Raw genomic sequence first — 285,361 nt, forward strand, 5'->3', positions numbered from 1 at the left:
CTTAACAGAAGACAGCAAGATGAAGAGGGTCCAGCAGATATTAAATTTGCTGGACATAATCTGATGGATTTATTTGTTTCCTTTGGTTATTACCAGCAATTGTTTGAGAGGACTCTGTCTTAAACTTTGATCAGATGGCATCAACTTGGCCATTTTATTTCTTGTAGAAAACATTTCAGAAAATATTTTCAACTCTGATGCCATCCCACCTATGTTGGTCTATTTCCAATGACTCTGAATCCAGGAGCTTTAAAAGAAATTTTTGCAGGGTTTTTCCTCTGAATTTTATCAGATACCAACAATCAGGTCTGTGTGGCAAATCAGAAAAGGTTCTTTATTGGGAAAAATGCAAGTTTAATACAGATATGATATAAATTACAAAAAATGTTTTAAAAATCACCTCTCCAGGATACCCAAATTAATTGAAGGTGGAATCTCAGTGAAGCAAATAAAGTCTTTCCCAGATCATCTCTTATTTTAAAGCAGGTCATAAAAATAGTCCAGGCCTTGTCCCAGTTCCCAGATGGATATTCCAGTCCCCAATTCTTTTGCAAGCTCTAAGCGCAACTGGATGGACTAAGACAGAGACACATAAAGCAATTACCGTTTAGTCAGAGACATTATACACTCCATGCTGCCATCCCTTTGTGCCATTATCAGACTTTTTCAAAACATCTATCCTTGAATCAGATACTGAAAAACCTAGTCTGTATTTCAAATTCTCTCTGGTTAGCAAGCAATCATTCAGGAAGAGACAGTTAATTGCACCAGTTAATTCAATGACCTAATAAAAGATAACCAGCTAAATAGACAAAATGCCACAGAAATAAATCAGATTTATGAACTATGCAAAGGACTGTTCTAATTTAGGCTATCATTTCACAATGTACAGAAATTCTGACTCTTCCCAGAAGTGTCTCAGGGGTAAAATAAAACTTTATCACTGAAGACAATTAGAACAACTTGTCAAATGCCATCAAGATCTCTTACCTACCCTTGCCTTCTCCCAGGACAGAGTCACAATTTTCATTACTACAATTCTATTTTAAAGAGATTCTGGAGATTAATATTTAAAAATATCCCTATTTGAGCTCCAGCCATTGATTTAGAGTTAGTTTAGCCATTAGTTTACAAGGGAAGCAATGCCACAATTCATGCTCCACACTTCTTTCAGTTCAGACAATAAAAAGAATTATTTTTCAAGCTTTACTTTCAGGTTTTCTTACTTTGACATGCAGCACTGCAATGTTTATACTGCTCACAGGAGGGATATGTCTAAAACCACTTTCCACAGAAAACAGAACAAAGCAGCAAGGTATCATTAAGAGACCCACTGGGTCTGGCATTCATGACTGCTTTTAACTAATCCTGAACCAACCAACTTTGAGCAATCTGCCAGTGATTGTAACATTAAAAAGGAGAAGCAGCACACTTGTCATGGGGTAATAAAAGTAAGTGTTCCTGACCATTCTGATAACCATTCTGTAAACCACTCTTTGATTTGCCCCAACATACTAATCTCTTAACAAGCTTGTTAAAACTGGAAGGAAAACCTGTTTCCATAAATTCACCAACCACCACAGCTGAGTATCTGTTAGAGAAGAAGCAATGAAAGAAATGTCCAGGACGGAGTGTTCTTAACCTGGTTAGTACTGACAATGGCAGGATGAAATCCTTCCACAAGGACAAAGAGAACATAGTGCAACAACATGCAGCAGGATCTATCTTTTCTCTGACAGGTTTGCAATGCAACTTTCTAACACTCTAAGACAGGCACTACTAGCAAGAGCACAGTCAGATGTGGTAATTAATATCCATATGTGATAGTAGTTCCACCAATATTAGATTAATGAAGGGAAATATTATTGTACTAATGGAGCTTCAGGTAACAATCCTGTTCAGAAAAACAGAGCCTTGGATCATTTCACACTAGTTTAACCATACAAAATGTCTCTGTTCTCCGTAAATACGATATGCTTTCACTAGAGAATCAATTCCCTTCCAATATTAAAAGCCAGCAGAGGCTTAACACACTGCCTTTAGCCTAATTTGAGAAAATCTCAAGATAGTTTCCTAGGAACTAAGGCTGCAAGTAACCATTTTATCCTGTATTCTGGTATATTACAGACTACTGTGTAGACAGAAACTGTATGTAAGGCCAAATGCTTAATTTTTCAAAACACTAAAATATGTTTCACAGAAACAGAACTGACGAAAACAGGGTGATGCACGCTGCCAGGGAGAATCAGGACCCTGTTACAGAGGAAGGCAACATGGTCAGAAGCAAAACTTCTTCAGTCTCTTGTCTGACAATCACCGTGTCTGTTAGCATATGAACTATGCACTTGAACGGATCGTCTCAGAGCACTGGTTTGCCCTGGTGGGTCTTATCTCTAGACACGGCTGATCTTCAAAGATCCCCAAACCCCATTATGCATGAGAGAGAAAAAACAATCTTCTTGTACAGGCAGCTGAAAACAAAAACTACATAAGGGTAAACTTCTTTAACAAAAGCTAAACCCAGTTCAACATTTTCTGAACTGCCTCAATAATGCAACAAGTCAAGTAAACATCTCTTTCCTCTTACAGCCCTTGACGTGAAAAAGTGGCACCTACCTTCAGTGTTGGGTAGAAGACGGCATGTTTTCCTCCTTTATTTCTGCAAAACAGGAAAATCAAATAGTCACAACAGCTTTGATAGATTCCCACAGGATTTTTAGCTGAGGTTAGAATTCAAAACCAGTTTTATTCCTTCCCACTAAAAGGAAACAAAGACAGCACTGAAGAAAACTGCCAATTTTATTTTAAAGAAGTTATTCTTACTAAAAATAAGATATGCTAGTATGTTCGGCACATGAGCATTAACACACCCGTATCAAAGACAAAGCCTACTTGCCGTTTAGTAGCTCGTATCTTTGAGATTCCTTACCCAGAGTTCATTCCACTCCGGAAGCTGAGGCACTCTGTCTCTGAAATCCAACACTTTTGCCATCAACTACCATACATTCCATACTTGCACTCTGGCTACTCTAGCCACTGAGGGCAAGGCAGTGCCAAAATCTTCTCTACTTCTCTTCCTTTGCTATTGCAGATAAGAATGTCTATGCCTGCCCCTTTTCTACTGTAGATACATACATATCACAGCACATAAATCCAAAGCAGGGTGGAAAGAAAAGCTGTTAAGAGAAGGTACTCAACAAATCTCAAAGTCAAGTATGCAACCGTGTCACTGTCCTGCAGGTATCAGTTACAGGAATACTTGTCAGAAAGGCCCTCCTGACAACATCATCCTACTTAAACAGGCTTTGACAAGGCTAGCAGCTGGGAAGTTAGAAAGTTCAAAACATGACTGTATAGAGTTGAAGACCTGCTAGAGGAGTCTTTGCAGAGCAACTGCATCGTGTCACATCTACAACAAAAATCCCTGGTTATCTAAAGGATTCCTTAAAAGGCTTCAGGATAAGGCCTTTCAAAACTTCTAAAGAACAGAGCAGAGTTTCCTAGTAACTAACACGAACTTTGGGAAGAAATCAGGTAACTTTCACAATTAAGATGAAAGTCCCAAACTTCTTTGGGCGTAACACTTTGTCCAAGAACTGGTTACAATGAAATACAATACAGGCAGAATCAGACAGGATACTTATCTACCCCATACTAGTGGCCTTTAAGGAGGACAACTCTGAAAAGATGTGAAAAGGTGACCATGAAAACAGATGATCCAAGAAGACATCTCACAGTAGAGATTGTCTGATACCATATCTAAGTAAACACACTGAGATATCTTGTTGCACCTGGATTATAAAACTGTCAGATAATAAAAGACAGTTGCGCCCTCTAAATGCGCATCTCAAAAAGATGAAGATATTCGGTTGTCAGATGCAAACTGTGAAAGATTTTCCCCAGTTCCACAAATTACTATCTTTCAGGTTAAATTAAATGCTAGCAGTATAAAATATACAGACAGGGCGAGCTACGCTCGGCATAGATACCAAGGCTGCATTTTAAACCCCTAATAAATGAGAAGGATGAGTTACAAGTGGTCCCACAGCACTACTTCACCAGTTAGGCTAGGAGGAAATGCAGAGCACATGGACAGACCAAGTAGGAATTGCTCCTAAAACCTCCCTATTTACATAAATGCCTACTTACCTGTGAAGTGCACTGGGACAGGCACTCAGAGACAACAGATTCCTCTAACTATTTGTAGCAGTAGGTCTGCTACACAAAAATGATTAGCTGTGCTTTGCTTAAAGATTCATGATTTGATTTTTTTAGCAACTGCAGACATGCAAGATTTCCAGGTGAGATGCTATACCAGTGAAGCGTATTTCAGGCCTGGCTGCCATCCCCATCCAATGTAACTGAACCTTTGCAAACCAAAAAAAAGAGTTCCCTTGAATAACCCTCCGCTGCAGCTGGCTGAACCACACACTGAGCCACACCGCTGCCTGCCAAGCACAGCGCAGCAAGTGAAGTTTAGGGTGATTTTCAGTTAGGTGTGCTTTTTGCATCACAATTCCTCCAGGAAGCCCCCGAACAAGAATGGCCAAAGCCTGGCTTTCAAAGGCCAATGAATCAGTACTACTGACCCACACGTTCTGTTTGCAAGGAGATGTTTAGGAAAGGTGTTTCAGCGGTGACTCCCAGCAGCAGGCCGTTCAAACACAGCCTGCAGATTCACTCTTTGGAGAGCAAGTTTTCAGCCAGCAGTCACTGTGTCTCCAATTGCATTAAAGATCAGCAAAACAAAGCTGCTGACTTATCCCTCTTTAATTAACACCAAAAAACTTGTAATTGTCTGGCACAAAATAATTTTGCAACAGGATACCAAAGAATTATTAACTATGAAGGAGCACAGATCCCAGCCCTTTCAAACAAACACAAAATAAATTAAAACATGGCTGACCGACAGGTAATTTATTTTTTTTTTTCCAGATATGAAACACATGTTGCTGAGAAGTCAGGAGAAAATTACAGGATGAGAGAAACCTTGAAAATTAAACTAAAAGTATAAAACTAGGACATTTTTAATTTGGGGTTTGGGTTTTTTTTTACATTTACAGGTATTTGAAACAAGAAGGTATTTTGGAAAAAACAAAGAAGTTCTGATTATTTTTTTTCTTAAAGAACCCTAAAATGTGCTTTACTCTTGTTTTCAGTGGTTTGTCTTCACATTACCAATGCACTGAGTAACACACAAGACACAGTTTTGTAGAACTAGTAGGATTTTTTTTGTATACTTTTACCGTATTTTTGTATAGTTGCATACAAAAATAGCAAATTATCAATGAGGCTTAATAACATCTGCTGTTTTTTTTTTTTTAAATCTTTTTTAAATGGATTTTTCCTAGCATCAGGAATCCTCTTGTCATTTGATGATGAAAAAGGCAGGACAAAATTACTACCCTTTCCCTTCACGCTCTCAGTCCCTTAAAAAACTTTACCTGGAAGTCACGGGATACTACTACACTCCTCTACAGTCCAGGCCATCTAGCGCAAGTCTGTTGCTTGACCAATCTTACCACTAGGACTTGTAAACCAGGCTCTTGTACCACAGATTTTTCTCCAAATTATTTTTGGCTCAGTTATTGGTAATCACCCAACAGCTCACAGAACTAATCTCCGACCCTCTGATTAACTGACACTCAGCAGATAACTTTGATGGAGAGCTTCTAAAGATGTGAGTCATCACACTTCTCTTCTAAACAGTTTTATCTTATGTTATTTCATTAATCCTCCTCCGATTTACTTCTCTCGCCTGAGGCACTCTTTCATGCTGCAGTTCAGTGCTGACACACAGATCACAAACAGCAGAATTTCCATGTGCTGAATGCAGCTGCATACTATCTAACTGGTAATTCATTGTATACTGGGCCATGCCCAAAAATATTTGCAGAATGGTAAGTTAATAAATGTAACTCACTTTTTGTATTCAAAGTAGTGTTCAGCAATGTGTTCATCCCAGACAATTTTTGGCTTGTGCTCCTTCAAGGTTTCAATATACCTACAAATTAAAAACATAGATACAGAATTAACTTTTCTAAAAAGCAGTTACGAAATTACATTGCAGAAATTTCTGAAAAAGCAGTTCTACCATGTTTAGACATTCCACACCATATCAAAAACATGTTCTTGCTGCAAATTAATTTACTCAGCCACTTTACAATTCGCCATGTTCACATTTTTAGGCTTTTTTTTTTTTTAAAGCAGTGAATTAATTAACCTTTGTCAATTGACAAATCTATAAAGGCACATGAAGGCAGTGCTTCAATATTTCTATAGTCTTATTCATATATGCCAAAACACAGGAACTGAAATAATCCCTAGGCTGTACCTAATTGTGTCCTCCAAGGCTAATCAATGCAATTCTTAATTATGAGTCACTATTAAGTGATCAGAAAAGTTCTTCCATAAAAGGGGCTTAGTTAATCTTCTAAAAATTAGTTTTAAAAGAGCATTTTTTTTTTTTCAAGAAAAAGTTACTGCTAAGTAACTCTGCATATGAATTTTCTCCACCACTAGCTTCTTGGCATTATTCTCTTGCATGGACATTTTGAACATGGAATGACGTACCTCATACCTACTTGACACAAAGTGAGGACAGAACAGTACTTGTACCCAAAAAACAGCACAGGGAGCTGGTGTGGAATAGTTAGTATGCTGTAAATTCGTGTTCTTGGTTAGCTCACAGTACTGTCTCTGTGCAGAGATAGTGTCTCCTTGTGTCTGCATTTCTGACTGCCCCACCAAAACAAAGCTGCTTGCTGCCTCATGTAAGAAGACCAGAAGATGGCAAACTACTGCCAATGATAGAGGCCACATGGGTGTCACAGCAATAGGAGAAGTCTCCATCACACATTCCTCTGACTCTTCTGCATGTTTTTAACCTGCATCTTTGGCCAGCAAGAAGGACAAACTTAACTCTGCTGACAAACTTCCAGACTAAACATCAGGGCGATTATCTGGCCGCAGGCCAAGCACCATCAGTTTCTTTTTTTCCTTGAGGACTGTATTGGGAATTTGAACTCCAAGTCCCATTATCAGTACTCTATCTTTATAACAGGATTTGTATATAAATCCTATAACAGGATTTGCATCAAGAAATTTGCCTTCAAATCATCTTATTTTTAAATAAGAAATTTCCATCTCCCATGTAAAAGATATTATAACTGATTTCCATCAGTCACTATCCTGACTCCATCAGTGCTGAAATTCCACCTCACTATATACTTTAAAAAAAAAGAGAAAAAATGTGTATTTCTCAGTTTGAAAAAGATTAATTCTCTCCTCCAGTATTATTCTAAATGCAATTACAACATTCAGCATTGGAGGGAACATCCTCTCTTTTGCTGTGGCTTACTCACTCATACATCGGTAAACTGTTGCCTACTACTAGCAATTTTAGAAAAGATTTTAATTTTGTATTGCGGTCCGGTGAACCCGAGCCAGGTGTGCTAGTTAAGTACCTACAGAAGCAAACACGTGGTAGCAGCAATTGCACTCTTCCTCAATACTCACACGCTCTGGAACAGCGCACCTTTTCAAAGAATGCAAGTTAAACCTTGGAACCTGCCCATCCCTTTTTAAGACACACAAAATTTGTAGTTACCCCACTAGAGAAACATGCAGAGAGACCTACTTTTGTATATTTAACAGGATATTAAGGATAGCTTTTAACACTTTGCCCCATTCCAGAATGGAGACTTCAGTAATGACATGAGACAACGCTCCTATAGAACATGGGACCAAGATGTTACAGGCCAGAAAACAGGTATTACCAGCCAATACATCCTGGCACGCAGTTTTATTCCTGAATGTATGACTTTAGATGGGAAATCCTCATTTCGCTTGCTAAAAATCCCAACACAATTAAAGAGCGTTCAACATACATTTGAACAAGCTTTAAAATTAGGAATGTAACTTGAAACCATTATTATAGGCCATTATATATAAGGTTTATTATTATTTTAAAGGTGTTCAGGCATGCATCACATTTAATGAGAACCCATCCTGACCAGGCACACAGAATTTATTTCCCTTTCTCCTGCCTCTAGGCATTTATCACCATGGTATGTAGAGCAAAAATGAACAAGCTCACCTTCAATTCACATCTATGGGGGTAAGACTAGCTCCAAGCTTGAGCTGGGGAAAAAGAAACACTAGGCCCAAAATTGTCACTGCTATCCATTAATTTGGGGAGACCTACTTGAAACGTATTAACTTTGTTTTTATGTTGTCTCTATTAAGGACAACAAAAATTCAAAGCACAATGTTCAAAACAGTAAGTTCCCATTTACTTCAATTGCAGCTGTGTACTCAATGCCTCTGAAAGTCAAGTTTTGTCTTTTTCAACCAGACAACAAGGTTGCTGTGAGGAGTCCAGAAGAGATGAGCACCACACCAGAGCTGTGCCACAGAGGCTTTCTACTGCCCTAACCTGGGAACAATCCATTCCATCCCTGTAGTCGTCTGCCTCAGTCACTATTCATTTTCTTGCAGTAAACCATACAGGAGCTTTACAGGCAGCATCTCCCAGACACGCCGCATCTCCTGTTATCTCAGTGCTAGCCTACTGCGGGCACTGTAAGCAGATGGATTCCTGTGCAAAACTGCAGCACCTATATCACAACACACTTGTCTGACTCAATCGAGTGCCTACCCAGGCACTCTGAACATATTACCTGCTAGCTGAGGCACTGCTTGACTCAACAAATACTTGATACACAGTTATTAAAACAAAAAAATAAAAAGAGAAAATTTCCATCGCACTGAACCAGACAAGCATGGGATATCCGTACACCTGGGGTACAAGAGATCGAGATTCATTTCCAGGTTCTCAAAGAGGAAAAGGGATGGGCAAGGAGCTCATCACAGCCAGCCTTCCTTCTTTCCACCTCTCTTCTTTCGACTCATATTTACTGCTATTTTTCTCTCCTCTCTTTCTAATTTATCCCTCTTTCTACTGCCACTGTCCCATTCACATCTGCTTTTATAGTGCTACCCAGACTAATTTATTTGCTTCCTCATCCATCAGCTCCTAACTTACTAGCTTTCTGCTTTTACCAAGCTGCCTCAGCAGTTAAGATTACGATAAACACTAAAAACTCAGCTTCACTGCATGCCCTACATACTTCCTGGGAAGTTTGTGACCATTTGCAGAGAAAGGCATGCTGTTTCTCTGGTCCTAGACTGAAACGAGGTCAGCATGGACAACATATCTGGAGTGTTGATGCCAGTCTCTAATTGCCAATGCAGCATGTATAAATTATAAATTTGCATGGATTCTCAGGAACCGTAACAAAAGGCAGATGTCATCTGCATGTCCAGCTTGCCAATACTTGTTATTAAACAGAGAACTGCCATTCTTGCTCGTTTAAATAGGCCTTAAATAGACCCAAAGCAATGCTTTTGTTCCTCAGAGCATTCCTTCTTGATAACCACTGAGCAGCTAAACTACCAGTCACAACTGGGATCAGAAAGTTTAGAAGTTAATACCTGGTAAAAACATGGCCACATCACGCAAGTGTGTTTGGAAACTATTTTAGTCTGCCTGCAACCCTTCATACAAGACTTCAAATCTGCAGTGTTTTACTGCAATTTACTGCATACCTCTGTCAAAAAGGCCACTTCTTGGTCAACAGACACCAACTGTTATTATTATGACTCTGATACTCCTAGTTACAAACCCACTGGGCAGGGCTGGACTAAAACAAGCATTCCCTTCCGCAGAGTAAATGAGAAGCCAAAACAGACATATTATGGATTACCTATAAAGATACTAGTCCTGCCAAAGATGGTATCTATGAACAACACTAATATGGCTACACCTACACACTACTGCACTTCTCTGCACATTCAACTAATAAATAAAGGATCCAGAAGAAAGGTTCTCAGGATTTATGGCTGGCATTCCTTTTCCAAGACACTTTTCTTCCAAAACATGAAAAATGGTATAGCACTGCCATATGTTAAGGTAACAACATATCTACATAAATATAGTCCCCCTGATGAAGGTATTTATCTTCATGGATAATGCTTTTTCACCAAGAACATAAAGAAACAAGTCTCTGGTATATCTTTTGCCACAAGAATATACATTCTATGAAAATCTATTGCTTCATATATAATTTTTAGACTTGGATTTACTTACAAAGGTTAACTTTTTTAATCCTCTTGTGCTTTGCTTTACTAGTCCTGAGTTGCTCTTCAAGAAAAAAGCTTTAGTGCAAAGGAAACCAACCACTAGTGAGCATACATCCCATTTTGATGCTCTTTTCTAACCCTCCACATTTTCTCCTCATGTCTCATGTGAATGAAACTTTGACTAGAACCAACAGGACTCTAATCAGACGGAAGGTTCATTTGCTCCTGCTTCAGCAAACTGAGCTTATCTTCTTCTATAGCAAACTTGAGTGATTCAGTCAAACAATAAAAAATACAGTTCAGCTTGAAAATCTCTACCGCACATTTTCTTTTCAGTCTGATTCAGTTACAATAGACTTAAATTAGTTATTAAACCCTAAACCTACCAGGAATTGCATCCCCATAACTGACCATCACAGTGCCTATGCATGGCAACAGCTGTTTTAGACTCCACTAGACAGTGTCTATCTTCTGCCTTTTCAGGGAGCCGTAAGAGAAATCACAAAAAGGACTGTATGCTAAAGCCTAAGAGTTTAGATTTCTGATGCAAACCAAATATATCCTCCCCCTCTACTCTGTCTTGGTGAGGCCTGTTTCCAGTTCTGGGCTCCCCAGTTCAAGACAGACAAGGAGCTACTGAAGAAAGGCCAGCGGAGGGCTATGAAGATGATGAGGGAACTGGAGCATCTCTCCTACGAGGAAAGGCTGATAGACCTGGGGCTCTTTAGCCTGGAGAACAGAAGGCTGAAAGGGGACCTTATCAATGTCTATAATTATCTAAAGGGTGGGAGTCAAGAGGATGGAGCCAGGCTCTTCTCAGTGGTGCCCAGCGACAGGGCAAGGGGCAATGGACACAAACTGGAGCACAGGAAGTTCCACCTGAATGTGAGGAAAAACTTCTTTACATTGAGGGTGACAGAGCCCTGGAACAGGCTGCCCAGGGAGGTTGTGGAGTCTCCTTCCCTGGAGATATTCAAAGCCACCTGGATGTGACCTGCTGTAGGTGAACCTGCTTTAGCAGGGGGTTTGACTAGATGGTCTCCAGAGGTCCCTTCCAACCCTCACTGTTCTGTGATTCTGTGATACAGAATACCTCCAAAACAGCTTTCATGTAGCACACCTAAGGGCACTCCCTATATCTTGGCACATATCTTCCAAACAGTACTGGTCAGTCTCCCCACTGCTCTCTGTAGGACACGATGTGAAAGAGCATTTGTTTCGAAACAAGATTTTTCAGAAAGGATATATATTTTTATACATATAATCGGTAAGGCAAACCTCCTTTTATTTAATGTCTAATTTCAACTACCACAACACTTTCCAATTTTAGCTGTTTAGGCTTCTCTTAAACTGTTTCCTTTTTGGTGGGAGAAAATGCCAAGAAACAATATAATCTAGAGACATTTTTAAACTTTAAATTTAGAAGGTTTTAAAACTGAGATGCTTTTTAGAAGATCATTTCTAAAGAACAGTGGCAAAATCGCTGAATATACTACAAGCTACTAAATAATTCAACCATGAAACTAACAGTTTTGATAAAGGATGCCTTCAAATAGTAATAAATGAAAACACAAAAGGAAGAAAATTTGAAAAAGGAAAAAGATTACCTAGAGATTCTGAGTTCTCTCTCACTAGATCCCTACATTTACAGCTTGCAAAAGTCAGAGATGCCTTGCAACGTAACAATTTTTAGATACTAGCCTTTAAAATACTTTTGTGAGTATGCACACATTTATGAAAAGCCTAGCTACAGAGTCACTAATAGCATAATATAATATAAATGTGTGTGTGTGCATATATATATATATATAGCATTATATAGCGTGCAGTAATAAAGTTTGGTAATAGACTGAACAATGAAGTAAGCATTCAACACAGTGGTCCCATCAGGATCACTTAAATACCTTTTTACTCATCTCCTCTCACCATTCAATACTCCATAACACCATATTTACAATATATAAGTATAAACTTCCAACTTTGAAAGGTGGTAAAGTTGTATATCACTATATACCTTTCTTGCACATTAAAGAATCTGAATTTTATTAACACAAATCCCACAAACCTTTCAGAAGCAAATAGGTTATCCATGAAAAAGACAGCTAGTACGTATCTTCTACAGAATCAAATGAATATGCTAACTAACACTAAAACAGATTTTACTCTGAGGATTTATGCATTTGAGTGGAGTGGAGAGCACACGCTAGAAGCCTTATTTATTCTGTCTGCAGGGTATGTTATTCAAAACCAGTTCTGTTAAGGTGTTTAGATTATTTCATGGAAAACAACTGAAAACCAAATATAGTTTGCAGACAGACACCAATCTGTGGACTTTCATTACTGCGGGGTGTCTTGGGTAAAGCCATTAAAGTATCCAAGTAGCAGCCTAGAGAGGAAAAATCTATAAGCAAGTGTCATCTTTCGCTATTAGCTTCCCTCTGTTGTTGCCTGCGCCTTTGCTCTGTCAGTTTTAAAACGCAGTAACAGTATTTTTACTATTTGAATAGTAACAGGTTTCCAAAAGAGTAGTTTCTCTGTGGGTATATCACTTTCAGTAATGTTTATAAAGTCATTCTCACCGATTTCTCCACAATACTTCATCGCTGACTTGACAGATGACACTTTCTGTGCTTCCCCAGCAACCTCACACAAACCTGCTGACCTTCCACCTTCTGCCATGATGCACAAGCCAAGCCATAATGCACCAGCCCAATGAAAATAATCAGAACCTCAGCAACATTTCTACTGTTACTCTGGGCTCTTCAAAAGTGCATCTTGTTTAGCATTCTCCAAGTAATTTAGAAATAATAATACTTTGGTGGACACAACTGTAGAGAGGCAGCCAAGAATTCCTATTTTGTAGAGCTCTGGAAACACAGGAGAGAATGCCAAGCTTTTCAGAAGCGTCCTCTTCTTGCTCTTATCTCAGGGAAACAACGAGCATTAAAACCTTTCAGTGCCTTACTACAGCTACAGAAGAAAGCACAAACATCACAGCATTTCTATGTGCGCAGGTTTACATGTTAACAGTGCCCCTTACTCTCATTTAACTTCACAGAGTTTATAAAGAAAAAGCCCTGTCTGAGAGCGCATGCTATGGTGTGCTGGCACATTACCCTAGGGAACTGCGACTACAGGTGAAAGCACTCGGAGTGCACACTAACTTTTCTCTATATAACCAAAACGGTGGTTCTTTACAGAAAAAGAAAACAAAATTACAGTTAGAAATTGATCAAAGAATACAAGTAATCGCACATAGGGAAGAAGAAGGTGAGAACAGTTATATATTTAAGGTTTTGGCTCAAACTGACAGATATGGTAGGAACATATGGAAATCTCCTTAAAGAAAGCAAGATCTCTATTTCTAAGCCAGAAAATATTTCTTAGATGATGGAGACATAACTAGATTGAGGCAGAAGGTTTGCATATCTGTCTGTACACCTTCAATAACACACTGCTGTTCAGCAGCTCCATTTTATTTTGCAACGATACAGATTCTTGTTGTTGATGTTTGTTGTTCTATTTTTCAAGACACCTGGGGCTACAAAATGTGATATTTTTTTTCCCAAGTGCAAATTATTTATGATAACAACTGTTTACTAAGTTGCTTTTTGTTCATATGCATCAACTTTGCATATTTTCTAGCAGAAATCTTTGTTGTTCTGGACCACTGCCAAGTCTCAACTTTCTAGCTAAATTATCAGGCAATCTTTTTGCTTGTATTTGTTCAGTTAGACACAGATTTTTCTTTCTGATTTATCCAATCTAACACATGGCAGGTCACTATTTATAGCGGAGTTTGGTTTTGGCAGCTTTTGCTGTCTTGTAAGAATGAGTTTGTCGCCATTAAAAGCCTGCTGTATCATCTGGACTTCTCTTTCTGCTCCGGCCAAAGGGCACTCCCCTGTCTGGCAGAAGAAGGTTAATGACAGAATAGTTTACTGTGCTAGAACAGAAAGCAGGATTCAGACAAGCTCACAGAAACAAAAAACCAACCCACAAGAAAACTGAATGAAATAAAGCATACTGTTACAGACTAGCTCAGGTAACTAGTCTATTTAGTCATACTAAAAAATGTTTAGTTTGACTATGAGCTAGAGGCTAGGGGTTCCACAGGCAAAGAATTGGTTTTTTAATATTTTTTTAAATGAACTCCATATATCAGTCAATTCAACATCCTTGATAAAAAGGTACCTTCATTTGGTCTTGATTGCCTTTGCATACACTTTAAAAACCATGACTATTCAATAAAAATGTGACGTTGTCTTTGCTATTCATCACAGAATTAATACCAAGTAGGCATGCTACTGGGCAAAGAGAGAGTAACAATATTCTCCCTCAAATTAGAAAACAGGTCACCTCAAGGTTACCAGTTTTGTGGACACGCTTCAGTTATGAGCTATACCTGACAGAGATCTCCCTATCTGCTCACCTCTAAGCAGGAATCTTCCTCCTTCTCCTCCTCCCAGTTTTATGTTGAAATTAAGTAGAAAAGAGAAAAAACAGCAGACGCGTAAAACAGTCTAATAGAAATCATTTAATAATTTAAAAGTTGATATGAAGTGGATCTTCCCCTCTCTCACACTTCTTATTTCATAATTAAAAATGTTTTCATTAGTCATCACAACTGTCTCTGCTATACATCAGGGACAACTTGAAAGCCTTGTTTAAAGGAGATTGTCAGACTACACTTTGCATCTCTAAAATGTAAGCACACTGTGAAAACAAACTGATTTTCCTTCAAATTCATACCATCCACCATCACCAAGACAAACCATAGATATATTAAATCTAATAGAAAACCTACAGGACACATTAATGACCATCACCCCTAAAAATAATAACAAAAACCTTTTCCTCAATTATTAAAAAACATTGCACCGCAGAGGTTCATTGGTCCACATGGCTTGATAAAACCACCCTTATTTACACAAACACACTTAGGGCACTGCCGGCTGCCTCTGCTTTGTATTGTCAAAATCCTATACTACTGCTTTTTTTTACTAGGGTGGAAAGCGGCGGTTCACATGTTCGATTGTACCAGCCCAATGCAGTTATTCCTAGCAGGGCCGATCAAAAGCCAGGTGCTGTTGTGTGAGGCATTTGACATCTGCACGCATGCAAATTGTCCTAAATAGAGCTGAAAACATTGTTACCTTGGTAATGAAAAGACAATTTCAACAGAACATATAGAGCTGTCAACAGCAGTTCTTATTATACCACTGTATGTCAAATCATATAATCTGCACTTAGTTACGAAAATACTGTGATAATTTTACACTTCACTTTAAAATCAATGTAATGTTTCAACTATTCATTATGATACTAGGAAAAAGTAGAATATCTCATTTTTACTAATTCTAGTCACAAAAGTATTAAGGTAAAAAAAGTATGAAGGAGAATACTCAGTAGAAAAGACTTTGTCAATAAAGTACCTAACATTTTTACTGGATGTAAAATTTAAGCACAACTTCCTCATTGTTAAAAAAAAAAAAAAAAGAGAAAAATCACAGCTTGCTTACCTTTTTTATTTTTAAATCACTTGCCTCATTAGGTTTCTGTATAGATAGATACCTGGGGTTTCTTTACTTTTCCCTCTCTGGATAGGATTTGTAATCCAGATTTTTTGTGGCATATGGAAAAAAAAGGAGAGAATGTGGAGGTCTGTATCAAACCAAAAATCTTTCGATGCCTCCATGTAGTCATCGATAACTGCACCGGGAAAATAACTCTCTTTTCAGGACAAGCCTCAGACTATCAATGTTTTTTCAGAATGATTATACCAGAAGATGCTATAGAGCAATACCAGAATTTGCTCTGAGCAGTGAAAGCATTGCTTACTCTTACCATACTAAGGTAGTTTCCACCATAATCCATGAGAAGAATCATCTCAACATCAAAGATTTTAGCATATGAATTTCCACTAGAGGCTAGGATTAGTAAATGAAAGGTTAAATAAATTATATTGGATAATAATTGTGCTATCAACATTAAATATACATCATGTATAAGTTATGTAACAAGCATGTAGTATGTGGAAAAGCAGCAGCTTAGTCACAGAAATGTTAGCCTTACAGAATTCTGAAATACTTTAAAGTACTGCCAGGCTTCTTCATCTAAAGGAGAACTGAAAACATGCATTGTTGAGAAGCCAACAGGTGATTCTTTCCTCAGTGAGAGTCAAACCAAAACACTGACATTACTGCAGCTGAATGTCCATCCTTCGCAGAAGATACACAGGTCCTAATGATTTCTTACAAGGTGATGTATCATGACGTAACATGTAACAGTCCTTCCTAGACCTTACAGCATAAAAGCTTAAACTCTACTCCAGCTCACTCAGTAATTTGGGTTACTACAGAATCTGAGACAAGACATAGTCTCTCTGCTTAAAACTACTTCTCAACATGATGAAAACTAATGCTTGTTTATCCCTACAGGCCTGTTTCAAGAATGAGCAGGTTCATCCTAAAACAAACAAATTTTGAAGATAAAACTGCTAGTTTAAGGGTACATTTTCTGAAATGCCTAAGTAATCTTCAGTTGAGGCTGAAGAGTTTTCAAGTACAATACTGTGCTCCATTCTTCCAAGAACTGACATAATAGGCAAAGTATATGACAAAGTGAGGCTGTGTATCTTTGGATGTGAGGCTGACAAAGTTCAGGTACACTAATGTATCTCTGTGCAGCTTCAGCTGTAAAGAACTAAAACTATGCTAGATCTGTTGCATGTCAGGTTGGGTTTGCTGGGATTTTTACACAAATCATAAAACCTTTCCAGACTTTCCTCTTGCTCAAAATACACAAATCAGCTATATTCATACCATGCTACACAGATTAACTACAAAAACTGTGTTATACCTGATTCGGAGCCTGGTCAGATTCAGACGATCTTAATTCCGTGTACAGAAGATGAAATTTGATACATTACAGCTACGAAAATGAAGTTGAGTGCGCAGTCACCCACCTATTTCGATATCCTTAATTCTTCCATGCCTACTTAATTTAAAAATGTAGATATAAAAAAAAAAATAAATCACATTTTCTTTTCCATCCTTGCCAAAAAAGGTCAGACAATCTTAACGCCAGTGAATATCACTGCTAACTCTTCCCGTTGCTTGCATCTCTCTCCAACCATTCCTGAATTAAAACCATCCCAATACAAATGCAAGGTCAACAGGAACATCACTCACCAGATTTAACAACTACAAAAGCCAGCAGGAACATCCTTCCCTCACCCTGTGTCAGGAAAGGAGCAGCGCAGTTCTTCCAAGACCCCACCCCAGCCCTCCCTGACCTGGGTCTGGGGTACTGGAGGTCAACAGGAGGGCACGGTTACGGAAAGGTTACACTCGGTAGCAAAAAAGAATGAAAGGGAACATACGTTGGGTGCTGGCAGCAGAAGGCACCAAGGCTGGGAGAAGGATCCTGTGATCTGCTAGCAGCAGAGCTCCCCGATGACATTCTTCAGTCAAACAGAGCACAAAACTTGCAGGCTGCAGGACTCTGGGTATGTAAAACTGACCCAGGTCAGCAACAGCCTGAGGAAATGCTGGCTCTGTTCTCTCTCCAGAAACAGGAGTAGTTTAGGCCAGACAGAAGCAGTGCTGCCTTCAAGGAACCAGAACTTCAGGTGATGAACAAAACTAACTACAAGTAGTGGTCTTCACAAGGTGCTGAGAACAAGACACAGAAATAGATCTCCATTCCAAGTAGTCCCAGAAGAGCGTTCAGATTCCTTAGCTGACAATCCTGTCAGGCCTACCATTTCCACAACCAGTATCTTGGCCTGCTCCTCCCTGGCCTCATGACCAGTGGGTTTTCAGTAAAACATGACCTGTGAAAGCAAAGCTGATACAAAATGTGAAACCATAAAAGTGACCCAGTTGTTGAACAGCCCCCTCCCTTCAAAGCAGTGGGAATATCCATACCCCTCAACCTCTTGAAGGCAGCCTCTGCTACCGTGGCCCTGCATTTCAGCATATAAGATATGCTTCGTCCTTAAACTACAGGAAGGACAGTCCAAGAAGCAAGAAGGCAGTGTTCATCACTGCCTTGTGCAGCTCTGCTGCAGACCCTTGAGATCCCAAGCATTCTGCTGAATCCAACAAATCAAATGCCTTTGAGAATGGTCTTAATGTCAGCCCAACAAACAAATTCACAGTATTATTTCCTCCATCCGGGACGCTGCCATACTCCCAGCTTCAGAGCCCTAGGACTGTAATTTTCAATGCTGCTGCAACAAATGAGGACAAAATATCCACCACTTACTCGTACCTATTTCTGTTCTCTTGAAAAGTATTTAGTAAATGCTTTCAAAATGCAAGAATACTTCTTAAAATAATGGCATTTAAGTAATTCCTTCCAAAAAAATCAATTCCATAAGAGCAATAGTGATGAATTATCTAAAACAAGCTATGAAATTACAAAAATTGCTCAAGCATTACAGATCTTACTGTGCTGCTCTAGTTTGCTGATAAATGTTACCCATGGTCTCTTCAAACTAATGCATTCGAAACCTATTTCAAGTTATGTTCCTAAACAGAAGCATATCTTAGTATTCTCTGAGGTAGCAAAGACCAAAACCCAGCAAGTTTTGCTCTTACATCTGAGGTTAACCTGCCAAATCCTCATTGCTGATAAATCTGATTCAAACAGGACTTCCAGGTTATCACACATAGTTTTTGAAAATTTTCAGGGTTCTTTTGTTCCAATTTTTACTTTAATTAGCTGGCATGTCAATTAAATTTTGGTATTTCAACCTAGCTCTCACAAAGCAGAAATACGTTTCAAAGCTACTCCATGTCTTTTAATTATCACCTGTCACGTCTCAAGCTCAACCTCTGAAGACCTGAACACCAAACACTTCCTATAAGATAAAAGAAACACAGTTCAGGGATAGTGTTTTGGCATGAAGTAGTTACAGATGTGCAGCAATAAATTGAAATGATCAAGCGCAATACAGCTGATAGTTTTACCTGCATGTGAAAGAAATCATAAACTTAATCCCTGACTGGGAGGGCTGTAACTAAAGAAGGCAACTACACTAAAGGAAAATCTATGGCAGAGCAGTAAACTCTACAAACCTCCAGTGCCCTACGAAGCTATGAACTACATATGCTTTTCCATCTTTTGGGACCAAGCTAAGTGAAGAATGAAGACCATTTCTGCTGAATTTCAAGTTAATTTTTCATACTAGGCAGAGGGATTTTTCTCTTTTCAATTGACCATATTTTAGTCACAGTTATATAGATTTATTCTGGATTTACACCAAGAGAACCCATGCAAGACTTTCAGCCTTTGTTTTTTGAAAAGATAGAATGATGACAAATTCATGCAAATGACTATTAATCTTTCACAAATAATGCAAATCTCAGGGGGTTAGTACATTTTTATCACGCTTTAGAATAATCTGGATGTTATATAATTCCTCCATTTTTGGCATGACTTGAATTGAAGATGGGCTATGAAGTAATAAACTACATTTTATCCAATGAGAATGGAGATTTACGCCCTTTTAAGAAACTATCTTCATCAGGACAGTTAAGTAAATACTTGAAAACATGGATTTTGATATTTAGTTAAACTAATACATATTCATGCAGTAGTGTTCAGTTTTAAAGAAAAGACACTTTTCATCATGAAAAAACAGCAGAACAACTTCCGTATCTTTGCTGTAACTCCAACAAATATTTGTTTATTTTTATCTGTTTAGTTTTTGCTGAACAAATACATCTGTGCCAGCTGCTCAAACTTGTTAAGACTATATTTGAAAGCAAAACCCAATATGCATATATTTATTCAAAATGACTTCCAAAAGAACTTTTACTTAAATCAAATGGCAACACTTGGAGTGCAAATCAAGGGACAAAATGACGGCCATCACATTTTTCTGGAATTTCAAAATGCAACACTATTTTACCTCTAACAGGTAATTTCATTTTTAATCTTTAAATTCAACAGCACTACTTCTTGCATTAACCATAACTACGGCCCTCTACCAGGTACACAAAGGATCTTTGGTTTGCTGAAGAAATTGTTAATTTAGTGTAAAGGGAAATTATACTCATAGCATATGCGGGATCTCTGCACGTTCTAAAATTTTGTTAACAGCTGGGGAAATTAGAAAATAAATCCTTTTACTGTGTTTGAATGATGTAAGTTTGCTTTTTGCAATTATTTGAGCAAATTCAGACAGTAAGTGTTCACAGTTTATCCTAGCACACTGCTAAAGGTATAGCTGTAGGGCATTTATGTATCTGAAGCGGTTCCATATGCAAATATATTAAATTGCAACAACACTATCAAAATGCCATCACTTTGCGTTCCCTACACAAGTCATCCAACACACTCAGTAATCACCAGTACAGCTTTGTAATTAATAGAAGAATGTCCTTTAAACACTTACTAGTTGTAAATCTAAACAAGTTAAATATAAACAAACACTATGATATGCACGTAACAGAAGGCAAATCCAGAAAGGCCAAAGCAAAATTAAAAAGCAAAAAATCCTGCAAGGCATCAATTACTAAAAGCATAGTAGAAGAGAGACTGATACAACGTGGAATGAAGAAACAATGTCTTTTTTTTTTTTTTTAAAGAAAGCACAACTCAAACATCTGTTGGGAGAAAAATCTTATAATTTTGCTTTTTCTTCTGATTTCATCAGTGAACATTGCTTTTTTCCAAGGCTCAAGTAAAGCATTTGATTGTTTCCATTAAAAAAAAAAAACAGATTCTATTGAATTAAGTCCGGAAAGCTACTGAATAGGTTCATTGCAACAAATAAGTCAACTTTTCTACCTTAAGGCAAGCCTGAGGGGAGGAGTAAAACTTTATTTTTCATTGCAAAGAGCCATTTCAAAACCATATGGCAGAGGTGCCATGTGGGAATAACTCCCTGAGCCCCATATACCTAATTATCACAAGCTCCTGCTACAGTCCTATGCACAGAGATGAGGTATGAACGACCTTGTTAAGTAAAGAAAACATAAAAAGAAGATGATAGCAAAGCTAGAAGATGAAGAGAAACAGATGGGACTGTCAACTGCAAAACTGCAAAGCCCTGCAATGCAAGAACATGAATAACATGGAGAACAGGGCTTGGATTAGATGAAAAAGTTCCAACTGCAATCACTGAAAGACCAGCTGACCTACGTTTGGGATTGGTAAGGCTTTTGCTGGGTATTATTTTAATTGTGCTTACTTTTACATAAGGTGGAGGCCTGTAATCTGTTCCTCTTTCATTTTCTGTTGTAGCTATTGCAATAAACCTCAGTATTGCTTTACACACATCGTGGTCTACAATATAACCATTGCACCACTTCAGGAGCTCTTTTATTTCAATCCCCCTCAGGATGACATAGTTTTCTCTTTATGCAAAGAACTATTACTGCTGAATGATGGATTCTGTACTCGGCATCAAAAAATGGCTGGTGAAACAAATCCAGAAGTCCTGAAGAGAAATAAAAATTAACTCCTCAGACCATGAAAAAAAATGCAGGTTCTTGGTTTTTCAGTAAGCTCTGACTCCATAACTGTGATTGGTTGAACTAGTTTTTCTGATCGATTTTGGTGCTTACTGACTTGAAATCCCAAATATCATGTTGTGAGCAAAGCTCTACATTTGTGGATTATGATGACTGCTGTCTTTGATCAAATGGCCAGCAAGCTTCCATGTAGAGGACCAAACCAGGAGGAAAACCAAAAGAAACTGCACCAACACACAACTCACAGCCAAAATATAGAGACACACACTGAAAATCACAGGATCATAGGATGGTTTGGGTTAGAAAGGACCTTAAAGATCAACTAGTTCCACCTCCCTGCCATGGGCAGGGACACCTCCCACCCCACCCAGCCCGGCCTTGAGCACTGCCAGGGAGGGGGAACCCACAGCTTCTCTGGGCAGCCTGTGCCAGTGTCTCACCACCCTCACAGGAAGAATTTCTTCCCAATATCGAATCTAAATCTCCCCTCTTTCAGTTTGAAACTCTTATCCCTTGTCCTATCACTACACTCCCTGATCAAGAGTCCCTCCCCACCTTTCCTGTAGCCCCCTTTCAGCACTGAAGGCCGCTATAAGGTCTCCCCAAAGCCTTCTCTTCTCCAGGCTGAACAACCCCAACTCTCTCAGCCTGTCCTCACAGGGGAGCTGCTCCAGCCCCTTGATCACCTTCGTGGCCTCCTCTGGACCTACTCAAGCAGGTCCATGTCTTTTCTATGCTAGGGGCCCCAGAGCTGAACGCATTTAGGCCATTTGCCTATGCTGGCATCACAGCAGGGAAGGTCTAGATACATCATACATGTTACAGGTTTCTTAAACTGACAGGACAAAGGGAAAACAATGAGTGGAGCCAAGAGCTGATTTTTATCCATGAATGTTTCTGAGCAAGCAACAGCGATCCAAATATGCTGGATACTTTTTTGGATCCTGGGGAATGAAGAGACAGATTATTAGAACTATTAATTTACATTCACAAAATATATTCCAATTACAAGTAGTTTCTCACCCTTTCTGGCCCCATAGCCATTGCAAGAACCTCTTTAATTACTTGCCTCTTCCGCAACAAAATACAATTAAGCAGTATTAATTATTTGACACAGGATATTTTAAGTATGGAAGAGGCTAACCAGTTGCTATAACAACATAATTTAATGAACTTGACTGACAGGTATTACAAATTCTCCTCCCATGGCAGAACAGCTTTGAACTGCAACCCCACTTTCAAACCTATCATCTTTGTTGCAATTTGTACCTACAATAAAATAAGAACATATTGAATAGAAGAGTGCTGAAAGAATTCATAAAACTATCAAATTGTCACAGCATTTCACACTTCAGGATGATGCATAAACATTAAGCAATTAAGACTGAGGTGAGAAGGCTACTGATTAAAATAAAGAAGCTATCTGGAAACAAGTTCTTCCTCTGAAAGACAGAAGTCTGGGATAAGGTTATAAATTAAACTAGATGAAAGCAATACCAATCCAGTCAGTAACTGTGGGGATTTGGTATAATAAAACCAGTGGCTTCTCCCTACCAGGGTAGCAACTCAATATGCCACGATGTATAAATATTTCTTCAGAAATATAGCAACAGCATTAGCAGATGTCTAAAAAACCCCAATTTAAGACAGATGTCAGAAAACTACAAAAACTTTTAAAATTTCTTTACGTGACTTCAGATAATCTTCATTCTGTCCCCCAAAAGCATGTCTGGTCACAGAGGGAAAGTGGAAACTAAGAAGTCACCAAGTCAACAGAAGAGCAGATTGAGGGAAGTATACTGTCTGACAAGACTGTGCAACTTCAGGAGCACTTTGCTCCAGCTTAAAGCTAATGCAAATTATACTGTTCACATTTGAATTTGATCAGTCACTCACATTCAAATTTTATTTGTAACACAACAGAAGGATGAGTAATTCAAAAGGAATTCAGAAAGGTACTCAATTTTTACAGATACAGAAACATAATTCTTCAAAGAATTGGTTCTATAATTTTAAGTGCAGAAAGACAATACACAAGCTTCACAGAACCAGAGATACTGCTTCATGCCAGCAAACAGATCTGTGTCGTTTATAATAAAAGCAACATATCCAAGTTTTCTTACCTTTTCATTTGAGTTACTGAATAATCAAAATTAAATTTAAAGCTAACACAGGGTATTTGTATTTGTTTTACTCAGAGGCTAAATCATTTATTGAAATTATTGAAGCTATAGTAATTAAAATTGATGGAAATCCTTCTTGACCTTATGACTTCTTTAGCAAGTCAAACCAACTTGTGAGTCAAAGCAAGACTCATAAGTGCTTTAGAAAGCCACATCCCCCTACCACTTTGCCAGTATCAAATCAATCATACCTCTCCTGCCTTGAACAAGCAGGCAAAACCAACCTCTGCTCCTCTGCCAGTCAGTGTTAGCAGAACACAAATACTTCCAAAAGAGAATGTAGCTAAATCATAAACTAAGAAACTACTCAAAACATTAAGGTATTTTAGTAACATTTAAGGAAACAAAAATATACAGAAATAAACCAAAAAGCTTTGTTTAGTCGTCAAAATTAGTTATCTTTCATTGTGTAAATAGTAACAGCTTTTTTTGCCGTTTTATTTTCAGTTGCATCTCAGGCAATTTACAAGTAAAATTATATGTCTACTATTAAGCATAACACTGATCCTATAACAAAAAACATGCTCAAGGTTCTGCTTTGTTTTCAAAAGATTTTAAATCTTACATAAATTGAAGCTTATTTTGTTCTTAAAATGTCTATGGAATATTTCAGTACAACGTACTTGAATAATTTCATATGAAAGATCTTCGGAGCACATATTGTATGAACTTCTGGGGGCAAAAACTAGGGCAGTATCACCATCTTTACCACCCCAGCATTAATATGGAAGAACAGCTGGTAGAAGTGCATCAGAACTGATCCCAGGCTTCATATACATGTATCATATTTAAAGAAAGGAAAATAAATGAAAAGGATCAAAGAAGTGTTTTAAAAGCACAGACATACATTATGGTTAAAACCACTTATACACACAAGCCAGATTTTGCTAGAAGCAGGTACATATATTACATTTTACCCGCAACATTACTGCCATTCTACAGAAGGGTAAGACAGCTACATGTAATACAGACATCTCCCAATTTTTCCACATAGTACTGAAGTCTACTAGCTTAGGATTCCCACAACTATTTGAACAGGCATTGACTACTATTTGACTTGCTGCTTAAAGTATTTTCACAGGTGGAGGGAAGACTGTGTGATCTGATGTTTAGTTTGATTTTCCCAGCTCCTAAGAAAACAATACATCCATTAGTCAAGAATGGAAAGGCACATCTCAGAGGTGAGATCTGTTAAGACTGTAGGATGCTACTATTAATGGTACTCCACTCCATCCCCACATATAGTCCTGATGTATAGAAATACATACAAGAATATAGTCCTTATGTATGGAAAGAATCTTTCTGCATGGGCCAGTACTGAAAAATTGAAACTGGAGCTTTACATCTTTTTCTGAAAATACCTAAGATGATGATTTTCATTAACACAAGCAAACATAGAATAATTTAACTTCAGCACCTCTTAAACTTGACTAATTGACTCCTTAACTTTGACTGCACTGAAAGTGTATTTTAATATAACTGTGCAATCACTGTATGCAAAATATACTAATGATGTCCATAATTTATGAATTCCAAAGCATTACAAAGGCTAATGATCCTTGCTGTTTGGATTTATCATGCAAGATAACCTGGTTAGACAGCTAGTCATTAGGAAGCTGCTTTCTCATTACACAAAATACATCTTACGGGTACACAAAGCTTACCTTACCCATTCTGGAATTGTCTACAAAATTATGAAAAATCCTGAAGTGTGAACAATTATTTGTCAAAGGTCTCCAGACTTTTCACGGACAGGTGGAATAACTCTTACTTTCATAACATTCTAGCATCTTCCAAATGCCTCACTGGCATTATCCAATTAACCTTCCAGCATCTCATCTTCCCCATGGAGGAAAAGGCAGAGATATTAAGTTATGCTGCCAGCAAGAGCGATGTATTCAAAATCATGATGGGAACAGAAGCCAGCCATTGTGAAAAATGGTGGGTCTGCATTGGTAAATGACTGATTATTATCAAAACAGTTTCTTGAGTTTCTTCAGACTTAATCCACAATTCTAATACAATTAGTAAAAAATAAAGTAACTGCCCACTTGAGTAACATTTTTCTTCCTCAATATTTACAAGAAGCACAACTCTTGATTAATCCCTAGTTTGCTCACCAGTGTGAGCATCACATCACAAGATGAGATTGTAACTAGATTTCAACTTAGAGAACAAGTTTATTTCCTTTTGTTGAAACTAAATGAGGATGAAGTTTAATAGGTGCCATGGAAATTTCAAGAGTCTGTAGTTAGGCTGACATGTTCTATAGATAAACTTTTAGGTGGATTTCAATTTAAACCACAAAGTTGCTTAGTCTTCGGGTAAGGTTTGAGAACTTTGATGATAACCCCTAAACACATTTAGTAAAAATAAACAGATGTAGTAAACCAAATTTGCTGCAGAAGCCAAAACTAAGAAGTATTTCTAGTTTTTTCTTTATAAGTACAAAGAGCTGTAAATCTGAAGTCAGTTATTCAAGCCATACTTTACTTTTCTTTGGAATCCAGCATTAAGGGCAGGCAGGGGGAAGAAGACATACAAATCTTCAAATTACTTGGAATCAGTGAGCCTCCAAGGGCTAATTTGCCTTGATATATGTAGAAGATTACTGTGAAGTAATCTAGGATTTTATCTACCATGTTCCAGAGCACAGCTGTGAGAGATGTCAAGCATCTTGTCACCTTGTTCTTGTCACCAGTTCAGAGGCAAAGAGCCTCAGACCAAAGCTCTTGCCTTTCTTGGGTCTCCACAGGCACTCCCAGAAAAACATTTCTTTACTAGGATTACCACCAACACGTGAACATCCTGCACACTGTTGCTTCAATGAAAAAAATAAGCTCTTCCTTCCTCCCTGTGAATTTGCACAGTGAAAAATCAATTGGTGTCGAGGACGTCCACCCAGTGTGTGCTTCAGGAGGAGTTACTTTGGACTAGCCCTCATCTGGGTTCACAGGCTCAAGGTTCAGGAGCAGAGTGAACTAAATGCACTCGTGCAGCTCAGCTTCCATTTCAGTCTTGTCCAAAAGGAATTCATTTTGTGCATTCCAAGACTGCTCTGCAAGTGAATTAAAATAATAGAAATGGGGGATGATATGGAAGACTGACTTAAAAAGTGTATTCCAGAACCAAACTAAAATACATGACATTATTCTTAAATGTCTCTCACTAAAAGAATGATCAGTGGGGGTTTTTTGGTTGGTTGGGTTTTTTTTACAGCCTATATGCAGCATGTCTTCTTCTTTCTTTCCCTTACTGCATTTTTAAAAGTTCATTATGAACAGCCACGCTATATGCCAAGCGTTAAGTCTAATCGAGTTATAATTATTACAAGGAATTATTACCTGAATAATAACTTGTATCTCAGGAGACAGGTATCCTAAATATGCACATCTAAGACCTTGATTCTATTGCTAAATGGTGTCAGAATTCAGGGTACCTCCAAAACAAAGTTGAAAAGTCAGATTTATCTGCATTACAGTAAAGTGAGAAAAACGTTCACCTTTGGAAACACGATACACACAACAACGGTGATACGGTGGTACATCTGAAATACTTGCTTTTGGCACTCCAGTAAGTTCTATATTAATTCATAAATAAGAGAGAGATTTTCAGTAGCTCATAACACTTTCAGATTCTACAAAGTTCATAAATTATATAGAAAATGCATGTGCTGACATACAATACAAAAATACATATTTCACTTTTTTTCACAGGAAAAAAAAATTAGGTAGGTCCTGAGCACATTTGATTGTTTTGTTTATTTCAGAAAGACACAAACTTTTTAATTCAGAGAAAAAGCTACAGAGACAGAGTTAAAAAAGCATTTCAAGGAGTAGCTTTGTACTCACAAGAAGGCAATCTGGTTTCTCGGAAACGTAAAACATCCAGGGTATGGGTGGTCGTGTACCTTTGAGATATGTTCTATTGTAAAATAAACGAGCGCATACCCCACTGATTTCAAAATTAAGTTTATCCACTCATGGATGGAAATAATTTGGCCTAAATGTATTAGTCACTAACTTCATTCTGCAAATTACCTTCATTTGATAAGGGCCTTAGTAAATGCTTGCTTTCGTGCATCTTCCCTTAATTTATCCTGACTTCCTAAGATTCCCGGAGTTTTCAGTCACCCAGTTCTACCTTTGCAATGCTTAAGTACTTTTGCTGAATTCAGAACTCCTGTTTCTTTCTGCAAATCAAACAGGTATTTATGAGTCATTATTTGCTGGTGCTTAGTCTGAGTCTTCTGCAAAAAAGCAAAGTGAAATACAGCAGTGTACAGACACCACTGTAACGATACACTCCCCTCTCCCTCCTCTTCCTTCTGCCTGTTTTTAAACAAAATCAAGTTTGATTCTTACAACTCCAGCTACATTCTAAAGGATTCTATAAAATATTAGCTGCTTCTCATAAGAATTTTGCTAAATCTCTGAAGGATTTTTCTCAAAGAGTTTTTCTAGTTCTAAAGAAAATACATTTTCTCATTCTAAGAATGTGTGTGACACTTCAGCTGTATGTTTAAATTGATTGTACTTTTATGTGAAAATTCAAAAACCTCTAAGCATGTCTTGGGAAACCTCTGGAAAAACTTAAGCACTGAGACGATTAGTAACCCAAGCATATATTAGAAAACAGTGTGACCGAATTATTTTGAGTTAAATTTCGCCCATAGTAAATTTTGAAAAAAAAGTGTACTCTTAAAAACCTACACAGAGAAAAGCACAGTACAAAACCAAGGTCACTACATTTTCAGTAATCTAGGAGAGAATTGCTAGTAATTACTAGCCTGTAATCAGGGAGAGAAGAAACTCATGGAGGGAGATTATGTGTGGGAGGAGAAGGAGGAAAAAGACATCAGGAAAGGATAGACCTGGGAGACTGAAAATTAGAAGAATCTTCAGAACTCAGAGTAGATTAAGGAAAGATGAACTGTATGTAAGACTTAAGGACCAACATAGAAACATTAGGATTGAAAAATAATTAAAATACCAATAAGCATGGTTATTAAAATATCAGTACTAAAAAAGGCAATATAGAAACCTGCATGTATTAAAAAGGGAATACAAAACAAAACCAGCAGTCCTCAAACTCTGTGTCATATCAGATATGAACAAAAATCACTTTACATCATGGATTATATTTGTGGAGATAGGAATAAAATACTTTTTTCACTATACTACTCATAAGAAACATTAATATCTAGTTTGCGTACTGAAACTTACTGAAGGTCATGACTTTACAAGGCTGAACTAGATGCTGACAGCAAGTTTTGATCAAATCACTTTAGTAAATCTTGAGGGAGCAGGACGTACAAGTTAGCACACAGAATAGCTATCAGAGTTAAACACTGTTGCTGGTTTGCTAGTCCTACCTGTCTCTCATGGTTACAGGCAAGTAATTTACGAACATGGAATATCCCCATCGTAAAACATGGCTATACCTACTTTTACTAGACACGTTGAAACTTCAGACTAATTATCATACCCACATGAAGTACTTCCAAGGTTCTTTTAGAGGCTTACATAAAGAGATTCAGGTCTGATTTGCATGTACTGTTGTTCATAAAGAAATTCCAGAGGTTTTTTGTTAACATAGGAAAGGACCACGAAGGATTCAGCATCAATCCTTGATAGGTAGAAGTCTGATTTCACCCTGTTCTTCTGTCTTTAGAAGCCAAATAATTTAAACTCCTTACGCTACATAACTGGAAAGCTAGCAACCATTAGAAAATACTCTCAACTAAACAACGAAGCTGGTGAAGGGTATGGAGCACAAGTCTTATGAGGAACAGCCAAGGGGACTGGGGTTATTCAGCCTGGAGAAGAGGAGGCTGAAGGAAGACCTTATCGCTTGCTACGACTACCTGAAAGGAGGTTGTAGCCAGGTGGGGGTCGGTCTCTTCTTCCAGGTAACAAGTGACAGGATGAGACAAAACAGCCTCAAGTTGCACCAGACGAGGTTTAGATGGGACATTAGGAGAAGTTTCTTCACCAAAAGGGTTGTCAAGCCCTGGAACAGGCTGCCCAGGGAAGTGGTGGGGTCTCCATCGCTGGAGGTATTTAAAAGACACGTAGATGTGGCGCTTAGGGACAGGGTTTAGTGGTGGGCTTGGCAGTGCTGCATTAATGGTTGGACTCAATGACCTTAAGGGTCTTTTCCAATCTAAATGATTCTATGATTTTATTCTATTGTATAAAAAGAATGTGACTGACACTGATCTTTATACCAAGGGGATTTTTAGTTACCTTGTTGCAGGCATTCATTGGTATTTACACTCCAATAAATCCAAGACTTAGTATCTTGAAATACCAGCTACCTCGTTGAAACTTGTGAAAAATTCCAAAGGTAAAATAAATCAACAGTCAGGGAAGTCATGCTGTCTAATGAACACCAGCACTACCATTTGAAAGAACTGAGCAAACAAAGATTTGGAAGACAAAGAACGAGAACAACACTGGACACAGCAGCAGTAAGAGCAGTCTTCCCAGTTATGGAGCACAATATTATAACGTGCTCATAACTGGGAAGACTCTGAAGTCCAGTTGAGCCAATAACTGAGACATGGGAATTATTTTTTGGCTAAATTTCTGAAACAGAATCCCAGTATAGAAGGTTTAACAGAAAATAAAAATCAAACCTAATAATTTATCTGCATGCACTTTGCTACCTTCTATCTTCTTCTCAAAGGCATTAGGAATAGGTTAAATACCCACAAAAAAGGCAAGAATTGTGAGGCACCTAAGGTAATGCTTGACAGTAAGACACATTATGGTTGTAAATCTTTTCAGTTTTAATTTTGGCCACAAGTAGCCAACTAGAGAATCTCTAAAATTAGCATTTAAGAAAAAGCTACCAGTTGTTGATCAAGCCTTTCACAGCTGGAGTTGAACAGCAAAGGGGTCTGGTTTAGCACCCTTTGACATCAGAGGGAAGGAAGTCTGATCCTCAGCGAGCCTCCCAGACGATGCAAAATAGAATTGGACAGCACGAGCCTTGTTACGGTACCTCAGAGTGGCCCCCAAGACATTCATTATGCACTGAATGTCAAACACAGCTTTAATTCACTAACAGAACATTAAATACATCAAAGAAAATGCTGATGAGTGATATTCCGGCATTGCCCGTTCTAGTGAGGCTTGTAGGCAAAGAGAATTAAGTAATTTGTGGAACACTCTCTGAACCAGGTCAAACGCAGAAGCAGACCCTGTAGAAGTAAATACGTGGTCTGTTAAGACTGATATGTCAGATAGGACAATGGTTGAATTTAAATATGATTTCAGGGGAAATAAGAAACTACTTGGAAGGGCACATTGTAGCCAAGTGATTACATTGTGTTAAACACTCGTTCTGTGATAACATTAGTTGCTGCATTTGAACTACCTGTACATCAAAATACTGGGCAGCTCCCTTCCTATAGTAACTGCATACCGAGTAAAAGGAACATTACTAAAATTGTTAACAAAAAAAGAATTTTTTTTTTTTTAAATATTTCTTTGTGTCATAAAATCAGATGTACAGGAATAAGTGAACAAATAAACCTACAGCTCTGTAGGCTCTCAAAGCCCAGAGAGCAGTCCAATGCAGGGTAGAGGAACACGAGCACCCTGGAAGAATCTGGCTAACCGAAGGAGTGCAGAGTTTGCAACATGGAATTAGAGAAAAATATAACCTCGTTAAAAGCAGTAAGTAACAAAGTTAAAGTACAGTCTTATCCCCTAAATCCATCAAAATGTCTTGCTAAGGTATTTCCAGCAAATCAACTGCCATCATCATGGGAAAGTCTCAAACGAGTAGTTGCCGAAGCACACGCATAGTCAAGCTGGATCATTTTAGGAACCAGCGAGCAGTGGCAGGCTCTGCAATGACAGCTCAACAGCTGGAAGAACTGCCCCGTGGTCTGAAACTGGCTATTTAAAAATCAGCATGCACAGCCTCCAAAGAGCTGACTGCCAAAAATACCGAGTCTTTTAAATTGAAACATTCAGAAAACAGCATCTGAAAGACACACGTGAGGGTTCCTCTCAGGGAAAACCTGAAGCCCTATTAAAACCAAACATACATCTCTTCATCTCACTTTTTGATTACTCAAAATGGTAGTCAGAACAAACTTCCTCCAAGTGTCCTGTCTAGAATGTCATCAACAAATTTAACTTGTAGAGCATATATGTTGTACAAAACAAAGTTACAGGACCTAGAGCTGCATTCATACAGGAGACCTGAAAAAGTCGGAGGCACTCCAGGGCTATTATTATCATTTGGATGTAACAATCCAGAGCCAATAAATCATGATTTATTACTGTTTTTTCTTAAATCCAGAGATCTGTTCCTCTACGTCAATTTCCAAGATAAATGTTCTTTTCAAAAAATTCTCATTGTCAAAATGCATAAATAAAATACTGCCTATAAAGGTATATATACAAGGCCGAGAACCACAAATGGAATGCTTCTATCTCTGATTTGCACATGGCACAGTAACACAAAACTTGCATGCTGGGTCTGATCCTCTAACACACTGAGCACGGCCTTGCAGGTGGTGAAGCACAGATCCTCCAACATTTTCACAGGTTTCACTTCTATTAAAATCCTTTGTTACAGAAGAGTTCAATAAGAACTAAGTGCCCAAATGCTCTGAGCAACCTGGCTTGCAGACTCCAGAGCTCATTTCTGAAGTGACTGGGAAAACAGAAGGTTCAGGCCTTAAGAGTTCCAAATGTATCATATTTTATTTCAAGGGCTGGTAAGGGACAGGTTGGTCATCTATCACGTCATTTAAATATACCTACAAACTTAAAAAAACATTGAAATGAATAATTAAGATCATAAATTTTGCACTACCCACAAAATGAATGTACTTTACATCTTTCAAACAGGAAAGAAATGCATATTTCATTACAAAACAACATGGATTGTTGGTGGCAGTAAGAGCTGAGTTTATGCATTATTCATTCATGAAAAAAATTCATTAAGTCAAAGATTGCCTGATGGCGTTCATGCCCTTCTGCAATGCTAAGCCTGAGGAGGAGTGAAGGTACTTCAAACTCCAAACTAGTGCATCACTTGCTTTTTCTGGCAGTGGAACGCTGGGAAATACCTGCACGCTGTCCAGTCACGTCCAGTTACACACTATCTGCAGTCTGTGGAGGGATTAACCGAAAGAATAAGGCAAAGCTACTACTGGCGAGCAGCGTTCTCCAAGGTTCTCAGCCTGGGCCATACCCAGGCACGAGCTGCGTAAGCATTGTGCAAGATGTGAGCTCTCCCAGGCTCAGCACCCCAGCCGGTACACCACACCACTTCCAAAGGACTGTAACGCGTGCGCCCGTCACCCTACAGCTTTCTGCTAATTGTTTTCTGTCAGCAGAGCATGGTGTGTAGATTTAATTGTGAGCAAGTGAAGTTACAGAATTGGAAGGCAACAACTGCTTTAGCATAAGGAGACAATCTGTGTGCCCAAAGGATGCAGGCATGTCTCTCCTACTGAGGGCAGTGCAAAGGCAGGCTGCAAGTGATACTGGGCATACTGATGCACCACTGAAAGACACAACAGCTGTTATATGAACTTTTGTCATAATTTAGTATTTCTGATGTCTCAGAAGCTTGGCTTTTTCTGACTTCAAACCCTCTCAAGACGGAAAGAAGATACCAGTAGGAATCCATAGTTCTGCACTGAATAAGGCTTTCCCAAATTAGTAGACATATGGAATTTTTATCTGGCAATAGTAACTGCTTGTTTTTACAACTAAAGTAGTAAGCTACAGCATTTCACAAATATCTGTGTTGCGACCTTTGCTGTTCAATCTAGATACATAAAAATCTGTAAAAGGAGCAATTAGCAAGGGTGCAAAATTTGCTGATGATATGAAAATATTCAGAGCCAATTAAAACCAAACCTGACTGAAACAAGTTGCAGAAGGTTCACAGCAATGTATTATGTGGCAGTAAAGTGGCAACCAAGATGTGATGCCAATAAACAGAAAATAATAACTATGGAGTATTGGTTCTGAATAAGCTGTTATCACCCAGAACAATGACCTTCGTGTTTCTATAGGTGGTTCTCTGTTAGCATCGGTCTAGCACTCAGAAGTTGTTAAGAATTCAGAGTATTAGTGAGAAAGGACCGCAGAAACATGAATTACAAGTGATAAACTGCTTCACTTACTTTATAAAGTACTCTAAATGCAGTTCCAAGTTCTGGTGCTTGGAAGCCTATGATACATATCAAGTACATTTTAACAAATCATACAGCAACATTCAGCTAAGGGTCACATTTAACCAGACTCTGACCTACCTCCAGCCAATGCCGTTGTCTGCTACATACCCCTATGAACCACGAAATAAGTAACAAAGCAGAAATCATTTGTGTTACTTCACCCACAAATACTGCAATCAGGTGAATGTGAAACTAATCTTGGGTTGAGCACCTATTTCAATTTTGTTTTCCCACAGGGCAAGTAGGTTCCATTGCAGTAGGTGAGGGAGATGTCTAGGAAATGAAAAAGTCTGGGGCACAGTGCCATTACTCATGGTTTAATCTCCATTTTGGAACAAGCACTAATAGAACCTGTCAATCACCAGAAAAGTTTGGGGGCTAGGAAGGACTTAGAAAAGAGCAGAAGAGATACTGAATTGTATTCCAACAAGTGCTGATTTGGTGCATAAATGTTGCCAGGAGTCATACCAAACTCCAAGGTAAATCTAAGGAAGCATGTTAGTTTTACAGTATTTAGAAATGCATTAGAAATAGAACCATGTTCTTAATTTTAATTGCAGCAGACCTGACATCTTAATGATATAATTTGCCAGCTTGATTGTACAATATACTTCAAGATCGAGGGTTTTGAAATTTGGTAGAACATCTGCTTTTTAGAAGCATACACCATGCAAATATACTGAGAAACACCTTAAAAAGAGTAATCCCTGACTTATCATTTATATATGGGTTCTGTAACACTAACTAGTGATTAAACACGATCATCTTTTTTTCCAAATTAAAGTTTGTTATACCTTGGAATTTAAGATCACCAAGAGAATGGCTGTTACTTTTAATCACTGTTAAGGCATTTCAGCAAGTCAACTGCAGATAATGATGAGCTACATTTTCTAATAGTTTGCTATTTTTTCCACTTCTCCTATTGTGAGCGTTACCAAGTTTCAAAACAGACTGGTTGCCACTGAAAACTGACTCTAAAAACAAGTCAGTGCCAATGTAATGTTAGTTAATATACAACCAGGTTTGTTACAATGATTTTAACTTCTCTCCTTTATTAAAAACAAACTAACATCAAAATTATTTTCCAATCAGCGTGATAAAGAAGCAGCAAACCTATTATTTGCAAAACTCCAAACATGGACTGAAGAATGTAACCGTAGCATACTAAAGCAACCCAGTATCATAAATGGAGGCAGTACTATGATGGTACCATGGCTGAACATTATGGCTGTAACTTCAGTGACAGGCTTCAGAGATTTCACAACTGCAAGATCAAGAGCGTGAGTGACAACCCTTAAGATCACATTCTGAAATCTATGGATTCAAAAATGATGTCCAGACTGATCAAAATTCTGGAAACTTGGAAGAGAGACTGAAAGATGGGAATTCTTTACTTTTGAAATGAAAATAACAAAATCTCACAAAACAACAAACACTTTACAGATCACAAAGCACGCATATTTCTATCCACTTTGCAGTTCTGTGCTCTAGCAGAGGATAATCCTGCTCTGCCTGCAAATGTACAATTCCACAAAGATTCAGCTTACTGTAATTGTTAACACAAGCAACATTTCTGAATGAGACATAAAACCACAAAATATTAAGTGTTTTTCCTGTCAAGAAGACCAGGCTAATTCATCAAACGGCACATATTTAAACACTCAAAGCAACTAGCACGTCATGATTTAACCCCACTTTGTCATCCCTACAAAATGAAACCACCCCTATAGGACTGATAGTTAATATTGGCAGTGCCTCAATCAGTTACTCAACTAGAATAAGTAAAATGGGCAAAAAGATAAAGGAATCCGCACTAGAGGCTTGTCAGCATAAAGCTTTGCTAGTTAAGAGCATAATTTTCACCACACTTCTTCCTAATATTTTAGGTAAATACCAGCCTAAGCCTTCTACATCTTAAATGTCACCTGGAGCAACAATTTTTGCATCAGTCCTATCAAACTTGTGCAGATTGCACAATGTAGATAGAATAGGGAAAAAACCCAAACTCAAACTATGTCTTATTTGTAAAACTGAAATATTTCAATGCGATTAATTTTCTTCATTTCACTACAGAGGTGTAAAAAAATCCCAGTTTTGAAGCCTCTTGCCATTTTGTGCAACTGAAAAGAACAACAAAAGTTAACTACGTAAACATAGAAAATGAAGATTTTCAAAGCAGAGAAAGATTTACAAATTACAAATTATTTACAAATATAATCCAAATGAAAACCAAAGTTAGACAATGCAGTGCACCTCATGGGTTTTTTCTGCTTTTGTAAGCACATTTTTGCTGTTTAATAGCAATTCAAAAACTATGACGCATGCAGTCTGTCTCCTCATAATGAAGTGCAATATTTATAGACTTAAACAGAAATGGATTCCAGAAGCCTTGCACTGACAAATTTCATTTTGGGAAAGTCATAAAGAGACGTGTCTTCACTTGCTTCTTTCACATCCATGCCTTTCCAAATACCAGATCGCTTTCACGTGCATTAACAAGCCTTTGCGTTGCCACTCCATCCATGTTCTATCCAAAAGCAACATCATGATAAGCTTTTCAGAACATTTTCTCCTTCCTTATGCAGTACAGGTCATAGAATGTACCCTGAATAAATCTTTTAAATTTCATTTCTTCAGGTTCCACCAGCTACCTCTGACAATTCAGAGAACGTCACTCAGTTATGAATTTTGCTTAAGGTTATGAAAATGTCACATCACTTAGGGCCTCAGGGCACACACAGTGCAGTTCTCTATAAGAGCAACATCTGGTCTCCCAGGTCAGATGTAATAAAGAATCATCTGCTGACCAGCTCTCCAGAGGGAGCAGCCCTGGAGGAGGGCTCGCTAGACGACACAAGGCTCACTTTACATTGCAGTTCTAACAGCCTCTAAATATACAAATGAGCTTTGATCCTCAGACAAGGCTGCCTGAGAAAGAGAGACAACACGAGACAAAGGATTATAAAAGGAGGAGTTACATAATGGTTCCTCGGGGAGAAAATAGCAAAAGGACAATTTTTTTTTTTCTAAGCATAAGAGGGGAATAATGAACTTTTAGAGGCTCTGATGTTAACTTCAAATAATACTTACTGAGGAAAGTAAACCCATAAGAAATACGCAGACATTTATTATTTTGCCCTTTCTCTGTTTCTTCCTCTAGCTAAAGTGAGGAGTGTTTGTTTTCTTGGACCCATTAGCAAGCCCCAGTACATAATTTACTTGTTTGTTTTTCCTGTAAGTATCACAACATAAGACAAACAGCAAAATGAAACTGTACAACAGGAGCTCAGGGAGAGTGTGTGCTAACAGGGAATTTGCAGGATCCATGCTCATCTGGGAACTTAAAGAAGCCCGTTGCAAGGTACAGTCTTTTATCAGGGAACCAAGAAAACTATCTGGGAGGCAAGGAGAATGACAGCACTGTCACCAACTGAGACCCAGTAAAGCTACGAGCACAAGGATGACAGTGAACTTCAAACCCAGCAATCTGCACACGCAGCAACAGCACCAAGCAGTGCTTGTGCCATCACCTCCATTGCTTGCCCAGGCTAATTGTTTCCAGCTCTTGCAAAGAGTTTCCTAGGTAAGTCCCAACTGCAGAAACATAATTTTTCTATGAAATCCCTGAGGAAATCTCTCTGCATTAATTACATTAATTAGAACTGCTGCAAGTGGAAAATAAACATCTCATCTCAAAGAGCTGGGTGAGCTGTGCTGGAGAACTTATCTGTGTGCTCATTCTGTGTCATAGGAACAGGCTATGACAGATACATTTTTCTTTTACTCCACCCACCCACTCATTCCAGTATTTCTGGGAACACACACACCAGATAAAAGATTTGGTTACAGCTCACATGAAAAAGTTTAAGTACTTGACTGCACAACAGATGGAACTGTAATTACCACTAAGGGTAATTTTACATGCTTTACTGTTTTGAATTTAGACAGTGTTCATAGTGACTTCAGAACTAGAAAGACTTGAAGTCAACTGAAGCCAATATTGGTTTACCTACAGTCTCTGTATTGGCTCTGTTCATTCTGCAGATAAGTCTTAAGTTGTTGTAGTAACAGATTTCATTCCAAACTTCTCTTAGTAGAGTGGCTTTTATTTATAATTTACTTATACCTTCAATTAGCTCACTGCCAAGAAACCAGAGGTAATTTTCTAACAACAATTGTAGCCTAAGCGAAGTTTTTGCTCTAGGTGTGATTCTTTTCTTGTCACAGTATTTCTCATGTGGTAAGTGAGGGGGGGATTGTGTAACTGTCTTTCACATACCTGACACCGGGAACATCTTCTCTGGTAGCTATACCTACAAATATTTTTAGTGCCAACTCCAAACTTTTGCAGACTGTAACAAATATTGTATTTATAAAGCGTTCAAGCAAATATTTACAAAAATACTCTAAGATCACCAGTGACTTCAGGTGCAGAAAATTTCCATCAGAATGCTGTACCACGAAGGAAGATAAAGAAAATTCCTCCAGGACGCAAAACAACTCTGTATTAGAGACTTTGTACATTACATGTGAAGCCTACATTTTTGTGCAAGAACTTCATGTTTGAACTCTTAATGTATAGGTTTTATGTTACATTGAGGTAAGTGCTTTTCATGTGTGGAGCTAAAAAGAGGACATAAATTAAACAACATTATTTTCTGTCTTTATGTGCATAATTGGATGTATATACATGCACACACATCAATCACAGCAATTTCCCTGAAAAACAACCTGAATTTTCAGCTGAACTGATGTTTCAGTAATGGTATCACTGAAATAACAATGCTGGACTAATCACAAGTAAACATGACATAAGAAATTAAAAAATGCAAACTATTGATGTTGACACTTTGGAAATTTGGCAAGAACCTCCTCACAATTCACAGTTACTTCTTTTATCAGTTCCCCATCTGAAACTCTAGGAATCCCAGTGAATTTAGCCTATAACAGTAAGACTGATTTACATATTTCTTGAGTTCTTTCCTATGTATGGTATTTTTGAACTTCAGGCAGTATCTTATCTGTCAACATTTTACTTTCTACAACTTCTTAATCCTTAAATATCTCCCTATTAGCCTTCTATTTATTTATCCTTAAAAAAACCAAAATGCCAGTGTGTAACATTAAATAACCATTCTGGTTGAGAAAAAATAACATTCAGCCAATCAGATAAAAACATAGTACCAGGCAAGTAGCTGCTAAAGTTACTGGAGCCCTGTGGTTTTGAATGGTGTTTCCCCTAAAGATTGTTTTGTGCCATATGGAACTATAGAAAACACCCCCCTATCCCCCCAAACCTGCCTGGTTTCCTTTATCAGCTTTTCTGTGATTGTGCTGTAACTCCATGGCTTAATGATACAGAAAGCTAAAAAGATGCCCCTAAACCCTGCTTTTCAAAGAGATTGCTTTATCTGCTGAAGTAAATGGTAAATACTCCCTAAACTGCCAGAATTTATTTGGAATGATGTCTCCACTCTTACATTTGGCATACAGTCCACTTACTCCTTCCACTTCCAAACAATAATGTTAGTTAGAATTAATAAGTATTGGTTATGATCCAGCCTGTTAATAGCAAGATTGATCCATGGGGTGTTTTACAGCTTGTTAAAAGTTTATTAGCTACCACAGATCATCAATAAAAACTGTTTAATTGGCTAATTGCTACAGCTGCTGCTGTCAGTGATGCTTGTGATTCTCCCCATTCCTCAACACTGCCTGATACTCCTTTTCCATGAGACTCCTATTGCAGTTTTGTACTCCATGATAATGTAGCAGTTTTTACCTCTTAACAGTTCCTATGAGAAACACTAGATTAAGTTACACCTCCAGTCAGAAGAATCCTTTTAAAACATGGGGAAAATCAAAGAGTTGAATGCCTTTCAGGTGTCTTGGTTTTATAAGTAGTGACCTCAGAAAGCCAGTGCTCCGATGGGCTGACTAGGGATTACTACAGCATCTTTGTTCAAGCCTTTGTTGCAGCTGTTTTGCAATCTCACAAGGCTAAGCAAGTATTTGGACTGAAAAACATCTAGTGATGAAACATTCAGCCAGCTGGAATTATAAGAATGATGATATTTCACAATTATTATTAGATACGATGTTGTTTTATTCGAATTCCATTTCAAGAGACAAAATTACCATGTTTGATGTGCAGAAACTTTTCATTTTCTCCATAAACAACTTATTCTAATTGCTTGTAATATGAAAATTGTGTTTAAGTACATCAAGAGTGTATTTTTGCTCACTAAAACAGCTCTTAACTGTTGGATACGAACAGCTGACTGCCATGCTGTACTGCAGATGTCCATATTATCAACTCTTAAAATGTTCTCAGAGTAACCCAAAAGTCACTATGACATACAGAATATCATCAAGATTCTGCTTGTTAGACTCTGTTGAATACTGCATATATTTCAGCGTTTCAAACCTACACTAACCAAGCACAGCTCAAAATGCATTCTGGGCAGCAGTGCCCAGGCTTTCACCAGTGAAGAGCACAGGCCAAGTCTGCTTCTGAAATATATATATGTTCTGAAATACATATGTCCAAGCATACTTGCAGAAATTCCCAAGAAGCAAATGAATATAGTGTTTATTTATTTATCCATTCATTCATTCAGCTATTCCTTCTGTAGATATTCAAACACTGTATGCCTGAATAGATGAAGCACTGCTCTAAAGTAGGTATTCCTACAGTACTCCTCCGTAAAGGTTCTGAGAGAAGAGCAGTAGCTCAACAGCTGAGAACAGCCTGTTATGCCTGTGAATTTCTTTATTTATAAGTGTGCAAGTTGACTAAAGGGAGGGGGGTGTTTCTAGCAACACATCCCTCTAGAACTTCCATTATCCTGCTGCCGAAGTGTGCTGTAAGGCAGCAAAATATACACACCCACACACAGAAGAGGGATCTAATTTCAATTATTCTTATAGATCACCTAAGGTTCATTTTAAAACTGTATGTCCCTTATGCAGCACTGCTGCACATTCCTGACATTCAAATTCTAAAGCCAGTGTTACACATAGCACATTCCATTTTACTTTGCCTTCCAGTATCAACTGGATATTAACACGACACACGAATATTGCACTTTGAAATCCAGCAACACATTATCTTTGCTTGTTGAAGAACAGCAGTGCAGTGATGACAATCTCTCTCTGGTGGCCTCTCTGCCCTGGATTTTGTGAGATATGAGCACAATAGTTATGCAACAGAGAGTATAGTCCTAGCAGATTGTTAAATCTGCTTGCTAATTATACATTAAGCGTTGATCAATGCTGAGAGTGAATTAATGCATTACAAATACATGACATGTATCTTAAGCTACTATTAAGGCTACAGTCTTCTGAATAATGGATGAAGTAACAAAGAATTTTAACCACAGTTCAACAGGGTAATCACATTTCAGAACAGTAGTTTATGGTACGAATGCCTCAGTGCTTTCACAGCCAGTATGAGCTTATCAAGTCATAAAAAACTAGGTCAACTGCAATTCATATTACTGCTTTAGAGTCTTACACATATTACTTTAGATCATCTCTACCAATAAATGTAAGTATTCAATTTTTAATAGTGTTCCAGTATTTGTTACACATCAAAAAGGCATCTTTTAAGCCTAGTTACATAGAAGGGCAATGCAAGAGGAAGAAAAGATGTAATAATTAGATATATGATTAGCACTGCTACCTCTAAGTTGTAGATAAAAAAACAGATTAATTTTTCAGTGTTGCTTCTAGTCCAGACCCTCTTATATTACTCTCACTTCTTTTCCAATCATTTCCTAGAATTCCCCCAGTGCAGTGTAACAATTTACAAAGACCCTTGCAATACTAATTCTGCATAGACACAATGGATCAGAACCTGGGAAGAGAATATTGTCTACAGCTCTGCCTCTCTGAGATTTGAGACAACTCACATTCCTGGATCTCAGTTCCATATTTGAGATAAACAGAAACTCTGGAAGCTCCTAGAAGCTATGATGGTGTCTAGATGTAATTCGTCCCCTGCATGGTACCAATGTCATGGGGCACTTTCTGACAGCTTTTGGAATATTCCAACCGATCAACTTTCTCTGTTCTAGCCAACCAAAATAAATGAAAAAAATACTTGGCAAAAGAGAAATTAAATCAGTATTCAAAATAAATATTAAGATATAACATAGCCTGAAGTTTCCTTTCCCCCTGTGCTTTTTTTCCAAGCCTCGTAAGTCGCATGGATATTCAGAGATATGCAAAGCTTTAAAAAAAATTGAGTCTCAGCTCCCGATTATAGCACACCAGTATTGGGATGCAAATAATAAATAAATTTCAAAGCAATATGATGGTCAACAGAGCATTCATAAAGCCAAAAGGTCACAGAGATACAGCTATATGACAAGGCTGAATTCAGAAAATATCTCATTGCTTTGTGGAGAAATCTAAAGGAAAACAAAAACTGAGAAGACTTAACTTCCATTGAAAGTTTTTCTTCTAAGACAGTCGAGAGGACATGCTTGCTACGTGCCAAAGACTATGGATAAGCTCAGAGCAGAGCACCAGCCACTGTGTGGGTTACACTGCAGTCTATCACCTGCCCTTTTAGGGCAAAAACTCTGAGAGCCTTGTGATTTCCAAAATCTTCTACCAGGGAACGAAAACCTAAAAACAAGGATTCTGACAGATGGCATCTTGAGACAAAACAGCCAGCCTTATGGTATGTGTCAGAATCACAGTTTTACCAAACTTCAACTTTTTAGTTGAATTCTTAAGAGCAAGTTTTGCCAAATAGGAAATTAAGCAGAGAAAACTTTCTTCTAAAGTACCAGTCAGCAAGTCTTATGAAAGACCATACGGAACCTCTTCTAATACCATCTGTTAATACCAGACGAAGGTGTGAGTACTGGGTTTACGCTGGCCATCATGAGTATGTTTTCAGTTGTATCATTATAAACCCCACACGTTGGTTAACAACACAGCCTATCTGCAGAGTACTGAGTAAGTCCAGCTGAGCTGGTTAAGAAAACCCAGAAGGAGAAACAACTTTTCGTACCATTGGAGGTTTTAAAAGGCCACTGCTTTCCTTTAATGCAAAGGACTAAAAGACCTAACAAGATTGGAAACACGAGCAAATTACACAAGTCAGTATGAAGCAAAGATGCAATCAAATCCATCAAGGTTTTGTTGTGATTGACTGAAAGACAGTTCTCGCCTAAAACAATATATAGCTGTTTCACACACAAGATGGCTGTTCATACAGTCTTCCACCAACAACTTGACTCATTATAAAGTAATGCATAGGAGCTCTTCCAGATGACTATCTGAAACTGAAAGTAGTATCTCTCCCAAATTTAATGAAGGTAGTACTCTTGACTGCTACAAAAAGTAACACTGCATTCAATATAACTATAGAAGAGGAAGAATCCATGGATTTTGGAATAAATTTTTTAGCTATTAACTCCTGATACAGGAAGTTACTTACTAGTACCAACCTTTATCTAGTGAAAGAGAATAACTTAAGTGCTACCTGCTGCGGGATTGTCAGTGTTCTTTCTGTAAAATACTCACCAAAGACAATCATTAACCTCACTGGCACCTTTATATCTTCTCAGTATCATGACAAACAGAGCCCAGGAAATATAATTCATTCAACCCCTTGTGAACAACCCTTTTGGCAATGATAGTAGATTTGGTATCAACGATTTGGTTAGAAATATTAATGCAATAAAAAACCTAAATATAGATACAATGAATAATGATTTTGTGAGAAAATGCTCCATGTACCAGTCTAGTAGCATTTAGAATGAAAGTTTAAGGTATGATATTTGGATGCTGAATATTAACTAATTTAAAAGATTACAGTGTGAGAAAGGTCACTGTCATCCTTAGCTATCAACATAAAATGTGTGTATGTTTCAAAAAGTTAATTCAGGCACTGTATAAACCTCCAAATTGCCGAGAAGTTTATTATACAGCCTCAGGATAGAATGAGCACAAATCATTTAATCACTCTGATTTAAAGCACAGATGAACTTGCATGATCTGTTCACAAAACCAACCAGCCTCATATGAATCAACAAGTTCGAATCAGTATTTTTGTAGCCTGTAGCACTGCAACAGTTTGTGTTAGAATGCAAAGCTATACTTAACAGAAAACAGTCAAACTGGTATTTTTCAGTTCAAAGAGGCTTAGTGCACTGGGTAAGAGATGAAATTACACCAGTCCTTATCTGTGCCCCAAATGTTTTTATTTGTCATACTCTTAAATTTTGGCATTACTGAAACCCCTTTCCACCTTAGAAAGCCTTGATGTCCTACATGGTAGGACAGTACCACCACCACTAAATGATCATTGTGCAACAGTGCTGCCATCAGCTTTGTAATACCCTCGCATGCTAGAAATGTTAAAGTCTTCACATCTAAACAAACATTTCAGGGCACTGGGGGTTTTTGTTGAGCTCACACTGAGGGAAGGATGGGGAACCCAACTTCATGCTCAGATGTCAAGTTCATAGCTGGAGCATGAATTTCACAAATTAAAGTAATTTGAGTTGGTTACAATTCCCTGTGCAAGCATATAATTAATAAAATGGGAATAAACCTTGTTGTACAATTTGTGCCAGCACTTGCTCTAATTTCCCAGACACAGCCTCATTACCTCCAGATTTGTGCATCTCATTATGATGCTGACACTCACACTTGTGTGATTAGTGCTGAAATTACAGATTCATCCTGATTTAGTGTGGCCTTTATTGCTGTTAATTAGGCAATGAAATGTGAAAACCATTACAGCACTTTAATTATCTGAATGCAATGAGATTTGTATACTAAAATAGAAAAACCAAGCAGAGAGAATGCAATCTTTGCTTTGAAACAGTTGATGGGTTTGATGGAAACAGCTGATTGAGAGAAATTTGACAACTTACTCTGCTGCTAGTTGAGATGACCCCTCCTGTCTGTATCTGCTGTGAGCAGTTTTCTTTTTTTTTTTGCAAAACGACAGAGGAAAAAAATGCCCTCTTATCAAAGGGCATCAAAATGTGCAGTAACAAAAAACTGAATGAAATACGGACAGATGAATTGCTTAGTCTAGGTAAACTTTCTGTACTATTTTGGCCAAGATCCTTAAAAAAAAACAACCTGGAGGAACAGCCACCAACAGGCAAAACTTATGTGCAGAAACACAGCCTCAAGGCAGACAGCATCAAAACCCCACAGGAAGAAGCACTGGAGCCTCACTCTTGTTGCTGGAACCTAGGTTGAAGTAATTGTATACACTGCGTGGTCAGCACAACCCCATTCTCAGGAGTTACCTCAGCCAAGATGGGTGCCTCCTGCAGTCAGCTGTCACGCAAGCTGCACAGGAGCACAACCTCTCTGGTGTAGCCATGGCACGGGCCACACACAGCCCGTAACTGTAATGCATCGCGTGAGGTTTGTGTCTCTCCCACTGTTTGACGAACTGACTGTTTAAATAAATGTTTCCCTGAGCATTATTGCTTTGCTTCACTCATTTTAGTTATTACGGGTTTATTAATTTTGGCTAACGTACAGTAATTGATCAATTGTCATAGCACATTGTGAAGGAATTTGGTACATAGGCAGAAGAAAGCTTTAAAGAGATGGAGAGCCACATATCCCTGCATGCTGGCACCACAGCTCACTGGAGAAGGCAGGCAGCAGGAGGCTGCCCCTCAGACAGAGGACTACTGCTCTCACCAGTAGCCCTCCAGAGCTGCGTAACTCTAGGCTTTGCTTACTACAACAGCATTTTAGCAGACAGATGACATGTGGACACTTCACGTACACACAGATGTACAAGTCCGAACCCTGAGCTGCACCGTGCCTTGTGTGTTTGTACCTCTGTAAATCCTTAGTTACATCAGAGCCCGTCTCTACAAGCACTAAGAATGCAAAGCCTGGCAAGCCTGCAGACAGCTGCTTCTAACATACATGTGGAATTGGTAGAAAAGCACTGTCATTCCACATTTCATATTAGAGTCTCAAATTTGTAGGACATTATTCTCACTCTACCCATTTAAATCTTTCTTCTACAATGCAACCTATGTGTTATCTTATTTGATTACAAATAACTTCCTATGTATAATACTGTCATTTTGATAATTTTGATTAAGCTCTCTTAAACCTGCCCACTCCTATCATCATATGCTGGATAGAACTTCACCATTTTACTTTTACAAGATCACACACACAAAATTAGTATTATGTTTACCTGCGAAAAGGCAATTGAACCGGTGTCACAGTTTTTCAATAGGCATGAGATTTCAAATAGATTTTGAAGAGGCAAGCATCAGGAAACTGGAAAAGGAAGACTCTCAAAGTAGTGTCGAATTTAATAGATTTTACACATATACATCCCATCAGCAGCCACAACATTAAACTATAATCGGCATGGTGCTGCACTGGGAACTTCTCTGATCTCTTACTGACGTTCTCGTCTTAATTCACGTGCATGATACATTTTTTGATTGGTAATTTTTTAATGAAATAGCCGAGGAAAATACTCTCAATGAAGACTAATTTTTACTGTTCTATACACCTCTAGTGAAACCAAATTCAAACACTACGGTGAAAATACTGAACTACTTGCATTATTGCTAACAACCCACTAACTTTGATGACGTAAAATGCCAGCATGCCTTTACCCAGGTATTTAGTGTTCAGAAAGCACAGAAACCAGAGTATTCCAGAGATATCTCATCCATTATTTCTCTCATGTAGATAAAATTATTAGCATCTTTTCTAGCAAAGGAGTCAGTTGCTTTCCATGAATGCTGACTAGGCATGAAGACTAGATTTTACTCCAACTAAAAATCAAAGGCCATTACTTTAATATTTGGTTTGAAATCCTCCTTGAAAAATGCTATTCTCTTACTTTCAAGCCAATATATTTCAAAGTATGTTTCTGGAGTCATAACACACCACCTTTTACCTCCATTGCCACATGCCTGTCTGGACATCCTGCTATAAAACAGAAGTACCACTGTATTTGGAGCTAAATTCAGCTCTACTGGAGGATAAAGTATGAGGATGTGAAAAAAATAGGTGATTCCCTGCCTTCCACCTCCTCTCGACTTTCAATACCACAATAAGTCCCCTGGAAATAATTTCAGAAACTGTACCAAAAGAAGATATTATTGAATTGAGCATCTGCCTGAGGAACTAAATATGGAAGAAAACGTAGACTGATGGGTTTAATATAGAGAAATAAACATGAATTTGTCCAGCAATTTTTCACTCTAAAGCTAGCTTCCCCCAGAAGCATTATACAAGAATAAGTACCAACATTTTTCAAATACTAGAAATGCAAATGTTAAGCAATTTGCCAAAGGCTACACAAGTCAATAAGAGAATCATGAGCAGAGTCTAGCTCCTCACCAAATTCATTAAACTGCTAATCAGTAAAGTCCTTAAAGGCAGGGCAAGCAACACATATTTCTAATATAAGCACAGAAATTATGTTGACAGAATATATATAAATACATCCACACACTCAATGAGACAGTACTGCAGCCCCTTAAGCTTCTTGAAAAAGCAGACATCAAAATCTAGAAAAGTCAAACCACCTTTATCTTATTTTTTACTCAAAGATACCGCATAGTTGCCTGTTCCACTTAAAGTGCTCCAGTTCACCTCTTTATGCATTGCTCCATAGGAGATATCTTCTAAATCCCAGAAAGCAGATGAATTTGGTGCATGTATTCTTACCCTTGTCCCTTAATATTACTGTCTTGGAATTATTTTACTTGCCAGCCAACCTTTCCTTTTTTTGACCATTCATTTGCACGCAAATAATGAATAATATCCAGCTGAATACATGTTTCAGGGAAAATTTTACAGCTGTCACAGGACAGCAGAAAGAATGGCACTGGCTCCCCTAAACCAGCTGACTGTCCCAGCTAAGTGCACTTGTTCCCAGTGAAACGGATATATCTTCCTAAGAATATGGTCTTTTTGGCACACAAGGATGAATGCAGCAAATTCATATAAAGCAGTAAGCCAGAATCCCAAATGGGAAGTCAAACGTATTGGAAGGTCCACCCTGACTGGTTTCATTAAACAGCTCAGAATAACAGACATCTTTAAACTGAAAGCTGAATTAATTCTAAATAATTAATAAAGTATATTTCACCCATAACTTCACAGAGCCTTTTTCAATGGCAACTGAGGAGAAAAGCAGTTAAGTTATTCCTGCCCATTCCCTTATTTTTTGGCTCTGTGTGGAGAACGAGACAGTGAATTGATATTTCTCTGGCTTACAGTCAAGAGGTTGATGTGTTACACTAAAGTCTAGAAGATGCTTCCCTCAAGAAATTTGCAAGTTAATGGCTTACATTTTCATAATCTAGCAGACTGCTCTCCAAGCATATTTTCCATATAATAGTAGCCAATTGGTACAAGATGGGTCATTTCATTAAAGATTTTTAAGTGACACAAGAACGGGGGCACGCACATGAATTCTGAAATAAGCATACGGAAATATTATAGAACAGTTGGAAAAAACCCTGCTGTACTATCTGGCAAAAACACACATATTATCATAAAAACATATTCAGGACCTATAATGTCCCAGTCACACCTGAAATAGACATTTGCTATTAGAGCATTCAACTTACCTCTTTTACAAATTCCGTCTTTGCACTGATAGTATGCAATATTTCAGGTACAGAACGTACACAATGTTCTCATTTCACACATACATAATAAAAAACTCAAGAATATCTTTTGCTAAGGAAATCAGTCATTTTATGAAGTAATTTTTCATTAAGAAGGAAAAAAAACCAACAACTAAACTTTGCCACCAGCAGCATGGGCTGCAAAACCACACCATTACAAGGTAATACAATATGTAAGGCAGTTAAGGAACATCTGTTTAAAAAAAGGTAAATCACTGAGTGTTTACAACAGCCAGCTTGGGTCAACAATGTAAGAGTGCATTGTCACTCATGAAACACTCCCTCCCTGAGCTTGTATTTCTTGTATTACCACATATGAGGTCTCCTTCCCCATATTCTTTGCTTGTTGAGACTCACTGAGTATGATAGTATCTGGTACAAAGGAAGATGGACAAGTGAGATGTTGTGCAGGAAATCTGCATGATGGAAAATGTCAAATTTGCTGAAGAAGCATCAAGAATTTAACTTGTCTTCCGCTTAGTAAGAAGGACTGTGTCTGTCTCTTGCAATAGCTCACAGAACTAGACAGTGAACACTAACGTGACCTGAGATTACAGAAAGCTCTGCACACAGCTGAAATACAGCAACATCACAGCACTTTAATACAGAAATATTAAAAAAAGAAGGAAGCTATGTGAACTGCTCTGCACTGATACTGCAGCTGAACATGGGAACAGTTCAAATTAAGTGTAGAGCAGTCCACTTTTAAGAATGGCTGTAACTGATGGTGTTCCCTTGCCTCAGCCATTCAACATTATGCTTCGGCATCAGGAGTACAGCACACTCACGCATTGTTAATAGAGTAGATATCATTCCAGCATCCAGCACCCCCATACCCAGCTTATATTTCCTCGGAGAGGAAAGCTGCTTAAGAAGCTATTTTAAATCCTAGGCGTACATGTTCTGCCACTTGTCCTCAGTCCCAAGATGACTGCTACATGCTTCATTGTATCTAAGAAATTGGAAAGGAAAAAAAAAAGGAAAGAAAAAAAGCATTTAAAGCCTGTGATTTAAAAAGAAAATACGCAGGAGCAGAAGAGATGGGGATACTGGTGAAAAGCAGTCAAGCATCAGTGCATTGTGCAATCGTTGCCAAGGCAGCCAAGAGGGCACTGAGCATACTGCTAGCCCACAGCAACTACAGGGATGTAGTACACATGAATCCTTCATAGGTGGTAAGCATCACCCTTAGATCATAAAGCAATGGGTAAATGTCTCCTGAGTCTTTTTATGAACACATTAAGTTTCAAAGGCCGACTTTCAAAACCCACTGTGTGACCACGTAAAACACTTCAGGTACCCAACAAGTATCTCAGACATGTGAACAATGAAAGACAAAACATCCTAACACATAAAAAGTTTACATGAAATTTTGTGGCCAGTGTTACTCAAGATGGTGATGCAGATATAAGAACCTGCTGTCTCCTGTAAGCCACTTATTACCTGAAGGCAAGCTAATCCTTGCTTTACACAAGTCAAAATATTATGCCTTCATAACACATCTTGGATCTTGAAATACTCTCTTAATGTGAGACAGTTATGCTTCTATTGGTCAATCACAAGGATTATGCCCTTCTGCCTAGGACTGGCTCTTTGGCATGACTCAAGGACCATCTGCTTAACATCATTTAAGAAATGTTGACCCACCTGTCCCTGGATACCACATCGAAAACTGCATCGTCTTGAAAGAATACATAAAATGTCAAGTATACCCTCTGTAAACAGCCCCTGTTAAAGGAAGTAGACTTATTACCCAGTGTAATTAGCTATAAGCTTCTGAATGTCAATTCACCGCACAGGGCTGAATGACAGGAGGGGAACACTCAGTGTGACCACTGAGGTCTTTATGAATTGCAGGCATTAGCAAATCTCAGTCCGAAAATGCCCTGAAGGGTGTATTTGCAATTTCACCGCTATTAGAGAATATTAGAAGTTATTCATACGCCACAGCTAGAATGAGACAAAAATAGGAAGCTTACATAAGCTTCTATTACGTAGAATGAGTATTGAATGTAGAAGTAATTGAAAATGAGAGAGATTGTAGGCAGCCACGGGAAGGCTAGACTTGCCTTGGCTCTAAAAATATACAATAATGTATTTGCTGGTTAGTGACTGTAAAGGACATACAGCTGATCCGCGTCCATTTATAAACCCTGCATGGGACCTGGTTACTGAACGCAGATAGGAATTCGGTTTAGTGAAAGAGCTGTTCAGAAACTATACGGAACCATCGGATCAGCAACAATCGCGAGGACAGTAAACAACTAGGAAGTAGTTTTCAACTTTCAGCTAGGCAAAACCCATTGCAGGGGCCTGCTCAGCCATCCCAGTTTGTACACAAGGAGATTACCCAGCACTTGCTTTAAGAGCAAGTTCTCCTGCAGGTGAAGGAAGCAGGATTAAGCTTAGCAGAACCCCACAGTAAGACCCGAAATGGAAACAGAAAAGCAGCTAACACACAAGTCCCGACAAAGACATCTTTAAGAAGGCACTTACTGTTATTTCAGGTAGAATGTCAAGTATCCTAAAATTTCCTTAGAGAACCTCTTTCCTCTAGCATTAAGAGTTTCCAACGTCCAGTATCATATCCGGATTCACTAGCACGGATTAGTCACACAGTGACTTAAAGTGTTCTGTTCAACGCACTTAGATGTCGTGCCTGTTAACATCCACATGTTCTAGGCTTGCCTAATTCTTAGGAGAGTACATATGTATGTAAAGAAAACATTGATCTCACAGTTGTTTAAAATAAAAGGATATTTCCAGAGGATAACTCTTCTTTCTCAAACCTTTCAAAATAACTTATATAAAGGGTTGTGAAGCCACTCACACGTATGTAAAGCTGACACAGCTCTCCCTGACATTAACAGCAGCAGAAACAATGTATGATCAGCAGCCTATGCTTCCACCAAATGACACTGCTTATTGGTTCACTGTCATCAGCTGAAGAACCTTCCAAGCTGCAACAAAGAGCCTCTAAAAGAATGAGGTGCTAGAATGAGAGAGAAAATTATGCAGCCCTGTGATATTCAGAGGTCATGACAAATTTAATCAGCATGTGTCACCGTCAGTGCTATATCCAAGATATACAAGATATCTGGAAGTGAAAAAATACAAAATTAAAGCTGAACTGTGACTGAGCAGAGGTCAGGAACAACCTCCTTTCATTTTCAACATGCCTCTTAACAAAACATACTCAGTGTAATAGAGACCTTACCCCCTAAAGATGATGCAGTAGAAAACTGGCAATTTTTTTTTTTTTTTAGTTTTTTTGTTTGTTTGTTTTTACAGGATGCATTAAGGAACCCAGACATTTACTGTATCTTTTTAAGCATATCACTAGTAGACACTGCCCACTGTGAGAATACTCATTGCAATTTAAGAAACAAGTTATGTATTAATCAGTGGTAATTTGGTTTGTCTCATATGAAAAAAGAAAAAAAAAAACAAACCTCTAAAACCCAACAGAGAAGCCCAAGAACTTAAAAAGTATCTCTTCATTGCCAAAAATACAGAAGTAAAGCAACAGCAGGTATTTACAGTTAAAGACTTTTGAGACTTAAGGTCCTTAAAACTGTATTAGCGATAATGTCATTCAACATCAAATCTCAAGGAGCTTTACAAAATATCACTCTGAAATGCAGCACACCTCCACAAATGAACACATTCAGAATAATATCCATAATCATGTCAACCCTGGGAAAAAAACCTCTGCCTACATAATGCCACAGGATACTCTGTGTGAGGGGAAAGCAGCTTTGCTTTTCAGGTCCGATGGAAGCTCCTGGTAAACTGCATTTTCTAGAAAGTTACAAAGTGAACCAAAGTGTCTATTTGTACATAAACGTAGACAAGTACCATTTCTGTATGTCATCATTTTTAAGAAATATGCTACGTTACCTCTGGTATTTAGCGCCACAGAAAGCAAAAATCTCTTGAGTTAAAACCATCACAAACCTTACAGCAGTTCCACTTGGGCATACAAAGGCACATCTCACAGGTGACTTTCAAGCTGTGCAGGTCAGCAATTCATAGAATCAAAGACTGGTTTGGATTGGAAGGAACATCAAAGATCACCTAGTTCCAACCCCCTGCCATGGGCAGGGACAACTTTCACCAGATCAGGTTGCTGCCAGCCCCATCCAGCCTGGCCCTTGAGCACTGCCAGGGAGGGGGCAGCCACAGCTTCCTTAGGCAGCCTGTGCCAGTGCCTCACCGCCCTCAGGGTGAAGAACTTCTTCCTTGTATCTAGTCTGAACCTGCCCTCTCCCAGCTTCCCACCATTAGCCCTTGTCCTGTCACTGCAGGCCCTTGGAAAAAGTCCCTCCCCAGCCTTCTTGTAGCCCCCTGCAGGTACTGGAAAGCCTCTATAAGGTCTCCCTGGAGCCTTCTCTTTCCCAGGCTGAACAATGCCAGCTCTCTCAGCCTGCCCCTGCAGGAAAGGTGTTCCAACCCTCTGACCATCTTGGTAGCCCTCCTCCGGACTCGCTCCAACAGTTCCATGTCTTTCTTGTGTTGGGGGCCCCAGAGCTGGACGCAGTATTCCAGGTGGGGTCTCACAAGGGCAGAATCACCTCCCTCGACCTGCTGGCCACACTTCTCTTGATGCAGCCCAGGATGTGACTGGCTTTCCGGGCTGTGAGCACACACTGTTGGCTCATGTTCAGTTTTTCACCCACCAGCACCCCCAAGTTCCTCTTGGCAGGGCTGCTCTCAATCCCTTCACCCCCAGCCTGTATTGATACCAGGCATTGCCCCAACCTGGGTGCAGGACCTTGCACTTGGCCTTGTTGGACTCCCTGAGGTTTGCACAGGCCCACCTCTCCAGCCTGTCAAGGGCCCTCTGGGTGGCCTCCCTTCCCTCTAGAATATCAACCACAGCACTCAGCTTGGTGTCATCTTCAAACTTGCTGATGGTGCCCTCTGATCACACTGTCCATGCCACTGACAAAGATGTTAAATACCACCGGTCCCAGTACACTTGTCACTGGTCTCCACTCAGACATCAAGCCATTGATTGCAACTCTCTGAGTGCAACCTTCCAGCCGATTTCTTATCCACCAAGAGGTCCATCTGTCAAATCCATGTCTTTCCAAGTTGGAGACCAGGATGTCATGCAGAACAGTGTCAAAGGTTTTGCCTAAGTCCAGACAGATTACAGCAGTTGCTCTTCCCTTGTCAATTGATGCTGTGAATTCCACATACTGGAAAGCGTACATGCAACTAAGAACCACCAGCAGACAGAAGAGAGCTGTTCCTTTACAGCTACTCTACAAACAGCTGCTCTTCAGTTTCACATTCTAGGAAAAAGTTTCTTGGCTTTTTGAGAAGAATAATAGTAAAGTTACCTTTAAAAACAAATAAACAAACAAAAAACCAAAACAAAAAAACCCGCACTACAAACCCCAAACTAGGAACAAAGAATTCTTTAAGTTATGCGCAACAGAACCCACATGTCTCAACAACCAAGGCAACTGAGATGTATTTTCGTACCTCGCTTTGTTGAAACAGGTGCAACTTTGTTGCCAAAATGATCCCTGTGTTGCCTGGTGAAATCTGTAAAACAAACTGAATTCCTGCCCTGCATTTTCTTTGAAGAAAGCTTCTCTAATGTCTTTAATGCTAAACATTGCCCAAACTTCCAATATTCCAACATCCAACTCTTCAAAATAAAACATTAATTTAAATTGACAACAAAACCCTAAAATTATACTGATAACAGTGTGTAACAGGAAGATAATATATTTAAAACATTTCTTCTCTACTGAGTATGATTCTGGAATCACTCAAGCATTTTTTGAAAAAGTACTTTAGAGAAATCATGCTACTGCTAACTTCTCATTCCACACATTGATCGTTTTGCTCTTACTGCCTCAATGACTGCCATTATACATAATAAGAACAGTTTAACTTATGTACCACTACGTTTCTTTATTGATCTTTTGAGGCAATTTATCAGACACTTTCTAAAAGAAGAAAAAAAAATAATCCAAATACAAATGAAATTATTACTTGTAACATACCTCTTCCAAACAAGTCTGGCAAGCAAAAGGTCACAGTTTACTCTTACAGAAACGATGGTGGCTATCCTTTTGTATTTTAAAACCCTATTTTTCTAGTGATGCTGATACATCTAATTCCTGTGGAAAACACTTCCGCAAATGTACTACTTTTATGTTTTCCATTCAGACGGCTGATTCACTCTTGCCCTTCCAAAGATATGCCCTACTCAGTAATCTCACCAAAATACATACTTCTGTGTTGGCTCCACTGATGGAAGATAGAACTTCCTGAGAGCAGACTGCAGAGCTCTTGTTCTGACATGACTAAACCACACACAACTGCAAGACTGAGATCCAGAAGGAGACCAACCAAATCTCTAGGACCAGGCACCAGTGACCAAAAGGCTTATTGAAATATAGTGATGCAACACACTAGAAAGTGCCAAGCGTGTCACCAGTTGTACCAATGCTTGGTGAATAGCATGCCATACACTCTATTAACAGATACCGAAGTACTGACATAATCGCCTATCATTCCCTTTCGTTGTCCTTACTTCATCCTCTTCTACATTTAGTGCCTGTTGGTTTGCTCCCATCCACTCCACACTGGGTAATGGGTAATAGTCCGAGGACTTACTGGGCTAGGAAGTTTCCTAGTGATGTTCGTAACCTGGGCACCAGGGAGGCAGCAGACTTCCCTAAGAGCAGGGTCTGTTGGGCATATTGGACCCCCTACCCCCTCAGAAGGGAGTCATCTACCACTATAACCCATCTCTTCTTCCCTATGGAAGTGGTCGTGATACAGGGGCTAGTCCTTTCTGACCTTGGCAACATCTCTGGTGTAGACGGACCATCATCCACATCATCCATTGACTGACCTTCCACATCCACAGCCTCATACCTGTTGTACAGAAGCACCTGCGAAGGCAAGACGGGCAAGGAGGGGGTTCACCTGCCACCCCAAGCATGGACTTGCCTTGATTCACTCTTTTCTTTTAAGCTACTGCCTTCAGCCTGGCAGGGGGAGGATACAGGATCCCTTTGATCTTATGTTTTTTTTCTGGTGGCTGTTTCTGTCTCAAGGAGGGCAGAGCATGGTTCCATCAGCCTAACTCTTTCTCATTTCCCTACTAATGACCCTGTGTTCAACTCTTACATTATTTGAAATAGCAGCCAAATGTCCTAATAGTGGCGGCTGATAAGCGTAGCTCTGCATAACAAAGTGCAATGTCTTTGAAAATACCATTTTCCATTTCAAGCAATGACATTAAGTGATTTAAAAGCATTACTTCATGCTTCTTATAATAACCACACAAAATGGAAATGTCTTTTTTTGCTCACAGTAGCAGATGAATATACACAGAGATGCATTACTAGTAAAGGGTCATTTGCTACTTGTTTTATGGATTTTAACTGGCTTTTGCATCAAGCTTGAGCAGAAGCTATGTAATATGACTGATGCAGAATGAATTCCATCTTACTCAAATTATTTTGCAGTGCTTATTCTCATTAGAGGAGAAAGCTCCTTAGGTCAAAAGGCAACGGAAAAGATGTTTTATTCCACTTCATACTCTGAACTCTACCTGGAATTAAACACAGCGCTTTAATATCTGGATGCATTTGGATCTGCTCAAATAGATTTCATATCCTTCTATAAATAGCAAGTCCTGTCTAAGCTACGATATCACTGGTACAGAGATAATTCTTGCAAGTGTTATTATATTTATAGGTAAAATATGTACCATATTTTATATATGCAATACTCTATACCCATATGCAGAAAATACAATAATGAAATAAACATTTTTATACTTCAAGTGCTTGTATTTGCACTATGGTAAAACCTCTTTTATCAAACAGATCTGTCTGGATTAATAAAATTTCTGCTAATTCTAAAGGAAAAAGCACCTAACAAGTTACCATATCAATTAAATGGAACAGAGCCAAATGAGGAATCTACTATTAACTTCTAGAATAAGAAATGTTAATTCTTTTACGTTAACTGGCCTTTTGGGATTTCTAATAGTCTGAATCTAGCATAGTGTGGGATTTTAGCATTGACATGTTTCTAATGAGAGGTTAATGAATCTAATCTCTCATACCATGGTAAAACACAAGACTGGGATTCAGGGAGCCAGTTCTGACAGTGTTTGGCTGTGTTCCAGTTGAGTTCACTTATTCATGAAGAAGTTTCCATCAGATGCTCCACTTCTTACTGAAACATGAAGCGAGTTGGAAAAGAAAGGTCCCCATGGTGCAGAAGAAACTGTCAGCAACCCATGAAAAAGGCCAAATTAAAATTAAAATTCATTAACCTTAGCATCTGTCAAACAGTTTTGAAAGGAAGAAGGAAAAAAGGAAAAAAAAACCCAAAACCACCCAAACGGTGAATACAGCAGCCTGAGACAAACAGAATTACCACTTTTTATCTGTTTCCCAGAAAACTACCTACTACATCAACAGCTTCAGTTCTCAGAGAACACTATTTTGATAATTAGAAATGATGTAACCTAGCCAAGTACCATTCTTCACTGACAACCCCCTTCAAATACCTGGCGTTTAAATGTGACTATCTTTTTCAGTCTTCCTTTTCCAGTTTTTTTGTTTCCTGAAAACCTCTACTTCATCCAAATTCTTTCCTTAAGGAATGTAAAATCCAGTAATAGTTTGCAGTCATGTAAGGAAGAGACCTTGTGGGAAAAAACACGAAAAAAAGCTGAAAGATTACTTAGGGCTAACAAAGCATCTACACAGGACCACAACTGCTAAGGCTGAGACAGGACACTTTTAATTTGTACTGTGCTTATGGAGTGACATCAGGGTTTCCTACATGCTACTACAGTGCAAATAATGTATGATACAAGTCTGACAAAAAACCTTTTGATCTATTCAGAAATTATATTTGAAGTTTTTGGTAGGATTTAAAGATGAAAGACTATAAGGAGAAAAGCAAGACTTCGTGGTTGTTGAGAGAAAAATGAAGTAAGACCAGCACTACCAATGCAAAAGAAAAAAAAAAAAAAAGGTAGGCATAAATCTAAAAAGTTTCCTCTGAAATATGCTGATTATTAGATATCTACCTAATATTACATCTGTACCTAGTAAATACATCTGTGTCTATGCAATAAGCCATTTTAAATACCTAGTTCTCAAATGTGAGAGTAATAGTACATTAACAACAAGCTTTGTAATTTAAAAACAGCATAGTAAAATAACTTGGCCTGGTTTTAGCAGAAATGTTAAAACTGAATAAAATTTTATTTTTATTCACTGTTGAAACTTTCACATGGATGAAATAATTCAGCTCAGCTTGAGTACCAAGAAGAGCTGACAGAAGTAACATATAAGGACTCTCTTCCTCAGGAGAGAGAACAAGTTAGTGATAGCCATTGAAAGGTGAAGTCTCTCTGATACAGCAGCTAATGAAGAAGGTTTCTGAGGTCATCTTAAATGTGATTACTGACACCAGTTACCACTGAGACAGGCTTGCAGATTTGGGTATCATTCCTGACAGTTTAAATAGCATTAAGAAAATAGAAGTTTACATACCCTGTTTCCAGCAGAATATTGCTTGCTGTGCACATTGACAGCAAATGCTCTTTTATCATCTTTTTGAGTCTCGGATCGGTGTAAAGCAAATAAGGTTCTTTTTCCCAAATTTATGTACGGTCAAGCAGAAAGCACCCCACCAGCCAAGACTACCCATCTCAAAGCTGTTGCAATATTGCACGCAATCCACATCCAAAGACTCACAGTGAGAAATGCACAGACATAACCTACTCCAGCCCAGCTAAGTACACAGTTCACTGCAGACAGAAAGAGACTCTAAGTGCTGAAAACAGTGATGTTTCCTACAACTTTTCTCCTCCCAAAACATCAAGATCCACAGTTACAGCAAGCAATTCCATGCACAGCACCACTCATGAAATCCAGTTTCCCATATCTAGCTGGATTTCCCTCTACCTAATCAAATACCAACTTTTCCCAGTTGAGCTTTACATGGATGCTCTGGCAACCAGCAACCAGCTTACGGCAGGGAGGCTTACTCTCTTCACAACCCTAACTTAAAATTTATAGCTCTGCTAAGCCACCTATATTCAGGAAAAGTTTAATATGAGAACTTCAGCCTTTGTCAAACTTGGTTCAAAGCAGTTCATATACCCAAGAGGCACTGCAGAGACCAACCGCATGGACAAGCTGACCAGTTTTATGACAACATGAGTCATAAAACTTATTTTCTTAAGAAATTAAGAGAAATAGGAACAATCTGGATGACTGAGTGTAGAATATTCAAGATATGAAATTTATCAAAGTAAAACCAAACAATGTATTTGAATACTAACACATATGAAACATGTATAAGCACCTCAAAAGCAAACAGAACTTAGTGAAACTTCAAGCAGTTTGTAAAAAGATACTATTTTTCATTGCTAGTTCAAAAATTGCTCCTTGGCGTCTCAACACAATTTACTTTATCTCTGTCCTCAAAACAGCCAGACTACTTTTGCAGACTACTCTGATGAATACTTGGATATTTGGTTTTATACATTTTACATTTCCTAGCAATTGGAAGCACAATTCTGCAATTTAACAGTGCCATAACACAGGTAAATAAATAAATGCATTTTATGCAAGTTATTCAGACACTTACTGCTTTTCAAATATTATTATATTTCTACTATGTAACTGTGAATGATTAGCAACCCTTCCTCATCCCTCTCTGCTTAACTTCCTTTTAAGTTTGTTCTTGCCTAAAATAAAGCTCTTTTTCAATACAAGAAGGTCAAAGTGATCAAAAGTCCTGTAATACTTCAAATATTTGATTTCTATTTCCAATTTATTTTAAGATTAACATGCTCTTTTGCCCCTCTCACCAGATCTTGAGTTGAATTTCACATGATAATCTAGCTTACTGTCTTTGGGAACTCTGGTTCCTTATTTGGGTTAGGTAAATTCCAACTCTGGCACCAGGAATGCCCCTTTTTGGTGCTGCAACACTGGGAGAAGGTTTAAGGTACCTTGAAAGGAACACACTCAATACCAGCTTGAAGCATTCTTACTTGAGAACTTTTTATTTCAATGTGTCAAAGTTTGTAAAATACAAAGAATTTGGAATTATAAACAGAATTGCTTTTTAAAAATATGCTTTATCAAGATGTAAGATAAGAGATTACGCTTGGGTATGGTGAGCTTTCCATGAGGTGAACATTTAAATAAAAATATGTAGTTTAAGTGTTAAAGATAGAATAAATAGCTGAAAAATCACACATCAAATAACAGGCCTAAATAGAACAACATGGCAAGTATAACGAGTTTGACAGCACTGGTAATGCTATTGGACTGTTATTTATTTCCAGCATAAAATAAACCCATTACAATGGGCCTCCAGTACCGCTACAAGACAGTATCATATATTCTTCTCTGACAAAGATCATTCTTTCTTGAATGGACAACATTCAAAACTTACTCTGTACACTAACATGAAAAAAAAAAAAAAAAAGACAAATAACTTTGAATCTCCTCAGTCACTTCAAAGTAGGTGAAAATGTTATAACATCCCCAGACTATCCTTGAATATACAGTTTTGAGACAATCTTCTACTACAAAAAGGACACTATAAAATGACCTTCCTTGTTCATCTATAATGGAGGAAAATGCCATCAGTTAATATCATGAAGGAAGAGAAAATACCCAATGTCAACATTTTCAAAACCATATTTACAAAATCCAAACCAAGATCTCTTGTTGCACGATATTCCAGGATTATTTTTAATAAAGGCCAAAAAAATCCCACAATAAAGCAACTCACTTGCCAAACTCTAAACTTATTTTGTTCTTTTAAAGGCTGCAAAAAACGGTCAGAAAAGCTCCCCTTCAGCAGGCTATCAAATAAGGCAGAATATTCCATAATTTCCCTTTATTTATTCTCTCCCAGTAGCTCTGGCAACCATAAAGAGAAGGGAACAGAGGGTAGAATTGTCACCCATCGGAGGGCTGGAGAAAGGCCAAGTTCTCTGGCTCATTTCATGTCACTGTCATTTGCATAAGAGCAATTATTTCTCCGAATCATTGTTAGTATGAAACATGTTTAGGAAGCAAAAGTTCAGTTTATTTCCCATAAGAGTGAATTACTTTTTTCCCCTGACTTCACAGCGATCTTGGTGGAGGTTCTGCTTGTTTAATAGACTGCACATTTGCCATTTTTTCTCCCTGTCAGAAATCTATCCTCCAGACAAACTGTCTGGAGAAAAAAAGCAAAGTGACTCCATTCATGGAGATTATATTTACCAATAAACTAAGACAAACAACTAGGAAGAGTCTGAAGGTGCAGGATACAAGGCAGCAAGTGAGGAAGAATCAAGAGAAATCAGAGGAATCAAGAACAAGAGATAATGCCTAGGACTCATTAAATAACTGACTAAATGTCTATGATTAATTCAATAAATTGGAAAATATGGAAACATGAATTCGGTATGGCAAAACACATCTTTGCTTTCAGTGAAAAGATCAGATGTTCCTTCTAACACCTCAAAAAGCCCATAACAAAACAGAAGCATAGCCAAGTTAAGGCCTTCAGCTGACATCCAAATATTTATTACACTATTACTGCCCAGTGTTCTGGAGTTCTGCACTGCTACCAGTATTCACCACTGCTCTGAACAATGTACCAGTCTTTTTATGTTAAGTGGTATCTTTCCAATTTTAGATACAGAATCACTACAAAAGCACAAACTGCATATTGAAATTAATTCTGAGCTGTTTCATCTGTATTAAAAAGCTTAGTATTTGCCAAAGTTCAAATGCAGATGTCTTATCGACAGTACTCCTAAAACCAAAAGATGTTTTGCTTTTCTGATAGTTCAAATAAAGGGGAAGGGGTAAAATAAACTGCCAAGGTTTCACAGCAAATTCACCAGCAGAACTGAGAAAAAAAATGAAAAAGAGCAGTTTTAGTTCTATTAAAAATTCTGCCTTTTGATCATCATATTCCTCGCCTTTCCCTTCAGAAACATAGCCTTGAATTTTTATCTTGCTAGCCAAAAGAACAAGGGTCTCTCTCCTCAGACCTGTCTGTTTGGAGCAAGCTTTCCTAGCATTTGCTTTCCAACCTCCAGAACAGTTCTAGTCGTACATTACAGTTTGCTTTGGAGGGGACAGGCGCCTTTGTTCCCCCTTGACACAGCAGCGTTTGTTATCAGCCATATTGACTGGAACTAGAGATTTAGCAAACATACAGACAAAGGAAAGGAAAACATTTACACAGCACTGTTCTCCTCAGGTACCACATCAGCAGGAGCCAGCAGTGAAAGACGTGGGCCTTGATCTGACTGTCAGGTTGTTTAAAGGATGGCCTCAACTTGGCATCAGAAAAGCTCTATTTAAACATAAATCGAATCTGTTCAATACAAAAGGCAAGGTAGGGCATCTAGTTAAAAGCACAGCTCAGGCGACGCGATGGGAAAGTTCTGCTCAAAGGTCACACATGCATCCCTTACATTAGGTGGCTATTTTGGGACACTGACTATTTGAAGCCGTTTGTTTTTGTTAAAATAGTGCAATAACTCCAGATAGGGACTCTTTTGATCAATGGTTATTCTATTGGAAACACGGCTAATAAAGCAGTCAGTACATCGCAATGATTAAAATGGCAAAACGCTGGAGGAAAGAGAACCAGGGAAACTGAGGCCATTTGGTGCCACTGCACTAGAGCATCATAACACGGTCACCCACAGCGTACGTTACACCTAATATCCCAATACGAAAACTACTTGGGGATTATGTATCCTTAAAAAAATAATCGTATTAAATGGCAAGATGCTCCAACCTTTAACAGCTATGAAAGATTACACACAGAGAATCAGTGCTCCACATACTGAAAGGAGCAGCTTTATAAAGAAGTTTAATTCAGAATTTGGGCATTTTGCAGTAAATAAGTATGTAATTCTATCACTTATGCCACAATTCTACGGTTTTTCTTTCTTTCTTCAAGGCCCAGCACCTGCATAGACACAATCAACTTTTCGGGGTTTTTATTTGTTTGTTTGTTGGTTGGTTTTTTTTTGTTTTTAAATATGACTCAGACTTATTTCTGTGAGGATTTCCCCCCCCATATTTCTATAAATATTGCTAGTTCAACTTATCTATTACTGCCTATCAGAGAATACAACTAGACAGTGGACAGTGAAATCAGCTTTAAAACTGACGTAATAGTACTGAATAAATAAATATACCAGCATTTTTCACATTACGCATTTATATAAATGAGGGAAGCCTAATTTCAAAAGCTTTCTCTCTCCCATTACTCTTCTTGCCTTCATGTTTGATTTTGTGCCAGCTGAGGGCTCATTTTCATGAACCAGTAGTTTTTCAATGCATGCGGATTACCTGAGCTGCAGGCTTCATGTGTAAGATATGCTAAAATAGATAAATGGTAAAATGTGTTTCTCGTTGCTAAAAACAACAATCAAAAAGATTTCCAGCTGAAAATTTAATGTGACAATAAGCTCTGAAAATAAATGTATTATCCTGTGAACAAGAAGTTTTTATTGTATAAATAAGTGCTTTTTAAAAATTTTCAGCTCAAGAAACATTCTATTACTAAAATTCAGATACCAAAGAAATTAAAGCTGCCAAAATATTTTAATCGCAGAGATTTCCAAACTCACACAAGGAGGAACAGGCATTTAAACAGCAGATAACATCAGAATCCAAGAAAGATTCAGAACAATGGTTGAAATATGAACAGCCAAGCAGAAAACATGACCCAGATTAGCCAATACTACTCTAGTAGTCTCTGAGCACGTTTTGGAATTTGGATACTAAGAAGGCAGAAAAAAAAATTTGGAAATAACCCATTCTTAAAATTTTAAACTCTCTACAGGTTTATTTCAGTCTATCAGACTGAAATACATCAAACTGCTTCGGGGTTTTTCTACACAGAATGTACAGAAATAACAGTGTTCAAATTCCAAAGATAACTTCCCATCAGATCCTTGTGACTAGAAACACCAGTTTCAAATGAGAAGCTGTCAACATGCAGCAGAGCAGAGAGGGTGATCTGAAACTGTGTCCATTACTAAGAAGGGAAATCTAGTAACTAACTGCAGTGAACTTGGAGAAAGTGAATGGAAAAGGAATTATTTAGAATGTAATTCTGAACAGCCCATGTCAAGGTACACACATTAATGTCATTTGAAACAAATGGCTCCACGTCAGCTCTAGAAAATAAACTTTTTTCCATGCTCCAAAACTACTATTTTTGAGGATGTTTACTTTTCCTTACTGCAACTAAAAGATCAATTCTTTTCCTATTCAAGTACAAGATTACTGAGGAGCCATTCAGAAAAAATTCTTACACCTGTTGCCACAGACTCCCTACTGCTTAAATCCATCTATTAATGCACTTGAAGATGCTAAGTTTATGTTCCTAATACACTCCTATTTCTACATCTCTTTCTCGTGGTACTATAAAACAGATTCTAATAAAATATTACTTATCTTACTGTACAGAGTAATGCATGTCATCACTCCTTATTATGCAGCTTGATAATGACCATTTCACAAAATACTAATGGCAAACAGCTTCTGTGCAAATTACCAGTGTTCTCCTTTAGGCAAGCTCATGGTTCCATATCAGATTTTCGCTTTAAAATCCCCCAGATTTTCAATTATTCTTAATACAGTTGCTAAATAAATACTGTCAACTATAGGGTTTGAGGCATATCTTACGCTTAATAGTCCATTTATGGATTTTCCCAAGGAAGACTCTAGGGGTAAAGAACAGGAAGAAAACTTGATTTTTGAAAAGGTTTTCAGATCTGATTGAAATTTATTGGTGGGGCTCTGTAAGCTTGTCATACTACCACAATTGGTACGGGTCGTCTTTTTTTTTTTTTTTAATCTGGGGGGAAACTAAATTTACATGTTTCAAGCACCTTAGTTTAACCTGACAAATTTTAATTGATTTTCTTAAGACAAAGCTGGTTTTGGTTGACAGTTTCCATCAGCAGATTTATCAGTTTTCTTCCATGATTAGACTTGTGTGGAAGAATAAAAAGCACAGCTAAAATACTCTGGATTATACCTGTTTCTAAATCAGAAGTAGTATCACACAGATACTGCTACACTTGACTATGCTTTTAAATGGAAGCACTCTGTCTGCTGCCCTTCCCAACTCCCAGTTCCAAAAAATATTTAATTAGCATCTTCAAGTAAGGCTTACAGAGACACTGACGCTTAAGATTTAAACCCTTACAACACGATATCCACTTTACACATATATTGGTTTGCAGTGTCAAATGTAAAGAGCCATCATAAATGACAAACAATTTACTGTTCATCTTTAACTATTCTACCTATTCCCCTGTCTTCCAATTCATTTTCACAATGATACATCCATCAGCAAAACCAGAATTGTTCATGAGGCCTTCAATATGCAAATTCAAGCACAGAAACAAAACCAGGGTAAACTAAACACTTCAGAATGCCTGGACCCAGCTAAGATTGAATGTACAAAAAAAAAAAAAAAAAAAGAGTTAAAAACAATCCCAAGAGTGCAATCCCAATACAGAAGAAACTAGATTTTTAATCTGTAAGTAACAGCAATCAAAGTGATATGAATCATCCACATCATATTTATAAATCAAAATTTCCGCGTTAACTGCAGACACACTATGCTCCCCATGAAGTTTTCATCGTGTATTCGCTGGGTAACGAGGGCTCAGCAACACCAGTTTGCAACAACCATATTAGTTTGGTACACACAGGTCTCCCTACGGATGTCTGTCTCATTAATTTCTCTCCATGTGCTCAAAATCCACAAACACCAAAATCTAGGACCAATTCTACAGATTATTATTCCCAACAGCAATAACAACTTCACTCGTACTGTCAATACTAAAATATATTCCACTTCTGTATTGCATTTTCTCAAACTGTCTAGTGCCTCATTACTACAAAATGTAGAATCCAGCGAAATGGAACTACATCTAAATCCATTAAAACTAATTCAAAGCAGTGCAAGAACATGGAAAGTGAAGCTTCATTGACTTTTACCTTTCCAGGTTTATGGCTCCAAGTGCTCAGCATATTAAGCACAGACCTCTAACCCATGACTACTCAGCTGGAAACACCTTAAGAAAGCAAGTTACTGGGGCTCGAAGCCTGGGACTCAGGGAAATTTTGTTTTCACTCAAGAAAAAACATCTTGTAAAACACTAATGTCTCTCAATTTTGGTAAATAGAAGGAAACACTAATGAGAAGATGACCTCCTCTAGGTTTTAACCAACACAGCCACCTTGAACTTTACATGAAATACTGTTCTAGAGGAGTTTTCTTTCCCCTCCCCAGCCTTAAGGGCAGATAAATAACAGAGGCAGAAACTATTTGCAAAGGGCTTACAAAGACAGGGTATATGGAGAGATTTTTAGTTTTTTCAGACAGTTTCTTTCTGAAATAGGCTAACAAAACCAACATTTGATTTAAACATAGAAATGACGTACATAAAACTGTCAGAAAGAGGCAACTACTTAGGATACAGATATCTTTTGGGCATAATCTCATAAATTTCATTCAGTTTCCAAATAACTCATTTGTAGTTATTTTCATAATACTGTATTTTTTTTCCTAAGAGTAGATCAAGTATCAGAGTCTGCCTTGATTTCCATTTTAGCCACGAACAACACTGCATGCCAGCAACATTCTAAAATGCAACTCTCATATTTTTAGAGCACAAAATCCAAAAACTATTTCAGCTAAAATTTATCACAACATTTCTAGATCCATTTTCCTAAAAAAGGCATGAACCAATTTAGAGGGGGAAAGCCCCACCTCCCTCTGCTCCCTGGTGTTAATAATATACTGAAATATCTCATAAAAATGTAAAGGAAAAATTTATTGGACCTTATACTGCTACTGAATGTTATCACCAGAAACCTCATTCAATCACCTGCTGTATAACTCCAAGTGGAAACAAGCTGTTTGCACAAATCCAAAGCTGTTAATGTTGTGGAACGTACTTGCACTTCTATTACTTCAAAGACTGTGTAGCTATATGCTGCATTACTATTTTCTATGAGTATTACTTCAATGCTTCAAACCTCTTTCTAAGTCTTACATATTTCCTTGCTGGCTCTTGACTTGGTTATCAAGTCCTTCCATCAGGAATTACATCACTCTGCGTACTTTGTGGCTGCAATTGCTACTTTTCTCTAGATTTGTAATAACCATGCATATTTATTCTTGCCCTCTGAAAGAACTGTGCACAAAAAAAAACAGCCTTAAGAGATGTTAAAATATTTTTACATACATTTTTCTACTATCTTATGTAAAGAGTAATCGGTAGGTTTTGTATCTCTTTTTCAATTGCACTGTTTAAAAGCATTGTGTCAAAATGAAAGAAAGCATTTAGATGGCATGATTCTGCCTACATCAACCTTCCAGTTCACATCAGGATTTACAGGAAAAACTAATGCTATACTTTGGTCTGCATCATGGAGCAGTCTCAGAGAGCATGAAGTGGATGCTGGTTTTGGATGAAACAGCAGCAGCAGAGGTACTCTAACCGCTCATGAGCTTCAGTCCATAGGACCAGACTAGGGCCATCCCAAAGACTCATTGTGTAAGCACTGGGTCCCCAGCACCACTTGTGTGCCAGCCTGCTTGGCAGCACACTCACAGCCAAGTACTGAAGACATGACTTTAGTAGATTAGGAAAAAAAAAAGCAAACTACTGGATTTACCCTAAGGATTTACCCTAAGTTTCAGAGCTTGCTAAATAACACTTTGAAAGTGGTGCTCTTTAGCTGATGAAGGAGTATATAATTGTGCTCCTATAAATTCCACCAACTGAAATTATAATTGAGTTACAAGAAAGTTAATTCCAACTTTGAAATCCATACTGATGATATTCAGATTAGTTTCAACAGACCTACAAAATGTCATATCTTGATTTTAATTCTGACTGCTTCCCCAACAATCATGGAAATCCAATTCACTATACGGACTAATGTTAAAATTAGGTAATGAGGATTGCAAAATCAGTTTAAGATTAGTTTTAAGACTTAAAAGAATAGCCTATCTGTTAAAAAATCCAAGCATACACTACACATCAAACAATGCCTCTCCGTCAACAAAAAACAAATGATCTCGCTACTGTCAGTATTCTAGTAAAGAGAACAGACAATCAGAGTCTGGCTCTATTTCAGTTGCAAGATAAACAAACCCTGTCTTACAGTGTCTGTATTCAGAAACATGTATTCCATTATTTTTCAAGCCAGCCTCATTTTTCAACCAGATGCACTAATCAACAAAAAAGTGGTCCACCTCATCAAAACCAACGGGGGAAGTAACTTAATCGGGGGGAGACGGACACACACCAAGAAAAACCAAACCAAACCACACCACAAACAAAGAAATAAACCAAAACCCCAAGATGTATTTTTCTCAGCAGAAGGTCAAAAACTCTCCCAGGTCAAAAATAAGAGAAAAATATCCAGCTGCCTGGAGCCAGCACTCCAGACCACATGTCTGTGTCCATGGTGGCTAGGGCCCAGGGTGACTGATAAACTTCCTCCGGGCTGCTGACTTCTGGCTCAAAAAGTGGACTTTACCCCTTCAGAACCAGAAGCTTGCTGAAGGAATCTGTACCATGCACGACCCCCTGAGTCAGCACAGTGCACTTTGCCAGCTCCAGGCTAACTCATGTCAAGACACGAAGCATTTTCAGGAGGCCCTTTTCACACTCATCCCCAATTGATCTGCAGCGGAACTGAATGCAAGGAGCATGTGGTGGGTAACAGTCAACACCAGGCAAAAATCAACCATTATCCTTTCAGCCCCCAGCGTGAGAGAAGACGGGGCAATGGGAGCCCTTTGGTTTAAATCACAGAAATGTTTTTCCCAATTCCATCATGCTATTTTCTAACAGTTAGAGTACAACAATGAGACAGTAAAGAACTATATCATTATTATTTTGTCAACATTTCACTACCTAAATATTGCCTGTAGCGAATTATTAAAAAAGATCCTGAGAGACAGAAAAGAGTACATTTCACAGCAATATGCCCACCATTTAAAATATACGTTGCAAATGACTACATTTTTTTAAAACAGACACACTGAGATACACACACCCAATATGCCACTGCACCGCTGAGCTTCAGAGCCAATCGGTTCCTTAATAGACACAAGCCACCTTTCCATCATTTCAAAAGAAATAAGGAATGTGCTTTACACAAAACTCAATCATAACAGCTATTGTATTTAATGTCATATTTACAACCTGAATGAGCTGAAATATGATAATTTTACTTCTTAAGACGTTCTGCCTACTTTATATGAATCAACTGGTCTTTCCCTTTGAGCTAACCGCTCACATTCACCTTCCATTCCCAAGGTTGGGAGGACAGATATACCACGCCAGAAGCCACGCATAACAGAATATCACAGAGGGAATTTAATACAACAAACCTCTTGAAATACTCCTGAATTATTTAAACATTCGTAATACAGAAATAACTTCTTCCTGATTCCAGGCCCAACTGTGACTTCCTCCTATCGCTGCCATGATTTTACCATCTGACCCAGCAGTACAATTTAAGAAGGAGCTTAACAGTTTCTCCAATGAAGTGGAGAAGTGGACAACAGATCAAGAGGATGTTCAATTCTACAGAGATATTTGGTCCATGGGTTTATTTGAAATATTAGTACGTCCCCAATGTTACATATACTATGAGCAAAATGGATTAAAGCAGACAGCACCCAGGTATGCAGGGAAGTAATGGAAATCCTGAGAGAATTACAGCATGAAGAGAAATGTTTTAACAGCCTTGAAGCTTGAAGAGCAAAAGCATCCCTTGCAAAAGTTTTTTGCTACCTTCTGTAAGATAAAATCCTGAGACACAGTTGGCCCAAATCTTAAATTGCTGCTAATAATGACACTGCCATGGTGATTCAGAGAAAAAGCTCACCTGTAACTGTTTCTAAATACTAGTTTTTATTATCTGCTACTTACAGAATGGCAGGCAGCCAATAAAATTCTCAGTAGAACTCCACATCCTCACATAGCTTGCAAGTCATCTTATTTTCTATGTCTGAACAGCACAATGCATTGTCAAATTAGTTTCTCCCTTGCTTCAACTGGCAATTTATTATATCAATCTTCTTAAGTGTTTAAAAATCAAAATCCCTATTCATATTCTTTTAAATAAAAGGTAAGCACGCACCGCATTGTCTCACAACAATGGAGTTTTTCACCTATCGATTTTCAACAGCTACACTGGGAACAAAAGCAGCTTAGAAGGAGAATATTTTCAAAAGTTATATACAGCCAGGTGGAACATCAGAGATGTACCTTCCCTCTTTCAGCACTACACAAAACAAAAGGACAAAATGTCTTTTAACACATTAAACTAAGCATGGATGTGCCCAATAAAGAAGGCTGATTTATTAAACATAAGTGGCACCACTGCCACATGATAGCCTTTGACTTCCACTGCTTTTAATCCACAGCTAGCGCTGAAGTTTATCAGTTCCCTTTCGGCTCAGGTCATAAAGGCTACAGATTTTAGATGGCACGAACAGAAAACATCACTGCACTGCTGTCAAACCTCCCATGAGAAGGCAAAAGAAAACGAGGTATTTCTGCAACCGAAATATAATGTCCCAATGATTAAGAAAGATTCTGAAGAGCAGACAGGTAAAGGTGAAAAAAGTACATGGCAAGAAATAAGCTTGTGAGATTGCGGGGCTTGCTGACCTACTACAGGTCTCAGAAAGTACTCAAAGGTAAAGATTCTGTAGAAAGGCTAACCAGTTTCTTAAGCTCCAGGGTACACTGGAGAACTATACCCAAGACATACACTTTTGAGGTGAAGAACTATCAGGTCGCAGTATCACTAGAGTACCTGCTGGAACAAACTGATCATTAGAGCAGCAAGTCAGCAACACCAGATGGTTATGTCCTGACAGGATTTTAATACAGTGGTAAGTTTTAATGACTGCCTCTTAGCAGTTCAGACAGCTGATGCTTGACAGTCAGAGGACAGAAAGCATCGCCAGAAGCACTAGAGGTGATTTGGGGCATCACAGGCACACCGCCTTTATTTCAGGCTTAGCATTTCATACAAATTATGTCAGAACTAAATACACGCAAGAATGTAGCTTCCCTGCAGCTAAACAACAGTAGTAGTTGGTTGATTAAAGCACCAGAACGTGTTATAATCTCTGAGATTGACTCATTGCATTAACAAGCAATACTTATGCCTGAGCTGCAAGACAAACACATTGCCACTGCAAATATAAGCTGCAGTTCCTCCTGTAACAATACCCAAAGGCAAACTGCACTGTGCTGTAAAAGAAAAATTGTTTTCATTTAATTTAATCCTGATATATATATGTACACAAGCACATACACATATACATATTACTTTTTATGGCGTATATGAAGCAAAAGGGATATTATATGGGAGGCTGTATATCTTTTCAGCAAAATGGTAACCAAGTACTTCTACCTTTAGATTATGTTCTCCAATAAAAAGAACACTGCTAGATAATACTTTATGCAAATAGGAATTCTATTGAAAGTTATTTTATGAACTTCTGGACTGAAAAAATACTCCGTGAATGAAAGCTACCCACATTCAGAGGCTCCTTCCATCACATAATTGCTATCCTCAAGAACAACACAAACACGAAACCAGCAAAGGTTTCTGCACTCTGCATGTAATCCTACACGAGCTATACTAATAATCAATTTAAGTGCATACCACATTTACATCAAACAACTTGAGAATATACAGTTTGCCACTGAAGCTTACAATTCTCCAGCTCTCTTACTGAAGATGATCAGATTCCAATGAATATGCTTCAACAAGACAGAGTGCACCTTACACGTGCCAAGGTGCACTGGCATGTTGGAAACTTGTACACGCAGTACATTTCAGGTGCAAAAATCTGAAAAGAAACCTACAGCAAAAGAGTTGATAGACACTTTTTTTTTGATAAACACTTTTCACAGATCACAACTAACACTAGATGAAGTCACCATGAAACTGGAAGCTCAAATTTCCTAAGGAGCCAAGTTGAGAAAAATAAATAAGCCACCCACTTCTACACTGAACACAGCTTCTGAGCAGCCTTTTTATGTAGTATGAAGCAGATCTAAACCCAAGAAAGAACAGGATCAGCCTCAGCCATGTGTCTTACCAGAGCATGAAAAAAACTGATGTAGCCACAGTATTAATAATGGAGTAAGAGGGAAGCTTTTTTGGAGGGAGGGGGGGAGAGCATCTCTGAACAAGCTGTGCCCATCCTGGGCTTCAATTGGATGTAATAGTGATAGTTTTCAAAGACTCACAGATGCTAGAAACTAGGATGTCCTTACAAACCACCTGTTACCAGAAAGCTTATTTTCCACTAATAACCTTTTTTTTTTTTTCCTGTTTTCTTGAAGTCAGAAGCTTGGCCTAGTTTGGAGCTGGTTTACCTTGAACTTATTTCACTATTACATTACTACACGTAACATACACAGCAAAGACTAATACCTAACTGTGCATGCTCAAAAATATATTTCTGGAAAAATAAACTTAACTATTGACTGACATTTAATAGGTAAGGCAACAAAGTCAAAATGAACATGTTTTCTATATAAACTCAAAGTCTCATAAAGACTTTGCCCAGAACCTGGCTTCTGGTAGATATCTGAAAAATTACAATATCATGGTTTGTCAATGAATACTATGTTAACAGGACGATTCTCTGTGTAAAACATGTCCCACACTGTGCACCAGCACCCTGCATAGAGGTAAACATAGCCTCTTTCGGTAAAAGTTAGATTAATCATACATGACTCTTAGCTAGGATATTTTGCCATTAATTAAAAAGCAACATGAATTAATACTATACTATAGTCCAGAAGAATCTAGGAAAAGTAAAAGTAGATGCCATCCTAGTGTGCAGTATGCTTTCAAGTGGAAACTTCATTCCAAAAGTTGAAGTTCAGAAAAATGCAAGATCCTTTTATTCTGCTAGATAGTGCTGTACTCCTACCTGCAAAAGGAACTGTAAATACTACATGAAGCTACACTAATTGTGCTGAGCTTGTATAATTAGGCTTGTAAATCAACAATGCTTTGCCTATCGAGTATTTTTCCTGCCTAACCACTAAAACTAACTTTACAGAAGCCATTCTGATATACTCACTATATACCTTTCACTGTAGACAATGGCTTGATTTTCCCCACCCTGTAGTCACTTTCTGATATTCAGTCAGATTCAGACACAATTCAGCACTGGAAGAAAACTGAGCCTTCTACAGTATTACAGTCCTCCTAAACGCCAAGGTGAAGGCAGAAGAGAGCAGAGGTAAGCGCAACAATGACAAAATGCTTGTGTAACTGAAGGCATGGGCATAAAAAAATTCAGGCCCTTAACTTATACAATCTACCTCAGACAGTACTTCAGTGCCTAACAAGCAATCTGTTACTGTACTGAAATCTCCTGGTGTAATGAACTTAGTAACCTGTGATAGTGAGAACAGTCACCTCTTGCGCTTTAGGTTTGTTTCTACTTGGCTTGGTTCCATTTTACAAGTTAATAACAAGCTTCCAAACAAATCTGATTTTCCTGCCAAATTCACAGTTTTTCTTGCTTTTTCTTCTGGCTTGATGTACTATACCCTCATCGTATTTCCACAAAGCTCACTGTTACTATAGGTGGCTATTACTCAAAACTAAAACAACTATTTTCCTCTGAGAATCAATATAAAATTTCAGGCTGGCTTTGCAATACTTCTCTTTACCTTGTATTAGACTTTTGTCTCCAGATAAGCTTATTGCAGCTTTTTCTACGCAAAAGAAACTTGGTGGCATATTGCTGTTTGAAACCAATAGCAAATTTCAAAGTAACAGGTAACAACTTCAGGAGCTGAGAGAAACAGTCTTTAGGTCAACTGCATAAACCCCCAAAATGATACAGAGCATAAGAGAACACCACAGAACACTTTAACACAACGATGGCAAACTGCATGTATGAACATGGATAGAGAGAAGAGGGAAAACTACACAAATCATTTTTCCATAGGAGTTGACAGGATAACTGTGTCATCTATCTGCACTTCTGTACAGGGAAGAGAAATTACAGGTCCTACTCTGTCTAACTGGTGAGCTACTATTTCATGTGGAGATTTATCACTTTTGCTGTTTCAATGTTACTAACACATCCATATTTCAAAAAACAAGAATACTTGTGAATTTCTGAGTTTTGTGAGAATATATCATACATAAGTACTTACTATGCAAAGAAGTCTTACCTGCTACCAAGGATCGGCTCCCCAGAGGCTCCCAAAGCAGAATAGTCCATGCCATAGAAATTCAGCCCTAGAAGTATCTTATTCCTCCATTTTGAATCAGGATCCAGTACTTGAACACAGGCTCGTACCCAGGGAAGAGGGGAATTTGGACCAGGTCTGTCAAGTTAGAAAATAATCAAACCGTTTGTCAGAAAAAGTACACATTGGTTCTCAGCCCTCTCTTCTTGACTAGTGCAATTGTAAAGAGCAAACTACAATCCCGTGAAGGTTAAATGCACACTCTTCAGAGGCTTGAAGTACTGATGCACAAAACACGCTTGCCCCACTCTTGACTCTGTGATTCATTTCTCAGGTGAAGGGACACAAAAGTTCTTACAGTGGGTAGGAAAAGTTTTCCACCTAGCACATTTTCTCTGTCACTGGCACAATGCCCACCTAATAATTCGAAATTCTGTATGACTTCAGTTGTTTTCCAATACATCCCCAATGTTTTACTGTAAACTGGCACAACATACTGGGACAAAATCCACCATTTACTTACAGAAAGAACTATAAACTCAGTGCCTGCTAAGCAAGACAGGTTTCAATGACTGTTTAAACACTTATTTATGGATAACAGCCTAAATAGGCAATTACCTAACAAAAAGCTACATTAAGACAAAGAGTAGAACTCTAATGCACACGGAGTAATTGAATTGTCAGTATCAGGATGTTTGTGCTCATTCCATTCCTATCTCATCAGAGAGGAGAGCTTTATCACAAACACTCCCATGATAAAAGGCACTCACCAATATGATAAGAGGAAAATTATACTCTAGTCTTACAAATATCAACATCTTCTACTCCCTACTAATTATCTGCCTCAAAGCCTTCGGGATATCTGTTCTATTAAAACTCAGTGTGCTAATACAGTACAGGAATGTTGATGGAAATTGTGTTCACATTTTAAGGCAAAAAAATGGTAAGACGACATATGTATGATCCTGTATTTCATATACTCAGACCAATCAAAGCAAATTCAAGCGAAAAAGATTTGAATTCTTTTTATCAAATCCCTTCTCAGACTAAAAGCATTATATCTCAGAAACAACACTTACTTCAAACACAATGGGTGTGAATTGAAGAATGCTTCCTTCCACCTCTCAAGCAAAAAAAAGATTAGCAGCTCCAAGTCAGGTCTAAGTAACTTAAAGTGCTAGTGAAAGCATAAAGAGGACTGTACCACAACAGAACCTGTGATTTTAACATGGCATAAAGCATGGCGTAGCTTCGCCAAACAGGAAAGATGCAGCCCACAGCACCTTATTTCAAAATGCATTCAAGGTTCCAGATGGGTTTGCACAGCCTGTAGAAAAGCCCTTAGCACCTCGTCTTCGTAGATTTACCTAGAGGAAAGCTAAGCTGGATACAACTATGCTGCATGTTCCAGCAGGGGAGTAACTAAAAAAATGTTCTAACTTCAGTACTCATTACTGCCTATGTTCTCCCCTAGGTCGCTAGGCTTGGAGATGTGGAGACAGGCTTAGAGATAGGAAGGAGGTATATAAGTTCCTTTCAGAAGAGATAAAAGTTCCTTTCTGTTCAACCTGCCTAGACATTATCAAAATACTAATATTTTACAGGTCACAAAGGTTTTAGTGATGTAATAAACACAAAAATGATGGCGTTTCTAAATCTGCCACAAATATTCACTCTGGACAGCCACCTTAAAGCAAGATATACAGAACCTCCCAGGAATTCCAAAAGCATGTCCTTACCTGCAATTTGGAGATGAAATGAACCTGTTTTGGAGAACAGTAACATAAAGAGTCTCTGTAGGGTTTAAGGACCTCTGAACTACATTGCTGTTCCACTTTCACACAGTTAAAACCACTAAGTTCCTGAAAATGGATATTCATGTAGAAGAGTGGGGGTTTGTGTTATTTTTCAGTTAGATCAGCTTCCTGAGCTGGTTTGATGAACTGCTGCACGAGCAGCTGTATCAGTACAACTGAAGGACTAGTGGAAAAACACATTCAAGCATGTCCACATTAGCAGTGCTGACAAAAGGCAGTCTGCTGCCTCAGGATGAAACAAATGAGTTGTCAATCATGCTTTAAAGCTAATTTTTTTGACAATGACATGTACTAGATTATTCGTGTATCCATCCTGCAGAACTGTGGGAAATAACTAAAACCAAAAGCACCTGGCCTGGAAAAGAATGTGTGTCACAGAACTAGTTAAAGGATAATTTTTAAGCTTGAATATAAAGTGGTTTACAGTATCTGGGTGCCAAATATACACTGCTGAGTGTCCTGAGTTATTGGCTTCTTCAAAAATCACCTATCCTAATTACTAATCCAAAACTTTAGTAACTGACACAGTTAAAACACACCATGCACTTCACTGAAAAAATGAACTCATACTGTAGATTTAATACTGACTTAACCAGGAATGAGTTTCTTCAGCAATCTTTTTGTAATGTTAGATGGAGTCTTACCGTTGCGGTGCTGAATAGTCGTATGTCATGAGACTGAAGCTGTCTATTGCTGAAGCCAACCGATCAAATTCTTTCTTTGTGAACATTCCTGGCTGGTTAGTCCTTTTAAAACAAAGCAAAACAAAAATAACAGGAAGAGATAAATTACTTCAATAACCTGGCTTATTCTTCCTTTTGGGTTTCATGCCATTTGATCAGGTAAGAAAAATCTTTGATTCTGAGGTAGCAAAATATGGTATTTCCATGCCATTCTTACAACTGTCTAAGAAAAAAAATAATCAATGCTACTTATGTTGCCAGTGGGAAGAATCAGACTTCCACAGCATACTTACCAAATAAGCATTTCCAGCATGGCTTCAATAGTCATTATAAGGGCTGTGGACTAATCAAATTGCCTTAGGTAGCAATCAACTGAACTATAAAAGCTTTTACAAAACGTTTAATTGCTCGGCCCATCAACCTGGTTTTGATACTTACAAAACTAAGTTACCTGAGCCATACTTAAACAAATGGATGGGTTGCAGCTGTTGATACAAAAAACATAAACCAAAAGGTAATTTTTTTTATTAACCTCAAAAAGAACGCTAATTTCAGTTCGTATGGAAATTTTCTCTCACCTGTGAAAAGCGTTTCAGTTCCTTTTCAGTCCCTTCCAAAAAAGTCCTAAAAAAGAGGGCAGCCAATACAACTGCTTGCTTTTAGCAAAAGACTACACAAACCTCTTTTCTTTAGACAAAGACACACCTATTTCTTTCTTCTTTTGGGAAGGGGGAGAAATGCATTCTATGACCTTCTCTAGACAAAGTCTAGTTACACTTTTTGCATATCTTTGTATGAAATATGGAACATAATTCTTACTTCCCCATTTTTTTGCTTATTCTTGATTTACAAAATCTATCACTGGGTTAATACCTTACTTAGCTTCATGGGTGAAGGGGTGTATATTTGACAGTTTTGGACAACTACTGACTTCCCTCAACCATTCAACTCAGAAACAATTAATGCACACGAGATACCTGAAAACATTGAATCTGTTTCAAAGAGCATTCGTAACATCAAACTAGCAGCACACATAGCACAGCAGGGGGCATAAGGCAGCCTTAATCACACTGCAAAGATGGGACCAAACTAAAAAGGAGAAGCTGCTGCCAGGAGAACCACGTCCTCAGTCAGAGGGCTCTCAAGCACATTAAGAGGAAACAGACAGGTAGAGAAGTAACATATTGTCCTACATAGCCTGGAAGACCAAGGTTCATAGGGGAACAGGAGGAGAGGAGGAGAGAATATAAGAAAAAATAGGTGGTTTAACAGTTACAAACTCTGCCATTCGAGAGGCAGACTTACAGGATTGTACAAGATCCCTCTAGAGAGTAGAGGAGAGAGACTGAAGAATAATCCAGACCTTCCCAGTAATATCAGAAACTGCTACTTGATCTAGAAATTAGTAGGCAACCTCTGTCTAGACGAGGTACACATTACAACTACCCACTTTCCATCTTACATGTAAAAAAAACCAAAAAGATGCTCAGTGACAGATGCAAGTAATAAACTGAAAAATTGCTTATTTTGACCCTTATCACTTTTGGATCAGTGTGCAAATTCTCCATCCAACAATATCACCAGAGCATAACAGTGTTCATTTATCAGTTTACAAGGACACTTTCTGTTCCATCACATTAGGAAAGAGGTTAACAGAGTACAGGTTACAAAGTGGGGCAGATTAAGATCATTGAACATGCCTGTCATGTTATAAGGAAGCAAAACATGAATGATATTTGTAAGTCAGGTCAATGAACCTGACGAAACACGCACTGGATTATATAGCTGTAATCTGTATGAAGGACAATGGTGTTCTGGAATTCTCAGGTTTTCAGAAGCAATACCACACTATCCCATCCCTTTCCTTCTGGGGTTTTAACAAATTAAAACAAATCTTCACTTCTGGAACCTATTGGTGGACCTCAGGTTTTTTGAATAGTTACCTGCTTGCCACTTACTGCAATTGCAAACTACAGTTCTACAAGAAAAAAGAAAATGAAAGACATCTTTGAAACAATGTCATGGCAACTCCGATGTCTGTAGGCAAAGCAGTTCGGAAACTCCAGCAAAACATATTTTCAGTGAGTTGATTGTGACTACTCATGAAGAGAAAAAGCATAAAAAGTAATTATAATGTATATTAGATATTAGGGCAAGTTGGATTGCTTTATAGATTAAGATGGGTAGTACTTTAACGAAATCTGTCTATATAACTTTCCCTGTACATCCATTTTTCATATATACTGTCAAGGAATATTAAAAAACCAAACCAAACCAAAACTACATCAAAATGGATATTGTTATCATTTTCTCCAAAACAAGCTTGTAACTGAACTACTTCTGCTACAAAGGAATTCCACCTGAGGAGCAAGGTCATAAATTTCCAACTTGGAAAAAACCCAGCAGCAATGGATATTATTTTGTCTGTTCATGGATAGTGTTAAAACACCACCGCTCTTCACAGAAAGCAAGCACTACTCACCAGCTCAATCAGCACCACCAGTCAATTCTGCTCTAGTGAAGGGCTTCAGGAAACTGTCCACTGGAGCAAAACCAAGACTATTTGATTCATGCCCTGAGAACTGTTCCGAGTCAAGAAAACTGGCACTCAAGGATAAAAACTAAGTACTTTTCAATAGCTATTATGCTTCTCATTTGAGGTTTTCCAATTATTCTGATATTTAATTGTAAACTTAACTCAAGGGCAGGTATGTACTACTGACTACATTGTTGAGAAAACCAGCACAGAGAAAGTCAAGAGACTTGGCCAGGAATATGCAAAGTCCATGAGAATAAAAGTTTCCAAGTCTAAGCCAAGAGCCTGTCATTCTTCTAGGCCTTAAATACCACTTCCAAAATATTCAGTGAAGTGGCAGAAACTTCATCATCGTTTATCATGTACAATACACACACTAAAGACAGATTGTTATTAAATTGTCAGATGACTAAAACCTTTTTCAGCTCACTATCAACATCACAAATGTGAAGGAGCAGAAGTCAGATGTCTGAAGATGAATAATACGAAAAGCAAATGATTTAATATGAAAAGTCTCTTCGTGTGGAATTAACCCCAACATCTGAACTGATTCATTTGCTTTATCTTTGAGTTCACCATAAGGCACAGTTCAAAAGTTACATCTCATTTGGAGTCTAACAAATGTAATCATTAAAAGAGTGAAGTTGAACACTGAATACAAGAGAAATCTGCTGTTTAAAGAAGCCTGCTCCTACCGGCCTAAAAACATACTGAAAATATACAAGATACACTACAAATATGAAACAATTTGGATTCAAGAAGCAAATTTAAGCAGGAAAGGGTATTCTTTTTATGTTAGCTTATACTAAATCCTTTTTATTGCTGTTCTAAGAGCCAGACACTTCATATGATATTTGCATTTGTATTTTTCTACCTCAATACCTTAAGCAAATGTCATTCAGTTTCCTTAATATTCTGCTCAAATGCACTAGTGTTCTTATGTGATTCTTATAACAGTGTTCAACATAGTTAACTCTGAAACTTGTTAAATGCTAGCAAAACCCCCAACTACTCAGGCTTAGAAACAGCCATCCAATCTTGGTAAATTTTGCTTCTATGTGGACTGTAAAAGTTGCTCCGTGAGGAGAAATTCACCAGAGATGAAATTTATGGCACTTTACCTGCAGTAAAAAACACCTCTGATATTTATCTTGGATAAAATACTGACTTTCCTGCTGAAACCTTATTTACCTGGCCTAGTATTAATTTCTTCCCATTCTTAGCTATGTCACTTTCAACTTGACTAAGAAGCTCCTTTACTTTGTGGAGAGATTCACCATTTGCATTTATAGGCTCCTGACCAAAATTTCTGCTACACAACACAGCAAGAGGGGAACAACTACCTCCGAGAGCTTAGGTCTTATTTGCACATATTCCCGACAACGTGTCAGTATTTTCCAATGGCAGACAGCTAGACGTATATACAGAAATGATTACAGCGACAACATGACAGTCTTAGAAGAAGAAATCACCTGTTTTCCTTGGTATTTCGGTATGCACAGCTTAGAATTTCATAGACCCTTCTTACCATTCACAGAACGGTTTGGGCTGGAAGGGACCTTAAAGATCACCTAGTTCCAGCCCCCTGCCCTGGGTAGGGACACCTCCCACCAGACCAGGTTGCTCCCAGCCCCATCCAGCCTGGCCTTGAGCACTGCCAGGGAGGGGAAATCCACAGCTTCTCTGGGCAACCTGTGCCAGTGTCTCACCACCCTCACGGGAAAGAATTTCTTCCTAATAGCAAATCAAATTCCCCCCTCTTTCAACCTGAAACTATTACCCCTTGTCCTATCACTACAGTCCCCAATCAAGAGTCCCTCCCCACCCTTCCTATAGCCCTCTTTCAGCACTGGAAGGCCACTATCAGGTCTCCCCAGAACTTTCTCTTCTCCAGGCTGAACAACCCCAACTCTCTCAGCCTGTCCTCACAGGGGAGCTGCTCCAGCCCCCTGAGCATCTTTGTGACCCTCCTCTAGAGTCGCTCCAACACCTCCATGTCTTTCCTGTGCTGAAGCCCCAGAGCTGGACGCAGCACTGCAGGTGGAGTCTCACCAGAGTGGAGGGGAGCGGGAGAGTCACCTCCCTCGACTTGCTGCTCACGCTGCCCTTGATGAAGCCCAGGATATGCTTGGCTTTCTGGGCTCCAAACACACACTGATGGGTCATACTCAGTTTCTCATCCACCAGTACCCCCAGATCCTTCTCCACAGGGCTGCTCTCAACCCACTCATCACCCAGCCTCTATCTGTGCTTGGGATTGCCCCAACCCAGGCACAGGGCCTGACATTTGACCTTGATGCACTCCCTGAGGTTCACACAGGCCCACCTCTCCAGCCTGTCAGGGTCCCTCTGGGTGGCCTCCCTTCCCTCTAGAGTATCAACCACAGCACTCAGCTCGGTGTCTCCGGCAAACTTGCTGAGGGTGTCCTCAATCCCACTCTCTCTGTGGCCAACAACAATGTTAAACAGCACCAGTCCCAACACTGACCCCTGAGGAACACCACTCGTCGCTGACCTCCACTTGGATATTGAGTCGTTGACTGTGACTCTTTGAGTGCGACCATCCAGCCAATTCCTTATCCACCAAGTGGTTTGTAAGTTAAATCCATGTCTCTCCAATTTAGAAACAAGGATGTCATGCAGGACAGCATCAAATGCTTTGCACAAGTCCAGGTAGATGATGTCAGTTGCTCTTCCCTTATCCAACAACGCTGTAACCTCATCATAGAAGGCCACCAAATTTGTCAGGCACCATTTGCTGTCACCAATCACCTCCCTGTTTTCCATGTACCCTAGCATAGCTTCCAGGAGGATCTGCTCCATGATCTTGCCAGGCACAGAGGTGAGACTGACTGGTCTGTAGCGTCCCTAGTCTTCCTTTTTTATATATAGGGGTTACGTTTCCCCATTTCCAGTCAGCGGGAACTTCACTGGATTGCTTATTCCCTGCTGTGTTGTTCCTCCAATAGATATTGGGGTGGCTGAAGTCCCCCATGAGGACCAGGGCTTGTGAACATGATACTGCTCTTATTTGTCTATAGATGGCCTTATCCACTCAGTCTTCCTGGTTGGGTGGTCTGTAGCTCACCCCCACCATAAGGTCTCTGCCCTCCCTTTAATCCTGACCTATAAGCTCTTGGTCAGCTCCTCATCCATCTCCAGGCAGAGCTCCACACACTCCAACTGGTCATTGACATAGAGGGCAACACCATCTCCTCATCTCCCGTCTGTCCTTCCTGAAGAGCCTTTATTCTTCCATTCCAACACTCCAGTCACAGCAGCCACCCCACCACCTCTCTGTGACACCAATAATATCATAGCCCTGCAGGCATGCACAGGTCTCTGACTCCTCTGTTCATTCCACATGCTATGGGTATTTGCATAGAGGCATTTAAGCTGAGCCCCCGATGAAGCTGACTTACAGGCTGGAGTGGCTGGAATTCCTTTGAGTTGCTCTTCAGGTGCTCTCCTCCTGACCTATGATCCCTCTCCAGCCTCTGGGTATCTGCTTCTGGCACTGGCATCGAATTGGTAGGAGTGGGATGGATTGAGGTTCCCCTTGCCTGGCAACTTTAGTTTAATGCCCTCTTCACCAGCTTGGCTAGCCTACATGACCAAAGATGCTCTTCCCCTTCTCTGACAGGTGAACCCCATCAGCCTCCAGTAGACCAGGTTTCTCAAAGCAAGTCTCATGGTCTAAGTAGCAAACCCCTGGCTGCAGCACCAGTCCTGAAACCATTTGTTGATTTGCCAGATTTGACTGGCTGTTTGAAACCCCCCCTTTTTGTCTGGGAGGACTGATGAAAAAACTCACTGCACTCCAGAGTCCCTTACCCAGGGTTCCATAATACTTCTTGATACTCCTCAGTGTATATATATGTGCATATATACATATATATATATGCATGCATACACACACACACATATATCGTGAGAGCTGCTGGCTCCTGGCAGGTAGCCATGCTCCCCTGTGGTTTCCCTGGCTCAGGAAACGCCCCCATACACTGTGATCCCCGCTCTGCTGCGGAATGTGCCTGTATTGGAGCTGATCGCCTCGGCAAGTCCTTTCACACCCAAAATACATAAAGGGGAGTTTGCTCCATAGCCTAGAACGTCTGTTACCTGAGCCTTCCAAACAGCACACAGTCGTATGTATCAAAATCCCCATTAGTGCTTTACTGATAAGTACTTCTGTAAGGTTTTGACTTTGTCGTCTTTCACATTTAAAGACTGGAAAAAATACTTCAACCATGCCAGCCACCTTCATCTACTTTCAAATGAATCTACATTCTCAATGATTTCTTGAATCTACATTCTCAATGATTTCTTGTCTCACTATGATTACTCTCAAGATGAAATAAGGTAAGGAAAAAAAAAGGTCTTGTAACTGACTGCTATTCCCTGCAAGTTCGAACTGCATTCTTATTTGGTTACCTCACCTTCTCTCCCTCTTATAAAAAAGAAGTTTTCTTTATTGTCACGTCTTTGAATAGTCCTTCATAATGGAAAACTGATTGATTTTCTGTTTCCTGTATACATCTATTTCAGAAGTCATCTTCTCAGTAATGACTTAATTTTCTTGTTGTGTATAATTGTTTTCTCTATAAAGCAAACATTTGCAAATCTTCCCTTCTCCCATCTTTCTTCACCATCAGATATTATTGGTTTTCATAGCTCCTTGCAGTTAGCTGCACTAAAGTATAATGCTATCGCATTTTATGAACACAGAGCACTGAGTTCAGTTAATGCACAATCACTGAATAAAAATTCACCGTTGCTTCCTGCATCCAGTCTGTTCTACAGCAAACAGGAGAAAAAGCTAAAATCTCTACCCTGTGCATCCTGCAATTACAGGCATTGATAGTGAGGGAGTCAAATGTATAAACGAGTTAAATCTGAAACAGTTTTCTCTTCAGGAAAAATCTTCTTGGCAGTTTTGTAACTACCCTATCTCTTTTTAGGTTACGCTGTAAGGATGACAACTCACTGAAGTAATTCTCCACTATGAGTATCTAGAAAACAGTTCTATATGGATCATGGTTTCAGTGGATGTTTGGTGAGTAGATTCTCTGGTGTCATATAGATGTTCCATTTACAATGCACTCTCGCTGCTGGGTCTGGGAAAAAAAGACAGGTCATCTTCATCTGTCCAGCTGCCTATTTTCTCAAAGTGGCAGGGACCTGACCATTAAAACTCTATGTCAATTTTGTTTGAAACTGGTCAAATGCTAAAAAGCTTTTGCGGAGAGAAGAAGAACAGAAGAGATAAAGCTTACAGATCCCTTGCTTCCTCAGAAATTGTGCTAAAAATAGAATTAAGGTCTGTCTGAAATAATATTGGATGAATCAAGCAAGTCAACAAGACCTTGACACGATATCACTGTTCAAAGCCATGAACAATAATTACAGATCTAATCCTTGCTGCCAAAAAAAGAAGGTGACCATAGTGAATGAATAACCAAAAAAAAAAAAAAAAAAAAGAGATTGTCAGATAGATGAAAATAGATTTAATACATAGTGGAGGCTGAACTCCATGCAGTTTATTGGAGATTTTAAACAACACAGCATGATCTCCATCTCTGATCTCTCCCCCTCAGTAAGCACATCCTTGCAGACAGCCTATCAAGGCTTTTACAGTTAACCATTTCAGAAAATGCACATGCTTAGCATTCAGATATGTCCACAAGCATTTGTAATACAGCATTCTTTTTCTCTATTTCTAAGGACAAAAAGTTGCAAGAGCTGAAGAGCTGCATCCAATGATATGATCCAAATCTCAGTTAAAGCAGAGCTTAAACACAGTAATCTGATTTTATGGCCTACAAACCCAGATCAGTATGATAAATCAGGGACTGTACATCGCAAAACCAGAAATGTTAGTCCGTTGAACTATAGTGTTGAGGTCAGTCTGTTGCAGAGGAAACAAGTAACACAAATTCCAATAATTCCAAGTTAGTATAACACCACCACCCCCTTTTTTTTTTTCCAATCTGTATGAAAGTCCCATTCCTCTTAAAACAGAAATAAAAAACAAACTGAAAGGTAACTCCATAAAGCCAGCGCAATCACCACTGCTCACATAGGCTCACACACACTCTTCCAGTTGTGGCATTTCATCTGGTTCCACTCTTAGAACACTCCACCTGTTTCACACACTAAAAGTGTCAGGACAGACAATGGCAGAGACAAAAGCAGGAGGTTCCTTCCCCTCACAACTAACCCCCATCTTCTTAACATCTCCAAATCATGTTTTGCTTGTGTAATATGAAAGACTACCTTCTTGTTAATAAGTCAGAGAAACACCATCCTAAGAGATAAAAATTATGAAAGAATGAGCAAATTAAAAAAAGGGGAAATTTATGACAATTTAGAAGTTCATTTCTAATGAGTTGGAACAGCCTGGATATCCCACAATAATTACTTCAGCAATCCCGCACTAGACATCAGGGAGAACTTTCTAACGGTGCAAGTAGTCTGGGAGCACTGTAATAACATTCGTTCACTGGTAGACTTTAAAAGCTTGTTAGATAAACTTCTATCAGAAGCCATGTAGCTACAGTTTATTTTGCCACCGGATAATGCACTTTCCAATACTATTCTCTACTATTCAGAGCAGTAACTTAAATTCAGAAATAAAAGCCTGAAACTCTACTTGTGCACTGTCTTTGGCTGCTGTGCTAATTTCATGATAGGAATGGTAAAATCCAGATGCCTTCAAAGAGCATAAGGGCTATCTGTCAGCTGTCCATGGAAAAGACCACAATTTAAAATTAAAAAAATATTTCTACCAAGTGCATCCTAAAAACACAAACCTGACTGATTTTATTAGTATTACTGACCATGGTCAAGTTTTCTTAATGGCAAGAATCTCTTTACCAAATTCTCAGATTAGATTAGGGATAGGCATTTAAAAAAACAACACCAAACCTAGCCAGTTTGACAAGCAAGAAAATTGTAACCGAGTGCTACAGATTCACAATATAAAAGAGCTGGAAGTGGTTACTTCACACAATACAAGTGCTTCATATCACATGGGGACTATAAATGACAACAGACAAGTAAAAACTTGCTGTATTTTCATCAGGAAACAAAATGGTATTTATGTACCAAATGGTATTTTTGCAGAACACTCAGGGCTGGCACTCTTCCTTAATACACGTATCCCATCCCAGCTGTTGCCTTTGCAGGACTTGCTGTCCAAATAGGGAAAATCATGGGATCTGTTCTTGCCATGGAATAGCCTAAACAGTTTTCGGGAAGCCAACCTAATTACCTGTGGCCCATCTGCTTTAAACCAGTACCAGAAGTCAAGAGGAAGAAACACGCCAACACTGACATGTCCTGAAAAGAAAGCATGAAATTCCAGCAGATATCTAGGGACAAATAAGGCTGAAAACTGCTGTCCTCAGAGCTGAGGCTGGCTGGCAGACCAGTCTGCACCACTTACGCTGTATTTTTCAAGTAACTTAATAATTTATATCTTAAAGTTTTAAGCCAACATAAGAAATTCACCTGTTTGACAAAACCAGACAATCTGAACACGAAAGGAGAAAAAGATTCTTTCAATACTTGTCATTGTATTTACTGTTCCTGTTTTGGGGGAGGTTAACTGCTCTCCTTTAATACTGTTTCTGTTACGTTGCTTCAGACTCTTCAGAGGAGCCATTTATGCAAGACTATGCATAAATGAACATCTACTGCATCACCATTTGGTTCTCCTAATTTCCAAACTATTCTAGTAGTGTCTTTCATGCCAGGGCTTATTGCCCAGGCAAGCCATGCTCCAATAGCAGAACATCACGCAAAACAAGCTTGTACCCTGGAGCATATGAGCCTAATTTAAAAACTCTAAGACACCAAATTGGGGCTTAATTCCTCCCTGCAAAGATTAAAATGCTCATCATTTTGTGGTGTTTTTGTTGTTGTTGTTGTTTTGAAAGTTTTCCAACTTCACACTGAAACTTATGCAGTAATTGCTCGACAGCAGCTGGCTCAGAATTGGTAGAGCTACAAACGCCAAACATGAGTGAGGAATACATTCCACTTTCTTCTTTTGGCCGCCATTAGTTGACCCACAGATTATGTTAATGACTCTCCTTAGTGGGAATTCAAAAACTGATTTGCACACCTGCTTCAGCACATGCCAGTGCAGTCAGACCTTGGCTGCATTAATTTTATATTGTAAGGCATAGTCTTTAAAAAGCCACTTCTAAGAATAGATTTGCTCCTCTCAAGTCCTTTCTGAATCTATACAAAACGCATTGAAGCTTTCATGGCTGCAGTCAGAGCCACGCTGTACAGAGCTGGCAGCCCAACAAACAGCAGCAAAACCAGGGAAGTCATTGGCAAGGGAAACAGATTTAGTTTAGAGCCATTAATAAGCATCCAGATTTACCATGGCTAACAGAATTCAGTTTAAAAAGAAACGTGACTGACAGATCTATACATAAAGCTTCTACACAGGGAAGAAACAAAACCCATGAGCCCAACAGCATGACTCTGATTCAATAGTATTACTACCATTTGAAAAGGTTATTAAACTTTCTCCAGTAGCTGTTACTCAGAAATAGTCAGTAGTCACTTCCTACCCCGTTTTCTGCTCCCCTCAGTATCAACTCATATATCAAGCTGTACCCTGTGATCCAAGTCATGCTTATTTTACAGGTTCTCCAACATACAATAAAAACTATTATGCCAGTCAGCTAGCCTAGTCAGCCCACTTAAAAGTAATTTCTATGCCTTCTTGAGTGATTAAATTTCTTTCTTAGCAACAGCAAGCATGGAAGAGCGTACTCAGTGTATGCACGAGCTAATGCTATATTGAATACACACTGATCATTTTCAGAATTGCTTGCTTTTACGTGACCTCATTTGTCAAACTGGAAGGAAAGGGAAGAAAAATAATCAGACATGCAGAGAGATCAGAGATCAGAAAAGTGTATCAAGAGTATTAGTGATTCCAACAAAATAAGACTGTTAGGGTTTCTCACAAACATTTTAACCTTTCATAACGTTATGCACAGGTATTGGTAAAACAGAATCCTACTTAATAAACACTACAAAGCTGTTTTCCTAGTATGCTGTTATTTGACATAATCCAATAACTTAAAACTCCATCTGAAACAAGCAATAGGTTTGCTGCTGTTTTGAGCCCTGGCATTATTTACTTACCAAAATTTCAAGGCTTCACATTCTAGCCTGCATAGTCCTGCCTGAGAATGACACTAATAGTCAGTGACAGTTCCCATTTCACTCCAAAAAGGAGACATCTTAGAGGCTGTTTATAACTTAATTGAATTTGTTTACCATACATTATCATTAAAATTACCCTGTTGTTTTCTTGCACATTCTGCATCAGAATTACTACTTGCTACAGCAAGAGACTAAACCACCTGCTTCCTTTATCACACGTGCAAAACACTGGTCAATGCTGGCATCCATCAAGCTGGGCAACTGTGAGGTTAACAAGCAATTTTCCACCATGTACTCTTCCTACTTTTCAGCCTAGTATGTATGTACATCTGTGTGAAAGGAGGGAAAGAGCGTGACAGCACGATGTAAAGGGAGGGACAACTTGTCTGCCCCGCTGCTGATCTTTCCCAAGAGGCAGAGCAGCAAAACTAAGCCGATATCCACTGCTACTGGATAGCAGTAATGAAGACTGCATAGCTTCTGGTGATTTTCATTGCACAGCAGCTCTGGGAAGAAAGAGCTGAAGCTACTTAAAACAGTCCTTCGAGTCTGCAATGTTTTTTCAGCAAGAATAAACTGTATAGCTAAAATCTTATGTTTGGAGAAGTGGAAGTTTAGAGGTAGAACACACTGACAGTACATACCTAAAAAACCTTTAACTAACAGGGAGAAAGGGTGTAGACTTCTCTGTTTTAACCTTTACATATGCAAACAAACACAAACATTCGAAGTTAAGGATGCTCGCCATATTTTGAATGAGGAGCATACATTATATTCAAATATCTGAAGAGAGAAAAGTGGTTTAGGTTCCTGCAGCTTTCAAATGAAAGCAGTTGCACTACTGCTGTGCATCTCAAGAAGGCAATAAAGACAGAGAAATTTGACATGGATTATTTACCAAGACTGCAATAGCTTTAATATGCTCTTTCCAAAGCCTATAATCTAAAAAAGTGAAAAACAAAAGATATGCTCAACTACAGATTTAGCTGCATGTTTCACTAGCAAGTAACAAGTTGTGAGCCAGACTGCTCCATAATAGAGCAGTACTTTGCAAACTCTCTAGAGAACAAAAGGTATTAAACCAGCTCTACAGTGCAATAAGATGAAGAATCTGAACATCAAAACTTCGTTTGCCAGAAGGTCTGGCACAAACTGGAAATCCTGCTTTTCAGCCACATCTGGTTCTAGCTGCTTAACAAGTGACTTTTATTAATTCAGTTGTCTGGCCTTCTTTTGAAGTTCAGAGAGCAAATGTATATTGTTTGAGCATTTTCTACTTGTATTTTTCTTAAGAGATTATACTAAGTTTAGCATAACAAAGGCAGTAATAATTTGACTGTTAGCACCAACATTTTAGAAAGATAAATCACTTCAAAATGCTGGCAGGGTCCTGTACCCCAAATCCATTGTTACATACCTCACTGACAGCATACAGAACAGTTCCTGGATTCCCCCTAATACAAAGGTGGATCTTGATCCATAAAATTCATAGTGAGGTCTAACAGCTGATTCTCATGAAAAATTAAAAACAAAGAAACATCCACCTATTCTGAACAGTTAGCTAGTGGTCCAGAGGAGGAAAACCCTGTTACATAAATCTCTTCATAAAGAGCAGAGAGATCCCAATTTCTCCAGAAAAGTTTTCTCTTCCCTTCCTACTCCACCAAAAGAACTGCTTTTTAACAAGATAACATCTTGTTTTCCTGGAAATACAATTTCTTCCTTCCCAAAGAAAGGATTTGTATATCTAACCTTCCCAGCCCACATACGGTCCTGGGAGGATTTCAGACATGTTTTCAGAAAAGACTAAACATTTGTCCAAATTACTATCAATCTCTGCCTAAACAGCATGACACCAATAGGAGTCTGTGTTACCTCTCTCTTTTTCACTAGGAAACTCCCAAAAGAAGCCAGATTAACTCCATATATTCACATCTTGCCATAGCAAACCTTACTGTTCAATGAACAAAGAATGCTTCAAAGCTACCAAACAAGACAGCTAGTCTTTTCATGACAACAATACAGGAATTTAGAATCAGTCTTGTCTACCCTCTGCCCCCACCACTACAAAACTAAAGCAAAACCAGTAGAGAACATTCCTCCTGACCTTGTTGAGGAACGTCCACAGATCCAGCTCCTAGAACAATGATACTATAATGAAGATTTTCAAAACAGTACTAAGCGCCATTAGAACACCAAATGCATTCTCTTCAACAGCTTAAATCAAAAACACTTTGAGGCTGAAAAGAATAAAGTTGCTGAATCACAGTGAGATAGTGTCAAGGCTTTATCCCCCTACTCTCAAACCAGTGATACAGTAATGGCTTTTCAGATATTTTCTTTTTTTCTTAGTCCCTTGTCTCATAATGCATACGTAAACCAAAAATATCCTCTGCAAGCAACTTCTCATTGCTTTTAAAAACATGTAGTATCAGCAACACTTAACCTCAGCGTAACCCAAATCAGTTACCAAATCTTAAGACTTCAGACTGTTTGAAATGTTAGAAGTGCTATGATTTTCAACTGTTTTTTTCCAATCAAACAAGAGATTAGCCACAGTAAGAAGCAGCAGTTAAAAACAACAGTTAGGATATAACTGCACTTAGCTGAGAATGGATGAGAAGCAGAAAAACACTTTGAGATGCTTTGCCTCACCTACAGATGTGGTGAAGTGAACTTCTCAGAGCAAGGAGAAAACAGCCAGCACAGTATCTGACAGAAAACACTTTGTCATAGGCATGTTTTGTCAATTTTAGACAACTCATGAAAATTCACATAAGGTTATAAATTTAACAGTATGGGCCTCTTCAGTGTTTTAGACATGATTTTGGAAATGTTTACCTGTCATTTTAATTCACTGAGGCTAAAAGCAAGGCTATAAAGTCTCAATTTAAGAACAGAATGCCAAAACCTGACTTAGGTATCTTCAGCTCACTCTATTCCTTTGCCGTGTCTGCCCCACTCACCCTTTTTTAACCACAGCTAATAGAAAAACTTCTCTAGATTTCTACCTTACCTAAAACTTTAGTAGAAAGGCTTAACAACAAAACCCTTCCAAACTATCTATGAAGAACAGAATAAGGCAGCTTGTGACTTAGGTGTAGCCCCCACAGAAAGAGCCACCCACAGCTCTCCAAGAGAAAGAGGGGAAGGTGTATTTGTGAACGTTTGCTTTGTTCCTGGGACAGAGGAAGAAAGTTTCACAAGGAAGCGTACTCTTTTTCTTCTCTCTCCCACAGACTCAGCTCTGTTTTCCTCGCACTCTTCCGCCAAACAGGCATTTACAGAGCATTAATTCCGCCACCCAAAGCCATTAACAAAGGTGCTGCTCTCTCTTTTCTCCTCTCACAGCTGGGCATCACTTGCTACCTAGATACATACCATCAAGCTCAAAATGCATATGAAGATTCCAAAAATTTCCTACGTGTTTCTACAGTGTTTTGCCATCTGACGTTAGTCCTTTCCTAGTGTTCAAACTAAGAATTCTTTATCATGAACTAAGAGTATTTTTATCCCTTTCTTCCAAGTTGATGTAAAGACCAATGTATCACTGTCACTTATACAGCCCCTGTTGACACATTTGAAGACTTAAATTACGTCTCCTGACACTCTTTTTCCTCTTTTTAATATACTAAACACAGTTCTTCCAACTTTCCTCAAAGGAGACATTATCTATACCTCTAGCTATTTTTCTTGTTTTCCTCTAAACACCCTCATTTTTCTACGTCGTCCTATAAATACAATACCCCAGACTCAGTTTTCCATGAGACCTGCCTAGCACTGAGAGCAGCATCATTTTTTGTCACCCTGAAAGCTCCCTGCCAGTCATCTCAAAATGAAAAGTGTCCCTTTTGCTTCATCTCACAAAACTGTTGCCTCATCATTTTGAAATTGACCAGCTGTCTTACAACACAGGTTGGCCCAGAAAGTTTCCATGTATTTCCATTTTATTTCTCCCTCCTTAAAATAGTATTTTATAACCATCTTTACTTAATCTCATGGCATTCATGTCAGGTAATTTTTAATGTTTCTGGAATAACTTCAAGATCTGATCACCTCCTGTTAAATGTTTACTTACCAATCTAGTATCTTCCACAAACTTAAAAACAATCCAACAGCTTCACTGTTTTAGGAAACTGCTTTAGGTCACTTTCATACGAGACATATTGCCCCACCATTTCTTTGGGCCAGATTTTGCAGAGGACCAACAAAGACTGACTGTTATACTGCATATACAACAGATCTAACGTATCCAGAACAGACGAGACTTGCAAGGCATGTGCCACACAGTTGACCTGTATTTTAAGTCCATGGCTTAAAATATATGGTTCAGGGAACCATATATTAAGGAAGATGTAGGAGATTTAGAGAGAGTTCAGAAAAGGTCCAGAAAATATGACCCATACTAAAACATTAACAGACTTTGGTTTATTTATTCCATACAAGGTTTGCTGATGTGTCCCGCCTGAAATGTCATCCCAGTCCGACAGTTGCCCATCTGCAGAGTGGGCTGTTTTAAGAAAGCCAGCATGTACATCAAATTCATACTGAGAGCTTTTGTTTTAGGGACGAGGAACCATACTCCATATTTCCACTAATGCTTCCCAGTCCTTCTGCCAGAAGTGAAACTGTGAGGTGAAGCGCACCTTTTATCAGAGGCAAACATGCTTGGTTTTAATTTAAATTCTACTTTGATACATATTGTCAGAAACTGGCCAGAAGATAACAATTTATTCTAGCTAAACTGTATGCAATTTACCAGCAGCAGTATTTTCAAGAACTTCACGAGGACAGTGGTAGCTCCAATGATGTCTTTACAGTCTGCTTCATTTTGCTAATAAATCCCAAACACCACGTCCCATACTGTTAAATGAAAACGGACTGCCCAATGACCTCTGCTTCGTACTGGTCAGCATGTTACTAAGACACGTAAGAACAGCAGCTACTTTGCACGCTGTTTCTTAAACCAAGGCTCGAGGTCTGATATACATCCAATATCACCATGCTAGGCTTGACAAAAATACTAAAGTATAAAGCTGCCTTGTGTTACCTGGGGCTTCTTAAACAATTGAAACAATCTGGTTTTAAAACTGTCTTCCATGCATTTTAATTACAATTGATACATATGAAACTCCATAGTTTTGGAGGTTTTAAGCAGGTTTTGGTTGGTTTTTTTCCGGAAATGCAGCACTCACTACTTTAACAGGCTTTTCACTTTTAAAACTCCCCAAGGGCTTCTTTTAGACATGGCAGGGGGAGGCTTAGCCAACATTGCTCCTGGCCCCACCCAGGTCCCATCCTCTGTTGTCACACAAGCTGCAGGCTCCCGGCGGCTCTCTCTGCTTCCCCTGAGGTTCCCCCGGTTCAGGAATCCCCCTGTGCACTACACTGGAGTGCTCCGCTGCAGATCCTGCTAGCATCGGAGCTGCTCACCTTGGCAACTGAGTTTACTTGTTTACTTCAGATTTTACTTCTTTTTCCCATTTACAGATTCCATACAACTTCAAGAGATAAAGAATCACCTGCTTCAAGGAGAAGCTATGGTCTTGTAACCTAAAGACCATTTTTTTAAAAGGATATCCATCACACAGGCAAACTGCTTGGTGCATATTGTAACACGGTGCTCTTGCACTTTGATGGTTAAGATATGAAGTGACACAGTCAGTGCCATGTTTTATTGCTACTCTGTGCCAAGGATTATACTTCAGAGGAAAATAAAAGTCCAAGAAAAGTGACCACTAGCAACCTGTCTGTAAATACAGAGTTATTTAACACTGCATTTAGCAAAACTAACAGCTTTTAATAACTTGGTGTATACCAAGCTTATCCTTAACACAGCGATAGCGTATGTCTAACGCCTGTAATAAACTCCAAATGCCAGAAAGGCCATGGTTATCAAGCACGGCTAGATTCACAACCCCTGTGAAAGACAACCTCCTATCTACAGCTCCTGAAAGCTTTTTGTCTGCCTTTGCTCTTTCTCAGGACAGCAGAGAACAGGAGTATCACTGATGCACATCAAATAAAACTTAAGAATTTTCTTTACTCATTCAATCCCTGTGATTTACAGACTTAAGAGAACAGGTGCAGCCAAATTTCAAGTCCCATTTCACATCTTTTTTTTTTTCCAATGGCATATTTATGCATAAAGGTAGTTCACTCCAGCACAGCTATTCAGAAAGAGGGATTGTGATATCAGTATAAAACCAGCCACGCAGCTTTCACCAGTGTAATTTCTGCAGTACAATAATCACTGAAGTGCACTTATTTAAGCCAGGAATTTAATCAAGCGCAGGATCAGTCAGCACAAATAGAGTTACTGATCATTACCGATGGGCAGAATATGCCTGGCTGCCCACTGCCATTTTAGAAATGGTACTCATGTAGTTTACACCTGCATCCATATCCACGCGTGTTAAAAGCAGTGACACACGAACATTTTGAGACAATCTGCTGAAATACAGGCTGGAAGTCTTCAGCAAACCATCTGCTCTAGCAACCATTTACATAACGCAGCAATCCAGCACCTCTCTTCACACATACACAACTGCGAGTCTCCCATCCCAAAGGAGAGTCACAGTACAACACACACATTTTGGAGCATAGCTTTGGCTCCTGCTGCTCCTCTCTTGCAACTCGCTTCTTTGCAGGGAAAACATGCAATTCCAGGACATCAGGTAGACAGAAATACTACCCTAATCTGTCTTTGCCACCATGGTATCTCTACATGTATTCTCCAAGACAGCAGAGCTTGCTAGAGAGATTCCTGCCTCCCGACCAGCCTCCACACACATTTCCACCCCTTGATTATCACAGAACCACTGAATCAGAATTATTTGGGCTGGAAGGGACCTTAAATATCACCTAGTTCCAGCCCCCTGCCCTGGGCAGGGACACCTCCCACCAGACCAGGTTGCTCCCAGCCCCATTCAGCCTGGCCTTGAGCACTGCCAGGGAGGGGAAATCCACAGCTTCTCTGGGCAACCTGTGCCAGTGTCTCACCACCCTCACGGGAAAGAATTTCTTCCTAATAGCAAATCAAAATCTCCCCTCTTAACCTGAAACTATTACCCCTTGTCCTATCACTACACCTCCTGATCAAGAGTCCCTCCCCACCTTTCCTACAGCCCCCTTTCAGCACTGGAAGGCCACTACCAGGTCTCCCCAGAACCTTCTCTTCTCCAGGCTGTACAACCCCAACTCTCTCAGCCTGTCCTCACAGGGGAGCTGCTCCAGCCCCCTGAGCATCTTTGTGACCCTCCTCTAGAGTCGCTCCAACACCTCCATGTCTTTCCTGTGCTGAAGCCCCAGAGCTGGATGCAGCACTGCAGGTGGAGTCTCACCAGAGTGGAGGGGAGCGGGAGAGTCACCTCCCTCGACTTGCTGCTCACGCTGCCCTTGATGAAGCCCAGGATATGCTTGGCTTTCTGGGCTCCAAACACACACTGATGGGTCATACTCAGTTTCTCATCCACCAGTACCCCCAGATCCTTCTCCACAGGGCTGCTCTCAACCCACTCATCACCCAGCCTCTATCTGTGCTTGGGATTGCCCCAACCCAGGCACAGGGCCTGACATTTGACCTTGATGCACTCCCTGAGGTTCACACAGGCCCACCTCTCCAGCCTGTCAGGGTCCCTCTGGGTGGCCTCCCTTCCCTCTAGAGTATCAACCACAGCACTCAGCTCGGTGTCTCCGGCAAACTTGCTGAGGGTGTCCTCAATCCCACTCTCTCTGTGGCCAACAACAATGTTAAACAGCACCAGTCCCAACACTGACCCCTGAGGAACACCACTCGTCGCTGACCTCCACTTGGATATTGAGTCGTTGACTGTGACTCTGAGTGCGACCATCCAGCCAATTCCTTATCCACCAAGTGGTTTGTAAGTTAAATCCATGTCTCTCCAATTTAGAAACAAGGATGTCATGCAGGACAGCATCAAATGCTTTGCACAAGTCCAGGTAGATGATGTCAGTTGCTCTTCCCTTATCCAACAACGCTGTAACCTCATCATAGAAGGCCACCAAATTTGTCAGGCACCATTTGCTGTCACCAATCACCTCCCTGTTTTCCATGTACCCTAGCATAGCTTCCAGGAGGATCTGCTCCACGATCTTCCAGACACAGACATGAGACTCACTGGCCTGTAGTTCCACAGGTTTTCATTTTTTTCCCTTTTTAAAACTGTGGTTTAAAATATGAGGGGTTTTTTAAATATGTTTCCCCTTTTCCAGTCAGCAGGATCCCCACCGGACTGACACAACTTCTCAAATACAATGGGTAGTGGCTTAGCAACTTCATCTGCCAGTTCCCTCAGGACCCACGGATGCATCTCATCAGGTCCCACAGACTTGTGCACCTTCAGATGGTCTCAAACCTGATCTTCTCCCACAGTGGGTGGTTCTTCATTCTCCCTGTCCCTGTCTTTGACTTCTGCAACTTGCGTGGTATGGTTGGAGCACTTGCTGGTGAAGACTGAGTCAAAAAAGCCACTGAGTACCTCAGCCTTCTCCATATCCCAGTTAATCAGGTCTCCTGTTTCCTTCCAGAGAGGGCCCACATTTTCCCTATCCCTCCTCTTATAACCAACATACCTATAGAATTTTTTCTTGACAGCCTTGAAGTCCCTGGACATATTTAATTCTGTCAGGGCTCTTGCTTTCCTAACCTGATCCCTGACTGCTCTGACAATTTCTCTGTATTCCTCCCAGGCTATCTGTCCTGGCTTCCAACCTCTGTAGGCTTCCTTTTTGTGTTTGAGTTTCTCCAGGATATCCTTGTTCATCCACACTGGCCTCCTAGAGTTTTTGCCTGACTTCTTCTTTGTCGGGATGCATTGTTCCTGAGCTTGGAGAAGGTGATCCTTATCAACCAGCTTTCTTGGGCCCTTCGTCCCTCCAGGGCTTTATCCCACAGTACTCTACCAAGCAGATCCCTGAAGAGGCCAAAGTCTGCTCTCCTGAAGGCCAGTGAGCTTGCTGTGCACCTCCTCACTGTCTTAAGGATCATCAACTCCACCATTTCATGGTCACTGCAGCCCAGGCTGCCCTTGAACTTCACATTCCCCACCAGCCCCTCCTTGTTGGTGAGAACGAGCTCCAGCATAGCACCTCTCCTCCTTGGCTCCTCTGTCACTTAGAGAAGGAAGTTACCATCAACACATTCCAGGAACCTCCTGGATTGCTTATGCCGCGCTGTGTTGTCCTTCCGACAGATATTGGGCTGGCTGAAGTCCCCCATGAGGACTGGAGCTTGTGAACATGAGGCTGCTCCTATCTGTCTATAGAGGGCCTCATCCACTCTGTCCTCCTGGTCGGGCAGCCTGTATCAGACGCCCACTATAACATCACCTGTCCCTGCCCTCCCTTGATTATGCCAGTGCAACTGTCTCTGGACAACGCTGTGAACAGATGCATAAAAAATGCTGAAAAGGAACATATAAAATGTCTGGATTCAAAAAATAAATTGGTTTTCTACTGAAGTTTTCTTTTAGACCAGAACGTTTCACAAGCAAACAAAAACCCAAAAGCTTCACTGGATCCTTTAGCTATGAAAGCAAGTTCAGCTAGAGGATCAGTCTCACTTAATTTTTGTTCACAAAAGCTGAATTCAAGAAGTTAAATAGATGACCCAATATGTTTACTTCCTGCATCATGGACTCGATCTCATGTGCATGCTGCATTTTCCAGACTGTTTTTCCCTACGCAAATCAGTATTTTTAGCTCTTAAAAGTGTCTCCTTTCAGATACCACTTGCCGCCAGACTGCTTTGATCTTAATACATATCAAAGGAGTCTAAATTACAAATTCCTAAATAAACTGCTTACCATTTAACTATGCTCTCTCTTCAATTTTAATCAGGGTAGAACACACAAAAGGAACAATGTTTCAGCTCCTAGCATCCCAGCTGGTTAGGGTATTCCACATACAGCTCATGTCTCCTTTATCAGTCTTTTGCCAGCTGCTGAACTCTAAAATACTATTTGATTCTTGATGGTACTTATTTCCATGTCTTTTGCTGTATTTTTGATTAACAGTCTACAGTGATTCCAACAAATAAAGAATATAAGATGCATTAAAGCACACTTTCAACCATGTATAAGTGTTAAAACCCAAAGTGAGTTTCAAGACATGAGATATTTAATACACAATGGGAAGCACTTTTCAGTCGAAGCCTTATTCTCCTATAAATTAAAAAATTTCAAGTATAGCTACTATCTGAAGAGTCAAGTAATGCAGAAAGAAAATTTCAGAATTCTACTTATTGGTATCATTAAATCCAATGTACTTCTAAGCTTTAAAGCATGCACAGACAGTGTGAACATTTCAGGAGGTTTCCATAACTGACGAACATACTTTCAGGTACCTATCTACTCAAGAAGTTAAAGTGTTTTTTCTAGTTAATGTGATAAGAAGACATACATGGAAGACACAGACAGGTCTTCTATAAAACAGTATTAACTGAAAAGAACGTGACTAATGTATTCTCTTGGGCAATAAAAGTTCATGAATAAATCACAGAAACTTTAGGAATGCATAAAGAAACAAAATAATTGGTTTAGAGCAATGAGATTTTCAGGTTCTTTCATATAAACTACAGGTGTTATTTCCCACAGCTACTCCTCTACAGTTAAGGCCATTTAGGGACAGGCATATAATACCTATTTCAGGTTAAAAACTGCACTTTAGATAGACAGCTCTTCCCAGCTCTAATAGGGCATCTCTTAAATCCCAGCTCAGACAGGTTTTGGAACTCTGAATCCACTATCCTGTCAATACGCAGGACAGCAGCAGGACAGGCAACAACAACAAAAGGTCCAAACCTCAGCGTGGTGTTCGACTGTGAAATAGTCCTGAATGATACAATTACCATAACAATTGTGGTCAAGACAAATGTGTTCAAGAATCCAGAGAGCTTATAGAGGCTTCAAGTCTTGTTTCAGGATTTAGAAAAACTAGACTGTATAGAAACAAAAGATATCTAGGTCCCTCTGACTATGAGGCTGAACCTAGGAATGTCAGTAGGCGTCACGACAAACAGGAACCTTAAGGTTTGTACTATTCTCCACTTTCTCCTACCATCAAAAGGAGTAAATGCACTTTAATGTGAACGCTGTTTACAGCAATTACTTAAATTCTACCAGAGCATGCATTAGCATTTTAAAAAGCATCTGTGTGATGAAGCGACTGATAACACGTTTTAGAAAAATGTTTTAAAGTGTTCTCCTTTGCTTTATCTGTAATGGACTACAATTAATAGCAACAGAAAATTGCTTTGAAAAGCAACTATCAATTGGGATGAAATGGAGATCATGAGGGCAGCATGAAAGATTGGAGCAAATGACAGACAGGAGAGAGACACGGTAATTTCTCGTTCTTTTTAACTTAACCAAAGCACAAGAATCTCAAAGTGTTTGTTATCACCATTGAACATCCATGTGACACAAATGCATACCAGCCCACAATTTTCCAGAGAAATATGCAAAAAATGAGAGTATTACTGGTCTGTGAATGTTGCAAAGGTTATCTCAAGAGCCAGGAATAGATTTTTAAGGACTTAACTTCCATGTCTTTATTTTTAAAGAAGCATTGCAGTTATTCCTCTGCGGTGCAGTGAGTCAATATAAGGCATGTAACACTTCCGCTTACTGGGAGCCATGCTAGCACTTCAGAGGGCAATAGCCAAAAGCATAGTTCAGTTCCTGGAACCTTCCCTATAGTAGAAGCAAAATCACCCATGCATCAGAAGTAGCTTCTAAGTGTTTACATTCTGAAGGCAAATCTGAACGACTCTCAACCTTAAAAAACTGCCTTTCCAAGAGTCAAGTATTACCGGCCACAAAAGTGACTCAACAGCCACACAGAGACATCCATGACAGTAAGGAACAACATACCTGCCCTGCAGCTCTGATTACTTCTAACACATGTGATGCCTTATCCTGAGAAACAGTGCTGATCAAAAGCTTCCTCCTTTTATAATCCTCTGCATCTCAGGCCTGAGCTTTCTTTCAAATAACTGTATGGTAGTCAAGTGACTACTGCCTTCAACTCTGGGAATACCACCTATGCAAAAGGTCTGACCAACCTGAAGAGTTTGCACAAACTTCAAACTTCAGCTGAGAGCAAATGAAGAGGAAGCAGATTGTGATAAGAAAACATGTGAAATATCCCCAAGGGAAGCCCAAGGCTGACCGAGAAGAAACCTCCAGCATGAATATCACGCTGCTCCTGAGAAAGACCTCACCATGCTGATGACTCACCTTTCTGCTCAAGGAATGCTGAGTATCAACCTCAGGAACAGTAGAAGGGTGAGCATAACACTGCAGAAAAGAGGTAGAAAGTGGGAAGGCTCTGTATAACAATTCTAGCTATAATGTTAATAAGGCTTTCCTGTATTAACTAGATAATTTGGACTATGAGACCATTAAAATATTGTGGACAAACAATAAATTCTTGGCCCCGTTTATATAGTGCATTCCCTTTTGTGCATTAAAAGTCTAGGAGTGCAGCAGCACGCCCAACTGCCTCAGGATTACAGGGTCTGAATTCTAACATGGAAAGACCACAGAAAATACAGAGGACATGGAGGAAAAGGGAACAAGCCACACCATGTCTAGAGAAAAAGAAACAGCAGCGTAAGTCTAGTTTGCCCTGAGACTTGGATCTACTCTCTTAACACCCTAATGCACTAGAAACTGGTACTGTTCCACGAATAAATAAAAATACAATGCAAAAAACAGCAGAGCTGAGGTAGAAACAGAGGCGCTTGAGTGATAGGAAGGAATCTCCTCAAAATGCAGCTAGGCTGGCAGAGCCCTTCAGTCCCTAAAGAAAAGGGCTTTGCACAGGTATTATTTTACAGGACTGGCTACTTTACCAATTTACATTGAATTAATTTTGTTTGCTTTTGCTATAGTCTTCAAAACATTGCTTCTCCCTCTCTGCCTATCAAAATCCGATGGCCAGCCACACACAGAAGCAAAAGGATTCTTGCATTAAACTAGCTACTTCATTTTAAGGACACAAAATAGTTATACAGTGCAATAGAGGAAAACATAAAGCAACAAAAAACATCCTGAAGTACATAGTTTTACAGAAAATAAACGGCAATCAGATTTCATGCAGCTACTGGAAAACAGATTTATAGGTAGATATTACTCTGGGCTTACATTCTGAAGATGGTAGAAAGTACATATCCTACACTCAGGAATTAATTTGGATGGGGTTACATCATTAACCTATAGAACAGGTGACATCACAGTTACAGTGCAAATGCTACCTGATCTCAGCACATAGACGACTTTTTAGTCACCTACTACAGGGTCCCCGAATCTTTTCGGCAGGCAGCATTTAAGCTCTGCACAGAAACCTATAGGCAGAAAGGCTTTGTTTCCCCCTCATGCTATTCGACCTCCCCAAAAATTCAACAAAAATTCGAGAACGCTGCAGAGAAATGTCCAGCCACAGAAGGCACGTTTACAAGGCTGCTCAGGCATTCCATCTTCTCAGCCTTTTTGGCACCTTAGAAATGAATGATTGTGAAAGCCTACAAGAAATTTAGGAGGTTGTACAACACTATCCTGAAACTGTGCTGTTAAACGGTCATAAATGTAGCAGCTGTGAGTCTGTCCATACTGTTACACAGCCCAAGGTGAGAAAAATAAGACATTGTCGTATTTTTCTTTAGCTGCCTACTAACTCTCATCTGAAAAACACCTAATAATGGCTCTCTATTTAAGATTGACTTACATTACTGAATTTTCATGTGCAGGCATAAGGTTGGTGAACAGCTTGAAGGAAAAAGGAAACAGGAAAAAAATAATCTTGCATTGCTGATTACGGAAATATTACAAGTCTTCCCCAGTTATCATTATGAGCAAGTCAAGCTCAGTAAGCCAAAAATATCTGTGTAACCAGGAGGAGGTACCTGTTCCATTGGGTAAAATTCAGAGATAAGAAATAAGCACAACATCTGTCACCTATTCTGCAGTTTGCAGAACCCACTGCAGCATACTCAGTTACTTTAGGAGGACTGTTTCCTGTATGTCATCCTCTACAACAGGTTATGCTTCATTATTCTGCAGTCTCATACGACCAGCCTCCACCAATCCTCTTAAAAACAATTAATGGAGATTTGGAGCTTCTCACTCTGACAGTGAAAGGCCATCCACCCATGACATATACGTAACTTTAACATTTGGACTATCCACACTGTAACAGGGACGCTCATTACCTTTGAGAAGCAAGGAAAGGGGACAGTGGAATATAGAGATTCAGAACCTGGTAGTTCTGGGGATAAGATAACCCTTATTACCACAGTTATCCGAAAGGCCTGTTGTATTCCTTGTATATCCTTGTGGCACTATTGTAGACCACAAACGCTTTTCCACCATGCAGCACAACAGCTAGCTCTGCTCGCGACACAAGGATACCATGCCTCTTTTGACCTGGAAGGGCGTGCAAGTGTGAACAAATGCTACCAAATGGCAGATGGATCCTGGCAGAAGTCTTGCTAAGAAAGCTGTATAGCATTGGCATGGCCCACATGTCAATTTGAAGTGACAATAATGAAGTCTCATCACTCTGCAGGTATTCTGAATCACCTCCCGCCCTTGTCTTCAGTTCTATCTGCTCACTCTCACATGGATGTAATCACTGATTCATCATACAAAACCCTGAAGGATTAGACACAAACTCCATGAAATACTGAAATACAGGGGCACCAGTTTCTTTTCAGAAAAAGACTAGGGATATAGCAAAACTGTTACTTTTCAGTTTTACTATATATCACTTAAAGACAATGTAGAATCTTTTCCTAAAAACGTAAAAACTTAAAGAGGATTCAAATTCCTTCCACATATAATGAAATTACATTCTCATTTACCACATGGGTTTTGTTTTTTCAACAAATGCAATCTTAGGAAGTAAATACCTTTCTGCCACAAACACTGAAAGATAAGAACAGCTTACTGTTGTTGAGCCAGACAAACATAAAAACTGGTACATCAGTCAGATTAAAATCATTGCACATATTAACAGAATCATTAACAATTATAAATATTACCCTCTTAGTAAATGCATTTTCTGTACATATGAACTATCAAGTCAAAACAAATAATTTTTAAACCCCACAGCTCTATTACAGCTATAACTCCTTCCTGTAGCTGTTTTTCTGACTTACAGAATCCCTATTATCTATCACAGCTGAAATTGTACCCAGAGGCTCAGAAAGTTCTTTTATATGCTACCTTTATGACACCCTTTTCACTTCTTGGTAACAAGTCCTTACACTCCACAACTGTTTCTGCTCTTCTCCTGAGAGTTCTTACCAGACATTGTGGGTTAACACCACAACAGGAGGTCCCTCTGCAAATTATTTTGATATCAGAAGTTACGAGGTATATATGAACGCACAGAATTACTAAGACTGCTCAGCGCAACACGCATGAAGACAGGACTACCAATCAAACACAAATAATTTCTTATTCGTTTAAGCTGCATAGCTATAAACAAAGCTTTGAATTTATTGTGTATCAGACAAGAAAGTATTTCTCATCTGGAGCCTGCCATCTAAACAGAAATACTCACCCTGCTGCAACTGCAGGAGGGATGACCAGTATGAGTTTAAGTTGTGCTTCACGCAGAGCTTCAGAAAGGTGAATGAGCAAGTGAACCAACTCCCTGAAATATAAATACGTTGTTAGAAGGAAAGGCAGTAAAACTGGTGCTATATATAGGCAGGAACAGGTTAACAAGTAACAGTAGAAATAATTGAAAAGATGCAGCCGGCAAGAGAGCCAAAGAGTTTGTAGTGAATGACCATAGCAGGAAAAAAAAAAAAAAAAAAAAAAAAAAAAAGAGGAAGACTGATCAGAGATTAACCCTCGTCCATGACTAACAGCACTGAACTGCCGGAGACAGTCTTAGCTTTATTGGAACTGATGATCACCTTGGGGCTAAAACGTTTCCTAGTTGTATTTTAATCTAACTATGCATTGTTAGTATGTGAAACCAGCACCTCTTATCAGAGCAGGTCACCTCTTGAGGTCATACTTAGTAAAAAGAATTAGATCAACAGAAGAACTAAACATTGTTCTGAAACAAGCAGCCGTTGACTAGATTGAAGTTGCCACTGTACTACTACACAAGGTCTGAGAATTCGTAAAGGTGCTTTCACAGCAAGACATGCAATCTTCAAGGGATATTTCTGAGGCTTGTATTTATAAACATTTCTGCTGATGGTTTTTTTCCTGTATAAATAATCCTCTTGTTTCTCAATACATTGCTGTATAGCTACAAAATAAATGTTTGACAATGTCCTATCTGGAAGTATTACCTTCTATATGCATCATTTAAAGACTTCCACAAAAGCTGATTTTCACATCCATATTCTAAAGACTTCAATAGGAAAATAAACTCCAAAATTCTCGTGTAAACTGTTTAGTCTTCCTGATTTGAAGGGTGATGTTAACAGAATATCTTTCAGAGACAGACGGCAGAAACAAAACAGTTTAATGGCTATTGCTACCTTAAGAGGAGTCCAGTATTACCTTCAATTTGCAGTATAAATACAGGCCTTCTGTGTGCCTTAAGTCATTTGATTTGTCACAACAAAGGCAATTTTCATATTTACCCACTGGCAGGGTGGATCGACAAAGGCAGCCAGACAGATGACAAAGCACGGAATTCCCAATCTGTTCAGAACTATACTTAAACCTGAACTGAGCAGAAAGCATCTTCATGACCCGTGACAGTAGTAGGCTAAAAGTGCTAAAGTAGGATATACATAAGCAATCATCCATGTTGTTTGACTCACTTAAACTGGATTAAGCCTGAACTCTCAGAAACAACTTTTGGTACTGTCATGCCTTCTAAGGCAGTATCATCCTAGATACTCTTCTGAAATAATTGATCTTCCACTACCTTTATCCATCACAGTAATGATGTTTGACTTGCGTAATGTAGACAGTATCCAAAAGTAACGGAGTATTTTCATTCTCCCTGAAATGGTTTGATGCCTGATGAAAACTTCCTAAGGGCACTGCAAAAGTCATTCCTCCCAAAATCCTGCCAAACAAACAAAACAAGTTTTATCACTTTCCCAACGCCATCAGTATTTTGTGCTGACAATTTGAGAGCTGGCTGTGCTGAACAGCTCTTGACAATGAACTGTCACGCTGCCACCTGTATTTCTATTCCAGGAGGAGACACGAGATTACAGGAATCAGCTTTGGGTCCATCTGCAGCACGTACTCCTACCATTCTTGCTCTGGGAAAGTAACAGCTTTCATTACCTTTTCCTTGTTGTACACATTCCACATTAACAGTCTCACTATTCAGACAAATCAATTACAGTAAACAATCATTTTCCATAGGAACACATTAAACATTACAACACTAAACTAACCAGACTTTTATTGACTCCAGCATACACCTCACAGCTCCTGCATGACATAATCTTATCAAAAACTATAATCAATATTGAAGCTAGCTAAGCCTTTTTTCCCCCCACTGATTTGTGTCTCATGGCTAAGTGATCTTTTTAACTAACTATGCCCAAATGTAGCAGGAGCGCACCCTCTATTAGATGTCAGAGATGCTACATGTAAGATAAATTTGACCAAAGAATCAATTCCTCTGGCATTGGGATTATTCTACACTGTTCATCAGCCGGATCCCTCTTCTCTGCCTGGCTGCCTTTACTAGCTGTAGGAACTTTGAGACCTCTACGCCATGCAAAACATTTGCTCACTTTAAATTTAATTACTTAGAAGGTGAGGGAACAGAAAGATGGGCAGAACACGACAAAAGAACCTCACCTAGGTGCAGAGCAAGGTAACACCTTTTTATTTTTCATTTAGAAACAAGGCTAACACACTCACTCCCACTGTGCATCTTCATATATCCACCCCAGCTCCTAAAATTTTGCTATCCAGACAGCAATGCTTTGAAGAAGAAAAGCAGTTGGGATTATTTTGAACCAGATGCAGAGGAAAAAATATTCAAGTGAATACTAAATTCAAGGTTTCCTCCTTCCTCAGCAGCATCAGACTCTAGTGGTTTTTACCTTAGACAGCAAAGGTAAAAACGTATCCAAAAAGAAGCAACTCCCACCAAAAAAAAATTATTTTAAAATCAGAAAGGCATAGAGTGAAGAACCACAACCTACAACTGTAAATGAACGACCAGGATTTGTGGCCTGATCAAGGGGCAGGAGTGCTGTTTGGATTGCTGGATTTATTTTGTAGCTAGCAGAAAGGACTCCAACTAAAAACAGACTCGATCAAACAGCCACTTCCTCTCCTCCTGTCACCAAAACCAAGCAGTACGGCTCTGGCCAAAAAATAATTAGCTTCAACTTGGAGGAGGTCAGGAAGAAAAGGGGTAGCTGGACAAGTGCAGATTCTTGTTCAAGAAGCCCAGATTAACATCCACTCACTAACCTGCCAAGCCAGGCCTCTGGGCCCTGAAAACTTTCTAGCAAATCAGACAGGATTAACGGTTAAAGACTTAATTTAGGCTCACTTCCATTTGTCAGCCAAGATAAATTATGTAAATCAAATGCGCACTCTCCCCCAAACAGCAGTAGCAGAATGCTCATTTATTGTGTGCTATAAATTAAAACTTTACTGTGTTCCAACAGTGCTTTCCAGTGTTTTGAATGCAATATTCTCCTATATTACCACTGGCAATTTTGAAAGAAAAGCTACTGACATTTTAAACATTATAACGAGGTGCAGGAAAGCAGGAATAGAATCAGTCTCCCTGAAAAGGCTTCATTAAATATTTACAAGATACCTCACCATTGTCAAATTTAACTTCAGAGCAGCTACTAAAACTGGCAGCTTTAAGACTCTATGACTATCTTCAGCTAATTAAGGTCTACTTCGTTCCTACTATTTCAGGCCTTCTATCATCACTACCATTTGGTAGGTCAATCTTCCAAATGTTCACGATTTCAAGGTATCTTGTCCCCTATAAAGTACACAGGCCACCACACAAGAGCAGGCTGTAGGTGTGTTTGAAAAGCCTTGCAGAAGACTCATAACACAGTTACACCTTTCCCTTCAGTTACACCTTTCCCTTCAGTTACACCTTTCCCTTCAGTTACACCTTTCCCTTCAGTTACACCTTTCCCTTCAGTTACACCTTTCCCTTCAGTTACACCTTTCCCTTCAGTTACACCTTTCCCTTCAGTTACACCTTTCCCTTCAGTTACACCTTTCCCTTCAGTTACACCTTTCCCTTCAGTTACACCTTTCCCTTCAGTTACACCTTTCCCTTCAGTTACACCTTTCCCTTCAGTTACACCTTTCCCTTCAGTTACACCTTTCCCTTCAGTTACACCTTTCCCTTCAGTTACACCTTTCCCTTCAGTTACACCTTTCCCTTCAGTTACACCTTTCCCTTCAGTTACACCTTTCCCTTCAGTTACACCTTTCCCTTCAGTTACACCTTTCCCTTCAGTTACACCTTTCCCTTCAGTTACACCTTTCCCTTCAGTTACACCTTTCCCTTCAGTTACACCTTTCCCTTCAGTTACACCTTTCCCTTCAGTTACACCTTTCCCTTCAGTTACACCTTTCCCTTCAGTTACACCTTTCCCTTCAGTTACACCTTTCCCTTCAGTTACACCTTTCCCTTCAGTTACACCTTTCCCTTCAGTTACACCTTTCCCTTCAGTTACACCTTTCCCTTCAGTTACACCTTTCCCTTCAGTTACACCTTTCCCTTCAGTTACACCTTTCCCTTCAGTTACACCTTTCCCTTCAGTTACACCTTTCCCTTCAGTTACACCTTTCCCTTCAGTTACACCTTTCCCTTCAGTTACACCTTTCCCTTCAGTTACACCTTTCCCTTCAGTTACACCTTTCCCTTCAGTTACACCTTTCCCTTCAGTTACACCTTTCCCTTCAGTTACACCTTTCCCTTCAGTTACACCTTTCCCTTCAGTTACACCTTTCCCTTCAGTTACACCTTTCCCTTCAGTTACACCTTTCCCTTCAGTTACACCTTTCCCTTCAGTTACACCTTTCCCTTCAGTTACACCTTTCCCTTCAGTTACACCTTTCCCTTCAGTTACACCTTTCCCTTCAGTTACACCTTTCCCTTCAGTTACACCTTTCCCTTCAGTTACACCTTTCCCTTCAGTTACACCTTTCCCTTCAGTTACACCTTTCCCTTCAGTTACACCTTTCCCTTCAGAACTCTGCAACTTTCCAACTTCAGCCACTTTTTAGCACAAGTTGGTAGTCAGTACTCCCTAAAATTTATGCCTTGTCAAGAAAATTGGACAGAGTAAAGTTGTCTGCTTCAAGAAGAAATTGCCCTTTTGTGCCATTTCATTGCCTAGTTAATACCAAGAAACCAGAGTGAATTATGGCAAATTTTTGATTAATAGATTAATTTTTCAGGGACTAACATGAAGGATAGAACTGCCAGAAGAGCTTTTTGCTCCTACACTCCTACCAACATTAATAAGATGTCTGAAGGTCATCTTGTGCATGATACCAAGTGCCTGCAGCACGTGGTGACAAAAAAAAAAAAATCATGTTTTTTAGATTGATTCTGTGTGATGGCAGTGCCATCTGTCAGCTAATGCCAGACTGATCAGAATAAAGTGTGCACTTTTACGTATGCTGTGAGATTCCGATGGGTACATTCATGCCTTTTTTACAACATGACCCAGGTCTCTGGAGAAAAAAAAAAACAAACCACCCAATAAACCCACAAGTACAATTAGCAAGAGACACATCATCCTGTCTAGCTGTTAACTAAATAAGCAGGAGAACCTCTGCTGGCTTAGTTATCTCAGTATTTCTGCCATGTACATTTCTAAATTTAAATGCCACAGGATGAATAATTTGGAACATTTTACCGCAAAATCAGTCAAGAAAGTTTCAGATAAAAGACAGTTACTTAATTAAGAAGCAGGTTTAAACTGTAAGAAGCATGAAAACACATTAGAATTGAGGTATCACCTGCATAGGATATCTTGGCTGATTTAGATTTTTGTTAGGAGACTAATTTCCTATGTGTCAGAATAAAGATAAGAAGCTGAATACTTTTTCACTGTGCAATGATTGTCAGCATGAGAGGAGGCAGCACCAGTCAGATGCAGTCTTTCATCTCACATTAAATTTGACTTCCCTGTGATTTGCATATCAACAATTCTATCCTCAGAAATCACAGGGAAGAAGTAGGTACCAGTACTACAGAGGGTACTTGGAAGTATCTGTATCAGACATCTACAGTTATACTGAACTGGTCAGTATAAACCTCCTAAAACTTAGGTCCACACACACATATCAAGACCATTCAGATTCTTCAGATAGAACAGGTGGTGTTTCAGCATCTAAATACAAGAACCTAATGTCATTTTATACATCCAAAGATACACAAAGCATGCGCACAGGATTGCTCTGTAAGACTTGAGGCATCTAGGACCCCACATGAACAGCCAGAGACCAGGCTCCTTAGGATAGCCAACATAAAACCAGACAGCTGTATTTAGGCACGTAATTCTCTTGTATAAAATTTATACTGTTGGTGAAATTAACATTTAAATGAATATGCAAAAGAAAGCAGCACAAAGGATTGATATAATTTAAGACTTTAGTCTGCTAAGCATTCTAACCCCAAACCAGAATGATTAGAAAATACTTTTGTTCTTGAAAACAACAAAATCAGATTAAGTTAGCTCTGCCTAAGGAGATGTAAAACCAAAGACACAGGGTGAGCCTGAAACCACAGAATTTCATGTCTTAGTGGATGCCAGTAACGTAACTTCTCAGCAATATTTCACCTAATTTGTCATGCCAGCTAGGATAAACAGGAAACCAAAAGCTCTTTTTAGGTAACTCCTCAGGCCTCGCAGGAAGAATTATCATTCATTTCTAATGTTGAAATGAGTACCTAAAAAATCAAGATTTTCTAGAAACATGCAAAGAGCTGCCAGAGAAGTGTCTAAATTTGCCTCATTTTAAAAATGCTGTGATCACAGATTCTCAAAGAGGCTGGTCACAGGATTTACGGGTTAGAGAAGCTTTGCACAGAGCTAACACTGTTACCCTGTCATATAGAGATAACCTACAAAATTTAATTGTCACAAGGTCTTTAGGCAATTCAGCGTTTCATGCCCCAATGTCAAGACAATGGAGAGAGCATGTGTTATGAAAATGTCATCATGCCTCCCTAATCCAACCAAAATTCATGTTCAGCTATTCAAAAAAGGTATCTCATGGGTACACTTGCTCCGCTGAGGTCTACTGAGAGCTTCCGCTGCCATCAACCCAGCTTTCTGATATATGAAGTATCGCTTAAATCACAATCCAATTTATTAGTGAATTAGGACACTAATTTGCAGGTTTTCAGTTTCTTTTGCACTCACCTACATCGAGAAATATTGCTGCACTCTGCTAAAAAGTGTCTCTGCTCATTGTCTTTAGAGTGGATGCTGATTTCACAGCTGAAACACCATAGCAAGCGCAAATGTTCCATATGCAAATCCCACTCTCTAGTCATTTAAGTACGATAAAGAAACCTGTGCTATATTAAGTGCTCCTGCACCACTAAGGTAGTGCACTGGATGGGATCATGGTCTTTCCCATGACGCTACTAAAAAAAAAAATAACAGGAATCATTTCCACAACTTTCCCCTCAACACAGATACACAGAAGGATGCACCAGAATACTTGAGTGTCATTGCATTATTTATTAAACAGCCAGGTATCCACTTACTTTAGGTTTTGAACAATGAAAACCGTACTAATTCTAAGTGAAATATTTTTTACTTAGATCCATACCACCGCTGTGTCATTTCATAAGGCAAGCTGGCAGCTGCAGCATATCCCCAGATACTCACATGCACCTATGTTGAGTCTCAATAACCTCTTGCTAACTGCTTATGTGAGACTATTCCTTGCATTTCAAAAATAAAAACATCTGATTTTTTTATTTCCTTTTTAAACTAAAACATGTTCACACTACGTAACAGAATTAGATTGTATTAGCTAGGCGGGTCTCCTTATATTGTCAGATGGTTCTGAAAGTAACCTGAAGGCAAGCTATCTGTTCCTAGGAGGGTCATTACGACCTTTGGTTCCTTTACCTCGAAGCAGGCTAGGCTACTTTCAGGTGTTTGACCTTGAAGGATCTGCATCAGGAAAGCCTACACTGTGTGCCTAACAGTTAACACAGATGCTTTACATGGAGCACACATAATTGCTGTTCTGTGAACACTTCACATCTCCAGAGGATGAGGGGTCACCTCTCTGTTGACACCCACCTGTCAGCTGATCCCTACCCTCCCGCAGTTAAGAACATGCTTTCGAACTGGCCGTCTACTTTCAAAACACACAGTCTGACCAGGAACATCAGGTATGAATCATGTTACAACAGTGCCACTCTGTGGGCTGAAGAGCTCATGGGCTGCTCCAGTTCTTTTCTGGCAGGGACAAGGGACATGAAAGACCATCCAGGCTTACCCATTTATCAGGAATAACTCTGTTCTGCTACTCAAAAGGACAGGAACAGATTCCAAAGTAGCAGCACGCAATGTGCAATAAAAATACAGCCTTGCCAAGGTGCTAAGTTCACTGAATTCCACCTCTTAAGATCTGTTCAAAGCACCTGTTCACTCCAAAAAACATTGACAGGGAAAACCCCTGCGGCACTGGATACCGAAGCCATCCAGTTTTAGGGCAACGGATACACAAACTGACTTAATCTCAAAACGAAGACAGTGGTCCCATAACTCACAAGCATCATAATACAAAACTTTAATGTAATGATGCACTTCTCTTACTTTCACAAACCAACTGTTATTCCACACACAAGTCTAGCTTCAGCTTGCTGCCTAGATGAGCCTTATTCAGCATGTTTGTCTCCGAGAAGGCAAGCCCAACACAAGGTATTTTGCATCTTAAGACACCCTAACCATTTCCAGGGGAGTGGCAATAAAGACAGAATAGAGAACCCACAGATGTGTTTACAATGAAGCACTTAAAACTGGTCTTGAAGAAGAGGAAAAACTTTTGTTTCTATTAATGTTTTTCTGCCAAACACCATCTCTCGCACTGTTAGCTAGGATAATCCTCAAGTCTTGTTCACAGGTGGCCACACATGATCTAACATTACTGACTTGGAGCAAAGGAGGCAGTTACCATTCGACACTACGAGAATAACCCTTTTCTTCTCCGAAGCTGTGGAAAATACTTCCTACTCCTGTCTATCAATGACTGACAGTGATTGTGTAAGTGGTGCTTCTATACTTCACCTCAACAACACTCAGGTACTGAAGGCCAGAGCAACTACACAGCAGCACCTCCTCTAGTACAAACAGTTCTTATCATGCAAGATGGGACAAGCAACGCTGTTCTGAACCAGCACTAGCCCCAGCAAGGAGTACAATTTTTACCATGCCACAAGTAAACTCACCCTGGACCTAATCAAAAACTATCCTTTGTTCATGTGTGTCATTTGCAATACAGCACTCGGATGCTAGTGTGCTTACATTGATCTTCAGTCTTAAAATTACAGTAATATGCTCTATCTTACATTTGTGTAAGTTAACTAATAGGAAAAGCATCAATTTTACTGAAACACAGTAAACAGCAGATAAATTGATCATTACTACACCCAACTTCTGGCTGGCAGTTACTAATTGCTTAAATCACCTTGTTGACTGTCTTATTAAGACATTGCAATAGGTTCAGAGCGCCGTATAGACATCGACTCTTAGGAACAACCTAGTAAATTACCTAATTACAAGCAAGAGCATCTAGGTTAAGGATTATTCATTCCAGTGCAAGTGGTGGAGCCCCTGACAAGGCTACAAAGGTTCTGCTCTTTCAATTCTTTGCTCTCAAGTGTTGATTTTATAGGGAAAAGGTAGGATTTCGTTAATAGCACACTCAGTACCAGAAGTAACTATTACATGCCATCAGTCAGTAACATTTGCCCCGAACAGAATAACCTGAAGTAACTATTTTTGAAAGGCAAAAGTCTTTCAATAATTAAGTCTGCATTCTGTGGAGCTTTCTTTTAATCTACTTTCCCCCAGATATTTTAGGCAATAGAAAGCTGGTGGGAACATCATGCTTTAGGGAACTGATGCCCGAATTTCCTGATGGAAATAACACAAAATCTTCAGATTGCTGCACTGAATCATTCGTTTCACCACTCATTCTGCCTTTTCCTCCTGAAGCAGCAGTTCACAGCTTGCCTTACCTTGACTCTGTCCAAGCTGTTAAGACAGCCGAGGGGCTCTTCCTCAAGGAAAACAGAATATATCAGGGAACAGCTTCATACAGATAAGCCCTTTAGTTTTAGCAGCTACAATAAATGCAGACTCACTGAAACTTCATAATGGAGCTACCAAAAGGTAGATCAACAACTCCAAAGTTTAAAATATACTGTGCTTGCAAGAACTGGAAGCCAGTTTCTCCCTGGATTTGCTTCAGGTTGGAGATTTTGGCTTTAATTTCAGTAAGTCTAAAAGATCTCTCAATCTGAAAGGTTTGAAATGTTTCCTAATCAGCTCAAATTTGGTAGTCCTGAAAGCATCCCTCACTTCCAAGCCTCCCCCAGTAACCCAAACCAATCAGTTCTATAATAAAGGCCAGTGACAACATGCTAGGTCCACCATGAAGATTATTATGTAATCTTTGAGCTCCTGCAGAGTGGAGTAGACTCTTCTACTTCATTCTAAGATTAAGTGGAACAGTCTTCAGTTGTCCTACAATGAAGTGTATTTACTGGCAATGACAAATTCAAATCAACACGGACAAATTAAAAAGATTCTTTAAAAGAGCCAATTTGTAGGAATGGCATCCTAGAGACACATACTCACGTTTGCTTTTGATTTCCCAGCTGACTCCAAACTTCAACTACAAAACCATCAAAATTTTCATTCTAAATAAAGGGAATCGACAACAATATACAGTTAATCACCATGCTTATTTATTATGTCTGTATCACAGATGATAATACAGTACCAAAGCACACAATTACTGTAGTTTTCCTTGTACTTTCACAGATTGAACATGCTTTGTATTCTTATACCAGCTTTGTCTTTAATACAGCATTTCACAAAGCAGCCAGAGAAGCACAAATTATTTAACAAACATGCAAAAGCTGAAAATCTCTATTAGTTATCCACGACTTCTATTCTTACGGGATAGACTGGTATCAGACTGGGAAAATTCAACCATTAATGAAAGATGGTTGTTAAGCAAATCATTTGATACACATTTACTTGTGTCTTCGGAAAACTTGTGAGCTCTTGAGTCTAAAGATGTAAATGCTGACTTGGCATAGGCATGATTCCAACCATCTCCCACAATTAATCTCACTTGTGATGATTTATGTTTAGCATGATCAAGGATATTGTTGTGCTTGAGTAACAGAAGCTGAGTGTTACTGAGGACATAAAACTGATACATCAGTTACAAATTGTAAGAAACTATTCAGTTTACCCCTATATCCATCTTCCTCCAGAGCACACTAAGATTTCTTTACGCTGTGTGGCAAGTGAGAAAACTTTTTCTAACAGTGATTAACCAGGTTGTCATGAATCAACCACCAAAGTTCAATGTCTTTCGGGTGCAATGTGTCTGGTCCTTCAGATGCATAGCTCTACAGCCATTAGCTAAGGGGCTGCCCAGAAAACCTTAGTGAACTGTAACCATTCCTTAAAGTAAATCCTCTTCTTCTCTCCCTAACCTCCTAAAATTTTAAGGAAACTGGTTTATCAGACCTAAGAAAAACTACAGGAGCAGACATACAGTGAGTTACTCTTGGTATTAAAAGCGGCTCATTAGCACGCTGAGCCTGATGTGCTCCTGCCGCACAGAAAACAGCACTCATTTAAGCCATAACCCTTTCTCTGCTTCCCAAAAAATGCCACTAACCAGTTTAGCCCCTGGTTAATAAATTTATTTTTTTAACAGAAATTTAAAAGAAAGCAGTCTGCTCACTAGGCAACCTCCATGAGAAATTTATCAGGTATCCACTACTGCCTCAGTAACATTCAGCCTGTCAGCTGTATGGAACAGGTTTATCAATCACGATTTATAGCAGGCAAAGGTCACTAGCTGCCAACAACAACTTGACAAGGCTGAGTTGATCAGACTGATGTGGTGTCACTTTAGACTTGTAGTTAACTGCTCTTAAGCGTTGCTATGCTTTGGATTCACAGGAATTGGACACATACTAGGACATACTATTAAGAATCCTGACTCATCATTGTTTTGAGCAGAATTTTATTGTGAAGAATATAAAACTACTAGAAATGAGAAAACATCCATTACAAAATTAATCAAGTATAGTCTCACACTATTTTATAAGCATTAGCAAAAAGTCTTCTTACCTTGGCTAGCAGAACCATGTTATTGGAGAGCTCCTCTATCTCATCCTCGCTGCCAAAAACACTCTCGAAGTCCTGGTAAGTCCAGCCATCAAACAAAATTCGAGGCACTATCAAGCAAAGTCGTCAATCAGTAGCAAAAATAAAAAATTATTATCTACACTGGGATATTTCTGCAGAAACAATACAGCAGATACAGAGATGCCACTAATCAACATATCCCATGACTAAGACCATTGCTCTTTGACCAACTTTAGCAGCGCAGACAAACTGACACTGTAGAACATTATTTATTCGATGTTTAATGGTCAGCACTGATGCAAGTTTTAAGAAAAGATACATTCATTTGATTGAACTATCTTAATTGAACTATCACTTAGGGCCCCAAGTAGCGTCTTAAAAGATTCCCAACACAAAAAACTAAATCTTTCTGTAAGTTGTGCATCTCTTCTACCACAACAATGTGGAAAAGTTCACCTCAAACTCTAGTTTACTTTCATTCACAGCCCTATATTACTTCACTCTTTCTACTCTTCTCAAGATCCTACGACTAATTTTTATTTTAAAAAACATGGGCACTTGAGCTCACATAATTTCTTTTTCTAACAACACAAAACATTAAAAACATAGTCAGACAACAGTCAGGAAAACTGCTGTTGGAACAGTCATCAATCATGCAAGCTGGAAAAGCCAACAACTCACACAGAGCTATGTCTAAGCCCTTTCTAACTACCAAGGACATAAAAGAATATTTTAGAAGAGTCTAGAGAGATTTCAAAGGCTTTATCATCTGGCAGATGAAGTAATTTAAAATTTCTGACTAAGCACTCAATTTTTCTAATGCATTTTCAAGTTTCATGCTCCCTCCTGAATCAAGAAGGGTTTCATAGTTCCACAGAATTCTTGCTATAGACAAACATAAGAAGTTTAGCACAGTATAATCTCTACAGCAATGTTTGCCATTTTCCCTAAAGACACCCACCATGGCACATCCCGTGAGTTCCCAGCTTCAAGGGGAGAAGAGCTAAAGGAGGACTTTTCTACTGTCATGCAGGAAAGTCTGACTGACTCAGATTCCTTTTTTTTTTTTTTTTTTTTTTTAAGCTAAGCAGAACCCTTGAGCAACAAGTTTGAAGACTGCTCCCCCTGGTAAGCATGTAGTGTTATATAAAAAGTACCCCTCCAGAGAGGGCCCTGTGACCCAGGGTTTATCCAGAGACAAGTTAAAAGTAAAACATTACGGCACTGACTGGATCAGCACTTCAGTTTCTTAACTGTCTATGGTTACCTGCTTTTATTTTTCTTCTCAGACTTCTTCCTTCGTACAACTATGCTAAGATAACCTCCCTATGTCCCATATACACCTGGAATAAAGCCCTCTTTTGCTCTGCTAGCAGTTAAAGAAGATTTAAAAAAAAAAAAAAAAGACAAACATAAAACAGAAGCTCACCTATCTTGATGTTTTTGGAGGTTTTTCTGACATCTTTCATCCAGCCTGTCAAACGGTATCAAGTAAGAGAACAACTGTTAAAATGTAAATGATGTTGACAATGACAGCATATTTTCAAGCATTCTTCAAATAACATAGCATAGTTTCATTACATTGATCTTCCTGCCACAGATTACTAGTTCACAACCAATGCAGACAAATCATTCTCTGATGCACAGAATTTGACGCTATTCATTCACCTCCACCACAGCATAACTAGTGTTTACTACAATCTTACAACAGTCTCTACCCAAACTCCTCCCTGAGTTCTGCCCCATCACAGAAACTGTCTTACTGCCTACCCAGAACAACACTTCTGTAGTCATCAAGCATCACCTGGGAGGAATTTTTTTTTTTTTTAAGATGGTACTTTCAAGTGTCCCATCCACTCTTCTTGGCAGCCTTTGCACTAGAATGAATTCGTTAGCAGGCACTAACATGGTAAGAATTATAGCTTTTTTAAATGAGATTCCACATTCAATCAAGTTCAAAGCCATAAACTAGTTACTATTTAAGAACATACTAGCTGAAATCTGAATGTGCTGCCAGTTTCTTGACAGTGAAGCAAAAAAATCTCATCAGATTAAATTTATCTTCCATTCCCAAAACAAAGTCACCCAAAGGATTTTGGAAAGGGAAAAAAATCCACGACAGGTGAAGAACTGAACAGCGCAAACACAAAGACTATTTCTGCCTGTACAGATTCTTTGTCCCTTCCTTTTTTTAAGAGGAGCTTTGTAGACAGCCTGGTAGAAGAGCCAATCTTTCTACTCATTCTTTGGACAGATAAACTATGTACACATGTGGAAGCAGGTGGGGACAGAAAGAAGTTCACTCTGAAGAAAACTCCCCCAAAAATGGAACAGAGGAAAGTACTCCACCATGAGGAAGAGCCAGAAAAACCCAGACACATATATTGCCAAAGCTACCTAGTCTGCAACAAGACCAGTAATCTTACTTGCCATGTGTATTCAAAGAAAAAGAAAATAACACCTTTATCAGCATCGTGAAGCCCAGTGAACTGGAACATTTCCTTCCCTCTCCTTTTCACTTGTAACCAGACTGGCGAGATCAGTGTAAATTTCCTTCCAAATATTTTAGCAATGTCATAGCCATGGCTGTTCCACTTGCAAAGGAAAGGAGAAAAAAAAAAAAAACCAACAAAAAAAAACCAAAACAGTGAGAAGCTCAAAAGCAAGATAAAAGCTCACTTTACTTTTGACCCATACAAATTCTTTAGCACAAATGTAGTCATTTGCTCTATCCTCAGTTGTTAGTTTGAGGAAACCTTTTTATTTAAATAAGAAAGTACTCTGGAAGCACTGATAGCTACACGAGAGGCAATCTTCACATTGTGCAAATTCACCTGAAGTACAGGAATTTGCATGTAGGTTCCCACACAGTTTTGAATTTAGAGATTCTCCATTTATCACCATTGATAAAGGTGAAAATTTATAGGGCACCTACTTCTCTTTTGAGCAGTGTAAGACTAAAACAAGCGAAAAGCATCCTCTGAACAAAAGAAAGAAACATTATTCAAGAAAGGATGCTCTGAATAATAGTAAGACTGGATAGCAAGAGAGAACAGCGTGACAGCAGCATGAAATTTTTGCTGTTTATTTAGAAGGTTCAAGTTGGCAGCTGCATGGCATGAGGACCCTTAGCAGCCCTCCTGTTCTGACTTCACTGCAACTTCACATGGTGCATCAAGGGCAAGAGAACACTATCATCTCTGTTTTACCAGTAAAAAGAAAAATATGACCTAGACACTCTCCAAGAGATGGATGCGAGAGCAAAGGTTTAAGACCACCTGAATCCCAAGCCAGCTCTCAAAAAAATCCTCTCGCTATTTGACTGTATTTGACCTGAAGTTCCCATTATTATAAAACTGCTTTTAAAGCAGGGATGCAAGATTACAGATTAGCACAGTCTGCGGCATAATCATTCAAAGCACCAATTTTATTCATGTTATTAACTTACGGGAGTAATATATCCCAGAACATCTCCTGAGAAATGTCTTTCCTTCATCTTCTTGGAGCAGTAACTTCTGTGTTCCAGTATAATATCCTTCGCCTTTGGATCCACAACTACCAGTCCCCGGTCCTGCACATTTTTATCAGAATGTGGTGTCTGGGGGGAGAAGACAGTTTTTGGAACCAGCTATAGGAAGCAGCCACTTTCAATAGCCAACAGACTTCAAAAAGGAAAAAAGAAAAAAAAAATACATCATTAAACTCTAAGCATTCCTTTTAAATGATGCAGAGCAATTTGATTTGAAACAGAAAAGCAGTAAGAAACGACTTGTCATCACTAAACTTACTTTGTTTGCAAGGTGAAAAGCATATAAACAAAAAAAAAAATCAAGAAGTGATAAGATAAAAGAACAGCATTCACCACAGCTGATGGTGCTCTGCTCTCTAGTCAACGCTTTCGAGCGTGTTACCCTCACAATGATAAAAACGGGTTAGGATTTCCTTCACCAAGGATTGGAAGACGACTTTTAAACTGGATATATTTTAGACTGAGTACACTGCATTGTGGTTACTGAAGGCCAAGGTTCTGAACACCTTTCGTTAAGGTAGACCTGCTTCAACCAAAGCAGCACAAATAGTTTTAGCAGACAGAAACAGACTGAGGAGGCCTAATAAAGCTTGCATGGTGAGTACGTAGAAACCATCTCTTGATTCAGCATAAGGACTTTAGGGAGCCTCTAGCCCTTTTAGACTCTTTAGCCAGTCTTAACACTTTGTATTATCCTCATTACCTGCAGACTAGATTTTCCTCCTGGTAGACATTAAGCAAGCAACACAAACAATGGGAGATGTAGCTGCATAGTTAAGGATTAACTATACTTATAACTGAAGGGAGAGGATTTTGAACACATCTACTTTTTCACCCAATGTGTTCAGCAACACTAAGTACATGCATGTGGTACACGCACAGGTAAATGTAGCTCCTCTCCCTTTCTCTTGCACTGCTGTGCCTTCTTGCAGTTTTGAAAGAAAACAGGCAGGAAACAAGAACATGCTCAGCAATTAAAAGTCTTCAGCATGTTGGCTCCACTTGCTCAGATCACTACGAGATCCTGAACCACCTCTGCCTGCAAAGGAACTGCTGGTGAGAAGGCTCGTCGAACTCCTGTCAGGACACAGCCTTCCTGTTGGCAAGGCTAAGAACACCTTCCCTTCCACCAGCAAACGACCCAGTGCGCTTGGCCCGAACTACTGCTCCCTGCCCCCCTTTCCAAAGGGATGGGAGTATCTCTCCTTCAGCTATGCAAAAGCAGACAAAAACTTTCTGCGTCTGCAGCTTGCATGGGGGATAAAATACCAGAAGTTACGTCATATTGGATCAAAGAGTGAACCATTTGTGACATTCATAAAAGCTGAAGCAAAGGACAGTTTCAGGTAGTCGCACTTGGGAGCAGAAGCTTAAACAGAAATGCATGGTTGCTTTCAATACTGTTTCGACAGAAGGAGAGCCCACTTACCAAAGTTCAGTTCACTGCACGTGTTAGATACGATAAGCTTTTCAATTATTTCTCTTACCTTTTCTTCCAGTTTTTTTGTAGCACCTTTCTTCGCATCTGTTTTTGACAGGGTACCTTCAGCTAGGCAGCAAATCATGGTAAGAGAAAGTGAAGTACAGAGAAGCCTCACAGTGTTTTTCCCCATGTCAAGTTTCTCCTGCCCTGAAAACACAGGGATTCAAATCTCTGTGAAGAGAAAAAATTAACAGTTTAATTCAGTTTACATGTCTAAGAAAAGTCAAGTGATTATCTTCTCTTCTGCCCTCTAGAATCAGACTCATTAAGGCAGTATTGTTTTAATAGTGCTTTTGCTCTGGCAGCAAAATAGCAGGGTATTTTAAGAGATTCCTAGGCTCAAACATCTTTTTTTGTCTCTTGTTTTAGTTGGTGTATCACAGAGAAAGTGGGCTGGACACTTCCAGCTTCCCTTTTAAAGAATCCCCAAAGAAGCATAATGGTTTACAGCTGAAACTGATGTCTGCTGCCCAAAACAATTATAGTACCACCTTACACTTGCTACAGCAAATAAGAGATACCATTTGTTTCTGCTCCTGCCTAACACAGTCAGCAAGTCATAAATGAAGAGACAGAAAGAATTACAGCTCTATGCCTTTACTATAACAGGTGCAAACTTTGCTTTGAAGTCCTCGCCAAGGCAGGGATACACACAGAATTGGGGTAGGAAAAAAAAAAAAAATAAGGCAAAGAAAAGCAGCCCTTTTGGTCTAGAAGAATGACTTTGACAGTTTGTCCCAGCTCCAGATAAAAGAATTGAGAATTATTAGAGAACAGATCTGTTCAGTGCTATTTATCTATCACACCTTAGTTCTGTCAGAGGAAAGACTTTATAAAAAAATTTAAAATACAGCCTGAGCTTGTTTTTCAACCTCTCCCCATTCATAAGTCATACTGTTCTTCCAGACTAATTCCCAGAAGCAGACAAGAAGAAAACAGAGAAAAAAATATTTAGCATTAGGGGAACCAGGGCAAAAGGAGGTAAAATACCAGAATGAAGAAAAGTAACTTGTTACTAATTCTGGAAGTCCTCACTATCAAACTGGGACTAGCTTTCCTCTATAATAAACTATGGGCTCTAGATATGTATCAGGCTGCTTCTCATAATTATGAGATCCCAGCGGAGGAAAAAAAAAGCTTACCTTTCCCATAATGTTCTCAAATTTTGTCAAACTTAAATTCTCATGCTTCCCGTATTAGTTCAAAGAATTAACATTTCTACAACCGATTTTGAAGACTTACGAGCTCATTTCTTCAAGTTCTATTTACAAGACTTGTTGTTCTGTTGTCACTAATAACAAGAGCTGCTCAAAGTTTGAGTATTTTGTTTTTGTACAAACCGTCAGGTGAGGGATCCCACAAGAGCAGACTGAGCACTCCAAAGGAGTACACTGGCAGCAACACGGTGGCAGAAGGAACCTTAAAGGTTAAATGGAGATGCACTCAACGAAAGACCAGCTACTTGAGGCCAACAGCGGTAATGCAGAGATGAGATCAACAACCCAACAAACTTAAGCATATTCGGACATGCCTGGCTTAGCAGTGAGGTTTCAAAAAGCGGAGATATTTACTGCAGGAGTCAAGGATTCTGCAGGAAAACAGGGAGGAGTATGTGAGTAGGGAACAAAGCAGAAGGATGATGGCAGGAAAAGCGCTTGAAAAAAACAATGCCACTAGCACCAAAGAACATAGAACATCAAAAACCTCACGTAAAACATGATCTGAAGGCTTTTCCAAGTCTTATAAAGACTGAAAAATAAAAGCAGAAAGCCTTCTAATATTTCTCAGATCCAGAGGGCGGGGTAAAAGCTAAATTGCTCTACCATTTGAAATGCACTACTATTAATAGTTGAGGTCTTACACCTCTACTTTGACTTCAAGGTCACTGGTAAGGCCCCTTGTTTTCCACATCCTAAAAAATTAAAGGAGGTTGCTCTGGACAGCAACTACTCTGTTTCATCTAGCTATAAACTACTGCAGAGAGCAACAACTGAGAGCCTGAATAGTCAATACAAGTCTTAACTATTTAGACAGGATATCAATTCTTCCAGAAGCTGGTATGTATTGATTTGGAGGTGTCTGATTTCACCTTCAGAAACAATTAGCAACAGCATCCACTTCTCTGAAGAGAAGTTAACATTTAACAGCTGAAGAACAGAAGTTTAAAAAACCATCACTCTAATTCGCCATCAAAATGTGCTCATCTCCTTGACACAATCACCTCCATCTGCCAATTACTGTTAAGCCAATATCCATTCCTAGATCTATATGAAGCACTGAGCCTGTGGTAAAATGGTTTCTGCCAGTGAGAGTCCAATATTGACTCTTGGCTGCACTTTGATTTTAATAATTTGTTCTTTATCTAGTGAAAATTTAGTAGACAGCCTCGCTCTACTACATAAAGATGAATTAGTCAAACTCTAAACACTCTTTATGGAAACCATCAGCATGAATTTTGCAAGTTTTACAAAACAAGATCCTCATCAAGTTTTTCTTCTGCAAACATTCCCTCATCATTTTTTAACTCTCCTCAAACTAACTAGAGTAGAACTGTACAAGCTTGGCACCCATTTACTTCCTGCATCACTGCAAAATTGAAGACTGTCCTTGTTCAACTGATACCATGGACAATTTAAGTTTTCAAACACCTTTTGACAAACCGATCTGAATCCCAGGTTTCTCTCTAAGCCAGGTCAAAAACATTGTTTAACATGAGTCTCCACATGAGGCAACGTACTTTTAGTCAGCAGTTTTAAATGTATCTTTTATTTCTAAAAGAGAGAAAAGCTGGCATAGATTTAGGCAGTCCAAAAGAAGCAACCAAAGAAACTAAAAAAATATTGGAGGCTGGCACAGTAACTACTCGGAAAGCAGAGTTAACGTTTATACTTTATTTCTAAAGAAGACGCTGGATTCTAACTACTGCTGCAGAAGGAGCACGCATCCCTTACGAAGGAAGCTCAGGAAGCGCACCACAGATGTGCTTTCACATGAAATCAAGAGGCCAGGAGTGAAAAGACTAAAAATAAACCTGTTTCTAGTAAGGTGCTCCACTCCGACAGTAAGAACCGCCTCCCGTGCTCGCCCGCCTCTCCAGACACTAACGCTTCCCCAGCAGACCCGAGGCCGCCAGCGGCCCGCCCGCCCGCCGAGCCCGCGGCTCCCTCAGCGTGCCCGCGCCGCGGCTCACCGAGCCCGCGCCCTGCGGGGCCGCCCGCCCCGGGTGCGGGGCAGGCCCAGGGCCACCACACCGCCGGAGCGCAGCCTCGCTCGCCCGCTCGCCTCTTCCCCTCCCTCCCCCCGGCAGCCCCCCACCGCCCGCTGCCACCACCTACCGCCCGCCGCCCCTTCGGAAGTAGCGGCGGGCGGCACCGCCCCGCCGCCTGACGGGGCAGCGCTGAGGCGGGGGGGGGGGGGCGCCGGGCGGCTGTTCCGAGCGGGCTGCGCCAACATGGCGGCGACGGCTGGGGCTGGCTCGGCGGGGCGGGAGCAGCCGTCTCCCGGGCCCAGGGGCAGAGGCTGCTGCCGGGTGCGGGCTGCGTTGGTGCCCGAGGACAGCAATCGCTAGTCACGGTGTAACCGTAAATTCCCTTGGAGACCCTCTTGGTGTATTCCAGGCTGTAGCAAACGGCGTAGGTAAGGAGGGAGTTGGGGCTGAAATCCGTGCACTGGCCTGGAGACAAAGGGATCAGTGCTGCGGGCTCAGCGAGCAGTGTTGCTTGCCGCAGGTGTGCTGAAAGGAGGGGTCAAATCTCGGATGGCCACTAACAGTATATATAACATAAAATACTGTGTTTTAAATGGAGATTTTTGTTATCTTCTCTTTTGCCCTTCTGCAGTCTGTATTTTTACATACAACATGGCTGTGCTACTACTATTTTTACTGCAGCAGAAGTTTTGATGTGACCCTGTTATTTCATGTATTGCTTGCAGGGACTAAATACTGTATTAAAAGACTGGATAAAAACGGATGTGTTATGTCGTGATGGAGTGGCAAGCCTGCCATATGCTGGCAGTGTACTTCCCAGCAGAAGCCTTTCCGTGGCCTGCTTTCTGTGTTGGTTACAGCTTGGTGTGACCTCCCGGAAGCTGACTGGAAGGTTACCTTATTTTCTCCCGCTTTGTCCTCCTCTTTCATTTCCTCTTGTGTAACGAAGATCTTCATGAGCATTCTTTAGCACTGAAAAGAACAATAGAAATGTTTTTCCTCTGAACAGAAGTCTTGCCAGTGAACCAGATGTATGGTCTCTCTGGCAAGTGCTAAGAACATGCACACTTTCTCTGTTCACTAAATCGCCCATATTTAAATTCTAGCAAGGACTTCAGAAGGGAAACTGGTACTTGCTAGCAGATTTGGACCCAAACACTTACAGACTAAAGAACAGGAAAAAGGAATGTCTCATCCCACTTTCTTAGCGTCACCAAAACACCTCTGAATTCTTCAGCTTTTACTCAAGAAGTGGTGATTTTTTTCATCTCCTAGGATTGCTTGATAGGTGTGTTTGAAACAGTACATTTTCATATATAAACTGCCCCAAATTTAAAAAGCGCATAACTACAGTACCTAAAGTAATTTACAGTCGACGTGGTACCAGATTTTCTGTTGTTTCATAACACACTGTTCACCTCTCACAAACTAAGTGTTCCCAGTTTACACTTCTAAATAGCAAGAACAACAGAGATGAGGCATGAGGGCATGAAAAATCAGTTTTGTTTCCAGTCTCTCTATAATGAAACTAAAGTTTCCTGTGTTGCGTTCCCGTCACATTCTCCTATTGACTCTCCTTGTAGCCTCTGCGGGACTGATCCAAAGGTTTGCTGCAAGTAGTTGAGAGGGTGCCTGCTGCCATTGAGGAGACCTGTAGCTACCTGCGAGGGAACCACAGATCTCTCTTGCATGGCAGCATGGGCTCAGATGTTCAACACACCTACAAGGTACTGGGCAGTCCCCACCAGAGGCTGACATTTCACTAAGCAAGACTAAAAGATAACGGGATCTTTATGCTTCCACATTTTCAATGTTCTCCAAAGAGACAGGAATCTATCTGTTCTGGGAATCATGAATGTGTCTTGTTTAACTCCCACTGGCTGCCCCATGCACTACTTACCGAATTCAGTAACTGAACCTGGCACTATGAACTCCTTTCCTTGAGCCGGGAACTTGAAGGCTGGGTGCCACAATGCTGGGCACCTCAGCACCTAAGTTCACCCTGTGTAGCTGATTGTAACTCATTAAATTTCACTTTGTTTTTCCTGGAATTATATCTCATGCTTCTTATTTTTTCTAGAAATTAAAAGGCCTCGAGCTTCAAAGGTATTTTACAGAAAATACTGATCACTTTTCTGTTTGTTTTTTTTTTCCTTGTGCTCCAGCAGTTACTGATTTTTATTATTATTACTGACAATAAGTCTTTTGCTTTAATTCTGTGTATTTGTGGCCAGCTCAAAGAGGCATAAATGAGGTTAAAAATGGGGTATGGTTACCTGTGCTAGACCACGTAAGTTTTATTGCTGTGTTTTCAGTCTGTACAGTACTATTCTTTAAAAAAGCAGTACCTGAGTAAGATAGGACACCTGGGGAGAGTAAAAGTGTGCTGCTTTCTTGGAGAGTAACTGCGCATATTCAGAAAACAAAAATGGTGTGGCAGAAAGAAATGAGTGTGAGTCTGCAGTTAAGGAGAAAGAAAGCTAAAAGAAACAGCAGAAGGACCTCAGAGAATAAATGAAAAAAAACTCCTATGAACTAGAAAGAATTATACAGTTTATTGCAACTCACAAAGCCAGCCAGCTGGCTGACATTACTCTGCCTGCCAGTGTGCAGGTGGCAAAGGAGAGCTTGTTTGTAAAACCTTTATTGACCCTTACTTTATCTCATCTACCCTCTTAAGAGTTTATTTTAAAGCTTAAGTAGTCTATTCTACATTTTAATATAAATGTAGTGTTCTGAGTGTAAACCCCTTCTGGTCATTGAGGAACTCACTGGAAAGAAAAGGTCTAGGCAGATCCATTCCAAATTTCTGGAAGTTTAGGGTTTCATGATACAGGTATTATCCTAACTTTGTTTCTTAATCTTGAAAGCATCTGATACTCTGCCATGGCAGAAGGCATTGCTGATAAACCTGTGCTGTCTGTTAATGGATAATGAGTATTAGATGTCAGGTGGAGAAAGACAATTGAGTGCACGTGTGCAAGAGCCCCCCCATTCTGTTTTCTCCTTATCTCTTTGTGCTTCCAGTAATGGTTAGAATCGCCATGAGGAGCAGAAGAAAGCAACAATTGATGGGGTGAGGGACAACTCTGACAGAAGTAACAAAGGAAACGGAACAGTTCCCTTTTTGTAGCTCCCACAAATGGATACTCCCTAGCTCAATCCATTCAGTTTAATGGTAATACTTTTATGAAGGTCAGTGAAATTATTCAAGTCTTTGTACCAAAGCGCAATGAAATTCTGAAAATTATGAAAGCAACTAATGAATGACAGGGGAAAGAAGGGCTAGACATTGTGGGTTTGTTGACAAACAAATGTGCTGCAAAACATTTTGTTTGATAGGAAAGCATTTCTTGAGACTATTTCCCCTTTAATGCTGATTTTGCAGTAATTAGAAATCTCTTAAAAAATCACAACATCCTGGGATGGATGGAACTAATGAAGTCTGTTTTTTCACAGACTGGTGTTTTATAGATTTTAAGGTCAAACCAAAATGTTCTCCAGATTCATTAACTCAGTGTGTTCATAAAGGGCTGTGTCTGGTGTGAACTCTGTGCTGTGCAGTAACAGCTGAGCTCACATTCCAATGTTTCCTTCAGTCGAGATGCACCTGGAGACCATTACAGGCCCTCTTTCCTCTAGCTAACTACTTATTTACATAAAATTTGTATCTTCTCCCTACCAAAACTGTCTGAAATGGGCTAGTAAGTTCTAAATTACGAGGCAGTGACGGCAGACAAATACCTAGACATCTGCCATAACTGCATTAGCCTTTGTTGAGGTAAAAAGAAGACAGGGAGCAAGGATAGGAAAGCCTCAAAAGTCAGTCAAAGGAGGTTGACCTAAAATAGCCAGGGTATGTGTACTGCATGCTGGGCCACTTCAAATGAAATATTTATCAGCGTAGTTACAAAACTAGAGAGCTCCACATGGGTCAACTGCTTGAATATTTACCCCAGTTCTCAAGCAGAATTTGCAGCCCATGCTTAGCTTGGTACTGCCAGAGCTATTCTGTTAGCAGTATTTAAGCCACCACTTAAAAAGTAGTTTAAGTGTACCTGCATGACTTGCAGTTGCAGTACGGACTGGAATACAGCCAGACAGGACGGATATACGTAGCCTTTAGGTGTCACTGTGCTCTTTGGAAATTAGTTCAACATTTTGGATAGCTCAAAAAGATATTTTTTTCTAAACCAGGAACTCCTACGTAGTGACATCTTAAGTTTTCAGCTTCAAAGGTAAATGGAAATTATTGTGAAGCATCCAAATGTAAACCTATGAAAAAGGAGAGTTTCTTCATGTAAGGGTACAGATGCAGAGAATCTGAGTTGAGTGTAAGACTAGTTTGTGCATGACTGCCTGTAGTTGCACTTGGTCCACAAAATGGATCCAGGGAGAAACGGATATATGCGTGACTACCACATACTGTCACTTTGTCTTTCTAATAGATAATTACACGACTAAAAACCACTCATGTAACACTGTATCCTGAAAACATCCAGAACAGGCACTTGAGAGCTGTCCTAACTGAGTGTACAGCCACTATCAGAGAGATAGTGTCAAGTAGTTCTTCATCTATGAGAGAAAAATGTATCATTAACTTAAAGGCACTGGAGCTTGATAAATTTTAAGAAGATACAAGCTTATGAGGAGGATTAACCATGGAAAAAAACTATCTGGGGAAACAGTGAATTTGAATTTGATGGTTTCAGATCACGATCAAGTGCCTTTCTGGAAGACAGTCTGTAGCTAAAAGCTAGATACTGGGGTCAATTCAGGGGAAAAAAAAAAAAAAAAAAGGAAAAAAAAAGAATAGGTAAAATGAAATGGCTTGAAGTATACAGGAAAACAAATGAAATGACTGATTGATCTCCAGTAGCCTTAAACCCCATGATTCTACAGGTCATTACAATCCACTAAGTATACTAATCACTTGCATTACGACTAAAACTCGCAGCATAGTTGGGCAGACTAGGCCAGTTTTGACACCATTTGAATCTATTTTCAGCTGATGAGATTAAATGCTCTGTGCAGTCCTACCTCTTTGGCACGTTTAAGACAGTTCAACCTTGAAATGTTTTCCGTCTCAGGAGCAGATGTGGCATGGGACTGTGTCGCTCTGCATGTTGGCAGCCTTCATGAGAAACACGTGGCCCTGGGAGTCAGGAGTGTGAATCGCCACACCTAACGCAGAGCAGCTGCGTCATGCAACCGAGGGCAGGCTCACAGGGTATGTGCCAATGGACGGCTCTGCATATAGTAGCTCTTCGGCTCACAAGTGTTCAGAGTGACTACTCAGAGTACGTGAAGTAGATCCCACGCAGTGTTTTAGGGCCCCTTTTGAGCTGGAGGACTGTGGCACAGCCTCCATCAGTCCACCCTGTGGAAAGCATGACCTTACGTACCATACCATAGGGAGTCTGTACCCCGCTCTCCACATTTTAGAAATAAAACCTAGATTAACAGACTGCTCAAAGCTTACCGATGAAGGGAAATGTTCTTGTCTCCTGATCTGCCATCCCTCTCCGTCTCCCTCAGACGTTACCTCCTCTGAGGCACCTGTGAAGCCCGATATTTCTCCTTCAAAAATAACAAAACTTCTCGATCATTAGGGGCACGGGGAGAGGAAGGGATCAGGCCGTTCCTGAGCAGGGAGCGTGCAGTGCATCCACCCGCGGATCCAGCGGTAGAAGCTGCCCTGCCGACCCCTCCGGGGGGAGGCCGCCTGCCCGCCACCCTTCGCGTCGGCCTGGGCCCGTTCGCCCTGATGGCCATGAGGGGTAATCGCGCCCCAGCGGCGGCACGGCCGATCTCCGGGGCCCAGCCGCCAAGCAGCCACCCCTCCCGGACCGCAGGACGGCCCGGGGCGCGGCGCAAGGAGCCCGGGGAGCGGCCGGGGCCCTGCCCGCAGCGCCGGCGGGGGCGGGGGGGTGGGAGGCCCGGCGTGGCGCGGCCCGGCCCGCAGCGCCGCCGCCTCCGCGCGGCAGGTGGCGCCAGAGCCTCGCGCGCCCGCCGCCCGCGGGGGCGCGGGAGTCGTCACGGCGCCTGCGCGCAGCAGAGGAGGCGGCGGCGGCAGCGGCCTGAGGAGCGCCGCGGGGACAGCGGGCGGCGGCGGCGGCTGTGGTGGTTCGGCGTGTCGCTGGGCGGCCGTGATCGTGCGCCACCATGCCTGCGGTGTCGAAGGGCGATGGGATGCGAGGGCTGGCGGTCTTCATCTCCGATATCCGGAACTGTGAGTGGCGGCTGAGGCGCGGTGGGGCTGGGGCCTGGGCTGGGCCGGCCGTTGCCATGGGCCCTTGCCCCATGGGGCCGGGGCTTCTTCCCCTCGATCCCCTCCCCGATGCCCTCCTTTTCCCCCTATCCCCCGCGGCAGGCTGCTCGGAGCGCTTCTGCTTCACGAAATGGCGACGCGCCCTGGGGGGCGGCGGGGGAGGCGGCGCGGCGGGGGGAGGGGGCAGCCTAAGGCTTTGGGCTGTGGGTTTGGGTTGGTTTGTGCGTTTTGGGAGGGTTGGTTGGGGTATTCCCCCCCATCCCCCCCGCCGTTGCGGAGGGGTGCTGAGCGTTGTGGTCGCTGCCCCGGCAGAAGGGGGTGCCGGGAGGTTGCTGCCCGTCGTGGTCGTTGTTTATAAGGCTCTGAAGCGAAGCCGGCGTCTGTTCGGGGGCGGGTGGGTCTGTGGAGGGCCGGAGGGAGGTGTTTCTAGTCTTTTTCCAAATCCGTGGACGGCTTTCAATTCAAAACGTCACTGATGGAAAGCAGGCCTCTGTAAGGGTGGCCTGCGAACAGGGCCTCCTGTGGGTATGCCTAGGCTTGGCTTAAATGGGCTTTAAAATCCTGTTTTGACGGAAATTGGCTCTTAGAATCTGTGTAATTAAAAACGGGATGGAGAGGTGTGCGAGTAAGTGTCCCCCTGAGGGAAGAGGGGGAGCACGCCTGTGAGCGTGCAGTGCAGAGGAGCACGAATCTGCTGCTGTGTAGTGTGTGGGGCAAGGTGTGTGTCTGGGGGCACACCTCAGTGCTCAGCTTTCCTTTTTGACTGAGAATCGTATGTGATAGCTGTTTAATATTAATCTGAGTTCGAGATCTAAGTGTATGATGTGGCAGGAATTGCCTGGGGAAGGGCTAAGGTCACTGTGGTTGGTGTGATGAAACAGCTATTTTGTCCACCTGTGTGTCTCTGTAGATTACTTGAGGCTACTTTAATAGCAATGGCAGTAAGGTTTCCTCTCTAACAGATGGAAATGGATGTGGAGAAATTTTTAATGCAAATTATGATGATCTAACTAGGCTTGTATTGGGATAACCACGCTGGCTTGGAATACTCTTCCACGTTGATGACTTCTAATACAAGAGGCTGAGGAGAAAATTGCACTGATAAAATGAGACTGTTTAAATACTGTTTCCTCAAACTAAATTCAGGTGATTTGGCCTTCTAACTGTGTAAGAGGGGCTTGGTATTTAAAATTCGAGGTTGTTAATCTTCCTTATAATAGAAGCTGTCTTAGTCTTTTTTTCAGAACAGAGTTGTAGGTCCTTAGGTTTCTTCAGACTTCACTCTTGTATGTGTAGAAGAAGGCTTATAAAATGTGTTGTGTGTCAGTTCAAGATTACATAAATGCTCTTGTGCTTTGTCTGGTTGGCCCAACTATTTACTGAAAATTTTCCAGTGCCCTGCAAGCTGCATGTATAACATAGTTTCATAGCATTTAAGACTTGCTGATGTATCTACCCACTATATTTTTAATGATTGTTTTAATTCATTTAGCTAGAAGTAGTATGATTTTATTCTTCAATGTCTGCTACGTCTTGCACTGGGTTAACACATTTGTGCTCTCTTGTTTTCAGTGGAATTCAGTAGAAGAGAATACAAGAGAAAAATTCAAGCTCTTACGTTCCTAACCTATGTTTAGAGATATGGAACAACAAGATTTAAGGTAGTGGGATAGAACAAATTAACTACCGATTTTCCCACAGCTTGCCCAGTGTGTAGGCAGTGTGGGAACTCTGATGGAACAACCGCCTCTCTGTCCAGATTGGACAACAAACTTCTCATGCTCTCAGTGTCTGTAAGAGTGACAAAGACGTAACTGGCTTGTGAAACAAATAAGATGTTAATGCTTTCACTATTTAAATGAATACTGATATTTCTCAAATGTTTTGTCCCTGTCCAGACAGCTATTTGGGAGCTGTAATTACTTTTGTATCTTTCTCACCTTAATAATGAAGAAGGTAACTACATCTTCCAAACAGCTGAGAAAGAGTCAATACAGTTCCCGCTCGTAGGTGATCTATGCAGCTTCCAAATAGCTGTCTAATCCAAATAGCTGTCTAATGGCATTTGAATATTTTTCCTTTAAGGGAGCTCCAAGTGTTGCCAGCTCACCGTGGGCTGGTGTAGGCTGACTAAGATTCCCAAAAGTACTTGAGAGCACTATCTAGAGACTGTGCTTTGCAGGCACTGGTATTGGCTTAAGTTCCATCTTTCCCTCTTCAGAGTTGGAAGCTAGATATTTGTCAAGAACAAAAAATAACAGCTGTTTAGGTGTACAGAATCTTGCCTGCTGGCATTCTGAATTTCACTCTTAATTTTGGCTTTGTTGGACTCATTTATCTTTCTGTAATACTATCATGAGGGTCTGATGTTTTTAATTTGTCTGCAGCCCTTCCAGTTTATGAGTAATGTTGAAACATGGTGTGTGGGGTTTTTTTTCTGAAAGATTTTGCATAGATGAAGAATCTGCATTATAGATGTTGCTGAATAATGCAAATGCAGTTGTTGTGTGCTAACTGCTCAGGTGGATGCACACATGTGATTTCAAGGTAGTAAAATGACCTAACCCTCAGGGGGATGCTGATGTAAATTTAGATGGTCTACCTTTGGAAATGATTCATCTTCTCACATCAAATCTTCTGTCTTGGACATTTGTACCTACAGCATCTGCAGCACTAAGTAATGCATCGTTCTCTTACAAGTTTATTATTGATTTGGGAGTGATGCTTGTCTTGCCTGTTTCTACCAGTCTGTCACAAGCTTAAAAAAAAAAAAAAATCTTGCTTGATAGCAGTTGACTTAGAACTCCAGTTGACTGAGTGAACGAACAGATCACACTGTCAGTCTGTCTTCAATAGTTAAAAGGTTGGTTGTCACTTCTGTGTTGGTTAGGCGTATTTTTGGCACTTGGGTTATCTATTATAAACTTCTTGATCTGTGTTAAATGCTTGTATGCCATATGTGACTTTGAATGTAAGAATTACTTTCTATGTGACTTTAAAAATTCTGCTTAAAATACACTGATTTCTCAAAAGTCTTTAAAGTTTTTCATTTAAAAAAAAAAATCACCATACTACTTGTAGCAGCAATTGTGAAATATGTTAAGGGGCAAAAGGGCTGCTTAATGCTTTGACTTTGCTCTAGTCTCTGCAAAACTCTAATATTGAGTGACTTTTTTCAAAGTGAAATGTTCTTTATTCATACAGATACCAAGTGAATGTTCAAAATCTGATAGCATAAGAAATGAATTGTCCTGCCGTTCCAGGTAGCTGCTCTCCTGTTTCAGGGCATCTTCTTGTTGTAGTCTCTGTATTTTGCATGTAGATGTCCTAGTTCAGATGGCAGAAAAAAAAAAGTTTTTAAGAAAATAACCCTTTTATGTGCTTGGTGGCTTGCTAGTACATGTATGGGCTTTTCTAGAACCTTGTGCAGTTGGGTTGTGTTGTAATGTACGTGAAATACTGCAGCAAATAGCTTTTTAGCTTACCTTTCGCGGACATCAGAAAGGCACAGGAAAACTGCAGATTGAAAGCTGAAGTACTCTGCTAAGATAGTCCAGTTAATTAGCACTTAGTTAATGTGGGCTGCTGAGAAAATAGCAAGGCGTGGCTGTGCTGTGAAATCGATTGTGGTGGCAGTGGAGCTGGAAAGCTCCGAGTCCTGTGGTTTAGTGAAGTGCCATCCAGACTTGGGAGTTCAGGTCAGCAAGAGTCCTTGTCACTGCTTGGATGAAGTGGCTTGTGAACTAAAACCCAACAAGATCCACACGTGTTACAAGCATATGGACTCCTGCAAGAAATATTTATTCTTAAATAGTATGTTAAATCTGTGTGTGTGTACTGCAGAGCTGCTGAAGTGATTTGGCTTATGCAAGATGGTGCTTTATAAACACTCCAGCTGTCTTAGCTGACAGATACATCATCAGGAGTCTGATTTCATTCCTTTTTTTTTTTTTAAATAGCCTTATGCATATCTGGTGATGAAGCATTTTCAAGTCGTTTCTCACTCAACCTGTTCCCTTGCAACAGCAATATTATCTGCTATTCACCCTGAAAACTAGGAAACTTTACTTTTCTCATTTGTTTTGGAGGCAGTAGTGTAGAAATACTTTCTATTGCAATATTAAGTGTGCTACTGGTAACACCCTCCTCTACTGTAGAATCAGGAAGTGATCTACCCTTGGCTTGATGAAATGGGTCTGCACAGAGGCCAAAGCTGCTTTTGCCACAGGCTTGGAGGACAAGACAGTTCTTAATTTCCCTCAGTACTTTAGTTAACCGTCTTGCCTTTTCAGTGTCACCTTAAAAGTTGGACAGAGGGAGGAAGGACTCCTTTAGTTTGTTCTCCAAATGTTTCTGTGTATGCTCTGTTCCAAGATACTGTTTCTTTCTCCTTGGGATGTATTTTTTGCTTAGATAGACTTCTGTTTAATACATTTGTCAGGTGTTATCTCTTCTCGTAGAACTTAATGCATTAATTCTTCTTTGTACTGGACAGGGAGACTGTCCAGAGGCTGAAGCCTCTTGAAGTCTGACTTCAGTAGCTTTGCTTCACCAAGCTGGGACTGATGCATCAGGCTGTGAATAAGCAAGTGGAGACTAAAAAAGGCTGGTTCATGAAATTCATCGTGTGATGATCACCCTTTTGACTTGATGGTAGATAATGGTGTGCATCACCCGTGTATGTGGCAGGGGTATGGACAAGAGTTAAATGACCATGTGGGTATGTATAGAGTTATTTGTTCTCCGTGAGAACAGTCACGCAGTTTGTGCCCAACTCACATAGGGCGAGTTAGGCACAAACAGCTTGTTTCAGTGCCAGATGTCAGTAGTACGGCTTTCAGCGTGTAGGCTAGAGCTACTGCATTGCTCCTCGGAGGTGTAGGTTCTATTTGCATTGGGCACAGTTTTAAAGTAAGACTTGAGTTACTTCTGTAGACAGTCAATGCCTTTTCTTTATTTGCATTCTCAGAGTACTTACCTCTCTGAAAAAATTTGAGGGCAAGGCACCTGATTTGTTCTCCTGTTTCTCTTGCAAGGCTATGGCCTCTCATCTAATGTGGACAGTTTCTGGCCTGAAAAAACCCTGAGAGCATGCTGCTTAGAGCTATAATAAGCACTAAGTCTTGCATCACTTGCTACTATTTGCAGGAGAGCGATTTAAGGAAAACACAATTAGCATGAGATTAATCTGAGGAGGCTGTGTAAAGCAAAACTAGTGTCTGCCCATGGCTTCTCTGTCTTAGCTTTCTTATGGTCATTTCATGGAACTCAGGGGCTGGTTTGTGTGTGTGCGTGTGGTGCTGAATTTGAAATCCTTTGGGTAAAGGCTGCCCATCAGGACCGGTAAGAGGAAGTTAAGGACTGTTGCAGAGACGATTACATATCTGCCTCAATTAATGAGCTTTCATAGGATTTTTTTTGTAAGGATCCTGAAATAGTAGTTTAGAAATAGTAGTTAAACTAGGAGACTTCGGATAGGCCTTAAACTGTTCTTCTGTTATTTGAACACGAGCTGGGTTAGAAGAGAGTCCACAGTGACTTGTACTAAATCAGTGCAAATGCTGCCTCACCCTGTTGAAGGGTGTGTAACTGTACAGTGTGAAAATACTGTTCAAGGAAATGGCTGCTTGAATGCTGTTCAGTCAATGAAGGAAGAAGAGTTGCTTTATGTGGTAGCCTAACCTTGCACTTAGTCTTGCATATCTTCTTAGCTTAAAGCTTCTCTTTTGGTAGGAGTCAATGTCGTTTTCTGAACTGAACTGCCAAATAGATGTTCTGTATGTCATAAAGTCATGTGGATATGAGCTTCCAGGAAGCTTTCAGTTCATTTAGGGAAGATCTGGTCTTAAGCTAGACCCTATTACCTAATTACTCCTCAAACTCTTTCACAGTTTCAGCTGTGGTGTTTTTCTTAACTTGTGGTGCCTAGTTAAAAAAAAAATCAATTGTAGGCATCTAAAATTATTAAATATGTATTAGATTGCTGCAATTAGAGTATCTGAATTGTGATAGGATTTGGAAGCTACTGTGTGCTCTTTTGCATTTATTTCCCTTACTTTATGAGGACAAGGAGTTAATGGATTACTGGATTACAGTAGAGCCTGTGGCTCCCTGCTGTTTCATGAGAAGTGTTGTTATAGGGGCAAATCTCTAGCAGCATAGTGGAGGAAAAAGTCCCTTCTGTGGATAGTAGTTCACTTACTGTGCAGAATATTAGAAAATGTACTCTACAGTGTTCTTAAATGTGATCAGTAGGTTGCTGATCTCTTTGTCTGCAGTAATGGATATCTAATCACAACAGGATGTCCCAAGGTACAAAAGTCTTCAACTGTCTTTGTGCCATTCATGATCTTCCACATGACAGACATGCACTTCTTTCCTCGGATCAAACATATCTTGTGGAAGGACAGCGTGCACTTGTGTTTTCATTCATAACAGGATGTTAATACATCATTAAGCAAAAAGTTTCTTGTTGTGCAGCCTTGAACTGGTAAATTTCTGCACAAAACTGGAGCCATACTGACAGCTTGGGAAGGTACCGTGGTTTAGGGTACAGATTAGTTGCCCAGTGTGTGAACAATAGCACTAGCATCCTCCTTCAGACATACATGGGTTGTATGCACCTCTGTTGTACTACTCCAGATAGTTTAGCCAAATGAAGGAATTTATGCAGACAAACTTGCATAATGTGAGGGCAGACATACAGCAAACGGACCGCTCTAATGTGTTGCTATGTAACCTGCCTCCCTTTCTGGCCCTCCTGTGCTAAATAACCAGCTGAGAGATTAGGGAGAGATGGAGGATGGATTTGGTGTTTTACTTCATGGAGATAATGATCTGCATATCAAATGGCTAATTTATACTCTAGAGCTGTAACATGAGTGTCTGTCCTGCTGGCAGGTAAAAGTAGTGGTCTAACATACTGATACGAGATGCAAGTACTATAAAAGCTTTTTCACAAAGGCAAGAATAGATGCACTGATTCCTTTTAAGTGAATATTTTCATAGGTATTTGCACCAGTTTTACTGTAGAGATGTTAGTGTTTGTTTTGATTTGGGCCCCCCCTTTCAACCAGTTTCTTTCTCTGTCCCCTGACAGCAGGGTTTAGGAATGCAGTGTAGTCTTAACATCATGCTTGTAAGCTGTTTTAGCAATAGGAAAGGCCAGTGGGTAATGTGATTGCATTATGACAACTAAAGCATGTTTGGATGGTGAACATGCTGAACTTGCTCACTACCTGGTTGTGTATTCTGCTGGCATTATCACTTGTAGTAAAGCTGAGATGACTTACCCTTTGGGTACTAAATAAACCAATCTTGCTTGCGGCTGTTCAGCTCCCTAACTGACTTGCAGCAGTACAAGGTAGTAGCAGGAACGTGTATACCAGGAAGAGAGCAGTGCTAAGGAATAGTCTGGAGTTGTCTCTTAAGAAGTATAGCCTTGAATCAAACTGATTATGAAACTCTATCAACATATTTTGCTGAAGGGAGGCTAGTAGCAGTTTGTGGTGTCTCTCCCGCCTAACTCACCAATCCGCTTAGATGCTCCTAATGTAGAGGCTAATGAAAACATAACGAAACGGAGAAATTCTTATGTTTGGAAAACAATGACTCTCAAGGAAAACATCTAACAACATTGTTAAAGCTGAGAATGTGTCTTTTGTGTGAGAACTGTGTTTTTTCCAAGTAGATGTTCCTAGCCTTTATGGAGTTCAGAGGAGAAGCTGCTGTTCTTAACCTTGGCAGTGTTTGTATTACTGCTCTCCTAAACAGAAATCTAGAGCTGTCCTGTCTTAGAGGACTGTTCAATAATTGAATGTGAACAGAGAGGCATATTCTGTTAGACAAATGGTAGTGCCACAAATAGTAACTGATGCTACTGCTTGCGTTCAAGAAGCCTGACAGAATGCTGGCAAGCTTTTTCCTATGCTAATAGAGCATCCTACCCAACATGCTTTGTAGTTCTTCACACTAATAATGGCATATCTGTAATCCTAGGATTGGGAGATGACCACAGGGTAAGTAAGGCTAAGAGGTAACACAGTGTAACATTATTGTGTTATATAAATTCAAAATAAATGAATTATTGGGTGGGCTCAATTACACTGGCTGCTGGCCATAAGCAGATTGGAGCCAGATGAGTACTGGGAACATCTAAACTTTTGTGAAGCAATTTTTTTTTTTTTTTTTTTTTGCTTTAAATGTTGTCAATACACTTGTCTCTCAAGAACTCGCATGCAGAAATCTACTCTGCTCAGTATTTGTGTAGACACTTGTATAGAAAAGTGCTTCTCTGTTTCTTTGGGAAATGTGTAGACTTGGTGAGAAATATACTGGACTCTTATATGGTTTATATGAAAGCTAGGAACTTGTAGCAGTTCTAGTTAATCAGCATGGATGTGCTTTGTGCTTCAAACTTGGCTTAGGCAGTCTACAGTTAGTATAGCAACGAGCTAATCCTGATGGAGCAGGTCACTGAGCCACAAGCAGCCCACTAATTCCAACCCTGAAGCACTTGCTTAGTCTTGCAACCCTGCTGCCAAGTTAGTACTAAGATGTCAAATTCTTTTAAAATGAACAAGCTCAGCAAATCCCTTTCCTGTAACTTCTGTTTTCTTATTCTTCTTTAGATTGTAATGCAAAACTCCAAACTGAGATATGGAGGTGTTATTCATGCAGTACTGAAGCTCTGACTAGGAGCTTTAAGAACAGTAACTGGTTCTCTGAAGAGCTGGATGACTTTTGATGTTCCCTAGTCTATCTTTGTTAAACAAGATGGTAATTAAAGATAATAGTGCACTGCAGACTAAATTTACCTTGCCTAACGAAGGCAGTAGGCAGCACAGTGGAGCCTGGCAAACTGCCAGCTGTGAAGTAATCGCTTGTAAGCACCTTGGCCGATGTTGCGTTTGGGGATCTGCTCTTGGAGAAGACTATCAGCAGTCACATTGCGGCTATACAGCTATACACAGTATATGTATCTTCTGCAAAATGGCAGCCAAAACTTACTGGCTTGCAGTCACCTATTCTAACAACTTGTTATGGATATTTAATCATAGTCTTACTGAACTGGAAAAAACCTGAATAAGTGAAAGTGAGAAGAATGCGGCCTGAACAGATGGGGAACATAGCTTTGTTGTGCCGTGGCTTGAATACTGGCCTACCCACCAGTTTGTATCCATGACACGACCTTTATGAAGCCTTTCCAAGTTAAAATAGCTTGGCTACAGCACGTTTTGTTGGAATACAGCTCTGGTAGTTTCTTGAAACTGGAAGCTGTGTAACAGCCTGGAAGTGAGGCGGAGCAATTGCCTTTGTAAGCTTTGAAATGTCAGCCTGTAGCCCTGCAGCACAGCACTCCTTCAGCTGTCATCAGTCTTCTCTTCCTTTTTAACTGTCCTTAAGGTTACTTAAGTGTTTCTAGTGATGGTAAAAATCAAATATGCATGTAGAAATTCTTCAGTGAGTGTTACCAAGGCTGAGTAATGTGATGAAAACTTCTCAGCTGATAAACACATTTTCTTTAACAGCCCCTGCCCACACCCCTACTCGGTTGGGACAGAAGATCTAGCTAAAAATTGGTCCCTGTTTTTTTTGATACTTCTATTTTCTTTTTTTTTTCAGTTTTTCAAACTGAAGCTACCTGCCACTGGTTTTATTTTGCTTTGTCATCCTCTAATGTAAACAACAAATTAAGTTTGAATAAGGTTACATTGCAATAAAATGGCTGGAGTTCAGGAACTTTGTTTTGAGATACTTCAGCCTGGTTTTGACTCATGAGTTATCCTAAGCATTGTTGTGTGACAGTTAACCCCCAACGTGCTAGTGCTGCTCTCTAGACCTGCAATTTGAGGCATGTGTAGACTGTAAGCAGTAATAAGGAGACAACTTAAGACTTAGTCATTCAACTTGATTTCTGATGTACAGAGTTGAACTTCTATACCCAGCTAGCTGCTCTGCTATTTATGTTTGGTCAAGGTCTAGGTGAGATTTTATACTGCATTCAAAGTAGAACAGCCTGAAGGAATTACTCAAAACAGGCTTTTGTTCATATGCTATGCAAGATTTTTAACTTTGAGAGAATAAACCTTCAGATGTGAATTTGCTGTTTAATGTGTGTGTTCCTGTCAACTCACTGCTACAGCTGTGTGCGCAGGGGGTGGGATCTTGGATCTTGATTTTTGTACTGCTGAGGCTGCAGTCCCTTTCTACCAAAGGTGCTGACTTCACAAATTCCTGAAGTATTTTAGTCAGGCTTCCCTTAATGCTCTGTTGCTTGCTTAGGACACAAAGAACCCAGTTTCTAGCAGTAACTGATAAACTGTGAGCATAACGGATGGATAATGCGGCTTTGAAAAGCTTGCTGAGAGGTTTTGGTGATTTTAAAAAAAAATGACAGCCTTGGTTTCATCTTGGGTTAAGAAAAACTGGCTGATGTGTACGTACTTTTATTCCCCCTTCCCCTGTTTTTACCATCAGTGATTATTGCCACACTTGTTGAGATTAGAGAGACAATTACTAATAATTAGAAGTAAGTATTGCAATGCATTTCCCTCAAGAACAGAACCTAAAGATAGAGAGCAAGGACCTAGCTTCTAAAGTATCCTACTCAGGTTAGCAATATCCCAGACTTAGGTCAATGGTCTCTGCCCCATTAATCTAAATGAAGTACAAAATCTCCAGGCTCAGCAGTAATGTTTTAATGGGATGTGCTCTTCACTCGGTAAAAGGGGAAAGAAATGAATAGTTGTAGAAATCAAAATCTTCATCTGGAGCTGATGAATTGCTGAAAATAAGGGAAGTGTTTTCAAGTCTTTAAAAAGAGTGCTAACGTGATAGCTTAGGAAATTGGACTGTTGGTTATGTGCACAAACACTTGCACCCTTTTGGTATGTGTTATTGTGGCCTGCTCAGAGTATCGACCCAGGAGCAGAAGACTTGCTTCAGTCTAGTAGTGAATTCCTAATGCTGGCAAGTATCTTGGACACAAACACTTGAGTATCTCTGCCATGGGCACAGGACAAATAATGTAATCCAGTTAAGACAAATCTAAAATCTATAGTAGAAGAGACTTCAAGCCTTAGATTGTATGAGCTGCTGCTTATTTATACAGTAAATAATGTTACTGCTTTAAAACCAGCTTCCTTCAGGTTGGCAAGTTACGTTATAAGCTTTCTTCTGATTTGTTGCATGAATATTAGTGAAAACTCGTTAAACTTTGTGATCCCAACAGATGCATTTTATAAATGGAGGGAAGTATACTGTGATCTCTGGCCTTGACATTCTAGAAGTTAATTGAATTTTCTAGGTCAAATTAAAACTGTGGACATATCTCCTGCTTTATCTGAAAACCAAGATGCATACAGATAGCAACTACTATTTATGTTTCAGAACAGGTATCATGAATTCTTGAGCTCTGAAAATGCTTAATGTCTTAAAAGCAGTAAATGGACGAGTAGGTACAAGTAGTTCTTCAGGATTAGGTATGGGGGAAGTTGGGGGTTTTCTGCCCTGTGGAGTGCCTGCTGGCACCTCGGTGTTTTGAGCAGTGTCCCTTATAAAGCAGTGTTGTAGAATGGAAAAATTCTATTTTAAGCAAATCTGTAGGTATTTTGTTAAAATGACAAGGCAAGCTGAAGTAGTTGCCATTTGTACAGTGTGCTAGTGTTCCTACTTGTCTGTACTCTTGTGGCCATTATTATAGGCATATTAATATAAATGGGTTTTCTGCATCTTATGCAAGAGTTGATTTTGGAAGTGCATAACTTCAGTTTCCTTTTGTCTAAATCAAGAAGCTACAAAATCTCGTTTAATTTGTTTGGCGTGGGATTCCCTTATACTTTAAATACTTTGCTATTAACCTATCTTGAGGCACTTGTTTCCTTCAGTTACTTAATCACCTTTCATCTGGCCTGCTGTCAGATCATCTTTGGACTAGTAAGGGGTGATTGACAGTCTTTGAGTGACAGGACGTTTGGACATGCAAGTGTGGTAGGATGTTTAAATGCTGTGAGTTGCTCCTTTGCTTGTGTGGAGGAAGGGGGTGAGATTGGAGGTGCTGCAGAATGCTGGTCCTGATCTGCTCCTCAAGCCTTGTCACATGCCCTCCTTTCACTGACCTGGCTGTAGTCGTGATTGGAGTGGTGTGGAGGAAAGTGGGGTGTGAAAGTAGAGCATCTGATCCCCACTACTCAGAAGGTTGGACCATTTTCAAACAGGACCAGGAAACTTTTATTTGCAACCTTGTAGCCAAGTACATGTGCTGAAGAGTAAAGGAAGCTGACTTTTTCTGCTGCTAGTTGATGTTTTGGAAACTGCTTGAAAGTTTGAGTAGGTCTGGATCTGAATTTTCAACACAACCAGTTGTGCCAGTGCTGAAGTAGACTTCTTTTGCTTCCCTCAAACTTCAACTGAATGTAACGCATGAGTTGGAGATATATATGTGTGTGTATATATATAGTTTTACCTACCATGCTCGCTCGTGTAGGAGATAGTGGACCCAGACCTCTATAGAATCTCAATCACCAAAACCTAAAATGCTAAAGAGTAATAAGCTGCTTTGGTTTGGACAATGCAAGTATTACTTGAATAAGCTTGCATTATCAGAATTTAAACTACAGCTTATTTCTCTGAATTGGCACTGGAAATCCTAATACCCATTCTTGGAATCAAAACTTGATATGAAATGTAGACTGTGCTAAGGAGCCTAAGGTGGTAAAGGTGCCTAATAAAATGTGACTTTTAAATATTTCTGGTTTTTCAAGTGACTTACATGGGGCATATTGAAAGTCTGAACTTATGCATGTATCCTGACTGTCTGAAGTCTTTTGAGTCTTTGGGCTACTAAAGTTTACAACTTTCTTCAGTGTCTGTTAAGAATGTTTTTAAAACTGTTGGAACTGAATGACTGTTCAATAGAGAAACAGTAAATTGGCTTGTCTTAAGGTGAGGAATAACACAAGTGTTTGGTCATAAGATGGTGCTTAGGAGACTCTTTCCTTCAGAGCACTGTCAACCTAGCAATCAAACTGGAAGTAAAATTCAGTTTTCTCTTGCCAGTTTAAGGAATAGAAAGACTGAAGCGTTTGTGAAAGTCAGTAATAAAGGCAGCTCAGATTAGTTGTGTGCAGCTGATACTGTCTAAAGTCTGGGAAGGTTCTTGAAACAGGGAGGTCCTTTTAGCTCCTCAGATTCCCCTGTGAAGGGCTGTTTAAGTTATCTCTGTGATGTTTGCCTTCATCTAGTCCTAATACTGGAAAGGGAGAGTAATAACTCCTACTGATGTTTGTATGTTCACACAGCATGGTTGGGTGGAAAGAAGCTTAGGGTGGGAGAGGGCTGTTCAGAGCACTGTATCATGATGTGTGTTCTTTTGATTTCAGGCAAAAGTAAAGAAGCAGAGATAAAGAGGATAAATAAAGAACTAGCAAACATTCGATCAAAATTTAAAGGTAAGTGACCTGACCATACTAAACTATACGTATTTCCTCATATGACATTCTTTTGTTTTGTTTTTACACACTTAGACTTTTTTATCAACTGCTGATGCAGCAAAAAGCTAGAGCAGGCTGTTAGAGTAACTATTGAAAATGTTCTCCTACCTACAGAACTTCTGACAGTGCTGTGATTCTTGGCCGTAACAAAAGAAAGCTCCCTACTATATCAAAGAATTGAACTACTGTTCACAATTTTTTTTTCTACTACTTTGCCCCGAACCATGTGACTGCTCAGCCTGTTTTCTTCCAGAAGGCTATGAACTAGTTTGAAGAAACATGGGTGGATGCAATTATTTCCTGTAAACCATAATCTGTTTAAACTTCTCCTCCTTCCCCGCCCCCCAACCCCTTTAGGGAAGTAATGGGTTAGGCTGTCTTCTCACAGGGTTGTGATAAAGATGTGTAGTTGATGAAGCCATACATCTTGACCATGCCCATAAGCAACAGCAATACAAATTGTTCTTATGAACAAAGGATATGGAGTGACTAATTCCATCCTCATGCTTTCCAAGAGGCAGCAATTCATTTTTACCAACACATGGTAAAACTCATGCTGTAACTGTACTCAAGTTGTGTATGTGGCTTCAAATTTTAAAGATTCTGAGGGGTAGTTGCTTTAGAATAGAGTTCTAACAGTAGTGGCTGTGGCAAACATTCTGTTTAAGTAGTTGTGGGGCTGTGTGTGTAGCTAGATAAAGTATTGCAGCATGGAGGTCGTTTATGTGGCTTCAGAATTCATTGTATTTGGATTAAACCTGTTTACCTTAATTATCTATCCCGACTTGGATTAGTGCATCTATTTGGAATACTCAATGCAGTAACAAAGCCTGAAATAAATTTCCTGAACTTCACAGGGATCTGTCACTACTTTTTGAGTCATATGTCTCTTAAAGGCATATGAAGACCTGCAAAAACCTTGATGGTCAACAACAGCTTGGAAGGTAAGAGTTGACCACAGTGCAAGACATTGCAGAAAAGTTAGGCAGTTCTAAATTAGAAGCCATCACATGCCCCTGTGCCAATGTTATTTTCACAGAAATTTCAGCATACTTTATCCATATTGGTAACCTCACTTGTAGGGTAACTGAGGAAATTCTAATGGCTGTATTTCTAGGGTAAATAAGAAAAGGAACTTTCATTTAGTCGCCTCCCTGTGCCTGTCACATTGTTTTTCTATTAGTTTTTATTGCAAAGCTTCTGTCTAACACTGAGGTTGGTCTGATTTTTTTTTTTTTTTTTTTTTGCCAGAAATAGCAGGTTCTGCATAGTCTGTTCTATAGGCTATTCTCCATCACCCTATCCAAGTCTAAAACTTATATCCATTTTCCAGACAACAACCAGCAGATATCGCCTTCATATACTAAGTATGCATGCACACTGAGCAACTAGCACATAGTTCAAGGGTCTGCTAGAAACTGAAAACTTCAAAATTCATAAAAAAATGAAAATTATTGAAGCTTCTGTAGAAGCTCTCTGCTTACTGTATGTTCTAGTGTGCTTGAAGCATGAAGGAGGTTCTGTCAGACCTGCTCACTTCACTGCTGGAGTTAAACATGCTGTTTTAAAGGAATGCAGTAAGGAATTGCAGAGCAGTTCATCATGTTTAAGACTGTTTAAATACTGACTTGCAGGGATATAGTCCAGTTCTTACTCTTTGGTGATCAAATCCTGTTAGGTGGTCATCTTTAGATAGGAGGCATTAGTATCTCACTAGCTGCTTACTAGCCCAACTCCTCATGTTTTCCTGACGTGAAGAACTTTAATCTACAAACTGAAATGGGGAAGCTAGATTCAAACCTCTAGTCCCTATGAAAGCTAAGGAGTCTAGAAAAAATGGTTAAACCAGTTAAACTCCCTTTGGGTCCATCTGCATCTGCTAACCTGCACACTTCTGTAGACCTGTGAGTGTGAAAGAAATGAATCTGGGTACCACAGCAGTCAATGCAACCTTTAAAATTAATGCTGCTGATAATTATGCCCTCTGAGTGCACTTACTGGTAAAGTGCAATAAATCCTACGTGGGGATCACAGAATGAACACTGACACACAGTTCAGTATTTTTGTCGACGTCAGTCATCCTGAGACGCCCTGTGAAGAGTCTATGAGCATGTATGCAGAAGGCTGCTAATATCACCTCTAGTAAAAGGCTGCCTACCACATGATGGAGCCAGTCTTCACTGTTCTTTTCTGTGAATGTCTTTGTAAAAGCATTGGTATAAGCCACTGTATTACTAACTTTAAGAAGACTTGGAAGTAACGAAGCTCTAAGTGAACTGAATTCTGTCAGAGCAGTGTTCTCTGATTAACATAGGTAGTTTAGTAGCTGTGTCACTGAGTAATCATAGGTTAGAGCTGCTGATAGTTCATAAAAACCTGTTCTGCTCCAGAGTTTTGCAAGGTATTTTGTGGCTTAAGTACAAAAATAGTTAAAAGTACTTGCACAGTGAACTCTTCTCTGGTTAATTGTGATGCAGGGGAGAAATGATCGTAGGAACCTTTGGCTTGATTGGAACCGTGGATCAGGCAGTGATCAGAGAATAGAGGTGCTTTCAGCAAAGCAGTGCAATAAGTTTAGCCTGTGTACATTGTGTAGCATCCTTTAAGCACGATTTAAATAGTTTTGAATAAATATCAGTGTATGTTCATTCAGTAACTTGACTGAAAGATGACTAACCCTTCCCAGAAGTTGATCTTTTGTCTACTTTTATTACTGAATTTGTATGGATTTTAGGTGAAAAATCTTACTTAACTGAAGACAATAACTTGATGCAGCCTGAATGAAAACTAGACATAAATGTTATAATTTCGAAGCAGCTGAGTTTGAACAACTTGTGTAACTGCTTAAGGCCTTGAGAGCGTGAGGAGGCGATAGCTGTGCTATCTTTCTGCTGCAGTTCTACATGGGCGTTGTGCTGCATGGTTCTTCCTTGCAGAAGGGCTGTATAAAACTAAACAGACCTTCACAAATGCATTTTAGTCTTAGTTTAAGTGGAAACTGTGAAGTTTAACCCAGTTTCTTTTTGTGTAGTTCTGACTTCTAAAAATGTTTTTAAATAGTTTGGATTAAGACAAACGTATGACCATGAACCTAAGATGGAGTCCCTTGCTAAATACCTGTGGGAAGTGCTGGTGCTCTGGGGTATTACCTAGATGGAGAGGCAGCTGTTGGATTGGCTGCATTGCTGTAACCAGGGAAGTGTCTGACTAAGAAGCAAGGGTGGCAGTAGTGCCTCTTGACACAGTTATATTCTTGCTTGAGACTGGCATAAGAGACTGGTATATCACAAGTATCCTTTCCTTCCTCTGGACCTTTATGCTCTTCAGCATACTCTGATGCAGTATCCAGACCCCTACTCTGTGTAACTTGCAGGATATATTCTTACACTGTAACAGACAGGCTAAGTATTTCCACTCCTGTTCTATCACGCAAGTAACTGGCAAGCCTGTCACCTGCCTTGTGTTTGGGTAACCTGCTGTTTAAAATACCCTTGTACTTAACAGGCTGGGATGAGGCTGCACATCTCTGGAAAAAATGTACTTTTCTTGAACTGATGGAACATACACTGTGGCTTTGGGTTCTAATCTGACTTCTGTGCTCTGAGCTCAGAATGAATCTAGAATCTCTGTATTAAGGTGACTTTGTCTCTTGTTCCAGCATGAGGAAGTTCCATTGCTGAGGTCAGCGTGTCCTTGACAGTTACTTTAAATGCTTCTGCATTAACTGAGATAAGATGAATGTAGTAGAGAGAAACTATACCAGTGTAATAAAGCAGAACTTGTAGGAGTTCAGTGTGAAGTGGAGAAACACTATTCCTTTTGTTTTACATGTTCAGACTCTAAGCTGATTTTGCTCCCATGCTTGAGCCAAACTAGAAGTCTGGCTGTGAGAGTAGTAATTGCTTTGTAATGAGTGCAAAAATACCTGTTTTATTAATTTGTTATGTCATTTGATCTCTGAGAGCAGAGTTTATGTAGTCGTGAAACTGCCCACAAATCTATAGGCTGCAGTCAAAAGAACTTTGTTCTCTGCTTGAGTCAGGCTTGTTCTTTTTTTCCAGGTGTGGCATTAGATTTTAGTTTTGTTCTGATTCCCTAATCAGGTTAGTGTTACAAGAGCCGCTGCTCGATTTCAGATGTGCTAGTGTATCTTAGTTTTGGTTTGTGCGAAGTGTCCCAATGTCAGTTGATAATCTCTGCTTTTTTTTTTTTACTTCAGCTCACTTGTTTTCCCAGTTCGAGCATGTCTTCTCTGTTGTCCCAAACTACACAGTCACCCTTTGCAGCAAGTTGAAGATGAGCTTCAAAGTACCTGTTTAATAAAAACAGAAGCTGCTTAACAGTAAATTGCTTTCCTGGCAGGCTGTCTGGTTAGTTACACTGTCTTCTCATAATCTAAGATATGTGTGAAGGCAAATGAACAGTAAAATAATCGGTGTCTTAACTGACAAAGTGAATTGTTGGAAGTAAAACCAGGCTTCAAATATCACCTGAGTTGAAGGGCTGCTCTAGTAATACTCTGTTCTGGTGGTAACTAAATACTGGCTTGTGGATTTGCATGGGTTGTCTGCCACAAATATTCAGCCTTTCATTTAGAGAGTTTGGACTGTCACTCTTAGACAGACAAGTCTTGTCTCAAGGTATAGACACATTCGTAAAAAGCAACTTCATTTTTCTTAGCCTTTAAGCTGGTAGTGGGCATTCTGATAGAGTAGCACTGGGTTGCTGTTAACTGCATGAACAGAGGGCAGTGTCGACCTGGGAAGGAAGCACACTGAATGTGGAGAAACACTTACGAGGGTTGTCCATTCTGTTTTGCGTGAGCCATTGCTGCAGTTTTAAAAGCTAAGATTGTCTTGTCTTTGAGATAGCACTCAACCATCTGGATGCTACTGAGACTAGACTTCTCAGGCCTCCCAACCCTCTGCCGCCCAGTGAACATCCCACAGGACTAAACTGCCTCCTTGCCCCCTCTGGCCGCTGGTAAGCTCTGTAGCTGCTCAGCAGGCTGGTTTTTAACTATATCGAATTAGATTTAAAAGCAGGTGCTGTTTTTTAACTCATGGTCCAAACTAGAGACAGAAGGTGCTGCCTGAGGACTGAGGGGTCTCATAATGCATTTGTGCCTTATTTCTTCCTTTTTGGAAGGCTATGCAAGAGATCTGTGAGCAGTGGAACCCAAAATTTCCCTATTGAAATGGTAGAGAGGTGATGCAGGAATGTGAAAGTAGTAGTTTCTTCTTAATAATAGCGCTATTTGCCGACCAGCTGTTAGTCATTTTTCTAAGAAAGAAATTATTAATAAACTTTCCAGGGAAAGCAAGTAGCCTTTGAAATGCCCACTGTGCGCAAAACCTGCTGACGTGTTCCGAATCCTTCCTGTTTCTGCTGACTTGATTTGCAGTACTTGCAAATGTTCCTGAAGGCGTTTTAAAATGAGCTGAGTTAAAAGAAATGATTATATTTTGCAGTAAAGATAACAGAACATGTGAAATTTCCTCCTGCTCTTGTTTGGATGTTTGCTTGAGGCTGGGGGAAGCTGTACTATTTTAGCACATACTTAAGTAACGCCACTTATTAGTAATGTTTAAAATAGAACCTTGATAACTCTTTGTAGATGCTACATGGGAGGGAGAAGAATTGAATAGTTAAACTTGAAATTTCAGTAAGAACCTGAATGAAAGACTTCTTCAAAACACAGCTGGAGTTAGACATCCACAGTGAGACCTTTGCAATGTTTTGTTTTAACTTGCTCGGCTAATTAAATAATACAATTTTTAAAAAGGCAATGATGTTCTATTGTTGCTGGGAGCTAACAAGGCTTTAAAGAAGAGTCCTAGTAACTGTTACTTGGCTTAGTTTATAAGCTTGCCTGTTATTGAGAACCTTCACATTGCCTTCAGTTCTGCATACAAAAAAGAAGCTTTTGAAAGCAGGCAATGAACTGGTTTTTTCTGTCTTAAGATAATTGTTTCAGGTACTGATTTTACAATATTGTTCTTTGATAGCACATGATGGAGAAGGAGGCTCCTTTTTTCTTGTTAGTAGGATGGTGATGTGCTTTGAGCTTGCTTCCATCAAAAATGCTTCAAATACCCCAACATTCAAGGACCTTGTGAATCTGAACTCTTAAAATACTGGTATCTTGGAAGGATATAATGCTTTAAAAGCTGGTCCTAAACCTGAAAAAAGGAATTGCCAAACCAAGACAAACACTTTGTTGTGAAAGTCGATACCTTCTTCTGCTTGTGATCTTCATTAAGCAGTTGGGTTGCAGTACGCTATACTCCCTCTTCCCTTCCAATCTCACAAAGTCAACACCAGAGACTAATTGAAAATCGAATCCTGAGAGCTTGTAGAAACTTCTCATAAGCAGCTGAAAAATGTTTAAAAACTAAAGCTGTCAGTCTAGCTTTTCCTTTTTCTTTTTTTTTTTTCCTTGTCTCTCCTAAGCAAGGAAGGAAGCTACCTTTGATCTTCATCTCCCTACCATGATGGGATGGGAGGAAGATTCTGCACTTGAGTACCATTTTATTGTGAAAACAATACAACATAGGGTATTTACTTCCCCTGTTATAAATACAGAAGACTTTATTCCTTTCCTACTGAAGCCATAGTTTGAAGATGCAGACATGGTCGAATACCTACTTTTCCCTCTGGCCATATTGCTTCCAAAGAAGGAAGAAAAACCAAAACAGCTATCTACTCCCCAGTCTGGATGTTTCACTCTGGTTCTTCTAATAACTCAAATGTCTAGTGAAGCAAGCTGCCCTGGATTTGTTTGCTGACTCAGCAGCAAATGGCCTTATGGCAGTAAACTGTAAATGTGACTTGAGGAAAACATGCCTTTGGGCAGCTTTGTGCAGAGCTGGTTGTTGTCAGAGTATCTTGACAGAGTCTAATATATCAGGGTTTCACTGTCATGAGTATCTTCAGTAATTCTGCTTCATGTGTCTAAGTAAAATGTGATGTGTATTGGCTTCCATGGTATGGACCTGAAGGCAACTTCTCTTTGCACAGCATAAAAATAGCATTAAGGTGAAGCTTCTTGTTGTTGGCAACTGATATGCTCTCTGTGCCAGTTAAAAAAAAAAAAAAAAAATCAACAGATGTCTAAAGACTCAGATTTGAAGGGTATCATTGTCCGTATTAAAATGGCAGTTGCGTGCTTAAATTTGTGTTCTGTATTGAAATGAAATAAAAGAAGTTTCTAGAGTCAAAATAGAAAGCAGCCCCCCAGAATGCATAGTTGCAGCCTGTAGACACAATCTTTTATCATTGTCTGCTTCAGTGTGCCAGTGTGCTTTCTCCTGGTTCGCTAACATGGCTTCACGTGTTGATGGTACTGTTCATTCCTTCACAAACTGTAAGTTTATAAGTGGTAAGGTTTCGGCTGGCTTCATACAGTCAGTAAGTGTCGTGTGAAATCTGTGGGAGCTGTAGGTGCGTGTGGCATGCAAAATCTAACCTTCTGCACCAGTGGATGAGAAGGAAGTTGGAGAAACTTCAGTACTATTAAGTTTCTTTATTATATATTTACTGTCTCTACACAAGTCTGAAGTTCTAAATAAAAAATGCAGCTTGGAGCTTTTTTGGAGAGGGCAATGAGTTAGGGATATCTTACTTGAGCTTTATGTTACTGCAGTGCTGTTCTGGCTGAACTTGCCCAATCCTGCAGCATACACACTGATCTGACAGACTAGTTATTCTGGACCCAGAATGCAGAGGCTAAGGGGCTTATATAGCCTTTTAGGCAGCAGCATCTATCAAAATTTTGCTACTCTGACTGAACTCCAGCATTCAGGCTTTCCTGATGTAGCAGATAGTGTTCTATCTCCTGATTTGCGGTAGGGAGAGAATGTTCTGCAGAAAGTGTATGTTCATACGTAGCCCTTCAGGAAAAAGTGATCTGCCTGGTGAGCTGTAAGGTGCTGTACTGTTCCATGTAGCTTTTACAAGTTTCTAAAACACAGCAATACTGCAATGTAAGGCCAAACCTATTTAGGGTGCATTTTTCTTCTAAAACTGAAACTTGTGAACACTTAAATTTTACAAACACTTTAAAGCTCTCGTGGTAATGTCATGTCATGGGGGTTTTTTGAGGATTAGGATATACCTCTATCATTCTGTCTTTCTAAAAAGACTTGCTGTTATTCTTTTGTTGCTACTGAGCTCTCTACTGTGGTCCACTTCAGGAAGTGTCTTAAGAACTTTTACTGTGATAAAGGTTTGATAATTGTTTTAACAAGAGAGCATGTGTACGGAAGACACAGAGCTGCTCTTGACAGAAAAGGAAAATCAAAATAAGTCTGTACTGTCTCTTAGCAAGAGAATACTTTTAAGGACATAGCAGGATAATTCAGGGGCTAGATGATAGCATTATTTCATGACTGTCCTTTAGGATATAGATAACGGTAAATGGAATTAATGCTAAAATCTTCAGGTTTGGGGGTTTGTGGGTTTTTTCCTTACAAGTGAATTTCCAATTTGGATAAATATTTCAAACTGGTATCATATGAGTGTCTTGGTGATTCAGTGACAGCTCAGGTTTTTCAGAATTATGCATTTTTCTGTCTTGGACCACTAGGAACAGCTACAAGCTACCTGTGTCTATGACTGGGATTAATTTTTTTAAAACTCAGGAGCTGTTTGATTGTCTGACATCCGTGGATGATGATTTATGATAACTTTCCTGTGTTTAGCACAAAGTGATGTAACACTTATAGTCCTTTAAGGCAGAGGTAAGTGGATATATTTAGCGTTTTGCTCGCTGTAGAGTAAATAAATAAATTGTGAAATTCAGGTATTACAATAGCTGAACCCTTGATTTGTCCCTTTTCTGTAGGGTGATACATAGTGAATCAGATGTCAATCTTAACTGCTAGGTGCAACCTAAGTCTTGTTACTGTAAGATACGATGAGGTACCTCAGTGAAACTGAGAGGGGAACCAGATACAGGAGGAACAGAGGCTTAATTGTTCTTTGTTTCCTTGCTTTCCAGGTGACAAGGCTCTGGATGGTTACAGTAAGAAGAAATATGTCTGCAAACTGCTTTTCATCTTTCTCCTGGGGCACGACATTGACTTTGGTCACATGGAAGCTGTAAACCTGCTCAGCTCCAATAGATACACAGAGAAACAAATTGTGAGTAACTCAGTCTCTGACAAGATAAACTGTTTTGTCTAATATCCTGCTTGGCTGTATGGTTTGTAAAGGGCTTTGCTTCATTCACACCATGCCCCCCCACTTTAAAGCCTTATTTTGGTTCTAGCCCTGATTCTGAAATTTAGACACCATTGTGCACAGGGAATCTTGCACTGCTTGTAAAAGCAAAAATGTACACTTTGTATAAAACTATTACTCTTGTTAAGTAACTGCCTTGAGTCTTGCATTAAACGATAAGTAACCTGTTAATTTTCAGAATATCTCTTTAAATCTTCATAGGTGAGGTTGTGTTTGTCAGGTGCATGTAACTTACTAGTGCCTGAATAGTAAGCCAAATTCTTGATTTGCTCCCATTCATCTAAAACGATTTTTTGGGTAGATGCTGAAATAGACTGATGAAACACTTAAAAACTGGTAAATCAGGGTAACACTAAACTTCCTTATTTTTGTTTACTTCACTTAATCTTTCTAGCCTCTGCTCTGCTATCTAAATACTATTTCTGCCCATATGTTTAGTATTGGAGAATTGCGTGTCTCAAAGAATTATGTGTGGCATTAACAGAAAATGTAATTTAAGTCAGCTAAAATCAATCTTCCTTTTCCTTTTTCTGAATCACAGGGATATCTCTTCATCTCCGTACTAGTGAATTCTAACAGCGAGCTGATTCGCTTAATAAACAATGCAATCAAGAATGACCTGGCCAGCCGCAACCCCACCTTCATGGGACTTGCTCTGCATTGTATTGCTAATGTGGGTAGCCGGGAGATGGCAGAAGCATTTGCTGGAGAAATTCCAAAAATACTTGTAGCTGGGTAGGTATGACTTGCCTCCTTCAAATACCACACCAGTAAACCTTTTCAACAACTCAGTTCCATTGCAGCAGCTTAATCCATGCTTAGAAGTATACAGACCTGGCCCTGCAGTACAAATAGCGACAATTTCCAGTAACTGCGGATACTGTGATACACCTGAACAGGGAGTTGCTTGTATAAGTGTGCAAATACAACGTGGAAATTAAGACACTGTCAGTATCTTGAATAGACTTTTACAGTTTGGTGATCTAGTTTTTGTTCTGTATAAATGCGTGGCAGTGAACACACCTGATTACTTTCCTTATCTCTCCTGATGAAAAGAAGAAATAAATGAACGTAAATAGATGTTCCCACTACAGATTTTGTTATAAACCAAAGCTCTTAATTAAATGGCCCTGACTTCATAAGTAATGTGAGAATATTCTGTGGTGTGAGCTCTCTTGCTTCCTCTACTAGCCACAGAGACAGCAATCCCTGAAAATGGCAAATTGTCACCGACAACTTTCTAACTTTCCCTTTGTCCAGCTAGAAGTCTCTAAACAGACCTGGCAAATGTCTGGAACTGTAGTTAAGTAAAACTGAAATGAAACTTGTGATTGCAGGGCTAACTCATTTTGAAACTTAAAACATATAGGTGCAAGCAGTGTGTTTAAACCCTTATGGATAGGAAATGTTTTGGAATGTGCGTGGATCTTGTTTTATACAAACTAATGTCTTGCATTAATTTAAAAAAGTAACAAGTCACGCAAGAACTGTATTAATACTCTAAATGTCAAGCACTGCAGCTTGCAAATGTTGCTTACGCAACACTAATTCTGACTGTGTCTGTTACATGCACTGTCTGAGTTGGCAGCAAGAGGAAGGATGTAATGCGGTATCTAGTTGTGGCAGAAGTCAAAGGTTTGTTGTTTATTTTTTGTTTTTTAAGCAAGGTACAATTTGATCTCATGGAAGATTGGTAAATTCATAAAGAATAAGTGGACTGAACTTCTACGGGGGATGTGGAGATTTCTGAACATTTAACCAAGGTTGCACAGTATAAACTGCCTCTTAGAACTTTCAGTGCTAATGCTGTACACTTTTTAGCTGTGGTTTGTGCAACCTACAATAAATTGACTACTTTGTGAAAAGGGAGTTCACTGAACTAGAATACGAGCAGCTTGCTCTTAAAATAGTCCCTTTCTGTGCCAGCAGCATAGATGGCAAGGTGAATTGATTTGTGGGTTGTGTGCTTGGTGACAGCTACCTGACTTGCCTGCTGGCTGTAGGTACTGAAGCAGTTGAGCAGTTAGTGATTTGTATCTGGTATGCAGGACCTCTCAGGAAATCCAGCTTTGGTCACACACATGCTATAGTAAACCTGAACTGTTTGTCTTCAGTCAGTTTGGAAGAAGCTTGTTCTCGTGATTCGATGGGCTTGTGCTCATCTAATGAAGAACTTTCAGTTCTGACAAAAAGATGTGAAATGCCACTCTAAGTTGCAAAGAGTCATTATAGAGGCTATGAGACATGTAATGGTTGAAAACTTGTCTAGTTAAACTTAGTGGACAAAATTAAGAACAAACACTGTAACACAGGAAGAATTTAGTGAACTTCTGTTTCGACTTCTATTGAAAAGGTGCTGCCTGGCTGGGGATGCTGAGTCAGTGCAAAGACAGCATAATGCTGGACTGCCAGTATTGCTGTGCCTTAACCACTGTATTTTAAATCCATATTTGTGTCTTGCAGTGACACTATGGATAGTGTGAAGCAGAGTGCCGCCTTATGCTTGCTGCGTTTGTATAGAACTTCTCCGGACCTTGTCCCCATGGGAGACTGGACGTCTAGGGTGGTTCATCTCCTCAATGACCAGCACTTGGTAAATCAGCTTCATCATGCTTCTCGGGCTACTCTGTATAGAGAATGATGTCATTGCTGCTGTTAATTTATTTCTTCTCGAGTCTTTCAAGCAAGTGGGTTGCTCTTTTCTTCAGGCTTAGGAAAAGAAATGGAAGGAGTTGTCCTTTTTTTAGTTGCTGTATTTTGTTTACCTTTTTCTTGGAGTGATAAGAATGGTATGCACGAGTTCTTCTCTTGCTCTGTTCGTAAATAAATTAAGCTTGTGCCTTGTGATCCTAAGTCATATTGCACAGGTGTAATACTAATTTTCCTAGGCCTTTTAAGATTAGACCTGCACTAAAAATGCAAGGCCTGATTTGTCAGTGCTTGGACTTCCTTATCCTGTGGTGTCCATGTTGCACGCTTATCTTGCTGGTTCAGAAAAACATATTGTTCTAGATGAAAGACTGTTTTTCCCCCTTGTCTAGTTACTTTATGAAAGCAAGTCTATTAAGACCTCTGCAGTTATATAAAATATTTGTGTTATACAAAGCCCTCTCTTCAAGTTGGGTTGTCAGAATTCTTTCCTGGGTGATCTGCTGCATCGTATTGCTTCTACTCAGGCTTCTCTTGTGTAATAGGACAATTTGCAAGGCTTTATTTTTAACATAGCCCTCTGTTACTTCAGGTGTACTATCTAAACATGAGACAAAGCTAAAACAAAAATAGCATGAAATGCTATACAAGCATGACAGTATCATGTTGTTGAAAATCCTACTGGATTTTGAAGATGTGTCATTCGTCTAGCTGCTAGCCAAATAAAGGGCTTTTTAATGCCGGGCTTTGTCATGGAGATAAACTTAGCTTTGTTGAATATTAAAGTGAAAGGTGTTAATGGGCAGCATCTTAAACTGTTACAAAATTGAAGGTATTGCTTTGGATTTTTTCCCAGGGTGTGGTTACTGCAGCTACAAGTCTGATTACCACTTTGGCACAGAAGAACCCAGAAGAGTTTAAAACTTCGGTCTCCTTGGCAGTGTCTAGATTAAGCAGAGTGAGTCAAATGATAACCCTGATAATACTGCACTGTTGCTTAATTTACTCAGCTTGCTAGGTAAGGTTAGTTTACTGTTGCTTATTGATTTGACTGTCTAGGTCAGATTAGTTTAGTGTACCATTAAAAGTGAAGATGATCATTTCACTTCATATAGCTGGTTCAGCCAACCTCTTTCAACGCTTGTTGCTTACCAGGGCAGAAAACTGTATGAGTTTGCCCAAACTTTCTTGGTGTAAATTTGCTATGCTCCAAGTATATGTAGCAAAAAGGTGTCTTTCTCCCTCTTCTCTCAGCTCTTTGTGTTTGAAAGCATCCTCATGATGCAGTTGAGTGTTTAATCCTCATTTTATGTTGTTTAACACCAAAGAGTAGTTGGATCAAAGACTGATTCTGCAAACTTCTGCACAGGACCCTCTTTAACTTGAAGCTTCTTACAAGATTAATTTTCCCCCATATTCCCTCTTTTTTGCTGCTGCTAAGTTAATAATTATAAACATTTGATGTTCTGTAAATGGGCATAGGGAGCCAAGCAGGGGCAGGGGATGCAGAGATGAGTGGAGACATTTCTGTAAATTAGCAGCTTCATGCTGGAAAAATGTCATTACTGTTCTGTTAGACTTTTTTTTTTTTGGCCTTTTGGAAGGAATGCAAGATATGGAGGGTGCTACTTCACAAATGTGTTTTAGACCCAGATTTATGCAGTGTTATACCCAAAATTATTTGTAGTTTAGAGAAATTTAATTTCTTTCAAATAGGAAGACTTTTATCTAATACTTAATAGCAAACGAGTGCTGGGGGAAGTGCCTAGGTGTTCTGTAATGGAGCAGCAAGAATTAGAATTTCTTTGAGCAAAGCTAGTGCCAAACTCACACTTACCCTAGAATCAAAGGGGGAAACTTATCTAATCCTTATCACATTTCACTATGCATATAAACTTCTTCTGTGAAAGCTGTCTATTCTTTGTTCTGGAGTGTGAATATTACTGAAGGTGTTAGTTGGTCCTTCTGCTTTAGTTCAGTCTGTCATAGCATCTTGTGCTTGAATTCCAAGTTCAGCTATCAGCAGTCAGCTATAACTCTATATTTAGGTTTTCTGTTGGCTGAATCTATGAATTGCTGAGCCAAAGAAAGTGAAGCTTCTAGTTAAACAAGATGGTCACCTTCCTTCTTAAGCGAATATGCTTTCAGGAAGAGACTTCCTAGGTTACTGTATCTGTAAAACTGAATTTCTGTTACTAGGGAACCTGATGGTATGCTCATAGTATGACAACTTGCACCTAATTAGTCTACTGAATTAAACGTTGCTCGTGACTTAGTTTCATAAGCCTCTGTCACAGGTGACCTACAGTGCTCTTTGGCTCCTTCTCGTGATTGCGGCTCACTTAACTTTAGTAGCTGACATGCTGTCTGCTTATTTTACAGATTGTAACTTCTGCATCAACAGATCTTCAAGACTATACGTACTACTTTGTTCCTGCTCCGTGGTTATCTGTGAAACTTCTGAGGCTGTTACAGTGCTATCCCCCTCCAGGTAATGCACAAATCACAACAGTGGTCCTCTCTTCTATGCGGTACGCTTCTCTCCAGAGAGCTGCTCTGCTCTAGTGTTACCGTAACTTGGAGTGCAAGCACTTTGTCTTAAGACATGGTTACTGAAGTCTGTACTCTTGGGCGTTTCAGATTGTTAAAATCAAACACAACAGAATTCAAAAGGCCACATAGCTTAGGGTAAAGTGTCAGACCGGTGAGCATCTTACAAACCAGTTGCAACTGCTATTTTAAATGTTCTTTAGTGTTATCAACTATATTAAAGTCTTGAAATATATTATAGTGCAGATCATGTTTGGCTTTTGTTCTTACCCAAATAGAACTGTGGCTTAGAATTCTTCTGCCAGCTGTATATTGGGGGAGGGTGAACTGTTTGTAATGTATCGGAATACTTCAGTTTATTCAGATTTAGAAAGGTGGAAGGCCTAAGGTAGGGGTTAGGGTTTTGAGCAAAATGAAGTTGTCCAACGGCTTGTTCTTCTCCAGAAGACCCTGCGGTTCGTGGTCGTCTAACAGAATGCCTGGAAACTATTCTTAACAAAGCACAGGAGCCACCGAAGTCAAAAAAAGTGCAACACTCAAACGCAAAGAATGCTGTGCTGTTTGAGGCAATAAGCTTAATTATACATCATGACAGGTGAGCTGTGAGAACAGTTATGAGGGGATTTTTTTTAAGTGAAAAGTCTTGGCTTTGTCTTGAACACTGAATGTGGGTTTTTTTTTTACTGGGGGAAGGAAGGGGAGGACAACAGCATATAAAGTTGCTTACTAGATAGGAATACAAGCACAGCAGTGGAGTTGGACAGTATTAATGAACTGTGTTGCTGTTAGCATATTTTTTTATTGCTTTGTTTCTTACTGCTTCTTTTTTTTTTTTTCCATGTTTTGTATTGACCCCACCAGTCTAATCCAACAGAGATTATTTGCTCACAGTATCTGAATTTTCTTTTCACCAGCAGGGCATTTCAAGAAATTTCCACTGCAGAAATAGTATTCTGTATTGGGTGTTCTCAAACCTGTAGCTTTTAACCCTTTCACTTTCTCTCCTCTTCTGTGCAGTGAGCCAAATCTACTAGTCCGTGCCTGTAACCAGCTAGGTCAATTCTTGCAGCACCGAGAAACTAATTTGCGTTACCTAGCACTGGAAAGCATGTGCACGCTTGCCAGCTCTGAATTTTCACATGAGGCTGTGAAAACACACATAGAAACAGTTATCAATGCATTGAAGGTAAATATTTAAGTGTGCGGTCTGTTTTGAGTGTTGTGTTCTCCCCTGCCTCAATGCCCTCTCCCCCCTGCCCCAAGACCCCCATCTCTCATTAAGCTCATAGTATCTGGGGACCAAATGAGTTATTCTCAGGAGTCTGATTTAGGTTTTTCATTTAATCCTGCAAAATCTTGCTGTGCTGGCAACAATAAACGTGACCTTCAGTTTATTTCTGCAGCTTACTAGTAAATCTGATAACTATAGCTGTGGCCCCTGTAATGGTTTCATATCTCCTCAAGCTATAGACTGAAGATGAGTAATTCTTTCAAAACATAGAGTTTCAAAATGGAGAATGCTGGGAAGACTTTATTATATCAGTGTCTTGCTGGTATCAGACACTATTCCTTCACTGCAGTAGCTTATGAGGAGCAGCAGAGCAGATCAACTTCCACTGCAGAAGCAGGAATTAAAGAAATCAGAAAGACACATTCCTAGGCCACGTTTATGTGAAAAAGCAGAAGTCAAAAGAGGGGGACTGATTGCATGTAAATTTGCTTGCACGCTTCAGTGTCTATATGTATTGTTTTCTTCCAAGCTCATGCTGTAGCATATTCATACAGTTGTCTAACTTTTTAAAGTACACATCTGTTGTAGCTGGGCTTCTGTTGATAGAAGGTGAGCCCAACACTAAACCTGCAGGTAGCTAGTTGCCCATTGGTCTGGTGACAATTGGGTAATTTCTGCTGGTTTATGAGGGCATTTGTGGCCAGTGGTGCCAGTTAACCAGCGCATGGTGGACCACAAACTCACTCACCCTAGTTAGGGTAATAGTGGAGTATTCTGTACAAACTCCTCCATCCTTTCAGCACTGGCACAGATTTGCATATGTATACTCCAGAAGCAAAAACTGATTATTTGAATTTTTGTAGTATTATGTAAAAGCAGGAAACTGAGTCTCTAGAGATCTCCTTTTAGGTGACTGAAAGTGAGACTAACTTGAGAAACTCACAGCTTGTGTGAAAGGTATATCTAAGTTCATTCTGCATCTGAAAGATTGTGAAAATGCATTTGTTTTAAGTTTGACTATGGATTATAGTATGTTCCATCTCTTCAGTAAGTTGCATGTGCTTTCCAAATAAAGATTAAATGGTCTTGACCTTTTGCTGTGTGTCTTTTTGCAGACTGAGAGAGATGTGAGTGTACGGCAAAGAGCGGTAGATCTCCTGTACGCGATGTGTGACCGAAGCAATGCCCAACAGATTGTAGCTGAAATGCTGAATTACTTGGAGACTGCTGATTATTCCATTAGAGAAGAAATTGTGAGATATTTGTGCTTGCTTAATTTTTTCATAGCTGGCTTTGGCACTGTATGTATTATTGATTGAGTGGGATGCTGGATAGTGTGTGATAGAGAATCTTTTTCATGGTGGCTTAAAAAAACACCCCAGAAAAACAACAAACCAAACAAAACAAAAACCTCACTATGTTTGTAGTCTTAATAGCAAAGAATGTTCTTCGTTTAGATTTAACTAATGGGGCAGGGAATCTTGGAAATTATGAATTTTAAAAACTAATCATCTCAGGGCATTGCCTATAGAAAGTGAAGTGAATTTTATCAGTGCTTGAGCAAATACAATCTCTAGATCTGAGGGTTATGTCCTACTCTAGTCAGCTGTTTAATGGCTTCAAAAATTAGTCTGATACTTGTTTGTAGGTAGAACTTCATACTGTGTGTGCTGTGAGAACATTCTCTCAGTCTAAGAAGCCTCCAAAACAATACCTTATAATCAGCTAAAACAGAGCATGATATCTCTCTCCTTCCTCCTAGCAGGAAAAAAATGCAAAAGCTGGAATAGTCACTTAAGGACCTTCCTAGAATGGTAGCCAAAACTGGTACTTACAGTAATTATTTAGCTTAATTAGGTGCTAAAGTTTCTTAATCAGAGAAGTTAATATAGAATACAGTGCTAGCTGATTTACCTCTTGTACTGTCTTACTGCTTTTGACAATCTACCCTGAGCTGGCAGATACTGTGAGTTTCATTCTGTTAATTTACTACTGTTTAGGAGAGTAGGTCAGTATGAATGCAACTGATAACAAATTATGTGGAGGTCTCTTCCTATGCTGCTTGTTTGCTTCAGGATACAGGAATCGTGGGATGATCTGAAAGTCAGCTATGTCGTGACGACTTGGGTCTGTCTCTGCTGGCTTGAGTTTCCACTTTGTTTTTTAGAGGTCTCCAATTTCCTGCTTGGTTCTGTCTCAGTGATGGTTCAGGTGTTTTTATAGCAAATGAAAAATGTTCAGTAAATTGCTCTTGATTGCTTAGGTATGCAGTTGAAAAGCCACAGATGCAACATACTCGGATGCCTTATGGGGAAGGCATTATGTACCTGGAAGCTGGGGTGTTCTGGCACAGAATTCCAGTGCTCATCTTTCACCTGAGCTGTGGGAGCAAGGGAGCAAGCTGACGCATCTGAAACAGGCTTCTGGCCTACCATGGGGTATCACTAGGTGTATACGAAAGTGAATCTTGGTATGCAGCTTACAGGAGAAGCTAGTCAGCCTTCTTCGTTCTCTTGTGTGTCCAGGTTCTGAAGGTTGCAATCCTAGCTGAGAAGTATGCGGTGGATTATACTTGGTATGTGGATACAATCTTGAATCTGATTCGCATTGCGGGTGACTACGTCAGTGAAGAAGTGTGGTACCGAGTTATTCAGATTGTCATCAACAGGGATGATGTTCAAGGGTACGCAGCAAAGACTGTTTTTGAGGTGAGAATAACTGTTTTCAATTCACTTCCAAAATGAGGTGGGAATTAAGTAAATGCTATGTGATTGAGCAGGTGTGTGTCCTTCCCTGTGTCAGGGAGGAGTGAAAATAGGATCCTGAATATTTTGACAAAAAGCTGTGGAAGCTTTCCATAAAACGATAGCATCATAGATTTTCAGACTCAGAGACTGTATTAAGTTGATGAGAAGCTTCTCTGGCTTAAGTAATGTAGAACACATCCGGTACTGGTCTGGTGAGGAAGGGAGGGTGGGTTATGCTGGCTTTTTGTTACTTTGGCATTGAATGGATGGCTTAGTAAGGAAATGGCATTACCTGGGAAATTGCTGAAATGGGGTAGCCTTTTGCAGGGTGGCTTGCAAAAACCAAAAATCCAAAACATTCAAAATGATAACATGATCCTCTAGAAGCATGTACCCATTCCTTCTGTTCAGGATCTGATAAAACTGGAATTGGAACTATTAAAGGAGAACACTTTCAAATGTCTGGCCTTGTTGCCCTGACTTTGTTTGGATTCTTCATATGGGCTTTCCACTTTTTTAATTTTCTTTCCTGAATGTTTAAGCTGACTTTCAGAACTTCTCCCTGCTATGTGTTTCTTCATACTCAATAAAGATAGTATTTTTATTTTGGACAACTTCATCACATTCTTGCAAAGTTGAAATTCAGTATCTTTACATCTTTTTGACACCCCTAAAGGTGTAAGGGGAAACCTAAGCAGTTGTATGTGGCCTTAGAAGTCCACAGTGCTGCTAGATGGGCCTAAGAGTGCTCTTAAGCAAGTAATAATGTTAAAGATTGTTCTATAAAGTCCTTCCACCTGTCATACTCTTCTTGTAAGTGCTCTGTAGTGCCTAGACCTATGGTCTGCTCTTACAGGAAGGTAGACTAGGAAACTGGACATGGAAGTGACAGAAAAGATTGTTTTTGTTACACTGCAGATCGATGTCTATTGATGTGTTCTTACAGGCCCTTCAAGCTCCAGCATGCCATGAGAATCTTGTGAAAGTAGGTGGCTACATCTTGGGAGAGTTTGGAAATCTGATAGCAGGTGATCCAAGATCAAGGTAAAACGTCTTCTAAAATACTGAATTGAAGTAATAACACTTTCTGTAAAGATTCTAATGTCTATTTAATATTCCTAAAAGCCAGTTAACAAATGATACATTACTGGTAAGAGCTGAATTAAGAATTATCATGTCCGCAAAAACTGAACAAATTATTTTTCTTCCCACCTTTTAAGTCCCCTCATCCAGTTCAACTTGCTGCATTCCAAGTTTCATCTGTGTAGTGTTCCCACCCGAGCTCTTCTTCTGTCTACCTACATCAAGTTTGTGAACCTGTTTCCAGAAATCAAAACTACAATTCAAGATGTATTGCGTAGTGACAGTCAGCTGAAGAATGCTGACGTTGAGCTGCAGCAGAGAGCTGTTGAGTATTTGAGACTCAGTACTATTGCCAGTACTGATATATTGGTAGGTATCAAGATGATGATGTTGTTATTATTATTGTTATTATTATTGTTGTTATTATCTCTTTACCTGTGTCTTCTGTCGGCAAGTAAACTCCACTAAACCTTACCTGATTGCTCAGAATTCTTAATGCCGTATTAAGGATCCACAGTGTGGACACTGATTATTTTAGTCTGCCTAATTCAGCTGCAGTCAACTTTAATTTAGAGCTAAAATGAAAGTTGTGACTGCTTTATTGGGACAAATGGCCATTACAGCGTGCAAATCTGGAGCTGGGAAGCCAGTGAATGTACAGGGTCCTGCAGTATTCAGATACCAAAAGGCTGGTGCTTTGTTTTGAGGACTTACCTGACAGTGGGGCAGGAAAACTTGTAATTGTGCTGAATTTTTATTTATTCCCCCCCCTTCCCCCGCCCCTAGAAGTTCATGGTGTTTTAACCTGATGCTCTTGCTTCTGGCCAGAGCATGGCACATTTAGTCTTGATAGCTAATGAGTGCTTAGGTCTGACTAGATCCTTGGGTGATCTTCTGTGCTTTCAGTCTAGTCTAGTTGACTTATGGACCATTAGGTCTGCTATGATCTAATTTTTTTTTTCTCAATTTAATAGCAGTGAACCAGAGAATTAATGCTCACGTTCTGTTCAACGACTGCTTGGGAGGACTTCAGGAAGCTTTAAATTTTTTTATTGATTTTTTTTTTTTTTTTTTTTTTTTAAAAGCAAGTCTACTCCATCACTGTATGATAAACTGCGTAGTGGTTTTCTGTGTGGATAGTTACTTCTGCTTTGCCTCATGCAATCCATAACGGTGTTTCTCTTCAAAGACTCAGAAGCTGGATTGGCTTTTTCTGTGTTTAAAGTATTATAATACACTTCTTTTTTCTGTGATAAGGCTACAGTGCTGGAAGAAATGCCTCCCTTTCCAGAGAGAGAATCATCTATTTTGGCTAAACTCAAGAAGAAGAAAGGCCCAGGCACAGTTACTGACCTGGAAGAGATCAAAAAGGAGAGGAGCTCTGATATGAATGGAAGTGCTGAACCTGCCTCTGTCAATGCCAGTGCTGTTGTGAGTTTAAAAGCTGTTATTTCACTAGTTCAGGTGGCGTGCAAGTGAGAAGAGAATGTCCTTAAAGTGGCTTTTTAGGTGTTTAAAACTTCTCATCTCAAATTTAAGACTATGGGTGTTTGCTGTAAGTAGCAAGGGAACATACAGCTGCTTCCCCCTGCGCCCCCGCCCCCAATGCTCACATGCAGTTTTCCTTTGGAAATGTTATGTAACTGGGGGGACACAACCTGTCTGCAGCACACCCCACCCCCCACCCCCACTCAAAAAAAATCCTTTTTATATTGTTACTTTGAAAAATATTGCTGTAAACATAGAAATGGGTATTTTCTTGCTGGTGAAATTGCGGTGAAGGCAAGATGATAAAATTAACATATGCGAAAGGAGTAACTTTAATTTCATAGTATCAGTTATTCTTCTGCTTTGTCTAACCTGGTAGATATTTTGCACCTTGTTGCAGGTTGTTACTATTTTTACTACACTTAACGTGGATGTCCTTAAATAATGTAAAGTTGTCAGTGTTTATTCAACAATACTATTTGAGTTCAGTTATGGTAGACAAGGCCACAGTCTTGTTTCTTCTGAGCTGAAGTTCGTCACTTTATTGTCAATTAATGCTGATAGGATGAATTATTCACCTAATGTAATACTTGTTTCTGGTTTTAATGACTACCATAACTTGTAATTATATTTGAGATGTAGTAGTAGATTACCTAAGATGGGAAATACTGTAGCACAGTCCCTGCCCAGTTTGTTGAAGCATAATCCTTTAAGTCTTAGTCATTGCAGCGTGCAAGAGTAGATGTTCCAAGTGCAACATCTTTGAATGGACAGAAATACCTTCCCAGCAGGGAAGTTGCCAAACTTCCTCTGTATGCCAAGTTGGCTGAGGTGACTGGCGGTAAAAACTGCATATGCTTTATGAGCTTTGCTTCACGGGTTGCAGCCACGTAAGAAGCTCCACTATGTTACGTTCACCAGTGGCATTGGTGTGACCCTGGCTTAGATGCCAGGACTACGTTTGGAGTTCTACCTGTTTGAATTCAGTCCTGCTTACCACCTGGCTGCTGGGAAGTTTTGTGTCAGGGAATTTTTCATTTGTACTGCATCAAACTCGGTCTTTGGAGTATGTGACAGCTTTGAGTTGGCTTACAAAAACAAAATTTCAGACTCAGTCCAAACGCATCTCGTGACTCATGTTCACGCTGTAGGCTGCTAATGTCTAATACGTGAACATTTTGTTTAACAGTCTGTGCTTGTTCTTGCACATGACTTGGGCACATATGTGCAGCCTCTGTTGCACAGTTCTGTGTCCTGGCTACTTGATTTGTTCTATTGGAGGGAAAAAAACCCAACTTTTTTTTAAAGGTCTTGCATCTACCTTTAGTGTTCGCAGCTCGAACTAGCTACAGGCTCTGCTTTTTTTGCTGGTTAGTCTTTACATTGTTTCTAAGGTTTGCCAAACTTCAAAAACCCAGGACTAAACTGGTAGTCAATTTTAAAGATGCTGTGATGTTTTAATTTAGGTTTGTGTAAAAGCCACTGCCTTTCTTGCTGGATTCTTCATGAAGGAAAAGCAACACATTTGAATCTTATCCCCTACAGTACTTGATTTCCCTTGAAACTAAGAGGGGAGAGGAGGGCAGGGAAACGTTGCCATCTTTCTTCTGCAGAATCAGATTCTAGATAGATGAATTTTTTTTTTTTATTTAACTGTTAGATGGGCATGACTCTTCAAAGCAAAAAAAAGTAAGCCACATCTGTAAATGTTGAAGTGCAAGGCGATAACTGCATTGATGAAGCCTCCTATGTCCATTCAAAGCTTGATTTGGGGTGGGGAGAGGTGTTTTGCCATAGCTTAGTTGTCTGTGCAAGAGATGGCTTTGTTCTAGTTTTGCTGTAGTGTAACACCAAAGTGTCTTCTCTTCCCTAGTCTACTCCTTCTCCATCTGCCGATCTGTTGGGCCTGGGTGCTGCCCCTCTCACCAATTCAGCTCCCCCACCGTCCTCTAGTGGTAGCCTGCTGGTGGATGTATTTTCAGATTCAGCTTCTGCAGTTGCACCTCTCGCTCCTGGTTCTGATGACAACTTTGCGAGGTAATTAAGTCACCCTGTAAGGAATCTGAAGAAGAGTTTGTCTGTTAAAACAGGATTAGTGTGAAAAATACATTCAATAACTTTCCGTTTTGTTCCAGCTTATGGAATGTATTCCTGGGTGATAGTTCTGCAGCAAGAGGTGTTCTTGAACTCTATGCTGGATGTGCTGTCTTTATTGAATACCTCTGCTCTTGGGAAAACTGAGTCTGTAGTCACCAACCTGAGGATATTAGCCACACAGTATTGCCTAGTTTTCATGCTGGTTTTGCTTCTTTGTTAAACTGAGCTGCTTGTGCATCTCAGTACGTCCTCGATTTGGGGGTTATCTGGCCTGGTATGAATAAGTTTATTCTTGTCTTATTTCCATAAAGTATTCTTGTGTCTCTCCACTCACGACAAGCTGATAGTGGAACGCTGAGATGGATTATATCCAGAGCTACTGGTTCTCAGAATTTCCAGATACACTTAAATTGTTCTGCTACTGTCTGACAAACAGGTGTGGAAAGGGGAGAAAAAAACAATAAGTGCTTTTCTTTTTTTAAGGGGTTTTGTTACAAATATCTTTCTAATTACGTTACCAAGTGTAGTGTAGGTACAATGTGTTATTAATCCCATTAATATTAGAAGCCACTGTGGCTACACTCAGATGTTATTTGGCTAAAATTTTGGAAATAAATAGTATAAGATCACAGAATGTCTTTAAAAATCTGTCATCTTATTGGCCATAGAATGTGTTGCTATTGTCAAGGACCAAATTTTGAATGCTAGCATGGTTTGCAATGCATCTTAATATAAAATACATAATTAGTGAAGCTAATGTGCCTGGATCATTAGACTTTCATCAAAACTTCATAGTAGGCAATGCATTGTTGCAGGTTTGCAGTGATTCACACTTGATCCTGTGTTTCTTTTAGAAGGCAATAAGCGATGTTTAATCATGCTACACAACACCAAGACTTTAAGAAGCTACACAAGCTTGTTAGAGCTTTTTTTCTTTTAAAGAAGAAAAAAGAGAAACCAATACTAGTAGCTTCGTAAGCAAAAGTTACCTAAAGTTTTCTTTTTCTGCAGAAGAAAGTATAGCATTGCCTAACCCCTTGGTCTGTCTGTAGATGATGAAATGCTTCTCTAATGATACTGAGAAGTTGCCTTTTACAGTTTCCTGCCTCTTTTTAGTGCTGTTGTCACTTTTGTTTCTAATCTGTTACTTGGGTAAGTCATTCTCCGTGTGCCCGTGTATTCTTGCCTACGTTTAATACTTGCGTGTTTTTAAGACCGGCTCATACAACTGTAGTCAAAGTGCCACTGAGGTTGACGAGGCCTCTGCTTCAGAGTGCACATTTGTAGTCGTTAATATTAGTTAATATACAGCTACGTTTGTTGTTGTGAACTCAAGCTTTCTTGCTGTCACAATTAAACACCTAAAAGAACTCAGTTCTTTAAGAGGTATAAGTTTAAGCGACTGAACACATTCGGCTGTCTGGTGTCTTCGGGAAGAACTGCTGGTTCCTATCAGGGAGGGGAGGGGTGGGGGAGAGAAGCGGGGGAAAACATTGCCTAATGCCTAAAGCCTTTCTAGGTGTGCTGACCTAGGGCAGCTAATAAATCTTTCATGCATTAAACTCAGCAGTGCCATTTTTGAGGAAGGAGGTAAAAGGAATAACTAAGCACGAAGCTGTCTTTACTAACTCCTGCTATCTCTGTCGCTACTGCCTTTCTTCCTTTGTGCTGCCTGAACTAGCCCTGACCTGGCTTCATCTGAGGTAGTTTCTGAGGAACCAGCTGATACTGTGCATGATGCTGATGAGCTTTTTCACAAGTAAGCAATACTAAAACCTTGCAAGGCTGGGCAACTTCCAGAACATAGTTAAAAAGCAAAACTATATTGTGCATTACCTTAATACCAGCAAAACTAGAAAAACGTGTACTGTCAGACTCGGGACTAGAACAGCTCTGTAGATGCTGTGGATTTTATGACAAGCTCATGAGTACACAGGTTAGAGATGCCTTTGCGAGTCAGTGTTATCACACGCTGCTGTAAAAGCAGGCAATGCCAGTTGTAGATTAAGTTTTGCAACTATTCACAAGAAAAGGAAAAACATAGAGGAGTAAATTGTCAAAAGTACTGATATTTGGGAGTATGTTTTAAGTGCCTTGTATGCAAAAGGCTGATGTTTGCCGACCACCTCTTCTACTTCTAAGTGAAGGGTGACAGAAAGGACTGAAATCACTGCAGAATGGTCTTCCTCTCTCAAAATGGAAAAAAAGAAAATAAAAAAACCACAGCGCTCAGTTGACTTACATGATACAGAACTGATCAAACAAGGGATTCTTTTTTCTTTCAGGTTTAAACAATCAAAGCTTCAAACTTTTCAATTCTGCACCAACCTAATGAGTTTCAGAAGTTGTCAAGAATATGAATCAGAAAAATGCTAGTCTGTTGCCTGGTCCTTTGTAGACTCTGTGTGTGTATATAGCATATTGTGCCTTCCTTCGTAGTTTCTCAGACATCCTATCAAACAAAAATTTCAGTTCTTTTAGTGTCTTACAAGTGGTGGTTTTGGTTGTAAAAGTGTCTTTTCTAACTCTGCAGTTTTCTGCAAAGGCCTGTCTTGCAGACTGATGCACTCTAGGTTAACCACAATCTTCATCCTCTGTGTAAACCCTGAATTTTGTGGTTCTAAATACTGTTTAATATGGCTCAATTTAAAACATGTTTTCCCTCTCTTCCGCTAGGTTTGTGTGTAAAAATAATGGAGTCTTATTTGAAAATCAGCTGCTACAGATTGGACTGAAATCTGAATTTCGACAGAACCTGGGTAAGATCTTTCAGGCCAAGAGGTTAGCAGTCCACATTATCAACCCCAGTGCCAGCACAGTGGTGCGGTTAGGCTTACGTTTCAGCTGCTTGAGAGGGAAGTGTATTTCAGGCCTGACCTGTCGTAGGATCTTCACTGTTTGTGCGTTCTGGCTTCTATGTGGGTTCTTGTTTCCTTAAACTTTTTGGTGGTTTTGGTAGCTGAGATGAAATGGGAGCATTAAGTGGTACTGGAAGCTCCAGTTCTTGATGCCTAGTTACCAGGCTGGTGCAGCCAGGGTTATAAAGGACCATTCTCCTCAATTTTTACATCTTGCAGTATAGCTGATTGTAGTAATACGGTGCACGACACGCTTCAGGCGTGTCTGTCATAATACATTAATGCCCAAGGTACTGAAATCATTTAGGAAAGAGCAGGGAATCGAACACAGGCCAGCAGAGGGATTGCTTGCTTCTCCCCTTTTGCATCACTTTTGGTGCCATAACAGCTTCTTTACGTAAAAAGTAACGTTCTGCAGCAGTTGAAAGGCTTCCACTGGTCATTTGATTGCCTGTGTGACAGCTGGGTGGGAGAGGTGTGATGGTCTGTTCTAATCTGTTATTTCATTTTGAACCATGAATATCTTGGTAAGATAAACTGTGGAAATTATGCTTTGTTTTTAAAAGTTGTTTTAGAGAGAGGTGGAAAGACGATGCATTAGATACTTGAAGCACAGGCAGTTCAGTAGGATTACACGTGACGTACCTAAAAATTCTGATGTCTTTTATTCTTTTTTTTTCTAGGACGTATGTTCATATTCTATGGTAATAAGACATCAACACAGTTCTTGAATTTTACTCCAACAGTCATCTGCTCAGATGACTTACAGTCCAATATCCTTAAATGCAGTAGAATGTGTCTGTTCTTATTTGGGTTTTGTGTTTTATGCTGCACAAAATTATAATAAAGCTGCTGGAACAAGGCATGGTGTCCTTGAACATGAGGAAATGAGAAACTTGCTGATAACTTTCAAAAGTTCTTGTAGTAAGAACAAGTCCTGAGCAGAGATGGAAGATTCTGTCCTTAAATCTCTGGTTACAAACACAAATTTTTGTGTTGAAATAAGGAGAAATTAGGCTGAATAAATATGTAATGAAACTGTAGCTTTCTCCACTGTCGTGAAGTAGCAGGGGTATAAATGTGTCCTTCAAGTCCTGCATTAGCAGATGACCTCAGACTTGAGATGGAGGTAGAAGAATATATGATGATGATACTTGAAAGTAAGCTCTTAATTTACAGTTCATCCTTAATGCTTGGCCCTGCAAAGTTAAGATTTCTGGGAGGCTGCGTAAGCAAGTTTGTTTGACTCGAAGCATCACTGTAACGTCCACATCAAAATGAGATAGTCCAGTGGTTTTTATTGTAAAGTCTGTCTGTGCCCACATACCTTTTTGAGGGCATCTTTCTCTAAGAATATACAGATAACTGGGAATTTTGGGGATGCTAGGTGTGTCAGTATAAAAAAAAAAAAAAAAACTCCTTTTTTGCTGTACAAGAACTGAGCTGTGAATATTTAGTAGTGTATAGAGAACGAGTGGACACAACACTAATTCCTTGTGTGGCTTATTGGAGGATTTGCTGCCCACCCCCCCCCCCCAAGTTATCAATTCGTTGTTCAGTTTCCTTAACCACTTCTTATGCCTGAATCTTCAGACCAAACCTGTTGACCCCACAGTGGATGGAGGTGCACAGGTTCAACAGGTTGTGAACATCGAATGTGTGTCAGACTTCATGGAAGCTCCAATCCTGAACATTCAATTCAGGTAAAACATAGGATTCAAAGGCTGGTGAATTACTTAGATGAAAGATGTTAAATTTGTCTTGGTCCTTGGACTGAAGCATGGGGTATGGACACAAAAAGCTGTCTTGGGTAGATGCCTTACTTGAACAACTGATTTAAGCTTTAAGCTGCTGGGAGAGGTAGGGAATCTGCTTGGAACAGTGTGGTTTAAAAAAAAAAAAAAATAAAAATCAAGAAGCAGCTACTGGTAAAACATCTCCCTGACTTCTGTTTCCACTATCCATACAAAACTGTTCCTTAAGAAATCTTGACAGGAACGCACACAGTACCTTCTCCCTGCTCCAAACAGCCTGGGCTGGCAGTGCATGCAGACAGAAACAGGACCTTGTTCTGTCCACTGCATGTCAGCCTTTGGAAAATCATGATTTCTGGGCTACACTGGGTGCTCTAGTCTAAGCAGGTTCTTACTGGGGTGTTTCCACAGGGACGTATTTTCACTCCCCTGATGGGTGCTGTCTAGAAGGATATAACCTATGTGGAACTCGAGATCTTCGTATTAGAAGTTCTGCCAATTCACTTTCACTTGCCATCCAGGCAGAGCAAATAAATTTATTTAACAGAGGATTAAAACTGTATCTTAGCAGAAACATTGTCTGCAGTCAGTGGATTTTAGTCATAAAAACTTGCACCTTTGTGTTCATCCTCATTGCTTGGCCCACCTAGGCCGAGAGGCTGCTGGCCCTGCTGCATACACTGTGCTTTCTGTCCGTGTGCAGGTATGGCGGGACGTTCCAAAACCTTTCCGTAAAATTACCCATCACCCTGAATAAATTTTTCCAGCCGACAGAGATGTCTTCTCAAGACTTTTTTCAGCGTTGGAAGCAACTGAGCAAGTAAGACTTTGTCTGTACGTGGGCTTGGGGCTCTTGTGGTGGGCCAGGGGAAGAGAAGGGGCATGTTGTGAATGTAGCTGGTGCAGTGCCCCGTCCCGTGCCTGATGCTGGGAGTTACAAACTCTCCCAATGAAATGAGTTGCTAATGCCCAATGCAGTACATAACACACAGGTTATACCACGTATTTTGTCTTGCAGTCCGAAACAAGAAGTACAGAATATCTTTAAAGCGAAACACCCCATGGATGCAGAGATCACAAAAGCAAAGGTGGGTGAGAGTGTGGTATTTCTAACCCGTAGTATAAGGGCAGCGGTGTAAGCAGGGTTTGTTCCTCTTGGTTTATATGGCAATTGGGTCATCCTGTTAAAGAGCAAGTCCACACTGTGTAACAGACCCTTGGCAGTGGTGGGTTGAATGGACTGTTTCAGTGGGGCTTGAATTAGATGTAGTCTTCAGTTGCAGCTGGAAACTTGCAGCTGTTTAAGAAAACAGTAATTCAGTGATTAAAAACTGAATTGGAAAGTGCTTCAGGCCTCAATTTATACTAGAGTTACTAGATAAAAAAGAAAACAAGCAACTATTTGTAGAACTAGCTGCCTTAGGCAAAACAGAAGTGACTAGTGTAAGGCAGGAATGGTTTTGTCAAAACAAGGAGAGACTTATGTTGAATTTAACTTATTTCTCAGTTGTCGAGAAGAACCTTTTTTTCAGGAACAGCTCATTATCAGGGTCACGTTGTCGCTTCAAAAATTTATTGTAATGGAGTTGGTATTGGGTAGTTCTGCAATGTCTTGAACACTTCGAGTAACAATTAGTCTCTTGTTTTGCTAGTTGGTGATGGCTGTGCTTGGGTAGACTTGGTGTTGGTGTCCTGCTGGCCCCACATCTAAATCTTCTGGGTTTCTTTCGTAGATAATTGGCTTTGGATCAGCCCTGCTTGAGGAGGTCGATCCCAATCCTGCTAACTTTGTTGGTGCTGGTATCATCCATACAAAAACTACTCAGATTGGATGCTTGCTGCGCCTTGAACCCAATCTCCAGGCCCAGGTATCTGTTCAAGTATCTACAGCTTAAATACGAGTTTGAACTCTTTCTGTGTGTATCTAAAACGCCTTATGTATTTATTTAAAATCCCTGTTGCAGTAGCACGTTGTAATGGCAGACGCCACCAAGAAATGAAATTGTAGCAGCGGGTCCTGGCCCAGTTTGGTCAGCTGCTACTTCACAGCAAGTCTCTTTCCCCTGCATTATTCCAGACTGTCTGTGGAGTCTCATCTTCTCCTGGGTGTTACAGAAACATGTAATGTTTCTGTATTGTGCACCTTGGGCAAGATTAAGTATAACTCCTTCTGCCATTTCAAATTAATAAAAGAATGATTGGCTAAAAGACAGAACATAAGCAAACAAACACAATGTTAAGAATATTTTCCCTCAAGCATTTTGATAGAGGTTTTAGTAAAGTTAACTGAGGACTAAAAATAATTTTGAGTAGCAGGTCTGCCGTTTCCTGAAGAAGTGGTGGCAGAGAGTCTTTAGACCTTTCCACATCAGTTACGCCTCTTAAAGAAAAATTTTGGGACACCGTCTTGCTGTTAAAGCCTAAAGACATGAGAACAATGGTAGCTGTCAACAGGGATTTGAAGATGTACTCCAGCCTGTGGTCTGAAGGCACTGTATTACTCAGCGGGTGGCTGCCTCTGAGTGTTTTAGCTTTAGGTCTTTTTCCCACTAAATTTAACAAAGTAAGAGGTAACTGGTAGCTTTCACCAGTTGATTGTGCATTCATTTAATGCCCAACTGTGTTTAAAAAGTAAATCATATTTTGTGTTCTTTTTCAGATGTACAGGCTCACACTACGAACAAGTAAAGAAGCTGTATCTCAGAGATTATGTGAATTGCTGTCAGAACAGTTTTAATATTAACCATGACAGTTTTGGTTTTTCCATTTATATCACTGTCATCATACTGCAAATAAATGTCTTGTACATCACTGTCTGAGTACTGCAATGTTAACCAATACCAGCTCCCTGCCTTAATAGGACTTGACCCTTGTTTGGAATCGAGACTATAAAATGTACAGCACAGGGAAGTGACGTTTTACATTAAAAGTGGCTTTTAGTGTGTTACAGAAAGAGTGGGAGGCCTGTCTTGTGCCCCTTCTTTTTTCTTTTGCAGAGGTCAGGCTTTTAAACTTGTTAAAGGGAAATTTGATTTAAATATGGTGACCAAGGATTTCAGCTGGAAGCGGCTGGGAACATCCTGCCTAAGTCCCTTTAGCAGGTGCTGCCTCTGCGCTGGGCTGCAGGGACCCAAGGTCATGCGACTCAGTGCAGCCAGTTCCGACGTTGATGTAGAGTCAAAACTTTGTGAAGTTGAACATTGCCATGAGCGTTGCACTGGACGGAAGGGCAGATTGCAAGATGTGTTTGAATCTGATTCAAGTGAACGTTTATGTTGTGTCACTGATCTCTGTCTTTGAAAAATGCCCCAGGACCACAGTCTTAGAGCGTTAACTTTGTAATCCTTTACCTCTTCGTGTTTTCTGATCTTGGGAAAGTGGATTGAACACAAAAGCTACTCTTAATCCTTCTGCTTATCTCAAATAATGAGATGAGCTGCTTTGGTAGGTGGTGAATGAGTACGGGCTTGTTAATTGGTAGTCAAACTCAAATGTTCTGTTCTGTGGTTTTTTTTCTGTTCCCCTTCAGACTTAGCAAGTAATAGTCCCAATGATGCGATATCACTAACTGCAGAGTCTGGTATTGGAAGAAATGGTCCCTTGAAGGGCTGGAAGGCATGCATTGTGCTAGATGAAAATGTAATTTTAAATAATATTTTTTCCCTAGTGTACAGTAATGTTAAAACTCAAGAGGCTGAATAACTGATACCTGAACAGTTTCCTGTCTGTCAGTGGTGGTAACACTATCCAATTGTGGTGTAGAAGGCTTGTGTTGAGATGGAGAGTAGAAGGCCCAGAAATGTTCAGCTTTTATAGTGGTTTTTACAACCAAAGCCTTTGTGACTTGTTCCACGTCAGCAAACTCTTTGCAGCCTCCCTGCAGAAGCGAGAGCTCATGCTCCTCGAGCCGTGAGGTGCGAAGGCCGCTAAAACAAGGCGGGTGAGGTGGCACAGTGGGAGACGGCGGGCAGTGGTCAGTGAGTCCTGCAGATCACGGTGAGCAGTGTGAGCTGTGAGACGTAACCTCAGGTGAAGATTTCCTCAAGGTCGTTTAAAGGAAGCCTGGGGCTGGTGTCTCAACACGTCCAGCCACATGTTCCCATGAAATAAAGGTTTGCAGTCGCAGTGATGACACTGAAAATCCATTTAAATGAGGCTCCTGCCCTGCTGGCCAGTGCACAGCAGGGGACGGGGTTCTACACGATTGGCTACGCCTTGCATTTTTCTTCAGTGCTTTTGAGTTAAATGGTGGAACTGGGCCGTGCTCACTTGGTTTGGTTGAAGGCTAGTGATCGTACTGGAGTGAAAATGAAAAATAAGGAACAGAGGTTAGGCTGTGGCGTGTGCATTTTGGGAGATACTTTGTTTTGTTTTTCCAGAACTGGCGGGTACCTATGGATGTTCTGGCTGAAAACTTGGCTATAGACCTGGTCTTTCTGCAAAGGTTCTCTTGAATAGTTGGCCCTTTCATGGCCTTTCAAGTAGCTAATCAAGACCCTTTGGTCACAAGCATTGTGTTTGATAATCTTCACGAGCAGTTCCTGCAGGGCTGGGCAGTTGGCGAAACGCTCACATTAACCTCGTGTTTTGTCCTTTGGATGCCGTGTGTCTCCTGGCGAGTCCCGTTACCTTAACCCTGCTCTTGGCCGTGGTGGTGAAAACGTGTCATGCTGAACTAAAGGGAGTCTTGGCAAAGACAAGGGAGGAGCTTCTATTTCATTTTTTCCAAATCCTGTTGTGTATCTGTCCCCCTGAAAAATGTTCTGCGCCCTCATTAAAGGACACCTTGAGACACTGCACTGCTTTAGTTCACTTTGCTTTGGTTCAAGCTGCGCTAAACTGTGCGTTAAACGTGTGGGAAGGAGGGGGGTAAGGGGAAGTGTCTTTTCAGTGGTGACTGTGCTTAAGCTTATGACTGTTCACACTTTGTATTAAATGTCAGCTCAATGAAGCCATGAGCAGAAAAATGAACAAATTAAGGAAAAAAAAACCTTGATTTTTTTTTTGTGGATGATGGTTAACTTACCAAAGTGATGTATCCTGTCAAGCAGACAAAGTAATTTCCGCAGTAAACAGTGTTATTGTTCTTAAGTACGGTATTTTCAGGCATTGACATGTGAAAATAACTGAATAGCAAAACAGGTAGCGTATGTTCATTCTTGACCTACACTCCAGTATGTAACATTTATGGTGATTGTCTTATTTGTATAAAACAAAGTTCTGTCAAATTAAGTGGAGAATTTTCATATAGAAGACTATATATTAGACTATATTCATCAGAAGAACGTATTAAGATTAAATAAATGATTAGAACAGTAATCAGACTGTCCTTTTTTGTCTGGGGGCGTGGAAGCATAAAGCACACCGGCACTGAGCGGTTGTTAGGGAACAGCAGTTGATGTGTACCGGGGTGTTCCTCTCTGCAAACTGTTGGTGGGTTGTGGCAGTCAAGTCTGACGGGGGGAGCAGAGATCAGCAGGCCAGGTGACTTCGCTTATGGCTGGTTTTGGTGTGTTTGATCACGTGTTACAAATACTCTGCTGTAAAAACCACATGATGTAAAAACCTCTCTTCCTGTAGAGCTTAACACAGTGAGTGTGTCAGCAGCACGTGCTGTGGTAACTGGTGTAGAAGTGGGGTACAGTTGAGGCCATGGAGCACATGCTTGTAAAAAAGTTGGTGTTGCTGCAAAAGAAGGGTATCTAGAGGGCTGAACAGCCTCACTCAAGCTTTAGAGAGGTTATGCTTCAGCTTCTTAGTACTCCTCTAAAACTTGCTAAAATGAAAAAAAAAAAAAAAACCCAACAAAAACCACCTGAAAACCACCTGGGTACGATGAGCTTTAGGGCATTCATACAACTTGTTCTTAAATGAGCTGCAAACAAAGCAGTAAAGAATACTCTACTAGCAGCAAGCAGTAATTGCTTCTGAGGGAGCTACCCGTGTCCGTCAGGTCTTTGACTCCTTGCAGAGGAATGCCCTGCAAATTCCTGCTTTGTCCTAAAGCCCTGACGTGTCTGTGTGATGGTGTTACTAGAAATGTCCCACCATGTGAAGGGGGCATGCAGACACCTCACCGTTAGCTTTTGGTTGGTGTAGAACCTTGCCTTGTGACAGCAGCTGTGTGTAGGTGACAAGCACAAGTGCTGTGTCTGCCCCCAAAGGAAAGGGAACAGGTCACCTCCGTTGTCTCGTCTCCGGGTAGCGTAACAGGCTGTTCCACTGCAGAGAACCTGCCACGCTATTTTCAGAGAAACTGGTCAAATGATGAGCAGTAAGTTGGCAAACTCCGTTCCTTCTACTTTATTTGAAAGTCAGATTTCTGTTATCGCACAGTGCACAGGCCAGGTTCCACCCCGGATAAACACCCTGAGCAAGGCTGCAGAGCCTCTGATGTGGTCTTCCTCCCCCCCCGCCCCCAGCCCCCTCCCGAGCAGGAGCAGTTCCTCAGGTAATGTCCGGGCCACCGCAGGGAGCTGCTCTGGGGGCCTCGCTCGAGGCTCTCCTATATGATCAGCCCAAGAGAGCTCCCAGCAGTGAGCAGTCGCTGTGAAAGCATTAAATTGTGATTTTTTAACTGAAGTTAAAAAAAAAAATGGGCCACCTGGAGGTGGGGCTAGTGTATGCAGCTGTTGAAGCTACAAACACAGCCACTGAATACAATTATTTCCGTAGTGAGCCTTTTTCCAGGGTTGTCTGGGTCCTGGCATGGCAGCTGGAATTCCTTCTTAAGAAACCCAAATGGCTGGCAGCAGCTGCACGCTGTGGTGACCGTCATCTTCTCAACATTCAACCTGTTGGGAAGAGAGGGAGGATCGGTTCGGATCAGCGCTTCAGGCTGGCAGCTCTTCAAGTATTTGAACATTATTTTTTTCTTTACGGTGGAACATGTAGAGGAAAGAGCACAACCCTTGGAGTGCAACAGTTCTGTGAGCTACGGAACTACAACCCCTGCAGCAGTTGGCTGCCTTCTTGAGACCACATTCTCAAAGGGCTCGTAGCAGTTAGGCCTCAGACCTCACTGCGAAACTAACAGGATTTCTTTTCACCATTCTCCTTCTGCACTTCTGAACGTCATAAAATAACTATTTGCAGTTCTTTTGAAGGTGTGCCACGGGGCTGCTTAACACTTTGCAAAAGGTCTCTGGTGTGATCTGTTAATAGAGATGCTGAACTGTGCGTGTTCCGTTCGTACAGCTCACGGAGGAAGGAAAAGCCCCTTCTCCTCCCCTGAACTCCTGGCACCAGGCTCTAAGCTGGTGGCTGCGGAATGGCAGTTCTGGGCTGTGAGGTCAGCTAACAAAGCAGTAGTAGACCTGCACGTGTCTTGCTGAATGAACAGGAATAATGCACAGGCTGGTGAAGGGAAAGCGGGAACGAGCCGGGGAGGTTTGGCTTCCCTCCTGGCAGTGCTGCTGTTCTGCTTGACGGCTGCTCTTCAGGCCGCCTTCAGCCCCCTGTGCTGCGGGACTTGCTCCGATCGTTTTCTTTTAGTCAGCGGGAAGCTGCATAAATGTAGGCTGAAACTCAGCTACGGGAACAGGAGAGGTATGGAAAAAATATTTGTGTAAAAATCTCTCTTAAAAGGGAGGAAGGTCCACTTGGTTTCAATGAAAACAAAACTTTTAACCACAGTTTGCTTGGCGATTGTGGTGAACCTTAACAACTCTTAAAAAAAAAATCTTCCTCCAGGCTTCACAGCCCTCTTGAAAACTGCCAAGATACAAAATCAGTCACTCAGGCTTCAAAATGCAGAGGGACACTGAACTCACTTTGCAGGGGACAGCTTTTAGCTTCAGAATTAATTTCAATTAGTTGCTGCAAAACCCAAACCCTTCATTGCTTTCCTATTCTTGAACACTGCGTTTGCTTGGCTTGGTGGGAACATAACAATTTTAAGGTTTTTTCCAAATAACTGAACTCTGTAACACTGCTGCAGTGAGCTTAGTTTTATTGAGGCCTTGATTCCCCATCTGAATAGTCCCCTAATGAGCAGGCAGAACTGCACGGAGTGAGACAGCGCACTTGGAGCTATAAAACAGCCCTGAATTACGCTGTTAGGAGGGCATTACGAGACAGCTGAAGTGACAGTATGTATTTAGGTGAGATAAATGTCTGTCTCTGCTGTCTTGGCTATTTGGAAACAGTTATCTGTAGTCTAATTGACCTTTTCCATCTTTAAAAACAAAACAAAAGAAAACAAACAACAAAGCAGCCCCAGAAAACTACAGCATTGATGTCTTCTTTAAAAAACTTCCAGAGGTGAGACAGCGTTCCCTGTTCAAATTGCAAATCCCTGTGCGCTCAGTGACCTTACTAGGGTTGTTGCTTGTTAGCTCGGAACGTGGTATTGCTGCGTGGAGGCCAACCACGTTTTTCTCCCTGAATGATAAAGGCATTTAACAAACAAACATCGCTACTCCCAGCTGGCCAAAGAAGAAAAAGAAACAACTTCAGTACTACACCATCTCGCAGCCCTCCTTACTCAGTTGAAGATGGACATGATCCTTCACATCGGCTTAGGGTGACATTTGTAGAACAGCCTTTGTAAGTGATTTTTTCTTCATACTTTAATTCTTTACAATGCTCTGTCAAATGTAAAAAAGAAAGAATTACAGCAGAAGTTTATCTTGGTCTTCTCAAGTGACCTTTGCTGGATGCCAGATGCCTCCACACTCAGCTTTGTGGAAAACCGGTCCTATCGCATGAGACAGTCAACAAGTCACAAGTGAGTAACAGCAAGAGGCTTTGAAGTAGGCACTGAAGATGCAGGAGCTGGTTACCCTGGAGAACAGCTAAGAAAATGCAAGTCGCCGGAATTATAATTGAGTAAAACCATTCCTGTTGAGAATACAGGGCAACTTCAGTCCAACAGGAAAAAAATAATCCACTGGTGAGAACACAAAGATGCAAATAAAACAACCAGCTGGATAATTCTGCTGGAATTATTTCTGGTTGGTTCACAAACTTCGTAGTAGATTTTACTTAGTTGAAAAATGCTTCATTTACTCATTTTAAAGATATATTGACTTATAGGCAGGCAGAAGTTCACAGCTGAAATGGCTGCCTGAAGCCTGCCTTTCCTTACCGGGCAGATGGAGCTATGCTGCATAGCAGGCAGTGGCGATGGGTATTGATGGCGCATTGTCTCCTGACGCGGACCAAGCCATTAGTGCTTTATGAGGCAAAAAGCCGACTGAAAGCACAGGTTTTCCAACGAGTTTAAAGACTGTGTTTGGAGTTTGTATTAAGGAGCACAAAGATGTCAGATGCAGTGCAGGCGATGTATGCATCTCTTGCACTGCCCCTGTACAATGCTCTTCTGAGCGCGGTCACATTCCCTGCTTCAAGAAACATCATGGATGAAACTGGAATGCTGTGGCAGGGAAGGCTCAGTTACTATTTGTCACTGGAAAATAAGGCAATAACTGGACACTAGACCGAGGTACTGTACCTGTACCTCGTAAATGGAGCTAGGCCAGTATTTAACTTTCCTTTCTGGACTGAAGGGTATTGTTAATATTCTGCAAGACTGAAAAGTACGAGAATTGCTCAGTTTGGGACTGAAAAATGTGCAGAGAAAGGAGAAAAACTTGTTCTCAGCTCTCCAAACTCCTGAAATAAATGCTGGGAGGAGTGCCTGTGAGCTGCAAGGAAGGACCAAACCCAGTAATGGAATGGGAGGGAAGATGCTGTTCTGAAGTGCTTCTCAAAGAGGAAGGAAAAAAAAAAGTAAACAAAATCTAAAACGTAATTGTACAGGGCAAATCATTCCACTTATGAGAGTTCCTACTTGCATTCCTGTTCTGTGAGGTGAAAATTATGAGGATGCAGGGAAAGCAGGATCAAAGGGAGTGGGGCAATAGAAAAGAATCCCAGCTCCTTGGGTCAAACTGCTATTTCCCGATGCTCACACAGTCCATTTGAGCCTCCTTTCTGCTAAAACCCCCGAAACCAGCCTCTTGGGTCCCCCATCACTCGTGCAACGGGCGGGAAGGACAGACGGTGCGTTCAGTCGCTTGCTCGGCAAGTTGGTAACTGCGGTGCCCGAGCTGGAACAAGCTGCGCTCCGCTGCCGAGGGCAATGGTGCAAACGGGGAAGGTTCTGCAGCAGGTGACTGTGCCCACTGCTGCATGTTGATCTCCCAGCACTGTCTGAGAGCAGTCATTAACCACAAACACAGTTTCCTTAAGTGACTATCTGGGACCCTTTCTGTAAATCAGTCTTCTGCAGTGACATCTTGGACGATGTGAGCACGGTGTTCTGCTTTCTTCCTTTTTTGTTGCTGTTAGAGGTAAGTTTCTGGTTCAATTGATCTTATTGTAACGATGGAATGGAGGACTCACTGACTGACTGTGTGTGAAGGTTCACGATAACTAAGGAAATAACACACAGGTCTGCTGAAAAATGTTGAACGTGTGCTTCAAAGATAAAAAGATACAAATGTGTATAATTGATTATTAAGCAGGTAGAAAAGGGCAGGCCTATTATGCCACATGTCCCTCCTCATGCTTGAAAAAGATGAGGCAAGTGAAGGCGGTACCTTGTTGGAGGTGAGGTTGCATTTCTTTAGGAATTAAACACACAGAAAGGAGAACAGTGAAAGTGGTATGTGACAGTGAAGAAGGCAGTAGGGTAGGGCTACAGGACCCTTTCCAGATACTTTCTCCTTTGCGTGTTGAACTCTCCCCAAAGAAAATGCAAAGAAGCTGAAATTGAGATATTAACTCTTCTCTGGGGCCTCAAATAGTGGTTAAAACAAACTTACAGAAAAGAACCACCCGGGAAATCCACTTGCATTTGCAGATTGCACAGTGTCTATGTCACTCTGGTTTATTCTTAGAAGGGTTAATCCATATCCCAGGAAGTGCTGAGTAACGACTGTCTGCAGTCAAGACGCAGCCTCTCCCAATAAAGTATTTTTCCTTATACTGCTTAACTGGTGTGTTATGACTAAAAAAACAAACGATGCTATGACTCTCCTGATACGCCTCCCGTCAGCCTCCTTAACTCACACTTTTGAATGCTGACATCAGTATGTATCAGGGAACCTGTTGTTATGAAATCAAAGATTTCACACAACTACTGTACAAAAACAACTGCAGAACAGACAAAAAGAAAAGATGGAGCCAATGCATACAAATGGCGTCATTTTGAAATGAAACTAGAAAAATGTGCTAAAAGCATGATATAGGACATGATAGGGATATACATTACCTTGTGGCACTGTTAGTGGTAGAACAGAAGACAAGGATGTTGAAAGTTTGGAGGTGACAGAAGGAGATGATGTAGTGCGCGTAGTGGTTAACGTTGTTGTTCGCAGAGAAGTCTTTTCAACTGACTCTGTAGAAGCAGTACCGATAACACTGGGAGCAAAAGTAATTGTTCTAGATAAAACAGTTGGGATAAAAACTGGAGTGGACTTGACAGAGATACTGGTAGGAACCACTAATGAAGATGTTTTACCATGGGGAGTAAATGTGATGTTTTCGAAGGAAAAATACGTAGTACTCTCAGCAGGACGAAAAGTGGAAGTAGTGAAGGGTGTAGGCTTGGGGCTGGTGGTTGGGACTGAGGTGGAGGAGACTGTAGAAGTGGCAGCTGATGGCAGGTGGGTGCTGAGCGGGCTGCTGGGGGTGGGAGGAGAGCTGGGAGTTGGAGATATCCTTGACAGAGGGAATTCCGTGCTGGTAGCAGGGCTGGTCTCTCTGGAGACAGAGGTCATGGAGGTGCTGCTGGCAGAGGTGGCAGCGGTGGTCTTCTGTGTGGTCAGAGGTGGCACAATGTGTGGCACAGTTGTCTTTTTGTGGGTGAAGGCTGCTGGGAGGAAAGTACAGGTTGACATTGAGAGTGACAGGCAAAGAGGGGAAGGCAAAGGAGGTGGGCACAAGACGTGAGGCTTGGGCATGTGCAAGAAAGGCACCGTCTTGCTGCACTGAGTCTTGCTGGGCAAGAGGGAGGAGAGAGTCACTGGCTGCTGCCCTCAGTCTCCTCATTAAGTTTCCCCCCCAGAAATGGAGGACAAGGACCAAACCCTGTCCCTGGAAGAGAACCCTCTCCAAATGTGCATGTCATCCTCCAAGGAACAGGGACAGCAGAGCATCTGCCCCCTCCCAGACAGGCAGGCCAGGCTCTGTGGCAGAGACCCTTGGCCAGGGCCCCACCAAAGGGAGGTCATACCATAGTGCTGATGGGAAAAGAAGTGAGAACGAAGAACAAGTACTAAAACACAGCCTGAGTGGCCTGTACTGCTTGAAAAGAGAAAGAAAGGAAGGAAGGAAGAGTGAGAGCTGGGAGGAGAAGTCAGAGCAGCAGGAAGGGCAGGAGGGAGCCTTACTGGGCTGTGAAGAGCTCAGCCATGTTGAGGACACAGTCGAGGAGGGAGAAGAAACAGTTGATGGCATTGGGCTGGTTTTCGCAGTGGAGGGTGCAGAGGACTCTGGTGCAGGAGTCTCTTTTGGAGCACTGGTTGTTGTGGGAGAGGGCTTGACCCTTAGGGTTGTAGGCGTAGGCTTGGGACTGGTGGTTGGGGCCGAGGTGGAGGAGACTGTGGAAGTGGCAGCTGATGGCAGGTGGGTGCTGAGCAGGCTGCTGGAGGTGGGAGGAGAGCTGGGAGTTGGAGATGTCCTTGACAGAGGGAATTCCGTGCTGGTAGCAGGGCTGGTCTCTCTGGAGACAGAGGTCATGGAGGTGCTGCTGGCAGAGGTGGCAGCGGTGGTCTTCTGTGTGGTCAGAGGTGGCACAATGTGTGGCACAGTTGTCTTTTTGTGGGTGAAGGCTGCTGGGAGGGAACGCACAGGTTGACATTGAGAGTGACAGGCAAAGCAGGGGGCAGAAATCCCAAAGCGAGGGTATTGTGCAAGAAAGGCAGTGTCTTGATGCTCTGAGTCTTGCTGGGCAAGAGGGAGGAGAGGGTCTCTGGCTGCTGCCCTCAGTCTCCTCATTAAGTTTCCCCCCCAGAAATGGAGGACAAGGACCAGACCCTGTCCCTGGAAGAGAACCCTCTCCAAATCTGCATGTCATCCTCCAAGGAACAGGGACAGCAGAGCATCTGCCCCCTCCCAGACAGGCAGGCCAGGCTCTGTGGCAGAAACCCTTGGCCAGGGCCTCACCAAAGGGAGGTCATACCATGGTGCTGATGGGAAAAGAAGTGAGAACGAAGAACAAGTACTAAAACACAGCCTGAGTGGCCTGTACTGCTCGAAAAGAGAAAGGAAGGAAGGAAGAGTGAGAGCTGGGAGGAGAAGGCAGAGCAGCAGGAAGGGCAGGAGGGAGCCTTACTGGGCTGTGAGGAGCTCAGCCATGTTGAGGAGGGAGATGAAGTAGGTGATGGCATTTGGCTGGTCTTGGCAGTGGAGGGCTCTGGTGCAGGAGTCTCTTTTGGAGCACTGGTTGTTGTGGGAGAGGGCTTGATCCTTAGAGTCATGGGTGTAGGCTTGGGTCTGGTGGTTAGGGCTGAGGTGGAGGAGACTGTGGAAGTGGCAGCTGATGGCAGGTGGGTGCTGAGTGGGCTGCTGGGGGTGGGAGGAGAGCTGGGAGTTGGAGAAGTCCTTGTTAGAGGGACTTCTGTGCTGGTAGCAGGGCTGGTCTCTCTGGAGACAGAGGTCATGGAGGTGCTGCTGGCAGAGGTGGCAGCGGTGGTCTTCTGTGTGGTCAGAGGTGGCACAATGTGTGGCACAGTTGTCTTTTTGTGGGTGAAGGCTGCTGGGAGAAAAGCACAGGTTGACTGAGGGTGACAGAGCAAGTGGGGAAGTCAAAGCAGGGGGGCAGAAGCCCTGGGCACAGGCCTCGGGCAGGAAAAGCAGCCACATATCACAGAATCACAGAATGTTACGTCTTGGATCACACCGAGTCTTGCTGGGCAAGAGAGTGCAGCGGGCTTCTGGCTCCTGCCCTCAGCCTCCCCATCCTGCTTAGACCCAGGTGGGTCCAATGTGTCCGCCCATCAGCAGTGGGTTGATCCTGGTGCCCTCAAAGCACCCAAACAGCCCCTCGCTCACTCCCCCGAAGCAGGAATGGGGAGAGAATTGGATGTGGAAAAATCAAAAACCCACACGTGTCTAGACACAGGCTGCTTTCTGAAGTGAAGAAACTAACAGAAAAACAAACCAAAAACCACCCACGCCATGCAAAGGCGATCCCTCGCCACCTCCCACTGGTGGCCAGTGCCCAGCCAGACTCCAGGCAAGGGCTACTTGAGAAAAGCTCCCCCCACAGCCCATTTTACTGCTCAGCATGACATTCGGTGCTACGGAGTACCTCCTTGGTGACTTTGGGTCAGCCATCCTGGCTGTGTGCCTGACCTTGGTGACTTACTCTGACATCCTGGCTGTGCCCTGGACCAACCTCTTGCCCACCCCATGCCTAGTCTGTGGCGGGCAGAAAGAGAAACAGAAGACTGGGCGCAGTGCTAGCACTCCTCAGCAACAGCTCAAGCATGTGGGTGTTATCAACCCTGGCTTGCACACATGTCTAAAACACAGCACCAGACAACCTGCTTGGAACAAAACTCAGCTCCATCCCCACCAAGGCCAGGACACAGGCCCAGGACTGCACTAGGTCCCAGGCTAGACAAAGGCAGAGGGAAGGGAGGGCCAGATACCAAACGAATGTGCAAAAAGGCTAATGGCTCTTGGAAAGAACGATGGAGGGGTGGAAGGAAAGCAGGCAAGGGTAAGAGCAAGAGCTGGGAAGAGCAGGAGGGAGCCTTACTGGTCTGTGAGGAGCTCAGCCATGTTGAGGAGACAGTCGAGGAGGGAGAAGAAGCAGTTGACGGCATTGGGCTGGTTTTGGCAGTGGAGGACTCTGGTGCAGGAGACTCTTTTGGAGCACTGGTTGTCGTGGGAGAGGGCTTGATCCTTAGAGTCGTGGGTGTAGGCTTGGGGCTGGTGGTTAGGGATGAGGTGGAGGAGACTGCGGAAGTGGCAGTAGATGGCAGGTGGGTGCTGAGCGGACTGCTGGAGGTGGGAGGAGAGCTGGGAGTTCGAGATGTCCTTGTCAGAGGGAGTTCTGTGCTGGTAGCAGGGCTGGTCTCCCTGGAGACAGAGGTCTTGGAGGTGCTGCTGGCAGAGGTGGCAGCGGTGGTCTTCTGTGTGGTCAGAGGTGGCACAATGTGTGGCACAGTTGTCTTTTTGTGGGTGAAGGCTGCTGGGAGGAAAGCACAGGTTGATTGAAGATGCGGGCAAAAGGGGAGGGAAGGCAAAGGAGGTGGGCACAAGACGTGAGGCTTGGGCATGTGCCAGAAAGGCACCGTCTTGCTGCAACGAGTCTTGCTGGGCAAGAAGGAGGAGTGGGTCTCTGGCTGCTGCCCTCACCCCCTTCCCCCAGCCAGCTTCTGCCCCAAAAAGGAGGGAAAATACAGCACTGGAAGCGTACTCTCTATCAAGCACAGGACCCTCTGCCTCTCCCTGGAAGAGAAGTTTCTCCAAAGGTGCGTGTCATCCTCCAAGGAACAGGGACAGCAGAGCATCTGCCCCCTCCCAGACAGGCAGGCCAGGCTCTGTGGCAGAGACCCTTGGCCAGGGCCCCACCAAAGGGAGGTCATATCATAGTGCTGATGGGAAAAGAAGTGAGAACGAAGAACAAGTACTAAAACACAGCCTGAGTGGCCTGTACTGCTCGAAAAGAGAAAGGAAGGAAGGAAGAGTGAGAGCTGGGAGGAGAAGGCAGAGCAGCAGGAAGGGCGGGAGGGAGCCTTACTGGGCTGTGAGGAGCTCAGCCATGTTGAGGAGGGAGAAGAAGCAGGTGATGGCATTGGGCTGGTTTTCGCAGTGGAGGGCTCTGGTGCAGGAGTCTCTTTTGGAGCACTGGTTGTCGTAGAAGAAGGCTTGACCCTTAGGGTTGTAGGCGTAGGCTTGGGACTGGTGGTTGGGGCCGAGGTGGAGGAGACTGTGGAAGTGGCAGTGGATGGCAGGTGGGTGCTGAGCGGGCTGCTGGGAGTTGGAGGAGAGCTGGGAGTTGGAGATGTCCTTGACAGAGGGAATTCCGTGCTGGTAGCAGGGCTGGTCTCTCTGGAGACAGAGGTCTTGGAGGTGCTGCCGGCAGAGGTGGCAGCGGTGGTCTTCTGTGTGGTCAGAGGTGGCACAATGTGTGGCACAGTTGTCTTTTTGTGGGTGAAGGCTGCTGGGAGGGAACGCACAGGTCCATTGAGGATGAGTGCAAGAAGGGAGGGAAGGCAAAGTAGGTAGTGTCAAGAAGCCCCAAAGCAGGGTCTTGTGCCAGAAAGGCAGCATCTTGCTGCACTGAGTCTTGCTGGGCAAGAAGGAGGGGTCGTTCTCTGGCTGCTGCCCTCAGCCCCCCTCCCAAGCCAGCTTCTCCCCCAAAAAGGGGGGACAAGGACAAGATCCTCTCCGTACAAGAGCAGCCTCTCCAAATGTGTTTGTCACCCTCCAAGGAACAGGGACAGCAGAGCATCTGCCCCCTCCCAGACAGGTAGGCCAGGCTCTGTGGTAGAGACCCTTGGCCAGGGCCTCACCAAAGGGAGGTCATACCATAGTGCTGATGGGAAAGGAAGTGGGAACGAAGATCAAGTACTAAAACACAGCCTGAGTGGCCTGTACTGCTTGAAAAGAGAAAGGAAGGAAGGAAGAGTGAGAGCTGGGAAGAGAAGTCAGAGCAGCAGGAAGGGCAGGAGGGAGCCTTACTGGTCTGTGAGGAGCTCAGCCATGTTGAGGACACAGTCGAGGAAGCAGAAGAAGCAGGTGATGGCAGCAGGCTGGTTTTGGCTGTAGAGGGTGCAAAGGACTCTGTTGGAAGAGACTCTTTTGGAGCACTGGTTGTTGTGGGAGAGGGCTTGATCCTTAGAGTCGTGGGTGTAGGCTTGGGGCTGGTGGTTAGGGCTGAAGTGGAGGAGACTGTAGAAGTGGCAGCTGATGGCAAGTGGGTGCTGAGCGGGCTGGTGGGGGTGGGAAGAGAGCTGGGAGTTGGAGATATCCTTGACAGAGGGAATTCCGTGCTGGTAGCAGGGCTGGTCTCTCTGGAGACAGAGGTCTTGGAGGTGCTGCTGGCAGAGGTGGCAGCGGTGGTCTTCTGTGTGGTCAGAGGTGGCACAATGTGTGGCACAGTTGTCTTTTTGTGGGTGAAGGCTGCCAGGAGGAAAGCACAACTCCATTGAGGATGAGGGCAAAAGGGGAGGGAAGGCAAAGGAGGTAGGCACAAGATGTGAGGCTTGGGCATGTGCCAGAAAGGCACCGTCTTGCTGCAACGAGTCTTGCTGGGCAAGAAGGAGGAGTGGGTCTCTGGCTGCTGCCCTCACCCCCTTCCCCCAGCCAGCTTCTGCCCCAAAAAGGAGGGAAAATACAGCACTGGAAGCGTACTCTCTATCAAGCACAGGACCCTCTGCCTCTCCCTGGAAGAGAAGCTTCTTCAAATGTATGTGTCATCCTCCAAGGAACAGGGACAGCAGAGCATCTGCCCCCTCCCAGACAGGCAGGCCAGGCTCTGTGGCAGAGACCCTTGGCCAGGGCCCCACCAAAGGGAGGTCATACCATAGTGCTGATGGAAAAGGAAGTGGGAATGAAGAACAAGTACTAAAACACAGCCTGAGTGGCCTGTACTGCTCGAAAAGAGAAAGGAAGGAAGGAAGAGTGAGAGCTGGGAGGAGAAGGCAGAGCAGCAGGAAGGGTGGGAGGGAGCCTTACTGGGCTGTGAGGAGCTCAGCCATGTTGAGGAGGGAGAAGAAGCAGGTGATGGCATTGGGCTGGTCTTGGCAGTGGAGGGCTTTGGTGCAGGAGTCTCTTTTGGAGCACTGGTTGTCGTGGAAGAGGGCTTGACCCTTAGGGTTGTAAGCGTAGGCTTGGGACTGGTGGTTGGAGCCGAGGTGGAGGAGACTGTGGAAGTGGCAGTGGATGGCAGGTGGGTGCTGAGCAGGCTACTGGGTGTGGGAGGAGAGCTGGGAGTTGGAGAAGTCCTTGTTAGAGGGACTTCTGTGCTGGTAGCAGGGCTGGTCTCCCTGGAGACAGAGGTCATGGAGGTGCTGCTGGCAGAGGTGGCAGTGGTGGTTTTCTGTGTGGTCAGAGGTGGCACAATGTGTGGCACAGTTGTCTTTTTGTGGGTGAAGGCTGCCAGGAGGAAAGCACAAGTCAGTTGAGGGTAACTCGGTAAAACAGGAAGTCCTGTGTTGTGGGTAGTTCTGGGGTAGAAAATTTGTGCTACGGTACGGCCAAGGAAGGCTGAACAGGGTCGCGCTAATTCTGATTGTTTTAAAGATGAATGAACGAGACCATGATCCCCAGTATGTCCCATCCCCTACTGATTTTTGTGAGAATTGCAGGGTATTGATGGTTTTGAAGGGTGTCCTCTAGCAATTAGTCTCTGTTCCTCTTGGAGCTCTTAAGAGGGGAAGGGGTATTTCTACTGTTGTGCGATTCCACTGGTTGACAGGTCATCTACAATTTGACTGCTGCAGACTGCTGGGAAAGGATCCATGGGAGAATCTAGGCTACTGAAGGGACAGGCATTAGCCATGATGACTCTTTGCTCTCTCCTGACCAGAGCACTCACCTGTTACTACTTTACTAGTTGGAGTCTTAGCTCTGGTTGGCTCCCTTGCTACAAAGAAAGGGATGAGAGAAAAGAACGGTTGAGTCTTGGGAAAGACTCTAAGCAAAGCATGTTGTGGCATCTCCTCAAAGGAGACTGTCCTGTTCAACACCAAGACAACCCAGTCACATGGAGCCCAGTGTATCTAAGCGGGAGAACTTTAGCCTGGAGTGTACACCTTCTTGCCCACCCTCCATTGGAGACTTTTTCACCTAGGGTCAGCATTGGCCAAGGAGGTGGCATTTGTTGACCCACACCTGTCATGGGTGTGGCAGGGCCTTGGCATCCTTTGGATGGATCTTTTGTGTTCTGTCCCTCACCCAAAACTGTCCTGAGGCATAAACTACAGATGAGTTTCCAGTTTCACTGCCTTCTGTTGCCAGCACTGTGCATTCTCAAGGGGAGAGAGTCTCTGTTAGCTTGTCTTTGCTAGCTGTAGGGCAGGAACTCATGGATGTCTGTACCCTGGTAAAGGCCTGTGCCCCAGAGCCAAACCCCTGAAGTGGCAAGGCACTAGGATGCAGTCAGGGTCATATGCAGGCCAGTCCCAGGACCTGCCTGGATCCCACGAGTCCCATGGCAAAAGCAGTGGGAATTGAGAATTAACATCGAGAAGGACAAGGAAGAAAGGATATTAGTAATGGTTGGGAGCTGTTAAGGTTTGTAGTTAAAGTGGTTTGTGATACTTCCTCAGAGGAAGCTATAATCACTGGCACAAGAAGACCCAGATGTGTGCACCCCAACAGTACTTTGTGGGAGACACATAGATTGGGAGAAGGTGTACACCTGCCTCCCACCACAGTATACATCCCTCTGCACACTGCCCCAGCCCTGGTGTCACTTGCTAACCTAGCAACTCACAGTCATACAGCCTCACAGGAGACTCTCCTTGTTGGCATATGGAGTGCCTGACATCCCAAAGCGTAATTTCCATTTTTTAATACTTATTTCTGGAAGCATTTGTTACAATGGCTAGGGGGAACATATATCCTGCCATCTGGGAGTTTTCAAGAACTCACTTGGAAGCATAGAGAGATTTTGCCTAAATTTGGAGGAAGTGTAAAGAGTACGGCCTCAAAGAGAATGTTAGGTTTAAGATGACATCAGATGCTTGCTCATTGGCCAGACACAAATTTCCATTTTTATCACGCTTCAGTTATCCATGTCTTTTCCTATCTATTTGCAATGTTAAGACAACTAATAAGAATGCTTGGGGTTTTTATAAGGAATACGTTGACACGTGTCTTGTGATGGCTTCACCCAACAGATACCAAAATGTGATATTTACCTACTGTTGTCAGTTCAGGCTTGCTGGAAGTTGTGATCTGAGATGTGGTTTGAGTGGGTATTGAGGTGGTTGTCATCTCCTTTTCAATAGTGGTCTTGAAGGGTGCTGAGGTGGACCTTACTTGTTCTGTCTCTGTTGAAGCAGCGGTTGATGAGGCAACAGGTGTAGGCTTTGGTTTAGTGGTCATGGTTCTTTTTGTTGAGGTAGTTATGGAAGGGGTAGCGATGCTGGTAGTCATGTTTGGTGTGGTAAAAGTTGATGTTGTATGTTCTTTTGGAGTAAAGGTAAATAATATGTGAGTAATCAATTCACTGAATAATTAAAACCAGATAAATTATGAAGAAGTTGCCCATATTCCAGAGACCCAGTTTTCACTCTTGATCTTTTGAGTATTTTCTGTGTAATTGTGTTCATTATCTCGTAAGCTTGTCAAATCTTTCTCTACTCATATTTGTTTTCTATTGTCTTATATCTTTCTTTGTTCTCATTTTCTGTCTCTTTCCTGCCATAGATTATTTTTTAATATAATTTTTCTGAGAAATTAACTTTGTAGTCACTTACTGGCTAAAGTCTGTATGGGCTTTGCCCAGATGACAATTTCATTGGCTATTCTTATGTTCCAAATCAGCCACAGTTTCAGCTTTCTGTAATTTGTATTACAAACCTAAATAACATCATACTATAGGACTTTCCTCGTCCCAGTGCACAAATCATCTGTCACAATGGCAGCCTTTGAAGTTGTGTTTTGAATCCTGTGGGGCCTCTTTTTAATTCTGCTTTCCCTGATAGCCTGGATCCAGGTTGGCTTATTAGTGGAAGTGTGTGCTGGTGGGAAGCTACATGTTACTATGAGTCAAGCCATAGAATCAGAAAGTAATTTATGTTGGAGTCGTCATCCTCCTGAGAGCAGGACTGCAGAATCCTAAACAAAGCTGCTGCACAGATACCTGTATGATTCTGCTTTGGAGCCTGCTTACGTTAGTCAGAGGTAATAGGTTGGGTGCTCCTTGGATAGGACTGCATAACTCAGCCAGTTCTGGAAAAGAGGCTGAAGCTGAGCTAGTAAATCCAACTGGAGCTGAGCTGGCTCTTTGCTTACAGAACTAATGTGCTTCTCAGATGAGTCACACCAGTGATTTTTTTTTGGATGTATTTTTAATCTAGGGTCTATATCCTTTCTCTTTCCATGCACTTTCGATCTACACTTCTGAACATTTCTGGTTTACAAACTCCTTTCTGGAAGCATGCTTTGCCTTCCTGCTTTGGACTGTTATGCTTGGATGCTGAGAGAGCTTGCAATGCTTTCCTAGTAGAGTGATCTCTCAACTATGTATAGACTGGGTTTACTACAATTTATTTTAGACAGTAACACTAAAAACCTACCTGTTGTTGACTCTATTGTGACAAGAGGTGATGCTGGTAAAGTTCTTGGAACTGTGACTTTTGAGGTTATTGTTGGATTTGTAGTCTCAGTTGATAGAGTAGTTGCAGAAGAAGAAATACTAGGTACTATTGGTAAGGTACTTGTGGTAGAGCTTCTTGTTATTTCAGGCTGCACTGTTGCTACTAAGAAAAAAAAATTAAAGGATAAGAAATAGTTCTTGATAATCTATTTATAATATACCTATATAAACAGAAAATTATTTTTGAAGTAAAACCAATAACTATTAGTAGTAATTACTATTAAAAACCATTACCTTTTAGAGGAAACATTGTAGAGAAGTTATCTGTCTATTCCTTTGCTATCATGTGCAGTGAACACATTAAACAGGAATTCTTGCAGAAGCTTTACACGTTTTTTCTTCATCACTTTAAAGTGATATGGCATAAGCACTTGTGCATAGCAGCAGAGATGGAATTGTATTTTATTACTCACACAGCCAACAGTGTAACATTTTCCCAATACTATCTGTCTTCAGGGAAATTAATGGTATTTCTAACAAATTTAAGATCAGTACATATAAGATTCCTTTCCTGGATCAGCCTATAGGGGTTTGGGGTACTCAGTCATATATTTACTGAAGACCTTCTTAAATTGTTGAAGTGTTATACAGCCAGTCACCACTAAGAACTGTGATGAAATTTTTGTGGGATTTCATACATCATAGAATGGTTTGTGTCATCTAGTCCACCCCCCTGCAGTGAGCAGGGACATCTTCAACTACATCAGGTTTCTCAGAGCCCTATCCAACCTGACCTTGAATGTTTCCAGGGATGGGACATCTACAACCTCTCTGAGCAATCTCTTCCTGTGCCTCACCACCCTCAATGTAAAAAAAAAAAAAAAATAAATCTTCCATATATCTAGTCTGAATCTCCCCTCTTTTAGTTTAAAACCATTACCCCTTGTCCTATCGCTAAGCCCTACTAAAAAGTCTGTCCTCATCTTTCGTATAAGCCCCCTGTCAGCACTGGAAGGCCACTATAAGGTCTCCCCAGAGCCTTCTCTTCTCCAGGCTGAACGACCCCAACTCTCTCAGCCTGTCATCGCAGGGGAGGTGCTTGAGCCCCCTGAGCATCTTTGTGGCCCTCCTCTGGACCTGCTTGAGCAGGTCCATGTCTTTCCTGTGCTGAGGACTCCAGAGCTCGATGCAGCACTGCAGGTGGGGTCTCACCAGAGCAGAGCAGAGGGGCAGAATCACCTCCCTCGACCTGCTGGCCACGCTGCTCTGGATGCAGCCCAGGATGCAGTTGGCTTTCCAGGCTGTGAGCGCACACTGTTGGCTCATGTTCAGTTTTTCATCCACCAGCACCCCAAAGTCCCTCTTGGCAGGGCTGCTCTCAATCCCTTCATCCCCAGCCTGTATTGATACCAGGCATTGCCCCGACCTGGGTGCAGGACCTTACACTTGGCCTTACTGAACCTCATGAGGTTCACGTGGGCCCACTTCTCGAGCTTGTCCAGGTTCCTCTGGATGGCATCCTGTCCCTCAGGGGTGTCAACTGCACCACTCAGCTTGGTGTCACTGGCAAACTTGCTGAGGGTGCGCTCGATCCCACCGTCCATCAGAGACAAGACAGAAGTCCTTATTCACTACCAGAGATATTTCATTACTGATATCTGGAAGTGCCTAAGAATACTCAGGAAACACTGTTCTGCCAGTAATTTTTTTTTCTTAAGATGTCTAACAAATATTTCTGGGAAAATTTTTGTGATGATTATAATACCAAGTTATTTTTCATTGTTGCATCTTATGCGTGTGAAACTGGTGGCGCTACTATATCATGCAAAAACCAATACTGCTTACCTTATAAACACATACCAGGACATATATCAGTGTGTAAGTACTAGTTTGATCAACTATGTAAACTGACCTGTTGAAGGTGAAGCTGTTGCAGGTGTGGTACTAGTGCTTTCAACTCCTGTTGTGTAAAGGTAGAACCAGTTAAGTTTGTGAATGAAAGCATATTAAAATATTCCAAAGAAGGCAAATTTCAGATTGGATTCAAATGATTGTGTTAATTAATGAGATATTCCTGAAAATGCTTAATATTATATATTCCAGTAGTAAACTTTACATCAAAGGACTTAAATAATGACAAAGAAATCAATACATGTCATCATAATAATGAACACGGGTAAGTTTTTGCCACCTTTCTTAAGATTTTTGTGCTTAAGGGTGCCTCACTTTTCAGGGATAACGGAAACATGGGGTTTGTACGTAAATGAGATCACTACCTGAGATCCTGGTTACACAAATTAGAATTATGTAATGTGAGGAAAAACTGCCCTTGAGTTTTTTATATCTGCATGAAAATCCAAGCTGTCCAGCTAGAGTCTATCCAAAACCTGACTTAATGTAATATAAAATATATATAAACCATATAGTAGTAAACTTAGTTAAAACAATTTTAAAAAAAAACCCCAAACAACCTCTAAAAAGAGATTTGCTAAATAGTGTCCATTAGCTACGTCTGGTCCTCTTCTATAGAGTCTCTCTCTCTTTTTTTTTTTTTTTTTTTTTTTTTTTTTTTAAGTGTTGAATATATCTGAGACCCACAGCTCTGCTGGGGCAGCCCCTCGCACAGATCAGAACACCAACACACTTTCAGGAAGACCCACATCTTGAAAAGTCAGTCATATTTACAATGAACATAAATTTTCATGTTGCTAGCTAAAATCAGCCAGTGTATCCAGCTTCTGTATTACAGCATTCCCTGCCCTCATCCTTCTTTTAATTCATTCTTTTCATGCCTTTATTTACCAACTCAACTTTTACACACTAGCAGTACAGTAATGGGGTTATTTTGAAGGAAAGCTATGTTGGATGAACACTCATTATTAATTAATTTAGAGTTACTAGGAAAAATGCCTTCTCTGAGAACACACAAATGTTTTAGTATAGTTTTCCAGTTACTGTAGAGAAAGAGAATGAGTATACGGGTCCCTGCTTACCACATGGCATGCATATGTCCTTCTCATAGTCAAAGTATTCGTCATGTGAGCAGTTGTAACAGCCTAAGAAAGGGGAAGAAAAGTTTGTTTGACATTTCTCAGAGAACAGCATTTAATTTATACTATTTATAGTCTAGTATCTTACATTTCTGTTATTAAAAAATTCTATCGATTGCAGCATTATCTATTCAGGTAAGCATTTCCAATATATTCCCTCAGAAGAAGGGTCTGCCTATGTAGTAGTGGTTTTGATTTTTCCAACTATATCCATTTGTCTAATAAAAATACTAACTGATCTTTCCATGTGGTTTTGCCTAAGTACAGTGCATTCTTTTGATTTGCTGGAGGTCGGAGAATTTCTCTTCAAGACAGGCTGAGCTCAATACAAAGCTCGATGTAGCACAGGTACTGAATTGATTACATATTTAAAGCAGTAGTAGTAAAGATCACATCAATCAGAATACCATTATTTAACTGTGATATGTCGGATTTGAAAAACAGCATTGAAATTAATTAGTGTGTTACTGTTCCCTGGTTTACACTATATAGCTTATTACCTTCAATATTGACATATTTGTAGTTTTGATTTGGACAGTTGCAAGGCCTGTAATGCCAGGTGCAGTTGTCATTGTGGTAGTCATAGGAGTAAGCATCACCGCTTCCTGTGTTTTTATGAGAATTATAATACTCGCAATAGACAGCTAAAAAAGGTAAAAGCAAGAGAGAAATCAGAATTTCTCAAATTAATGGCATGTTATTTTCAAAGGGAGGACAAAATTAACAAACAGCTCAAACGAAAAATTTTGTCGCTGAGATTATTAGCTTCTGATGTAAAGGGAAGTTTATGCTCCAGTGAGGCCAGTTTCTTTTTTGCAAATGCACCATGCGGGCATTTCCACAATTTACAATGCATAATATAGTGAAATGTTGACAAGAAACCATCAAAGATGACCACTCTAGCATTGATCTACAACGCACTCGTCCTCTTTTTTCCTCCATATAGAGTGTTCTAGAAAACCTTGTTATCTTTTTCGTGTTTTACGGTGTTCCAGCCAACACAGCTGTCTTTACTTCCTTGATACCCGCACAGAAGGTGATTTCATCATAGATAAAATGAGACATATTTTTTCACAACTTTGTGCTCCCTCTGCTGACAGACAGTTCACTATACAGTGGCAGCAGAAGAAACAGTCTGCCTTCTGTGACCACGTTATTTTTTCCTCTCATTACTCCATGACAAAAAGAGACATAAAATTTTGCTTAATTAATTCATCATGGATTTGAAAACCCAGTTGACTGAAGTCAATTATTTGCCCATAGAGGAAATGCTTCATAAGTAACTACGCATGTTGCCATATTAATACACTCCCAGTAACAACAATCACCTGTTTATAGAGAGCTTAAAGAAACTTACGACAGAACTCAGGGGTCCTCCAGTCGATGCAGATCCCTTTATCTAAGCATGCCACGGCGTATACTGCAATGGCATCACACATGCATTCACAGTCCCCTCCAATGTCACAACCACAAGAGTCCCGAACACAGGCCTCATAATAGGGCATACGATTCACCTGCATTGGAACATGAAGCAATGAACTCTCTAGGATGCCTTTGTGCTTATTTGTTAGGAATGTGTTTTTCCAGGGGCTAAACAATACATGTGCCATTAAGCGAGAGTGAGCAGCATTTCCTCTGGACAGCTGTCAAAGCAAGTACTTACAAAGCAATCCCACTTCAAATGAATCCTTTTAGCAAGATCATAGGTGTCTCCACATCAACAACAGAAATGGATGATGTTTTGCCAGGTATGTATTTCTAAATTCATACTAGTCCTGAATATATTATGTATAGTCAGCTGAAAAAACCCACCCCAAACCCCCACTTCTGTTCAGGCACAAGTGTCTAAGTCCATCAGCTGTACACCCTCCGTGGATATGCATGAGCAGTGCAGCATTATCCCCATTTCTCACTTGTTTTCAGCTCCTGAAAATGGAGATTCTCCTTCAGAAGGCCTGGTTCTGATGAACCTTGTGATAGTTTCATTTCCACAAACTGGCCAACTTAAAACAAACAGGAGGGTTGATGGTATCTTGCTTTTGGACTGATCTGCATCTTCTAAGTTATCCTGCTGATTTACTGATGAGAACAAGGGTTTTCAGGCTTTTCTTAAATTTGTTTTTTTTAACAAAGGCTAAATGGTTTCAAAAGAGTAAACATGCATTTATCAATATTAGGCATCATTGATAGATTGACTAAATTCCGATACTTCAGTCTTCACTCTTTCTTCACTCTGGTGTTTTTAACTAATCAATTAATGCCATACTTAGTTAGCTTTTGTGCCTAGAAAAGGGCTGGTGAAGTACTAATAAGAAAGGATGACATTAACATAAATGAGAGCCATAAACCACTTTATATATAGTCCAATAAAACATTCGGGGAACAGAAAATCAAGTGTTGGAATGTGAGCATTTTGGAAGAATACAGATAAAAAGAAGGCCAAATCAATTCTTACCTTGTTGTGACAGGCAGAAAAAACATGGCTGTTGATGATGGAACATGTCTTTTCTGCCCATGCTCTACGATAAGGGTTCTTGCTACAGGGGTCCACTACAAAGTATACATCCCCACAGAGAGGATTCTCTTTCCAAGAATTGACAAATTCCAATTCATTTGATGCCACATACTTGCTTCGAGTTTCAAAATCATCCTTCATATTGCCGTTATAGTTCCCACACAAACCACATATAGTTTCCTAGATTAAATGAAAGCAGCAATGTCAGTTCAGCAAGTTACAACTACTCACCTGGCCTTTCAGTTACTGACAGTTTCCTGTGCTTTAGTAGTGAATATGATCTACAAATACTCTCTCACACACTGTTAGTGTCTTGTGCATGAGGTTCTGTCCACAGTGGATGAATGTTTCTCCTCAAAACTGTAAACTGTCATCATTTAGAGATCAAATTCAACCATGAAGTTGTATAAAATACAAGCACTTTGCTCAAGAATTTCCTGAATGCAGTAGGGTAATTACTTGAAAATCAGCCTCTACTAAAAATCTCTGCTGTTTCAGTGATTATGATGAAAACCAATGGCTAGTAGCATCTCTGAAAAACACTCTGCCATCATAGAGAGGTCAAGGCAACTCTCATCAAACGTGCAGTTCAATCTGAATTGAAGCACAGTTTACTGAGGAAGTTATTCTGCAGTACCTGCGTTTCTCTGGAGATCTTGATGAAGAAGTTCATGTGCTTATTCCAGATAAGGGTCATGTTGTATTTTCCCGGAATGATGATATCAAACATCAGGTGAAGGACGTTCTTTTTCACTTTATATTGTACTCCAGGATTTTCCCCAGAAACAGTGAAAGTTTTGTCTCGCAGTATGAATGTCAAATTCTGGAAGAAAATTTATTTGGATGTTATAACTTGTCAAGTTTCAATATTTTACTTAGCCTGTTTCACATTCCCAAAGCTCAGATGCTGTGCTACTACAGACGGTCTTGACATTCCTTTATTTTTGAGAAGTCGTAAGTCATGGCAGTCAGGTGAAGTCCCTGGTGACTGGGAAAAGGGAAACATTGCACCCATTTTTAAAAACAGTACAAAAGAGGACCCCAGGAACTACCAACCTGTCAGCCTCACTTCTGTGCCTGGCAAGATGATGGAACAGATCCTCCCAGAAGCTGTGTTAAGTGGAGGATGGAAGAAGTGGAGGTCAGGAAGATGATCCGAGACAGCCAGCATGGCTTCGCCAGGGGCAAGTCTCACCTGAACAACCTAGTGGCCTTTCGCTGATGCAGTGACTACATCAGCAGACAAGGGAAGAGCTCCAGATGTCATCTGTCTGAACTTCTGTATGGCCTTTGACATGGTCCCCCACAACATCCTTCTCTCTAAGTTGGAGAGATGGATTTGATGGACAGACTATCTGGTGGATAAGGAATTGGCTGGATGGTCACATCCAGAGAGTAGTGGTCAACGGCTCAGTGTCCAGATGGAGATGAACTGTCAAAAAGCTACAGAGAAAAAAGCTCTCTGTCTTGAGGTCTTTTAGTATCTCCTGCTCTCATGTGTACCTTTACAACTTTACTCCTGTCATCCTGCAGTGTTTCAATGTCTAGAAATCAACAGAAAGGTTTGTCTGGAGCACACCTTTATGAAACTGGATCCTAAGCGAATAAACTCTTTCACCATGGCACTGACCAGCTGAAACTGCCAGTATCTAGTCAGTGACGTGGAAAGCATGTACTGCTTGTAGTGACTGTTCCTTGGGATAAAACTCACATGTCTATATTCTTCTCTCTGTCAGATAATGAAGGACTCTAAGATTATCTGATACTACTAATGTTCCACAGAACTGAGAACAGTAAGACTTATCCAATTCAGGAACCCATCACACAGCAGTGGAAACGCAGCTAACAGCTCATTGCTGTAGTTTCACAGACATATGTCAGGTAAGATCTGGATATATTTTGAATTGCAGATACTACCTGGACTTAAAGAAATTTGGAGAGATTTTGCTCATCATCCATGATGAGAATTCCTCAATTTTATACATTTGTTTTCCTGAGTTTGGTGTGGGTGGAAATCAGTATCTTTTGACCGAGAAATTCACTGCTGAGTCAGTAAAGTTCAAAATTTTACAGCTTCTATGTAAGCAAGAAGTTTGGGGACTGAAACATTGACATGAGAATTGAAAAAAAAAAACCCCAAACCCCTGATGTCAATTCCTACGAAAACTGAAGCTCTAGGTTTAGACATAATTTCACTTATAATACATCACTTCAGAGACACATCTAATGCTTCCAAAAGGGAAGCAAACATGGGCTTACAATAGCTATTCAGCTGGATAACAGCAGAATTAAGATCTTACCCCAAGGTAAATGCTGATGGATCTGGAACACGTAACCCCTGATTTCCCACAGATGACATTCTCAGTAACAATTTTGAAAGAGGAAACAGGTCTATTAACACTGCAGCCATCCTAAACAAAAAACCAAAACAAACCACAAAAAGTACAAAACCCCAATAGTCAGTGTCTGAAGCCTTCCAACTTAAAATGTAAAAGCATAAAAAAAGTAAAGAAATCTTAAACATGTCATGGCTCTGATTCTGCCTGTTTTGGGAGATGATGACCTCCGATTGGGTAGTCAAACTGATATCACTTCCCTAAATGATATAGTTGGCTGGTACAGAATACATACATATCAATGACTACTCAGACTTCTTATGAAATCTAAAATCGGTTGTAATTGCATGAAAAAACTGCGTTTTAAGAAGTATAATCTTTTCATTTTAAGTATTGAAATGAGCAGAGAATATAAAAATGCATTAAGTGTTTATAAATATTCAAAGTGCTCTATTGGTTATAGATGCATCCTAGGATATTTTCATTAGCCATTTAAATCAAGATATTGCCAGACTAAGTGGCAAGAGGCAGATTACCATCGCTAATATGTATTCACAGTTGCCATCAAACACAAAGCGCTGTCCATCAAAAGTGGTGATGTGTCCTTCTCCATACAGGTTACATGTTGAGGAACACTTTGATTTCTGAACACATTTCCATTTGCCTTCTGTGCAAGTGCTGGGAGTGAGAAGAGAAACCATACTCAGATTTCAAAGAAATGCCACCTTAACCTACTTCTTTATATAGACGCACGCTTATAGATAAGATGTTCATTTAATTGACTTGTGTACACTGTGACCAAGTTACAATTAATGTAAGAACCATAACAAAAAAGTTATGGACTGCCTAGAAAATTTATTCATAATATAGAAGAAATCTTAAGTAATTTTGGGGTTTTTTTCCCATAAAAGAAAGAACATAAAACTAATTTATTTTTGCTCTTAATGAGAAGAGATGTCACTGTTCTGTGTAGTTTGGGGGGTGTCAGTGTTTTTTTAATACTAGATTAGTAACTGGAAAAGGAATAAACTACTTTGAGAATGATGCTAATGAGATTAAAACCATCTTTTGGGGTGGCTGCTTTTATCTACACAGAAGGAAGATTGTGCCCTGATCTTTATTTAGGTGGAGCTGTTAATCCTTGACCTTACGTAGTTTACGATTACAGGCCCTGCTGGATGCCCTTATTCCTGGATATGCATATCTCAGAATCACAGAATGGCAGGAGTTGGAAGGGACCTGGGGAGATCATTTGGTTCAACACCCCTGCTAAAGCAGGTTCACCCAGAGCAGGTAACACACAACTGCATCCAGGCAGGTTTTTAATATCTCTAGAGAAGGAGACTCCACAGCCTTCCTGGGCAAGTTTGTGCCCGTTGCCCCCTGTCCTGTCACTGGGCACCACTGAAAAGAGCCTGGCCCCATCCTCTTGACTCCCACCCTTGAGATATTTATAGGCATTGATATGGTCCCCTCTCAGCCTGCTCTTCGCCAGGCTAAAGGGCAGAAATTATCCCTGAAGCCAGTACCATGACTCTGTTATCTATACATATATATTGTCAAATGTTAAGCTTCTCTATCATCTCTGTGCTTTGTCACTGTACTCCTTCCATTCAGCTGTTGCAGCTCCCTACTCTCCCATCAACTAAACACTTTTGGTATGTAGTTGTACAGTTTAGTGAAACAGAGGTTCTACAATGGGAAACTGTGTGATTCTTACCAGATCTCACATTCAGTTTGGATTTGTTCACCTTTTCCATAAGCAAGACCACCATATTCACATGGACACTCCTCAGCTGGAACACACCTTCCATCAAGATTTTCATACAGCCCATCAGCACAGACACAGCCCGATTCACATTTAGTGGGTATCTGGTAAAGATCAACAGATTGCACAATGAAAAGAAATGAGAGATGCATTTTATCTCTTATGTGAAGGGTGTCAAGAGTGAACCTGTGCTAAGTTCTAGTTTTGACTTGATTTCAGTTTTGTGATTTTCATCATACTAATATACTAGTCAACCGAACTAGTTTCACTGAAGCTGTTGTGTGAGATATTAAACATACTTGAAGGCTCTGAAAAACTTATCTTTCATTGCTACCAATCTTGCAGAGTACAACAGAAGTTTGTTTATATCAAGGAAGCTTACTATAATTCTTCCAATTCTGTTTCCTTAATATAAAGGCAGAAGAAAACCCTGTTGGGACAGACCAGAAGCCCACCTAGCCTAGGTCTCCTGCATCCTGTGACCATCAGCAGCAGAGAGCTGGGAAAGAGTAGAACAGAAAGCATAAACCACATCTTCTATCAGTTTCCAGTGATGTGCAACTTAGGAAGTGCCTGAGCCAGAGGTAATAGCCATGTAGTTAAGAATCCATAAAGGACTTTTATTCTATTCATTTAATAGAATTTAATTCATTAATTCATACAATTTAATTCCTTTAATCACTTCTTTAATATATGTAAATTTTTAATGTCCAGAGTCTGTGGAAAGAAGTCTGATGTTTAACTGTATCACGTTAAAAGAAATAGCTCCTTTCATTTCACTAGAAGGAACACAGTCAAGTTCCAAGCAACAACAAGAACATTCTTCCTCTCTCAGGAGGATAAAGGTCCCAGAGCTATGAAACTCACACATTCAATTCCAGTAGCCAACATCTGGCAGGTAGGGGCACATGCAGCTCCGTACTTGTTTTCTAAACTGTCAGAACATGATATGTATTTCTTAGGAGCTTTGCAGCTTTCTAGGATAAAGGAAGAAAAACAAACATTGGAGAGATTGTGAAGGAGCAATTTTACAACATAGGGGAAAACAATATGTTTTTAAGTAAACCATGTCAGACCCATACCTGCAGGATTTTGAGGTTTCCCTGTGCAACTTAGCCTCCCATTAATGCAGTAGCTACGTTGGGGGAAAAAAAAGAAAAAAGGAATTTCAATGCACTTCTCTCCTAAGAAAGACATTTTAAGTTTTTGCAAAATGGCTTCATGTTTCTCACCATTGAAAATGTTTCATGTGTTGTTAGCTCCTCCTTATCCTTCAAAATGGGACAGGAGTCAACTTGTCTCTCTTTACTTTTTGTAGTACACAGTAACATCAGTTTTGAAAGTGAATAGTAGGCTATTCATTATTATGACAGCCTATCAAGTAATTCTTAGAGGTTTGTATATAGCTGTCCAGATGCTGTTGACAAAATCTACTAGGAATAATCAGATCTTACCTATTATTTTCTAAATTTTTCCTTAACATTTCCAAGCTTAAGTTAAGTAAGTCAAATGCTTTTTGCTCATTCAAGAATCTTTGTGTCTTAGGAAAAGGCAAAAAAAGAGGTCTTAAAAAAATAAGCCTTTGCTATTAAAAGTAGACTGTACTGGTTTTTGCTGGAACAGAGATAATATTCTTCATAGCAGCTCAATGGTGCTATGTTTTGGATTTGTGACCAAAACAGTGCTGATAACACACCATGTTGTTTTAGCTACTGCTGAACGGTGTCAAGGCCTTCTCTGCTTCTCACCCCACCCCATCGGCAAGTAGGCTGGGAGCGCACAAGAAGCTGGAAGGGACATAGCCAGGACAGCTGACCCAAACAGACCAAAGAGATATTCCACACTACACAGCATCACACTCAGCAATAAAAGCTCAGGTAAAGAAGGAGGAAGGAAGGTTGTTTGCAGTAGTGGTGCTTGTCTTCCCAAGTAACCATTATGCATGACAAATGCGTGCTTTCCCGGAAATGTCTGAACATCTGCCTGCTGTTGGGAAGTAGTGAATTAATTCCTTACTTAGCTTTGATTGTGCATGCTGCTTTGCTTATTAAATAAGATTTTTTTTTGCTTATTAATAATAAAGTAAGTTACTAAACTGTCTTCATCTCAACCCAGATATTTTCTTGCTTTTGCTCTTCTTCTCTTCCGCATCTGGCTGGAGCGAGCAAGTGGCTGTGTGCTGCTTAGTTGCTTACTGCCATTAACCCTCAACAGAGACACATGAGGACCCCTCCTCTCCCTTTTCAGCTTGTTAATCTTTACATGTGACGCTTACCAGCTAATCCCACCAGTTATTATTGACTGGTCAGGCAAGATGTACTTTCTATCTTCTAAATAGCAGGGACAATGAGATTTACGAACACACTCGTTCTTGTGGTTCAAGTACATTCCTTCAGCACAATGGCAGCCTTCAATCGGGATGTCAGTTGGATGACATTCCAGGGCTCGGTTGGATAGTGACAAGCATGTCCTGTCACATGCCTGAGTGTTGTAGCTGAATGTTTGATTGCCAGTACAAGTAATAGCTGTAAAACAAGACAAGAGTGTGTGTTAAACTTCACTTACTTATGCTCTTCCTTGTGAAAGGTAACTGTGCTCATAACGTGCTGCACATATTGTGTCAACAGCTTCAACATTTAATGCTTGCTATTGCTTCTCTTCCTGTGGATGTGGAGCAAAAAATACTGCATGTGAAGGCTTAACACCAACCATACAGCTGTTAGGAAGTTTTATGAAGGTTAAATATCTTACTGCTTCTTTGCAGGTCTTGTAATAAAATGATGCAAGGAGAAGCTTTGCAGAAATATCAATGTATTTTTGAGTAACTGTGAAAACTGTATCTATGTCTAAGTTGCATATTAGCAAAATCACATCTGCTATCAGAGTTTTTCCTAGTTCTTTCTCATCTTACAGTAGAGTAAAACTTTATTTATCTGTGTATTCCACCACTTAATTATCAAATCCTGGAAGCATCCACATGCTCACCTTAAAGGATATGCATAAAGTTTTTCATGTTATCTTAAAATAAAAATCTTTTTCTGAAACAGACTAGAAGGATATTCAAAAGTTGGATATCTGTTAACCCATTTCTGCTTCCCTTGTCTTTCTGTTTTCTGCTTTCCTCATTACTCTTAAGATGATTTGAACACTGCTTAGAATACTGCTTTACCATTTAATTTTTTTGCTGTGTTATGACACACCTGTGAAGTCAGCAGCTCCTGGGAATATGGCTTTTATACCTGCTGATTGGTCCACTTATGGTATAAGTAGTTATTTCCTAATGACTGACAAGTAGTTTTAAAATAAGTCCTTGCTCTTACTCAGTTTTGTCATAGGCGAATCAAACATGGGAATATTCTAAATGGAAACAGACCTGCATACCTGCGTTCATCTGATGGCAGACTATCAAGAGTTGGTTCAGTTACTTACTACAATTGTCCATAGTGTTTCTCCAGCTCTCAAGGATTAAACCCATTGAACTGCATGTTCTTGCATATGATCCCAGAGCAGAACAAATGTAAGGGAAGGTCTCTTCGTAGTTACAGGCTTGGTAGACACATCTCTGAAACCCAATACAGGGAGAGTACTCTGTTACTGGGGAGCAGACATTTGGAAGTGCTAAACCCTGGAGGTATTTAAAAGACATGTAGATGTGGTGCTTAAGGACATGGTTTAGTGGTGGGCTTGGCAGTGTTGGGTTAACTGTTGGACTCTATGACCTTAAGGGTCTTTTCCAACCTAAATGATTCTATGCTGAATTGCAGAGCTAAGTCATGCAAAATACATATTATTGCATAACTAAAGCTGAATTAAAAGATCAGATTAATTGCCTGATTGACACGAAATTTTCATTTTTCATTTTCAATATTTTGTGGAGATTGGCAAATATAATGAGCTCAATTATGCACATGGGAAAATAAATACTTTGCATAGTTAAAGTCATCAACATGGAGAACTGCAGCATGAGCAAAAATACCTTCTGATTCATAGGGATGGGACTGGTGCCTATGAACAGACCTTTAGTACAGTGGAGACATAATTTTTGAAACCACACTTGTTCCTTAGCTGCTATGTACTGCTGATCCAAATCAGCAGGATATGTACATGAGTACATTCTTGTCGATATTCGGACTTCCTCTGTCCAATGTCTATCATAATTGCCTACCTTGTAGAAAGGAATAGGGTTCACCACAGCATGGCATTTCTCGAACACTGTACCCTTCTTGGTAAGAATGGAGCAATGAGTCTCAGCAGATATTTCTAATGAAAGTAAATCATGGACATTAAAGAGAGGAAGTTAGGAAAAAGAAATGAAAAAAAAAACCCAAAACGAAAAAGAATTTAAAAAAATACCCTGGACACAGTACTCTAGCTGAGCTTTTGGCAATGATGGATTGAACACGAGGACAATTTCTTAGCTTCTTAGCTTGCAGACTATACTTTTGTTCAAATAGCTCAGTAGGGCTTTTTTTTTTGCTTTTTTTTTTCCTTTGCCTTTTTTTTTTTTTTTTTTTTTAAGACCAATAGCAATAGAGATTTGAGAAGGCAAAGCCTGGATTTCAGCCACAGAACTGCTAAGCAGGTCTAAGACATCCACAGACATTGCAATTTCACTGGAAATGTCACCAAAACCCTCTCATTCATGATCTCAATCCCAGATCTCTAGAATGGGATCTAATAAGCTTTCACTAGGTACATATTCTAGAAATCAGAAATGTCACAATCTGTGATGTTCAATCATCTCAGTCTCTGCTTCTCTCAAACTCTCTCGTTCCCCTGGTATGGGCTTATGAAAGCATCTGACAAAGTTAGCTGGAGAAGGTCAGTTACCACAGGATCATCTACTTACTGTTCAGTTGACTCAAAGCACAAGGGTCAGTATCTCTCTCTAAAGCAGGATGGCAATTTCCTGCCCTCCAGGAATCTACAAACAAGGAGGCTGTCCCTTCAGTGATATCCATGCTAGTCATGAAGTCATCTGTAGTGTCTCCATTGTAATTGCCACACAAACCTGACAACATCAGAAGTGCAAGGGATGGCTGAAAATTAAAGAATCTGTACACAATGCTCTATGTTTCATTCTGTCACAGTCACAGAATTTATTCAAAATTTCTACATGGAGTGTCAATGAATACTACCGGTCAAGCAGCCAGAGAATTTTGATTATGTACACATTCAGTCACTGAGCCTCCACCTCCTCAAGTTAAGATTGTCTACTCCTATTCAATTTGAAGTCCAGACAGAAGCTTTTGTCTTGTTTTTAGGAAAAAAAAAAAAGAGGCTTTTTCAGTCTAAAAATCATCTAAAAGGGAAAGGTCATGAAATACTTATGCAGTTACATGTATTTTCTTATATATATAAACCCCATAATGACAAAGAATATACATTCAGCCTTTTTTAAAAGCTGAAGCCCCTCTGTAATTCCCCACAGATAATTAGAATGCAGGATATGCCTTTGTCGCTAACGTTGCTGTGAAACAAAAATAAACATCTCCATCTGGTGCTTATCAGCTGGGAAGCTTTTATGTTCTTAGGCTCACTGTGTTTACAGTGATTGCGTGCTGCATTCAAAAAACCATGTGCTCCAAGATGTAGAGACCACAGAGACTAATTTGTTGCCCCTTCTCTGTATAGTAAAGCACATATGGAAAAAGGCACACACAAAACATGTGAAGAATAGTATTATATTACACATGAAAAATGTCACCCATCAAACTTCTTTGATTCATTTTAAAGTTAATAGCAAAACCCAAATTCTTAGCACATAATTTTTTCCAATGCAGATATTTTTTTGTGTTGTTTTTTTTTTCTTTGAATCCAGAGACGAAATTTTATTCTTTAAAGGATGAGTACTAAGCTTTCAAAATTACACTCCCTACATTTTCTCCTTTGTGTGGGGACTAGATTTCTTACCTAGGGTTCTGCCTTTGAATTGTGATCCAACTTTCACATAGGTCTGGAACACAGGTGACGTTTGAACTACAAGTTCCAGCCCAAAGGTTGTATACATTTGAATGTACATCGAGGACTGCCTGAAAATAGTGATGTCTCCTAAAAGAGCAAGGATATTTAGAAATAAAGATTTTGATGCATAGAATATTGCAAAATAATTATATTAATGCATATGTAAGTGTTCTAGCATGCTGTCTAAAAGCCTTCTCCTTCTGCATATAACTTTCCACAGAGGGACAGAGGCAATGGGAAAGATTTTAACCTTCCTCTAAAATGTCTGCTACTGGAAATTGCAAGAGAAAAGATGCTGGGTTGTATAAAACAGACATTTAATGTAATTTGGATTTTACATATGTTCTCTTTTCTTTACCTGATCTGTAAGGTAGCCGCTTAAGTTCATCATCATCAGTAAGGAGTTCATTCTTAGAAATCACAATTTTGTCCTGTAAGAAAAGGACATGGAATTGGAAGCAATTACCTGTACTGATGGTATTTTCTTTACCTTAAGCAACTGCATTGTCAGTGACCTATATAATAGGAAAAGATTGATTCAAGCTTTTTCTCACATATTATTCCACACTGCTTTCAGTTTTCACTCTGAAAATATTCTAGCTTCCTGAGTTGATGTGGCAACTGAGGTCATGACTATGCATGCATGAACCGGAACTTATCTTTAGTATCAGTTCAGGCTACTAGCAATGACTTTGAGTATTTATTTTGTTAATCTGGTTACTGAAATGCTGGAGAGAACCTGTGGAGGGAATACTTGCCTTTGTAGATAGGTAAATTACAGCACTAAGTGACGTCTCAGAATGAGAATAACCAGACTTCTCATATACAGCCATTAGGGTTCCATTGTGCGGCAGGCTGGAACTCTGGAGGGAAAAGAAGAAAAAGGAAGTCTGTGTCAGAATAACAATGATTTGTAGAATAAACATATAACACAGGAAGACCTCAGTTTGTGTTCTAACAGGAAACAAAAGACAGACTAAAATATATCGATCTGATAATGTGTGTTTCTAGATTGCAGGAAATTACCTTCATAAGAACATAAGTGCAAACCCCATGGAACCTGTATGATCTAGAATCAAACGTGGTAACAAAGGAGCCTCCTTCCAGTGAACACCTTCCAGGGCAGGGCAAGTCTTTGCAGCTCCATTGACCTGTTGTACATTTACTGAGGAAAACAAGAAATTCTGTGTAAGGTTATTCTCATACTAAGGCACTATTTACCAGCAGAGAATTTTACCCTCGTGTCTGGAGGTTTTGCTGTAGCTGATTAACGTGCAAAATTACTCAGCAAACACATATACACTCTGAACTTTCACTTCTACTGATTTAAAATTTCTTTTCTTTATGCTCTAAAAAACCTCATTTACTTCCTAGTAATGGAAGATGTCATTTGTATCACTTTTTCCCTTATACTTTCTATGTTTTAATTTTCTCTGTTTTTATATATATATATCAGTTGTTCATCTTAAAGTTGCTGAACCTTTGTGCGGGTTGTCAGTAAACTTTCCCGAATAGATTAATCATGAAAAATGCATTCACAGTTACAGTTCTAAGGATCAATTTCCATTATTTATCCTTTATTTTAATTATTACAATTATGATAGCAAGAGAAGAAACAAACAAAAATTCACTTTTGGGGGGAAAAAATTTCCAAACTTAAAAAATATTGACTTAAGTAATTATTTCTGTTGCAAAGCAGGAATTTATTTTTCAGCACTGAGTTGGTGATCAGAAATGCTGAGATTGCCAGAAAGAAATTGTAAATATGGAATATTTGTTTTGTACTAATTTTACCTCCACTTTCACAGAGGAGATAAAAATGTTAGTGTTTTGTGGGGCCCAAAGGAGCATTTATATTTGTACAGATTAATCAGGAAATGAGACATGTACATCTTCAATCACAAATGTATGATTTGTGGCACCCAAAGAAGGTGGCTTCAGAGATGGTGTGACACATTTGCAGCTGCCCTCCAAAAAGCTAGGCCAAATTTTCCAATCACTTGGTGAGGATACTCTTCATCCTCTCATGAAAGTACCTGTTGTTACTCACCAGGTCCTACATGCTGCTTTCATTGTCTCACCAGGAGCATATGTTTTCCCATTCAGTGTACATGGACACTGCTCAATGTGAACACACGTTCGATTCTTTGAGATGTCATCAAGAACAGTTCCTGCCAAAGAAGATAAACAAAAGAAATACTTTTCCATATTGGTGCTTAGCGGGAAAGCTATAATATCTTGAATGCCTTCCAAAATCAGCTTGAGAATGCTATTCTTGCACAGCCAGTGCCATACTTAGAGATGTAACATGCAGGACGTTTTCTCTTAATTAAAATAAAACTGACTTTTTACAAGTGGTAACAGCATTTGGCTACCTTGATCTATGAAATTGCAGACAGTTAAATCCACTTGAAAGTCAAATTTGATTTGAAAAAAACAGTAAGCTTGAATGCTATGGATTTCTGGGTTGGTTTTATTTTTTTGCTATGACACTCTAATTAACTTGGGAATTTTGAAGAATGGACACATTCTATTTTCTAGAGCACTAAGTCTAGTTATAAATATAGAGCTCACAACACATTACTTTTGACTACTATAAAATGGCAATATTGATGTAAATTCTCACATCATAGTAACCTTAGAGGATATTTCAGTTCTGAAATTTCAAGAAATGATGCAAATGGTTTGTAGGAAGTTCACCTTGAACTATTTTAAAGGGATTTTACAAAATGCCTGTAATATTGTAAAGGTACGCTACATCTGGCTGGTGCCCTGAAAGGCTAGATACCTGTTTGGGAAGGAAATTAATTAAGCTTACTCAATGTATATTATAATACAGAACTTTAAGCAAGCAGCATATAATTATCCCATCATGTATCACAGGCTTGTGAGGAAAATGCTTTCACAGTTCTGTTCTTGCAAACAGTGACAAAGGATCTTTAAGGACTATTCTGGCTTTTATCAGAAATAGCGTGGCCAGCAGGAGCAGGGAGGTGATCGTCCCCCTGCACTCGGCACTGGTGAGGCCACACCTCGAATGCTGTCTGCAGTTTTGGGCTCCTCACTACAAGAAGGACTTTGAGGTGCTGAAATGTGTCTAGAGAAGGGGAACGAAGCTGGTGAAGGGTCTGGAGAACAAGTCCTGTGAGGAGCAGCTGAGGGAACTGAGGTTGTCCAGCCTGGAGAAGAGGAGGCTGAGGGGAGACCTTATCACTCTCTACAACTGCCTGACAGGAGGCTGTAGAGAAGTGGGGGTCGGTCTCCCAAGTAACAAGTGATAGGACAAGAGGAAATGGCCTCAAGTTGCGCCAGGGGAAGTTTAGATTGGACATCAGGAAAAATTTTATTTACCGAAAGAGTAGTCAAACATTGGAACAGGCTGCCTAGGGAAGTGGTGGAGTCACCATCCGTGGAGGTGTTCAAAAAACATGTAGATACAGCACTTCAGGACATGGTTTAGTGGGTGTGATGGTCTTGAGTCAACAGTTGGACTTGATGATCTCAGAGGTCTCTTCCAACCTAATGATTCTATGATTCTATTCAAGACTCCAGGTATATTACATTACCAGAGAAAAGGCAGTTCTAGCAGCACAATGCCCTGAAATGCACTGCTAGTTCATTATTAAGAAGTCTATTCCACTGGACAGGCTATGTGCCAAAAACATTTGTATGTGCCATTTAGGATATGACAAATACAGAAACGATACCTTCTGGACAAAAGCAACCATAGGTACAGTGACTGGAACAGCTGTACTCGGGGTTGGAACAGGTTTTAATACATGGAGAACCACATTCCTCATAGATTTGGTTAGCAGAACATTTTCCCACAGCTGCAACAAACAGTGAAAGTGTTAAGATTTTTAAAGTGTAAACACAGAAGAATCTCTCATCTACCACCTAGGATGGAGAACTACTTGTGATTTCTGGCACTAACGTTCTCTTATCCTCTCAGTACTCAATTCATCATCTGAGTATTCATCATTACCATCATATTCCCTCTAACTTTTATTTATTTTTGATGCCCTATTTATTAGAAACTCCTTTCAGAAGCTTGAACAATGGCAAACAGGCAATACTGCAGCCTAATAAACTAGTACAAATCAGATTTTCTGTAGTACTTGAAGGATTTAAAGGGTATAACTCTTGATATTCTGTATAGTTACTGTTTTACATTACCTGCTTTTCAGAATGCAGCTACCTAGCAATTCTAATATATGGAACACAGAACTTGTTTTATTATCTCATAAATTCAAGCAGAGATTCTCCCTTATTTGAAAGAGTAAAAATAAGTGAGGTAGGGAAATAGAGGTAGTTAGAGATGAGGCTGACAAAGAAACAATAAAGATTAAAAAGTTCATTACCTTTGTATATTTGGCATTTATTTGCCATTTCTTAGATTCTCAGCCTTGGTTTTTTGAGAAACAAGGGCTCCTATTCCTTCCCCCCCCTCCTTTTTTAAAAAAAAACTTTGCCTTTTCTCATTTTACTGCCACTCCTAGTAATGGTCTACTGGCAACATGAAAACTGCTATGACTTGGAGAAAAAACAGGCTATTATTTTACTGTGATTAGTAGGAACTATTGTACAGTTCTGTGAATGCACACAGTGCCTTACAAATATTCATCTCAATCTATCAAATGCTATGAGGATTTCTGAAGGATTAAAACCGATTGCAGACCAGCCAAAGAACAAAATGTTACTAATTTATGTAAGATGGATAATGCTGGAGAAGAGGAGGGAGAAAATAATTTTATAAAGAAATGCAATTTTAAAGTGTTGGGGATAATAATGGAGCTCAGTTGGGAACGTTTTCAGTAAGTATGAGGAAAGAATGAAACACAAAAAATTAAGAGTACATGAAGATCGAGAGAATAGAAGAATATAGCACTGGAGATGCAGGGAGGGCAGAATGATGCAAGAAGGCCTCAGAAGTAACAATGGTGAGACAACAGACTATGGCAAGTTAAACAACTACTTCAGGAATATAATTCAACTGGGATTCCACTATTCGTATGCTAAAATCTAAATGGTAACCAATCTTAAAGATTTTTGAGACAGAATAAGAATCAAGGGATAAGGAGAAATATATTCCTGTCAAAGCAATTTATTTTACAAATTTGCTATCCACGACCACATACTCATATAATGGATAAATAAAAATATGATTAAATAATATGCTTCTGAAGGACAACATCATATTAAGCAAGGTCATTTGGAAAGCTCCTCTTTTTTGACATTAGCTACATCACTGGTAATTTAATTTGTGAGTTGGTTTAGAAATAACAACATCAATTTAAGTTAGTTTCGAATTTCTTTATAATTGGCATGTTCTCTTATAAAACAATGATTCCTGCTACCTAACGCTGACTATAGACTGAACTTCTAGGTGGATTAAAAAAGACTGCAAAAAATGAACCTGAACTTTGACCACAAACAGGCACTCGAAAAAAGGTGTGTCTAACCATGTACAGCTTGGAAAGTAATGGAAGATTTGCTTCCTATTTACTTCCAATCAGTAGTTGTAATCAAGAAGGTTGAATATCTGAAAATGGACTACTGAAAATCTCCTGTGAATAAAAGGGGCTCTGGTAATTGTTAGCAAAAAAGTTCAAAGACTTCAGAGGCCATTTAAAAGTTCTGTCTCTTCACTGCTTGATTTGCTAAGTACAATAATGAAAAAAACTATACTAAGAGAGAACAGCCTCCTGTTGGAAGCCTAAGAAAATCAACAGTTTTCACTTGGGGGATGTTTCTCTCTTTTATGGTCACTGATCTAGACGTAGGAGCTATGTTTCATGCTTCCTCCTTCTCCTTTGAGGTTTCCATGCTCTCCTTCTTAATGCTTTACCGAAGTCCACCGTTCTCCAAATGATTTGTTTGATTCAAGACAATAGAGACTTTTCTATCACTTGAATTCCAGTTAATCATCATTCTCCCTCTATGTATGAAATACCAAGGTTAAGTACAACCTCTTGCAAATAAAACATTTGAACTTACAGCAGAAGTTTTCTGTTCTCCAGTTGAACACCATTTGATGGGCCATAGCACATTGCCTTGAATACTCTGACAGCGTAGAGCAAGTGCAATTGTTTTGTCCTGGCTCACTGCAGTCCTGCATATCAATCTGGCAACGTATGACAAACCCATCCTTTGGCACACTGCAGGTTGGTGACACCAAGTTAAGCAGCTGAGAGCAGATCACAGCCTAAATAAAAGAGAAAGAAAATTGTTCCTACTAGTGTTTCCCCCATGTGAACACCACAACAAAGTATCATTCCCCTTTGAGCAGACAATTGGTACGTTTGTATTGCCTATCATGTTGCCTATAGCAGGAAAACAATGTGAAAAGGTTAAACCTCCCAGGCAAGAGAAGTTCTCCACCAGATCAAAGTAATTTTCAGTGTGAATACAAGTAATATTTACAACTCTCTTCAGAAAATCCTGTTGTTTACTCCTGCTCTTCATGTTAAAGAGATACTACAATATCAAGATTTCTCTGTTTTTCAGTTCTGGGAAAAGGAGAATCGCAGAACAATTCTAGCTGGCTCTTCCTCTGTAACACGAAAACTAAACTTTTTAGCAAGAGGAATGGTTTCTACATTCAAACAGATTCTTGGGTTGCTAGAAAAATAAGATGAAACTATTAAGGACAAAAAAGAAAAATCTCCAATTTCAAGAGAAAACTTTTAAAGCATTCTATAATTACTAGTAACCTATATACTATATATAAGGAAGTACAAACAGAACTGCAGAGCATGATCATTCTATGTAAAGTTAAATGCTTTTTAGAGGATAGCAAGGAGTACTTGCCATTAGGTATATGGTGACTTTATGACCTTCTAGGTAGAAAAAAATAACAGGTTGCCAAGAGAAACTGTGGAGTTTCCATCTCCTCAGCCTGGAAGATCCATCCAGGAGATACTCAAAACCTACTAGGACATTGGCCTGGACAACCTGCTCTGACACTGCTTGAGCAGAGGGGTTGGACTAGATAGTCTGGAGAGATCCCTTCCAAACTAAACCATTCTGTGACCCTGCAAAATCTGTGTGGGAATGCAAAATTTTACTTTCCCTGGTGAAACAACTTAACAGGATCACTCTCAGTAGGATTTGATTCGTATATCTGCAAAATCTAAGAAATAGAAGCCCTTTTGATCTTTGCTGCTACCAAGCTTACTCTTTCAACCATGGTTACATGGATGCATCATGTTTCAGGTACGCTGATTTTCTTTTCATCCGGAACTAGAAGTGATACCAGTTGGTAGTGGTTGGCCCTGTTATGAATGCTGTTTCCTGGCAATATGTTTAAAGTGTCAATGAATGTCTTCAAGTCTGTACAGCTTATAATGTCAGGTCTCTAGTTGTTCAATAAAAAGTTCTTTAAAGCTTCGCTAGTTTCCATGAATCTCCTCTGATGACTGAAATTTCAGAAAGCTGTGAGCTAAATGCCGGTACATTTATATGATAAATATAAATCCAGCCTCAAAAATACCCACGGGCCTTTTTCAAAATGTATTTTAATGCAAAGAACCCCTTTTATTTCTCATATCACGCTATGCAAATTTTGACTTTAATCATTTTCATGGAAGTCAGTTTTATGAAACTGCTGCCTCTCCACTGTTTGTTTCTATCTGTCTTTCCACCTCTGCTAAGAGTCATGCTGCAGAAAAGCCAAGAAGGTCTTTCTTACGTATTTTTTGTGAGGAATGGTGGAAATTGGTATCTCCTCAGACAGGCAGATCTCTGATGGATCATCCATTTTCTGTAGTGCAGCAAATTTATATGTATCCAACAATTTACCTGTAAATTGAAGAGTTATAATTTGTCAGGAAAAAGCCCACATGAATTTGTTTCTTGTTGCTGTGATGGAGTAAAACTCAGATTCTACTCTTTGACTGTGAAAGGTCTTGCTAATTGATCTTCCTGATGATAACAACTACCTCTTTTGCCGTTTATCTGGAGTCTATTCAGTAAAGCATACTTTTATGATCTTGATCATTTCTCTGAGCTATTTCCTAGTCTATCACATCTACCACCTTACATGATAGATAGCTGCTACTGATTTTCTGCCAGCTGTGTGATAAAGGTATTTTGCCAGCTGCTAATTCATACCTCTTCTCCTAATCCCCCATTCTTCTATTTTCCCCTACATGTAGGGTTAAACTCATCACAACTCAAAAAATATTGTGTACTTTTCAGAACTCTTTTCTGCAATGCGTATAGAAACCTGCCTCTGGCTGTGTTAATCTGAGACTAGTTTACCGCGCAATTTAAAGTCTCTACACTAGCACTGTGGTTCAGATTAGCAGCGTGCTTTCAAAGCAAATCTTCCAAACATCCCCAATCTGTATAGTTTGATTTCCACTGCAGAGTGCTCTGGGCATACAGAGTTCCTTTAAGATGAAACCAAGCCAGAAGATGTGATCCAAGAGCATGTGTAATGAGCTCCAACTGCTAAAAAGCATTAATTCAACAGACCAGATTAGAGTGACTCTGAAGTGAACCCCACAAACCACATACTGCGCAGATGTGAAGTCCTCAGCACCAACTGATTTGTCCTAAAGGTCCACCCCTATTGGGACATACTACTTGTTAATGGTTTTGTCTACTATGTTCTTTTAATTATAGCCTCATTCTTGCTTCTGCCTAACATAATCATTTCCCTCACTGGGCCTTGCTATGAACCTAGACTGTTCTGAAAGGACTGTCCTTATCATTTGTCTGAGGAAGCCACAACATTGCAATCATAGCAATAATAGCGTGTAGCATAATCCTATGATAGGTAAGTTGGTGACTATGGGAGTGCTTTACTCAATTCTGAAACTGAGTAGTCAGAGCAATATTAGTACAGTATCACATTTTTCCCTTGACTCATTATAATTAGTTCTCCTTCCATCTGACCCATCCTTAGTTCTTACCTTCACTCACAAATTCATTCAGTTCATAACCATCGTAGTTTCCACACATTCCACAGGTTTTCCCCATATATTTTTTTTCAGTCAAAACCTAAAATAAAATAAAACATTTTAAAAGATCACCCTAAGTAAAATTATCTATACAGCATTACCCCTCTCAAATAAATGCAGTTCAAGGATCCAGTTAAAAGTGACCCTTCTCATTAATTTCAGTGACTTGATTTGAGGAAAAGTTTTGGAAGCAGCAACTCCTTTTCCCAATAGGCAAGTAGTGATGTGATTTTTTGATTTAATAGAAGAATAAGATTCCAAGACACTTGCAAGAGACTTGAGGGGGAAAAATATTCTAAAAAGCCAGAAAAAGCAGAAAAGGAAATTATGCTCTTTCCTTGTTCGTATCTTTGTTGACAGAGCACAAATTTCAGGTTTGTTCTCTTAAGAAATTGAAGGTTACAGGAAGAAAATTTGTTTTCAGAAGGTTATTCAATTATCTATTGCTCTAGAGAGTAAAGTGGTAATATTAAGAACGTCTACAATCAATAAATTATTATGAAAACCTTAGATCAGAGGAAATAATCTGACTACATGTAGAATATAGTGTGTGCCCATCACAGTAGCATTTCTTGTTGTATGTGTGATGGTAATGCTAGTAGATCTTACAGGCAATTTCTGATATAATTGTCCTGTTTTAGCAAACCTACCAATTTAACATTCAGTGTCATTTATGGCATTAATATCACAGGTCATGCTGTATCCTCTTCTCTAAAATGTACCAGGGATTCTTGAGAGAAAACATGACGAGATTCAGAAAAAGGAAAGAAACAAAGGAGCTGGTAGGAGCACTATATGTTTGAAAACAAATGTGCAGCGGAAGCACAGTAGAAATAACAAAACTATCACATGCACTATTAAATTCTACACAGCTTTAGACAACTTCAACATCCCTTTAGCAAAACATTGTAGTTGCTGGAATAACCTGAGGAAAGTCTCAATATTGGTGGCTTTAGTTAACTACCAATGCTGGAAGAGAAAGGAACACCCAGGTATAAAAAGCAAAGTCATTTATTTCAAGAGGAATGGATGAAGCAGGAAGAGAATAAATATCCAAATAGTAAACACATGCAAAAAGCAGCCATTAAGTCTAAGGAGATCTTGTCATTCCAGTAAGTCAGTGAGGATTTTCTCTTCTGCTTTATGAGAACATCTGACTAACCATGAGATAGTCATCATTGTTCCACATGACAACCAGCTCCATCTCCATCAGCCTGGCCACCAGACGGATGTTGCGTCCATAAGGTGCTATTTGAATTCCATTGCTGGTGTAAGGCAACTTAATGACACTGTAATGAGGCGAGAAGAGAAACCGACCTTCTCATACTGATATTATGCAGGTGTTAGTTATCTTTTTTAGGTGTAATAGACTTACAATTTGAGTACTTGCAGCAACATGAAATAGATTTTTTTCCTTTGTAACATTCAAGATACATAATTACCAGGAGATGGCTGGCACAGTGATTATAGTAGTGACTGTACTAGTTTGCACAGGACTTGGCATCTTTACTTGGTTTGGTTTTATTAGGGTATAGTTTCAAGAACTTGTAACAATACAGTTTGTGTGGTAGAACTACTGTTGAGCTTCTATGGACTACAGCCTGCTAATACAGGAATTATTGCTATGACAGAAAACTGCCAAGGTTAAAGAAACCCATAATGGGAATGTTGTAGTGGTTTTCATCCTTGCAGCTGAATTCTAATGCTAGAACTAACAACATTAAAGAACAAATGTATTTTGCTAAGTACTCAGTAACTATGTGATACAGTCATAGAAAATTTGGTTGGAAGGGACCTTCTGAAGTTGCCCAGGCCAGCCTTCCACTCGAAGCAAGGCTATGCAGAACACTAGACCAGGTCAGTCATGGCATTTGGTTCTTGCGAGTGTAGGACAAAAATTTAAAAGGCAGATCATTGAGTTATGCCCATAGAGTTACATAGTTTTCTGGAACATAAGCTAATAAAAGAAGTTTTTCTAAGTACAGCTTTCTAAATTAAGGTATAGCTGCAAGCAGTCTTTTTGTTGTGATGGTTATTGTACCCAGGCAAGCTTAAGAAGTTACAGACAATCCACAGTCAATTATTTCCCATATCTGCACGTACTCACAGACAGAAATTCAACACTGCCCATCTGATAAAAATGCTGAAAACTTCCCTAAAGAAATGTCCTTGTATGGGAGCAATTTGTCTAGAAGAATGAATGATGCAGAACCCAAAGTTTCCCATCAGTGTAATTCCTCATGAAAACAGCTGTTTTCTGGACATACTGATCTTTGGAATAATGTGGTCAGTGGTCTTATACACAGGGACTTCTTTATAAGCCCCTCCAACATTTCTCTGTTGGTTCTATAGTTCGAAGTTGCTCTTATGTCCTACATATATGTTATCTTTAGCACAGAGGGTTCAGAGTTATCTAAGTCTCAAATCAAATCAACTCCAAGCAAAACACAGGAATTTCAACTAGTATCTACTAAAGGGTATAAGCCATTTCATCTGTGCTTATAGTAGAGATAAGCACAAGCAGACTGGTAGTATCTGGGAGACTGTAGTTTCAATGTGAGAACTGTTTTGGTCTGAGAAGATTAGTTTATCCCTTTGCCCACACAAATATACTCTAATCTTGATTCAAACAACTGCAAATGAAATACTTGTCTAGAGAGTGTGAATGCTTGATAGGAAGAAATGGGAGTAGAGTGCAGTCAGGTGTGCTAACTTCTGTAATTAATTCATTTTAGATACAAACTAGTCTTCTTTAGTGCAACTGCCATATAACTCCTTGCCTTCTTTAAACACTTTTTTCCCATTCATTGCAGAATCTTACCCAACACTCCTGACAGAAATGGTGCCTTTCTCAACAATGACAACAGAAGGTCCCAGCTCAATAATGATCCTCAGAATTTTTTTGTCCAGCCCACGGCGGAACTGAATGTTGAAGTCTGGGCTGGTTTCATCACATACAGTTGCAAAGATATAGTTGCAGGTCCCACTGAAGTCATACTGGTATTTATCAAAGGTTGAAAAATGCCCTCCACCCCAGGTAGAACAGGAGTCCTTGCTCAAAACTATAAAAGTGAAAGAGAAAAATGGATTTAGGTCTCCTAACAGCATACTTGCTCATTCTGATTACCATTTCACACATAAATAGCAAGAAAAGTAGTAAGTTTCCACTCAGATTAATTATGTAAACAACATCCTAGCCATTTCTTTTTTTTTTTTTGTAAACTCAAATTTTATCTCAAGTCAGGAAGTGAAACAATAGTTGGAGTCAAAGCAATATTCTTTTACTATATTTACTATATGCAGAGGAAAGCTTCCTAGCTTGGGAAACACCCTTCTATCTCCTTTGTGGGCAATATAAAGGTTTACCTTCTTATTTCAGTCTGCTTGATCTGTTTGCAAAGGTGACAGTTTGCTACTAGACAGACCTTTAACATCTCAGGTACCACATTTACGAAGCTGTCTATGGCATTACTGTACCATGATTCATTGCACAGTCAGACCATTAGATATCCAAAGACAGTGTTCAAAGCCCAACTTGTAAGCCTCAACTTTTTGGCTCTGTGTTTGTGTGATAAAGTTCCAGCCAGCTTTGTAAATAGATGAAATGTTTTAATCTGTTTTCATTTTTAAAAAGTAATCACTTTTCATCTGAATGGACAGATTTTAGGAGGTTGAAATCAATCATGAAAAAGAGATAGAACTCCAGTGCTTGATGTTACATATTTCTATACCTACTTGAAGCATTTTAACAGTCCCTCTGAAGTTATTAGAACTACTAAAGTAAGTTAAACATGTCCTTGGTTACATATTTCCAGACTCAGATTGTTACTTTTAATTTTTTAATTATTTTTGCTTATGCAGTTTTATGAAGCTCAGGTATCTTAAAATATATCTTAGAAGCACAAAGTATCAGGTAAGTTTAGCAGAGTACCTGCAATTTATACTGACTAAAGACAAAATATTTTTTTACTCTTAAAGAGTGATCAAATGATTACAGAATGCTACTTAAAGAGTGATCAAATGATTACAAAATGCTACATTTATTCAGGTAATGTAGAAAATACTGTTCCTCAATGAGCTGTTCCTCTTCCATACTTCTGTGCTGTCCAGAATGTCTGACTAGAAAATAGGAACTGGCTAATTGTTATCACTGATCCTTCACACCCTGTTCCAGCTAGTTTAACACAACATGCTTAAGTGACACTGACCAGCAAACCCCAGGTTTTCAGAGTGTGCCAAGGCATGATTACCTGGGGCTGCACAGTGGTCAGAGTGCAATAACTGCCCCTTTCTATAAATACAGGAGTGCCTTCATTGTCCTTATTTTTATTTAAATCTTATCAGAGAAAAACAACAAATGGGAATGTCAATAACTCAAGAAAGTTTAAAACTAGATTATATATTTGCCTTTTGAGTTGTTTTTAATTAGGTGGTATCTAGGGATTTTCTTTTAATTTATGTATATCCATGCCCTACTGTTCCTCATGTAAGAAGAGCCAGAGATGAGTTGCTGCATATTATTTTTTTTTTGGCTGATCATAAGTATGCAACTATTTTTACCTTTAGGATGAACTTCATATAGTTTTTCCATGCTTATGCTGAATGAGTATTCACCTAATTCAAGCCACTCTCTGCTTCTTCTGCCTAACGAAATGCTTCTCATTTGCATTTTATATCATTATTTTTGTTCTACACCTTTGCATTTTCCCCAAACTAGATTAAGAATTTCATTGTCAGCCACTGAAATGCAGCAACTTTTGGAGTACAGAGATTTGCTTTTTAACAGTATGCAACAGTAAAGCACAGTATTTTAACACAAAACATTATTAAGGATTAGTAGGAAGAATGTCTGTAAATGCAATATGACAGAAAAATCATTCAGAATACTAGAACTAACATCTATATTTATTTTAGAAAGGATTTAGTGAAAAATGTGTATTTTGAGAAGTGTTATAGCCTTCTGTATCCTGTCTTAGCAGAGGAACAGCACGTGCTGTAAAACACAGTACATCAGTTTAGCACGATGACATTTATTCATTTTTGTCACGGATGTGGAATAAACGTTTGATGAATGAAATTTAAATTGAAAAGTCAGCACCTCACATTTCTTCAGAAAAGATCATGTGAAAAGTTGTGTTGGTTCTGACCGAGGCTTGATGTAGCTCTGTATTTTATTTCCAGCAGTGATCACTAAGAGACTGCCCAAGTGAAGAGTACCATCAGGTCAAGCCCTTCCCCACATACTCTCTCAGTCTCCAATTACTTTCAATTCAGGGGATTTTGTGAGGCTAGTGGGATTTGTCTGCTTACTTTCCTTGTGCTCTGGCTTCCAAATACGTGAACTAAAGTGAAATTTCTTTGCAACAGAAAATATCACAATCACTGCTGTCAAAAGTTAACATTTTAATAATATCTGCCTTTCTAACACTACTTCTGATAACTAATATTTTTAGTACTTTAAAGCTATAATATGCTAATTATTTTGTGTTTTGGCATGGCACGCATTTTACACAAGCAAGACAGTAGTATCTTACTATCTTTTGTATTTCTTAAAACTCAGAAGGACTAGCACAAATTTGCAGTAAGTAGGTGGCTGGATTAGTTCTGCTTACAGATTTGGGTGCATGCACAAAAGCCATTCTTAGGAGTTAAGGGGAAACTTCTAGAAACTACTAGAACTGTGGCACCAATAGCTTCAGCTGGCACAGCTGGATGTTGAAGCAGAGATCTGTCTGTACCCTGACTCCCCACCGGCTGCTGGCTATAAAGGTGAGGAAGAACTATTCCATATTCTGATCTTTCACTTGCACATAAATTTATTTTAATCTGCAGTCTTTAAAATAATCTCATAGACCTAGCCTATATGGAGAATCAGCTTTATTGAATTTCCTGGATTTTGCAGCATCAAAACAATCTATTTCCTAAATTCTTAAATAATATTAGGCAGTAATCTGCAGGAATGAAAATCAAGCAGATCACACAAATGACCTCAACAGCAAATTTATAAATGTGGAAGGCTACTAAACTACTCGTAGTTTCTATCCTTAGGCATCAAAACTTCAGCATGCCACACTAAAGCACTTTCCATTTAGTGTAAAACTTACCAGACCAAGACAACACATTTTAGCATCTTTTTATAGGCAAACTCTTCATCCAGAATTTCTAGACCTAATGCTTTGAAACATATGCTCCTTGAGGCAAGGACTTATTTTTATTATGTTTTGTACAGTGTCTTCTGCAATATAGAACTGATGCCAAACGGAGCTGTTACTCATAGTTGCAGCGCGAACATGAAATACCAGGTCAGGCACTTACTTCTTTGCAGAGATTCTTTCTGTTTTTGCAGAAAAAAGTGGGACCAATAATCTCCCTCAAAAGCTGTGAAAGAGAAGAGACAATAGGAACAAGTTATCCTCTGAGCAGAAGAAAGTTAAATGTTTGTAGATTTATTTAATTGATTTTAAATATGATACAAGTCCAAGGAGGGTTAGCACTTACGAATTGTGTCCTGCCACCCAAAACTGAATGGAAATTATAGTGGAAAAACACGTAATTCAGCTTGTAATAAAAAAATTCTTCTGTGACTGGTAAGATGCTACCAAAAGCTGCCAGAAACCCTGTGCAACACCGGATTTCCTGTGCTTCATTCTCAAATTCCATGTTCCAAAAAAATGTAGGATAAATCTTTCCTCATGTTTTTGAATTCTTATTCCACCATCTGGGTAGAACTGGTGAAGGGAACAGCCCAAACTGGGAAAATATGGGAAAAGTAATGTCCCATGTATTCTTCACAGAATCAAGGGATCTGCAGCTGAGGACTGGGAAATCCTCAGGCCTAGTTGTTGCTTTTGCTGCTCATGTTAAAGCAGAATGATGAAAGCTGTTACCTGCTCCTTTCCACATACCACTTCGCAAAGCCTGTTCTGGTTATGAGAAGCCAAGGAATGTTTAGCAAACGTGGAGTACAGTACAGTCCCTCCTGCACCACAAACTCAGAGCTACTGCAAGTGCGCAACTGCCCCGTATCCTCATACATACCCACAGGTTTTCACCCAGCAGCTTGCTTCCCGCCCAAAGTGTGAAGAGACTACAATATATGTTGAAAAGGGCCACCACAGGCAACCTACAAGCAATGATCCCTGTGCAGGGATGGAGGATCCCTGGACAGGGACACATCCCAGTGCACGCACGGAGTGAGCTTTCATAGAGTCAACAGTTGGATGGCAACAAAGCAAGTTGTAAGAAGGACCCGGAGTTTTTCAGAAATGTGCTACTCATTTTCAAAGTTTGTTAGGTCTAGTATTTCTTAAGATAGCAGGAGCAAATATCCTGTAGAAACCATATAATTCTCTATCATATGTTTAGGATCTTTTGCAACAGCGAATATGTTGCGGCAGGTTTCTTTAATCACATAGACCAGGCCAAGTCTATGTACATATCTGTATATACACTGCAGCTCTGCAGGCTTCTGTTGCCTCCTTATATACTGAAGAGAGTAACAGCCTGTGGTGGTTTGGTGTCTGGCGGGGTTTTGGTAGCAGGGAGGGGGCTCCTCTGAGAGGCTTCAAGAAGCTCCCCCAGCTCCAGTTCGGACCCGCTTCTGTTCAAGGCCACGCCAAAGGCGCCTCTGGGAATAACTATTTAAGAGTGAAAGAAGCTGTTGATCGCTCTTCGTTTTGTCTGTCCGCGTTGGGGAGCGGGCGAGCGAGGGGGGATGGCCCAGAGCCAGCCCTGCGGACACCTCGGTCAGTGGGGAAGGAGAGGGGAGCTGTGCCGGAGCAGAGGTTCCCCTGCGGCCCGCGGGGGGGTGGCGGCTGAGCCCCTGCGGCCCAGCGGCGGCCCAGAGGTGGCCCAGAGGTTGCCCTGCAGCCCGCGGGGGGCCCCGGGCCGGGAGCAGCCGCGACTCCGCCCGCGCTGGAGCCGCCGGTCGGTGGGAGGGCGGCAGCCCCGGGAGGGCCCCGCGCTGGGGCGGGTGGGGGAGCTGCGGCCCCGCGGGAGGGACTCGCGTTGGGGCAGTTGGAGGGGGAATGTCTGCCGGGAGAGGGACCCCGCGGTGGGGTAGGGCAGGGCTGCGAGGGCCCCTCTCCCTGCGGGGGAAGGAGCAGCGGAGACCCCTTGTGCCGGACGGGCTGTGACCCCCGTTCCCTGCCCCTGCGCTGCTGGGGGGGAAGAGGGAGCAGAGCTGAGCCCGGGGAGACCGGAGGGGTGGGGTGGGAAGGTGTGTGGTATTTAAGGCCTGGCTGGATCTGTCGTTCCCCTTGATGGTGGTGGCTGTTTGTATTAAATGTGCGTTGTTATCCCCAAGCTGAGTCTGTCTCTTGCCCGTGCCCGTCACTGGTGAGTGAGCCCTCCCTGTCCTCTGTCTCGGCCCTCAAGCCCTTTTGGTTGTATTTTCTCCTCCCCACCCCTCAGGGGACGGGGTAAGAGTAAGGGAGTGGTTGTGGGGGGCTTTTGGAGCCGGGTGGGGAGGCTCAAACCACGCCACAGCCTCTAGGGAACTCACCAGCTCTAGCAGACTCTAGCCAATTCCACGCTGTGCTGCTGCATGTGAGGTAGTATTTATCATGTGGTATCTCAAGGACCATAGAATGGGTGAGGTTCTGCCTTGTATATGAGGCGAGATTAAGGCACAAGAGGGCAATTTGGAGAGTAAGAGTTTCAACACATGCCTTTCCTTTGGATTTGAGATCCAGACATTTCCAACTTCCCCATCAAGTCTGTGCCTCAGTTCCTCTCTGAAATAATACTTACTGGAAAAGGTGTTATCTGGACAAATTAATCTAAGCTTTTAAAAGCTGAAATACTACACTGGTGTAATTATATATAATGAATATCTAGACAGAAGGGAAATAAATCAAGGATGTTAGTTCAGTGACAAAAGTGCTCCCACCCCAAATGTTGTCCAATAGCTTTAAATTACATTAATCTCAGCCAGTCATCTAAACTCTTTTCATAGGCTGTGAAAATAGAAGGAGATTTACTGAGTAAATTTTGGCTTGCAAAATACCTAACATGGAACAAGTGTATTATACACAAAAATGTTATTTCTCTACATTGGTATAAAGAAAACGTCATGTGACTATGTGCAGTGTAAATGCCAAGGCCAAGTGCGATGAGATGTATTCTTTCTACAGTTCTTCCTAGATACTGTGTTACTTTCAATGAGGCAGTGCTCTACAAACAAAACTCAAGAATACAACAATTTTTCTAAGTTGGAGTAAGTTACCAGCATAATAACTTCTTGATAAACTAAACAAGAACATTTCCACAATAAAGAAACAGCACAAAGCAATCTCAGGAGCTGCTGAGTTGCAAGCTGCTATACTCACTGCATGGCCAGCTCTTCAACTTCCCCAGCTGCCTGACACTCATCAGAAAGTCACTGTAGATCCTACTCACACTGGCTTGTCCTCTATAATTGGTTAGCGCTGGCCAATAATTGTTTGAAATGTTGCCAGTGTTTCAGTACAACCTCCACAGTCGGCCTGCAACTCAGCAGGCATCTCAAGAATACAGCCTGCTTCTTCCTCTGTCCCTCCTAGTGAACCGTCACCGTAAGTACACCACAAAAAGTAATTGAGCCAGTTTGTGTGGCTATTGAGCTAACAGTCTTTACACCTAGAGCTGCTGCTGCCTTTTTTGAACCCCTTGATTTTTGGTATCTCCATTTGTTCAATCCTCTATTATTGTTGGTTTAACAGTTTTGCAATTGCTGCAGTTCAATCCCAAACTACAAAGACTACATTAATGGATTTAAGAGTGTGTAACAGCTGCCTTCAGAGGATATTTGCACTGCAGGAATTAAAGATATGCCTAAAATATTATTTCCAGTGATATCTATCTGGAGAGCTTGATGTAACATAAGTAGTCTAATACTTTGTGGACAAATATTTTAGATCAGAACAGACAGTTTGGTTTACAAAGCTTATTCAAACTCAGAATTCACAAGTTAAGCATGCTAAACAGTTATAGAATGTTACAAATACTCCAAGTTTTGGTATTTAGATTAAAAAATTGAATGTAATAATCATCCTGTATTACATGGAGGTGTGCAAGAATTATGTTGAAAATAACTAGACATGAAACCCACTTTAACATTTTGCTCAAAGAATAGCTAGCAAACCAAATACAGACCCATTTGCTGACTAACTGCCAATCAGTCTGTATCCTGCCAGATCAAACTATTAAACTCATTACAGTAATTATTCTCAGCATTTACGCTCTTTCTCACACTTAACTCTGAAAAGATTAGTGAAATCATTCTGGCAATGTTACTAACCATTCACAACCACAAGAAGTGGCAGATTGTATAGCACAGCAAGTGCTCCAGCCCCATGCAGCAGTTGAATCTAGCAACCATGTAGGAATTTTCCATTGAAAAGGCTGTCCTAGTGGTAAATAAGATTTCTAAATTACTGAAATATTCCTTACTGACATTTTACTATTACTGCAAGTACTGTTTTCCTTTGAGAAATGGGATGATTTTGAGTTGACATGAAATACTTAATTTTGAATTAGCTCAATAGAACTTTAAACAGACATTCACTTTCCTTAGATGAAGTTTTACTTTAAATTCCTACTCTACTCTAGCTAGCCCAACTTGAGAATTATGTCTGTCAAAGTGCAGTTTCTGTGTGGTCAGCTTGTCTAGGTAATGACAGCAATACAATCCAGACAGGGAACCTGATTTACTATGAAAAAATAAGCCATTTTGTACCTATACTACTACTATGAGACATGCCTATGGGAAAATACAATTTTATTGTAATGACTTCAATCAAAAAGTATGTCACATCAGCTAAATGAGGAAAGGCAAAACATTTCTGTTTGTTGTAAAACATTGACATTAAATTATTTTTGTACTTCCAAACAGAATTTAGGATTTCTGTTCTGTAAAGTTTTTATTTTCTCATTTGGGACAAAAAGAAATGTTGAAATGTCAGAAGTTCCAGAACAGACAAGAGATTTAAAATAAAATATATAAGCCTAAAATGAAATTTAACAGCAAGGGCAGTGCTAGAGTCATAGCTGTAATGCTAGCCATCAGTTGCACATGTTCCTGATGGTTTATCTTCAATATGAAATTATTAACTCCCTTTGTCTCTTGCAAAACAAGATGGCTGAACAGCAGAAATCAAGGTAACTTCCCAGTTACATACATTGTAAGAAAAAAGATAATGACTGTACATAAACATCTCTTGAGGATCCATACAGTTTTGACTACTGAAACAGCTGTGAAGCCTCAATTTAAACAATGAATCAGCATCTCTTATTAAGTAAAAGCTAAAACTAACAGAAGTTTAAAACCAGATTAAAACTGTAGGTTTTTTGTTTCTATCAGACTTCACATCAAATATATGTCCTTACAATGACTATTTACGTGTCTAGAGACAGACTCAAGGTATGAAATTTGGATGCAATCCATGAAGAAGAAAATTGGAGTCCTTGCTTTAACTTAACTTATTCTAAAGAGACAAGACTTTGATCTACAGAAACAATGAGCATCCTACATGTTGACCAATTTTAGAACATATAGATCAATCTCTTATGGTTCAGATATGCCTCCAAAAATTGTCTGATTTCAAACTCTTACTTGGCAAAATGAAATCTCAATTTTTTTCCTAGTTTCCAACCTTGCATGGCATTTCAAGGCCCAAAAATGTTGATACATCCCAAAGTGAGAATACTGCACTGTAAGAATCTTCTAGATCCTTTTCTAGATCCTACTTTTAGGCTTTTATGTTTAAACTCAACTGAAGTTCCACTCTAGGCAACACAGTCCTTTATAGACAAGACCCTATTTGTAACTGACAAATTTATACACAAAGCTTGTGGCTGAGTAGGTGTCAACAGTAATTTTCCATTTGATTGTGAATATTAGTATTTCTAGTACTACATCTACTCACCTGACATAGGAAGTTATGTAGAGTAAGCACTTGCAGGCATCTGTGACTGGGGTTAGGACCCCTGTTCAGGTACTTGATCTTGGTTACAATGGCGCTAACACAGGGAATGGAGTTAAACCTGATTTATAACACTGTAGCTGAGATTAGAAATTGGCTCTGAGAGTTTACAAAGCGGTTGAGCTGCTTATATTTTAATTTTTTTGTTGTGCTATAGTTTAAGTTCATGATTTAAGAGTAATAAATGTCCTTGTGCAATTTGAACTATACGGGTCATTAAATGTAGTAAACAATACAAAAGAAATAAATTTAACTTTGTTCAAAGTAAAGCAAGTGAGATATATTTTTTAGCAGCTTGCAATCTGTTCTTGATATCACAACTCTAACAACTGATAATTACAAAGAATATATAGAAGCGATAAAAAGAAACTATTATCTTAAGCAATGCTAAACATGTCAAAAATAAAAGTTCACTCAAAGAATCCATTGGAAACACCTCAGGAAAAGGAATGACTAAGAAGGCAGAGTAGCTATGGAGTCAAAGAACTTACAAGTAAGTCTTTTTAAAAATTACACAGTCATCTGATATTCAGACGGGTTGGATCAAAAAAGCAAGACAGAGCCCTTTAAAAGACTAAAGGATTATATGGAGAAATAATTTAAGAGTCATGTAAAATTTTTAGATTGGAATTGTTTGCCTGTTTTCCAGCACAGGATTCTTTCTATCACATCATTCTTCAAAAACGTAACGCCATCACACAGCTCATATTTAATACTTCTTGCAGTTTGCACAGCGAAGGTAAACGGTTTTGATCATCACTCTACACAGAAGATATACAGCTTCCACAATGACATCATAGAGCACTGTATCATAAACATCTGAAAGATGAAGGCACTCAGCAGCTTGGAAGCACAATGTAAGTCCATTAAATAAAAAAATATTCCCTCTATCAAGGGAATCAGTTTTAAGGAATGACACCACAAATCAGTAGCCATGTTTCTAAAAAAAAGTTAAGAACAAATACTTATATTTCAGTCCTGTATGTATTGACTGTGCAGTTGTGGTTTAAGGTGCAGTGAGGGAGAAGAAATGTGTAAACTTAATTTTGATGGTCATGGGAAAGGAGAGCAAGACCTGAACCTCGTGTGTTGTAATACTACAATGGAGTCACCCACTTCATTTCAATACCTGTGTATTTTCCTTCAAATTACATACCGAGGGGAAGACAGGCATCTTGGACTTACCGGCAGATTGCAGAAAACTGCAGAAGATGAGCAGTATTACTGTCGGAAACATGATGCATGCCCTAACTGGAGAGGTTTTTTCAGTACTCCCCTCTGTTCCAAATGGGCAGTGCTGCTGCTGCCACTTTCTAGGCTTCCCTCTTCAAGCTTGGATGCTTTATATATATAGAATTGCAATGCCCTCCCTCATTCCCATGGCTTTCAGAAATCGCAACAGCAGAGTACCCGCCAAACAGGATCTCCTCTTTATCAAGTTCAACACAACTAAATGCCATTTAGAAAGGGAAAAAAAAAAAAAAATAGAAAACACAAACCTCCTCCAGTTCATTATCATTCTCACAAGGTTTTTTAATGGCTTCTATTTGTAACAGCTCAAACACAGTTAACTTCATTTACTGAACAAATTTGGTATTATACTGAAAAGCAATACGCGAAAACACAAGTAATACACAAATTGTGATCACTATCTGATAAGGAGAGGAATAATATTGGACCAGTACACAAAGTGGAGGAATGAAGTACAAGAGTTTTGGAGTTGCTGGAAAGAACGTGCAGATAAAAGATACTAAGGCATGAATGAACAGAGATAGACATCTTCAGATTTTTTTTATTAACTCTTCTTTCATTAACTTTCACTAACGCTCTCCTGAGTGATTGTGTTCATCTCTCCCTTGTGTGACTTTTAAGAAAAATGATAAGCTTTGCCTCAGTAGAAAGGGCTGTCCATGGTACAGCTTCTTTCCCGAGTTTGCAAGGGAGCTAAGTAAGCTCTTGCCTTCTGCCAAGGGCAGAGGGCAACCTGTGCTACAAAATGGGAAAGGCTAGGCACTGTGGTACTTTGGCAACTTGGACACGTTAATCTCCAACTTCCCACCAACATCCCAAAAGATCAGTTCTAGTTCTGTTACAACACTTGGATCTCTCCACATCAGAGGTGAAATGTTGAATGCATTGGATACACCCACTGTCTCACTGCCACAATACAAGAACAACTTTACTTGCTTGATCCTGTTGTTTTTCACTAGCACAGTAATTTCTTCAGGAAAAAAATAGTCTAATTAGAAGACAACTTTCCCCATAAAATAGAAAAGGTATGGATTACCTCTCCATGTGAATCTCTTCAGCCTTTCTTGTTTCACCTATGCAATACTTACTATATGTAATTCATTACTTTCCTGGATTCCCATTGCTTTGTCCTTCTCTGGTATCATTCCTTTGCTTAAAAACTGGCTCCTCACCATGTTCTCAGAGTTATCCCTTCTGAGCGGTGGGAAGAAGCACGGAGAGACAGTGACCATCCTTTAATATAATTTCAGCCCTGGCTCAACCTGGTTGTAATCAAAATAAAAACATTAAATTTTAATTAAAAGTCTGCCTTTTTTTTTTTTCCTTCCCTCCCCCAGCAACTGAAGAGTAAAGTATATCTTTGTTGGTAACAGAATTGTGAGCCTAAATCCAAAATGTCTGTTGAAAATTTGCTGCATCTGCCTTATAACAAAACAAAGTAAATAAACAAAATCAAGAAAAATTCTTTTTGGGGAGAAAAAAAAAAAATCTGTTTAGTTAAACCCCGCACACTGAAGACTTTACTCCAATTATTTGACCACATCTACATGTTGATCATTAGCATATCCCATGGCTTCAGCTGGATTGTGAAAAATTAAGATTTCACAACTGCACAACTGTATGTATCACATTAATTTCTGGCAAAGCAGCTCTAAGTTCTTATTAATGAAATCCAAAACAGAATTTCATTTTTCACACTTTTAGGAAATAACTACTTTGTGACGATCAGAAACTGTAGTGCTCCCTAGCAACTCCAACTTAATTGCTGATAGTGTCATACAGAAATTTACTTTTCTCTCACAGAAAAGATGAAAAAAATGTCATCACTGTAGTCAAATACGCATTAATTTTCATTTGATATATATTTACGTAATCTTTCTGCAAGCAGTAATAAATTAAACCAGCTGATATCAATGAGCATTCCATGACTTGCTCATGTCCAGAGCTGGGCACTTGAGAGCAACATTTTTGGTATGAAAGGTACCAGGCTGACATCTCACGGATCTAAGATTACCAGTGATGCGTGAGAAGGTATCAAAGCCTTTATGTACCACTTAACAGCTCAGCTTCCTCTTCCGTTACTGGGTCTTCACGCTTTTCTCTGTAGCCTTTATGTTTGTCACAACTTTTTATGCTTTATTATATGAACCTTAATAAGAACTCATGAAATGCAAATACTGGCAAAAGTTACTACAAATACTTATCCAAAATACTGTTGTTTTCAGTTCTCCATATTTGTGCCAATGTTCTTAGCTGACACTTACTCTACCTGAGAAGTCGGGATAAAGATTTTACCTTCCGCTATCCTGGAGGGAATTTCACTGAATCAGCCTAAATACTTATGATTCAGCAAGTAACTTGTTATTTTATGAGGACAACCAATGATGATGTAAATACGATTAATCAAAAGTATCCATCTACGACTACATTTAAGTCAGGACTCCAGACCAAGAGAAAAGATCTGCTGCAGGGCTATTGGAAGTGACTAAGTCTGCAGTATATAGATAATTATATCATGTGGAAGAGCTTTGTGGAAAATGGTCTATCCAGCTGTAGTGAGAATGATGCCTCTAACTGATAGGGGTTTTTTTCCATGCCATAATTATAACTGATTTAGAGTCTAGATCATTAACTGTGAGAAACTGGCATTGTACAAGTGAGCAGAGATTATTGTGGCCATATACATTATCCAGTATTTAGGTATAGTTTACTTTCCAGCATTGTGTGTATTTCTGGAAGATTTTGAGATGTCAAAGGAATTTATGTTAAGCCAGAAATTATCAATATTGAAAGAGTCATAACACTTTAATTAAGTAACAGACCATCTTGCACAATTCAGCTACGAAATGATAGATATATCAATTCTAGAATGTTTTTATATTATTTAATATTATTATTATTATATTATTGATGTTTTTATGAAGTTCCCTAAGAAAACATTCAAATTCCAGTAATATATTCCATCTTTGTGTATTATTTTAGCAGCCTTGCATAAATTTGGATAAATGGCTACACATCTTTATACAGCATCTGATGTTCAAGTAATTTCCAACTTTCAAAGCTCGTGCCTGTAAGATTCCTTTGCTTTTTCTGGTCTGTAAAGATGCTATCAAGCTGTAGCCAGTAATCTGACACAACAGCTGACCTGGTGGGGTTTTTTATTTCAGCTCCAATATCTCATTTCCTGTCTTATCCAAATTTTAAATCATTGTAAGAAATATTGGTTTACCATGAGACTGTTAAAATCCTACATACTTTAACTTCCAAATTACTGTATCTGACTGCCCTTCAAACAAACAGAATATTCATGATAGCATCCTTTATGTACAATAAATATAACATTTAATATCTTAGAAATACTGTATCAGAATTAGGTAAAATAAGGCTCTTGAATACAGCTAGGTTATCTTTACTCTTTATGACTGGGACCTTCACTACGACTGGTAGGGCAATCTCAGTTTCCACCTGCCATCAAATGGACTGCAAAATTTCAGTAGGGAAGTTCGACATTCCAGGGAAACTTGCAGGGTTTTTTGTTTGTTATAGGCTGTCTCAAGGTAACACTATGCATTTTCTACTAGTGTACCTTAACCATATGCATATTTGGACGTATCTGGTATGAATACAGACTTGGAAAGATGTTTGAAATCCTTCAAACATGAAACTAGAAAACAGCATTGCTACATGAAGGAGATTTCAGGCCAATTTTTATCCAGTATCCTATCCAAAAGTGCACTGCAAATTTGCCTTAGAAATTTCACAACAGGTGTGACAATGTTTCCTTCAGTATCTAATCCATTTTTAAACCTTGGCAAGATCACATTGTGGAAAACTAAACACTGTGCAACAGTCACAAATAGGGAAGCTCCTCAGAAATATCTCCCTTTCCTTAAAGCATTTTGCATTTGGCAAGAGCAGAAGCACATCTATATCACTCAAGATTTTCACAGAACAACAGTATCTCTGCCGTATAAGGCAGAAACACTAAATTCCTAAAGGGACAGCTGAACATAGGCTGACTGCATCTCTCATGCAAAATTGCAAACTGTTAATATAAACAGAATTTAGCTACAGACTGAACAAAACTTTAAACAATAAATGAATGAGAATTTTTTCCTGGGCATAAATAACCAAAAAAACCTCCAAGTAACCTTTTCTCCGTATTATTGTTGAAAAAAGTGGAGTATTTTTTTATTTCTCCACTACAGTGGAGAGAAGTTAGAAGGAAATATTCCTCTGCTGTTGCACATGCTGAATATTTTAATGTCCTGATCTTCTGCTCTCACAAGAAATGCCTTAAGTGAAAGACTAAAGAAAGGCAAAAGGCCAGGAAATTCAGTACTGTGAACATATGACAGGAAAGAAAAGAGGGGTGCAATGAATGAATGAAATGGGGAAGCATTAGCACTTCACTTTCGTCTACATTTAGCCTGTACCTGGGGCTAAACAGTTTCTCTATCACCCGCTGACCCCTCACCAGTCAGGAAGGTGAACTAGGAAAAGGAGAGCAGACCCCTGGGGGGAAGTGAAAGCAGATTTAATGAAACAACACCAATGCCAACTGAGATAGTTATACTTGGCCAAATGAACATCCAGTCATCACAATCAACAGGAGAGCAGTCCTCAAGAGCCGGGAGAAGCCAGAGGAGGAGCAGAAGGAACACAGCAAGAACCCCAGAAGAGCTCCCCTTCCTCAGCCAACCTTCCCCCTTTATAATGACCCTGACATCATGGGATGGGCCTCACCTGTAACTAACTCAGGGCAGCTGCCCTGGCTGACTTGAGCCTGCCTAGCATGGCCAGCCTGTGATTCTATCCCAGCCAAACCAGGACAACCTTACAAAAGGTAATTTTATTACCATTCCACTATTTCAAAATAACCCAAAAGATCAACGAAACTGGCATTACTATGCTAAAGATAAGAAAAGAAGCTCCCATTTTGTCTGCCTTTTGCTCATCGTTATCTTTCAGCTAATTTAGCCAGCGAACAAAGGATCACATACACTGCTGCTTCTCTAGGTTGAACTTACTGCACACATCAGGGGCTCCTGTCTAGCTGTCCAAGTAGCTGTCATGCAGGCACGCAGGCAGGCCCCAGGTTGCCCCTGCTGCCAAGATGCTTTCCAAAGAAACTGCCAGCAAACCAGATACATATTCTGAGTGTATGTTCCAACTGTGCTAAATAAGAAATTCTTGGCTGAGAAATATTCACCAAAAAAATCATAACCAGCCATGCCTTTATCCCCAGCCTATGTCTGAATTCTAGAATCCTCTAGTATTTCTGTTCATTCTGTGTGCCTTTCTACCTGCCTCTCTTTGTGCTTTTTGTATACTTAAACTCCTTTTGCCAAACTACCTAAAAGAAGCCCAGTGCGATTGTGCCATTAGACACTAAATAATCCACCTTACGGTTTCAGTAGAAATCCACACTTCCTGCTTTCCTTTTGGTCACCAAAATGAAGACAATTCTCTTTCTTGGTACCTAGAACATAGTCCATACTTCTAGAATTTATCAGATAGAGTCTTCAAAATAGATGAGATACCTCATGCACAACCAGAAAAATTGCTGTTGACTGTTGGCGCTGCCATTCAGTGGGTGCCAGCTCTGCTGTCCTTGGGTATCTGGCTAGGGATATTTAAATGTAAAATTTCATTTAACAATGTAAATTATGTTTGGTTGCAATATACAGAGACACAGTGGCTATAGGTGTTACAGAGGATCTTTTTTTTTCTTGTTTTGCAGTGCACATAGACAAAAAGTGAATACAAAGTAAGAAACAACTAACTGCACTTTTGCTGTTCCGGAAGTAGCACTCCTAGACTGTTTCAAAAGTACATTTGTACTTAAATGACTGTAAAGACAAGTCTTTCCCATATACTTGTTAAGAAAAAAATATAGAAAATAATTTGAAACACATGCCTCTAAAAGTGGTAAAGACTTTGTCAATCGGTACTTAACTTCTGGTTATAATTTGTTGGGGACAATGGCCTGAGACCTCCCTGTGTTGGCTTTATGCCTCTGGCATTCACTTTGATGAATATCTCAGATACTGTAGCTGTGGGGACCTCGGCTGGGGTGTCACTCACTCTGTATCCTGCCAACGTGAGTGGCTGAGAAAGCCTGCCACTCCCACAGTTCTCTGGAGCATATCTGCTGCCCTGAAGACAAACTTGGACAAAATATTTAAAGTGTTTCTGGAGTAAAACATGCAGGGGAAAAGAAACCTGCACACAACAAGGCAAGGCCTGCCCCTGTGAAAGCGCACTCTCACACAATACCATGTTATCCTTCCTGTGCACAGGAACAAGGAAGGCAGGCTCCATTCGCTTTCATCTCCCACACTCTCTTGCCTGCTCCTGAACTCTGTGTGTTGATGCCAAACTCAAACTGGTTTGCATTCTGATCTCTGGAGCAGTCTGGGCCGCACATTTTGTTCTGTAACACTTAATCCTAGATTCTGGTCATTTTAGCTACAGTGCTGACATAAAAGAACAGAACGATACAATTGTGGAAAGAGAAACCATAGAGGGAATGTCTCCGGTATTCATGTCTGCCTTCTAACTCTTGTGTATGACTTTTTAATTGCAATTTCCCTCAAACACTATAATTGTGAACAATATCTGTGCAGGATCTCTTAAGGCCACATTTATCTTCTAGTGATTAAGTAGTCTGTAGAGGAAGATACTGATTTTCTCATTTTCATTTGTTTGTAGCAGAGAGAATAAAGGTATCCCTTCTTGCTTTTTCTTGGCTACCTATGATGACCTCATATCAAAGTCTAGAGACAGATTAGACTTTGTGCTGAACTAAATCCAAACTTGGTGTGCTCCTTTTTTGCCCAAACAGAAAATGTTGATTTTTTTTTTTTTTCCCATTTGTAGCATATTTTTTTCCTTCGGGTTGTATTAGCATGGAGAAAAGTTATCCTATGAGCAAAAATTTGGGAAAGCACCCGTCAAACTTTTGTTTCAGCTTTTAGGGTGTAACAATTAATCGGTATTCCTTTTCTAAGGGAAATTCAGGAATTACACTGAATTATACATCAACAGTTCCCCTGGGCAGTATGCATTTTGACTCCATACAATACAGCAAAGGAATGGAAAGTATTACACATGAAAGCAGCTGTGAATCAAGTGTTTCTACCTTAGAAGTCACTTCATTAAGTCACACGAAGACAGAACAGCCTAAGACCTCCTAATTGCTATGCTCATAATTGTCATGCAGCTGAGCTAAATGTGTAGTTTTTAATTCATGTTCAAACTGATTTAGAAAAAAATAAAGTTGTTTGCCACTTGTTATATCATGGCTCTATTAATTTAATAGATAGACAGATTTTATTAGCAGATATAGAATGAAAAGCAAATATATTATGTGATCCAGGAATCCATTAAGTACAAGCTTTGACCTCTGCTGGTGAGGAAGTAAAATAAAACCTGTATTTACACAAATATTAAGAGCCAGGAACAAGTCAGTGGCAATCACATGTTTAACTTGCCCTTTAATGTGTGTGCATTTTAGAACAGATAGTCTCCAACTGATGATAATATAATGTATCTGCTAAGATAATATGGTCAAGCATATACTTTTGTTTACCTTTTACTTGATAAATTCTGATCCTTTTTCTGGTTTATGCATTTTGGTTGACTAAGCTTTGCTAAAGCTCTCAGACTTCTGAATCATGATAAAACAGATTTGAAAAACGTGACTTATAGCTTGTTCTGAAATTTGGAAACTTCAGTTCTAAAGAAATTAAGTTATTGGGAGAATGAAACAAAGTTAAGTGTGTAGTCCTGTGTGACCTGCTCTAGGTGAACCTGCTTCAGCAGGGGGGTTGGACTGGATGATCTCCAGAGGTCCTTTCCAACCACAGCCATTCTGTGCTTCTGTGTAAAAACCTTGAAGGGATTAACAAAGGTAGTTTCCATCCATGCAGTTTCAAGAATAAAGGACAGTGTGGCTACTTTTCCAATGGCCAGAGAGCAGTATGTATGGAGAACAGTAAGAAGAATGCATTCGTAGAAATCATCCGTTCTCTTGCAGCAGGAATGAACAACTTGCACTGCTTTTGCATATGTCTGCTTTTGACTGGTACAAATACATGACGAAACTGCAGCTGCAACTTGCAATTATTATTTATAGCTGCTTGGCCTCTTAGTCCAGACAGCCATGCCACTGCCATGTCTCCTTCTGTCAGCTGATCATTTCATGTATCAAGACCTCAGCGCATGGAGAGACTGGCTGCCATTTTGTGTTTATTTTTATGTAGGATAAAGATGTCAACACTATGTTTTCTCACAAAGATCTGAGATTTTTGTCCTAATTTTTCACCCTAATACATGCTACAGATTCAGACCTGAAAACTCTTCGCTTCTGTGTGATTAAATATAATTGAATCTATATGCTATTATCACTCTTACAGTAAGAATTGTTTTTCTCATGGGGAAAAAAAACACTATTTGAAAATTCTGTGTAATTAAATGCATATGCACTTTTAATACTCTGAGATTCCTAAGGAAAATTAAACATAATAAAGTAGGAAGAATCAGTTGGGAAATGAGAAATAAATATTAAATTGCCTTTATTTGGGAGTTTTAATTTGGCAGTTTCACTTCTCAGTTTTTACACTGAGCATGATATAGCAGTGAGTTGCTGCATTGTGCCATGCAGTTATATCTTTAATATCTAAGCTTGGATTTTCTCCCCAGGTGGTGGGTGTCTCACACGCAAATGTATGGGACAAATACAAAGAACTATTTCACAGAGCTTAGGTAGGTCCTTACATTTGTGAGTATGACTACTCCCTTGTGCTCTTTGTTAACATAATTGCTAAATTAGTAGTAAGTACTCTCAATGAGTTTTTCTCCATCTTTTTTATTCTAGCCCTTCTTTCCTTTCAGGTACATGTTCCACTACCTTAATTATTGACTCGAAATCTCTAGTTTCTCATTGTTCAGTTTAAGAACAAGCAGAGGGAGGAATAACAAAAATCATAACGTACATCTACAGCAGAATATGAACAAGATAGTCACCAAGTGTGTTTCCTATCTAAGGTGCAATATGCTGATAACTTCCTAAGAAGTCAGATGGTACGTTGCTAAATGCATCTAAGATCTTATCCAAATAAGCTAATGACTTAACTGTTATAACAAGACTCATTGTATTACTCACCTTTCCACAGCTAATACTTACTGTGTATATAAATGTATACACATACTGTATGTATATACATATAAATAGATGCATATGTATATACATATAAATACATGTATGTATATACATACACATACTGTTCTTTTGACCTTTTCTGGCAAGGCCAGACAACTGTGCTGCTGTCAGGTTTGCTGACAACTCTATACAGAACTGAAAACTTTGACCAATCAAAGCACTTAATGTGGCCCAAAGCACGTGAAAAAAATGTGGGGCCAGGCTTTGTTTCACTGATGTAATTCTGGTATGATGTCAGTAATTCCATTTGCATTAGCATCACAGTTGTTCCAAGGCCAGTGACTGCCAAGCTGTACGTACTGTACTTATCTTAGTTTCTTAACAGAGTATCAGCAGAGTAGTTGCACGTTGAGACTATGAGGTATGTGAGAACTTGAAATTGCCTGTGGGAAATCTGGCAAGTAGAACTGCTCCTGTGTTTACGTATTTTTAATTAAACAAAACTAATACACCCATGAATGCTCGCAGTTGCTGAAGTCTACGATAAAACTCACATGTACTTTACTAGTCTCAAAAGCAGCAGAAAATTCCTATCTGAGCAGTACCAGAAGGTAAAGACAGTTCAAAAAACAAAAAAGAGGGAACTTCAGCTTTTCTTTTATGGTCTTTATCTATCTTCCACATATTTCCAGGCAGAACTCGATTTATTTGTGTTTCATTGATCTTACCTGAGAAGCTACAGCTTACAATGTTTACATATACTCTCACCAGTTACTACAATGCCTCACTATGTGGTGGAGTGGTGCCTATGTAAACATGCAGATTCAAGGAAATGTCCTGCATTCCTTGCCCTCACTGAGGAAGCGTATGTTTCTGGTTACTTCAGGGTTTGGCAGCCTCTGTATTTTCAATAAGAAACAGATCTTGTAAGGTCAGAAGCTTCATACAGAGTCAGAAAAGAATGGGAGGACCTCCTTTGTGTTATCCTTTCTTGTCCTGCAAGAACTGCAAATACAGGTGCAATGGAGTTTAATTCTCAGAACATCCTTATTGACTTCTGCTAGGATTCATACAGGAAGGTGAGCTTCTCACAGAGCTTTATTTTGAGGACTGAATCAAATTCAAACAGCATACTTCATTCCTACTAATTCCTACTGTTACACCTGTCTTCGTTTGTATTGCATTTATGATCTTGCTTGAGTTTCTTCCAGTAACACATTGAGAAACAGGACTACATGTCTGCCAGGTATTGGTTCAGTCTCTTGTTCTTTCACCCAGGTGAGAAAGATGTATGCAGCGGGGCTCTTGTTTGAAGAGTTGGTGTTTTATGAACACCATTAAATATAATAGAAATGTTGAGGTCAATGCCTTGCACCTGATACATGACAAGTCATGAGCATTATGGCAGTCCTCTCTGGCTCTCAGGTAAGCTTGTCCTTCTCGTAGGTTAGCTTATTGAAAAGACCACCGACTTGCTAGAAGAGCATTGCTGATGATTACAGCCTTTTTCCAGAGCTTTCAACAGACTTTTAAGAATACTGAATTCAGACAAGGGAGTCTGCTGAAGGTAAGGACTGGGAATGGATTTGACATTGTATGGGAAGACAGCATAGATAACAAAAGACACATACGATATACTTGTAATGGACTGCTGAGAAGGTGCTCTGCCTCATTTTTCTTTGGCTGCTATTTCCCATATAGTGAAAATTTCATGTCCAGATATACCCTGTTTCTTCCTGTCAAGCAATAAAAAGGTTGCGTCATTGTTTGGAAAGATATTTAGTAGCCTTTTATCCTTATATCCAAAGAGAGACAACAGAAGGAATTGTTTGTAGCGTAGTTGCTATCTGAGAATACTTACATATTACAGCTTCTACTGACAGATGGGGGTAGTTTTTCTGCAGAAAGGAAAACTTTATGAGGGCTGCAAGCTAAAAACTGTTATGTTAAAATGTTACTAAGCTGAAGCACATTAGTAACTGCCAAAACACTTCTGATGGTTTTGCCAGCACTAACTGTATCTTCTGCTATTTTGTTATGCTTGCAATGATGATGAATGCTGGTGAGAGAGAGGAAATGGTGTTTTCTGGCAATTTTTACAGTGGCTAAACCTGAATGCAGTCATTTTTTTTAACATCTCTCTCCTCACATCCTATTTGGGGTGCAAGCGCTGAGAGTAAGCAGTAAGAGCAGTGGAGCAGCTGCTGTTGAGGAGATGGAGGCTTTCTAGTGTTTTCTACAATTTCATGTGGCAGTGCTAGAATACCTCAAGGAACTTTGTGGCTTAAGGCAACCTGTATCATGGGATTCTTACTTGGAAAGACCTTTATCTTAGAGAAACAAGATAAACAATCTTGACCATTCTCTTGACAATCTGTGCCCAGGACATTAGTCATTTATATGACCATTTGCCCTGGTTTGCGCTAAAACAGAGCTAATTATCTTTTAGTGATTTTACTTTTTAGTTAAGTCTCTTCCAAGTAACTGCACTTTCTGAAATCAACAGCATGTTTTTCCAGACAATGTTTGCTTCTACTAGTGATAGCACTTGACGTTTGTACTTAACACCAAGAAATGGCATGCAGAAAGGCTCTTGCTTATACTTGCTCCTACAGCAACCAAGGTCACTGCTAAATCTTGTACTCCATGTTGGGGTCCTGGAAGTGAAAAGGGTAGCAAGTACGTAAAAAGTTTGCATCTGCGGGGAGGAGCAAACTGGACAGGTGAACCAAAACTGACCAACTAAGTATCCCATCCCATATACATCATATTCAGGATAAAGCTGAGGGATCACAAGGGTCAAGCTCTCTTCTTTGATGGCTGACATCTGAGGAGTTCTCTCTCTGTTCTTGTGTCTTCAATCCCCATCTGCTCCTGAATCCAGCTCCTGTACCCAGTTCCTGTCTGCTACTGAGTCCAGCCTGAGACTTCCCCAGTGCCAGCTGTGCAGTGTCAGTGGGGTGGGGCAGGGTTTTGTTATTGGTTTTGTATTTATTTGCATATATTTGTATACATGTCATTATTTTATTATTTTTTATTATTAACTTTTATTGTCATTGTTTCATTAAAGTTGTTTTAGTTTTCCAACCTGTAAGTTTCTCTCCCTTATTCTTTCTCCCTTTTGGGAGTGGAGAGGGGTTAATAGAGAGCATCTGGCCTTTGTTAGTGGCCAGCCTAGCCTCAACCCTTGACACCATTCACATACAATTGTTTTCATAACCCTGAGTCAGATAGGGAAACCACTGGGTTGCTGAAGGCACATTTATTGCCTATACAGCCTATCCCTGCATGAATGTTCTTCCCAACATCATAGATAAAAGCAGCATACCACTTAGGATGCTGCTGTCTGTATTGCTACACTGATTTACATCACTAAGATTATAATTCTCAAGATTATTTTTTTAACAATATGTGAAAAATCATATTGTGTATTATGTTCAGGATTTAGCACTTTAACACTGTCTACTTGCTGAATCAAATCTTAAAGAGACCAGTAGAAGGTAGTTAAATGACCTTGATTAAGACTCTTGCCAGCAAGCATCAAACTCAACAGGTATCTCAACAATCACATAAACATGATTCACCATATCAGGATATCCTTGGGTATTTGAGGCTTTGAAATATTTACAGCAATGTTCTCTAATGGATACAAATATAAGAATACGGAAATGGAAGTTGACTCTGCGTTTTTGATTGCTTATTGTCAGTGAAAATGCAACCCATCTGTACCACCCACGCTATACTAAATACTGTTAATTTATTACAGGATTACTTACAAGACAACAACAACAACAAATTGATCATGGATGTGCTGTGCTGGCTGCTGTGGCACTCGCATCTTGAAAATGGCTCTCAAAGTTCCAACAGCAATGCAGGCATGGAGGGGAAGCCTAATTAAGGAAACCATCTGGTGAGCTCAAACCATTTTAACCCATAAACTCATAATGAAATGCCTTTACAGCAGATTATCCTGAAAGAGGTTAGTTGATCACTTTAGCGATGTTAAAAGCAGCACATCCAGCTACCAAACAAATTTAAACTGTTAGCCAAAAGTTATGTCTAGGAACTCAGAACTACTGCAAACACACAGAAAATGGTAAACAACAAAATCACTTCTCAAGATACAGTAAATAACTTAATTTTTCAGTATTTCTCTGTCAAATGATCCAAACCCCATGATCTAAGATCTCTGTTGATTCTAGACTACTCACAGACTCCTTTTAAGGGGGAAACCCCCCCAACTTTCTAGTAGTGTAGTCTTACTGGAAATGACTGATGAATTTAGTGTCATTGCAAACACCTGCTGTAACACTCCCCATCCTTCAGCAATTGTTTGTGACTCAGAGTGGTGTGTTTGGTGACTGGAGTGCTTTCCCTCTTGGATGCAGGAATTTAACAGAACCAGCTGCATCTGAGCCTTCAACATTGCACTGTGGTAAGCGGCATCAGGCAGCCTTCTCAATAAAACTGAGTTTTCCTGAAAAACCAACTAGAACAATTACCATTTTAAATGATAAGGCTCAGGGGGGTGAGAAGACTGTAAGCACAACTCTCCGCCCGCAGCACAGCCTTTTACCTGGGCCGCATTTTCCCCTAAGCAAACCCCCACAGATGCAGCCCCTGTGGGTTCTCAGGACTCACCTCTAGGAAAGCAGGCCCACTCCTCACTCTTCCCTCCTTCCCGCCGCGCCACGCCTGCCACACTGTCGGCTCCCTCATGGCACTGCCATTAGCTCAGCTCCACCCTCCCCCCTTCCAGAACCTTCCCTGCCTGCACATGCCCGGAGGCTCTCAGGGCAAGCCCTGCCTCTCCTCAGGGCTGCGCCTCACACAAGAGGTGCTGCCGTGAGGAGAGAGGGGAAAGTTCTCTCCTCTGCAACTTAGCTGCCCTCTTTTAAAGCAAAATGCTATAAAATACACGCTAAATTGCAAGCAAGTGGGCAGAACATGTGCTGTCCCTTGCACCTTGGAAAAAAAAAAAAACAAACAACAACTGTGGGGAGATGGGCTGACATGGCTTGCCACTGGGCTTTGTGGTATGTCACTTGCGCAAATACTAGAGAGAGCCTGGATGGTGTATTTCATGGGGAAGTGAGCTGGGGTACTGTTCGTGTTAAAATCTGCCTCCTGCTCCTGTACATCAGGAGGATTTATGCTTTACCAGAGGACAGGGAGCTGCCTGAACTTGGGTTTCCCTCACCAGTCACTGGAGGAAGTTCCTGATGGCCAAAGGGCAAGCGGGCTCTCCCCTGTCAGCAGGCCAGGGAAGCCGTGCTCCGGAACCTCGCTGCAGCCCTGGCCCTCTGGCGTACCCCTCTCTGGAGTCAGTGCTCACCCTGCGGTCCGTAATGCCTGTGGTCAGTCTGTCACAGCTCACTGAAGCCATCGCTCAGAGGGGGCCCTTGCTGTAAGTGGTTCAAAGAGTGTGTGGTGGGACTGGGTGCACCCTCGCTGGCTGGTGATCGCATGCTGCAAGATGGGAATGGCATGTAAACATTGGGCAATGCCGAAGTTTTTTTGTACCAAAGTATAAATGTCTGTCAGTGATGCTGGCCTGTGTGAACCTGATAGTTTTTTTCAGTCCTGGGTCTGTTTCCTCTCTCAGTGCTGCCTGCATTGCCACGGCTTGCCGCACTTCCCTTTGTTCTCCTCTATCAGCATGGCAACCTGACTGATTTTGAACACCAAATTTTACTGCTATGGTTTTAAATTCTGTTGTGAAAAATAAGAATATCAGATGCCTTAAAACCAAAAAAAACCCAACTTGGTAAACTTGGAGTACTTGTTGGTAGAAAACAAATTATAACAGCTATCAAAGATTGTGTTGTCTTTACGGCTGTCTGTACTTTGAAGGACACAATATCCTTGAATGTGAGTGAAAACCTCCCCCAGCCCTGTTTCCACAGTTTAGTTTGAACCTAAATCTTCTTTATTTGTAGCATGCAATTTTGAAACTCCCTGTACACATAAGTACATCACAACAATCAAAAAACTGATAAAACACAGAGGTCATTTATGTACACACAGTATATCAAGTTGAATTCAGCTATAGGATTGATTTAGTCTGTTTTGATTATTCTTAAGTCTTCATTTTCCTCAAATTATTTACTGTAATTTATTCAAAAGTATATATGCTCTGCTTTAAAATCCAGTTAATACTGAGGTTCAAAAAGCATCATCTTTTTGATGTAATTTAAATCTAGCATGCTAAGAAGATAAGTTCATTTGATACGTCTTAAGCCAAAAGCAGGAAATTAAAAAATAGGATTTTTTTTTCTTCAAATGTTTTTCATTTTGTAGATCAGTAATAATTTTGTGGAGTTTGGGGGTGGGGGTGTTATTTGTTTTTTTAATTTTTTTTGGTGTAAGTATTGTTTTAAATCTTGGAGGGTCAGCAGGCCCTTTGCTGTCTTGGAATCCAGGATTCTGAGTAGATTAATAATCTCCAGCATCACTTTTATATCAAGGAATCCAATAAAATTTAAAATGTTTACTCTCAGCTGAGTTTCCAGGACTTTAACTATGCAAACAATAGATAGAGTATGTTTACATATTGCTAGCAGTCAGTGAGTCACTATTTAGTATTTGCGTTCAGTGATGATGATGTTAATACCAGACTGTGATATCTCTGCAAGTTCCATATAGGCTTTTTTACACTCCTGGTCTAACAGCCAAGTTTATCTCACCTTGTACCTATGGTATCTGAAGAAATTTTGAGGTTATTTGTATAGATTTTGTTCCAAGGACCAAATTGAATCCTCTGAAGCAGAGCAGATGTGAAGAAAATGGCTGCTTGACATATTTTGGCAGTATTTCTTTGCAGCAATTGCTGAGCTAGAGTTGCCTATCTGAGATAAGAACTAATTAAAAGGAGCTGGTTTTTTGGAACTTCTAATACGTCTTGCCAGTTAATTGGGGTGCTTTGGATCCAAGCAAGTTCTCTACTTCCGTTTAAAAATAGGTGGGGAGATAAGAATGCTATTATATATATGTTACTAATTATCAGGCATTATCTAGTAATTGGTATGAGATTTGTGAGGATGGAAACTTTGTTTTCTTCTACAGCTCAACAGAAAGTTTATATTCAGGGTCCATTCTCTGAGTGGGATTTAAAAAAATCACTTTCTTTTTGCTGTTAGAATGATCTTATATTTTCTTCATCAAGTGCTATCCAAATAGGTCTTATTGAATAATCTTAAACGGTATCTTCAAATTTTTTTCTGAATTTCAGTTCAGCATGTCTCTTATTCCTTCCTGCTTTCATATTTTTCACTTTTATTTCCTTCCTATTACAAAGGCATAAAATGGAATGCTAGAGGGTGAATAACAACATCTAAGAATCACAAGATTGTTAAGTTTGGAAGGGGGATAGCTCCCCTGCTCAGGCAGGGCCACTGAGAGCTGGTTGCCCAGGACCATGGCCAGATGTCTTCTGAATATGTCTAAGGATGGCAACCTGTTCCGGTGCTCACTCACCCTCATGGTAAAAAAGTATTTCCTTATGTTTAGATGGACCCTCCTATTCTGCAGTTTGTGCCCGTTGCCTCTCATCCTGCCACTGGGCACCACTGAAAAGAGCCTGGCTCCAGTCTTCTTAACACCCTACCTTTAGATATTTATATGCATTGATAAGATATCCTCTCAGCCTTCTCTTCTCTGGGCTAAAAGTCCAAGCTTTCTCAGCCTTTCCTTGTATGTGAGATGCTCCAGTCCCTTCATCGTCTTTGCAGGCCGTTTGTTGGACTCTCCCCAATATGTCAATGTCTCTCTTATACTGGGGAGCCCAGAACTGGACACAGCACTCCAGGTGTGGCCTCACCGGTGCTGAATAGAGGACAACGGTCACCTCCTTTGAGCTGCTGGCAATACCCCTCCTAATGCAGCTCAGGATATCATTAGCCTTCTTGGGCATAGTGGTGCATAGCTGGCTCACATTCAACTTGCTGGCCACCGGGATCCCCAGGTCTTTTACAAAACTACTTATCAGCTAGGTGGCCCCACCCACCTACTGGTGCCTGGGGTTGTTCCTCCCCAGATGCAGGACTTGGCACTTCCTCTTGTTGAACTGCATGAGGTTCCTGTCAGCCCACTTCTCCAGCCTGCCCAGGTCCCTCTGGATGGCAGCACAACCCTCTGACATACCAGCCATTCCTCCCAGTTTTGTGTCATCTGCCCCCTCATCCAGATCATTATGAAGATGTCAAACAGGAGTGGACCCAGTACTGATCCGTGGAGTATGCTGCTATTTACTGGCCTCCAACTCCGTTTTGTGCCAGTTTCATCAGCTGGTCTGTGAGGATCTTATGGGAGATAGTGTCAAAAGCCTTTTTAAGGCTCGGTAGACAATATCCACTGCTCTCCCCTCATCTACCAAGCCAGTAATTTAACCACAGATGTTTACCAAGTTGGTCAAGTGTGACTTGCTGCTGGCAAATCTATGCTGACTACTCCTGATGACTTCGTTGTCCTTCATGTGCCTGGAAATGGCTTCCAAGATTAGTTGCTGCATCACCTTCCTTGGTATTGAGGTGAGGCTGACCGGCCTCTAGTTTCCTGGGAGCTTCACTTAGAGGAATTACCAAGATCTCGCCTTATATATCAAGTGTTCCAATTAGTCTGCAACAATTACTTTCAAACAAATGTTGCTAACCTTCAGTTAGCCTCTTTCTGTGGCTTAGTGGAGTATTTTGATTCCTTAAGTATTGCTTAAAATACTAGCATCTCCAACATTCAAAACATTTCAGGAGTTATATTAGTTGCTCCAATTTCTTTGCATGTCTCCCATCAATTTTCTGTATATTCTTCAGTAACAAAAGTAGTTCCTTAAAGAGAATCCGTACTATTAGTTAGTAACCATTAGTTGTTCAAATAGCTAAAACTAGTTGCTTTTTATTCTAGTGATCTTTTCTTTCTGCTGTCTGAGGACATGACTTCTGGCCAAGATCCCAGCAATCCTCCCTCAGCTCTTTCCTTTCCTCATCCCCTTCATGTGCCAAGGCCTCCCTTAGTTCTGGACCGTGCAAAAATATTAGATGCTCTCTGCTACTGCCTACTGCGCAACTGCCCTTCCCAAATGCCAGGCAGAGGGACTGGAATCACTGTGGTGCTAGCAATTAGGAAAAATGTTGACGTCTCTAGTCCAAGGCAGAGAAACTTTCAAGGCAGTCAGAGATGGTAGACAGCATTCTGTAGAAGGTTCAGACCTAGAGGTCTCCTACAGAGCTTAGACTGGATTCTTAGCTCTGAAATCATGGCATGTGGAGGCTGTTTCTCTTTTAAAGTGACCTTTTCCTGCAAGGCCTAAAATGCTATGAATAATTTGCAAGACCTGGTTTCTCTGCCTTTCACTGGGTTACACAGCAAGGTGACTTCTACTTTAGGGTGGGGAGATATCATTCAATCTCTTCTATTCCCCACGTCATTATTAACTCGCACTGCCACTGGCATTGTTCCTTTATGCTACCTAAATAGCATATGGTTTACGCTGTTCTACCAGGCAGGAAGAAACTTATTTGTTCCAACCCAAAGATGAGGATACTAGGGGAGGAAAAGATAACACTGGAACTGGATCTGGTTTTACTGATTGTTTGACTGACAAGAGTTTGTGGCAGGACCTAGGTCTCTCAGGGTACCCCTAACAACCATTCACCAGCACAACCGGACTACGTCCTCTGCACTGGCCTGTACTACAGAAAACTAGATGTGGATCTATGGTTGTTTATTCACCTTTAAAACCTGTCACTCTTCTTCATCAGTGCCTAAAGCAAACCCTGATCGAGCAGCCATCTTCCTCCAGTGTTGTGCTTCTGTCACCTACTCAACATAGCTTTGCATTGTCTCTGCTGTGTAGGCCTTTGCATAGGCTGAGTAGGCACCACAGAGCTACAGCCATTTCTCCTGAGAACTTGATGCTGCTAGAAAATAATTCCCACATCTTCATATGTGGTAACAGCTTTGAGGAAATGTTAACCATTTTGAGATTTGGCCCCTTTAAAGGCAAGGAGGATGGCAGCCATTCTGAATAACAACATTTATGAATGGTGGCCTATGATGTGTTTCTCTGGGGTTAGTTTATAACAAAAGGTTGATATCATTAGAGCACTGCACAATGTGTAAACCTCTACAATATGCAAAAGCTAGGATGGAAACAAACTAATTTGGTGTGCTCTGCCAGTCTGAAAAACATCCCCTCTGAAGAGTGTGTGATACTGTACAGCTGCTTCCTCTCTGTGAAAGAAAATCCCTAAAACTGCAGGAGTAGGAGGTATGATATGGCAAACAAGGAGGTAATTTGGAGAAAAGCCGCTTTCGTTAAGTATAGCAAGTACCTACAGTGTAAAGGGGGAAGATGTATTTTTACTTTTCTCACCTATTAGGTAAAAGATAAATAGGTAATTAAAATGGTACTTAGTGACCCTTCAGATTCACATTAGCTCGTGTGTTTGGGGATCCTCATTTCTGCTTGAAAGGCTTGGACAGGACCTTTCCTTACCAAGAAGCCTAGGAGAGGAGTATCATTCTGCGTCATGGTAGTTCATATGAAGATGCTATCTTCAGAAATTTGGAGTAGAAATACATAGATGACGTCCCACGTACCTAATCATATATTTCTGTGAGCAGAAGTAAAAAGATTTGGTAAATGGTATAAGAGCATATAATAGATAAATGGTGTAATAGCAAAATTTTCTCTTGTCTGGCTATAGGCAAAATTTTCTCAGTTCCCTTCAGAATGGGCCCGGAAATCCGTTTTATCATACAGAGAATCCGTGTGCCTTGGCAGTTCTGCAGTTTAAACTTGATTGCCCACCCAGAACTCCCTATTGTAATCCTCAGGTAGACTTGGCTGCTTCTGCATGAACTCCACTGTCCCTTAATTGATTAATATTGCTTCATTTATAAAGTTCCGTAGGCAGAGGTGACATTTGTATGGCTGCATTTGGATGGTGTTTGAAATATTGCTGAGTACAGAATGGCTGTCAGATTTGACAGCACAGTAACAGCACTACCCATATTTTATATGCAATTGTGCAAAGTGATCTGGGCATTTCTGAGTTTGAAAGCCAAAAAAATTCTTCTCTAATCCACATACAAATGAATTATTTAGAAAAAGAGGTTCACAAGTTTTCACTTTTGGCTTTATCTGTAACAGGAAAAAATTGGACCGGACGTACATAGACAAGCCCTACTGCTTCATAAGAGTCATTTTGTGGATTTACAGAGGTGTAGCACAGCAACATTTATCTACTTGTAAATATACATTTATGCATATTGGTATATTTGTTGATGTAAGAACTGCACAAACACGACTGGTACATTCCTGATGAGTAGTAAGCAAGAGGTTACTCTGTGTTATTGGCAGTTGAAGAGAAGGTGAGCCTAGTGATAGGTGCTTGGATTTTTTTTAGTTCCTGCTTATACATTTTATTTGTAGAAATCTCATCACCAAATCACTGAATTTGCCCGCAGTGAATTTACCTTATTTAATTTAAATTTACCCATTATTGAACAGGTGATAAAAAGAAACAAATAGCTGGGGGTGTGTGTGAGTAAATTCTTTTTTCATTTTGCTGTAATTAATTTTTAAGAAAAGCAAGTACTCAATTTCAGTGAGTTATCTTTTCCTGGTTTCTTGGTAGGTTTTTTTTACATTTTAGATGTTCAGTGTGATCTATTACTATGATTTGAGCAGATGTTTTCTTAATATTCCCATGTTTCTTTATCCGGCATTTTTAAAATAAAACATAAGAGCAATGAATCAAGGCCTGGTTTACATCCAAATTCAAGTTTTGGGGTCACTGTCCCTTCACTATTGGACTCTTGGATCCAGACAGAGCTTCAAAAGGAGGATGCAGTTTCTCAAGTCTGAGGCAGCACGGAGTGCCTGAGGCTGGGTCACTTGGTCTTCTGGCCTGCCCATAGCTGTGAAGCTGTTGAGGAGCTGTGCCTCCAAGTGAAGAAGCTACAGGAGGATGTCAGCAAACTGTACAGAATCCAAAAGGATGAGAAAGTGATGAACTGGCACTTCTCTGAGACTGCAACTTCCCAAACCTCAGCCTTCAACTGTAGCAGAGAGGTGGGAAGAGCCTATGCCTATGAATTTGGAAGGGAGAAACTCCCGTCATGGCAGAGGCTGGAACATAGTGACTTCTTGCACTGAGAGGAAGGCTCCAGCTCCACCTCATGACTTGCGCTTGCAGATAGGTTTGCTGCCCCCGCAGCTGATGAGGAGCTGGGAGTGCCATCAAACGGAGCATCTCCAGTGGCTGACCCTGAGCCACTTGGGACCAGTAGAAGGAAGTGGCAAGTGATCATGGTTGGAGACTGCCTACTGCAGGGGACAAAGGTCTCCCTTGCCTGACCTGGTTTATCATTTGGGGAGGTTTCCTACTTGCTGGGTGCTTGAATTTGGGATGTTGTGGAGAGGCCACCAAGGCTTGCCACACAATCTACCTACTATGCCCTGCTGCTCTTCCATGTAGGTGCCAAAAATACTGCCAGGAGTGACCTGGGGAGTATTAGGCATGACTGAAGGGCACTGGCACAGTGATAAGTGCCTGGGGATGGAGGTGGTGTTCTTGATTCTGCACTGAGGGGAAGGCTCTGAGGGTGACTTGTAGAATCATAGAATTGTTTAGGTTGTAGAAGACCTTTAAGATCATTGCGTCCAACCCTTAACCCAGCACTGCCAAGCCCACCACTAAATCATTTCCCTGAGTGCCACATCTACACGTTTTTTAAATACCTCCAGGGATGGTGACTCCACCACTTCCCTGGGCAGCCTGTTCCAGGGCTTGACAACCCTTTTGGTGAAGAAGTTTTTCCTAATGTCTCATCTAAACCTCATCTGGCACGCCTGAGGGCGTTTCCTCTTGTCCTGTCACTTGTTACTTGGGAGAAGAGACCAACCCCCACCTGGCTATAACCTCCTTACAGGTAGTTGAAGAGAGAGATAAGGAATCCCCTCAGCCTCCTCTTCTCCAGGTTAAACAATCCCAGTTCCCTCAGCTGCTTCTTGTAAGATGGATCCTGTGGATTAACAACTATTTGCACAGCTGGTGTGTCGGCAGCAGGGCTTCAGTTTGTATGGGCATGGGACCATCTTTGAGAGTCCACAGCTGCTTGTAAGACAGAATCCAGGTGGCTTAATGGGGCAGAAATATCTTTGCCAACAATCTAGCTAATTTGGTAGGCAGAAATTTAAACTAGAAACAATGGGGAAGGGATTGAGTCCTCAAAAATCAACAAAGGAAGTTAGGGAGAGGGTAGGCAAGCCAAGGGCCGAGGTGATGGGAACTGAAGGAGCACAGCTATCAACAAAACAGAGCTGCAGTGGAATCTGGAGCTAAGACATGTGAGGAAGAAGGTGCCTGCAGAGCAGCTGTGTGGTAAAAGCTGTCTTGCCTGTTCTGAGGAATCAGCATGCTTGGGTGCTTCTCTGAAATGCCTCTGCACTGATGAATGCAGTTTGGGGAACAACCAGAAGTTAGGAGTCTGAGTGTAGTTACTGAGCTGTCACCTTATTGGGATAATGAGGTGGGATGGCACACGTGACTGGAGTGCACTGGTGGAGGGATCCAGCAATGCAAAATCCAGCTGTTGATGCGTGTAATTTGCTCCCATAATTCCAATACCTTCTCAAAATGGCTAACATCCAGTGTGATTTCCCACTGCTATAAAAGCAGAACTAAGGTTGTAGCAAAGATGAGACAAACGGAGATGATAAAGGAGGAAGTGGCAAATTTAAGTCATAAGGGATCAGAATTTGGCAAAGGTCATGTTAAGAGAATGACCTTACTCAAGAAACTTTTTTCCTCTGTTCAAATTTAGATATTTCTGTTTTTAAAATGTTTAATGTCGTCTTTAAAATAGTGTAATGAATGAGACAAGTAAAACAACTTAGAGTTTAAAAGAGTAATGAAAAATCTTCCAACAACACACGAAAAAAAACCCCAACCAGTAACAAACCAAAATTAAATGCCACCGCAAATAAAAGATGCTGAGGCAGGAATGCTAATAAACAGTGAGAAATAAGTACTCCAGAATGTAAGTATAAATTGTGTACTTTGACATCTAGTTATGTTAAAAACAAAACCAGGAGTGGGATGCTTACTTCACTACCAAAATCTGATTGAATTTAAAATAAAGATCTTAATATATTTGTTATCGTAAACAATAATGATGTTTTAATAGTGGCATATTAATCGAGGAACTGCCTTGTTATTGAGTGCTCTGAGTGGATCATCATTTGTTGCTGACTTGTTATTTTCTTTGATGCTCACTTATAGCGAGATGCTAGCCTTATTGTTTTAAAAAATGATATTTCTCCATTGCCTCCCTGGGCTAAATACAGATGAAAAATAAAATTAATTTAAACTATTACTTCAAAAACAAGACCATAATTATAACCATGAGAACTTAAACAAATCTTAGAAGTATAGTATGATTAAATACCTGAATGCAAGAGTTGAAGTCACAACATACTTTTGGGAAACCAGTAATAGAAGGGATATAAACCCTTTTTTCATGTTTCTGGGGAAAAAACAAATGCTAGAAAGATATCTAACGAGCCACTTGAATACCAAGATACGCTGTTGGTAAACTTTTCTCTAGAATGGTCAGTCAGCCCAAAGGAAAGCAAGGCAACATTTCCATTTATTGACTTTATATCTACTAGTGAATTATAATGGTATGGGGTTTATAGAGTGACTGTTGATCCCATTTGGGATGGGATAGGAAATCAGTCATCCAAATAGAGTGGCAGCTATATTGTGGAAATTCCTATACAACTTCTGTTTCTGAGGAAGCATAATTTTTCAAGAAGGGTGTGTGTATGACTAGTTGTCTCATTTAGTATGGGGTCAGAAAGTGCCCTGAGATGCTGATATATACTTTCAGTAGACCATGTCCATTAGTCAGATAGAAAAAGTACTATCTGAATTGCAGACACAATGATGTTACTTAAGCAAATCATATTCATGAACTGGTTTTTCAGTGCTCCTGTTAGGGAGCACCAAGATGATTTTTACAGAACTCAACTAAAACCTGCTTTTGAGCCAATGTAATAGCTGTTGAAGCCAATGTATACTTTAAAAAGAAAGCCCAAATGACTATTACATTTTCCTTCTCACCTCTCACGAACTGGACTATAGAGCTATCACAGGGAATTTATTAGATTCTGGGCTAAAAATCAAAGAGAACGGTAGTGTAATGCTGCCTAGATAGAACAAAGTACGTTCTAGACAATTGGGTGACACTGTGTAATGAAGACCCGTGTGTCTATAATGTGGTGCACACACCATCATGCAGGCAGGAGAGACGGGAAGTTTCTGTGTTAGGATTTTTCACATTTTGAGCAGGCCTTTCATGATACCTGGCTAGATTCCAAACACCTGCTCTTACATTTTTAATATCTGGTCTTATGTAGCTTTGTAATTGTTCATAAATTAAGGCTTTTATTACAAGATGTGGACTGCATTAAGAATGTCAGCTAGAAATACACCTTGGGTTTAAAATTAAAAGCTAGTAGTTTCATGGGTAATTTCTTTTTGCCATTTCAAGAGCTTAAGCACAATGCTAGGTATCTGGAGCTGATATTGAGACAGGGTTTTAACCTCTTCCTCATGTGTTTACTTCTATTGCTTTAACAGATAGCAACCGTTCTGTAATCTTGGAGTCCAACATGATAAGATTCCTTAATTTTCCCTAACGAGCTTGACCATCTAGCCTGTAAACTCTGATTTAATGTACAGAAAAAATAAAAAAGGAAAATATAAGAACTGGACTTGTTTTCATAGTGATAAAATTTTATGGATAAGCTCCTGCTGTGCGTAAAGTTTAAGCATGCACACTCTATGTGGCACACTTTTGCAGAAAGTGGATATGGGCTCTCCCCTGCCAAGTAACACAGCAGATCAACAAATACCCTGCTCATTTATCAGAGCTGGAAATGCAGGTGAAGGACTTTACAACAAGCAGCTCCCAAACGTAGGCACACCTAGACGAGAGAGGTCACAGGTGTGTGTTAACACTTTTCTCAGTGTGTACCATACATGTGGAACAAATGAGGAAAGCTTAGTCTGCATCAAGCAATATGCTCTGCATCTGTTAACTTCAGCTCAGATGAACAGGATTTTAATTGTAAGTAGTATTTCTAAATAATAAAAGTAACAATATTCTGCTATTCCTGTTTGTCGTTTAACAGAGCCAGTAATCCACGTCAGTATCATATTTTCTATGTGATGGCAGTTTGGGAATAATGAAAAGAGTGCAGGAAAATACAGAAAAATCATTTTATCCCATTACTATGATTATCCCTAATAGATGAGCAGGATGACTGGTCATAGTGTCAAACAATGCCAGGCAATCTGTTCTGGCGCATGGAATAACTGTTGTTTTTCACTGATGGGAACATTTGTCATTTGCAATTGTCAGACCGTACATATGTTGGCATTGGATATGTTCTTAGTATGCTTCTTGAATGTTTTCTGCCTACTGAATGATTTGTGGCCGAAAGCAAATCAGAGGAACTCCTGTCTTCTCTAAGCATTCAATCAGAAAGAGAGTTCTGTTCCCCCCTCAGTCTGTGGGAATACAAATCCACATCTCTTACACTTCACCAGGGTGCTCTGATCACCACTAGACTGCCTCCTAGTCTGTGCAGCAATACTCCTTCCTGTCTTATTGGTGCTGTGACACTGTGCAGCGAGATTCATGGGAACAGAAATAAAGCAAATGAAAAGGAGCACAGTCCTGTAGCTTCCTGGGATAGAGCACTCATCTGGGAGGTGCAAAGATCTATATATTCAGTCCTGCAAAATTCTAGTTCAGTAATTTTATATTACGCTGCCATTTAAACCCAGGAGTAATTCTGGAATTTGTACCTGTGTTACACTGTCATCAACATTAGTATAATTTCATGCATACTTGGATGCAGTTTAAAAAGGATTAAATTGGATGTTCTAGTGGACTTCACATTACACTGGATTAGGGAGGATCATCAGCAAGGTTCGTGGGAGGTTCATGGTCATATTCCTGTGTTCGTTGCAGTCCTTTGCGAAAACAGAAGTACTAAAACATTGAGATCGGTCAGGATTAAAACTTGAAACTAAGAACTTGAAAGATGTGTTTACAGACATTTTTTTCATTGTGGACGATTCTGAATGGAGGCAGTATTTACTTCTATGTGCATATCTGTTTTCCACCAATCCTTACCTCAGGAAATTGGAACTTCAGATTTCTGAGGGCTACATCGTAGGGAATGACTTGTGTAATTAACTCAGTGCAGTTATCTTGGTGCTTTTTCTGTCATGGCAGACTTTACTGACTAAAAGAAAGGGAAACTTATTCCTGATAGTTACGTGTGATATATTATCTTGTTCTGCATTATTTAAATAGTCCCACTCCGATCTCTGCGACTTCAACCTGTAACCTGTTACCTAGGGCAAGCAGCACATGAAAGTGTGGTAGAAAGTTGTGGTCTTCATGTCATTTTCTTTCCATCTTCATTCAAGGTCAGCTGTGTTGCTGCCTTCTACAGCTCACTCTCTGAGCTAGTTCTGTGTGCTCACATTGCTTCTAATTTTCTCATGGCTTTTAATTATAACTTCATTGGGTGGCAGTAGAGTTCCTGCCCTTTTGGAATTGCCATTGTGTTGCTGCTCCAGGCATGTCATGATTCCAGAATGTAATCCCCGTGCTTGCTTCCTTCTGGGATCTGGGAGCAGCAGTTCTTTCCTGTTTTGGAGCAAAGTCAGTCTCACCTTTAACCAGTACAGTAGCATCGCATGATTTTCACAACCAGCATTACTTGCTTTTACAGTTTGAAGGGTCTTTTTTTTTTTTTTTTTTTTTTCCCCCTGAGACATGTTCACCTCTCCTGGGAAACAGCTATCCTGTATTTCTGCCTATTATGTCAGGTAGAAGGAGAAATTTAAAACCTTCTAGTCATCATTATTCTTCCATCTATCAGGCAAAAATGCATTGGATTAACTTAAATACTATAATGTAAAGAAAACACTCCAAACTAGATCATGAATTCCAATGAATGCTGATTAGGTGTCTCATGGCACAGAATTGGAAAGATAAATTATTACATGGGCATGTGTCTGCAAAGCTTAATTCTGGATCCTTAGTAGGCCATATCTGAAGCCATCCTGTTACTCTTATTTCAAAAAGACATCTATGTCAACAAGTTTTTCCTACTGATTGTATCCCAGAGTAACTTCCCGAGATAGGCTGGTTGCTGATGATTGCAACAGGCTCCCAGCAGTTCTGTGGCTGTGGGATTGTGAACAATGCCAGGAGAGAAAGTTGGTTAATAAGTTACAGTGCCCTCAGATTAGTTTATTGTGAGTGACCTGGATCATGGTGCGTGCTTTACAATGCAGTAGTTAGCAGTGTCTTGTTTTCAGTGCCCACTTTGAAGTATGTTGGAATATATGCAGTGAAAAGCCAATGGGAAACCAGCAGCTCATGTACATTATTGCAGAAAAGTAAATAGCAAGCTTTTGGAGGTCACAGACTGTTTTATTGCTTTTTTTTTTTTTTTTTCAGTATTCTGGAATTTGGGCAGCACAATTGGCTGACAGAGGAGCTAATTAGAGGTCACACAGGGCATGAGACTGGCAACTGTCACCCTCCTATGGGAACAAGCTTGGGTCTGTATTCCTTGGGTTTGCCCAGGAATAAAGGGAGCAAACATGATGATGAAGAGAGACTGGTGTTACTGTTTGCAGGCTTCTTGCCCTTTCCCCCTCTCTTTGGTCAATGAATTCCTACCAGGGGAAGGTCCTTCCTATTATTTTCCATTTCCTGTGCAATATCTCTATTTTTTCAGCCCCACCATATGTTGCCAGTGAATTTTGACAGGATACTAGTGCTTAATGTTTATTCAAATAGTTTCATCTTTGGAACACGATGTAAAGGCCGTCTGCTGCTTGCACTTTCTCACAGGGCTGAGAAGGCAAGTGGTGTTAGTTTTGCTGTAAGAAATGGAGAAGTGGCTTATCCAAGATTGCAAAGCTTGTTGGCGTTAGTGGTAGGGGGAGAGCTCTGTACGAAACTGTATCTGAAAATGGTACCTACAGGAAATGAATTTACCTTTTCTTTAGGAAAGTAGTGGTGTTTGATCAGTCACTTAGAATAACCCTTTGAAGCTACTCCTCTCCCCACTAATCACCTACATCCCCAGGTGGCTGACACAGCTAATCCTTTGAGGCTGAAACTGAGGATTCTGTCTACAGCGATGCTTTTGGTATTTGTCTTCTTCCACTCAACCTTTTTATTGAACTTCACTTGCTCCGTGTGCTTGTTTCCTGCGTATCTATTGAGATGAGACATGCACTGCAGAGTAGGTAGCTGCTAGATGTGAGTGCTGGAATGCATGAGGTGACATTGGAGACTGGGTGCGAAGCTGGGAAGAACTTCCTTCTTAATTTTACAGTTTAGAAACAAGGTTATAATTTCAGCAATTTGGAGTATTTGCTGATCTTTGAAAATCATCTTCCTAGTTTGAGGCAATGCAAGGTAAAACAGATTAGCTTAAACTACAGCATAAATTGTAGAATTTACTGTATAAATTACTGGTTTACCTGCCCTTTCCATCAGTCAGTTACTGCGGCTTCACTAATTCAGTATATCTGGTCACCTAGCATCTGTACTTTATTTGCTGGTGGTGTGTGGAGGAGGGAAGGAAGAGAAGAGCAGAGAAGTGGTGACTGAGAAGCTGCCTGTGGAGCAAACACTCGCGGTGAGGAGCTGGAAGCAGCTGCCGCAGCGAGTCAGTGAACTGAGCGCAGCTGATCTCAGTGAACCACTGCACCATGGTGCTATGGGCTATGCAGGAGGATCCCTTCACTTGGCCCCAGTTATGAAGGACTTCCAGTTCTTACTCAGCAGAACTGGAAGCCCCAGCTCTTGCCTCCGCCAGTGCAGTGGGTCCTCTCAGTTTGCAGAGAGAAACCAGGGTGGCTGCAGGAGAGCTGGGCGTATGGAGTCAGGAGGCTGCGTGGGTTTGGAGAACCGTTCCATTAAGTGGCTCAGCGCTGGAGCCAGGGAGTCTGGGGAGGAGCTGCAGATACTCCCCTTCTGCTATGTGGAGACAGATGGAACTGATTGCTCAAGCACGGTGGCCTGGGATGATCTTTAAACATCACAAATAACATGTTTGCTCTCCGAGTAGTGAGTTGGTGTCCCAGTATAGTGAAAGATAGGCCTGACAGGGTCCTGTCTTTTGGGTCAATGTGTTCTTCTGTCAAACCAATCCTGCAAATGACTATATGTTCAAATACTACTGCCAGAACTGTTTTGTATTATTGCTCCTTAGGCTTAAATAGCTTGTACACTTCATACCAGATCTAACTATGTTTCAATGGTGGTTAAATAACCATTTCAGAATACAGGAATTACTCCTAGCATGGAGTATACTTTTAAAAATGTTTTCTGTCTTCCTTCTTGATAGTTATCCTAATATTTCTAAGCAAAAGTAGTGGCTGCAGTACTACTGGAGGAATTTCAGATATCTGGGTAAAATATAGTATGTAAATGTATTTCGTTGACCATCTCTGCAGGAATATGTGTGTGTGTATACATATACATACATACTTGTATAGCAAAAAAAAACTAATCTAGGAGCTAAGCTGGAAAAGCCTTATGATTTCTCTTGTATTAGCTTAATTTATTGGCCCCACCTAATGTTGAGGCGTAGTAAGCAAAAAGGTTCATTGCAGCTGTGTGCATCCAGCTTTGGAAGTACATTTCTTCAGCTGCATGCATGCATGCAGGCGCTTTCTGTGTTGTACAGTTGGGAAATCATTTCAGTGCTGAAAACCAGAAAGGTCTCTGGTAGTTTGTATCAGATCAAATTAGATGCAAGCATTAATAGAGAATGTTTTTCTGGAGTGTGTGACATAAAACCATAGTTCTCCCACCTCATTTTTGTCCAGTCTGGCTTACTAGTTTGTTTTTATTCTGTCTTTTGGGGTATTTGGCAGGTCCAGGTCTTCACACCTCTTAGCCAAGCATTTGAGCAGATTTGGAATAATGTTGTCACACAGTCATTTCAGGACAGCTGTGTGTACTTTCACAGGCTCTGTTCCAGTAATTTCTCTGATCAATCTGTGATAGAGGAAAACTAAATATAAGGTAGTAAAAGGTGTGCTGATCTCCACTGGGTTCTGTTCTTGAAGATGATGGGGATTAAGAAGCAACAATGTATGTTTGGTATTTTAGCAATGCTGTGGAATAGCTCCTGAATATTGCACGAATGCTGTGAGGCTAGTCCCTAGCAATATGTCAGTTATTCCCAGTGTTTGGCTTGATCATCCTCTGCTGTCATTCCTGAGATATAGGATAAAACTTGGAACTCTGAGGGCCTCAGGAAAAAAATGTCGGCTGATGATCTGTAGAGTAGTTGCTGAAAATAAATAAGGCAGTTGAGACACTGGATTTTAAAATCAGGATTCAGGAGATGTGAGCAAAAAATGGGGTCTTTTGTTGTTGTTTCTAAGGGATGCTAACTTGCAGGTAGTTTGTTTTTCTCTAACCACTGTTTACAAGGATAATTTAGGATTATTACCTCTCCCAAATCAAGTATATTTCTTACTCTTTCTCTGTTTGTCATTATGGACTGAATATAGAAGTTGCTGTACAGAACACCACTAAAGTTTTCTTAATTTTGGGTAGTGAATAAAACAGGAAATAACAGTCTGATGATTCTGCAATGATGAAAAAAATATGGCTTTCTGTACAGTATGCCAACTTTACACAGTTATTATATTATTGTAATGTACAGGATAAGACCTAGAATGTATTAAAGAACTGCTGTCTATCAAGTATAAGGAACCTCTGAGTTTCAGATTGAGTGGCAAATACCTTTATCCTAAAATCTGCAGTTATACTGCATTTCTGTAAAGTAGCAGAGAAAAAAATATTTTAAGCCAAAAATTCCAAACCAATGAGACAATGAAGTACTTTATGCATTGTAGCCATTTTTCACCCAGCTGATTCTGAGGTCCTGCTTTATTTCATTGATACATACGTATAAACTATTTCTGTTGAAGTGTTATTTCTATTTCCAAAAATACTTTTCTAGTGTGCATTTCTATATAAAACATTGTTTTATACAGAGCTAAACCTAGACATTTCCAATTAAAATTAACCTATACGAGAAGACTGTTGCAACCTGTTTAGCTGTAGACAGCTGTAGCTGTTTAATATGTAGTTGTCCTGGGTTACAGTGTAAAATGTGCCAAAAGGAAAAAAAAAAAAAAATTCTATTACCATCTTCAGGAGCTGTTGAGACCAGGTGGGGTGGTGCTCCCTGCCTCCCCCCTCTGGACTATCTCCTGTTAATGGGCACAAGGGCACAACAATGCCTTATCGCCTGACCCATCGATAAGTCTCTCCTGGACTATCTCCTATTAATGGCCCATCAAGGAACTGCCTCACGACTCCCCATCCCATTGTGAGATGCTCCGCCCGGGGGGGGGGGAAGGAGCCAAGCAGTCCATGCCAAATAAAAACGGAGATTTTGAACACCCTAGCAGCCTTCTTCCACTGGATTCCCAGAGGAGCTTTTTCCCCCCACTGGAGTTCCAGAGGACAAGAGCTACCTACCTACCACTGGACCTTCGGAGGAAGACCAGACTCTGTTACCTGATTGCTGCTTCCACAGAACTACATCCATCGCTTCAGGAGGACTGCAGCCAGCATCTTATCGGACTGCTACTGCCACCCTAACAGGGTGTCAGGTTGTATTCCTGACTCTGTCAGTGTAAACCAGTGGGTTGTTTGGTTTTTTTTCCTGCCTTGTGTTTTATATATATATATTAGTAAAGAACTGTTATTCCTATTCCCCATATCTTTGCCTGAAGGCCCGTTAATTTCAAAATTATAATAATTTGGAGGGAAGGGGGTTGCACTTTCCATTTCAAGAGAGGCTCCTGCCTTCCTCCACAGACACCTGTCTTTTCAAACCAAGACAGTAGTATTACATGTTACTCTATTATATGTAGTATTACATATTAAATAGATATTAACACATAGAATACGATCATAGAATCATAAAATATCTTGAGTTGAAAGGGACCCATAAGGATTATTGAGTCAACTCCCTGCTCCTTGCAGGACTACCTAAAACTAAATGATATAACTAAGAGCATCATCCAGACGCTCCTTGAACTCCGACAGGCTTGGTGCCCTGACTGCTTCCCTGGGGAGCCTGTTCCAGTGACCCACCACCCTCTCAGTGAAGAACCTTTTTCTGATGTCCAATCCGAACTGCCCCTGACGCAGCTTCATTCCATTACGTATTGTGTAGAGGCTGTAGTTCTGTTTAATAGGATTATTCACGAATTATTGCATCACTTAATGCCTATGCATAGAAATAGAAGTGTTGTTTAAAAATATTGTGATTCAGGGCCTGAGTCCATCTGCATGGGAGGATTAAAAGAAAAAAAGTTATAAAATAGTTTTTATATGTGAAAATGTCATAACTAATTATTCAACGTCTAGAAATTTGGATTAGATGGGGTTTGGATTAGATGAAGGGCTGTCTCTGTAAATTCTCTCTATGCACCTTTTTCACAGCACAAGATACCAGATCTTTAGTCTGCCATTACAGTGAGATGCAATATTTTACATCTCTTCTCAGTCTCTTGGTGTGGTCAGGTTGTGTATGGTCTTACTTTTGTCTGTCGCTGTCCACCGGGATACAAAACCAGCACCTAAAGCAAAAGATTTTTTTTTTATGCGAAAATAAAAAGCAAAAATATCTCCACAGTGGCCATAGCTTTTGCTGGTAACAGATGTTTTTCCCTCATCCCTTTTCCTAAAGAGAAGTAACGATGCCATCTACTGGCAGAGGACAGGCGGCTTCTGGGATCTGGTACTGTCTTCCCCTGGTCAGTTACAAATCCTTTTTTTCTTCGTGTTTAATTAATTGGTTGATCTTAATCGTAAATACCACACCGAGGCAATTATTTCTGTGTGAGATCTGTGAGTTATGAAGGGTTGAATCAGTAAACCATGTACATGGAAACTTTTCCTTCCAAGTACCCATTGGCCTTGTCTTAATAAAGGAGTTTAACAAAATATTAATAATACAATCCTCATTATAATTTAATTAATCAGTGAAACAATGTTAAATTTTTTTTCCCATGAAAAATGGAATAAATTTATGCCTTTGCTGTAAAGCCAGGAGGTCTTTGTCATTACTACCTAGATAATAAACAGAATTTCCAGACTCCTCTCACCTCAGTCAGAGGTCTCAGCAGTAGAGCCAAGAGGAAAAGACACAGGTTCCTCAGAACCGGCTGGTTGTTCTTTTGGTGCCCAGTTCATGAATGAATGTCAGAACATACTCTCCAGGAAGGTGTGACTGTGGTGCTGCTTTGCAAGGACGGGGACACCAGAACAAGGTACTGATTCAGTGGCAGTTGTCACATTCTTCTTTGCTATTGAAATACGTATTCTTTAGACATGACTGACCAGGGACATTGTTTGGAAAGACACAGAAAAAAACATTACTGTCTCTCTGACCCTTTTAATAGTCTGATGCCATAGCTGGCAGGTTGATCCTAGGGCTTCTCTTAGTTTAGCTAGGAAGAGCAGTTCACATTCCTCTGCTCAGTTTGAGGGGAACTTCTCAGGACTGACTTCACTCTAGTTCACAGAGACTGTTCAGTTTAAAATCTTTTCTTTCAAGCCACTGTCTTTAACTCATTTCTTCATCATAAACTTGTATCCATTTTATAATCCCATTTTGCTTATTTCCCCAGATATTATCTCAGTACACTCATGGAAGTGCAGAAAATTAAAAAAAACTCCTGTGAATGCAACAGAGTACTGTGTCACCTGGGGATATTTGAAATTCTGTTCATAGTGCTGTACTCACAGATGGCCAGCTGAAGTTGGGAAACATTGAAAGGAAAATTTATAAGAACGATATTAAAATCAAAAAGGATTAACTAGATTAAGATTTGTAAACAGCCTTTTCTCTTTATCTGAAGTATATTTTGCTTTATTATAGTCCCATTTGGCTTCTTTGCTTTCTGCCTTGTGAACACAAAGTAAATGATTCTGTTCTTCCTCTTTTCATAAAACTGCTGATCCTGAGGAGACAGATGGAGGAAGTTTCCTGTTTTGACCTTGCTGAATTTTACAGATTTTATGTCTGTCACAGGATGCTGGTGGTTGAAAGCCCAGGCCTTTTTCAGGCTATGGGTATGCTTTTTCATAGGTAACCACAGAGGGGCTCTGAAGGGTGTGTGATGTTACACCATTCTCTCTGAAAAAGAACAGTATTTCTGATGTTGATCGTCTTCACCAAATGCAGGATGAAACAAGGTGCATTTTGGTTGGAAATGAAATGTTATAAATTTCTCCTCTGTGTAAATAAATGCTATGTCTCATGCTAAGACTATTAAGAAGTGCATTATTTGTTGTCGGATATCAAATGCTGTGGACTAGAGGAAGAAGTTGCTTTTTATAAGGAAAAAATCTCATTTGTATAATAAGGTTGTTCTACAGGATGGTGGATGAGAATAGCACAGGTACCTAGAGAGGAAAGTTTCTGACTTCCTGGGGTTTTGGCAATTAAAGGCCAAGTTGTAGTAAACTCTGCTTAAGTTCAAGGCAGGAGGAAGAAGGAAATGTGATAAGAATTTGCAATGAACCCTCTTCAGTTTAGGCCTATGCTGATGCCAGTGTGGACAGATCTTGAGAGATGTCAGCTCTCAGCCTTTGTGTGACTTGCAGGCATTGTTTGGGTTGAAAGCTTTCCTCCTTCCCTGTCTCCAGAGAGAAGCAACCGGTTAGGGTAGCTGCAGATGACAGAGCATATCTGACATTCTTCTAAGGAACAGACTGCTGTTTGGATGAGTGTATAATGGAGAGAAAGTATTTGTTGAACCTTCTGTAGAAGAAAAGATGATTAATGCAGAAACTGAAAGCTAATCCTCCCTGCCCCACACTGTTGAAACTGGATCAGACTTCCCATTGCTTCTGCATCCTCTCAGTTTTGTAAAAGCAAGAAGGGAAAGGGGAAGAGGGGACTCCCTGGACATAGCTGGGGGACAAAGCTGTCTCCTACCTTTTCGTACCTACGCCCAGAAGGCAGGTGGTTGGTCTTTGGGGTTGGAGGAGGATAATAGAGGCGTGTATTGGAGGCGAAGCAGGAAGTTAAAGCATGTATAGTTAATTTGTGGGGATGAAGGAATGAGGTGAGGTGAACACACAAGGAATGAATTAGAACTTGAGGGAAGGGACTACAGGAAGTTGGATGCCCTGAATTCTAGGGCAGACTTTTCTGTCACCTACTTTACCTCCTGTAACCTAGTTTTATATTAAGATCTCTTGTACTAAAATCCAAGTTGCCCTATTTCTCTGTGTTTTGCCATGTCAGTTGTTCTGAAGCCATGTTAAGTTTGAGTACTGGGGACTTGAGAAAAATAAAGCTAGACCAAGAGAGTGATTAAAAACTCTATCCGTGAACTTTCTGTGATTTGGGTTTTCAATAGGTTAGACTGACAATGCCATGTGCCTCTGTGAACTGATACCACAACTGAAATCCTTGCATAGCCAATACTCGTATTTTCTGGTGAATACTTTATGGTTACTCTTATTTTCTGATGATTTTCTCACTGTTTCACTTGGAGGCACAGCTCTTTTGGATTAGTGCTTGTCACTCAGGTTTCTTCAGTTTGTTTTACCATTCAAGCAAAGTTAAACTTTTACAGACATTTACTGAAGGATGTGTGGCCTTAATGTGAAGCCTAAAGGGATTACTTTTATGCGTCTGTAGGCAGGACCTTTCCAATGGTTAGCAGTGGTAATATCTGTTACAGTGGCAATAACATGAATGAGGTTGAGAACTACTAACTCAGTGAGCAGATTCTCCATATTAATCTTTTGAGAAGGACAAAATCTTGTGAGAAACAGCCAAAATGTCTTAATATGAATGAATGACAGTTAAATCATATTCTACATTTTCCTGTATTTTATCTTACTTCTCATGCCAGTGCTAGCAAAGCTAGGCTACACGCTTAAGCTTTTGGCTGGAATTTTTTCCTGTTTTGTCAGTGTCTTTCAGAATCATAGAATCATTTAGGTTGGAAAAGACCCTTAAGATCATTGAGTCCAACCATTAACCCAGCACTGCCAAGCCCACCACTAAACCCTGTCCCTAAGCGCCACATCTACGTGTCTTTTAAATACTTCCAGGGATGGTGACTCCACCGCTTCCCTGGGCAGTCTGTTCCAATGTCTGACCACCCTTTCAGTCAAGAAATTTTTCCTAATGGCCCATCTAAACTTCCCCTGACGCAACTTGAGGCCATTTCCTCTTGTCCCCTCACTTGTTACCTGGGAGAAGAGACCGACATGGAATTGAATCTATAATTGGCATCAGCAGAACATGTTTAATACATGGACTCTTCACCTACATATAAGATGTGAGAAGTTCCAAAATAAACTAACTTTTGTTAGAGAGATTTCTACCACAGCTTCTTACATGGCCTTAGATTTCCAGCTTTCTTCTCTTACTGTGTTCATCCTGAATCTTTTATGAAGATTCTCAGCTGCCAGTCTTGGCCACGACAGCTAAACTGCCTTAGGTATATCTAACCAAAATACAGCACCCATTCCTACTTGAGCAGTTTGATCTAAAAATATAAGATTTTTGCTGGATTATTTGGAATGTATAAAAGTCGCTTTTTACTCAGTGGTGATAGTTGACATAAGACTAATGAATTCACATTTATAACGAAAATGTTACCTCTGTGTGAATGCCATCAACTTTAACATTGGATTAAATGATCTTTGAGCTGAAGAATGTAATTGAATGAGAGGTTATTTAGTGCTTAGCACAACAGGTTCATATCTGAGTGGACAGAACTATGCTACTGCTACAAAGTGGGAGAGCTGGATCTTTAGAAGTTCTTTGTCTTGGTCTAAGTCTGCCCCAACAGATGTAGTTACAAAGCATTCATTAAAAAATAATAGCAAATATTCCATAAACTTAAGAATATAAATTATTTTAAATTAATAGCAATAAGGTGCATAGATTAAAATGTTGGAAAATAAAATATACTTGCGCACTTAATATGTGAAGTAAAATGTATTTAAGTGGACAATATACTGTACTATTGAGCCTAAATGTAGGAACATAAACCAAAGAATATTGGGTGTGGGGTTTTTTCACATTTTAACGTTCTGTTTGTAGCCCTGTTTTCTATCCAGATGCTTCATTTCAGTTGTACTTCATTTCAGTAAGATGATTATAACAAAATACGCTGTGCAACAAAATATGTGGCATTTTAACCTATGGCAACAGCCAAAACTCACTTACATGCTCTCTTGCATACAAACATGACATGATATCACTATCTTATCATGTATGAGAAATGTCTATTTTTGTTACAGGAAGAGGCTAATTTTCTTAGGAAATGCTTAGTAGGATCCTGTATTTGTACAGTTGTAAGAAGGGCATTTGTTTACAAAGCCGGAACTCCTTTTCCTTGCACCAGGAACTTGCCCTAAGTCAATTAACAAATGTGAAGATGGGTGCAAACTCCACATATATGCAGTCTCTTAATCATTATTTTTTATCAGCTGTGGTAAGCAGCTGTTGTTAATTCTTCAGCTCCTCCTGGAACATTTATTGTTTGTTCCCTTTAGAAACTGGGCAGAGATTAAATAATGACTGTCCTTACTGGGTGTTTATCTTGGGCCAGGCAGCTACTTTAATGAGAGTTCTGTTCTTTCTCTATTGTGAAAGCTGTTTTCATTTTCAGTATCTTAGTATAACTACAGCATTTCAAGAATTTAAAAGTACTTCTTCAGAAGCATCAGCTTCTCTTCAGTGGTCTTCCCCAAAGCCAATCTGAGTTTTCTCTGTATTACAGTGATCCAATTTCAGAGATGCTTTCCTCCATAAAGAGCAATCACTTACTATTAATGTCCTTATATTTTGATTGCGGATCCAGTTAATGAAAAGTAAGTGTGTTATGGCCAATAAATTGAAAGTGCCTGTGTTGTGATGGATGAAATATAATTCACCTGTTGTGCTGCATGTTAGTGCAGCTTATTACAATACAATTCTGGAAGGCAGAATTGTACAACTCTATCCTTTGTTGAGAATAGAGTTACGGTGTTTGCTAAGATAGTTGTACAAGCAGTGGGATGTATTTGTGGGTTTGGAAGAACACTTCGTGCACAGAAATGGTAATTATTTTCTAATTTTCACTGTTCTGAAAATGGATGTGTGCACTGAAACATGGTGCGAAGCATTTATTTTTAAATTGAAAAAATACTTCTGTCCTTAAGGAATAGTAAAAATGTCTACACCTGGGGGCATAAAGCACTTAACATAACCACAGATATAACACAGTCAGCACCAGTTTGTGCTTCTTCACCCTGTCTCATCATAGTTTTGCTGATGCAAAGTGACTGCTGTCACTATTGAAAAATATATGAAATATTGCTGCATTTGATTATGATTTGAGTCAGATGAATGCCTGCCTACAGAAGCTAGAAAGAAAACAGCACACTCATGTGTGTACTACTACAGCTATAGTGCTTTAACCTCAGTACCATTATTTAAGTAATTTTTCAGTTTCTGGCCAAGATATAAAAAGGCTCTAAATCCCATTAACAATTATTGCGGAGACGGGAGTTGGAGAATCCACAAAAGACTCAATATGGGTTATATCAGGAAACTCATTTTATTGTGCAGATGCACTTTCTTATATAGCATAATTTTCCAAAAAGTCATCATGACTTGCAGTTTTTCATAAACTCTAATTGTGCTATACATACATCAGTCATCTGCTTCTACCTATCACTTTACTATTAATACTAATGCGTTCCGCCTCATACGGATGTTAGCTTCTAATTCTTCTATTCTGACCCTCAAGCCCGAAGCGTCCTTGAGGCCTGCTATATTAGTTTAGACAAACTGTTCAACAGAGTTTTCCCTGTGCAGGCCTTCTAGCATTCCATGCCTGTTTTCAGCAAGCTACGCTCCCACAAATTATTAAGAAGATTAATGGTCTACTGTGTATAGTACTATGCAAACCATGATACTGGCTTCAGGCTTCATGCTTTTGCTTCTTATGTGAACTTTTCTCAGTATTTATCTTTTAACCTTTTTTTCCAATCAAGCTTACTTTCACATTTGATCACTAGAAAAGTTGCTATACAGTGACTTTAACTTTACGATGGCATATAAAAGGAAAAGGCTAAGCTGTAATGACATGCTCTTACTTATTACCCCTTAAACTCTGCTTCCCACCAAATTGTTGCTTTAGAAAAAAATTGAGGTCAGTACAATGTGCTAGAAGGCACTAATGGTACCAAATGTGAAGGGACTGGCTAACCTATATGTCATATATGTGTATAAATGCATATATAATGATTGCAGGGCTTCTTTCTAATAATTGCTGTCCTGTTGTAGTTCAGTCATCAATGTATTTTCTTCTTTTTCATGAAGAACATTATATTGTCCCCAACAATCTGTTGCAATGCAGGTGTATGTTAGTTTTGCTACTGCCAAAATGTGTGTGTTTATTACACACTAAAGGTGGCCATACATATAAGAAGAGCATAACTATCCAGTGTACCAGCATGATTAACTCATGAATAAGAAAGAATCAGAACTGGAGATAGGTACCAAGGGAAACTAACACTTGCTCACACTAACTCAACAAAGCCTATAGATGTCAAGAACTGGAATATAAATTATTTCTGGAATTCAAAAATAAGAGAAGGAAACTATACAGTGGAAGCTCCTGGAAATGCCATCATTTGAGTAATTTGCAGCTAGATTTAAGAAAATAAAAAGTATACTCCAGAAAGCAAGCCTGTCTGCAAAGAGCAGAGAAAATAAACCGAAGTGTGTATCTCTGCATTCAAGTAAATTATCTTTCAATCACATTTGTCTGTATTCTTTGACAGGAAATATGTGCATGATTGATCAAATATAGTTTTATATTCATTCTTTCCTAATGTGGCTTTTATTTGTTGGTCTTTTTTTGCAATAGCTTGAAATAACTTTCATGACGTAAGAAGGAACTAGCACTAGCATCTATAAAACTATTGTGTACACAAGCACTTCAGTTCATAAAAAGGATAAATTTAAATAAAGTAGGTAAATAGTGATGAAAAGGCAACTCTTGCCTAAGAAACGAACCCTGTAAAAGAAGTCTACCAAGTCCCACGTGTTACATAACCTCTTACTGCAAAACTCATAGGAAGAGACAGTAACAGGCAGTCAAGCCCTCAGAGTGAGAGGATTAGTTAGTGGTTCTGATTGTGAGCACAATCGGGGCTTTTATTTCACAAGTCCAGTCTTTGAAGAAAGTGCTGGATATTGGTGTGTTTTTCCCTTCTTACATAATACATAATACATTTTTCTGACAATCCCAAAGAGGAATTCAGAACTTTTTTTTTGCACTGAACAGTGTCTAAAACTGAGCAGAAATCACTGTAGTAATAGAAATCACAGTACTAGCTGTAGACACAGAATCCTTTTGTACTTTAGGGAAGATGCTGGTTGTGTGTTAGGACTACGTTAGTGTGCTATTGATTATACGTGCAACATGGGAAGAGGCAGAAGTGGTGGAAGGAGTCAGAAGAAGGAGAGAAAGCAGATAAGACTGAGAGAACAGAGAATGTGTCTGCTTAGTAGTGTACATGCACAGCAGTTATGTTCAACAGAACTTGTGCTGTTTTTTCCTCATGCTTTTTTTTCCCCAAAGATGGTGAAATGGACTCTCGAAAATATGTGCCTGGTAAAACACCCCCCACCCCCCCCCCACCCCCCCACCCCCCAAACCAAACCTCTTTTAAATTAGTTTGAAAAAATGAATTACTGACTAAACATGCTTTCTGGAGAGTGTTCATTGACTCTCTGAGCTCTCAAGCCAGTCAGACTAACTGTGGGACTGTACTGCAAACACTACAATGCTGTATTCTGGCTTGCTGAAGAAAAGGCTTCACGAAAGGGGTACTGGTCAAACACCCCGGTGTCATACGAGATAGGACTGCCCCAAATATTATGTTACCCAGTTAGGGTGTCCGTGTTCATCACCACCTTTGTTGAGAGGCTGTGAGGGTTGCATAAATAGAAAAGGCCAAGATCAGAGGGTGTTGAATCACCTTGATTCTTGCAATGTGTTATTCTTTATGTGCAAGTGACTGTTCATCATTCTAAAGTCTTCCTTCAGAAGAATACTGACTAGAGACTAGTCACATGTGCTTAACATATGTTCTTAAGGCCTTTGACTGCAGCATGTTGTGGAGTGGTTTAGGACAACGGACGTTCCCATTTTACTGCAGGTGAGGTCGTTGGCCCCGCGGGTGGAGGTTCCGCTCCGGCAGCGGAGCAGCGAACGCAGCCCCCGGCCCGGGCTGGTTCCGTTTCAGCACCACGGCCAGGGCCAGGGCAGGGCAGGGCCGGGTCCCGCCGCCAGCCGGGACCGGGACCATCGGCGGTGGCTGAGGGCTTCGCCGTGGGGGTGGCACTGGCCCTGCTTTCACCTACATCTGCGAGGCCTGAAAACGCGTGGTTTCCTTCTCCTCCTGAGACTCAGCCATTAACGGGACCTTTGTTTCTTCTGTAAGTCAGAGCCACCAGCTGGTAAGGGAAATTGCAGCATTCTTTATAATCTCTTAATCAGAAGTGAAAGATGTTATTGATTTTTCCAGATTTTAAGTGAGGCTTAAAGGGAACTACACTCATGTCCTTTTCAGTGGTGTCTTATTTGTTTTCTTCCTTAGCGCCACAAGTCAGGAGTTCAAATGTTTATTCTAGGAAACATATGAGAAAAACACAGTAAGCATAAGAAACTCAGGAGGGAATCTGAAGGTGTAATTTAGCTTCAGGGACTGAATAAAGAATATGAAGGATCTATATGATTGTGCTTCATTTTCTGACTCTGAATCACAAGTATAAGATATGTATGTGTGTGTGTGTATATATATATATATATATATATACACACACACACATACACTCATGCCACCTGCCTCTTATCTCTGTAAGAAAACTTAAGTAATAAAATTAAATGTGGGATCTTATGGGAAAGGAGAACGATACCTATTTACAAATTCTCTATATGAGTTCATTTTATTCTTTTATTTCATCTTGAGGAATTTACTGATGCTTTCATGATACCTTTCAGGACAGAAACATCATTTAAGCGTTTTGGGAGTACTCAACAAGAGATACTCTGTTTCAGGGTGAGCAAGCCAAGCACATAATAAGACTTTTCCAAAGTTTAATGGTTCTCACTTCCCCATTATAAACATGTTGTCCAGTATGCATCTCTTGTCCTGGTGGCATTACTCGATGAATTAGTAATTTTGTTTCAGATGCATGACAAGGGTTATTGCGCCTCAGTCCGCTAGCCTGCTGTGTCCTACACTGAAGTGAATTTACTTGATTTGAAATTTCTTTAAGAAAAAAAGTCTTTAAAGACCAATACTGCAGTTTTAGAACAGACTACTGGAACGTTAGTGGATCTCACCATTATCTAGTTCTGGAAATCATTGCCTTTTAATGGTGTAACCCACATTTCGTGGCACTTACTATATAACATATCCACTTAGGAATGGAAAAAATGGTGTATAAGGCAGCAGCCACTCACAGTTGTCCATGTCCATAGCTGTCTATATTCACTCCATGAGATGCATCTGAAGACATCCAAGGTCCTTGTAAGTGGTTAACAGATCATCACTAGAACCTTACAGGTGAACATTTGACACTTTAGGGAATGCATCCCATCCTGGCTCTTGTTTTCCTCCTCTGTACCTCTTCTAGTTTAAAAATAAGGTTCTTGGAATGGACTGACCGTAATGGAAGGTAGTTTTTTTTTTAAATGTGGTCCCTCCATGAATACATATAGAGTATTGCAGTATTACTTTGTGTTTTGTTCTCTTTACCTTTACTGACACTATATTAATGTTTTGACTGTCATTGGTCACTTAGACGGCATTATTCTGATACTTGCCACTTTGGTTTCAAGACATTTTTCTTGAGAGCTGATGACTAACGTCGCGCCCTTTGTATGTGCGTGTGTGCGAGATAGGAAGACAGTGTGGGCACACCGGATTTTTTTTTGTATTCACTGCTTTACACTGGTAGTCACTGACATTCATCTATTTTATTCTCTCTCAGTTTTGAAGGCTAATTCTGCAGTTCTCTTTCAGTTTAGTTTTGGCTCTTCTGAATATCTTAACAAACCTTGTAACTTCACAGTTCACCACTCTTAAACCTTGATGGACCCCATCAGTTATTTCTGTCTATTGTGACAACTGACTTTCCTACAGTTTGTTTAAATCTCTAAGAAAGTTGCTAATCCAGGAGGGGACCACCTATTGTCCATTTAAGAGCTTTTGTTGAGGAGAGCTTTAGCAGTTTTGTACTTGAGTTTCTTTAGAAAATTTAAGCAATGCCGTCCAACCTTGGCAGTTTGTTTACTGTTCATTTTATCAATTTATTCTAAAATATCCTCATTTTATACCTTGAATTTCAAGAATACCTCTGACTCATACTCGATAAAAAAGTGGCTGTTATGTAGGAGTATCTCTCCATAGTGAGTTATCACTTCTGTACTGAACAGTGGTAGAAAAACATTATTTAACTCTTCAACTGTCCTAGTTTCTTCCTTGATTATTGTTGTTTTGTCATGTCCCTCTTCATTAAGTAGCAGTTTTCCTGCTTCTAATACAGTAGTATGCTATTTTTTTCTAATGACTCAAGGAGCTAACTGCTCCTTAAAGCTTTTGTAGCCTGTCTTCTGTTAAAGTTCATACTTTTTGTTATTATTTGGGTCTCATTTCCTTTCGTTTGTTTGCACTAAGATGTTATTATTCCTCTTACTGTGGTGTTTGGCCGTGCTGGACTTTGTTCTCATTTCTGCTCCTTTTAGATTTCTCTTGATTGGTGGTATTCAACTATTCTGAGCCTGTAATATGGTGCCTTCAAACAGTGACCAGGTGACTCTTTATTTTGACTGTTTTGCTTCTTCATGGGCAGTTCCTATGTTTAAAGTTAAATATTAATCTGCTATTAATGGCTTTATTGCTCCTATTATTACATTTTCAAAAAACGTGTTGATAATGTAGATAAAAATGACTTCTTGTCTCAAAACTACTGCTGTTTTAGTAGCTGAACAATCTACATCCCAAAAGGATAAGCCATAAATGTCTAACAGAAAGAGGCTACTGTGTCAACTTTCTGAAGTAGGTATGTAGCATATGAATAGAGGTATTAGGCCTGTAGGTGCTCTAGATCTAACTGTCTTTTCTAAACTCTGTCTCTGTGACTTATGTTACAGAGGAGGTATGCAAACTAATTAGTCGTAGAACTGGGGGACTATAGAAAGATCAGGCTGTGTCTCATGGAAATATGCTTGCAACTAGTAATGCTCAGGATCATTTGAATATTTTCATTAGGTTTTCCTCAGAGTCAAGAAAAAGGACTGTGCTGGTTTGGGCTGTGATAGAGTTAATTTTCTCCATAGTAGCGTGTACTGGGCTGTGTTTTGGATTTGTGCTGGGAACAGCGTTGATAACTCAGGGATGTTTTCATTACTGCTGAGCAGAGCTTGCACAGAGCCAAGGCCTTTCCTGCTCCTCACCCCACCCCACCAGCGAGCACAAGGAGGGGGCTCAAGGAGTTGGGAGGGGGCACGGCCGGGACAGCTGACCCCAACTGCCCCAAGGGATATCCCAGACCGTATGGTGTCGTGCTTAGCTTATAAATCTGGGGAAGAAGAGAGAAGGGGGAAGTTCAGAGTGATGGGGTTTATCTTCCCAAGTCATGCTTACATGTCATGGACCCCTGCTGTCCTGGAGATGGCTGAGCACCCGCCTGCGATAGGAAGTGGGGAATGAATTCCTTGTTCTGCTTTGCTTGCGTGTGCGGCTTTTGCTTTACCTGTTAAACTTCCTTTACACCAGCCTATGAGTTTTCTCACTTTTACCCTTCCTATTCTCTCCCCCATCCCACTGAGGGGGGAGTGAGTGAACAGCTGTGTGAGGCTGAGTTGCTGGCTGGGGTTAAACCATGGCAGAAATATAACTTGAGTGCTGTGTGGTTCATCGTTTTTTTGGTTTTTTTTTTGTTTTTTTGTTTTTTTGTTTTTTTTTTAAATAGCACTTGGTTTTTTACTGTTCTTTTGCAATTTTTTACTCATACTTGCTTAGTGATTTTTGTATTGAAGCAGTTCGAGACGTGAAGTAGCTGTTGTGAGATGCATTTGGTTACTACATGGGGTAACAGGAAATAAGAAGATGAATGGTGGCAATGAAAGATTGCCACAATAAAATCCAGTGCATTTTTCTATTCAAATAACAATATTTAGGCAATCGTTATTCTGATGTACCTGTCTTGGATTGAGTGCAAATATAAGTTTACGGATTGTGTGGAAGTTAGAAACTGAAATCTTCTATTGTTTTCGTTTTCCCTATGTATCCTTGTCTCTGTTTTGTTCTCTTCCAGTTAATCAAACAAGAAAGCTTTTTGCTAAGACTCACGTAGACTGTGCATGTACTCTTACCTAACTTCTGCTCAGTGACTCAGAAGTATTAACTAATCTTCTGTTCACATCAGACTCCTTTTACATTTTTTATATTTACTTTGTGAAATGGGAGTTACCAGATTGTGTGGTAGTTACTAAGGAATCAAAGAGGATACACCTTCTTAGTCAATTAGAGAGCTTATTATGAAGGTAAATACCTAAGTTAAGCATCAATCACTTCCAAGTTCATTCATGTGTGCTTTGCTTACTGGCTTATTTTAACATTATTTATATAACAGCAGTCAAGATAACACACAGGATTATACAAATACTGTTTAGCTTCATAAAGCCAAATTATGTCAGTTCAAAATTACTGCCTGCATCCTTCATGCAAATCTTGTCTATGCATCACAGTTTAGGATGAGGTTACTTGCTCTCTCTAAGTTCACTGAATTCCCCTCAGTTAAAAAATGATTTTTTCTGCTTGCAGTTTACTTTGGCTATGTTTTGCATACTAGCTGGCAAGTACAGGGACACACCATGTTGTTTCATCAAAAAAGGAAGTTTTTCCTACAACAGCTACAAAGTAGCTCCTATTAAAACTCAGACAGTCCGTGCTTTGTAATCTATATGTTTAAGCAGTTCATATTCTGTGTGTTTGATACAGGTTTGTGTACAATTGATACTGTCCCTTGTATAGTTAGTAGCGTACTAAAATCTCATACATACTCAGCCAATCCAGGGTTTTTTTTTCTTTAATTCGAAAGACTTAATCTGAAAGGATTCCTGTGATGACAAAATGAAAACAAAGAGTTTAGGACAAGAGATGAAAGAGTTGAAAAATGGGTTTCTCTTTGACATATCTGTATTCCAATAAATTTCTTGCAAAGAAAGGGAAAAGTTTACCTCCAAATGCATTTAACATTAACAGAAAACAATATTTTTTCAGGTGATGACTAGCAGTATAATTTACTTTTGTTTTATTATAATAGTCTTCCTCAAGAGCGCATGTGCATGTCTCAGTCTTTCTATTTCCTAATATCCTGAATTACCTTGGCCACTTTGTAATAAATCTGCATTAAATTCTGACCATTTTTTACCATTTTTCTTCAAAACCACATTTTTTGAATAATTGATATTTTACAGAAAAACGCTTCCTTATTGTCAGAGAGTGCTAGCACTTGGATTCAATACCTGTAGAGTAAATGTCTAATTGTACTGTTAGTTTATAGACAAGTATGTTCAATCTGGTCTAAAATACTAGAAAAACCCTTTTGGCAACATGTGGCACTCTGAGATGGTAAAGAGCTATTTCTGTAAGAATTCATGTACAGGTGTATTGGGTTTGCGTGGCAAGATCTTGGTAGCCAGGGAGCTGCGAGGGGGTTTTCTGTAGGAAGAGACTGGGACTGCCCTGTGCTGGACACCACAGGGCACAGCTGAGCCGATCAGCCAAGCTGGTGTCACCTCTGTGGAAATACAGGTAAGAAAAGGTAGAATGCTGTGTAGCAGTGAGAGAGAGGAAGGACGAAGAAACATCCTATTGAGGAGGGGGGGGTGAGAGAGCTGCTGGGTGACAGTTTGCAGCCAGCAAAGTTAACCCACCACAGCAGGAAAAATAAAGAATCTTTTTATCTAATTGCAGGTTTCCCTGACTAGAGCAACACTTAATGCAGTATCGATGAAGTACTGTTCTGAACTGGAAACTTTACTCTGGTCTCTTTCTTGGGAAAGTACAGAGAAGATATTATCACTTATCTCCTGGACCTGCTTTCGATTTAGCTTTTTTATTAAGCTATTTGCTTATAGCAAACATCTCTTACAGAGTTGTTGTGAAATACTTTATCTCTAGAATATTTCTAACATACGGAAGCATTGCTGGAAAAATAACTGTTCTTCAGACTGGGCAGAGAAAGATGATTTTACTCTGTTATCCACATTCTGTGTGCTCTGATGTGTCAGCAACATTCTGCTGTGATATGTCTCACTGTCCAGGTCAAGATAAGAATTTAACTTTTTTTTTTTTAATCTTTCTCTTTGCGTAAAATTAGAAACATCTTGTTAAATAACCTTAAACAAATTTGGCTTATATCGATACCGAAGTTTCTATTCCCAGGACTATATTTTATATCAAATGTTTGGATTAACTGAGACCATGCCCCTTCTCCCTCTTCTCATTGGCAAGTCCCTCTAATTTCTGCTCACTCCTGCTTTTCTTGTCTTTGGAACAATGAAACTCTAAAGTAGTCTGTGCAAAGTTGAAGAGTTTCAAAAGGAGGAGGGAGCCTTAGGGCCCAGGGATTCAGGTATTAGAATAGAACTGTTCAGTTGGAAGGAACCTACAACATTCTTCTAGTCCAACTACATTTTCACGGATGTGAATGTGAGTCCCTAGGACAGATTTAGGCACATCATCCCTCACTGAATGAATACTTAGTGAGCTGTAGAATGAAGAATCCTCCACTGGCATCATTTTGAGAAAAGGCTCTGGTTTTTGAAAGGCACAGAACACCCATAGTCAAGAAGAAAGTTGTGTCTGTGAAGGTGTTAGTCATGATCCACAGAAAATAGTTAAAATGTAGACATACTCCTTTTTTTGAGATTTACCTCTCAGCTGACCCAAGCAACTCCTTGTTCAGAAGGCTGGATGTGTACATCTCATTTTGAGCCCTTACTGTATATTGTCTAAGTACTTTCGTGGTTCTGTGTCTCTGGCTGTGTGTTTAATTCTGCAGTTGTAAATATTGGGACAGGAGTTTTGTGGAGACATGGACATCAAAACTGAGGTATCCTGATACTCCGGTAAACAGTTCTTCTGGACATCAATTACCTATAATTTGATGTTGCAGTCAGAATTTTTTTTCCAGATTGTTTTTATCCATCCCTTCCATGGCATGGTCTGTCAGTCTCACTGCTGGCGTTTTATAGTACAGATGATCTGCTTTGGAGAATTGACATTTAAAAAAGCAGTACCTGAAAAGGAGAAGCATTAAGGAATGCTCAGAAGTACTTTTTGGTTTTCCTCTTGGGTTTTTTCCCTTTCAAAGGCATGAAGAATAGACACCAACAGTGCCAAGTACCATGGAAATGCGTGAAGGAAAATATTTCTCAGGTTGTTTAACTCACCCTTCCCTCTCCTTTGCTATGTGGGAGGTAGAAGCTCTCAAAGTGTTCTTCAGTATACACTGTTATATTCACAGTGTTGCTGTGATACAGTGCTCTGTATTGACAATGTTGTCTTTTTGATGATTCAAGAGTTAACTATAAAGTGATGCTGTTAGAAAATGTGCATGGCAGCTGGAAGACTTGGATGTGAGTCAGATATATTCTTGCATTTGACGTAGTTTTTCCACTCTCACAGACAACAGAAGGCACTACTAATAACGTAGCTGCTTATTTACGTAACAGAAAAAGTTAGTTTACCGTAACTATGGCAAGTGTCTTAAATTGTACCAGCAGTATTGTAATATTTGGTGGTAGGAGGAGGAAGACTAAAGATTCTTAGCTAAATCATCATGCAAGTGAACTCAAGTTTCCATATGACCATAGTTATACCATGGCTGAGAATATTGTTTAGCCTAGCTATTTGATACTAAATCTTACATTTATGAAATGCTATCAAGTCAGTAAAGTGTTGACTATGTGCCATTAAGTAAGCCATTCCATTGAGAGTTGAGCAAAATGGGAAAAGTTTATTTCATCAGCCCAGTGACTAGATGACATTTCATAAAACAGGAGAATATACTGGATTAGCAGGTGTTCAGTGTAGTATTTGGAGTGTCATTCAAAAATTCTGGTTTGGAAAGCTAAAAAATAACTCACGGCAAATGTTGACTTGGAGGCCATATCCACATACTGCTGCAAAAAGGAAGGGAGGAGCCAAGGGTTTGCTCTCTAGTTTTGCTTGTGGCAGTAAGGTGAGTATGATTTCCCACATGGCACCTGCAAATATTAAGTAAATGCAAATTTACTTCAGTTCCACCATCAGTGTCAACAGCAATTTTGAGACAGGGACATGGTAGAAAATATTAGGAGAGGAAATCTGCAATTAAAGCAAGTATGTTCACTTTGTTTCTTGTTCAAACTCTCTCTAACATCTCCTTGATATGTGAACTCCATTGAGAGAACGCAGATTTAGGTGCACAAGATTTTCCTAGAATGTTTCCAGGCTTCTTAGTGACCTGCGTTTTCAGGAAAAAAACTTCTTCAAAGGATAGATAAAAAAAAATGCACATTTTGGCAGTGCTTTTCTTCCCAGTGTTCCTTAAAGGGAAAATAAAAGATTTGGAAAATCCCAGTCCATGGGGGTAAAATTGCCAGAGAGAAAGAAATGTGGAGTGTAATTCCCTTGACGCCTTTTCTGTGTCATCTCTTCTTGGCTCTGTTCATTTCCCTGTAGTAAATCTCATAGATGCTTGAGCAAAGGAGAACTGTTCTAATTTTTTTTTAAGTTGTCAAATATTTTTCCTTGTGTATTGATATAGAAGTTGTCATGCTGAGGCTTTTCACAGACGTACCTTTTCTAGAAGGTGAGCGTTAGTAGGAAAGTTTGCTAGTTGAAATCATTACTTGCTGCATCCGTTCCTAATCTCCAGTAATTGTGTGTCATGCATTTATCCTCATTTGTACTTAACTGGAAGAGAAAGAAATGTTTTGCAAGCTTCATCTCAGAGTACCAGCTGCCGACAAGAAGAAGTATTAGGAGTGGGAAATGGATGCTAATCTTAAAATTTCTATGCCAAACCATTGAAGGAAGGGCATGTGAGAAGGTTGTACTCTAACTAGCATCAGCAGATACCTTATTGTATTGCATTACACAAACACCATTGTATTTGTTTGAATAAAAAAGAATGTGAATAACCCGAAGACTTGCTCAAGGTCACAGCGATTAAATTAGTCATAAAGCTAAGATTAGTCCAATCAGAAATCGAATACCTTAGGGCAAAATGGTAGGATAATTAATTACATTGTATTAGCCCATTTCCAGAAGGGATCTAGGATCAATCAAAAGTAAGCAGGTTTTTGTAACATCTCCTTAAATACAAACTTGACTGTTGAATACATTTAAATGGACATTCTGTGTATTGAAGTTTCTTTTTACAAAAAAAGTAACTAGTGAGTTAGTCTGAGAGTGCAATGGATTGGTTATAGCCGTGGGTTTTGCCACTTGTTTCTAATTCTTTAATAATGTAAAAACCATAAATAAATAATTTCAGTAATTTTATATCGGTTGTACCTCCATATAAATACTTACTCCTTTTGTGTTGATAATTTTTGGTTAATATGTTGACAGCATACGTATCAAAAGGAAATGCATCCCCATTACATCTACATCATCACTGGAACACTGTCTTTGATGCATTGTTCAGCCTTCTGCCGCTTGTCTCTGTGCTTTCTGAAGTTTTGGTCAAGGTGTGCTATACAATGCTTACTCGTGTCTCAGTCAAGGAAGTACCACGATTGCATGTCAGACATTTCTTAATTCATAATCTGCCTATATTTTGCCAGAGCTGTTTCAGAATAGCTGCCAGGGAGTTCAGACAACTCAGCTCTGTGCTTGAGATAAAGGGAGTGATGTGGATATGGTCCAGTTGGACGTTCATGTGGAAGGCTTTGTGTACTCTGGTGAAATGCTGGCAGGTGGAAGAGTAGCAGAACAAAATCCCTACTTCTGCAAAAATGGCTACTTCTGTAAAGCAACGTCATTGGTAGAGCATTACTTCTTGGTTTGACAGCCTGTGATCAGCAGCAAGTCAGGAATACAAAAACAGATATGGAAAAAATTTCACTCCCCAGGTATGATTGTACTTTCTGAGGTGTTTGTACAGTGGTTATCCTGGGATTGCTGTGGCAGGACTGCAATGAGATTTCCTCTTGATATCTTAACAGATAGACCTCAAATTCTTGAAAAATTACTTATCCTTCCTAAAACAATAAGCCTAGCCAAGTTTCTGCTTAATTTTATCTTAAAGTAATATAAATTTTCTATAAAGGCCATTTTCTTCTGCAATGTGAGTCAGAGTGAAGATAATCTTCTGTGTAGGTTCACTTTTTAACAGAAAGTATGCTGCAAAATAAATTTACCCTGTAATTAATATGAACATTAAAAGTTAGCTATGCTGATGGAATGATTAGAAATAGTCTCATAAAAGTTTAAGGGTAGGGAAACAATCAATGCGCTGACACAGTATTTTTTCTCTCTCCTTCTGTATCTGCTGCTATAACAAACACACTTGCCATGCAATCAACTCTTTTTTTAAACTTTGAATTTTCTCATTGGCTGTTGGAGCACTGGTGTTGGGGCTCCTAGATCAGGCATATAGTGAAAGCTTATGGGAACTTGTATTTCTACGCATGGACTTCAGGAACTTTTAGAAAACTATTTCTATTAAGAGTCAGCAGTGGGACCTAAATATGAAAGCACTCCTTCTAATCGCTTGTTCTGGTGATGCCACTTGCACAGTGATAGCTTTTACCTGGTTAGGATTCTACATATTTTCAGCTGTAGTGTCCCTGCAGGGAGAGGGTTAAAGTACATGCAGAATGATAAGAAGTATCATTGGTATTAAAGGCAAATGAACACCCGGTATTGGAAAGAGGAAGATGACTTCTGATTAAGGTGATGAGACGCAAGGAATGGCATGAAGTTTCACAGACAGGTCAACTCAGATGTAGAGTATTGATGTAAGCTTAAAGCAAAGATGCTAATGCTAAAGCAGAATTATATTTGTTCAAAAATGGATTGATTACTTCAGGTTGTCAAACAATTTACAGTAAATAAATTAATGCATACATATGGATGCAGAGTTATCTGTGCATTAACAGTAATATTCTTCTGCATTAAAACCCAATAAGCTGTAAGTAGCTGAGCATGAACTAAAACAGGCTATGATGTCTACCTCAAAGACTGATTGTTTCTGAAAGGCATATAAAGCAGCTGGTAGACAGGATCATTACCTTTCTGTCAATAAGGAAACAGAGATGGTATAGTTTAAGACACTTTCTAATGCTAGCACAAGTACAAATGCTTGTGAATTGTGAAGATAAGGACGTGTACTCACCTCTCAGATCAGCACAGCCATGCGTGCAAATTCTGTAAGAGTGGTCTCAATGCTCAAAGGCATGTTGCTTTCCCTTATTCTCCAGTTTGGGATGTCACAGCAAGCCACAGCTTCCCATAGTGCAGAAGAAGGGACAATGAGAAGTTGTTGGTCACTCTGAGAAGAAAAGACTGGAGAAGGAAAATATTCCTGTTTTAACTTTATATCCCAAGAAGGAATCATGCTCACTGTACAGGCAGGCCAGGGTGGGAGCAGTGAAAATCAGTCACTAAAATTTAGTGGTGTTTGGCTAAGAGTAGCTCTTCAAGGAGTTAGACTATCCATGTCACCCAAAGAAAGGTGCATCTCTCACCTGCATAGGAGAAAAACACCAGTGTGTTGAACTGAGGGATGGTGCATCTTTAGGTGAGGGATGATTACATTTCATAGTCCCAACAAATGAATGAGGCTGGCTCCAGATCTAGAAGTTTTGTGGCAAAGAAACCTGAGTGGAGAATATACAAGTTTCCAACTTACACCTGTGAGCATACACATCCAATTTAATCTAAAAAGGGGTCAGGTCTGCTGTGTACGTGGGGTTGGTGTTACAATTTGCGAATACTGTATATGAATGAAGTCATTGAGAGTCTTTTTCTGGGGCAATAGTAGTTCCAGACAGAAGACTATCTAGAAAAACAGGAGGAGGAAAAGAAAAGCTCAAAATAAAGTCCTTTGAGAATCTCCTAAGTATTTTTAGAAAACATTTTTGAATTAACAGGTGGAAGATGTCTCTGAGGTGTCATAAGAAGTTAGACCTGCTAAAGTAACCATCAGGGAAAGGTCTGTGTAAACGGTGTTTCTTCTTTTTTCTCTAAATGGTTTGTTCTAACTGGTTATTACTGGCTTTGTTTTTATTTTCAAAGAAGGAAAATCAATTCTATATTCCTCTAGTGAGAGACTCTGAAAAGAGAAAAGGGCAACTACTTAAGTTCAGTCGTGAGTGTTGAGTGAATGGTACCCTATGTATGGGTGAGAGAAATGCGAATCTCTGTTCTCAATAGGAAAAGCAGAAAGTCTAAAACCTTTTGAGATGTATTGAGGGAAAACAGGAAGATGTTTTGGTTGAGGCTAGGCTGTACTTGAGATAAAAGTAGCAAATAAAAGAAAACAACAGCGGAAGACCACAACGTTATGACAAAAGGGTGTTTCTAGTTGACTAGAGCAGCCAAAAGGGCTAAGTGAAGAGTTTCCTTAGTGTTTTACAACATATAAAATTTCTACTTGTAATTTGAGCAATGAGCGTAAGGAACACTCTGAACAATCAAGAGGATTAGAGATTTCTAAACGTGGCACTGAGAAACTTTCGATAAGAAAATACACAGCCTGGCCTGGGAGCTTTAAGAAGAAAAACCTGTCAGTGCTATGAAGCAGTCGTGTTAAAAGACCTGTTGAAATAAGTGTATTTTACCTCAAGGATCCTGTGCTTTGTCTACTGAACAGAGTTACGGAAACACCTTCTCAAAGGAATTTTTCAGAATAAAATACAATGTATGTGGAAATCTTGTATTTCTGAACTCATTCCTGGTTCTGTTTTCTGCTTTCTTCTCTTAAGGACCCTCTTCATCTTTCTCTGCACAAAGCAAAGTTGACCCTACAGTTTTTCAAGAATCTGATGTGGGATAGTAGACTGTAAATTTATCGTTCATGTAGAAGGTAAGCAAGAACAAGCTTTTTAGGGGGATTCTGTCTGAAAGCAATAGTTACTCAGTCTGGACAGTAATGTTTTCCCTGTTTTCCTTTTTTTTTTTTTTTCTCCCCTAAAGCTTAATATGTTGTGAGAGTCTCTACAACCTTTTTGATGGACTTTCTGTTGCACCATGGCAGTGTTCGATAGAGCATCTCTTTTGCTGTGAATTCCTGTGAATTTCTTCATCTTACTTTGCCATCCCATCTCAATCATGTTTTGGGCATGATATGCAGTATGGACTATACCTTGGTTTAGGTGCTCTGGTACTCCCCAGAGCTTTACAAATGAAAGGAATCCAACAATTGTCTGAAAAATAATTTTACAATGCATAGTGTATAATTTTTATTTGTTAGGGTTACTGTTGACTACAAGGGGCTTCACAAGCATCATTTAATTTTTACAGAAATCATTCTATGTGGTGGTGAAAAATGAAAAATCCCTTGGCTTTTGTTTGAGGGTACCTCATCTTAAACGTCTTTCAAGGGATTTCTTTGTTCAGCCATTCTAAAATTCAC

At 40.1% G+C, this 285,361-nt stretch overlaps 3 protein-coding genes across 6 annotated transcripts; 1 reads left to right on the forward strand and 2 right to left on the reverse strand.

Annotated features, from left to right (window-relative positions):
- Window positions 1-440: 440 nt before the first annotated feature.
- On the reverse strand, window positions 441-120,785 carry CHID1 (chitinase domain containing 1). The gene is made up of 12 exons (XM_086472259.1): window positions 120,660-120,785; window positions 119,092-119,241; window positions 118,105-118,237; window positions 117,073-117,117; window positions 115,626-115,732; window positions 114,108-114,169; window positions 103,844-103,936; window positions 76,489-76,590; window positions 74,010-74,165; window positions 5,924-6,004; window positions 2,617-2,659; window positions 441-576 (listed from the first exon to the last, which is right to left on the reverse strand). Exons 1-12 carry the CDS (start codon window positions 120,783-120,785, stop codon window positions 478-480), a joined length of 1,197 nt encoding a protein of 398 aa, XP_086328385.1. The 3' UTR covers window positions 441-477.
- A 9,221-nt stretch (window positions 120,786-130,006) lies between these two features.
- Window positions 130,007-176,646, forward strand: AP2A2 (adaptor related protein complex 2 subunit alpha 2). 4 transcript variants are annotated; one of them, XM_086472407.1, is made up of 24 exons: window positions 130,007-130,095; window positions 143,517-143,585; window positions 152,629-152,771; window positions 153,412-153,605; window positions 155,334-155,463; window positions 156,376-156,477; window positions 157,902-158,010; window positions 158,514-158,664; window positions 159,087-159,255; window positions 160,416-160,553; window positions 161,826-162,008; window positions 162,994-163,091; window positions 163,268-163,499; window positions 164,388-164,561; window positions 166,492-166,655; window positions 166,868-166,887; window positions 168,438-168,474; window positions 169,392-169,474; window positions 170,257-170,355; window positions 171,162-171,276; window positions 172,031-172,147; window positions 172,346-172,415; window positions 173,061-173,195; window positions 173,987-176,646. In XM_086472407.1, exons 1-24 carry the CDS (start codon window positions 130,029-130,031, stop codon window positions 174,062-174,064), a joined length of 2,877 nt encoding a protein of 958 aa, XP_086328533.1. In that variant the 5' UTR covers window positions 130,007-130,028; the 3' UTR covers window positions 174,065-176,646. The 4 variants fall into 4 exon arrangements, with proteins under 4 accessions (XP_086328533.1, XP_086328530.1, XP_086328531.1 ...); XM_086472404.1 differs by lacking the exon at window positions 166,868-166,887 and having other exon boundaries at window positions 168,397-168,474; window positions 170,257-170,346; window positions 171,153-171,276; XM_086472405.1 differs by lacking the exons at window positions 166,868-166,887; window positions 168,438-168,474 and having other exon boundaries at window positions 170,257-170,346; window positions 171,153-171,276.
- Window positions 176,647-187,023: 10,377 nt separating this feature from the next.
- On the reverse strand, window positions 187,024-221,749 carry MUC6 (mucin 6, oligomeric mucus/gel-forming). Its single transcript, XM_086472000.1, has 31 exons — window positions 221,719-221,749; window positions 219,980-220,220; window positions 218,321-218,447; window positions 217,111-217,198; window positions 215,883-215,992; window positions 214,190-214,397; window positions 211,900-212,022; window positions 210,243-210,363; window positions 209,219-209,357; window positions 208,951-209,055; window positions 208,551-208,623; window positions 208,142-208,279; window positions 207,078-207,239; window positions 206,394-206,488; window positions 205,658-205,790; window positions 204,504-204,753; window positions 203,311-203,363; window positions 203,096-203,205; window positions 202,181-202,332; window positions 200,997-201,138; window positions 200,425-200,535; window positions 198,762-198,947; window positions 198,065-198,304; window positions 196,967-197,123; window positions 196,110-196,253; window positions 195,553-195,615; window positions 194,472-194,519; window positions 192,540-192,665; window positions 189,830-189,877; window positions 188,968-189,387; window positions 187,024-187,391 (listed from the first exon to the last, which is right to left on the reverse strand). The coding sequence occupies exons 1-31, from the start codon at window positions 221,747-221,749 to the stop codon at window positions 187,024-187,026; spliced, it is 4,512 nt and encodes a 1,503-aa protein (XP_086328126.1).
- Window positions 221,750-285,361: the final 63,612 nt, after the last annotated feature.

This window comes from Leptosomus discolor, chromosome 12 (genome assembly GCF_034619465.1).
Source record: "Leptosomus discolor isolate bLepDis1 chromosome 12, bLepDis1.hap2, whole genome shotgun sequence".
Taxonomy (NCBI): domain Eukaryota; kingdom Metazoa; phylum Chordata; class Aves; order Leptosomiformes; family Leptosomidae; genus Leptosomus; species Leptosomus discolor.

Coding starts and splice junctions, on each gene's coding strand:
- MUC6 (XM_086472000.1), bottom strand. CDS start 221,749: ATGGAAAAACTATATGAAGTTCATCCTAAAG. Junction 192,666..194,471: donor AACAGCTTCACCTTCAACAG/GTCAGTTTACAT, acceptor CCTTACCAATAG/TACCTAGTATTTCTTCTTCT. Junction 187,392..188,967: donor GCTGAGCTCCTCACAGCCCA/GTAAGGCTCCCT, acceptor CTGACCACACAG/AAGACCACCGCTGCCACCTC.
- CHID1 (XM_086472259.1), bottom strand. CDS start 120,785: ATGGGGAAAAACACTGTGAGGCTTCTCTGTACTTCACTTTCTCTTACC. Junction 6,005..74,009: donor GAGCCGATCCTTGGTAGCAG/GTAAGACTTCTT, acceptor TTTAATTTGTAG/GTATATTGAAACCTTGAAGG. Junction 577..2,616: donor TCTTCTACCCAACACTGAAG/GTAGGTGCCACT, acceptor TCTCTGTCTTAG/TCCATCCAGTTGCGCTTAGA.
- AP2A2 (XM_086472404.1), top strand. CDS start 130,029: ATGCCTGCGGTGTCGAAGGGCGATGGGATGCGAGGGCTGGCGGTCTTC. Junction 153,606..155,333: donor CCAAAAATACTTGTAGCTGG/GTAGGTATGACT, acceptor TGTGTCTTGCAG/TGACACTATGGATAGTGTGA. Junction 170,347..171,152: donor CTCAGATGACTTACAGTCCA/ATATCCTTAAAT, acceptor ACCACTTCTTAT/GCCTGAATCTTCAGACCAAA.